The following is a 259,651-nucleotide window of genomic DNA, read 5'->3' on the forward strand; positions in this document are numbered from 1 at the left end:
ATAGTCCACCTGTACTTCCTGCAAATTCACCCAGTTCACGGTGACACGACACACCACCACCCTGTGCCACAGCATGTGCCCCCAACCTTAACCATTCCCTTATTGGAATGCACATTGAATGTATAGGTACAGAAACCCAATCATCAGCTAGCTACACCTAGTTAAAAAAACTAAAGTCTTATCTAAACAGCACACTCCAGCATTGATTTGTCATGGCTGTCTATCCAATCCGTTCAAGCCTGTCCCTTCCCCCATATCCAAATATTTAAACAATGAACCTTGGACTAGCTGTGTTCCCTTGAGTACAGATAGCAGGAGAATAGGAGTCTTCCACCATGGCATTCAGAGGAAAGAAAATGTCATGTACCTGGATTATTCTGATGCTTATGCCTCTTCTTACATTTGGGGGTAAGTTATAGAATGTGATCTTATATGGTAATTATAATGTACTTCCTAGTGCCAAAACCTATGGAGGGGTATGAAAAACAACTTGTATCTGTTTAACATGAGTAACAGTGAATGGGAAACATGTCTATAATGGCAGATAAAATAGAATGTTCTCATCAGATTACATACTGTAGGGGATTACTATTACATCCCTTAAGGGTTAATGCCCCTATTACAGGTTTAATATGCTGTTATGGGCCAACACTTTAAAAATGTTATAATACACAGTATGAGCACTATAGTGTATATACAATGACAAAATAACTGTGTAGTCTGTGTTAGTCACTAGTGTTTGCTTGTACTCACACTAGAGTCAAAGGCTTTATATGTGTCAAGAGACAATGCAAAGCCACAACATTTATGTGCTGGTGCCGCTGCCAGTCACAGCTTGGGGGAAGGAGGTGCAATCAGTGGCAGACCACACTTCACTGAGCCCCTTTACCACACAGGCCCCATAGCAGTTGCATGGTTCTTCATGGTAGCTATGCCACTGTTGTGCTATGTTCATACATAGTATTTCCATCAGTCTTTTTCCAACCAAACTAGAACTAACATGGCAAAATTACAATGGAAAGATTTGCACAGGTTCTGCAGTTTTAACTCACCCCTGGTTTTGGTTGAAAAAAGACTGACTGACGGATATATTATGTGTGAACAAAGGCAAATGTATTATATCTCTGTGTATGTATATTATAGCTATATAATATAAAGTGGCGGTTGGTAACCTTGATAATGAGCTGTCGGCAATGGGAGGTGAAGAATAGCCTGATTGTATTTGCAAAAATATTTAACTTGATGAGACCTACAAGTATAACTATATTAGTTGAGACGGGAATCCCCCTTTAAAGGACAACTCCGGAGAAAAGCTTTTCCCCAGTAATTGAAAAACATTACAAACTTATATAACTTTGTAATATGCTTCAATCGCCTATCTGCCCCTCTTACCTATCTTTTTCCCCCTCAACCTCCCACCAGGAAGTGAAGTAAACTTATTCTTACCTAATGACTGTTGACTCCAGGCTTTTCTGTAGCAGCCATTTTGTAACAATGACATCACCAAGAGGGAAACTGGTTTAAGCCCTGTTAGGCCAGCCTCCCTTTGTCAGATGACTGAGGTTGCTTAGCTCTGATTTGCTGAGCAAGATGTAAGCCATCTAACAGTTCTACAGAGTCAATTAGACATCACAGGAGACCAAGTGCATCATGGGAAAGCCCAAACCAGGAAGTGAAGAAAAAATGAAGACACCAAGACACCAACTGGAGCTTCAGTTTAGCTTTTTTTTTTTATCAGCACTGGAGTTGTCCTTTAATGGCCCAAACCTGGTTAACCAGTGAATACATTTTCCAGGAGCCAAAAGCCTGTTGTGCTATACTTGAGTAATGGAAGATACATTACTCATGTTAATGTTTGGGAAGTATCCCAAATGTAGATTTTGATAAATGAATTAAACGGCGATAATGAGCAGTATGAATCCTATTTTGGCTTTAGTAGTGCATCTCATAAGGCCTCGTGTACAGTCCAGTTTGGTACCCATATTGTATACAGCATTAAATGATTCCAGTAGATGAGACTTAATCATGTCATACATTTTACCATTCACCCTCATGCTATTTAGTCCAGGGTTAGTTTGTTTTTTACTGAAGACAGGCAATAGATGCTCTTTTTCCCCAGATAAACCTTTAAAGTAAACCCATCATCTGATTTAGGCCGTCAGCATCATATAAAAGAGATTAGGGTTCTCTTATATGTACTGTAGGTTTATGTCATTTGGAGTAGGATTCTGACAGGATTCTAGGAAAGCAGTGAGAGTCACACCTGATCAATCAGCTCACCATACTTGCTCCAATGGTATAAATGGCTCTCCTGATTCGGACACGGAAGACTTAATATTGCGGGCCGTATCCCATATAGTCCAATATAGAGAAGAAGAAAAATCGTCTCCAGCTCTTCAGTAAAAATATTTGATCTTTATTTTAAGGCATCATAAAAAATAACAGACTTAAAAACAGGCCGACGCGTTGCGAGGTAGGCACCTCTTAATCATGGCAAAGGTAAGTATAATTTACAGAGTATAAGTACATACTACAAGGAGTGACGCCTCCTGTGGGAAAATACCCACAGGTGTAGGAACCACCTGGATGGAGGAGTCACATGACTTGTTCACATGATATAAATAAAACATACAGAAAGAACAAAAATGTGAAACAAAATCATGAAATCAATAAACATAGAATAAATCATTCTTATAATTTAAACCATATGGAAACCTGGTGTTAAATTTAAGGATCCAAAAAGCTTCACGTTATCTCAAAAGACTCACTCTATCTCCTTCCCCTCTTTGGATTATTAACCCTTTCTATAGCACTCAAACATAAAGTATCCAAGCTGCCACCATGGCAATCAATAAAGTGCTTAGAAAGGCCCGATACAGATCTCTGCAGGACACCGGAACATGCATTTTTAATCTTTAGTCTCTAATATGTTCTCCTATGCGGACTTTCAAATTTCTTATACTGGAACCAATGTATTGGACTTTGCAGGCCACACATTCTGCGACATACAATGGCCTGTTGCACGCTAAAAGTAGCCATCCCCCTCACGTCACACGCAACCTCCCTATAGGAGAATTTATTAGAACGTGACGTAATTGCTCTGAACTAGATAGCTATAGAAATAGTGTACAAGACTTAGAAAATAGATTGGCAGCTAGGCATTATAAACGGCATGTCATCTGTCGAGCACGTAGTATTGCAGAGAAATACAATAGATCTTATCAACTACAAGATAGAAATACTGGCAATGATGAGGTTAATGCCCAAGAAAACGGTAAAGACAAAACCAAACACCTCCTTACTTTCTCCACCACATACAGTTTGCAATACAACAGTATCTGTAATATGGTAGAAAAATATTTACCTATGCTTTATGAGGATCGCAAATGTGAACAGATACTTAGTTCTGGTATAAGATGTGTAGCACGCAGGGGCCAAACGATTGGCAATCTGCTATCCCCCAGTGTTCTGAGAACAGAAAACAGCAACAAGGACAATTGGCTCTCATGTGCAGGTTTTTTCAAATGTGCACAGCTGCTATGCGGCATGTGTGCGTTTGTTAAAAAACAGTCCATCATTACATCCTGTAGTACGGGACACAGCCACACAATAAAATCTGTCATTAATTGCAACACCACCCATTTAGTGTACGTCGCAGAATGTGTGGCCTGCAAAGTCCAATACATTGGTTCCAGTATAAGAAAATTGAAAGTCCGCATAGGAGAACATATAAGAGAGATTAAAAATGCATGTTCCGGTGTCCTGCAGAGATCTGTATCGGGCCTTTCTAAGCACTTTATTGATTGCCATTGTGGCAGCTTGGATACTTTATGTTTGAGTGCTATAGAAAGGGTTAATAATCCAAAGAGGGGAAGGAGATAGCGTGAGTCTTTTGAGATAACGTGAAGCTTTTTGGATCCTTAAATTTAACACCAGGTTTCCATATGGTTTAAATTATAAGAATGATTTATTCTATGTTTATTGATTTCATGATTTTGTTTCACATTTTTGTTCTTTCTGTATGTTTTATTTATATCATGTGAACAAGTCACGTGACTCCTCCATCCAGGTGGTTCCTACACCTGTGGGTATTTTCCCACAGGAGGCGTCACTCCTTGTAGTATGTACTTATACTCTGTAAATTATACTTACCTTTGCCATGATTAAGAGGTGCCTACCTCGCAACGCGTCGGCATGTTTTTAAGTCTGTTATTTTTTATGATGCCTTAAAATAAAGATCAAATATTTTTACTGAAGAGCTGGAGACGATTTTACTTCTTCTCTATATTAGAGTCACACTTGCCCTGTCTTCTAAGGATGATTGACAGCTTTAACTGTATCAGTGTGTATGTATTGAGCAGGAACCTTTGGCCCTCCAGCTATTGCAAAACTACAATTCCCATCATGCCTGGACAGCCGAACCTTTCGCTGGAGGGTCGAAGGTTCCCCATCCCTGGTATAGAGAATGTGTGTAAACCTGCCTGTGTGGGTGGAGTAAACAGGACTCTTACTGGAAATCCAGCTTCAAATCACATAAACCTCTATATTACATAGCTTAGCATCTCTCCTCTGTCATATTCTGCTCTCAGATAGGGCACTGGTAATCACCAAGATGAGGGTTGGCTTTAAGATTACTTATACTTGAAAGATCTACCGAAATCCACCATAATCATTCAAACATGGTCATGTATGTAGTTTTATCTCTGTAGCTATAGGGCTATAAGGACTTTCCTGCCAAAATGAGCACATTTGTATGAATCTAACATGTAAGGCATGGGTCTCCAAACTGTGGCCCTCCAGCTGTTGCAAAACCACAATTCCCATCATGCCCGGACAGCTAAAGCTTTGGATTTGGCTGTCCAGGCATGATGGGAAATGTGGTATTGCAACAGCTGAGGAGCTGCAGTTTGGAGACCCATGGTGTAAAGAATGCTTTAGCCAAGTGCTTGGGTATAAATGGTGTAAGCGCAACACTGTCTCTTATAGTTTTCATACAGACTAAAGAAGCCAACAGTCTGTTAAGGAGTCGAATACGGAGAGCTAACAGTATATTTGAAGAGTTCAAAGCAGGATCCCTGGAACGAGAGTGTTACGAAGAAAAATGTTCATTTGAGGAAGCCAGAGAAATCTTTAAGGATGACAGACGTACGGTAATCCTGGTTATTATTTTGATCCTATGAGATATAAGCCATAAAAAAAAAGCATATAAAAAAAAGCATAATATTTTTTTCTTGAGATAATGGACTTCATGGCTACAGGGCATGCTTACTTATTAACAATGCCTAACTCTATGAAATAATAAGAGTGTTTATTGTGACAAAGGCTGACGTCAATGTCTGGTCAAGATTAGACATGAGCAAACCTGAACTCTTGGCTTCTGATTCCCGCTGTCTGCCCACTCCGTGGAGAGGGTGGATACAGCCTGAGCACCGCCTGGAAAACTGGGATACAGCCATAGCCATAGGCTGTATCCCAGTTTTCTAGGCAGTCCTCAGGCTGTATCCACCCTCTACAAGGAGCGGGCAGACAGCAGGAATCAGAAGCCAAGAGTTCAGGTTCATACGAACCCAAACCTCGGCCAGTTCGCTCATCTCTAGTTAAGATGGGCAAATATCACAACCCACTGTCCTAGTGTGTGCCCCTTAGGTATAAATGATCTTCATTCCCTTTTTCAGGCCACAGCAGTGTGCATTAAACTAACTAAGGGAAAGTTGGAAAGTAATATATGGACATATACGAAAAAGATGTTGTGGCTCCCTGTGTGTCATCACTAAAATCTATGCCAGCTCACAGCCCTAATTACAAGAAGCCAGCAATAATGTTACAGACACCACTCCTGGCTATCTCCCCACTGCATCAGCTCTGCTACATCATGTGCGACAGGGAGAGGGGTTGTGCGCAGCTTGGGGGTGAGCTGAAGCTCCAGGGGGGCTAGATTGCCAAGTCAATAGGCAGCTAACCCGGCCCCTAGAGAAGAGATCACGTGTACTCCGTCTACGAAGGGAGGGGGCTAGAAGGAGCAGTGCGTTGTTGGAGAGGACACAGAGAAGTTGATTTTAGATATCCAGAGTGGGTAAGTATAAGAAAAACAGGGAAAGGGTGCAGAATAGTTAATACATATATTAGACAGAGGGGGGTATTGGGAAGGGGGATTGTTTAGAATATTGGTTTTTTTACCCAGATAATCCCTTTAAGGAAATTCTAATCCATTGTAGAGAAACATTTCCATATACTCAAAGAAAATGAGAAACTAGCATAACTCGCTTGTATATTATCTAAAGCAGTGCTTCTCAATTCCAGTCCTCAGGCCAAAAGACACAAAGGACACCTGTGAGAATACCTGATGGACTGAGTATAATTATATCACCTGTGAAATACTAAGGAAATCCTTAAAACATGACCTGTTGGTGAGGCCTGAGGACTGGAATTGAGAGGCACTGATCTAAAGCATGCACTGTAGAACCTTAAAGGGCCACAATGTTAAGGGACATCTATCCCTGAGTACTATTCTTGCTAATGGTAACAATAGTACATGTTTAAAACATATATGGAATTTTTTAAATGCGGTAATTTTTCCATGTGAAACTTGCGACTATACTAAACCACGCAAGACTTTTTGTAACGCTAGGAATACTAAGGAATTAAAGATTAGGCAGTTTATTAACTGCAATTGAGAAAATGTCGGCCTGATTTGGCAGATGACCACTCCTTGTAATAGGGCAGAGGGAAGAGGAAGCAGCACAGTTTACACACAGCAGCAGTACAGCAAGGACGGGATCACACTAAGCACTGAAACTGCTGCTGCTTCCGAGATGAGAGAAGCTTTGATTTATCTTGGGCAGTCCAGATCCTATGGAGAAGGGACACAGCTTGCAGGTGCAGTCTACCTCTCTCCTGCACAGTGCACATGCTAAGCCCTGCCCACTTCCTGTGTTTTGTCTTGCTATGTCTGTAACCGGGCACAGAATTCCCCTAACAAGCCAGTAGATATAAGACAACCTAATCAAGACTTTAGATTTTAGGGGACTGTTTATTTGGGGGTAAGGAGTCATTTTTGGTGAATGGTGTGATTGACAGAAATGTTAGCAATCAAAAAGAGTTGTTTTAAACAACAGTGCTTCTTTAATATAGCCAAACTATACAGGTCTTTAAAAATCTATTGAAACAACAGCTACTCCTTAAGTAGAAAGCTATCAAAGTTATAATTGATATTTTCTGACTAGGAATAGATATCATATCGATATTATGGCTGTACATAAATCATGGTTATACATTTAAAAAGAGCTAACATAAAATTATTTTTTCCTTACTAGAGAGAATTCTGGAGAGTACACACAGGTATGCTGCAAGCTTTGTCATTTGGTGGCTGTTAAAAAATAAATCTACATCTGTACTGTTTGCAATGGTAATTACGTTACAATGACAAGTCATACCTCTTTGCAGATGAAAACCAGTGCCTTTCCAATCCTTGTAATAATGGTGGCACCTGCTTTGATGAATATCAACTATACATGTGTATATGTCCTGAAGGATATGAGGGCAGAAACTGTGAAATAAGTAAGTTATTTTTTTATCAAAGGGTAAATTAGACTCTGTTCAATCTACCATTATAGCTTGTGTTTAGAGTAGACATTGTAAGATATTCCATAGACTTATAATAATTCTATTTTGAGGATAAAAAAAATAGGGCTGCATGCCACACAGGGTGTACTGGCCTTGTTCTGTTGATGATGGTCCGAACTCGTTATAGCCTCAGTGATTGGTCTGTGTTCGGATCATCCTCAGCAGGGCTGCTAGAGCTCATCATCAGGGGAAAGAAACAGAGGCATCAAGGTTGACTGGAGCACTAGCACTAGAAAGGTAGTGGTTTGTATTCTATTGTTTTACACCCCTAGCATGTTGTTATTCAAAGTGACTTGACAAACTGCCCCTGCTTTCTTATTTTACCCCTGGGGGAAAGATTAGAAGCAACATTAGAAAATATTACTTTACTGAAAGAGTAGTAGATGCTTGGAACAAACTTCCAGCAGATGTGGTAGGTAAATCTAAAATAACAGAATGCCTGGGATAAACATATATCTATCCTAAGATAATAAGGGTGCATGCACACTACGGAATTCCCGCGTATAACCCGCGGTGTATTCCGTTGCTCGTACCCCGCCCGCCCGAAATGTCAATTTTTTCAGCGGAATCCGCCCGCGCATAGAGTAGTGTCTACGGCATGGGCAGAGATGAGTGCCGCAGCGTGCGGCTACGAGCGATGGAATACGCCGCGGGTTATACACGGGAATTCCGTAGTGTGCATGCACCCTTAGAAGGGAAATACTAAAAAGGAGGACTAGATTTTTTTTTCTTTTTCTGCCAACAATCTTCTATGTTTTTATAGAGCCTTATATTGCGTAGTTTTTATTTTGAAAAAAATCCGAACTTTTATTTTCTATAATTCAAGTCAAAATATTTTAAGGCATTGTCTCATCAAAGTGGTTTTCATTTAGCAGCGGTTGTAGCTTTTTGGGATCTTGTAGGAGGTCAGCTTTTGGATAGTAATAGTAAATTGTAAGGTTTGAATTCCAAAGCACAATCTAGTCAGAAAGAGTGCAAAGGCTTGTATGTTGGGGAGATCAAATATCTCTGCTGCAAACACCTGACTCCATTAAATCTGGATTGTACCTGCTGGCTAAAAATTTATTCAGAGGGTAGTTAAAAGGGTATTCCACTCACACATAACTTTTGATATGTTGCTGCCCGTCGTGAGGCAAACAATTCATTCCGTACTTGGTATTATCTATTCAGTCTCCTTCCCCCAGTTCTCAGCTGCTGCTTTCTGCTAAAAAAAAAAAAACACAAAAATCTGGGTGAGCTTTTTTTTCTGCCTCCCTCTTGTCATCCCTCCAGTCCCTGACTGGCTTTATCTGCAACATTGTAGCTTCTTTTTTATGCTGGGAGGATTAATCAAATATAGTTCATTAGCAACTTGACCTCAGAATAAACCTTCCAGCAGTACAAAGAAGCTACAATGGTGCAGATAAAGCTAGGTAAGGGACTTGTTTACATCATCTATCTCAGAAAGGAGGGGGAAGAAGGGAAGACAGAGAGAAAAGCTCACACACAGATTTTTTTTGTCTTCAGTAGAAAGCAGCAGCTGAGAACTGGGAGAAGGAGACTGAATAGATAATAACAAATATGGAATTGTTAGTCTCACCAGAGGCAGCAACATATTAAAAGTTATGTTTGAGTGGAGTACCCCATTAACTCCCTGGACTCCATTATATACATGACTTTGGCATCCTTTGGGATAGTACATTGTGGAGTTGGGGTATTAAATGAGAATAACACTTTCTACTGTACCACAGACATAAATGACACACTGAGGTGTGAATATGAGAATGGACGATGTGAGCAGATATGTCATGACACCGCCACAATACGACGTTGCTCATGTATGGAAGGGTATGCTCTAGGGGAAGATGAAACATCATGCCTTCCTACAGGTTAGTAAAACAATATGAATCTGATATTCAGCAAGTCTATGATTTTTAGGTAAGGGGAGGTGAACAGATTTGCAAATCTATAATACCATTGTACACATTGTGTACTGATAATCTCCCAGCTCTAATACAAGTTTTGGGTGCCTCTTCTTTTGCATTACGATGATATATTTTCATTGATTATTTAATAGTGGAATATCCATGTGGACAGATACCAGTGCACAAAAAGAAAATATCAAAAGGTCGAATTGTTGGAGGTGAAGAGTGTCCAAAAGGGGAATGTCCATGGCAGGTATTATTAACATTGGGTATAAAAGTTCTTTGAATACATGTGCGTTCATCATCTAGCTGACACATAAAATTATACCCACCAATTTTTATTTTATAAATCGAGCAGTAAAACATGTTACCTAAAACCAAATCTATAACATATCCCTATCAATGTGGTGGTTTGGTGCCCTAAGGGCGGTACTACAGAGGGACAGAGGGACAGCAAGCTGGTTGGATTGGTACATAGAGGGCTGTAGTACCACCTCCAGTGCACCAAACCATCTAACTCCATATTAATAAGAACTGCAGGAAAAGCTGAGAAAATTACCTCCTTCCTCAGCATCTCCTGCCCTATAGGAACGTAGCAGCAGGTCAGATTCTTCCAATCTCCTGTTGATTTGCCTTTAAGGCTTTCATTTCACTCTGGTTTGTGAATAAAGACTTTTTAACCCCGAAAAATCTTCTCAGAAGTCAGGGGTTGTCTTATACGCTGGGTATGGTTGCCGCATACGGTGGGCGAGTTCAAAAATGGCAAAAAACAAATAAACACACAATTTACCTCATCTGTGCCGCATTCCCGGCAGCCAAGCATCTCCCATCATGTTTCCGGCGCAGGCAGTGTGATGCAGAGACACTGCCTGTGCTGAAGATCCCTGAATCTCTCCCGGCAACCGAGCGTCTCATCAGTGAAGCTCGGTGACGCTCGGCTGCGCTGGGAACATGACGGGTGATGCATGGCTGCCGGGAACAGATGACAGGTGAGTTGATTGTTATTTATTTTATTTTTTCTTCAACTTCAGTTAACCCCTGCCTAACCGCAGCAGGGCTCCAGCTAGTAAACCTTGCTGCAGTCAGGCAGTGGTTAACATTTTCTGGCGTATAAGACGAGACCCTGAAAATGTCAGGGGTCGTCTTATACACCTGAAAATACAGTAACTTATTTAAAAACAGTCAAGAGCAGGGGCGGATTAAGATTACTATAGGCCCCGGGCTGTTCACCAAGCCTGAGCCCACCAGCCCCACTGTAACTATGGCAGCACTAGCCTGGTGTTGATAGTACAGGATAGTACATGTCATGTTGCCCTGATTTGTGAAAAATTGTGGTAAAAAAGTAATGACCTTTTTGCAAATCATGACAGAACTGTAGCCAGGAGACAGAACATCACTGAAAGAATAAGTCTTTTTGGGTGCCCATGGGCCCCCCAGGAGCTCAGGGCCCCGGGCTACCGCCAGAAACGGACCTATTATAATCCGCTACTGGTCAAGAGATATTGTATATGTGTCTGATGCTAACATGGAGGATTCCAAACTAATTCTTTTTGTTAAATATATTTGCAGGCTAGAGTGGTCTTAGACCGAACAGCCATGACAATCTGTGGAGGCACAATAATTGCACCAAACTGGGTAGTCACTGCTGCTCATTGCGTAAAACCTGCATTAGTAAATAAACTAACAGTCGTGCTTGGTAAGTATATAATAGAACATACAACCCAATAACACAAGCTGGGCTTTAACAACCCATAATATAACTGTATGCATGCTTTTACTATTGTTCTGTTACGTAAGGTCAGGAGACCTACCAACAGCCAGTACTTACAGTTGATGATGGACACCAGCAATCGCGCTGATGTCGGCCATTAACCTATTAAAGAGGTACTCCGGAGACAAAAAAAAATGTTGCTGATACATCTAACTTTATTAAAATAAACTAAGTTTATTTGCTTTAATTGACTGTCAGTAGTAAGTAGCGACACAGCCCATTCTCACAGTGTTAGAATTACTAGCAGAGCAACATTGATAGCAATCACCGCTCACTGTGCAGAGACTGCTGGACACAGCCATCAAATAGGGCAGCCTCCCCCTGGGTATTGTATACAAGAACATACAGTACCTGGGGGAAACAAGACCCTCCTCTGTATAGCGTTGTGAGGCAGCGCTTGAGCAGAGCAGGGGTTTGGGAACTTCAGGGCTTAGACATCCCTGCAGTTCCCGATACAAACATTGGTGGCAGCAGAGAAGGCTGTGTTGCCCCTTACTACTGCAAGTCAAAGGAATCACATTTGTGATCCATTTGTGGGAAACTCTCATGTGTGGGTTACATTCTATGATATAATCTCCATCTTCTTTACAGCTTCTTGCTTTAAATTGCTGGACAACTGTACACATGTGTAGTTCATAGATCCACCTTCCATAGTATTCTGGTAGAGCTCCATACATATACATATGCATAGAAATAAATGCTACAATTCTGGATATCTAGGAGTTTAGGATTTTATTTTAAAATCCTTAAAGGGATCCCGTCACCATGTTTCTATGCTAAAGAGTCCAGTCCAGTGGATAGTGTCATATAATGGACTGGACTCTATAGCACAGAATGATCAGAGATCAACATGTTACAAGTTATATTGAATCTTTTCCCAAAAGGGTATACATCAATCTGCTCAGCTCTTCCTGCTCTATGACATGATGGTGATAGCTTAGATAGCATTGTCTAGGTGACAGGTTGCCTTTAATTACTTCAGCACAGTATACAGAAATGACTAGCCCGCAGCTAAGAATGACTTCAGGGAGACATGCCTTAATCAGTTAAAGGGGTTTTCTGGGACTGTGTTATGGAGGGCCTGTCTTCAGAATAGGCAATCAGAATAGGGGATCAGTGATGTGCTGACACGCACCTATCAGCTTTCTGCCTGAGCTGAGGTACACTCAATCCCCAGTGAAGAGAACATAAACGGGTGGCTGAGAACACTGTGCAGTGACTGTGCTGGCAAACTGTAGCTCAGGTAAGGATAAAACTAGAAAAGAAAGATTTGCCCTTTTCTGCATTCTGACCCCCTCCTGGTTTTGGTGAAAAAAATACTGACCAAAAACTGATTGAACGTCTGACTAAAATACTGAGAGTGAACCCAGCCTTAGGCTATGTTTGCACTAAGTAAAATAAAAGCAAAGTAGGGCTGTAAAATAAGGAAAAGGTATACTTTTTTTATTATCTAATAGGCTACGCTCACATATAGTATTTTGGTCTGTGTTTCTGTCAGTATTTTGGTCAATGTTTGTAACCAAAATCAAGAGTGGAACCAACAGAGCAAAACTATAAAAGAAAGATGTCCACATTTTTGGCTTTGTTCACACTTCGGCCCCTGGGCGCCATTCAGTACATTCCTGCAGTCGATACCTCTGTAAATCAATTAGCCTGCAAATGAATTAGCCATTCACTACAATGTAAAGTACGACTGCCACTGCACTGCCACTTATTTCCGGACGCTACTCAGTGAACAATGTCCAGAAATAATAGGCAGGTTCATTATTTTAATGCCTATTCTAAAGATCGGTCATTAACATAACGCTGTGTAAGCACAGCGGGTGGCATTGTATTGACTTCAATGCAATGCCGCCCCTGCAGTAAATAATGTATGCTGATTCTATTGCAATCAGCGTCCGTGCTTTACTGAAATATCACGTTGTGTGAACATAGCCTGTGTTTTCGACACACTCCTGAATACTACAAAAAAAAAATGAGTGAAATACTTTGGGTGAACATTGCCATTATGTGCTTTATTAAAGTCTATAGACAAATGTCTGTGCACACACTGTAAAATAAAACTTTTTTTTTTTTTACAATGTGTGCACAGATTTTTTTTTTTTTTTTTAGAAAAATAGTGTGTGCATACTGAGAAAAATAGTGTGTGCATACTGAGAAAAATAGTGTGTGCATACTTTTTTGGAACACTGCCACTGCAGTTTTTCAGCCAAAACTAAGAGTATATTCAACAGGAACTATAAAGGAAGGACTTAGGGCCCTATTACACACACACAGATTTATTTGACAGATGACTGAAGCCAAAGCCAGGAACAGACTATAAACAGAGAACAGGTCATAAAAGAAAGACTGAGATTTCTCCTCTCTTCAAATCCATTCCTGGCTTTGGCTTCAAAAGTCTGTGAAAGAAATCTGTTTTTTATAGTAATGCCCCTATACGTCTGCTTCTTGCTGAATCCACCTCTGGCTCAAAACAAAACAGCTGTGTGTGAGGGCAGCCTTATAGCAATAGTTAACTCTTGATGGTGATGATAATATTTAACTTTACAGGTGATCATAAGATTAGTGAAGCTGAAGGAACGGAACAAGAACGCAAAGTTGTTCAAATCATAATCCATGAAAAGTTTGTTGGGGCAAAAACAAACAACGATAATGACATAGCTCTCCTAAGGCTGAATAGCTCAGTAAATTATACGGATTACGTGGTTCCCTTATGCCTGCCGGACATCCAGTTTGCTGTAAATGAACTGTTGCACCAAAGCTCTTTCTCTATTGTAAGTGGTTGGGGTCGCCTTCTAGAAGGTGGAGCTACCCCTGACATACTTAGGAGGGTAACCTTGCCTCGTGTAATGACTCAAGAATGTATAGAAAAGACCAAAATGAATATTACTGCCAACATGTTTTGTGCAGGCTTTACGGATGGCAGTAAGGATTCTTGTAAGGGTGACAGTGGTGGGCCTTATGCTACAAAATATAAAGAAACCTATTACCTCACTGGCATTGTCAGCTGGGGTTTAGGATGTGCCAAGGTAAATGCATATGGGGTGTATACAAGAGTAACACGATATACAAATTGGATAATGGAGAATCTGAAGCAGAATTCCAGTTAATTCAGATAATCTGATAACAGTTCTTAATACCTTACTTTTATGTTTAGATACTATGGAATTACCCAAAGTTACAGACTGCAGTGCCCGAGGGTGCACTGCAGAGGGAGGGGTCATTCACATGTCCATAGAATTCCGTCCTTAGATGGCACAGTGTTCTTTGGACTGGACCAGGGAGCTCTCAGCATCATGATTAACTATGATGTCGGGAGCTCCTAAACTGAGCTTAAAGTGCACCTGTCGTTCTAACTTTCAAAATCTAAATCAACAGTAGATATGATATAAAGCAAGTTTGCAATTTACATTCAATATTTTTTTAGTTATCATTAACTAGTTATCATTCATTAAAACACAACACTTCCTGTTTTTTCTCAAAGAGTCAGAAAACAGGAAGTCCTGTGTATCCCAGGCCATCTAAGCGCTCACAGAGAGAAGGCAGTCATGTGATTGACAGACACATTTAGCTGTGACTCTCTGTACTGGCCAGAATTTTAAAGAAGTATATAAAATCCGTGATTATAAGTGTTGGGAAAAGAAAGGGGTGTGTAATATATTAGATATATTTGTAGATGGGGAACTGGTTTCTTTTGAGGCACTTCAAAGGAGGTTTTATCTTTACGAGGGATTTAGATTTAGATATTTACAGGTTAGACATGCAGTTGCTAAAACCACTGAAAAGGAAAGATTTCATGTAGAGTCACATGATTTGTTTTATCACTTAGTGAAGACACAAGTTAAAAGTAAAACACTTACGATTGTATATAAGCACCTAATGCACTTAACAGCAATAAAATCTAGACTGAGGGCCAACAAGTATTGGAGGGAAACTCTGGATCTTCATTCTGACGAGAATTGGGGACGGATCTATGGGAATATAGTTTCAGCCTCCAATAATAGAAATCACAGATTGATACAACTGAAAATTTTGTACGATCTTTATTATTCGCCAAAGAAATTAAATAAATTTGGGGGGAATGACTCTAAGAAAAAGTGTTTGAAATGTGATAGTGAGGAGGCAGACTTATGTCATATGTTATGGAGCTGCCCAATGGTTAGTAAGTATTGGTCTGAACTGGTGGATAGAATACATAATAGAACGGGCGTTTCCCTTCAACTCACCCCTGATCTGCTTATTTTGGGTAATATACTGGCTGGTACCAAGTGTAGGATTACTATAAGTAAAGTTCTGTTATTAGCATGAATAGTAACCACGCAAAACTGGCTTATGAGGGAGAGCCCCCTATAGAAAAGTGGGAAAGTATGGTCTCCAGGATTAAGAGATATGAGATCCTTTATTTTAGGAATACCCCTAAGGGTGAAAAAGTTAAAACCCAATGGAAGGTGTGGAACTCTGAAGATTGATTAGACCATGACCTTTTTTTTGGGGGGGGGGGGGGGGGGGGGGGGGGGGGGGGGGTCTTCTACTGTCCTCTGCCTTCAGTCCTGGCTTGGGGGTGGGTAAGGTTTATATGTTTTATGTATGAATTGACATAGCCGCACAATGTTTACAGTGTGTGTAATGTGCAATAATCTGTGTGTCGGTTTGTAACCACCTGGATTTGTTGGATTTTGTATACAATTGTGTCGACTGCTTTTGATTTTATTATTTAAAACTAATAAAAATCATTTAAAGGGAAAAAAAAGTACTGGCCAGAATTCCTGTGTTTAGTCTGTTTTTTTCCAACCAGCACAAGACTAAAAATCTGCCTTCAGGAGACTGGACCTGGATTTCTGGTAAGTTCAGCTTTGTTTTACAGCATCATAACAACAAAACAAAAAATTGAATGTATATTGCAAACTTGCTTTATTTCACATATACGGTTGATTTACATTTTGAAAGTTAAAATGACAGGTACACTTTAAGTAGTATTTAAGTTGAAACTTAAAATTAAGTTGAAGGGGTTTTTACAAGATTTTTTAAAAGCCCCAGTGTAAGCTTCATATTGACAAAAATAAGAAAAGGCTCATAGTCGCCTATCAAGGGGGAGTTCTTTGTTTATTTGACCACAGTGAATACTTATGACATAACCATGACAGCAAGTCACTGTCCAAAGTGGTGACAACCCTGCTATGGTCAGTAACTGGCTGTGATCATCATCACCATAAGCCCAGTAAACTAAGACTTTGATGGACCACAAATCCTCCAGAAGATATGGGGATATGCATGGTGAATCTACTTTTTCTTCTTGCCCTGTGCAGCTTTGACTAAAAAAGTAAAAGAATCCCTTTAGGTCTAGACACTTCCAAAATAGCCTGACCTATCCAACTTTTAAAAAGCCTGCAGCCTGTTTGTATAGTCTCAATAAATGTGAATAAGCAGTGAGTGTGTAACACAGTGTATAACAATGTACATCTATTTAAATGTAATTTCAAATACAGTTTTTTTTTTTGTTATTCGAGTTTCCCTTTTGTCATTTCTTTAAACATGGTTCTCTTCTGCACATACATACTCACAAAAAGAGCTAAATTACTATAAGTAAATACAACATACTAAGAAATTAAAAATAGCTTTGAAGCAAGCAAAACCTGGGCAAGCACCAGGGCCCACAGTGCCTCTAGTGCCTGGTTTTCTAATGTTCAGCCTGTTCACTGTAGTGCAGGGAGAGTGCTGAACATCAGAAAACGGAGCAGGACCTGCAATGGGAGAGAAAAGGTTAAAGGACCTGATCACATGACTCCAAGGTCTTCAACCCTACAGTGTGGAGAGCAGCCCGGCAGAGAGAAAGAGGGAGAAGACAGCTGTAAGTTCTGTGTGTTAATCAGTCAGTGTGTCAGTCAGTCAGTGTCTGTGTCAGTAATGTGTGTTTGTGTATGTTCGAGATGTCTCAAGTGATTGTGCATAGTGTGTGGATGATGGGTGCATAGTGGATGGATGGATGAGGGGGCACTGAGGCTCTATCACCCGTGGGCCTGCAGAAACCTGGAGCCGGCTCTGAACATCCTGCAGCATCTAAAGTTTTTATTATTGCTCATACAACCTTTAACTGTTATGTTCACATGCAAGATGCACTTCAGTCCTACTTCCTAGATGATGTCCACAGTTCTTTTGCATGAATAATATTTACTCCAAGATGAGCTTTGGTTTCTTAATAAAGGTTGAAGGCCAAAACTTCTTGAGATGTTTCACACTAAGGGTGGGTTCACATTGAGGAATTCTCGCGGATAAACTCCGAGGAATTCCGTCGGCTGTACGCATTCACGGACGCGCGCCACACCATTCTATGGGCCGGCTGATTCCTCATTCTGCTGAAAGAACTGACATGTCAATTCTTTCGGCGGAATGCGGAATCAGCCGCCCCATAGAATGGTGTCTATGAAGCCGGGGAAAGGCGCGCATGAGCGCGTTCAACCGGCAAAATTCCGCGGAGTTTATCCACGAGAATTCCTCAATGTGACGTCCTTTACATGTTCTGTCTGTAATTTTGGACAATGTGCTATAGACCGGACTTCACAGCTCCTCATTCATTATGATGCCATCAGCTCTGAAATAGTTAAATCTGTATGAACAGGTGAAAAAAATGGCCATAATTTGCAAAATTTGCTTTGGATAGTTCCTATCATGGAGGTGAAAGCAGAAAACAGTGTCAGACAGGAAAGAATACAGCACTTCTTGCAGGACATTAGTTTACTGTGTGTGTGTGTGAACATAGCCTTAAGGCCCTATTCCACCAAAAAGAGGAGAAATCCAGTCTTTCCTTTATGACCTGTTCTCTGATTATAGTCTGTTCCTGGGTTTGGCTTCAAATCTTTGGCAGATAATCTGTCGTCAGATCTGTTGGTGGAATAGGGCCTTTAATTTCCATTCAATTTACTAAGGAACTGAGCTGCAAAACCACACCCAAACTGGAGTTAAGAGTCATACTTTTTCTGGGAGAAAGCAGACTTTTTAAGCCTAGATAACTCATTTAAAGGGTTGCAAAACATTGCAAAAAAAGTCTCCAAATGCTCTTACCAGACCTCACATGTAACCACTATGCCGAAATTGCACCGATTCATGGTGCCCATAGTCCTCTATTCCAGTTGCCAGCTTTCTCTTCATTTCCTTGTTCGGAAACTTGGCACTCGATGACTAGTCCTTCCTGCACCATTCAGCTTCCTCAGAAATCCACCCATCTGTAGGTGTTAGCTGGATAGCCAATGGAAACGGACCTTCACTTGGTAGGTAGCACGGTAGCCCCCCGCAATGCATAAAATAAGTCATGTGTTGTCACAAAATGGTGCCAGGTGGGAAGTGGGATAATGCAGTCAGAAAAGTAAAAAAGGCATTGCATGTTGTGGGCTCAGAATCACTTAGGAAAGGTAATTGCATTATAAAAATACTACCGCATTAAGTTACGTCAGATTTAAAAAAGTCTCAGGTGTTACAGCAAAAACAGCTATGGCAAAGGGTTTAAGGGGACCAGTGATCAGTCCAAAAAAGTTACATGTTTTACAAAATGTTATAGTCTGCTTGTGTTATTTCAGCAGGGGAGGAAATATACATCTTTGTGATTTACTTAATTTTTTTTTTTGCCTGTTTTCTATATAAAATACAATGCTATAAATTTGGCCACTAGGTGTCTCACTTACTGAAAAAGAGCTGTCAAGGCTTTGTCACCAATGCCATTTGTTCACTAGTAAAAGCAAAAAAAAACAAATGCAGTAAGTGGTCAGTTGTCCCTCTGCTCTGCACGCCCCTTTACACTGTTTCAACTAAGAAAACTGAATGACAAACAAAAGCCCACCCACCGAGCAAAATGCAGAAGCATGAGCAGTACTATAGGGCACTATACAGACCGCTGGAACTGAAAAAGTTTAAGTGATACAGTCACCCCCTTTCTGGATGAGGACTTCTCTACACAGCTATAAAACCTAAATTCTGCAGTTTTCATACCTTACTTTATAGTGGATTTCTTGGTGCTTGGTCCAGTGAAAAAATGCTTTTTATTGGAATGGGCCGGCCAAGAGGTCTAGGCCCCACCTCTCTAGGTCAGCCCTTTCCAATTGCCCCCAAGGGTGGGGAACCTAGACTCCGATGACGTCACAGATAAGCGGGGGCTACAATGCCAATGTGGGTGGTGGTGTGGAATGGCACAGCGGTCATGAAGACCCTCCCAGGTGGCACAATCCATCAATCAAGTAAGGTAAGAAAACTGCGGAATTTAGGCTTCACAGCAGTGTAGAGAGATCCTCATACAGAAAGGGGTGACAGTCTCACTTTAAATAAAAACATCCAGCATACATAAAGCAAGCATTAACAATATTAAAAACAATTTTAGATATAGAGAGAACAAACTAGTAAAACATCTACATCTCAGAAACAACGTGTGTGCAAGAAAGTAAAATCAGTATTGGAATTAGAGCATCTGAGACTTCATTGTTGTTTTGGCCCCAGGCCCACAGGTCAGCTTCGAATACCACTTTTTCAGTTTGCACTAGTCAAACCAATTGGCCCCCCAAAAAGCCTCCAGGCCCTTTTATGTCTGGTAACTATCATTTTACCCAATAGAGGCGGTGCCTGTTTAGAACGTCCCCTGTAGAAATGTCAATAGACAGCTACATGACTTCCATCTATTATTAGCTAGTAATTTGGAGGTAGCGGCTGCCAACAAATTAATACTTATTAAAAAAAAAAGTAAAAAAGAATATTTTCAAAAGGAACACAAAGCCGTGACACTTATACACTTGCCGATAACACTACCTGACACAGCTGTCACCCACATTCCAGTACAAATACATGTGAACAGTTTTACTAAAGTCTGTACCGTGAATTGTTAGCAGGAAACAGAGCTTGGTGCTTATCTCACTTCCCTGTACAGTTTCTTTCCTGTTGGTAACATAAATACATTTCTGGGAAATAATATACAGTGTGTTTGCTGATTTTGGGAGGATGAATGTAATAACATTCAGAAGCCATTAACACTTTTAGGACCGTATTACATGGCCTGATGAGCAGTGTATGTGATCGGCACTTGCTTACTGAGCCTATTACATGGCTTGACGATCGTGTAGCAAGGACTGCACAAATATTGTTAGCAATGTTCGTGCAGCCCTTACTTTCAAATAATAAAGTTTGTACTTACCCCTGCTCCCCCGGTGTCCTGGTGACCTTTCCCTACAATTCTTGCTCTCCGCAGCCGCCTCTGACACTTTCGTGGTAAAAGCTGCAGGACCCCAGAAGAGCATTGGTAAGTATAAACTTATATTATTTTCCTTACACTGTCATGAGCCATTGGCCATGCATCCTTATTACACGCAGCTGACGGCCAATGATTTTTAAACTCGCTAAAAGACAACAATAAGCCGGTAATCGATTTTCATAGTCCATTTGTTGCCTAAATGCAGGCTTAAAGAGGTATTACCGTCACCTAAACTTTTGTTAAGTGGTAAGAAATGCGATAGAAAGCAATTTTGCAAATGCTTTGAACTAACAAAATTGCTTTCTTCTGTAGTTTGGCCCCTTTCTGTCCCTGTAGAGTTGACAGTTCGTTACCTAGGTACCAACCCCCAGTCTTTGATATGAGAGCGTAGGACGGGCCATTACGTTATTCAAATGGTTGGGATCCAGAATGTTTTTACTTCTTGAATGTCTCCCACTGATATTTCCCAAGTCTCCGGGGCTTGGATTGTCCCCGGGGGCATGTGTAATGTCAGAGGGAGACACAGCAATGCAAAGCTCTTTCAGCTCAGCACCATTGCGTCCAGTCTGCGGGGCCAAGCAGAATGTGAGGAGAGGAGAAAAACCCTTTAAGCAACTTTATAAATCTTCTTCATCAACAATTTACACACATAGCAGAGTTGAATTTGTAATTAAACTCTTTAGGGTTGTCTTATCTGTGCATAGGATTAGAAAATGTAGAAATTTATCTGCATTCATATGTAAAGCCGTGTGTGTGTGTGTGTGTGTGTGTGTGTGTATTTACTGTATATATAATAGCAGTAAGCATGTACCTCTGAAAAGAATATGTGTATCCAGTGGTGTCTTTTTTTTAAATCATTCTTCATATGGAGGTTGCAGAAGATCCATAACCGTTAAGGTAATCTGGAGAGCAGCCCTTTCATTTGTCAGTACACACTTTGTTCTTTGTCCTTTCAATATGTAAACATAACGAATAAAGCGTATCTGAACATATTGCATAAGACAAGCAAACAGGTTTGTTTTTTTTATAATTTTGAGTCTTCGTTGGTCCATATGCTATAGAGTGCAGTTATACATTTAGCATTTAACCAGTAAACATTTTATAATGAAATGTGGCTATAGCTCAGGGACTGTCCAAGTTACCTTCCAGTAATTTGTACTCCGAGCAGGAATTTCCTAATTTCCCTTGCAAGCTGCAGCTTGAACTCTTGACTCTTTTTGTCACACTAGCCGCCCAGAAGGGAATAAGTCCATTTCATTGAATAACACAACATCATGGCTGGAAAGACGTGTCTAATACTTCTCATATCTCTACCTGCCGTCTTGCTTAAACCTGCAGAAAATGGTAAGTTAATGTGAGTGTCTGCTGTTTCTGTGATGTGTCCTTTTGGAAGTGAGGGAATTTCTATATTGTCCTGGTATCATCTGCTTAGATAAAGCAACTGTTCAAGACAGCTATAGGGTTCTCTGAATTTTCCTGTGGATCTATGTAGTGTACAGTGCCTTTTGTAATTTACCTATCTTACTGAGTAGCATATGAGACATCTCTGCTAAGTATCTCCATGAATACATAGACCATGTACATGTACACTAAATATTCAGCTCTCTAACATTACCAAGCCAGACTGTCATAAGGATACACTGTAAGCTAAAAAACAATTGCTGGGATCAGCGGTTTTGGTGCAAATAAGGAATTTATTTAGTGTTCTTTAAAAGCTGCATGGAGAACATGAACATTGATCTCAGGCAGATGCCAACGCGTTTCAGACACACATTGTGTTCTTAGTCATGGCTAACTTACCTGTTATATATGTCATCACATTAATTACACGAATCACAACATGATTCACAACAAAAAAACAATACAAGTCAATTAAAACCAATGGACATTGCTATACCTTCCTTCCATCACATAATAACATGATATATATGTATAATGAATATGTTAGTAACTCTCTCCTTACAATCAGACCATCAGGTGCATAATGTAAAGAGAGAATTACTTTTACATTACTGAGAATGTTCAGGAGGTGAACGGAATGCATGGGATACCATACACCCCAACCTTGGACCCCCTAGCTTGCCTGTCATTGGTGATATTGTGTTATAACTTTTTGGTTTTGATTTAGAACAGTTTACCAGTTTACTTGTAGATATCACTTGTTTACAATGTACTTTATCTCCTTCATTTGCACATGCACTTGCACTTTAGTGTTTGTTGATGCAGCATATTATATATATCTAATTACTCATATCAGGGTTTATCTGTTGTCTAGGGGTAGTCTTAAGCCTCTATTACATGGGGCAATTCAGAGGAGCAAGGGAGCACCGACTTGTCAGGTCAGTGCCTGCTTGCTCCTCGTTCCCCGCTAACTGCCAGTGCTATTACACGTGCCGACAGCAAGCAGGTAGGAACCAGGGGGTCATGGGCACTTGCAGGGGGGCTGCCCGGGTGATCACTCGATCGTCCGGGCAGGACATAGAAGATACCGGTGGTCTGCTGCCGCCGCTCCTGTTACACGGAGCAATGGCAGCTTATCTGCTATCTAGATTGTTGACTTTTCAAAACATCGTGCATGACGGCTGATCGTTGCCTTCTATTACACAAGATGATTATCGGCTCAGTACAGAGGATAATCACTTTTTGTAATAGGGCCTTTACATTAATTGCAGGACAGGGTGTGAGCTGGTGATATAGCTAACAGCTCTTGTTGGGGATTTTTTTAACAGTTTTTATGAGATAGGATCATGTATGTACTGCTGTATATAAATATTTTTTTTTTTACTTATTATGTAATTATTAATAAAGAGATTATACCTGTTTGATTACATAGTTTGCCATTAATTTGTTCTATATACTTTATTTTTGTGTTAGCAATTGGCCTTTTTTATATAGAAACAGCACACCTTGTGGATACTTAAGTTGGTTGTGCATTATTTTTCATTTGGTGACTATGACTATTACTATTTTTTTTCTTCAAATGGTGTTTCAGTTAAACAGTAATACCCCAATGTATGAATGCTTAATCTTTAGCAACATGGAGTTCAAATCTAACTAGCAACAATATAAATAAGGAATTGGAATATTGGCTCATGCTTGTATTTTTGTATCCCCCTTAAATTCCAGGAACACAGTAGAATCTTAAGCCCCTATTACACGGGGCGATGCAGAGGAGCAAACGAGCGATGTCAGCGCTCATTTGCTCCTCATTCCCAGCTTGCTGCCAGCGCTATTACACAAGTCAGCAGCAAGCGGGTAAGAACGAAGGAGGCCGCCCGGGTGATTGCTAGATCGTCCAGGCAGCCCAGAGAAGGTAGCAGCAGTCTGCTGCCACTGCTCCTATTCCACGGAGCGACCGCAGCAGATCCCTGCTATCTTAGTCGTTTGTCTTTCAACATGTTGAAAGACAACGATCAGCCATCGTTCATGTCAGCTGATCGTTGTCTTCTATTACACAACACGATTATTGGCCAAATATGGCCGGAAATCATTTCTTGTACTAGGGCCTTTACTTACCCTTCTAGAACATTAGCTTTGTGTAGATCTGGTATAGTAAAATTACATTGTTTCCCTAATGGAATGATGTCAGTGATTATAATTAGAGTTGAGCACACTTCCAGCATGCTATGGTTTGTCCTATTGCTGTATCCATGTTTTTCAAGACTCCCTAGGGCTGCATCCAACTTCAGCAGCCACCATCATCAAATGCTTTGTGCTCAGTTTTGCACAAACCCAAGTGTGCTAGAAGTTTGCTGAATTCTAAGTATAATCTGCCTGCAATGCTGTGCAATATCTTGGATAAAGAAATAAATATGTGCCCCACGATACTGACTGTCATGCTTGAATTGCAGTTTTTGTCACCCATAGTGAAGCAAATGGCATTTTAAGTAGGTGGAAACGTGCAAATAGCGTATTTGAAGAATTTAAAAAAGGAGACCTGGAAAGAGAGTGCTACGAGGAACGCTGCAGCCATGAGGAAGCTCGGGAAGTGTTTGAGAATGAAGAAAAAACTGTAAGGGTTTCATGTTTTCATGTGTCTATAAACAAAGGTTGGGGCAGGATTTGTAATTTTGGTTGAAGCTGATCTGTCAGCAGAAAAAGACCACTGGGTCCATCTAGTCTGCCCTTTTAGTATTTTCTTTCTTATTATCTTAGGATAGATATATGTTTATCCCAGGCATGTTTAAATTCTGTTATTGTAGATTTACCAACCACCTCTGCTGGAAGTTTGTTCCAGGTATCTACTACTCTTTCAGTAAAATAATATTTTCTCGCGTTGCTTCTGATCTTTCCCCCAACTAATCTCTCACTGTGTCCTCTTGTTCTTGAGCTCAGTTTTTTACTAAAAACACTTCCCTCCTGAACCTTATTTAGTCCTTTAACATACTTAAGGGTTTCAATCATGTCCCCCCTTTCTCTTCTTTCCTCCAGACTATACAGATTCAAATCCTTAAGTCTTTCCTGATATGGTTTATGACACCCTCCACCGTTTTTGTAGCCCGTCTTTGGACCTGTTCTATTTTATCAATGTCCTTTTTTTTAGATGAGTTCTCCAGAACTCCAGTATTCCAGATGTGGCCTCACCAGAGCTCTATACAGCGGGATCACAATCTCCCCCTTCCTACTGGTTATACCTCTAGCTATACACCCCAGCATACGATTTGCTTTCCCCACCGCCTGGTTGCACTGGTGACTCATTTTAAGGCTGTCAGATATCACTAGCCCTAAATCCTTCTCTTCTCAAGTCTTTTCCAACACAGTACTGCCGATGTGATACTCGGATAGAGGATTCCTCCTCCCCAAGTGCATTATTTTACATTTGGAAACGTTGAACTTCAATTTCCACTGTTTGGACCACTTATCTAGCAAAACTAAATCATTTTTCATATTACTGACACCTACAGGAATATCCACCCTGTTGCACACTTTTGTGTCGTCAGCAAACAGACAAACTTTACCTACCCCTTGTGGCACACCACTTGTAACCAGTCTCTGCTCAGAATATACACCATTAACAACAACCCTCTGATATCTATCCTTCAGCCACCCACAAATCCACTGAACTATCCAGGTATTAAGACCAATCAGCTCTTTATGGGGAACTGTATCAAAGGCTTTGCTGAAGTCCAGATAGGCGATATCCACAGCACCACCTTCATCCAGTACTTTTGTGGCATAATCAAAGAAATCAATCAGATTAGTCTGACATGATCGGCCCTCAGTAAAGCCATGCTGGTTTGGATCCATCAAATTGTTGATTCTTAGGTGATCCATTATCTTATTTTTTAGAAGAGTTTCCATCATTTTCACTACTACAGGTGTCAGGCTCACTGGCCTGTAGTTACTGGGCTCTTCTCTACTCCCCTTCTTGTGGATTGGTATAACATTGGCCGTTCTCCAATCATCGGGGACATCTCCTGTTAGCAGGGATTGGTTATACAGATCTGTCAGGGGGGCAGCAATCACTGATCTGAGTTCTTTAAGAACCCTGGGATGGATGCCATCTGGACCCATCGCCTTATTTAACTTTAAATGGACAAGTTCCTCTGCAATTTCAGCCTCTGAAAATACTGGAGCTGAACCTATATAACTGGAGGCAATGTTGTGTCCAGCCATCCTGTGATTGTGAAGGCCTCCTTCTGAAAACACTGAGCAAAAGTAACTATTCAAATAGTCAGCGACCGCCTTATGTAAATCAATAAACGTATTCTCCCCATTACTTATTTTAGTAATGCTGCAGCCATTCTTCTTCTTCTTCTTCCTGTCACTTATATATCTGAAGAAGGTTTTATTCCCCTCCTTAACAGATTTTGCCATTTCTTCTTCTTTTGAGGTTTTAGCAGAATTTATAATCTGCTTTGCCTCCTTCTGTATAATTTTATACGTCTCTCTGTCAGCTTCATTTCCAGTCTCTTTATACTTCCTATGCGCTGCCTTTTTTCCCTTTACAATAGCCTTGACCTCTCTAGTAAACCATAATGGATTCTTCTTCCTTTTACTTTTGCTAACTTCTCATACATGTAGTCTAGTTGCCTTTAATATGGCATTTTTTAATTCTGCCCACTGAGTGCTCGCTCCCGATGTTTTATCCCACCCTCTTAATTCTTTATTTAAATACTCCCCCATTTTATTAAAATCTGTCTTCCTAAAATCCAGTACTCTTGTTGTAGTATGGGATTGGACGCAGTCAGTTTGTACGTCAAACCATAAACACTGGTGGTCACTGGAACCTAAATTTTCTTCCACTCTAACTTCAGAAACTCGATCCCCATTGGTAAATACTAAATCTAGAATTTTTTCTCCTCTGGTTGGTGACTTCACAAGCTGTTTTAGAGATGCCCCTGTAAGGGTCTCCATTACATTCTTGCTTTTACATGTAAGTGCAGAAGGGATATTCCAATCCACAGCTGGCATGTTGAAGTCACCTATAACTACAATGTCCCCCTTTAGGGTGCCTTCACACCTACCGACTTGCAGCGTTAATAACGCTGCAAGTCAGCTAGGTCCTGGCAGATCACTGTCATTTCATACACGCAGCGGTCTGAACGACCCCTGCGTGTATGTAAATCTGCCGGCCGCTTAACCCCTTCTGATGCCGGCTGCCTCCCGCTCCGCTCTGTATACATACCTCCTCACTCCACGGGGTCCCGGCGTCCTGCTCTCGCGCCTGGCCAATCAGTGTGTTGCACAGCCGCATCCACTGATTGGCCGGGTGGGAGAGCAGGACACCGGGACCCCGTGGAGCGAGGACAGGTAATGTATACAGAGCGGAGCGGGAGGCAGGCGGCATCAGAAGGGGTTAAGTGGCCAGCAGATTTACATACACGCAGAGGTCGTTCAGACCGCTGCGTGTATGAAACGCTGCGAGTCGATAGGTGTGAAGGCACCCTTAATGACATTTTAGTAATTTCATCCCTCAGCATGTTATCATAGTCCTCACTTTGCCCCGGAGACCTATAGATAACACCTATTCTAATAACAGATCCCTCTTAAAACTGCATGCAAACCCAGAGAGTCTCCAGCTCTTTACATGTATTTTGGATGACTGTCGATTTAAGACTATCCCTGACATAAATGGCTACCCCGCCTCCCCTTCTCTCTGCTCTGTCTTTCCTGTACAAAATATATCCCGGTATAGCTATTTCCCAATCATTAGACTCTTTGAACCAGGTCTCTGTTACAGCAACAAGGATTGCCGTTGTACAAGGTTGTTTAAATGCCTCAGGAAGCCTTTGGGTCCTGCATCTTCTGTCCACAAAGATTGACTGACAGCCATACTTGTAGCCAAAAATATACAGGAAAAGCTGTCTCATGTGGCAAGAAAGCAGAAATGTAGACTCTCCCCCACTATCTTTTACTGCAAGCAGATAAAAGTATAGTAAAATGGTTATCACAAGCCAATAATCCATGTTCAGTGTCATTTATTCACCGGTCTAAAAATTGTGACACAAACTCTAAGTGGCAGTGGCCACAAAAAAATCAGCTGGCATATGTTTCAGCTATGGATCTCTTCTGTATATTTTCTTAAAGATCCAGCACATATGGCAATACCATAAACAAATGTGATCTTATTACCTCTTCCAGAATATCTGGACTGAAGTATTACTGGTGTGTTTTTCTCAACATTGGTTTCTTATAGGTTTGGTTTTTGCAAGCCTTTTAAAAACTATAAATGCAACAACTATAGTTAGGCTAGAAATGATATCAGAAATATAACATGTTTTCTTTTGGGCTATGTTTACACCGTTAAAATATTCACATATTTTACCAATTTATTTTGTGTCTTTAACAGACAGAATTTTGGAGCAAGTACGTTGGTAAGTATGCATATAATTTTGCAGACAATGGCCCAGATTAAAACCATATAAAAAAAACTAAGATGGTATAGGTAGGATCAGAACACTAAGCAGAGAATTATGAGATATGTAAAATCTCCAACATTAGGTATATAGGCTAGTGTTTTGTTTATTTCCTTTTTTCAATTACAAAAGTAGTTAATGGGTATTTCAGTAACTTCAGAACAACTTTTAGTGTCAGAAATTGGTAAAACAGGAGCTCATTTATTTTGTTCACATATCGGGAGGTTGTTCTTTTTTTTTTTTTTGCTAGGAAAAGTAAGTAAAAGAGTAAAGCATAAAATTAAAAAAAGAGTAGTGATGTGACTATATGACTTTGCATTTAATTTTTTCTATAAATTCTAGATGGTGATCAGTGTTCATCTAGTCCTTGTCTATATGGTGGGTCATGCAAAGATGGAGTTAATGAATTCACATGTCTCTGCAAATCTGGTTTTGAGGGCAAAATGTGTGAAATAGGTGAGTCTTGAGACCAATTGTATATCATTAAGATATATTTTATCTTATTGTTATTATGTTATATGTAACTTTACCGATACATTTGACTTGTACTGTTGCTTTTGAATTTTGAAAAAACAAAAAAGTGAATGGAAAAAAAAGAAAAAAAGAAAGAAAGATATATTTTACCATGATTTGTGTGAAGCTATAGGAAGCAAGGGCAGAGTCTTTTGTAGAGTAAACAGATTTGGGGTGGATCTATTGAAACCAGTCCCACTACTCATCGCTGCCTCCTGTTCCCTGTTACATGTTGTACTTCTAGGAACTGCCCTCACAGTCAATCGCTAACTAACTTGGGTCACCCCTGTGGCCTGTGATTATCTGAGCAGACCGTTCCTGCAGAGACAACACATCACAGGAAACAGTGGTGTTCAGTGGAGAGTCAGGGCAGTTTTTTTCCCTCTTTTTTTCCCCCCTTTAAGCACTGTTTTGTGTTCGTATATTGTCTATTTGCCTATTTTATTTAATAGGGTGAACATCATCACATGGTATGATAAATGTATAGTAAGCTTCAGTAGATAAAAGCGGTGACTAGGCTGAGGATAAACATACATTAGAAATAGATTGAGGATCCACTATGACTGTGGTGCCCAAGGGGCCACATACACCTGGTGAAAGCCTTGGTTAAATGAAACCTAATTTTTAAAACAGTTGCTATATGAAAATGTTTATAAATTGTATAAGCCTGTATTTCCCACACTTATGCATACAATATTTCCCCCTAGTTGTACTGAAGATGTGCAGTTTGAACAATGGTGGCTGTGACCAATACTGCAAGGTACAAGACAGAGATGTTGTCTGTTCTTGTACCACTGGATATAAGCTAGGAGATGATGGGAAATCCTGTGTTCCAATTGGTAAGAAACATCACTCTAGTTTAAGTAAAATTTGCCACAAGTGGGTGTAACAGTGGCTCCCCTGCTGCCTTACAAAAATCATCTTAGAGGCTACCTTTGGGTAGTGTACCTTTTGGTGAGCAATTGTTGACTCATAGACATGCCTCCAAAATGCACTCAAAGACATTTTGCCCAGTGTTTAATGCCAAATCTATATTCTTCATTTACTATATTTCTTACAAATTAAGGTTCAAACTTGCAATATTAAAGCGATACAGTTTTCAACAATCCACTCCCCCAAACCGCTGGTACCATCAGTTTAATGACAGTAAGTCCTTTTTAAAATGCTTTCAATCATATGAAGCTTGGCCTAGAGCATCTGTGCCCTAGGCCTGCAACGCCTCTCCATTATTCCTCTCCGCCCTTCTCATCATTAGGAACACTCCTGGGCAGGATTCCTTTATTAATCATGTCTAAACAGTGTGCATGAGCCTTAACAATCCAAAGCGTGCAATGTTTAGACAAGCAATGAATTAAAGAAATCCTGACAGGGGCATTTCTAATGATAAGGAGGGTGGGGAGGAAGAAAGTAGAGGTGTTGCAGGCCTAGGGCACGGACGCTGTAGGCCACGCCACATTGACTCGGCTGCTGGGGAGGGGTTGGTGGATACAGTTTGCTTTTAAAGGGTTGTCTGGCCCCACAAAATTCTTATCCCTCACTGCTTCTATCCTAAAGATACCTAGTTCTGCTTTTATCTTTATACGCAGGAAGTGCCCTATTTCCCTTGAACTGGTGGTTTGGTGGAAGGCTCTACCCAAGATCTTAATAGAATACTTTGAAAGTTTGCACGACAGTGCTGAAACGAAAGGATCTTGCCCTCTGCATTTTGTTATTTGCATACAGGGAGCTTTTGCATACATCCACTGGTTTATCCCTATTTGAATTTTTCTATGGGAGATGAAAAAGAAGACCACTGGATGTAATGTAGGAATATCGGGAAAAGCTAGACCCAAACCAGAATGATGTAGTACACCTCAAGAGAGACAACCCCTTTAGCCACTACACCACTGAAAACACAGAAATACATTCTTTATACATTTATTATCTACAGAAAAAGCATGCCTTATGAATTTGTTCTGTGAACAAGACAAGAGGTATAACTGTTAAAATACACTGGGTGGATATATCCTCTATTTTTTAGTGTGTTTTCATTGTTAGAATTTGTGCACTTTCGTAACTTTATAAATCTTGACTGTGTGTTACAGACAAATATCCCTGCGGGAGAAGACCTGGCTACAGAGGCAAGAGGTCAATACCCGAGGAAGAGGAATCTCATGCAAACCACACAGATATTTTACAGATAAGCAATGTTACAGCAAACCAAACTGACTCCACAACACTTGGTGAAAACAGCCAGAGTGAAGATGATGTTACTGAGCCTCCTTTTTATGACTTTAACCCAGATTCGAGAATCGTGGGGGGAAAAGACTGCCGATTTGGAGAGTGCCCGTGGCAGGTAACTAATAATTAGTGTGGTTTGCATTAAATATGTGTTCATACAAATGGAGACTGGTGTGCTAGGAAGAGTTTATTTTAATGGCTACTGTCCTTTCAACTTCCTTTCCATTTGACAGCATAACATATTTGTAAAACACCAAAAATTACTGCTTGCCCCTGGGAAAAAAGCCCTAAATACATGGCAACTAGCATGTCTTCTCTTCTTTTTTTAATAAATTGTTTATTTTCAAAAGCTTTTTAACAATAGAAAAGACAAAACATAGCGTGTATTCAAAAGAGACATCTAGGTCCAAGGGCCAAATGGCCTATCAGGCAGATATACAAAGGTTTTAGATTCAGTAATCTACCTATCAGGAAGATGAAACAGCCGACCCACTTATGCGAGTCAGACTGTCTGGTTACACAAACATCCGAATCAAACTACAACTCAAGGTGAACTACAACAGCACAATTGGGGGGAGACAAGACAAAGACAAGACCAAGACATTACAGGAGACAAGGTGGGAAGATAAGGAAAGAAAAGACTAGTTGTTCATGGGGATGAAGTATCTGCATATATTCACGTTCTATGCGACAGATCATAATAAATGTCCCATAGGGTCCATATTTGCTCGCATTTCTCTATACAGTGTTCTTGTGCTGCCGTCAGAAACTCTAGCCGCCTGACTTCTTGAATGCTGACGGAATTTAAGATTGTTTCCAGTATTTAGCCAATAGACATTTGGCTGCAGTCAACATATGGAGGAGTAGCCTGGCTGAAGCTTTTGACAGATTTTTAGGCGGGACATTCAGAATGTATGTCACCGGGTCCAGGGGCACCACTTTACCTATCACAGCCGCTAGCAAACCCTGTATTCCCCCCCCCAATAGGGTCAAAGCTTAGGGCAATCCCAAAAAATGTGCTGGAGGGTCCCAACCCCGGTCAAGCACCTCCAGCACACCGATGGGGTGTCGGGGTAAAGGCGTTGAAGAAGGTCAGGGGTGTGGTACCAAAAGAATAGTATTTTATACTGGTTTTCCTTAAAAGAAACGCAAGAGGATAATTTAGCTGCTTGTGACCAAATCAGCTGCCATAGCGGGTGAGGGAGCTTCTTCCCCAAATATGCCTCCTATTTCGCCATATATGCATGGGAGACGTCCTGGCCTTCAGGAGGTGAGTTGAGGATGGAGTAAATAGTAGAGATTAATCCACTGGTGGATGGACGACAGCATGTCTTCTCTTCTGACTTCTATGCATTCTGCTGTTCACTGCCTCTCATTAGACTTAGTCCATCTCTAATAACAGAAAGACCAGGACAGAACACAGAAGTTGGGGGTGGGGTTTAGCTAATGCTATTGCATAGTGGACTGTAATTCATCCACCATTATGGTGCACTTTCACCAGCACTATGCTGTGGCATAGGAGTAAAAAGTAGGTGTCGTTCTGAAAGCTATTATCTCTGTTTAGAACAAGAACTTGAGTCTCCACCTTACAGAGGCTTCTAGCCCTTTGACCTAATGGATTGTGATGATGAGTCTTATTAACGTGTCATAAAATGTCTGTTATAAAGCAAACCCTGTGAATAATATGAAAAATGTGATATATACTTTTGTAAATCAATGCAGGCTGTCTTATTCAGTGAAGATGATGAACCATTTTGTGGAGGAACAATCCTGTCCAGGCACTTTGTCCTGACAGCAGCACACTGCATGAATCAGACAAAGTACTTTAAAGTTATTGTAGGTAAGTCGCCTGGTCAGCAAATATACATTTAAAGGAGTTAAAGGGGTTATCCAGGGTCAGAAAAGCATGGCCACTTTCTTGCATAGACAACCAGACTCTTGTCTGCAGTTCAATTGTGGTTTGCAATTAAGGGGCTTATCCAGCGCTACAAAAACATGGCCACTTTTGCCCCGCTCTAGTCTCCAGATTGGGTGGGGTTTGAAATTCAGTTCCATTAAAGTAAATGGAGCTTAATTGCAAACCACACCTGACCTGGAGACAAGAGTGGGGTAAAAGTGGCCATGGTTTTGTAGCGCTGGATAACCCCTTTAAGCTCCATTCATTTCAATACAATTGAGTTGTGAAACCTGCACCCAAACTAAAGACAAGAGCCATGTTGGGAGAAAGAGGTCGTATTTTTCTAATGCTGGATAACCCCTGTAACCAGGATTAGAAAAAAATTAAAGTTTATGGGACTGAGAAGTCATTAGCTTTGCTGGGTTTGTTTTTATTAATTGTTGATGGCACGGCAGTGTGGAATGTTGGTGCCAAAAAAATAAAAGGCAGTAGTGGTCATTATAATTAGAGACAAGCGCATCTCAAGCATGCTCGAGTCTGCTCGCACGGCATTTGAATTAGTGTCTATTGGTGATTTGTATAACTTTTGGGAGGCAATACAATACTTCGCCGTCTTTTATTGCCGCGATTTAACTGACTGCAATAGCAATACATTGAAGTCAATGGAAAGATGGATGTCCAATGCACACAATGTAATAAATAACGGACATTTTTACAGCGGACGTCAAAATAATGATCATGATCATTATTTTCGGACGTCTTTTGCAAACAGCAGACTTTTTTATTAGTTGTTCACACACAGTTTTTCTTTTCTCATCGTTCTTTCTCCGTTTTCACTATTAATTTCAATGACATTTTTAATTAAGCCGCACCCAAATGGCAATTAGTAACCCAAACTAGTATAATGTACCAGCAGCCATCATTGCAGGGAAGGCAAGGCATTTAAATGACATCCATTATTTTAGACTCAAAATGGTGGACGTCATTTAAAAGAGAAGTCCAGCCAAATTTTTTATCAAAGTATTGTATTGCCTCCCAAAAATTATACAAATCACCAATATACACTTATTACGGGAAATGCTTATAAAGTGCAGCCACAGCCCGCACAGCTCTGGGAGTCGGGTCGTGACATCACTATTTTATCCAGGAAGAGAAGCCTTGATGCAGTAGTAAGTGCAGGGAAAAAAGCACTTTATGGGCATTTCCCGTAATAAGTGTATAGTGGTGATTTGTATAACTTTTTGGAGGCAATACAATACTTTAAACTGAGTTGAAAAAATGTTGTGTGAACATACCCTCGCACATATAATTATCAAGCCGTACATGAGGAGTGAGGGCCCTGCTCAAAAGAGCTTACAGACTATTAGGAGCATGGTCATCTCTAATAATAATAATTAAATAATATATTCTGATAATAAAAGTCTGATTATCAATTTAAAGAGGTATTCCAAAAACTAAAGAAAAATATTTTTTTGCTAATACATTGCTTATATAAAGTTATATTACTTTGTAATATATCTTTATTAAAATAAATGTATAGTGTTTTATTTACATTTGCACTTCGGTTGACTGGCAGCAGTAAGGGGCAATGTTTTTGTCGATGTGAAGGGGCTGCTGCATACAGCGATCGTGTCGGGTAGACTTCTCCCAGGTACTGTATAAAACAATATACAGTACACAGGAGGAATGGGACTCTGCTCTGTATAGTGGTATGTGGCAGCTATTGAACAGAGCAGGGATCAGGATTTACAGGGCTTAGATAGCCCTGCAGTTTCCAAAACAAATATTTGTAGCAGCAGTACCCGCTTTAAGAGATAAAAGTTGACTTTCATCTTCTGCATTTGAAACCAACCAAAACTAACCCTATTTTGTATAATTTTACAGGAGAGATGAATACACTTAAGAAGGACGGTACTGAATCAGTACATAAAGTGGATAAGATTATTATACACCCCAAATTTGTCAGGTTAACCTATGACTTTGACATAGCTGTGATAAAACTGAAAGAAGCCATTAACTTCACTGATAATATCATCCCCGCATGCCTCCCTGATCCTGACTTTGCTGACCAAGTCCTGATGACTGAGAATCAGGCAATGGTGAGCGGATTTGGACGTCTTCATGAGCGAGGGGCTCAGGCCACAAAACTTCAGATGCTTTATGTACCCTATGTATCTAGGCAAACTTGCAAAGAATCCAGTAAGTTCACAATCTCTGAAAACATGTTTTGTGCAGGCTATGACAAAGAGGTGAAAGATGCTTGTCAGGGAGACAGTGGCGGTCCACATGTCACCCCTTACAAGGACACCTTTTTTATAACTGGAATTGTTAGCTGGGGAGAAGGTTGTGCACAACAAGGCAAATATGGTGTATACACAAAAGTATCCAAATTACATAAATGGCTTAAAGGGGTTTTGAAAAGACATCTGTAATACGAGGAAAAGCCCAGCTACCCTTTCAGCTTCCTTGAAACTTTACGAACTTACTGAAAAAAAAAATTCGAGATGTTACAAGTTCTCGGTTTCTTAGTGGTTCACTCTTTGTAAAGTGTTGCAGATAAAAATAGGTTTGTAATGAATAAAACACAATTCACAGTTTAGGGCTTTACATATCTAAAAAGAAAGTAAGGATTATACCAGCTCAAAACTTCGACTTTAAGCCTTGAACCCCTTAAATTTATAAGTGTCACTGTCGTATTATTATTTTTTTTTTTTTGCAGAAATCAATAGTACAGGTGATTTTAGGAAACTTTGTAATTAGGTTTATTAGGCAAATATGCCATTATCTGCATGCAAAAAAAAACTTTCTCCAGGTCCCCCCTCCCCTCTCTCTCATTTACTACTCATTATCAGGAAATTGTGTTTTGTTGCACCAGACATGCCCCTGTCTGTTCTATGAAGAGGGGAGGGGGAGGAGGGAGATTAGTTGGCAGCAGAGAGCAGACAACAAAGGATTAGACAACAAAGGATTACACACCGGGAGCTTTGTGAAAGCCTCTATTCAGAGGTCAGAGAGGTCCGTGCTGACTTAAGAGAAGATAGCCCAGTAATGTAGCTGTAAATTAACTCTTTGTTGCCCTGTTTTTGTGCCTCATCTCCCTCCACCCCTCCCCTCTCCATAGAGAACAATGAAGACAGGGGTTAGATGTTCAAACTGCTTTCTCATGATAAAAATGCATTTTTCGGCTAATAAACCTAATTACAAAGTTTCTTAAAATCGCCTGTACTATTTATTTCTGCAAAAATAAAAAAAATAAAAAAATAAACGACAGGTAAACTTCAATGCTTGGTTAGTATAGGGGGCTGTAGCAGGGGGTCGGGAGCCTGTCACCCTGGCACGGGGGGTGACAGGTTCCCTTTAAGAATGTGCTAGTTTCTTAGTACTAGTTAGCTTGCATCACTGTTAGCTTTTGCATTATCTTGGCTATTAAGTAATATTAATATTTGTACAGCATCAATAAATTTGACTTACTGAAGGCTGTGATGTGTTTTATTCTATGGTAAAAATTGAAATCAAAGTTGTTATCCAGTAATATTTTAGCCCAGATTCAGTAACATTACCTTTAATTACATTACCAATAAAATTACCTTTGCGTGTCCGCTGTATTGTTTGTGCGGCCTAACAGCGTCATCATAGTCGGACGTACATTCCTGTTTATATGAGATGTGCTGCCAACTAGTGGTGATTGTGAGCCAAAGAACAAGCAATTTCCCATTTGTTGACTGATCAATGGCCCTTTTTTACCAGCCAGTAATCGGCGGTGAGGGAGCCAGGAAAGGTACAACAGGAACTAGTCCAGCCCAGAGTGATAAATCACCCTCTAATATTGTAGATGACACATAGAATGCCAAATTATTGTACTCAATCTGGCAACATCTTTTTTTCTTTCCCTTTGGTACTAATATGTCTGACAGCAGAGAGAAGTGATGGATGAGGAAGCCTTATTATTATTCTCCAGGTCAGTATCCAGTCCATAGCTATACCTCCTCCTTATCTAATTTATCTCTGCCACTACCACCACCTAAGCCACACTGAATGTAGTTGAAACCCAAATGTACAAACACATTCAGATCTTTTACAAAGCAGGAATGGTGCATATGTAAATGTCTTTAATGGGTTCTCCGACATCTGGTAAAAAAAAAAAAACATGCTGCAGAGGCATATAGCATTTCTAACCTGTCTGCCCTAGTTCTGAAATCACCAAAACCCATCAGTGAGGTTGCTGCACCTGCTGCCTTCCCTCCCTGTGTGCTCTGGAAACGTCAGTCACCAGGCAGCATGCTGTAAATACATCTCACGCTCCCTGAATGCGCATTTATATGCTATATAACATTAATGTTGTGATGTAGGCTGGAAGGGCTGGTCAGAGATGGTTACATCACTTAGAGGGCCAGGCTAGAACTCAGAGACCGGAACCAGCGCCAAGCCTCCTGTTACATTAGAGGATAAGGAGAGAGGGAACAGCTGGGCAGCTGGAGACAATACACATTTTGTAATTCTTCTATTTTCAAATTCTTTCTGGGGTGAACTACACTAAAGCACGCTGCAGCCAGTACGACCAGTGATTATATTATATTAGTAAGTTATAGGTCTTAGCTTACCCCTTTAAGTTAAAATGTATACCTACAATAGCTGCTTTGCAAGAATGCATCACCTATCAAAGCTAAAACCACAGGATCTGCATGCAAGTGTCTCCAGCTTTAAACAAGAATATAAAAAGTAGCCACATTTTACTTGGAAGACCACAAAGGCTTAAAAGACTACCTCTATGGATGACTTAATATGTACTCATTGAAGCACAAGCTGCTTACATGCCTGACCTGTAAAGAACAGTCAGCAGAGGAATGTAACAGTAGAAACAAAATATAATGCTCTATTATAATGTAGGACTCACTAAATACCAGCCTAAAAGAAGTCCTGTAGAGTTGTAATTTCTCAGACGTATACCCAACCTCTGCTAGGTGAATCGGTAGTATTATTGGAAATTTCTGGACGTAAGTAAACCATGAGTAACCAAGGAATACAGTAGGTTATTATGTGAGAGTAGTACTGACTCACCAGGGACTATGTACTATGCTACCAGAAACACAGCATGAGGGTTATGAGGATTGTTTGGCGATAATGCCATTGTACTATTCCCTTCTTTACTGACTGGAGACATTTGATACCTGTGAATGGAAGTCTATAAATTTAGCAATCATACAGAGAATGCGAGTCTACGGGTACATTGGTGCATTTGTTGGGGGTGCCAGCATTGCCCAGACTGACTAGCTGAGAGCAGGTTTAGATGAACAGATGAGTAGCATGTGTAGGTAAGCAGAAGGTTTTCTTTTCACTACAAAAATATTATCTTGAAAACTAAAGGCATAAAGCACAAAGTATATTTGAAAATTGTAGGACTTTTTATATAAAGTGAGACATAGCTATACTTACTCATCTTCAGTGATCGATGTAGGCAATAAGATATTACATTGTAGAAAAAATAGAAAATAAGATACTGTGAAATTTAAAGTAATGCTGTCACCCCAGTGTTCCTGTGTGCTTTAATCATTGTTGGGCAGTGTCACCTAGGCAGGGCTTAGCGTCCATTGAGCCCCCTCTCCTGCCTCAGTCCAGTGCTGTTAGCTATGCCCCCCCCCCCCCCCCCCCCCCCTGTGATGAGGCAGAGAGAGGGGATTCAGCAGATGCTAAGCCCCACCATAGTGACACTGTCCAACAATGAGAAACTCACACAGGAAAACTGGGGTGACAGTATCACTTTAACACATAATCATACCCTATTGAATAACATGCTTGAAGTATAGATTTTTTATGTAGAGCAATCTAAGGTCATGGACTGGATGAGCACATTAGCTCAGTACATGAGTAACCAGAGTGAGATCAATACACAAACAGACAAACATGAATTAAGAGCGAAAAGAGTTCACCTGCTGATGCATTAGCCTGTACCGTACCCCTCTGTATAATGCAGAAGACATGGATTCTACACTGCGGATTCTGGTAAATGTTCTTTGCAGTTGGCATTTCTATGAATTATTTTAACAATTAGAGTCAGAGGAACTGGATTGCCATAAAGAATACAGCAATAGGTTTGTATTGTTTTCCTTAGAAAATGCCTACTAGAGAAACATATAAAAAAGTATCAATCTATATTACATTGAAAAGAATGTTATTCTCAGATCAAAACATGTGTTTCATTAACAAAACTAACAAAGCGTCTAGTATCTATAGCATTAAAGCCTTTTCCCAGTGGAAAGGTGTGAACCCCACCTCAAAGGTTATTCTTACCTGGTCCCCACCATCCCAGAAAGCCATGAAGATTACCATGCAAATCAATTGTTTACAAGGTCCTGAGCGGTAGTTGTCATAAACAGCCAGAACCTGTGCTGAAATAAATGTGAGAATGGGGGGGAGGGGTTGTTGTTTTGTAAATAAAACATACGTTTCATGAAGATAGGTTATGCTTTGCCCATTCAATGTTGTGTTATGTGTCCGGACATGATGGATCACAGTGAGAATAACTAGTTTCTCTGCTGTCAGCTAACAGAAGGACATGCCAGCATATGGGCTGGGGTATCAGTCCATGAAGGGAACACATCCTACATATAAATGAATGAACACACAAAATTAAAGCTGAAAAACACACTACAGGCTGATCCAACTTTGATGTAATGTCCTTAAAAGTCAAAATGTGGCTCAGTATTGTGTGTGCCTGTATGACCTCCCTACAATGCCTGGGCATGCTCCTGATGAGGTTGTGGATGGTCTCCTGAGGGATCTCCTTCCAGACCTGGACTAAAAGCATCTGCCAACTCCTGGACAGTCTGTGGTCCAACATGACGTTGGTGGATGGAGTGAGACATGATGTCTGTGATGTGCTCAGGTCTGGGGAATGGGCAGACCAGTAGCTTCAATGCCATCATCTTGCAGGAACTGCTGACACACTCCAGCCACATGAGGTCTAGCATTGTCCTGCATTAGGAGGAACCCAGGGCCAACCACACCAGAATATGGTCTCACAAGGGGTCTGAGGATCTCATCTCGGTACCTGATGGCAGTCGGGCTACCTCTGGTGAGCACATGGAGGGCTGTGCTGCCCTCCAAAGAAATGCCACCCCACACCATTACTGACCCACTGCCAAACCGCTCAGGCAAGGTAGCAGATAGCTTTCCACACTCACGTCTGTCACATGTGTTCAGTGTGCCAGAGCACCAGTGGCTAAATGCCAAGCATCCTGCACAGTGTTGGGCTATGAGCACAACCCCCATCTCTGGACGTCGATCCCTCATACTATCCTCATGGAGTGCAGACACATGCACATTTGTGGCCTGCTGGAGGTCATTTTGCAGGGCTCTGGCAGTGCTCCTCCTGTTCCTCCTTTTAACAAAGGCGGAGATAGCGGTCCTGCTGCTGGGTTGTTGCCCTCCTCCGGTCTGCTGGTGTACTGGCCTGTCTCCTGGTGGAGCCTTCAGCTTCTGGACACTACGCTGACAGACGCAGCAAACCTTCTTGCCACAGCTCGCATTTATGTGTCATCCTGGATGAGCTGCACTACCTGAGCAACTTGTGTGGGTTTTAGAGTCCATCTCATGCTACCACGAGTGTGAAAGCACCAACAACATTCAAAATGGACCAAAACATCAGCCAGAAAGCATAGGTACTGAGAAGTGGTCTGTTGTCCCCAGCTGCAGAGCCTTCCTTTATTGAGTGTGTCGGTGGCGGCGATCGAGCCGGCGCAGGAGCTGCGGATGAGTGGGGGGCCGGGCTTCGGATGAGCGGGGGGCCGGGCTTCGGATGAGCGGGGGGCCGGGCTGCGGGCAGCCGGACTTTCGCGCGACGACTGTTTACACGGAACGATCGGCGAATTTTTTGCAAACAACGATTTAAGAACAAGATAAAAGATCAAAATGAACGATTTGTCGCTCGTCGTTCGCTGCGTTTACACGTACGATTATCGTTCGAATTCGATCGTTATTGTGCAAATTCGAACGATAATCTTTCCGTGTAAACCCAGCATAATGGTCCATTTACACAGAGAGATTGTCTGACAGATTATCTGTCAAAAATTTGAAGCCAAAGCCAGAAACAGGCCATAAATAGAGATTAGGTCATAAAGAAAAGCCTGAGATTTCTCCTCTTTTCAAATCCATTCCTGGCTTTGGCTTCAAATCTTTGGCAGATAATCTGTCAAATAATCTTTCTGTGTAAATGGACCTCTAGCGGGGCCTTTATGAAAGGTAAGCCAGAGGCTTACGCCAGGGAGAAGGTGCAGATTCGCCCCTTTTCCCTGGCGTACGCCTCCTGTACGCCTGGCTTGCCTGATGGGCGGGCTTGCAGAGCTTGGGGGGTGATAAGGCGGGGAGGAGGTGTGGCTCCCTCCCGCGCCTCATTTATCATATTTTACGCCTGCTCTCAGGCGTGAATCATGGCGCAAATCTACACCTGCTGTGCGCTGGGCGCAGATTTGTGCGCCCGACTGGATTCACTAAGATGCGTACGCCTCTTAGTGAATCCTGCCTGGAAAAAGGGGGCAGGACTTAATATGTACTTGTACGCCGGTCTTCATAAATCCCCCCCATAGTGTTCCCTTTATTTTTTGGAGCAGTGTAATAAGTTCTTAAGCTAGGGCCTGTCAATTAGGTGTTGTTTGGTAACTGAAAGCTTACGGGTGCCTTCACACCTACCGGATCCGCAGCAGATTTGACCGCTGCACCCTAAAAAGTGAACTACCCGCATGTTAGACCAATCTAACCTGCTGATAGCTATTGCTGCTGTCATTTTGATCGGGGCACTGAGGATGAAGGTAAGTCTCTTACCTTCATCCTCTGCGCCACTTCCCTGCAGTTTTTGGAGCACTGCCCCACACTCAAAGTGCTGATCTGTCCCCCAGCCAGCACGCCCCTTCTAATGAGTGGGGTGGGTCAGCCGGATCAACGTTCTGGGGGAGGGGCAGTGCTCCAAATGGCCCTAACCTGCCTTATTCATCAAATAGCATTAGTGGTCTGAAGCCAAGAGCAACTTGTTCATCATGAGAGAAATGACCATTACTAACTAAAAACATTAAAACCCCCCACCATTCCAGGTCCACTTCCCTGGTGTTCCACACTAGTAGTCCTGCACTGATGATGTCCCTTATGTCATTCACATCACTGCTGCAGCCAGACACTTGCTGGTCTTGTGCCATTCATGCCAGTATTAATTTAAGGCCAGTAACTGGGTGAAGTAGTCATGTGAATGAGGTACGTGATGACATCGCTGCAGGGCTGGTGAGGAACACTGGAACAGCAGGTGATGTAAAGGCTGGGTAATTAGATTGAACTGCAAGTTATTAATGCAAGTTATTCATTGTCCCAGAGAGCGGTACAAAGTTACTATTGTTCAGAGGTCTGTGTGAGGATAACATTAACTTGAGGTTCCAACAGCGACATAACGGCCCTACTTAATGACCCGACACACTTTGAAAATTAACACTGGCTTACTGAGCCTCATGGCCCAACCAACATACTGGGAGGGCCCACAAAAATGATCAATGGATCATCTGTGTGCCCTCTTGCTGCCATCACATATTAGCTACATTGCTAGCCTAGTAACACAGGGCTATATAAGTCAGTTTTACTCCAGATCTATCAAAGGATGTAAAATATAGACTGGTGTAAACTGCCCACAGCAACCAATCACAGCTCAGCATTCAGCTCTGGTAAAATGAAAGCAGAGCTGTGATTGGTTGCTGTGAGCAGTTTACATTAGTTTCTTTTTTACTTATTTTGATAGATATGGACCACATTATTTTAGATATGGTATAGCGCCACCTAAACTGAACTGGAACCATAAAGCTTATTGTAACTTAGGTATGAATTGTCACTCTTAAATAAAGAAAAAGCATTTATTTTACCAAGAGCGCCAGCAACGGTTCTTTAAACTGGGAGCCACCCCTCTACAATTATTGTTGTCAGCCGCACATCTCTGCATTTTAATGGCTGCATGAAAGATAGAGCAACTATTCATGCGATCAATCATGCAGTGTAAAAGCATTGCAAAGAGCACTGATCTCGCAACCCAAATTATTTAGAGTGGTGCTTTTTATTTTGGATTCATATGCATTTATTTGAATTTTTTTCTACTAATAGTACAGTCACAGTCTCCATTTGTCTCATTATACCGTTTGTTAAAGTGATCAAACGATTTGTCATTGTTACTTTTTTCTCTTTCACATTAATAAAATCTTTTCTGTTGCTCAGTATTATCAGCATGTTACTAAATTCGCTGCATATTCCTGTATTCAAGACAACTACGGGGGGCATTTGCTATTAATAACGTGTGATTTTTATACAGTCATATTCATTTGTTTTTTACTCAGCAGAATATGACTAATTTAACAAACTTTTCAAAAATTTGTCAATAGAATACGAAGAATATTCGCAAAATATCCGTAAAAAAATTGCGCAAATTTACTTGGTACTGACTAGACACATTCACCACTTTGTATGACTTTAAAAAAGTTGCAAATGATAAATTTAACACAAATCCCAGATTTTGTATTTTTTGGGAGGTGAATACTCAAAACAGGCAGATTAAAAAAAAGTTGCATCTAAAAAAACAATCACCCATCGAATATACTGGTTCATAAACAGAACTTAGACCAAAAACAGGCAAAAAATGCAATTCACCTAAAAATTGGTGCAGAGCCCTTACTAAATGTCCCCCTCTATGTGTACCATTATATATTTTCTACATTATATACTTTCACTGTTCATTTAGCAAATGTACCAGTGACCTCCCCTCTAGACAAACAAAGTCCTTGCCCTCAAAGTGTACATTTGTTGGACCCTGATCTTTGAACCTCAGAAAAAAAGGAGTTTCGTCTATTTACCAGCTCTTAAAACAACACTGTTTCCCATTTTATCGAGGGAGTAAAATGGCAAATTTTATGCAGACACTGTGTATTTCCTTCTTAATACTCCTCATTCAGCAGACAGAACAAACAGGTAGGACCTCACTTTTCTTTTTTAAGGTATTACTTTTGCAATGTAATAGTAACAAAGAAGCAAAAATAAGTTCCAACATTTGTTCCAAGTTTGTACCATTATGCAGACAGCGGTTGGTGACAAACTCAGGGAGAAATAAGGAAATATACAGGAAATATCTATTTGTATATTAACCTTTCCTGTCAAAAATGGGAATTTTACTGGAGCCGAAAAACCAATGTATATGTCTATACCTAGCTTATACTATATCACTTTTTAGGTCACTTGTGTTTTTATCTGTTGATATTTCTAGAATCCAATTTTTGTTCCTCATATATCAATAAGGAAAAAAAGTGTAGACACAATTACAAAATGCTATACTATGATAATAATATTGCAACTGAGGTTACTGGTACCCATCACAAGAGCACTGGTAATATTGTAGACTATAGCTAGAAGACAATTTAGGTGAACATGGACATCCAGCAGGCAAATGCTTGTTTCACATGACAATGGTTGGGTAGCCCATTCCTTGTTGTTTTGCGGTGAACTGCTATCTCTTAGCACACCAGCAGATGTCCCAGAACCTCTGGATAAAGAGCCAATCTACCTACTGGTAGACTACAATGCCACCTAACGGTTAGATATATAAATGTATCTCTTTGGCCTTGTAAAGCAGCAGAAGGAGCACTCAATAAAACATGCACAAAACTAGCAAAGTGTTTGAATGGCAATATATAAAATCCCCTTAGCTATCACTTATTTCATGCTAACGGATTCCTGTATTTTGTTTGAATAATTGCTTGTGGTAGTCTAGTCTAATGAAATGTTCTCTCTTCAGTTTTCTTATCCAGTAAGAGTGCTAACCAAGTAATACAAAGAAGCAAAAGGGCCAACTTCATGATTATAGAGGAACTTCGGAGGGGAAATTTAGAGAGAGAATGTCTAGAAGAAATCTGCACATATGAGGAGGCGAGAGAAACATTTGAGGACACGGATAAAACAGTGAGTTCTTATTATGGGTTACGTTGTTTCATTTAAGATGTTTTTTTTTGTTTGTTTTTTAATTACAAATGACACTTAACATATCTGATATGACGTCCTGTAACATATCCCAACAGAGAGCTTACTACAGAAAAGATCCAGAATACATTGACTTTTGGTCATTTGTGCATATTTTTACGATGTAAATTCCTATAGGTCACAAAGACAATATAAAATAGTCCTTGTTGTGACCGGAATTCTTATGGTTATAATAAATTTGTATGACTGAGTTGTAATTCCTATTTTAATATATATCCGAGACAACCAAGTCATTGACTTAAAGGGGTTATTCAGCCAAGATCCCTTTTTTTTCAGACTGTCTGGGGAGGGGGTTGGTGAAAAAAAATAACACACACCTTCCTGCCTCCTACACTGCTGCCTACGTTCCACTGCTCTGGTCCCCAGGTGTGCTGCCGCTTCAGAGTTTTATGAGGTGACATAGCAGGCCCACTTTTAGTAGCAGAGGCGAGGCACTGCTACAGCTGCTGAATGGCTGAGTGGCCCTGCCATGTCACATCTCAAAACCCAGAAACAGCCGAACACTGGGGACTGGAGCAGAAGTATATGGGTGGCAGCACAGGAGCCAGGAAGGTAAGTGTGTGTTATTTTTTTTACCCACCCCCTCCTCCCCAATAACAATAATGATGATGATAATTTCTTTCTGTGTTTTTTATTTTTTGATTGGTTTGGAGATAATATAGATATAAGCTAGGGCTAGCCCCCAGACCTCACTCCTTTGTACAAGAAGCATATATATTAGGTTCTGGTCACATTACTGTTCAGAGCTGTTGCAGAGCAGAGCAGTGCAGAGTGCAATGCTTTCAGTGCTATGTTTGCTGTCAAAATAATGGAATCTGCAAGGAACCCCAGCAAACCACATTTTAAGTCAATAAGTTCCGTTGGGATCTGTCATAGAACAGATCTAGCACTGTATTGTGGATTCCCTTGTGCACAGAAATCACCATGCATACGTGAGCACAGGCTAAAATAAAAGGCATAATTCAAGTTTATCACTATATTCTCAATCTAACGTTGTTATTTTACAGGACACCTTTTGGAAGACGTACTATGGTAAGTTTAAAGACCTATGGACTATTCCCATGATAATGGTTGGTACACACATATCTGGGGATATATTTCTTGACTTTCTGGCTCAATGATGTCAGTCAGATCCCCTTCCCATTACTATCCCAGCTTGACTGACAGCCAGCTGGAAGTTGAGCCCCAGGCCGGGTTATAGTTGGGAGGGGATGGGGAGCGAGGAGGCATTACAGTCTGCAGCATTGCAGCTAGGGCATGTCTCTATAACACTTTGCACAGGAAATAATAGCATTTTTGTGTTATAACCTACAGCCTGTATTATCAGATTAATTGAGGTATCATATACAATAATCATCAGTAGATGCTGGATTATCAAGTATACTGGATTATCAAATCATGATCTCATAATAGTATGTAAAACTCACTTCTAGGGGTTGAAGAGAAGTCCAAAATAAAATGCTGCCAATATGTTGCTACAAATGTTTTTGGGAGTTTTGTAATTTAGTTCCATGCCTAATCTTCCCTTTTTGTGCCCATCTAGTTTCAAATTAGGCTTTCTTCACACCCTTTCGGCATATTCTGGGGTCTATAGTCCTATAGAGATATAGTGGCTGTATGTACCGGAAGTTTCTCCAGACAACACACCAAATTTGGTGCTCTACTGAAGTAGCTGGATAACAGTCCTCTGCTGTGTTATCTGACTGGAATTCCAATGTAAATAAAATTATTGGAATGTCCAAGACAAAACTCCCTGATTTGCCCATATCAGCCAGTCACAGCTTTCATTTCTCATATTGGCCTGGTAAAATGACAACTGAACTGTGATTGGCTGCTATAGGCAAATCTGACAGTATTTGTGTCAGACAGGTTGCTAACTCTGAGCCATTATTTTTACCAGCTAGCAATACACCTTAGTCTATGACATGGTAGAAGAGATATCTAGGAGCCATCAGCCACAGCACTGTATAATAAGTAGCTAATACTACAATGGGATTATTACAAATACAATTTCTTTCATGTTCTCAGGAGGTAATCCCTGTTCCTCCAGCCCATGTAAGAACAATGGAGTGTGCATAGATTATATTCGAAGGTATACCTGCACCTGTCCCGAAGGTTACAAAGGAAGGAACTGCCAGTTTGGTAAGGAAACAGATTTATGAGGCAAATACACTATGCAGGAATGTGTAGTGAAGTTGTAATGCAAAGAAAACCAATTGTTCCATTAGAAATTCTATTCGTCCAGATTTATGTACATACATACGGTACTTTGTTGATTAAGAGTTAGAGACAGGTTTAGGCCTTTTGATTGCATTGCGGGTCTTAAATGTGGTGGTGGTGGTCAACAGTAAGCCACTGTATTCATAACCCCCTCTCTGCAGTCCACTGTATTTTTTTACCATTCTTATTTGCGAACCTGCAGTTTTTGTGTTGTTCCAATTATTAGGAGTACGGATGTTTAGCTGCAATACGTTGCCCCTACATAGGGATAAAGATAGCCAGTGGTGCATTTATAGGGGCAAAGAGGTTGTAGCTGCACCCAAGACCTGGTGTTCAGGAGGTCCAAAAGCCCCTGTCTCTCATAGGTGGACAGTGGGACTATAATAGGATGTGGTGTCTGTGGGTCCTGTTATAGGACAGTCTAAACATTTTCTTTTCAGTCATCGGGTTTCTTATTTATGTGTTCCTGCAGCTGCAAATGAATGCCACCCTGAAGCAGAAGACGGATGCCAGCACTTCTGTGAACCTAAATATGGTCTTGACTTTTATATTTGTTCTTGTGCATCTGGCTATACACTTGGGGAAGATGACAAGTCATGTCACCCAGCAGGCAAGTGCAAACAAGACTGAAATAAATCCACAGCACAATTCTCTATTGGTTATACTTGTTCTATACCTAGTATATGTGTAGGACTGACAGTGTTATGTTATTACTTGAAGAGAGTGCCAAAAGGCATGTGCAGATTTATAGGCCATTCCTCTCTATCTATCTATCTATCTATCTATTAGGTCTTTCCCAGAAGGAAAAAAGCACTTGCTTTCTGGTGCCTCCTCTTAAAGGTAGCGTCCATCCAAGTAAATGTGCCACTCATTCATCAGCCTTGGAACATGACTAGTGATTTTAGTAGGAAAGCTTAAAGTTACTTTCCTTTTTTGGGGGGGAAAATTTCTAGCTTGGCTACTAAAAATGTCATTTGCGTGGTCAGCGCCCAGTCTGTGTATAAGTATTTCTTGTGTACTAAGTGTTGAGCATGAAGGCAACGCCCCTGGATGCCAGGGTATTCACAAGAGAAAAGACCAAAATTCTTCAGCTCTCACCTGTACGCTTCCTCAACAGAGATGTCCTATAAGAGCTCATTTGCTTTATGGTGACTATGTCGAATGCATATTCTCTATTTATCCAGACCAAGATACCATGAATAAGAACCAGTTTGGTTTGAAATGCGTCGTTTATTTTAAAGATTTGCTACAATAAAATATATGAATTTTAAAGAGAGCTGAAGGATTTTGGTCTTCTCTCTACTAAAAATGTTAGTGATGTTCTAAGACTTGTTAATAAATCAAATTGACTTAAAAGGATCCTACCTTGAAAACATGGAGTACATCAAATCCGTCTGTAGATTATACTGTAATACAATGGACAGTGACCAAAAAAAAAATTCAGACTTTCATTAAAATTATATTTTGCTACTTGTACGGTCCTTTCATTGACAGATCCCTTTGCTTGCGGACAGCTGCTGAATGATAAGGATACTACATTTCAGGGTATCCAGAACAACTCTACCAATCCATTTCCTTGGGAGGTAAAGCTAAATGGAACATTGCTTCTTTTTATTGCACCAAATAGTGGTCTTCTAGAAGGAAATGTCCATTGTGCATAATATACGATGGACTATGGGTCACACAATATCTGATGTAGATAAGGGGTGGTCCTCTTAAAGAGATCTCTAGCTTCACTCTATCTTTATCTTCAAACTCCTTTTAGAGGGACACAGACGTTTTGAAGCACTACTAAATGATTTTAGCTACAGCTATAGCTGCTGTCCAAACACATTGTGTTGTCTGAAATCTTTTGTCTGGCAAAAAAAAAAAAAAGATTAAAAAAGGGGTGAGGGTGGCTTATAGTGTTACTATTATTTCATTAAATGTTTGATACCTCCACCAATTGCTAGAACAAGCAAGACAAAATACTCGTCTGAGCCCTATATTCCTTGACTTGTTGCTCTATCAGCCTTGTTGCAAGGGTTAGGCTCTATAGTAAGTAAGTAAGTTATAGTCACCCCCCTCCCCCAATGCCCTGATGCCATTCCGACAGGGTGCCTAGGTCCCATTGTTCACTGCTCTCTGTTGACATCTCGACATGCAAAAGAAAAAATATCACAAAAAAATCACCCCTGCAGCTATAAATACATTGCTATATGGCACCAAGCACTCATTATTATTATTATTATTTATTTATAAAGAGCCCTTAATTCCAAAGTGCTATACAGGAGATAGGGGGTATCAAGTAGGAACAGTACAAGATCAGAACACATTACATGAAGGTAAAAGACAGACTGGTACATGGGGGAAGAGGACCCTGCCCGCAGAGCTTACAGTCTTTCCAGCCATAAGTAATTACTATGAGCGTTACTTATATGGAACTTTGTAAAACCTACTTATGTAGGCATGGGGGTGGTCCTCCGTTGCTAGTCACATCTGGTGGGAAACCCCTTCGGCAATTACGCCTCCCTGGGAGTTTTGCCACTCAGGGATGGCCTCTGTGATTCTGCAGTCTCCTATATGCCGACGCTCCCAGGGCAGTATAATTGCCCAAGAGGTTTCCTTCCAGCGGTGAGTAGTTAGCAGCTGAGGATCGCCCCCATGCCTACAAAGGGAATTTACAAAGTGCGTTTTCAGGCCATAGAAGTAACGCTCATAGAAAATACTTGTATGGCTGAAAACAGTGCATAGGGCCATAGAGCAATGTACTTATAGCTACAGGGGCGATATTCTAATGATTGGTTCCCTTTAAGCTATCAGGATCCCTTGACCAAAAAAACCTTTTTAATGAATCAGTAACTTGTCAATATGCCCTAGTTTTAAACAAGTCTCTCACCAAGACCATGTTCAATTTCAGGACATAAGAACATAAAAGAGGCAACATAGAATTTTTCCCCTCCATTTTCAAAACTTTGGCCTTCTGCCAGTAAATGGAAAAAAAAAATTTCAATTTAGAGACAGCATGTTTGGAACCATGCATAGTATACGGCCTCAGGCCTTATTCACACGTTCCGTAATTTACGGATCCGTATTTCCGTATCCGAGTTAGTGCACATTGAAGTCTATTGGACTATTCACACAATCAGTAGCAGAAATGGATGAAAATCAATCCGTAAAAAAAAAGGACATGTCCTAGTGCGGACTCGGTGCGGACCCATTTTTTTTGCGGATCCTCTCATTGAAATCAATTGGTTACGGATTGTAACATGTTGGCATCTGTATTTCCGCAAAAAAATACGGATGAAGTGCATTGAAAAGCAATGAGTAGAAAAAAAATGGAAATACGGATGGAATACGGATGTCCAATCCGCAATTTCTCACGGGTTGTTTTAGGACCAGAAAAAAATACTGAATGTGTGCATAAGGCCTCATTCTGACATTTGCATCATTAGACAGACTGGGACTTATGGCCATTCACTGCTAGTAACAGGGATCTTGGCAATCAAACTAGAATGTTGCACAACTATGTTATGTTTTAATGATTACACTTAATTTGCAAAAATTACACGGTATGATACTTGAAGCATTTTATTTCCCCATAAGGTACTACTGTTAGATTCAGAAGGGACACCTTACTGCAGTGGAGTCATACTCAACCAGTCCTTGGTACTTACAACAGCAAAGTGCAGCAGTCATCAGGGTCCAATTTTCATCCTTGCGGGTAAGGACAATAACTTTCTTTTCTTTAATTAAACAAATCAATGTTTATTGGTAATAGGCAGGAGATGTACCTAGACAATGGAAATAAGATCAATAACTTGCAACCAATGTGATAAGAGCAATTGGTTTTATGAAAATATAGATAATGTGAACATAGCCTTAGGGCCCTATTCCACGGGCCGAGCAACGATGTAAATGAGCGCCGATCTGCTAGAACGGTGCTCGTTTACTGGGCCTATTCCACGGCCCCGATGATCGTTTAGCGAGGGCTGCAGGGACATCGTTACCGATATCCTTGCAGCATACATTACCTAGCAGGGCTTCTCCTGTGTTCCATCTTCCTCCCCGGGTCCCGCGCACAGCATCAGGCCTGTGATTAGCTGAGCAGTCTGACAGCTCAGTCAGGCCGCTCCGGAATTGATGCTGCGCGCGGGACCCGGGGAGGAAGACGGAGCGCAGGAGAAGCCCTACTAGGTACTGGATGCTGCTTGGATCGTCGGTCGCTGCCGCGCACCGCTATTCCACCGTAGCGATGTGCGGGTGGCGAACGACGATTTTAGGTTTGAACCTAAATGAACAATCAGCAGATGACACAATCATTGGCTGATCGTTCTCTCTATTCCGCTGGGCGGCGGAACGCGTGGGGTGACTGTTGCCTATCTGACCCGCTTCTTATTATTTTTTGGACTGTACATGGTGATCGTTTCATTTATCTACCCTTTGCTCATATTAATTATTTCTCTTGATGTTATATGTCATAGGGATACTGCTTAGGCAGCTTTGTTAGAACCCATATGGTCCAGGGTCAGAGTGGTTGTTAGACCTTGCTGGTACGCCAGCAGGCCTTATGTTGACATTTTAAGTGTTTTTAATGTAGGGTAGTGTTTGGGGTTTGTCTCCCTTATTGCTTTACCCCTGCATAGTTGATGGTATTTTCTGTAAATTTTGTTATTGTCTCAATAAAGTATTGTTATGATGTGCTACCTTTTTGTGCATATGCTTTTGTCTTTTTGGGGAGTTTACTTTTTTCTTAAAGCGGTTTTCCAGTGCTACAAAAACATGGCCACTTTCAGAGGAAACACGACTCCACGTCAACATGTCTCCAGTTCAGGTGCGGTTTGCAATTAAGCTCTATTCACTTCAATGGAACGGAGCAGCAAAACCCCGCCCAAGCTGCACACAAGAGTGGGGTTGTCTCTGGAAGAAAGTGGCCATGTTTTGGATAACCCCTTTAATATATTCACTTTCACTGAGTGACAGCAATAGGGGGCGATGAGGGCCCCTCTGCTACTACCAACGTTCGTGTCTGATCTTGAGCTCTGATCAAGTGCTGCCGCATAGAACTATTGATATAGAGCCGTGAACCAGGAACTATAGGACTCTAACACAAATATTCCAGGGAGGTGGATATATATATATATATATATATATATATATATATATATATATATACACACTTAATGTACTTCTAACTAAGAATTGTGCAAATTTTTACAGGAAACAAAGATGCTAATAACATGCAGAAGATCAAGGTGGAAAGCCATCGTATCCACACAAAGTATTCCAAGGACTCAGGAGAGAATAACATTGCTCTGCTTAACCTTGAAGCAGGTATAAAGTTCCACAAACATATCCTACCCATCTGCATCCCCCAGAAGGACTTTGCAGAGAACGTGCTGATTCCACGTGGCCCAGGTACAGTGAGCGGCTGGACGCTAGACTCGGATGACCTAGGAATGATGCCCATCCAATTTCCTGTAATACAGACTGATAAAGAAGCGTGTGAGACTGCTTTCAATGCAACACAAACAAACCGAATGTTCTGTGGAACATCAAACAGAACCATAGACTCTGCATTGGCTAGTGGAAGCCATTTTGCTATTGAACATAATGGTGCATGGTTCTTGACTGGGATCATGGGATCAGTAAATCATGAATTATGGAACCCAAATGTTTTTTCATTTACCAAAATCTCCAGATACGTCATGTGGTTGAAGCAGAACAGCAGTTAATGTTTTATGGTTATAGAATGCTAATATATATTGAGACCATTTTCATGTTGTGTATTATATATTTACTATTCTTAATAGATGCCCTGCATAGGCCATTTTGTATACCAAAAAAATGTATTCATGTTTGTGACAGAAGAATGATATGTAAATTAGAGGAACACAATGCCAAATTAGGCAAATAAAATGTTCTAGCAAAAGTCCAATAAACATTTGTTTTTTAAGAGATTGTGGCAGTAATCCAAGTTGCAATATGATGAGATACACGTATAGGCCTTCCAGAAAATGGAACATCTATAAATGAATATACTTAACACAACATGGTTGTAGGCAAATTATATGTATTTATATGTTAATGTGTCACTACAAACCATGGAGTTGTTGTGATGAGTTGTTTTGTGAAAACAAACCACAAAAGGTAGAGCCCTTAAAGGGGTACTCCGGTGAAAATCTTTTTCACTCAAAGCAACTGGTTTCAGAAAGTTATATAGATTTGCAATGGTGCGTTTACACAAAGAGATTTATCTGACAGATTTTGGTGGCCAAGACAAGCACTGGATTTGAAAAGAGGAGAAATCTCAATTTTTCCTTTATGACCTGCTCCCTGTTTATAGTCTGTTCCTGGCTTTGGCTTCCAAAATCTGTCAGATAAATCTCTGTGTAAACGCACCATAAGTTACTTATTTAAAAATCTCAACTCTTCCTATACTTATCATCTGATGTATGTTTTGCAGAAAGTGGTGTATTCTTTTCAGTCTGACACAATGCTCTCTGCTGACATCTCTGGGCAAAACAGGAACTGTCCAGAGCAGCAGCAAATCACCATTGATAACCTTTCCTGCTCTGGACAGTTCCTGTTTCAGACAGAGATGGCAGCAGAGAGAACTGTGTCAGACTGAAAAGAATAACCACTTCCTGCAGAAAATACAGCAGCTGATAAGTACTGGAACACTTGAGATTTTTAAATAGAAGTAAATTACAAATCTATATAACTTTCTGAAAACAGTTCATTTGAATGAAAAAGATGTCACCCCAGTTTTCCTGTGTGCTTTTATCATTGTTGGGCAGTGTCACTAAGGTAGTGCTCTGAGCCCCCTCTCATGCCTCGGTCCAGGGCTGTTATCCATGCTGCCCCTGTGATGAGGCAGGGATCAGTGGATGCTGACCCTCGCCTTAGTTACACTGGCCAACAATGATAAAAGCACACAGGAAAACTTGGATGACACTTTTAGGTAATTTTACATGGGATGATTATTTTTTTTAATTTAACATTTTATTTATTTTTCGTACACAGAGAACAAAAGAAAAACCCATTTTTATATTGTTATAAAAAGTCCAAACAATTAAAACCACAATAGTACAAATCACCCATCCACCCCCTTCCCATCCCTACCCCCGCCCAACTCTACACTAAGAGAACAAATTTATTTATATCACATAATATTTCCAAAATATTCCCTTTCATCCCCCCCACCCCAACAAAGAACATGCACGAGGAGACACAAAAACAAGAAAAGGGGAAAAAAAAAGGAAGACCTCACCCCCTCACTTCTCACACTCATACCGCTTCACACACTGACCCCATTCCGCTAGGCTGGGTGGCTGAGGAGATATTCATCTTCTCATAATCAATAGTTTCGCACAGAACAACATTTTCAGCAGACACTTTCGCTGTTTCCTGGTTGTCCCAGCAGGTAGTCCCGATGTATCCCCCAAAACAAACAGACGGAGGTCCTCTCCTAGGGACAAGCTTATGGCCCTATTTATCTCCCGGGAGACCCCGGACCAAAGCTGACCCAGTTTTTCACACGACCACAGCATGTGCACAAAATCTCCCACTTCCTTTTGGCATCTAGAACAAAAGATCGTCAGCTCTTTTTTTGATTTTACAGAGGAAAGAAGGAGTATAGTATAGTCTGTGGACGATGTTAAACTGAATCAGCTGATGGCTCACCAAGGGCGATACTTTTTTAATATTACAATAAACTACTGACCAGTTCACACCCATCCCAATCTCCCTTTCCCAGGCGCTCCGGCTCCCAAAATCCCACTTTCTTTCTAGAAGGAAACATTTATACAATATTGAGACCCCTTTAGATCTATTACCCAGCCCTCTTAACTTATCCAACATTATATTCGCCCTGAGTCTATATTCCGTCCTTCTGAGATCCAACCCTAACACCCTAGAGCGTCGCAAATAATCAAACCAAAGGGAGTCTGCAAAACCATATTCTGCCCTAGCCTGTTCCCAAGTTTTAATCTTTCCCATAACCACCATATCTGTTATCAACCTCAGGTCATACCCAAATACTCCATGAAGAGCCCCCAGTTTCTTAACCTCCACCAAATCACAATGGTCCCAAAGAGGAGAGAAGCTAAGAAAACCCCTCAAGTCCAAACATTTTTTAATCTCCCGCCACGTTCTAATCAGGGCGTCCACCATAGGCTAGTCTGCTCTTGCTCCCTTCTCTAGTTATCCCAGCATCAAGGATCTGAAAAATATCTAAAGAGACATCTCTTGCCCCCTCCCCTAATTGAGAGAAAAAAGATTATCCTTCCAATTCAAGAGCCAAAAGGCCTGATAGGCCAAAAAATACAACTCCATAGAAGGGAGACCTAACCCACCGCTATTCTTAGGTGCTGTCAATAATTCTAACTTTATGCGAACACGTTTGCGCCCCCAGATTAGAAAGTTACAGATATTCCTTATCCTCTTTAAAACATTCTGGCCTAACCAGACCGGGGCGGCCCCAAAGATGTATAGGAACCTGGGAAGGCAGACCGCCTTCAGTAATACCAACCGATCCGCTCTAGAGAAGAGCAAATTATGACATACCTTAACCTTTTCCTCTGTTGTTTTTATCAGCGGAACAAGGTTGAGATCACTGAAGGCCGCTAGATTCCGAGAGACCCGTATCCCCAAGTACCTAAAGGAGTCGTCCTTCCCCAGAACCTGGAGCTGTGGGAAGGACAAATCCCCCTCCATGGCGAATTGCATTAAAACCGATTTTTTTCCAGTTGATCCCAAGGCCCGAGTACTGCCCCACCTTCTGTATCAACTCAATGATTCTGGGGACAGCCATTACAGGGTCCCAAAGAAACAAAAGCATGTTGTCTGCGTAAAGGGATACCCTGTCCCCCTCACCCCTTGCCCCGAAGCCAACTATGTTCTGATCTAATCTAATTAAACTAGCTACTGGCTCTATACTAAGGGCGAAGAGTGAGGGGGAGAGGCGGCATTCCTGCCTAGTCCCTCTACCCAGCCCAAAAGCAGCAGAGTGCATTCCATTAACAGCAACAGTGGCCCTCACATCTCCATACAAAAGTTTCACCAGCTCAATATAGCCCCTCCCCAGTCCAAATCTCTCCACATGAGATGATTATTAGCTTTCAGAAATCGCTGATAATCAGCCCATGTAATGGCCCAGCCATCAGCTGACGAATGAAAAAAAAAAGGCTTGTTCAATGACTGCATCTTTTGTACAGCCTTTAAAATCATTACTAGTTGGCCACACATCTTCCTGTGGGGCTACACAAAGACTGGTCATGTGACAGCAAATATCATACAAGTCACACAACCAAAATATATTGTGTGACTTGCTGTCCTGCCACTAGCAGCAACTTGGCTGTTGACCAAATAGCAGCAAGTTGCAGAGAAGTTGCCAGCAAGTCTCAGTCTCATACAACTAGCTTCGAGGTCTATGGAAGCAAAGTCGCACACGACTTGCGACCTGCAGCTAAAAAACAATCAAGGATGGACATTTTGTGACTGTTGCTTCGCAGCCATGCTATATAGCATTCACAATGCAACACCTTTCACCAATATCATATTGCACGATCTGTGTGTCGTGTGACCAAATGCCTATTATAATAATATTAAGAAAAAAATAAGAATAATAGTAATAATGCTTTTATTTTTATAGCACTAAACTGATTCCACAACACTCAATTTTGGTTCCTGTCTCCATTAGGGCTCACAATCTAAATTCACCTATCTGTATTTTTTGGGTGTGGGGGGGAAACCCACTAAAACACAGAGAATATACAAACTCTTTGCAGATGTTGCCCTTTAGTGGGATTTGAACCCAGGACCCCAGCGCTGCAAGGCTACAGTGCTAGCCACTGAGCTAATGCATCAGCAGAATGATTCATTTGTGTAGCCTGACTGCCCAGCTATGATTTTATGATTTTCGACTGTTTATGGCCACAAACTAAAGCCCCTATTACATGGGGCAACAGAGAGGAGCAAACGCTTGCTCCTTTTTCCCTGCTCGCTGCCGACGCTATTACACGTGTCGGCAGGAAGCGGGCGAGTACAGTGGGGGCCGCGGGAGCTGCGGGGGGGGGGGGGGGGGGGGGGGGAGGGGGTTGCGGCGCTTGTAAAAGAACCCTTAGCTGCTAGAAGCTTCGGACCTCCAGGCTCCTTAGATCTAAATCTAGTAATTAATATTAGTACTGAAAAAAAGCAGAGGTTTTTTTTTCTTGCCGTTTTTTGATTTGCACACCTGACTAGAGAGCTCAATAGAAAACGATGTCTGTAAAAACTGCAAAAACTACTAAAGTTTCCAAACAATGGATATGCAGCCAATACTGTACTGGCATGGTTGTATGACTGCACTGATGAGCACCGATCTCGCTGATTGGGGCTTGTTTGCAACCATAGACTACTGCATATCGGGCTATCAAATAGGACCCTAAGGGAGTGTTTGCTTTACCATGTGCAGTTACCCCCATTATTCAGTGGTTAAAACAAAATCTAAAAGCAGGTAATACAAACACGTGTTTTATTATATTTAGACAAATCTAAAAAAAAAAAAAAAAAAATTTCTGGTACAAACTCATTTAAAAATCTGTCAATATAAAAAAAAAGTAGAAAGAAAACTAGCGTCTGAGTCCTCATGCTGCCGGTCATTCATCATCTTCAGTGTGCCAAATATTAAATGATCGTTGACAGGGGAGGAAAGGGATTCTGCCTGCTGACCACAAGCTTTTGATGCTGATGAGAGATGTAGCCTTTAATGTGTCCCTAGAAAGGAAACACCACAGGTCACATAGTGCTTTAACCAGAAAAGAAAAAGAGTTAACTGGTAAGAGTTGTTTATCAGTTATGCTGGATCCTCGGCTGATCTAACACAGGTACATCATGTGCTCACACTCTCTAGGGGTAAGCATTGCAGGCTATAACTGTCTGTGCTGGTGGCTGGAAGGCTACACTGATGATATACAAGGTGGGCTGTCTAAAGAGAGATAGCTGTCGGCTAAACAAGTGTTCATCTGACAAACACTGAAAATGTTTAGACCTGCTGATAGGTATCCACTAAATTACTATTAGCTACTGCTAAACATTGAAGATATCAGGCATTCATTTACCATGTAGATCAGATTAGCTATGATACAATTCACTTCATCAATATCCACATCCTCCACTTGCATAAATTTTAGGGCAACAAGAAAGGCGTCAAGAGAGAGTTGATGCGTCCGGAGTAACAAGTATCTGGAGGAGAGTAAATAAACATTTTGTCAAATAAGGACAATGCAAAGAACAAGACCCACAAAGGAAACATATAAAAAATGAATATTGTGCAGCCATGGAGAATACTTAGGGCTAAATACACCAAACTAGGGCTGGGCGATTAATCGAATTAATTCGATTAATCGTCCAGAACGTTGAAATCGATTTGATTTTTTGTGAAAATCGTAAATTCGATTTTCACAAAAAATCATTTCGGGCTGCGGTGCCGGGGAGAAGCTGAGAGAAGGGGGGTTGCGGTGCGGGCCGGCGGGAGAGCTGTGGAGGGGCGGTGTGGGTGAGCGGGGAGAAGATGCTGGAGAGGGGCGGTGCAGTGCCGGCGGCCTCCAGCCACTGACAGCGCCGCCGCTGATCTGCCCCCGCCCCTTCCACTGAGCGTCCCACTCCCCTCCCGGCCAGATATGGAGGTCCCGGGTCTGTGGAGGAGGAGGCCGCAGGGACTACAGTAGGTGGTGATCGCGGCGCTGCTCGTCCTGGAGCTATACAGCGGGATCGGGGGGCTCGGTGCAGACCCCCGTTCCCGCTGTATAGCTCCGTGACCCGCAGCTATGCGATCACCACCTACTGTAGTCCCTGCGGCCTCCTCCTCCACAGACCCGGGACCTCCATATCTGGCCGGGAGGGGAGCGTGTGTGTGGAGGTGAGAGGAGGAGGAGATGTATGTGCCCTCCTGCTCCAATCACCTCCAGCTGCACCAGTCACCCCCCAGTCCCCTCAGTGTCCCCCCAATCCCCCCATTGTTCCCTCAGTGTCCCCCCCCAGTCCCCTTCAGTGTCCCCCCCCAGTCCCCTTCAGTGTCCCCCCCGTCCCCTCATTGTTCCCTCAGTGTCCCCCCAATCCCCTCATTGTTCCCTCAGTGTCCCCCCCCAGTCCCCTTCAGTGTCCCCCCCCAGTCCCCTTCAGTGTCCCCCCCCCCAGTCCCCTTCAGTGTCCCCCCCCAGTCCCCTTCAGTGTCCCCCCCAGTCCCCTTCAGTGTCCCCCCCCAGTCCCCTTCAGTGTCCCCCCCAGTCCCCTTCAGTGTCCCCCCCATCCCCTCATTGTTCCCTCAGTGTCCCCCCCGTCCCCTTCAGTGTGTCCCCCCCCAGTCCCCTTATTGTTCCCTCAGTGTCCCCCCCAGTCCCCTCAGTGTCCCCCCAGTCCCCTTTAGTGTCCCCCATTGTCCCTCCAGTCCCCCAGTGTCACCCCAGTCCCCTTTAGTGTCACCCCAGTCCCCTTTAGTGTCACCCCAGGCCCCTTTAGTGTCACCCCAGTCCCCTTTAGTGTCACCCCAGTCCCCTTTAGTGTCCCCCATTGTCCCTCCAGTCCCCCAGTGTCACCCCAGTCCCCTTTAGTGTCACCCCAGTCCCCTCAGTGTCCCCCCCAGTCCCCTCAGTGTCCCCCCCAGTCCCCTCAGTGTCCCCCCAGTCCCCTCAGTGTTCCCCCAGTCCCCTTTAGTGTCCCTCCAGTCCCCCAGTGTCACCCCAGTCCCCTTTAGTGTCACCCCAGTCCCCTTTAGTGTCACCCCAGTCCCCTTTAGTGTCACCCCAGTCCCCTTTAGTGTCACCCCAGTCCCCTTTAGTGTCACCCCAGTCCCCTTTAGTGTCACCCCAGTCCCCTTTAGTGTCACCCCAGTCCCCTTTAGTGTCACCCCAGTCCCCTTTAGTGTCACCCCAGTCCCCTTTAGTGTCCCCCAGTGTCACCCCAGTCCCCTTTAGTGTCACCCCAGTCCCCTTTAGTGTCACCCCAGTCCCCTTCAGTTTTACCCCAGTCACCCCTCATCTATACCTGTACTACTACACCCCTTATCCACTATACCTCCACTCCTACACCCCCTATCCACTATACCTCCACTCCTACACCCCCTATCCACTATACCTCCACTCCTACACCCCCTATCCACTATACCTCCACTCCTACACCCCCTATCCACTATACCTCCACTACTACACCCCCTATCCACTATACCTCCACTCCTACACCCCCTATCCACTATACCTCCACTCCTACACCCCCTATCCACTATACCTCCACTCCTACACCCCCTATCCACTATACCTCCACTCCTACACCCCCTATCCACTATACCTCCACTACTACACCCCCTATCCACTATACCTCCACTCCTACACCCCCTATCCACTATACCTCCACTCCTACACCCCCTATCCACTATACCTCCACTCCTACACCCCCTATCCACTATACCTCCACTACTACACCCTACGTAGATGGAGGCACAAACATGATTTCCTATACTATATGGGGCCTCTGTTACACTGGAAATCAATACAGTTGTTGTCTAAAATATTAAAATAGTATCTGATGCTGCAGGGAGAAAATGTTCTGTTTATTTAGCAAAAAAGGAAAAAAAATCGAGATTTAAATCGAGAATCGTCAAAAAATTTTAAAAAATCGAGATTTTATTTTTTGCCCATATCGCCCAGCCCTACACCAAACACAGATCACAGTGGTCAACCACACTATTCTGTCCTACAAATAAAGCAAATTACAATGACACTTCTTGTTGGAAGCCATAAAATGCCATATCATCAACTGCAGGAGAAAGCAATATTTTGCTTTTTCCTACATGGTTGAAGCTCTCCAATTTCAAGATCTGCTTTCTAAGAAAAGGTGGTTTGGGCCCAGAACCAAAAAAAAAAAAAAAAAAAAAATTGTGGCCCTATCAAGCTTTAGGCTGGGTTCACACTACGTATATTTCAGTCAGTATTGTGGTCCTCATATTGCAACCAAAACCAGGAGTGGATTAAAAACACAGAAAGGATCTGTTCACACAATGTTGAAATTGAGTGGATGGCCGTCATTTAATGGCAAATATTTGCTGGTATTTTAAAACAACGGCTGTTGTATTGAAATAATGGCAGTTATTTACTGTTATATGGCGGCCATCCACTCAATTTCACCATTGTGTGAACAGAGCCTTTCTGTGTTTTCAATCCACTCCTGGTTTTGGTTGCAATATGAGGACCACAATACTGACTGAAATATATGTAGTGTGAACTCAGCTTTAGACTAATGCTTCAAATGACAAAGATTTCAACACAGTAACTTACACTTTCTTAAAAAGATTCCTGAATGTGATTATCTTCAGTTTCTCCAGAATCAGAAAGATGCCACAACGGATGAAAAAGGTTTCATGTTTGGTTAAAGCCTCCGTCAGCAGTAATAGATTCCCTTCACTAAAAACACAAACATAACATTTACATGCAAAGGATACTTGTGCCTTTATAACTCACTTTAAAGGGGTTGTCCAGCGGAAAAAAAATTCTTTCACATCAAATTGGTGTCAGAAAATTATATAGATTTGTAATTTACTTCTATTTAAAAATCTCAAGTCTTCCCATACTTATTAGCTGCTGTATGTCCTACAGGACATGTTGTTTTATTTACATTCAGAAACAGTGCTCTCTGCTGCCACCTCTGTCATGTCTCATGTCAGGAACTGTCGAGAGCAGTAGCAAATCCCCATAGAAAACCTCTCCTGCTCTGTACAGTTCTTTTCTTTTTTTTCTGTTTTTAATAAATTTTATTATAATTTTAAATTCCAAAATACAAAAATTCACATAAAAGTAAAACAGACTCTTATCATATCATAAACAACTATTCCCCCCCCCCCTCCCCCCCAATGCCACCCACCCCCCATGGAGTAGAGAGAGGAACAGCAAAGCAAAAAACAAAAAAAAACAAAAAAAAAAAAAACCATACATCAACATCACCCCTATAAAAAACCCTTGAGTTTTCTAACACATCCCTCCCACATTTCTTTATTAGGTGGGACCGTAGCAATCCAGTTCCGAGTAATCATCAGACGAGCCAAAAACAATAACCTCAATATCTTTCTCCGGCTCTCTCTACCAATCTTTAGGCCCGTATGATCCCCCAAAATAGCCAACCCTGGTGTATAAGGTATTTCCAAATTCATTCTTTTTTCAGTTTCCCCATACACCTCCCTCCAATAACCCTGAATAATATTACATAACCAAAACATGTGGATGAGGTCTGCCTCTGCCATATTACATCTGGGACAGTTACTATTGGGCCATTTTTTAATTTTCTTTAGAAGTACCGGTGTAAAGTAGGTCCTATGCACGATATTGAACTGTACTAATCTATGATTCCCTGACCTAGAGGCCAGATTTGTCCCCTCATAAATTCTACTCCACTGTTTATCCGTCAGCTTCCCCACGTCTTCTTCCCATTTCCCCTTGCTTCTATATTTAACCTCCTCCCTCCTCTGTAACTGAGCATATAAGATCGATATCAGCTTCTTCTCTATTGTCTGTTTCATGAGATGCTCAACAAGAAAATCAAAATCAAACAACACCCTTTTAGCAATTGAGGCTTTAGATAAGACCACCCGAAGTCTAAGATAGTCAAACCACGACGTCTCAGGAAGTTCAAACTCTACCCTAACCTCTTCCCACTCTTTAACCTGGCCTCTATAAATAACATCACCCATGGTCCTAATACCTTTTCTCTCCAAACTCTTTATCACCCCCAACTTCTTCAACTCCTCGAATCTATTATTCTCCCATATTGGTGTGAATTCAAAAACTGAGTTCAATTTCAGCAACTTCTTTAGCTCCATCCATGTTTTACCAAGTGCTTGAACCATGGGCCAGTCCTTTCTACTTCCAGATCTCCAATACTCTCCATCCAGAAACTCAAATATAGTACATGAACTATCCCGTGTTCCCTCCCCAACACACTGAAAAAAATTTGTTTGATTCTTTTTCCCTAACCAAAAGAGTTGAGAAGCAAGAAAATAATTTTTTTAAATCTGGGAATCCAAGACCTCCTCTATTTTTCAGCTGACACAGTACTACCAATTTTAATCTAGCCCTCTTTCTCCCCCATATTAAAGAGTTTATGATAATACCAATACGTCTTAGACTCTTCTCTGAAATCCATATAGGGGCTGTACCAAAAATATAAAGAAACTTAGGAAGACATACTGTTCGAAACAACACTATCCTATCCATTCTAGAGAGGCATAATTTCTGCCATATCTTACACTTTCTCTCCACCTCCTCTATAACCAACCTTGTGTTAAGATCATTGAACTCTTTGATCTCTCTTGACACCCTTATACCCAAGTATCTGAAATCTCCTCCCTCCCCTAAAACTGTTAAGGGGGGAAAGAAAAATTGCTTATTCACACCCAAGGGCATCAGGATTGACTTTCCCCAATTTATTTTAAGACCGGAGAATTTACCCACCCTCTCTACCAGATCTATAACTCTCGGAACTGCAGTATTTGGGTCTTTCAAAAAAAAACAAAATATCATCAGCATACAGGGAGACCTTGTCCCCTCTCCCCCCCCGCCCCAAAGCCCTCAATTCCATCATCTGCTCTCACCAGATGTGCCAAGGGCTCAATACTCAGGGCGAAGAGGAGAGGGGAGAGAGGGCAACCCTGCCTGGTACCTCGTGACAATAAAAAAAAATCTGACACCACATTATTAACCACCACCGCCGCCCTGGGATTCTTATATAATAACCTAAACCATGACACAAAACGGGGACCAAAACCAAACTTATACAATACCCCCCACAAATACTCCCACTCCACCCTGTCGAATGCCTTAGTGGCATCCAAGGACAGGATGGAATGGGAGCTCGGACTCTCTACCAACTGAACATTCTCGTATAGCCTCCTGGTGTTGAACTTGGCCATTCGACCCGGGATGAAACCACACTGATCCTCGTGTACTAGATCACACACCACCTACTGTACCCTATTCGCCAAAACTTTGGCTAGAATCTTCGCGTCCACATTCATTAAAGAAATAGGGCGGTAAGACTCCACATCCAACTCATCCTTTCCTGGTTTAAGGATCAGTGTGATCAATGCCTCCTCCATGGATGACGGAAGAAAGCCGTCATCCATGGAGGCATTAAACACTTTCAGCAACACAGGGAGCATGCAACCCCGATGCTTCCTATATAGCTCGTATGGAATTCCATCATTCCCTGGGGCAGAACTCTTAGGGGACGAATCCAGAGCTCCAGATATTTCCTCAAGCGTAACATCCTCATCTAGCAACTCCCTCTGCTCGTCGGACAACCTAGGCAATTCCATTTCCCCCAAAAAACCTGCTAACTCTTCCGGCACTTGTTTATATTCAGAGCTATAAACCGCTTCATAATGGACCCTAAACTGTCTCAATATATCCTCTGTACAGTTCACTATACTACCTTGTGGGGTTTTAACTGCCTGTATATCCCTTTTCTCCTTTTGGGCTTTCACTACTGCCATTAACATCTTATTTGGGAGCCCTGACCCTAGATACTGCTCTCTACCCTGAAATGCAAGACGACTTTCAGCCTTTTTAAGTAGAAATGTATTTAGCTCCTCCTGACTTTGTTCTAACTTTTCCCTATTTGCCAAGGAGCTATCCTTAATATATTCCTCCTCCGTTTTGCCCACTACCTTCCTCAACTCCCCCTCCCTTTCCTTAAATTTCTTCCTTAATTTACAAATAATTCCAAAATATTTACCCCTTAATACCGCCTTTAAAGTGTCCCGTACTACCTGGTGAGCTGCTGTGCCTACATTAATTTCCCAAATCTCCTTTATCTCTATCTCTATAAGGTCCAATTTATCAATCAGACTAAATCAGTGAGGATTCAATCTTATACTACGTGAAATAACTGATTTACCTGTGTTAATTTCCAACAAAATTGGTGCGTGATCTTCTTGTTAAGTGTTTAATATTAATCACCCTCTTAACTATATCCCCAGTAACTAAACCCAAATCAATCCGTGACATTACATTATTGGTTTTGTTCCAACAAGTGAACTCCCTTTTATACAGGTTTCTCTCCCTCCAGATGTCCCGCAGCCCATGTTCTCTCACCACATCGGCTAACCGGGACCCCGCCGGGAGAGAAGATCCTTTATGCATTCTTACTCTATCAATTTCTTGATTCATAACCCCATTAAAGTCCCCAATAACCACTACAGGACACCCATCATAATTCTTAGAAAATAAAAATAATTCTAACAAAACCTGAACCCCAAACGGAGGAGGAATATAAACTGCAGCCAGTATACACTCCAGGCTGTTTATTACACAATGCAGAAATATATAACGTCCTTCTCTATCGATTTTTTTATTCAGTAACTTCCAACTAATTTTTTTATGCACCAGGACCACAACCCCCCTAGAATAACTTGAGAAATGTGAATAATACTGGTCCGACCACCAAAGCTTGTTAGGTTTGTATTCAGACTCTTTAATAAGGTGTGTTTCACTAAAACAAACTATGGCGGGCAGATAGTTCCTAACATAACTGAGAATTGCAACTCTCTTCCTCCGTTCTCCCAGCCCCCTAATGTTCCAGGCTATAATCTTAGTCCCCATTCAAGTATAGGCGAAAGAAAGAAAAAAAAAACGCTACTACCCCCCACTCCACTCCCCCCATCCCATACCCTCTCCCCCCACACCCACTCTGTAGAGTTCTTGTCTCGGCCAGAGATGTCAGCAGAGAGCACTGTGTCTGAATATAAATAAAACAACACTTCCTGCAGGACATACAGCAGCTTATAAGTATGGGAAGACTTGAGTTTTTTTTATAATAGAAGTAAATTACAATTTTATACAACTTTCTAACACCAGTTGACTTGAAAGAAAAAAAATTTCGTTGGACAACCCTTTTCAGGAAAATGTTCTTAATATAGTTTGCAGCTAAATGCAAATCTGCACAGATTTGTAAAACCGAGACTAGTGGTTTTTTTTTTTTAAGTAACACTAGTTGAGGTTTCAGTGTGAAAACCACAAGGTTTTCCCCATTTAAACATACACTTAGCCAGTTGTCTTTTAAATGAGGCATAATTATTTTATAAAGAAAACACCTTTTCTTTGGCGTCTAAAAAACAGAGGTGACTTTAGTGAAAAGGAACAGGGTCCTATATGCCATTTGGCTGGAAGACTTTTCTTTGTGATGAAACCGAAAAGAGAATGACATAGTGGCCTACTGTCCTCCACTCAAAGGTTTACCTCCTGCAAGATCAAGATCTATTTGGCCACCCCTGACTTATTCTTTTAGAAATAAAATTATATATTACATATACAGTGTACATACCAAACGGCCTTTGTCACTTCTGCAAATTGCATCAGGTCATATTTTTTCAGCAGCTGAATGGTTGGCATATGACCCTAAAGGTTAAAGGAAAACCAGTAACATAGTTTGTATTTAATAACTTAGAGAACACAACAGATTTTAGAAGCACTAGTGAAAGAAATCTACGTAATGCTGGTTATTTCAGGGGTTATTCAGAGCAAAACGTAACTTCCCTTCTCTGTTGAAGCAGCCACTGTCACAGCACTTCCTGTGTTTGGCTGAGCAGGGAGGTGCCTGTGCTGACCCTGAACTCAGGAAGAGCCGCGCACTACCTCTTTAATGGCCACTTTGGACAGTAGACATTACTGTGCCAAGGCAGGGTTTATGTTATTGTGACATGGGCCTGAGGTTTACCAGTCATTTACCCAGCGTGTAAGCACCAGTTTCAATAAGTGACAGTGAAAGAAAGTGACAGTGGGGAAGTGCAGTTCCCCACTAGTTCTCAGCAGTGAGACCTCCACCGATCAAACTGTTTGACTTATCCCTGAGACATGTGAAAGTTTTTTTTGAGGACAGGTACTCTTTAGGCTAGGTTCACACACAGTAAAATAAAAGCTAACTACAACCATCATTTTGAGTAAAAATTAAACAATGTGTGAACAAATAACGTAAAAAAACTGCTGTATTTTGCAAAAGCAGGTAGTAAATAATATTTGGATGGTCACAATCAGTTATGGCCATTATTCTATACAGTGTGTGCACTGCCATCCAACTTCCTATTGACTTCAATGGAGTGCAATATTATATTGAAAATATGGCTGTATTTTCTTATGTGTAAAGGAATAATTTTTTACTCACCGTAAATTTTCTTTCCTGTAGTCCGAAGCAGCAGCACAAATGGGGAAGATCCTATCTTCCTGCAATGGTAGGACAGATGGTACTAATAAAAGATTGATTAGGAGCCCTATAAGAAGGCCATACAGACCCCTCCTCCTTGTGTCAATTCTAACGACAAAAAAATTTAAAATTCATAATAAAACTTAGTTAATAAGGCATTAAAACAATCAAGGTATGCTGCATAAATAATAGTTTGTTTAAATCAGGGCGGGAAGTCTGTGCTGCTGCTTCGGACTACAGGAAAGAAAATTTACGGTGAGTAAAAATTATCCTTTCCCTTACGTCCTCAGCAGCAGCACAAATGGGGATATAGCAAGCTATGAAAACAGACTAGGGAGGGCCATTACATTACAGAAGACAGAATGGCTGAGCCAAAAACTGGTTGACTCGTGAATATCTAGTCTATAGTGCTTGACAAAGGCATTGACGGACGACCATGAAGCAGTCCTGCATATTTGTTCCAAGGGTACAGATCTTTTTCAGCCCATGTGGATGATATTGCCCTCATTGAATGTGCCTTGATTGCACCAGGTACCTGTAATCCAGCTTCTTGGTAGCATATGGAGATGACTTCCCTTATCCATCTGGACAGAGAAGCTTTGGATGACTTGCATCCTTTGTTTTTCCCTGCAAAGGATAAAAACAAGTGGTTAGATTTCCTGAAGGAGTTTGCCCGTTCAATATACATGCTCCAAGCCCTTCCCACATCTAAGGGATGAAGCTCCTTCTCTCCCGTGTTGGCAGGAGTAATGGATTGTAACAATGGAGATGTGGAAGAGACTTTCACCCACCAGGCTTCAAACATCTTCTTTACCTTCAGGTAGGTTCTGTAGGCAGTTGTGGCTCTGGACTACAGAAGAGTGGTCACCACTTTGACAGCATATCAATTCCCACCTTGTTGACGGCAGTCAAGCTTCGGACAAGCCTGCCTTCTTGAGTTATTAACTGAGGGTATACAGAAGCCTCCAGAATATTCCTATGGAATTAGCGCCATGCTTTTAGATAATAAGAGGCCATCATGAAACCAGAGACTTGCTACTTGCAAGATTTTTAGACTCTGCCCACACCTGGCAGGGACGCTGGGAGTAATCTCTGCTGCTCTGTGTCAGTAGCTGGGGAGACTGGGAGAGTTCCCAGAAGATTCTTAGGCAGGGGGCTCACCATTGTGAACCATGCTCTCTTGGGTCAATAGGGGCAAATGAGGCTGACCAAGGCCCAACCTTGTCTCAGATTCTGCAAGACTCTGGGCTTTTTAGGAGTGAGGAAAAAAGGGTTTTCCAATTTGAACCTTGAATAGGAATAGGTCTATCCTCCATGCGATTTTCCAGAAAGCTTCTGGTCCAGAGACCGTTCCTCCGACAGGGTTACATCGCAGCATAGATTGCCAGCAGACAAAATGCCTCTGCCTCCAGTAGTAATACCACAGAGTTAGTGCCCCTATAAAGATCGATATGCGCCATCCTAGATGCGGTTTTTGATCTTATACTGATAGCTTACCATAGATTGGTGTGCTGAAGTGGACTAGTATTCCCTTCATATGTTGGATGCCAGCAACATCTCTGATGGGGATTAAGGCTCCTTTGCCTGTTGCTCATACAAGCGCCCCACTGCTTGATATATCAATGGTTTTCTCTACCCACTTCATTGGGAGACTGCTGCCATTGAGCAGGAAAAAGCTATCCTTGTCTCTGGGTGTTATTTCCAGTGTAGACATAAGACCCAAGGGTATCAGATGAAGTGACAGCAACTGGGGAGTGCAGAGAACCCCGACTTGTGTCAACTTCTGTATTATCTCTGGAGGAAGTAAGTCACAGACTGGGGATCTATTCTCCTCCCTAGGAATTGTTCCATGCCAGAAACAATGATGAGCTTCAATTTTCTCAAACAGTCAAAGTACAATAGACATCAGCTTGGTGACTGTAGATGGAGCCAAGATGATTCCAGACAGAAGGACTGTAAATTGAAAAGAATGCCAATTGCCTTGTACAAAAGGTCTTGATGTAAGGAATATGCAGCTTTTGTCTGTAGACAGGTACATGCGGGTATACATGGCCAGATAACGTCCTTCTTCTAGGAGGGAACTACAGAGCATAAATCCTCTATACAACTGCTTTCTCAGAGGAGGCTGTATACAGGTACATGCAGGTATACCTGGTCAGATAACATCCTTCTTCTAGGAGGGACCTACAGATCATAGATCCCACATACAGCACCTTTCTCAGAGGAGGCTGTATACAGGTATACACGGTCAGATAACATCCCTCTAGGAGGGACCCACAGATCAAAATTCAATATGGTAGCCTTTCCTATCATATAACACTGGTACAGACCTCTCTCATTATGGAAATAAATTGTCAGAAAAGACGTAGTCACAAGTTCTTGTCCCCATCCCCAAGGCCTCAGAGACGTCTGGTCCTTCTTGTGCAGGATTCTTTCCTTTACCTTCCATACTAGAATTCCTACGGAATGTGGAACAAAAGTAGAAGTTCCTTCTCTTATTAGACTGGGGCAGATAATGGACCTGATCATAAGAAAAAAAAAAAAAAAAAAAGGACTTTCATGAGAATGTCCAATACAGATCCAACTATCTTTATATTGGAGTGAACATCTGCCCACTTACAACGAAGGACCAGTCTCCAAACTGTGGGGATCGGGCAGCCAAGTATACTGCTCAGCTATAGTAATATAGACATTTATTTTATTTATTTTTTTTATTTTTTTTTTTTTTTTTATTATTATTTATTTATTTATTTAGAAAATTACTAAGAAATTTTTTTTTTTTTTTTTTTTTTTCTTTTAAACAAGGTCTTTGTGCGTCTGAAGGAGCCATGACCTCGGACTCCATCCAGTTCAGCCTGTAGATTATCATTCAGATGTAAAATCTTAAACAGTCATTGTCTCTTCTGAGAAAAAGTTGCAATCCACAAATGAATTCCCTACCACCTGAAAGTGGAATCTTGCAGGATCTGTACGCCAAGAAAGCTTTTTCCCCAGAAGTTCTGTTACTAGAATCCGGCTACATCCAAGGATGGAAGTTGTGCCAGACTGACCGGCCGACTAACAGACTAGTGCAGAGTGCCTGGAATCAGACACACAGGTGCACTGAATATGCAACCAGCAATCCTAAGGCGGTGTTCACACATAGCAGCTTCATAGCTTTACTGCATCCTTCAGTACACAGAAGCTCCATAGGGTCACTGCATCATCTGATATCAGTATTACAGAGTGTAACTAGACAGCAGGTGTACACAGTATTACAGAGTAATTAGACTGTAGGTATACACAGTACACATCCAGCATCTCTAAGGATGTAGCTTCATAGGTCACTGCATTATCTGATAACAGTACTAATCAGATAGTACACATCTACAATCCTAAGGCCATGTTCACACACAGTAGCTTTACTGCATTCTTAAATAGCAGCACTGGAGCAGCGCAAAAAAGCTCCATAGAATCACTGCATCATCTGATGGCAGTATTAGGGAAAGTAATCAGATAGCAGGTGTATCCAGTACACATCCAGCAGCTCTAAGCATGTGCTCACACACATAGCTCCATATGGTCACTATATAATCTGATAGCAGTATTAGGGAAAGTAATTAGATAGATGTATCCAGTACACAACTAGCAACTCTAAGGCTGTGTTCACACACAGTAGCTTCATAGGGCACTGCATCATCTGATAGCAGTATAGTGAAAGAAATCAGACAGCAGGTGTTACACAGTACACTACAATTCTAAGGCAATGTTCACACACGGTGGCTTCATAACTTCACTGCATTCTTAAATAGCAGCACACAGAAGGTCCACATGATAACCATCATCTAATAGCAGTATTAGTGAAGGTAATTAAACAGCAGGTGTACATAGTACACGACTAAATTCTAAGGCAGTGTTCACACACAGTAGCTTCACTGCATTCTTAAATGTCAGCACACAGAAGGTCCACATGATCACTGTATCATCTGATAGCAGTATAGTGAAAGTAAATAGACAGCAGGTGTATAGTATACAACTAACAATTCTAAGGCCGTGTTCACACACAGTAGCTTCACTGCATTCTTAAATGGCAGCACTGGAGTAGCACACAGACGCTCCATAGGGTGACTGCGTCATCTGTTAGCAGTATTAGTGAAAGTTATTAGACAGGAGGTGTATCTACCACTACACAATAACTCTAAGGCCGTGTTCATACACAGTTTTATAGCTTCATTGTATCATCTGATAGAAATATTGGAAAAGTAATCAGACCGCAGGTATACACACTACACAACTACAATTCTAAGGCTGTGTTCACACACACAATTTCACTGCATCATCTGGTAGCAGTACTATAGAAAGTAATTAGGCAGCAGGTGTTCACAATGCACAAATAGCAGCTCTAGGGTTGTGTGCACACAAACACACAGTTTTATAGCTTCACTGCATCATCTGATGGCAGTACTATAGAAAGTAATGAGGCAACAGGTGTACACAATTAGCAGCTCTAGGGCTGTGTTCACATACAGTTTCAGAGCTTCACTGCATCATCTGGTAGCAGTACTATAGCAAGTAATCAGGCAGCAGGTGTGCACACTGCACAACTAGCAGCTCTAGGGTTGTGTGCACACACAAACTGTTTTATAGCTTCACTGCATCATCTGGTAGCAGTGCTATAGAAAGTAATCAGGCAGTAGGTGTGCACAATTAGCAGCTCTAGGGCTGTGTTCACATACACTTTCAGAGCTTCACTGCATCATCTGGTAGCAGTACTATAGAAAGTAATCAGGCAGTAGGTGTGCACACTGCACAACTAACAGCTCTAGGGTTGTGTGCACACACACAGTTTTATAGCTTCACTGCATCATCTGATGGCAGTACTATAGAAAGTAATGAGGCAACAGGTGTACACAATTAGCAGCTCTAGGGCTGTGTTCACACATATACACAGTTTCACAGCTTCATTGTAGCAGTACTGGAGAAAATAATGAGACAGCAGGTGTACTAAATACCCAACTAGCAGCTTTAAAGCTGTGTTCATGTATACACACTATAGTTTACATAGGTCACTCATATAGTGAAGCAGTCTAACAGGACTTGCACAACCAATGTTAAAAAAAGTGAAAGACATTGAAACGAAACATTTGAGGCATAAAAGCCTCATACAACATATATATATATATATATATATATATCCAATGATCCTCCTGACACACATGCCAGGCTTCCAGCTTAAAAGAAAAAACAGCATATCTTACCTTGCTGAAGTATCAAGAAACATTAGCAGCCGCCCAGGTGAGGACACAGATCTGGCAGCACCATTATACTTACTGCAGCAGCCGCCCAGGTGAGGACACAGATCTGGCAGCACCATGATACTTACTGCAGCAGCTTCATGGCTTCCCTCACACAGCGGCTCAATACAGCAGAGAAGCTGAGTGATAACTCTACTAAAAAGTAAATAATCTCCTCTCTGATACAGCAGAGCAGGAAAAACAAACATTTCTATAAATTTCCCCCTCTCCACACGACCATGTGGAAAGGAAGAATCTTTGGAAAGGAAAGTCAGACACAAACATAGGCCTGAGCCTGCTTCCCTCTCCTACCACCTGTCCCACAGGAGGACAGAAAAAAACACAAGGAGGAGGGGTCTGTATGGCCTTCTTATAGGGCTCCTAATCAATCTTTTATTAGTACCATCTGTCCTACCATTGCAGGAAGATAGGATCTTCCCCATTTGTGCTGCTGCTGAGGACGTAAGGGAAACATAATTATAAAGCGAATATACCATTAGTACATTGGCTTTAAGTCTTGCCAGTGCCACAGTCCTTGTTTTGAACTGCGGCCCAGTTTCCATGTACGGCGCCGTTCTACTCCCAGGCACCAGCTGGGGGTGAAGCACTGGAGGAGGGCCGGCCCTACCCCAGTGGAAGGATACCCCCGCCCCTCTATGACGCACCTCCATTGAATCTAATAGAGCAGCATCATAGAGGGCCGGGGGTTTTCTCCCACTGGCGGAGGGCCGGCCCACCTCCAGTGCTTCACCCCCAGCCAGTGTCCGGGAATAGAATCCTGTCGTACGCAGGAACTGGGCTGCGCATCAAAAAAGGACTGCTGCACTGGCTTCCATGCGCTGGCGTCATTCTATACATTAGCAAAACTTAAAGCGAATGTACTGATGGTACATTCGCTTTAAATGTGTATCCCCTAAAAGCAATTTTCGATTATCCTTTAAGAGTTATAAAATGCAGCTAGAGACACCAGGGCACTCACCAGGAGCATTTTCACAGGCAGCAAATATATGAGAGTCATTCTTTTGTTTTTCTGGCAGGAGCGAAGACAGTTCCTGAAGGCAAATGATAGATATTCCTCAGCTAGGGAAACAAAAAAAGGACATTTTTATTTTCTTTACATGAAACCAAGTTTTTTATAATCATTTATTTTTTAACTCAACAAAGATGGACATCTTCCTAAATGTAAGACTGGCTTCATGCTTGCTAAATAAATAGGCATCCCACTCCTTCCCCCCCCCCCACCTCAAGAAACTTGTTAAAGGGGTTATCCAGTACTACAAAAACATGGCCACTTTCCCCCTACTGTTGTCTCCAGTTTGGGTGGGGTTTTGAAACTCAGTTCCATTGAAGTAAATGGAGCTTAATTGCAAACCACACCTGAACTGGAGACAACAGTAGGGGGAAAAGTGGCCATGTTTTTGTAGAGCTGAATAACCCCTTTAAATGCTCTGCAAGCTTCAGTACAATGCAAACAAAAATACAGTATCACTGCTTCAAGATAATGTACCTTTTTTAAACTCGCTGTCAAACATTGCTTTCCGGCCGACATAATATTTGTAAGTGACCCTCTGTGAAATGGAATATTCTTCCTTAAAGTTGGAGCTCTCAATTGCTCTGATCAAGGGCTTGCATAAGTGAAGTTTACTGATCTACAGTAAAAGAAAAAATGGAAATAAGAGTCATGTGCGGTATCAGGAGGTGAATGAGAAGTAGGCTTGTACATATTAGTTCTGAGCCAATCAGTGGGAAAGACATCTTAAGCCATTGGATACATTCCCTATGTGAATGGGGGTACACTTCAACTGTGAGAGACAGAATCTATAAAGAAATTCCAGAAAATCTCATTGTATGAGTTTTGAATAATTCATTTGCATTTTACTGCATGAAATAAATATATGATCACCCACAACCAGCAAGAATTCTGGCTCTCACAGACCTGTTACCTGTATGAAAAACACCTGCCCACACACTCACTCACACTGCAACCTCTCCACCATGGCCAAGAACAAAGGGTGCCTTTACACAGAGAGATTTATCCGACAGATTTCTAAAGCCAAAGCCAGGAAAACATTTGCAAAGAAGAGAAATCTCAGTCTTTCCTTTATGATCCGTTCTCTGTTTATAGTCTGTTCTTGGCTATGGCTTTATCTGCCAGATAAACCTCTCACAAAGAGCTGTCTAAGGACACCAGGGACAAAACTGTAGACCTGCACAAGGCTGGGATGGACTACAGGACAATAGACAAGCAGTTTGGTGAGAAGGAAACACCTTCTGGTGCAATTATTACAGAATGGAAGAAACACAAGATGACTGCCAATCTTCTTCAGTCTGGGTCTTCATGCAAGATCTCGCCTTGTGGTGTAAGGATAATTTTGAGAAGGTCAGGAATCTGTCCAGAACTACATAGGAGAACCAGGTGAATGACCTAAAGAGAGCTGGAACCACAGTCTCAAAGATAACAGTTAGTAACACACTATTCACAATGAAGAAATGAATGAGGTGGCACTCACCATCGGATGAATTTCTGTACTTTATTTCATCGTATAAAAGGACATAACAGATGCAAACAACGATCTGGCAGACGCCAGCAGGTAGGTGGTAACAGTCTGTTTTGCGGTGAAATCGCTTCTACGGCGGTCTGTAAAAGCGATTTCACCGAGAAGCAGACTGTTACCACCTACCTGCTGGTGTCTGCCAGATCGTTGTTTGCATCTGTTATGTCCTTTTATACGATGAAATTAGGTACAGAAATTCATCCGATGGGGAGTGCCACCTCATTCATTTCTTCATTGTGAATTGTGTTTACCAGAGACTATTGCTTCTGAGAGTCCGGCACCCCATCGTTGCTGTTTACTGCACGGGCCCGACGCCTTGGAAGGGGTTGTGCCGACCTGATCTTGTATATATTATAGTAACACACTATGCAGTCATAGATTAAAATCCTGCGGGTACACAATGTCCCCTGTTCATGCCAGCACATATCTAGGCCCATTTGAAGTTCGCCAATGACCATTTGTATGATCCAGAGGATCATCTAAGATCATGTTGTCAGATGACACCAGAACTTTTTGGTATCAACTCCATCAACGCTCTGTTTGGTGGAAGGAGGAGGGCGAACACAACCCCAAGAACAAAGTCCTAAGTGAACCATGGGGTTGGAAACATGATACTTTGGGGGTCCTCTTCTGCCAAGGGAACAGGACAACTGCACTGTATTGAGAAGAGAATGGACAATACTAGATTTTGACCAACAATCTCCTTCCCTCAGTAAGAGCAGTGAAGATGAGTTGTGGCTGGGTTGTCCAATATGACAAAGACTCCAAATACACAGCCAGGACAACTAAGGAGTGACTAAGAAATATTTTTAAGGTTCTGGAGTGGCCTAGGCAGTCTACAGACGTGAACCCAACTGAAAATCTTTGGATTTTGAAACTCAATGATGCCAATCTAGCATTTATAAATGACACCTACTAACCCTCTAGCAACCACAGCATCAAGGAGGTTAAATGACAATTGATGGTCCCATGACATGTCTGACTGCCCAACTTCTGAAGGTCTCTGTATGGAGTTTGATTGTAGATCACACAGTATTTACAAAAATAAACTCTTATGTGTGGCAATGTTCAGACTATTAAAATACAATGGGAGACATTTACTAAGGAGTCTAATGTGTGGGACTCTTCTAATGAGGATTGGTGTATACTTTGTTCCAATCCCTTGTGACTGTTTTTTAAAATGTAGCACTGCCATAGTGATCGTATCTAAGTAAAAAGTTGCAAAAAAAAAAAGTCACAAAATTTTCAAATTTTTTTTTTGTTTTTTAAAGCTGTAAAAAAAAAAAATTCACTGACCAGATGTAAGCCTGCACTAGACTTTTTAAGGAGCCGAAAATGATAAATTGGGGGCTAATCCCAGATTATGCTAACTTTTTCAGTGAATACTCAAAACAGGCAGATTAAAAAAAAAAGTGCATCCAAAAAATATCCATCCCTCTAATGCTGGTTTATAAATAGAACTTAGACCAAAAATGGACAAAGAAATTCAATTATTCACCTAAAAATAGGAGTAAAGCCCTTGATAAATTCCCCCCAATGTTTCCATCTCAAATAGTCAATGCCGTAAACAAACTGAATACAGTGGTACCTCAGTAAGAGTAACTTGGATTAAGATGCAAGATGGATTTGGATGCAAGAAGAGCTTACAGTTTTTTAAAATTTTGACTTGGTTTAAGAGCATTGCTTTAGTTTAAGAGCTTCCTCTACTGGCTGGGAAGGGGAGTGGGAGAGGGGCATGTTCTGCATAGCAGGGTCTACAGCAACCAGACAGAGTGCTGCTATACTGTGCCCACATCTATCCTGCTCATTCCTTCATGCTCCCTGCAGTCTCTGTCATTCCTTGTGTTTCTAATCCTCTCCATTCCTGCTATAAAGTGCCTGCACTCACACTCAGCTATACACACTGCTGCTATAATCCACCTGCACTCACGCTTAGCTATACACACTGCTGAATAGAGGTTTCTGTCACTGTCCTCCTGCATAGCTCGGTGATTCTCACTTCCTGATTGGTCCATGCTGAACACAAGCCCCTTTCCCACTGCTGTCATGTGACCACACAGACGTCTGACAGCAGCCCTGCTTCTCTATTCTAGCCTGTTGTACTACGCTACTGCATTATGGGGATCTGCAGTTCCATTCTGTATCTCCAAAAACTGCTGCTGTTTTTTTCAGGATAATGCAGTTACATTATAATCCACATGCTGATTGCTATACTGTACAGTAACTTATAATATCACATATTCAGCTGTTTCTAAATGTTTTTTTGTTTATTAGTTTTACAAGTTATTCCAAATAAAAAAATGATTTTTAGGATGTGGAACCAATTGTTTACATTTCACTGATTACTTATGGGAAAATTTGCTTTGGTTTAGGAGTGGATTTAAATTACAAGCATGGTCCCGGAACGAATTATGCTCATAATCCAAAGCACCACTGTATATCAAATGCCAGAATGGCTTATTTTTTGTCAACTCAGGTCCAACAAAACATTGGAATAGATAGGACTCAAAAAGTCCCATCTACCCCCAAAACTGTACCAGTAGAAACTAGAGGTTATTGCAAATAAACTAACTTTTAGGCTGCAAACACACAGGGCAGATCTGCAGCGGATTTCTCGCTGCGGATCCCTGGCCTGTAATGTCTATGGGAAGACATACTCACAGCGGGATTGACACCTTGCTTCAAGTATGTTAGGAGACCGCCCCATTAACCCCTGCTGGCCAGAGCATATACATTACCTGCTCCGCAATCCGGCTTGCTTCGAGGTTCCTGGCTGGACGTCCCGCTCAGCCAATCAGTGCGCTGCACCGAAGCAGCACATTGATTGGCTCAGCAGGACCACCAGCCAGGAACCCCCCGAAGCAAGCCGGACATCCCTCCATAACAAATGTCTAACTGGCCAGGGACATAACAGGCCAGTGATCCGCAGCGGATTTCACTGCAAATTCGCTGAAAAATCCGCTGCGGATCCGCCGTGTTTCACAGATGTTAAAGGGAATCTGTTACTAGGTTTATTGCACCTTAAGGCCGGGTTCATACAGTGAATGAAAGCGCGACCATTCTGTGACACAGCCGTGTCACAGAACGGCCGCTGTCTGTGAAGTTCATGCTGGCCAGTGATGAGCTTCACTTCTTTTGATCTGGACTGTGGGCACATTCCAAATAACCATAGCAGACAATGAAAAGTGCAGCCAAGCCAGACTTTACATTGTCTGCACTTCAATGAATAGCGGCCGCACAAAACTGACATGTCAGTTTTCTATCCGGCCACATGGAATCCTGGCCGGAGTATATATAGAGTGTATACACTCCGGCTGGGATTCCATAGGGCACAATGTTATTTTAATTTTCAATAAATAGCGGCCAGCGTTGCAACGGCTGTTATTTCTTAAAAATTTACATTGTGTGAACTTAATATGCAGGAGAATAGGAATCTTCCTACACCCCTCCCCTGCCTCCCAGCTGCTGATTGACAGTTGACTAACTATACACAGAATGGATGGATCACTGCCAATCATCAGCTGGAGGGTGGAGTTTTCTGCTTCTCATGAATAATGAGGACTACTGAGCTCATGCACATAATGGAGAAGACTACTTATTGTATTGTATTGTATTATCCATGTTATTCAGGAGGAGATCTCTGTATCAGCTGCACAGAACAATGTAAAGGATACATCATTCTGTTCAGCTTCTGTCACTAAGTTATGCTACTCTTAGATAGGACAGCATAAACCTACTGACAGAACTTTTTAAAGAGACTCTAAAGGTCAGAAATTGAAGAAGTAAATAGCAAAAACAGTATAAACTAGTATCATTGCAATCACAATATTATCACATTAGGACATTTTTTTTGTTTCGCAGTACATTTTATGGTAAAATAGCACAATTAAAAAGTACAATTGGTCTTACTGAAAACAAGCCATTAAATGGAGCTGTTGGAGGGAAGTAAAAAAAAAAAGGTATGGCTTTTAAAAAGTGAAGAAAAAAAAAGTAAATAAAAATGCAAAAATTTAAATTGGCTGCATCCTTAAAAAAAGGAGGAAAATCTAGAAAATTACCTTAAAATAAATTTTGAAAAGTTGATTGACCAGAAATAACATTCCCCACTTCTTTGAGTCATCAAAGGCTGCACGGCTAGTATAAAAGGAAATGAGATACAAGTAAACAAAGCAAAACTAAGAAAACAAAGTGAAAATAGATTTCATGAGCACAGTTAGGGCCCTATTCCACGGGCCGAGCAACGATGTAAACGAGCACCGATCGTTACCAATGTCCTTGCAGCCCTTGCAGCATACATTACCCGCCCGGGCTTTTCCTACTCTCCGTCTTCCTCCCCGGGTCCCGCTCGCAGCATCAGCTCCGGAGCAGCCTGACTGAGCTGTCAGACCGCTCAGCCAATCACTGGCTGCGGCGTTCCTGGCCAGTGATTGGCTGAGCGTCTGACAGCTCTGTCAGGCCGCTCCGGAGCTGATGCTGCAAGCGGGACCAGGGAAGGAAGACGGAGCTCAGGAGAAGCCCGGACAGGTAATGTATGCTGCTCTGCTTGAATCGTCGGTCGCCCCCACGCATCGCTATTTCACCGCAGCGATGCGCGAATGGCGAACGATGATCTTAGGTTTAAACCTAAATGAATGATCAGCCGATGACACGATCATCGGCTGATCGTTCTCTCTATTCCACCGAGCGATAATCGTCCGAATCGGGCCGAATGGGGCCGATTCGGCCGATTATCGCTCCCGTGGAATAGGCCCCTTAGACATCTGTTATGAAAGGATGCAAAATCTGGGAATTGCACACTACCCCAAGGGCTTTACCTCTGTGTCAGCAATCTCTGTGCCGAGCAGAAGTGTGGATGCAGCCTGTTAGATTGCTCTCGTACATTAAATACACACAAAAAAGGGGACCCTGCTCTCCTACCTCTCTGTAACAACCCCCCAGATGTGGCAGCCACACAGAGAGCAATACTGAGTAGTCTTACCTGTGAATTCAACACTTTTTATGAGACATAAAGCCCTTGTCTGTTACTTTGTATAGTACTTCCTCTTCGCCTCACTCCTCCCCCTGAGCCCCTCCCCTTTTCATAGACTTGTATAGGTAGTGTAACCTGATTTCAGTGTAGCTGAAAACAGATTTTGGCCTTATTCACATGTCCCTTAATTTACAGATCCGTATTTCCGTATCAGAGTTAGAGCACATTGATACCAGGACTAGAAAATATTACTGAACATGTAAATAAGGCCTTTCTCTATAGATGAGCAGGGGATAGTGGCCTTGTAAGCGCAGAAGGAACCATATTGCTCTGATAGGATATATTACAGAGTTTCTTATATTCTATTGTACTTTTTAATTATGTTAAGCTATTTAAAATGACAGTAACAATTACATACACTTTGTTAAAGGCAAAGTCACATTACAGGACATCATACTCACGTGTCACTGGCGCACACTCGGAAGCAGCTCATTAATAGTTCTGCAGCTTTTTCAAGCATATCTCCAATTTTCCCTTTGCCTTTTCTTGCTAGTTGTTGATCGGCCTATAGAAAAATATCAAGTTAAATTTTTAAAGGTTAATTAACACATACATGATCTGCTGCAGATATCTATGTAAGTAAATCAAAGGACACTGCCTCAAATCTGCTGCAGATCCTGTGTGTGTCACTGCACCCTATGGACAGCAGCACTGATTGGCTGAGGGGGACCGGAGGCGGGAGCCTGACACGCAGCAGAGCAAAGCACATACTCACAGCCGGATGTCAATCCCACTACGTGTATGTGCTCTATAGGGATGAATGGGACTGGATCCGCAGCGGATCTTGCTGCAAATCCGCAGCGTGAGATTCGCTGCGGAACAGGTAGGTGTGAAGGCACCCAAAGGGGGATTTTGGCTTTTCATGTTTTTAGAGATCTTTTTAAAAAAGAAAGAAGCAACCTGACTTGCTGCTATAGGCAACTACTCCAGTGTTTCCTTGCACAAGGTTTGCCACCTCTTCCCCTTAGGTTTTTCTAATGATGTTATACAAGCAATCTAATCCTATATTGTTTACTTCCAAAGGGCAAGAACCTTAACGTCCCTAATATGCTGCTGTTAGTGCAAAACGTACAAGGAAGGACAACTGGTGAACTGAAAACATGGGCCTCCAATTCTTCCTGATGCAATTAAGAAACTAAAAGTAGCATGGGGGGGGGGGGAATTATGATATAAGATAAGGTGATTTTTATGTTTATGGATGATCAATGTAAAAGGCTAAGATTTTTAAGTCTACACATACAAAAATTTGGCCCAAGGGGTCTTTTAGTTTGGGCTAGTGTCAGTGCACTAGCGCAAACTTTTAAACTGTTTAGGAGCTCCCGACATCAGAATTAATAATGAGCTTCCAGGTCCAGTCCGCAGAGCACCATCCGTGTACAGACCGAATTCTACGCACACGTGAATGACCCCTAAGTGTCTTTTTTTTTTCTACTTACGCTATTGGCAAAATTCCTTAAATCCAGAGTAATAGCATACATAATAGGCAATGCCCTGTAATATAAAATTTTTTTGAAAACAACAATATATATATACATCCACGTATACAGTATTTGTTTTTTGTTTTTTTAACAGTTCAACATTAAAGAAGCAATAGTGAAATAAAGCAATTTTTTTTAAGTTATTATGCTTTAAAACAAGCTATACTTGTATCCAGGTCTGGTCTCCTGAAGGCAGCTTTTTAGTCTTGTGATGGTGGAAAAAAAACCCAAAACTAAACATAGGAAGTCCAGGCCAGTACAGAGAGCCACGACTTAATGTGTCAAACAATCACATGACTGCCTTCTCTGTGAGCGTGCAGATTACCAGGGGAACACAGGACTTCCTGTGTTTGGTCTCTTTCTTTCAACCAGTACAAAACTAAAAAGCTGCCCCCCCCCCCCGGTCCTGGCCGCCTATGGGTCTGAGTGGGGACCTGGGACATGATGTGCCAGGCCTGTTCAGCCAGGCAGCAGCCGTAGCGGGGTCCTACCTCTGCCGCTGACTGGCTGAGCAGACCTAATATGTCATATCCCAGGTCCCCACTCAGCCAGAAGCTTTCTAGTAGCATCTAAAATGTATACTGCAGTTTCTTATAGTGGCCTAATCAATTTTCCATTTTATTTCTGGAAAAGTGCTATCCCTTTTCGTAGACCTGCTAATACTGTATGCAGCACACCCCTGCTACTGACACTTTGACTATCAGCTGTCATGTTGGCAGGAGTTTTGGGCACTCATTCAAATGAAGAGGCTGACATGTAATACCTCTAAGAAGGCAGCTACTGTTTGCAGCAGGCTCTGGCTATTAGAGGAAAGTCCACAGCCAAAACAGAGTATATATAAATATCTTCCCCTAAGGACAACACCTTCTTAAAAAGCATTTTGGACAGCCATGCACGTTATCTGAAATGTAAATGAATGGATGACCATATAATACATGGTGACCCAGGGCCATTAAGGCAGAATTCCTGATTTCCAACAGCTCTGCCCCCATGTTGAATACATCACAAGCTATGACAAGTTAAACTCACCAATTTTCTTCTTTATGGGCCTGAAAAATTTTCAAAAATGATGTAAACTATGGTTAAGGGAAATAGAACAATGGACTTAAATATAGAAATGTGGCTTTCTAAGGCAGATAGATAGGAAACTATAATTTACACATATTTGGCCCTATGCACACGTTCAGTATTTTTTTCTGGTCCTGAAACAACCCGTGAGAAATTGCGGATTGGACATCCGTATTCCATCCGTAATCCATCCGTTGCTGGACCAGACTTCAGAAGGGTGAGAGGTATCTAATATGCATGCTAGTGAATCCCTGTGGAAATCGCCGATCTCACAGCACAGAGAGCTACAGCGTGTGTAGGAAAAGATGCAGAGATTTGCTACTTACACAGCCCTATGGCTCTCTGATGCGATCTCCTTCTTGTCCTGTGCCGATCTCTCTCTTTCTGCCATTCCTTCACTGCTCAGTAACTCTTAATTGATTCATTCATACTTTTCCTTATCACATTGTAAACACCAATTTACTATGCTAATTGGTAATGATGAGTGACAGCTGGGCTACAAACGTACAATAGCTGTCCTGTCAGTGTAGACAACTATGGCAGGGCAGCATTAACATTAAAGACTGAACCCCATAGAAAACCATTAGGACAGATAGAGTAGCCCAGCTGTCACTCATCATTACCAATTAGCATAATAAATTGGTGTTTACAATGTGATAAGGAAAAGTATGAATGAATCAATTAAGATTACTGAGCAGTGAAGGAATGGCAGAGAGAGAGAGATCGGCACAGGACAAGAAGGAGATCGCAGCAGAGAGCCATAGGGCTGTGTTAGTAGGAAATCTCTGCATCTTTTCCTACACAATGTTAGGACAAGGCTCTGTGGTAAGATAAGACAATAGTTTGGGAGAAAAATTAAGGTGTGTGTGGGAACAGATCTAGACATATTCAGGTGATCATTGCTATTTGCTATTTCTGACGATCACCTGATGAGTAATGTTAATTTTTCTCCCAAACTATTGTCTTATCTTACCACAGAGCCTTGTCCTAACATTGTGTAGGAAAAGATGCAGAGATTTGCTACTTACACAGCCCTATGGCTCTCTGCTGCGATCTCCTTCTTGTCCTGTGCCGATCTCTCTCTTTCTTCCATTCATTCACTGCTCAGTAACTCTTAATTGATTCATTCATACTTTTCCTAACCACATTGTAAACACCAATTTATTGTGCTAATTGGTAATGATGAGTGACAGCTGGGCTACTCTATCTGTCCTAATGGTTTTCTATGGGGTTCAGTCTGTAATGTTAATGCTGCCCTGCCATAGTTGTCTACACTGACAGGACAGCTATTGTACGTTTGTAGCCCAGCTGTCACTCATCATTACCAATTAGCATAATAAATTGGTGTTTACAATGTGGTTAGGAAAAGTATGAATGAATCAATTAAGAGTTACTGAGCAGTGAATGAATGGCAGAAAGAGAGAGATCGGCACTGGACAAGAAGGAGATCGCATCACAGAGCCATAGGGCTGTGTAAGTAGCAAATCTCTGCATCTTTTCCTACACAATGTGGCAATACAGTGGAGTAGTTTATGGCAGAAGTTACAAAAGTTAGGGAGGTGCAGCTCACTATCAAGAAGATCGTTCCTGGAACTGTGTCATCATTGAAAGGGTGAGAGGTGCCACCGGCAGTGTTTTTTCCAACTATCTCTCCCCAGATCTTAGAGCAGGCACCCTGGTCTTCACCTTGTGGAGTACTACAGATCCCAGCTCTCTGATTATATAATCACCAACACTGCCTAGGATTCTGCTACAATCGGCACACCATACTGTAACTAGGATTCTGCTACAATCGGCACACGATGTGCAGCAACAGAGATCCGGAGAACTACAGATCCCAGCACTTCTATAAACTGCTGTGCAAATAGGAGCATGAGTTATCCATATTTTTTTACGGAAATACGGATGCCAAACATGTTACAATCCGCAAACAATCCGTAGACAATTGATGTCAATGAGAGCATCCGTAAATAAATCAGGGTCCGCACCGGGTCCGTACTAGGACATGTCCTTTTTTTTTTCAGGATTGATTTTCATCCATTTCTGCTACTGATAGTGTGAATAGGACAATGGACATCAATGTGCACTAACTCGGATCCGTAATTACGGATCCGTAATTTACGGGACGTGTGAATAAGGCCTTTCTCTCACTTAAAAAGGATATTGAACTACGACAGCTTGGCATTCGTATGCCTCCACAAAATCATGGTTGGAAACCGCATAAGTGCATCTAAAATGAACAAGATTGGAAGATATTAATAGAATTATAAAGACAAGGGGCCAAACATACGCTCAAAGCTTCCTAAAACATGTCCTTAGTTATACTACAGAAGCACAATATATCAATTCTACATGTTATCTGCATGTTTTACATAGTTTTTACTAGATGACACAAATGGAAACCTTTCACAGTGGTGTGACAACAGCAGGTGTATTGTTTTGCTATATTCAAGCAGCCACCAGCTAAGAAGCCATGACCGTCTCTGACTTCCAATCTTGCTTTTAGAAATCAGCTGATAAGAAACTGTTTTGACTCCAGTACAAACTAACAGCTAAAGTTAGCTTCAATATTCTGTTTTGTCCGGGACTGTTATTACAAATTTTGGACAGCCTGTCGTCACTTTCATGTGATGACGTTGGGGTGGTCCCATAGGCTTCTCCCCACCTCACCAGCCTTGATTTATTAGATTGCTTCTTGTTTGGGTACAGGAAGAGATATATACCTGGCGAAGACTAGGGATGGCACAGTACCAGAACCTTTATTTTGGTACCGATACTGAATTTATTATCTTGATTCTCCATATAAAAAAAAAAAATCTTAAAGTCTTGCAGTTCATTCCAAAACTAAGCAGAGACTTTCTGTGCTGTCTGTGATAAGAGGAGGCTGCTGTAAAGTACAGTGACTGACAGATGACACCAGTGTAAGACAACAGCAGCTCCCTGTAGAATGACCTCTTCAAAGGTGACAGAGTATGGTCAGTAATGCTTCACATTATCTCAAGAGTATTGGTCCTGTCCTGACTTGTGGTCAGACACTTTGAAAGTGATGACAGTCTGCCTTTTAAGCGAACGCATCATCAGGTACATCGCTTTAAGTTTTTTACATGAATGGATCGGCGCCGGCGCGTGGATGATGTGACAAAACCGCCTCCCCTCAGTGATGTAGCTCCATTGAATTTAATGGAGCAGTGTCACAGAGGGGAGGGCAGATCGTTAAAACTGGGGGCTGGTGGGTCCACCTTCAGTGTTTTATGCCAGGCCGGTGACTGGGAATGGTTCAAATTAAGGACCGTTGCACCAGTCTATTCGTGTAAAAAAAAAAAAAAAAAAAAAAAAAAAAAAGCAATGTACTAGTGGTACATTCGCTTTAAGCAATGTATATATTATTTAAAGCTAATATGATGTCTTTTCTCTATTTGTTGAGGTAATTTCCATATTCTATGGACTACGAATCACAGCTGCACAGCCAAGTATCTCAGGCCCCTTGAAGGAGCTGTAGCTATACTGAAATCCCAGGTCACAGTGTTGCCCTAATGGAGGAATAGGCAAGCAATAAGGACTGGACATGCACCCGCACCCATTCAGCAATGAACAAATGTGTGTTCTCACCAACTCTAGCTATTAAAAAACACTGATTGACAGAAATGTATTCCTAGGTGTCAATTCATTGAGGGCCCTTTTTAAGAGTGATGGTAGAGATATATTTCTATAACCTCCAGTATTTTAATCTGTAAGCTAGATATATTGCAAAAGTTTTAACCCCTTGAACTATATCGGTTACCTTAAGTGAGCTGCAAACATTTCATCGTAGGGAGGTTCCAACATCTGTTGACATTTGTCTTCTGGGTTAGACAACTAAATGACACAAAGGAACATGTACTTTACAGGCAATGTGTGCAGTATAATAGAATCTAGAGTTACTTCTGTAATCCTGCTGAATTATTTGTGCAGCAAACCAAAATAGAGAAAATGCACAATGGGCATCTACTAAACTCATCACCATATACAAGTAGTAACAGTATTAAATGAAACCTGTCATCACCTTTAAAGTGTCACTGTCGTTTAATTATTTTTTGCAGAAATCAACAGTAAAGGCGATTTTAAGAAACTTTGCAATTGGGTTTATTAAGCGAAAAATGCATTTTTATCATGAAAATGCCTTCATTGTTCTCTATGAAGAGGGGAGGGGTGGAGGGAGATGAGGCACCAAAACAGGACAACAAAGAGTTAATTTACAGCTACATCACCAGGCTATCTCCTCTGAGGTAAGCACTGACCTCTGAATAGCAGCTTTCACACAGTTCCCGCTGTGTAATCCTTTGTTCTCTGCTGCCGAGGAGGAGGGAGGAGGGAGGGGGGACCTGGGGAAAGTCTTTTTGAATGCAGATAATGGCATATTTGCCTAATACCCAATTACAAAGTTTCTTAAAATCGCCTGAACTATTGATTTCTGCAAAAAAATTAGACAACAGTGACACTTTAAGCCATGGGTCTCCAAACTGCGGCCCTCCAGCTGCTGCGAAACTACAACTCCCATCATGCCTGGACAGCTAAAACTTTGGATTTGGCTGTCCAGGCATGATGGGAAATGTAGTTTTGCAACAGCTGGAGGGCCGCAGTTTGGAGACCCATGCTTTAAGCTATGTTCCCACTCCAGGAACATAGTGGAGATAGGCAGCCGCCTTGTGATATAGACGGCCGTTAATAATTATCATAATCATTATTAGTGGCCGTCAATACTACAAGAGAGACGCCTACCCCTTTATGTTCCTGAAGTAAGAACATAGCTTTATCCTGCTTGATCCACAAGTCATCAGGATGATGCCAGAGGTTCTCCCTGCCCTGTTGGTTTTGATTGATAGATTTTCCCTATACTCAAACAAGAAGAGATCTATCAGTCAAGGCTGGTGGAATGGGGAGATGTCAGGGACTGTCTGATGACTTCTGTTTCATAAAAATGACAACAGGTTTCCAGATTAATTATGCTACAAGATAATGTTGTGGATACCTGTGGATTGTCTACCTGCTCTTGATTAGATAATGGAAAAGGTATACTTGTACATGGAAGAATTACTCTGAACAACAACGTAGACAGAATAATGCTTGAACTTTACTGTGTAGCAAGCAGTTTATATAGGATGCTTAAAGTGACTGTACCACCAGGCCCTGGCTGAAGCACTGGAGGCGGGCCGACCCACCCTTAGTGAAAAGAAACCCCAGCCCCTCCATGACGTGACTCCATTAGAATCAATGGAACCCTATCATGGAGGGGCTGGGGTTTCCTCCCACTAAGGGTGGGTCGGCCCGCCTCTAGTGCTTCAGCCTGGGCCTAGTGGTACAGTCACTTTAAACAAAGCAAGAGATTCCATTTCATACTACTGTCTATCACATTACAGCAATGACAATTTCTTACCTGCAGTCTTGGGTTTGCGATGTGTGCATGTCTAAAGGAAACCAGTTCTGCACACATACTGCCATTTTTTGCTTCTATAACCTCTGCCACCTTTATTATTGAATAAAACATAGAAATTAGTTATACTTTATTCAAAACGTTTGTATCTTTAAATAAATATTACAGGCATCTATAATATTAAATCCTGTATGTTCTACGATACACTATGACAAAAGATTTTATATAATAAGAGAGATCTTTTATGTTGTGAAATGATTCATTCATTACGCTGCAAGCATAAAAATATCAGACCGTTTTCATTGAATTGGGCAAAATTATAAATGCTAATTGTGTTAAAAAAAATATCGCACAAAATTATTTAACAGACAAGATGTCATAATGTAGGTAAGATCAGCTGCACAGATTGGAGTCAGTAATACATTGTTCCGTTCAGCATCTTTGCCGCTAGTTTATGGTGCCCTAATGAACATGGGCCTGCAGTAACAAAGAAGCTGAGAGAGGTGGTATATGGGCTAACAGACTGTCTAGAAGCCTATACACTACTTAGTAGTCAAAGCTGGGAAACTATTAAATAATTATTACATTTTAGGAGAACACGTGATTTCTACAAAGGCAGATTGCGGCAGTACAGTATAAAGAGTTCACACCGTTACCTGTTGCAAATATTGATTAATGGTGATATGCGCCATTTTCCTCCTCCAAGGTAAAAAACACTGATCCTGTTCCAAAGCAAAGGGCAGAAACTTAGCAGAAGCTGATGTATAGGAAACCACACAAAATCTTATACATATATGGGAGCAGTCATTAGCGGGAATATGTTTCTAGCACTTCAGGCTTGACAAATGAGGATGGGTACATGACACTATAATGGTGCATCATCATCATCATCATCATGGCATGTGGATACATGACCATAGATCATCTTCTCATCACTGTCTCCTGATATCTCCCAGCACTTCCAGTGATCCAACAGAACAAGTGCTGGTGCCAGGCAGGAGCCTCATACAGATACAGGGTGAGGGCAGTGCTGAAAGGAAATCCAGACTCTGGATAGAAGATACTGAATGTGGCTGAGGAGTGATAGGTTATGGGACAATGCCCTCACTCTCCACCTAGATAATAATCCTAGAGGAGAAGTCCAGGCGACTAAGTAGCAATGAATGAGCTCGCGTTTCCTGATCCCACGCCGCCCATGTGACTATCACAAAATAACATGCTAAAGTAAGAGCACTCCATTCACCAGTCAACTAAACTCACCCTGCAGGACCGCGCATGCCCCGGACTCTCAGCGCCCGGCGACTACTAATGACGTAGCGAGCTGCCAGCCGTGTACTACCTGTCTTCGATGTGCGCCTGCGCGGCGAACTCACGCGTCATTAGTAATGTCTGGCGGTGAGAGACTTCATGGCGCATGCGCGATGCCTGCTTGGTGAGTCCCCGAGATGTAGCGGTGCTTGTCCCGGTGTTACCGGAAGAGAGTAGCGCTGCAAGTAGTCGGTATAGCCTGGGGATATGCCGGTATCTCACCAGTGGCGTGCTTGTTATTACTGTGTTAGGGCTCCCGAGCATGAGGCCTGCCCTGTGATAGTATCATTGCCCCCCAATGTAGGTGACAGCCGGGCACGGGCAGGTGACTAGTAGGAGTCCGGTACCACACGCTGCTCCTGTGTGATCTGTGGTGCTGGGTGTAAATTTAGGGGGCACACGGCTGTCTGTGGGAGATGGACCTGGAGTCTGCCTGTGACACCATAATAAACTGATATAGACAGCACTGGGCATAGATGGGATGGTGCCAGGGCTGCCAGCTGTCACCTGGGGACACCGGGGCTGCCAGCTGTCACCTCAGCTTATGTCTCTGGGGAAGGGGATCTCACCTGCTGAGCTACTGCCCATAGCAACAAGGTGGTGTATCTCACCTGCTCAGCTGCTGCCCATAGCAACAAGGTGGTGTATCTCACCTGCTGCCCATAGCAACAAGGTGGTGTATCTCACCTGCTCAGCTGCTGCCCATAGCAACAAGGTGGTGTATCTCACCTGCTCAGCCGCTGCCCATAGCAACAAGGTGGTGTATCTCACCTGCTCAGCTGCTGCCCATAGCAACAAGGTGGTGTATCTCACCTGCTCAGCTGCTGCCCATAGCAACAAGGTGGTGTATCTCACCTGCTCAGCTGCTGCCCATAGCAACAAGGTGGTGTATCTAACCTGCTGAGCTGCTGCCAATAAAAACAAAGTGGTGTATCTCACCTGCTGGCAACAAGGTGATGTGTCTCACCTGTCATGGAAACCAGCTGATGGATCTCACAGGTTGGTTGCGGATCTAATACAAGAATATGTTTGGTCGGTTGCTATGGACAACTCCACCATTTACCTTTTTCTAGCGGCTGTGCACGGCTCACACAGGGTGTACACCTGTAAGGTTAGTTATACCTGCCCCATCTCAGGGTGGCACAACATAGAGTGAGAGCAGCGTCTGTCCCTATCACTAGTGTAATGTGTAGAGTAGTTTAACATTCAGAAATGTGCAGCCCACGCCAAGCACTCCAAGAGAAGAGTGACCGATGTCCATTAGCTGCTGCTGCCCCGACTACCTGCTAAAGAGTGACCGGTTCCTCACTATGGCTGTGTATAATGGTGGGTTTACACATACGGATTTATCTGACAAATCTTTCAAGCCAAAGCCAGGAACAGACTATAAAAAAGGAACCAGTCATAAAGGAAAGACGGATAGTTCTCCTCTTCTCTAATCCATTCCTGGCTTTGGCTTCAAAAATCTGTCAAATCTCTATGTAAACCATTAGGAGAAACCTGTGCATCAGTAGGTGGGCAGCGGCAGCACCACCACCTAATAGACATTGGTAACTCTTCTCTAGTCATGTAAGTGCATGGAAACTGCCCTACAGGTCGCTATTTTCAATAGATAGCTGAAAACGGCATATAACCCCTATATTTCTGATGCTCCATAAAAAAAAAAAAATATATATATATATATATATATATATATATATATATAAAAATAAATAAACCAAACACTGTAAACCAGGCACACAGTGACTGCTATTAAGTCACATAGATGGCGACACAACAGTTTACAAGTCACGCCTGCTGTGCCCTTACCCCGCCCAGACCAGCTTAATCGCCAACTTGAGTGCTTCTCTCTACAATCAGGCTGTCAGTCAATCCTGACTGGTAGGAGAAGGTGCAATGAGCGTGGCTGGAAGCCGCTATATGCAGCATCCCATAGAACTGAGGAGAACAGTGTCAGTATACTGTTCTTCCCACCAGTCAGGTCCAGGGACTGATGTTTGAGGCCCACGGACCAGACAGGTTCTTTTTAAGGCTGTGGATACCTTTGAAAAGTGTGGAAGTGTACAATAATACCACTGTTTACTGTGCACATGACTGCCTAGGCCAGTGTTTGGCTGCAGCTGCCATTGTATAGTGACATTGCCCAGGAGTTGTGGCATGGGACAGGGAGCAACAGGATGGGTATGCCCCCTCCCCTCCCCATAACCTTTTTAGGAGGCCAGAAAACACCTTTATGGTGCATTCACACCTACAGGATCTGCAGCAGATTTGATGCTGTGTTGTTATTTAAATGAAATCTGCTGCAGAAAATCTGCTGCAGATCCTGTAGGTGTGAACGCACCATTAGGGTACAAACACACACACCGTATAAGCAGCAGATACGCAGCAGATCTGCGGCAGATTTGATGGTGCAGATTTGATGCTGTGTTCAGTTATTTAGATCTAATCTGCTGCGTATTTGTTGCGTATTTGCTGCGTATCGCAGCAGTAAATACGCTGCATATACGGTGTGTGTGTTTATAGCCTAAGGCTGGGTTCACACTACGTATATTTCAGTCAGTATTGTCCTCATATTGCAACCAAAACCAGGAGTGGATTAAAAACACAGAAAGGATCTGTTCACACAATGTTGAAATTGAGTGGATGGCCGCCATATAACAGTAAATAACGGCCATTATTTCAATACAACAGCCGTTGTTTTAAAATAACAGCAAATATTTGCCATTAAATGGCCGCCATCCACTCAATTTTTAACATTGTGTGAACAGATCCTATCTGTGTTTTAATCCACTCCTGGTTTTGGTTGCAATATGAGGACCACAATACTGACTGAAATATACGTAGTGTGAACCCAGCCTTAAGGTGCGTTCACATGTACAGTATCCACAGCAGATTTGATGGCTCAGCTTTGATTTGCTTTGAATCTGCATCTTCAAATCTGCACCATTAAATCTGCTGCAGATCCTGTATGTGTGAACGCATCCTTAAACATTTTTGCTTAGTTTCTGTTCCACAAAGTCTGCTGTATGAGCTCTATATTATCTATCTATTTATTTCTAGGTAGCTTATATGATTTATATCATGGCATGTATCAATGCGTCGCCTGGGCCCTAGTGATACCCTTGCCCTGTTGTTTTTGTCCAGTGTATTCTCATTACCTGTTTACTGTTACTGTTTATACCCATTTATTGCACCAGATATATGGGTTTGGCTTGCCCCTAGGTGATGAATCAGAATAGGTTGTTGGTCCCTATCCATATTAACTTGTCTGCATATTGCTATCAGAATTCTCCTGAAGGCCCATTGGTGCGTTCATTGATGTGGGTGTATACGTTATGCTGGCTATAGCTCAAGCCTAGGGGGCAGCTACTGTATGTGATTGGATGCAGGGGTATACTTTGCTCTCATATGACAGTATGCCCTCTAACCTGCAGCAATGGTCTGTTATTACTTTTGCAGGGAGAGAAGTGACTGCATTCAGTTTCTGAAAATACTTTATTTTTTTTTTAGCTGGGTTCATACCTTCATTGTAACCTTCATTCTTCTAGGAGCAGAGCAACAAAAACAATGGCTCTGCCCAGTCATTTACATTCTGGCCAGAAATGGCACCCCCCAGACCCCATTGGCTTTAATGGGTTCTGTCAGGTTTTTGACATAATCTGCAATAGAGGCTCCAAACAAAACCTAGCTCTCATAGGGACCGAGTTTATTTCCAGTCCCCTACACAGATCATATAGAAACAAACTGCAAGTGCCTCATTGATAGATCTGTTCTCCCATTTGTTGCTGTTACCCAAAACGAATCGAGGCGGTAAGAAGGGAAGCCCTCCTACATGCTGGATGGAAGCTATCTTCTGTATTAGAGAAAGCAGTATTCCATGATTAATTCTTTCATCCATAACTAACCCAGATGAGAGCTATGACAATGTGGAGAGAAGCAATGCTCTTCCCTGCACCTGCTGTCCCCCATCACCCGCAGCAGAATACACATGCCATTTATAGAGATGGGGATTGCTTCATAATCTTGCTGTAGGGAGAGCAGGCGTTACCACATTGTTGGCCCCCGGTTTTGTTTACTGGTAATAAAATCTGCTTCACATCTTAGATACGTGAGGTAAAAACATCTACAAGCTGTATTATTGTCTATTGGCCAGGCTTGTACTTTGCCCAGGGTTTAATATTAACCAGGTGAGGACAGGATGAACCTTTCTTTTTGCTGTTTAGAGTTTGTTTTCAGTTAGAAATCTGTGAGATTACAATACATGGCCACTATATTACACACAGGAGGAGAGTTACCAAGCTGTCCATAACAACCAATCATGGCTCAGCTTTCATTTTACCAGGGCTCATTAATATTTGAAAGCTGAGCTGTGATTGGTTATGGGCAACAAAGCATGTTTCTACTGTAAGACTTCCTGATAAATCTCCACCATTTTGTGTTTTTCAGCCGTGTAGTTGCTCATGGTTAGATTCATCCTGTGTCTATTAAGGGGGCTTTCTAGAACTGGAAAACATTGCTGTTTCGCACAAAAAGAATACCACACCTGTGGTGTCTGATACTGCCAGTTACCCTCTCATACTTCTGAGGAGCTGATTCCTAAGACAAAGCATCAACAGGGGTTGCAATTTCTGGAAGAATGCAGAATGTTTACCTAATCCTGGACAGTTTCTTTAAAAGGGTTAGCCACTTTATAGTAAAATTGCTTAGTGGCTCACTAGACTTACTGGCAGAAGCTCCCTGTGTACCACATAGAGCTAAGATTAGACTTCCCTCCTCCAGGCTGTGCTGTCCTGCTCTGTGGTGAGTCTGTCTAAAAGATGGCTGACATGGAGGAGCATGTGACCATGCTCCACCCCCAGTGTCCACCACTGAGCCTGTTTAGGCCTATGGTGGACACTAGGGGGCGGGGCAGGGTCACATGTTCCTCTATGTCAGCCATTTTATGGACAGACTCGCCACAAAGCAAGACAGCACAGCCTAGAGGAGGGGAGCCTAATTTTAGCTCTATGAGGTATACAGTGAGCTGCTGTCAGTATATACAGTGAGTACAGCTACTAATACTGTACACTGAACAATCTTACTATAAAATGGCCAACCCCTTTAAATGCTATAACAAGGGCTGTGGAGTCCTTAAGCCGCAATTCCAACTCCTGAATTTTATCGGGGACCGACTCCTAATCCAGCTCCTTCATAAATGGCCAATCAGACACCTGGGGAGTTATTTATCAAGCTAGTGTAAAGTAGAACTGGCTCAGCAGCTTCTTCCCAAATTTCCAACATGATCCTGGGGCAACTTCTGAGTGACTAAGGCAAAGCTATAAAGCAGATTCTCCTCTTTGTGTGTGTGCAGTGGATGCAGCCAGTCTCCAGCCACCATGTCCTGAACAACTAGACTAGATGGAGCAGGTGGTCTTTTCCTGCTGACAATCTTCTATGTTTCTTACTAAATATTTACCGTACACAAGGAAACACTGCTAGCAATGCCAGAGCCCTGTGATATAGAGGTCAGACATAAGCCCAGATTTATCATCTCTCTTTAAGCGTCTGCGCTCCTGAATCATCGCAGCCCCACAGGAGCTACCCGCTCAGCTAGTCAGTGACTGCAGCTGTGTCCCGTCTCACTGAATGGCTAAGTAGCTATGACATCATAGGATTGGGAGCCCGATGGAGGACATGGGCCATGATGCTGCATTGTGGGGGTACGGAGTGGGTAAATAGGACTTCTTTATTATGATCCCACCCTCTGTTCCCCCGGAATGTTTTACTGTTTCCCAGAAAACCCCTTTAATTTCTACCTCTCTCACTCTCTCTGAAACACTCACACAGCCTTCTGCAGCCATAGCACACTGAAGAAAAACACACAATCCTCTCCCAAAGAGAAAACACCACACTGAGGACAGAGGTTACTGCTACACTACTTATGCCTTCTCCTCCTTCTCTATATTACACAGAATATCTCCATCTCCATATTACACTGTTGCTCATATACAGTCATCCAGCATCCAGGAAGAGACCAGCACAGATCTCTCTCTCCCCCCCCCCCCCCCCCCCCCCACAATGGACTCTTCCAGCTCAGAAACAAACTGCCAAACAGTGACCGACATCTCCCCGGTCACCCTCATCTAATAGGGCCAGTGCTTTATTACTGATATATGGAGTAAACTAAATGTATGTGAGGAAGAGTTTTTCTGGCTTTTATAAATAAAGTCCTTAGATTGATACAACATGAAATATATGATTGAAGTACATTTATAAAATTCATACGAAAATTCAATTTTTTTAAAGCCGGAGTCTGTACATTTTTTTCCGACTCCACAACCCTGACAGATACAATAAATAGGGGTCATTTTGGAACTATTACCAAGTACAACCCTGACGGACACAATAAATAGGGGTCATTTTGGAACTATTACCAAGCATCCACAAATCAAGAATGCATTTAATGTGTATATAATGTATTATAACATGCTGTCTCATGTTCACTTTCCTTTTCTTTTCTGTGCCCCCTAGACTCTGCATAAGTGGTTAATGATAATCACTCATTTGAGGACACCTACTTGAATCTTCTACTTTGTAGTGTGCCGAACTGGGCTGCCATGGATCAAGAAGCCCAGAGAAAAGCAAACTTTTCAACACTGGTTAACCACACCAATGGACTAACTAAAAGTTCTGCACTAGCCGCCAAACCCTCAGCTTCAAAAAAATTGATAATTAAAAATTTTAAAGGTAAAATTTAGAATTTTCATAAATTATAGTTTATGTAGCCAATCTAAGAATTACTTGGTAAGTGTCTTCTTTTTATATAAGATACAGAGTTAAAAACTTATAGAAATCACTTGGTTACCAACTGCATTATTTTCAAGTCTAGACTGTTGACAGACTGGAGGCAGCATTCAGATTAGACTCTAAACTGACTTACAGCACTATTTATGCTAATTCGGGACTGAATTGTATTTCACTACACTGTGGACCGACTGGCAACACTATTTACACAAGACTGTGGACCGATTACCCCATACTGTGGATTGACTTAAGGAACTGTTTACACTTAACTGTGGACTTACTAGCGGCTCTGTTTACTCTAGACTGTGGGCTGACTGGCAGCACTGTTTACACTAGACTGTGGGCTGACTGGCAGCACTGTTTACACTAGACTGTGGGCTGACTGGCAGCACCTTTTTCACTAGACTGTGGGCTGACTGGCAGCACTGTTTACACTAGACTGTGGGCTGACTGGCAGCACCTTTTTCACTAGACTGTGGGCTGACTGGCAGCACCATTTACACTAGACTGTGGGCTGACTGGCAGCACCATTTACACTAGACTGTGGGCTGACTGGCAGCACCATTTACACTAGACTGTGGGCTGACTGGCGGCACCGTTTACACTAGACTGTGGGCTGACTGGCAGCACCATTTACACTAGACTGTGGGCTGACTGGCAGCACCATTTACACTAGACTGTGGGCTGACTGGCAGCACCATTTACACTAGACTGTGGGCTGACTGGCAGCACCATTTACACTAGACTGTGGGCTGGCTGGCAGCCCCGTTTACACTAGACTGTGGGCTGACTGGCGGCACTGTTTACCCTAGACTGTGGGCTGACTGGCGGCACCGTTTACACTAGACTGTGGGCTGACTGGCGGCACCATGTACACTAGACTGTGGGCTGACTGGCGGCACCGTTTACACTAGACTGTGTGCTGACTGGTGGCACTGTTTACATTACATTGGTTTGCAGGTGTAAATGTCTGCATGGTTTATAAATGATAAACCTTGCAGAAATCTATGATAAATTAGGCGCAGGAGGATGTCACACCTCTGCCTGTGCCTTTTCTGCGGCGTAAGCCAGCAACACACAAATGTGGCCCAGCTAGAGCTCTGACCTGAACCCATTCGAACACCTCTGGAGAACTGAAAATTGGTCATTGATGGACCCCATCCAACCTGACAATGCTTGAGGGGATCTGCAGAAAATGGCAGAAAATCCCTAGATCCAGGTGTGAAAACATCATAGCCAAGAAGCCTGGATGCTGCCATCACTGCCAAAGGTGCTTCAAATAAGTACTATGTAAAGGGTCTGAATACTTTTATTTTTCTAGGGGAAAACACAACAAAATGTGACAAAAGTGAAAGGGTCCGAAGACTTTCTGAATAGATCGGTTTTATTCTACTGTATCAAAGAAAATCATGGGAAATACACAGATCATCACAAAAGTGGAATTAAGTACTTCTGTTTACCAGGGACATTGAAGTCCCAGGAGCCTGTGTTCTATTGCTTCTGAAACATGGTCACAGGTTAATAACTTTAGGGACTGATATCTGACTGGTTCTGGGAGTTTAGGGTTTACACTGCATTTTTGCAGTCTGTTTAATGTATCCTTTTTTAAATGGTTACCTTTAACGTGCACAAAAACTTGGTCAACCACGTTTTTGTGTATGATATATATCCATCTTCATTTTTTTCTTACTTCGTCCATTCTTGACCTATACATTATTATAACCATTTATTCTGACACATAAGGGAAAAATATTTGTACTGCCTTATATTCAGTCTATGCTCTATCCTAGTGTTCTTTCTAAAGACTGGAGTAGAAAAAGACCAGTAAACCTTTCTCAAAGACACATAAAGTACAACCCACAAATATGTCTAAACACTGAGGTCACACAAGGCGGCATTACTACTGCAGTGCATCTTTTAGGCAATGCAATATTAGGACTGCATGCTACAACAAGTAACTATTCCTGGGTACCAGCATTGCCTGCTGAACCTGGCTGTTATGTACACTTGGGGTTCTTTCACAGGTACAGGATCCGCAGCAGAAAATCCACTGCGATACAGTGTGTGTGAAGCTACCCTAACTACAATCTTTGATTTTACAGACAAACCAAAGCTGCCTGACAACTATACTCAGGACACATGGCAGAAGCTTCAGGAAGCAGTAAATGCCATTGAAAGCAGCACTTCTATAAAGTACAACTTGGAGGAACTTTATCAGGTATGATATTTTATTGTTCCAGAAACCTCTTTTCAGCCTTTTACAGCCACTGAGTTACCTCCTATTCTTTAATACTTGTTTTATATGCATATTAACAGGCTTTTCATGTGGCTACTGTTTGAATTATTGATGGTTATGATAGTTGGCAGATGTGAATCAATTAGAGTATTGCACTCTGAAAATATTACGGTCAGTGCTCCTCTTGCTTGTTTGACTTCTTTTCCCAGACATTTCTTTTCTGTGGTTGGCAAGCAAGGGAGCAGTAGAATTAAGACAAGTGCAACTCTGGCTTTATCCCTCTTGGAGTGTCTTCCCCACTCGATATTGTATAAGAAACAGTGCGACTTTGATGCCTTACAGTCTTAGGCTATGTTCAGACTGCGTATGAGACCCGCCGTCTCAGAAAAGATCATCCCGTCCGGTACTGCAGAATCGGCCGGATGATCTTTGCAGCCGCAGAGTTCTGATGCGGGCGCATCTGTGCGCGCCCGCATCAGAACTCCCCACTGCTCGCTATAGAGGGAGCGGCTGGAGCCACACGCTTCATAGTGTGCACTAACAGGGTTTTCTGCGGCCGCTATTCACTGAATAGCGGATGCAGAAAACTGACATGTCAGTTTTCAACAGCACCGCTAGGGATCCCGGCCAGAGTGTATATTATGTGTATACACTCCGGCCGGGATCACCTCAGCCTGCAGCACTGTGTAAGTTCCCTGGAAATCATTGCCGTTGAAACAACGGCCGTGATTTCCACGGAACTTATGTTGTGTGAACATAGCCTTACTCTGTCTATGTATGAATGTTTTATGTGCCACTGTCATAAAACAATGTATGACTTGCTAACTGAAGAATCTTACACGGGAGATTTCTTTCACAGAAAAAAACACATTTTAGTGCAACATACAATGGCTCACCTCCCAATACATATTCCAGAGTTTGAGGTGTACCTTGCATTGCAAAAGACTTTAAAAACCCTGCATGTTTTTTTTTTTTTTTTTACTTTATTCAGAGTGAAGCCAAGTTGATTTAGTGCTGCTGTTATTAAAAGTTACCTCAGTGCTGTACAGCTATTTCAAATTCAATTTGCCAGGGGAGACCAAAGCTGGACTCTTTACAGTAGATCATTCAGAAGACTTTGTTTTCTTTCCTTTAACTTTTCTGGACAATCCGAGCACATAAATCTTACTTTTATACCATGACAATACACTGAACAAGCCATAGTGGTCTGGGGAATGGTGTACACTCATAGCTGTAGCTAGTCTCTGCTCACTTCCTGTATTCTGTCCTGATCTAGCTATTACTAGAGACAGATTTCCCCTAACAACTATCAGTCGACTGTGGATTGCAGGGAAGGGAGAATCCTAGTGGACAAGATTTTAAGGTTGTTTTTACAGGAGTAAGTAGTCATTTTTGGTAAAAGTAATTTACACATACATACATACAAACAACAGCTCTCACGCATTGTGTGGGGTTAGAATTGATGTCTGGAAACACTAATGTTTCCAGACATTAGAATTGATGTCTGGAAACGCTAACTTCTGACGGAAGAGTTACATTTCAATGTAGCTTCAGAAATAATTTTTTTTTTTTTAAAAGAGGCATCTAGAGGTTAAATGAAGGCCGGCTTTGTCTTCCCCTGCTGCATTAGTCTGGTAATAACACCTAAGGTTGGCTATTTCTTTGTTTAGCATAGTCTTTGTGTATGAATGGGTGGTCATTCTTTTTGAGCAACATAAAATATCTGTTCACTTTCCTAGGCTGTGGAAAACCTATGCTCTTATAAAGTTTCACATACTCTGTATAAACAACTCCGCCAAGTATGTGAGGAACATATGAAGTCTCAGATACACCAGTTCCGAGAATATCCTTTTCCTCTTTATTACATATGTATAAATATGTACAATTCTTTATACAGTGCATACATACTTAGAGAAAGAGGAGTGGCTGCACCTCACACCCATGGCTTGCATTAGTACCTCTCTGCCAACGCCAGAATGTTGGTATATAATTCGATCAAACCTGCGGAGTGTGGGGTTTGGCACTTGCTTGGCGGAGTTGGCCAGTACAGTGTTGTTTTTAGTGTAGGGACTCATGTGTGCCAGAAAACCTGCACGCGGTACATGAGGCAATATGGTTTGATCAAATTATATACCAACATTCTGGTGTTGGTTTTTAAATATAGCCGAGAAGCATTAGTTTTAACCATGGGTGTGAGGTGCAGCCACTCCTCTTTCTCTAGGACTGTACTTTATATATTGCATTGAATGTTTTAAAGGTTTGCAATCAACAGATTGTAGCTTTTCATCCGCAATATGAAGGTGACTGTTGTATTTCAGTGTTTAAGGGTGCCTTCACACCTACCGGATCCGTAGCGGATCTCACTTGTGCAGATTCGCAGCGAGATCAGCTGCGGATCCAGTACCATTGATGCCTATGTTAGCACATACCCGCAGCAGGATTGACATCCCGCTGTGACTATGTGCTTTAACCCCCTGGAGCCCTCAGCCCCGCCGCTCGCATTAGCCCCGCCGCCTGCATCCTCTATCCCCGCCCCCATCATCCCCGCCGCCCGCATCCTCCATCCCGGCCCCCCATCCTCCCCGCCACCCGCATCCTCCATCCTCTCCACCGCCGGCATCCTCCATCATCCCCGCATCCTCCATCCCTACCGCCCACATCCTGCAGCTCGCCGCCGAGAGCATATACATTACCTGCTCGGCGGCGCGGCTTCAGTGAGGCACCCGGCTCCGGTCCCGATCAGCGCACGGCAACACTGAGCGGGACCGGGAGCCTCACTGCAGCCGCGCCGAGGAGCAGGTAATGTATGCTCTCAGTGACGGGCTGCAGGATGCAGGCAGCGGTGCTGATAGGGGGCCGGGATGGAGGATGCGATTGGCGGGGATGATAGGGGGCCGTGATGGAGAATGCGGGCGGCGGGGATGATGGCGGGTCGTGATGGAGGATGCAGGCGGCGGGGATGATGGCGGGTCGTGATGGAGGATGCGGGCGGCGGGGATGATGAGGGGCCGTGATGGAGGATGCGGGTGGCGGTGCTAACGGGGGGCCAGGATGGAGGATGCCGGCGGCCGGGCTGATGGGGGGCCAGGATAAAAGATGCTGGCGGCGGTGATGATGGAGGCGGGGATAGAGGATGCCGGGGCGGGGCTGTGGGCGCGAGGGGGTTAAAGCACATAGTCACAGCGGGATGTCAATCCCGCTGCAAGTATGTGCTAACATAGGCATCAATGGTACTGGATCCACAGCTGATCTCGCAGAAGTGAGATCCGCTACGGATCCGGTAGGTGTGAAGGCACCCTAAAGCTACTTTCTTGCATAAACAACACCACACCTGTGTGTCATATTACAATTCAGCTCCATTCACTTTGGTGGAAATGAGCTGCAAAACCCACGCCCAAACTGAGGACAGGAGAGGTTCTGTTTCTGGAAGAAATCAGACATGTTTTAAGCCTGATAAACCCTTTAACCAATTGTGGCTTCTGTTCTATTGTTTAGTCTTTATATTACCAGATCTTTTTGTTGCATTTCCTTAACATGTGCTTGTATACAGAATCTCTTGACAGCTTTCTATTTTTAAAGAAGGTGAACTTGTGCTGGAAAGATCACTGCAGACAAATGGTAAGTTTACCAAACTGTTCGCTCAACCAACTGCTATCTCTCCCGACCTTCCCGTGCACTTTAATGTTTTCTCTACAGCAAAAACATGGGAGCGGACCAGGTGAATGGAAATTTACATTGAGTATAGAACATAAGAAAGTTCATAATTTGTCATGTGTTCTATGATAACCCCCCCCCCCCCCCCGAGGGCAGCATAGAATAGCAGAAGAGTCGCTGAGCTCAGGGAGATATAGTTTTCTATGATTCTTTTCCTTATTTTTGTGTATAAAGCTGTGTGGGTCTTGCTTCTCCTGTCCCATGAGTAACCAAGTTTTCTATCAGCACTGTGTGGGCTTAGAGAGGTTATGTAGGCTTAGAAAAACATGGCTGCTTTCCCCCAGAAACAGCACCTCTCCTGTCCTCAGTTTAAGTATGTATTTGCAGCTCCATTGAAGTTGAAAGGGTTAACCTGGGATTAGAAAAACATGGCTGCTTTCTTCCAGAGACAGCACCATTCTTGTCTCCAGTTCAGTTGTAGTTTGCAGTTAAAGGAGAAGTCCGGCCAAAATTATTTTTTTATATGTTATTACTTATGGAAAGTTATACAATTTTCTAATGTACATTAATTATGGGAAATGCTCATATAGGGCTATTTCCCTTAATTTAGTGTATCAGGAAGTGTTAGAATTCTCTCAGAACCAGTGACGTCACGACGAAGGGTGTAATTCCTATGGAGTGTCCAGCAGGGGGCGCTCTCTATATAGAAGTCAATGAGTACCATTGACTTCTATATAAAGTGCACCCCTGCTGGACACTCCATAGGAATTACAGTGTATGTGAATGTAATGTTATGCACTGTACTTTTGGGGACTTCATGTACTTTTGGGGACTTCATGAATACATTTATGGAATACTTTGGGGAGCAAGTGTCCTTGCTCCCCAAAGTATTCCATAAATGTATTCAATGAATACATTTGCTGGGCACCGAGCAGGGAGGGAGAGAGGTGCCATCTACCTCCCCCCTCCCTGCTCGGTGCTGGGAACATATACAAAGTACTACTCCCCCATTATCTGCAGATAATGGGGGAGTAGTACCTGTGCTATCCCTATCACCGCCCGCTCCGCCGCCGCTCACACATGGGCTGCTTTTCATGCCCCCCGCCGCTTCATACTTACTATCGCGCCGCTGACTCCCCGCCGCCCGCGCCGCTCCTCACTACCCGGCCGGCCGCTGACTCCCGCACTCCCGCTCGCACGCCCCGTTCCAAGGACACTTGCTCCCCAAAGTATTCCATAAATGTATTCATGAAGTCCCCAAAAGTACAGTGCATAACATTACATTACATACACTGTAATTCCTATGGAGTGTCCAGCAGGGGTCCACTATATATAGAAGTCAATGGTACTCATTGACTTCTATATAGAAAGCGCCCCCTGCTGGACACTCCATAGGAATTACACCCTTCGTTGTGACGTCACTGGTTCTGAGAGAATTCTAACACTTCCTGATACACTAAATTAAGGGAAATAGCAGTATATGAGCATTTCCCATAATTACTGTACATTAGAAAATTGTATAACTTTCCATAAGTAATAACATATATTTGGCCGGACTTCTCCTTTAAGCTTCATTCACTTCAATGGAACTGAGTTGCAAACCCACACCCAAACTTGGAGACACTAGTCCTGCTGTTTCTGGAAGAAGTCATGTTTTCCTAAGCCTGGACAACCCATTTAATAACGCTAAATTTTAATACCATACCAAGGATAGGAATGGTGCTGTTTTTGCAGAAAAGTAGCTATTCTTTTTTTGATCCTTAATAACTTGTTTATAAAGGATGCCCAGAAAATTATGACTGCTTTCTTGCGAGATCGGCGACACACCTGTCCTCAGTTTATATGTGGTATTGCTGTACAATTACAGGGAAGTGAATTTCCAAGCTCAGATGTGTGTCTCAGATTAGGTAGCATAGGAGACCTAACAGATCAACTTTAAAAACAACTATTGACAAGTGGCTTTGTTTCTCATGAAGTCCATTGCTTGTAAAGGGATTCTGTGATTTAAAAGAGCTGACAAGATGTATCTTCAATTCTTTAGATAATGATACGAAGCATTTTCTTATTTTTGGACCGAACTTACGTCTTGCAAAACTCTATGCTTCCTTCTATATGGTAAGTGACCTAGCAAGACTTGCTCTTCAGCATCATTTCCTGTTATCACACTGTACACAGGACTACAGCACAAAGTGACTAATACAGTAATATGACAGAAAATATACCACAGTGACAAACTTGAAAGGGGTATTCCAACTTTATAGAGGATAAGTGTCTGATTGCAAGTGCTGTGAGTTGCAAGTTGTGTATGTGCAATGCTGCTGCATTTATTGTCTGTGGTGCTGCTTAAAGGGGTAGGTCACTGTATAGTTAAATTGTTCAGTGTACAGTATTAAGTGTACTCACTGTATATACTGACAGCAGCTCCTGTGTAACTCATAGAGCTAAAATCAGGCTCCCCTCCTCCAGGCTGTGCTGTCCTGCTCTGTGGTGATTCTGTCCATAAGATGGCCGACATAGAGGAGCATGTGATCGTGCCTCGCCCCATGTGCTCCCTATAGACACATACAGGCTCAGTAGTAGTCACTGTGGGGCGGGGCATGGTCACATGCTCCTCCATTTTGGCCAAGTTATGGACAGATTAACCACAGAGTAGCACAGCCTGGAGGAGGGGAGCCTAAGTTTAGCTCTATGCTGCTGTCAGTATATACACTGAGTACAGTTACTTATACTGTACATTGAACTATTTTACTATAAAGTAGCCATCCCCTTTAAGATAGCTAAGCACTGTGATTGTTTATATTCTGCAGCATTGCACATGTTTAACTTGCCGCTCCATCCCAAGGTGGGATTCAGGTGCCCATTCTCAAGATCATAGGAGTCTCCTTGGTCACACCCTCACAATTAGACAAGCGTATTGGGATAAGAATTATTTGTTGGGATAACCCTATGTGAGGTCCTTTAGTACAGTGACATTGTTATAGGAGCATAAAGAAACACTTTACATTTTCTGGTTACACTTTTATGTATTTCAGGTTTGCATTACAGTAGTAACACAGACATATGTGATACAGTCATCTGCTTTTGTTCCTTATTTGTATTTAGGGATATGGGCTTGGAGTTATTCCGCTGTCATGTTATAAGTGATAAGTTGGTTCAGACAAAAACAATAGATGGCATCCTCCTTCTAATTGAGAAAGAGCGCTCTGGGGAGGCTGTGGACCGAAGCCTGTTGAGAAGTTTACTTGGCATGCTTTCTGATTTACAAGTAAGTGTCTTAAACAGTGTAATTAATGTATCTGTGGGGGTAGTTGATAAGTGTGTCATGGAAAAAGTACAATAGCTAAACCGTTGTCGACACCAAGAAGCATCAAACAGCATATAAAGTAGTGCAGACACTGCAAAACAGAAACTGGATTTACAGGAACATGTGATATTGACTGATGATTTCAGTTTCACAGTTTTCCACCACTTCTTGTCATGTGTTTGTCTGGAGATTACTGTAAGAAGCCTACTATGTTTACTACCATAAACCCATTTTCAAGCATGACATGGGTTCATGTATGGTTTGGGGTGCAATATAATGGCACTGATTGGGGTGAAAGAGTTTCAAAACTTTATGTTAAAACAGACTTTGCATTTTGGTGTGGTTTATAGCTGAACCAAAACCACATTGGAATCTATGGGATTGCAGCTTGGTAAATGCTAAGCTGTAATCATGGTTTTCAATGCTGTTCAGTTCTCCTTAAAGGGATTGTCCAGTCCTAGCCAGCAATATGCATTTTTAATCTGCTATTAGCCCTTCCATGCACTCCCAGTTGTGCCATCCGTCTGTTTCCAGAGGTTCCAGAGGACCCCATCGGCAGCGTCTGATCCCATTTCTAAGTGCATGCCTTTGTTTACATGGCGCTTTTCTGTAGTAGCAGCATTTCCCATTGTGTTTTCAAGTTTAGAACTGTTCTGCAGATCAAAGGCTGTATGTGGGTAATGCTAAAGTTTTTCCCTAACGAGCAGAAAGATTCTGATCTTGGTGGGGAAACCCTGCAGTATTATATACAGCCTGCGATCTTCAGCTGGTGTAGGGCACCAGCTATTGAATTGCTGCTTGGAGCAATGTGTGCAAATGCACTCACATAATGCTGCGTTTACACGGAACGATTATCGTGCAAATTCGAACGATAATCGTACGTATAAACGCAGCAAACTATCAAACGACGAGCGAGAAATCGTTCATTTTGATCTTTCAACAAGTTCTCAAATCATCGTTGATCGTTCGCAAAAAATTCGCAGATCGTTCCGTATGAACAGTCGTTCGCCGATTTAACCAATGTGTGAGATAGGCTTTAAGCGATCGCAAAACGAATTTCCGTGCAATATATCGTACCGTCTAAATGCTGATCGCTATGAAAAAAAACCCAGTTACTCCGACATCGTTAATTGTACAATTGGGCGAATTATTATTCCGTGTAAACGTAGCATAAGACTATACATGTAATAAAGCCTACACACCTGTAATCAATGAATGAGAGCGATTAGTAGTGAATCAAACCTGGGGAAAAAAGTGCCACACAAACCGTAGAAAACCCATAATAAATATAGGAGCGCACATGGTGTTTCAAATACCTTTATTTTTGTAGGATATATGTTATAGAGTGGATGTAATATTAGCATATGACAGGATAACCTATCATAACTTTCATATAATTTCATTGATGACTGAATTCAGATTGGTACAACTTATCTCCAACTGATGGCAGATATCTGCTTTGCACTCTGAGAAGAACTGGTGCTTGGTTGTTGTAATCTTCAGGCTGGGGCAAAGATCTGCCCTGTTTATCAGAGATGAGAATCCATGTGTATAGTAATTGAGAATGCCTAGTTCTTCCAGATAGATTGCTGGGAGTGATGCTGTAGCGTTTGGACGGAAGTTTGATAGCTCACACAGCACATCAAAAGAAACAGCAAAACCACAGGGCAGGAGGTCACATGATCAGCTGTACTATGCCAGACAGGAAGAAAAAGAAAAACTGAGAGATTATTAGAAAATGTCTGCTTTGTAATATTAAACACATATTAGAATGTGGTTTAGCCGGACAATGCCTTTTAAAGGACAAGTCTGTTAAATATAAAAATTTGTTGGCGGAGGGGGGGGGGCCTTTTCCCCTGAGTTCCGATGTCTTCAGAAAGTACCCGACCCAGATGATGGATTGCCAACCAGTGACTACAGCAGTCACCCACAGCTGTTGGGTAGGAGAGTTGCATTTGTACAATAACACACCATACAGTATCTTTATATACACTAGTAGCTTCCCAGTTCTCCATTGTGATAGGCCTTTGACATTTGTGCCATGGTTTCTTGTTTAAATGGAAATCGCAAATGAAATGTGGACAGCTTTATTGGTAAAATAGCTGTTATTGTTTCTTTACCTCTGACTATCTTATTTGATCTGTATAGGTGTATAAAGAGTCTTTTGAAGAAAGGTTTTTAGAGGAAACAAATTGTTTGTATGCAACTGAAGGGCAGAGGTTAATGCAGGAGAGAGAGGTGAGTATGTGTTATGGATAATGATCTTAAAGGGGTTGTATGGTTTATATTCAAGTTTATTAGAGGATTCTCAGTTAATACACATGAGTTCCACCATACTAGACTACAATGGTGTAGGCAGAGTAGAGAGTTAGAGTTGGGCTTGTCACGTTTTTTGGGGGAAAAAAATAAAAATTTTCAAAATAAAATGTGAACCAAATATTTTTTACATATTTGCTATTGCCGCATGGAATTACCCGAACTTTTAAATTGTCGCATTCCTGGTCTTAAATGGTCAACAGCGTAAATGCAAAAACGTCTGCAATCAAATATACAAGTAAATCAAAAACGTTGCTGATTTTTGGTCACATCCTAGAAAAAAATTAAAGGGGTAGTTTAGCAAAATGTTTTTTCTTTCAGATCAACTGGTGCCAGAAAGTGCAAGCGATTGTCATTTACTTCTATTAAAAATCTCAGGTCTTCTAGTACTTATCAGCTGCTGTATGTCCTGCAGGAAGTGGTGTATTCTTTCCAGTCTGGAGAGCAGGAGAGGTTTTAATGGCCACATTATGATACATATTCTGTCCTCTGATTTATTTACATGTCACATTTTTTATTTCTAGATTCCTGAATATTTACACCATGTAAATAGGCGACTAGAAGAAGAAGCTGACAGAGTTATTACATATTTAGACCATGGGACATAGTAAGTCATTTATAATTATTACTACTACTATTAATTATTTCCTACTACAGACAACTCCTGTTCATATGTCTTGTTAGGACAATCTATAGGAGGGATTTTTTATCAGCCAAAGCCCAGAGTTTTCCATCTGGAAGTCTTTCCTCTGCTGTGTAGTATATGGATAGTCCATTGATGACCATAGTCACCATATAATGCTGCTTGTACCACTTCCACTTATGACTCACTGGTTAACCCTACTTCTCCCATGTCCTGTTCCCATTACTAGTGTATCTTTAGGCCACAATTCAGTATATAGATTATCTAAACAAACCTTTTAAAGCCTTTAGAGGGGGCGTGCAGAAGAGTCAAACGTATTACTATGGGCTCAAGCTTTGTGACATGGCCCATCTTGGTAGATGTTAGAAACTTTTTCTTACTTATGTCTCCTCTTGGGTAGTTTAATTTAAACCAGTGTTTTGTGTTAAAGTGGTATTTCCAACTCAACTAATACAGTTAAGCTTGTAGTAGTTAAAGGGGTATTCCAGGGAAAATCAATAATTTAGCAAAGGAAAGGGTTAACCAAGGTTAACCCTTTCCTAATATACTTACCTGTCCTTTAATGCCCCCCCAAGGAGATCTCCGTTCCGGTCACGTGATCTTCCAGCTTGTGGCTCGGATCCTCTTCTCCTTCCGGTTCGGTGACGTCACCCGGCCGGCGTCCGCTCTCCGTCTCATTAGCAGCAGAGCACTGAACCCTGACTGGCTTGGTAGCGTGTAGCCAATCAGGGTTCAGTGCTCTGCATCCCCACCACGCTTCAGAGTTGGGGTCCCCTGAGGCTGCAGTAAATTATCAGGGGGGTCGTCAGGCTCCGTGCCGGTCACCAGTTACATGGGCCGGCACTGCACTACAGCAGGTGAATGCGGGGTTTGGCGTCAATCATCACTCCGCAGAACACCCCCCCCCCCCCCCCCCACCTTGTCAGCGATGCCGACCGAGTCCCGGGAGGGGATGCAGCGGGCGGCATTACTTCATTCATAGCTACCAGACACCCGGCTGCCCGCCGCATCCCTTCCCCCCAGGGACGGCATCGGTGGGGAAGTAATGTTTATCGGCTGCTGATCCCCGCCGGCCCCCCTCCCTGTGTCCCTGTCAGAGATCGCTCACCCCCAGAGCGGAGCGTGCTGCTGGCCCCGATCTCTGCACTGGTCTGAAGCACCTGTACTCAGCTGTACAGAGCAAGACAGAAATCTCTCCTGCCTCACTCACACAGAGCCTGTCAGCTGAGTACAGGTGCTTCAGACCAGTGCAGAGATCGGGGCCAGCAGCACGCTCCGGGGGGTGGGGGTGAGTGATCTCTGACAGGGACACAGGGAGGGGGGCCGGGGGGGGGGGACCAGCAGCCGATAAAAATTACTTCCCCACCGATGCCGACCCTGAGTCCCTGGGGGGAAGGGATGCGGCGGGCAGCCGGGTGTCTGGTAGCTATGAATGAAGTAATGCCGCCCGCTGCATCCCCTCCGGGGACTCGGTCGGCATCGCTGACGCGCGGGGGGGGTTGTTCTGCGGAGTGATGATGGATGCTAGACCCCGCATTTACCTGCTGGCCCATGTAACTGGTGACCGGCACTGAGCCCGACGACCCCCCTGATAATTTACTGCAGCCTCAGGGGACCCCCACTCTGAAGCGTGGTGGGGATGCAGAGCACTGAACCCTGATTGGCTACACGCTACCAAGCCAGTCAGGGTTCAGTGCTCTGCTGCTAATGAGACGGAGAGCGGACGCCGGCCGGGTGACGTCACCGAACTGGAAGGAGAAGAGGATCCGAGCCACAAGCTGGAAGATCACGTGACCGGACCGAAGATCTCCTTGGGGGGCCATTAAAGGACAGGTAAGTATATTAGGAAAGGGTTAACCTTGGTTAACCCTTTCCTTTGCTAAATTATTGATTTTCCCTGGAATACCCCTTTAAATATTTTTGCAAATGCATACATTTAGGAAACTTGTCTCCTTCTCTTCATGTGTCCACTCTTTCCCTTACTTTGTTAACAGCTCATTGTGTAGGTTAGCGGCCATTACTCGGCTCTAAAAGCAGTGGTCTGGTATGCCCGCAGTGGCTCGTGTATCCAGGAGAAGGAAACAAGTTTGATAAATTAATGTATTGGCAAAAATATTTTACTTGAGGAGTTTAACTATATTAGTCGTGATGGAAAATACCCCTTTAAAATTGTTGCACACTCCACTGGCAGTCCTGGCCAGTGATTGGCTGAGCGTTCTGTCAGGTCAGAGTGCTCTGAAGCCAGGAAGCAAGCAGAGGGCAGAGAAGACCGGGAGTGTGGAGAGGTAATGAAATAACAGTTTAGGGCTAGAGCTGCAAGGACATCGCTAACTGTGCCCTTGCAGCCCATGCTAAACGATTATCGAGCCGTGTAATAGGCTCAGCAATTCTAGCAGATCAGCACTCATTTACATTATTGGACGGGCCTTCATTGGCCTGTCTAGTAGTACCCTTACATAGTAAATGTGCCTCCTATGGTGGCAATTAAATAATATGGCCATGTGACACTGCATAACTATAAATATGAGGTCCCTGAGACCTAGTGAATACGTAGGGACAAAGAGGAGTGTTTCCACAGCAATAGAGGAAAATGTTAATAAAGGGTAAGAAGTGTAAGCTTACAGAGTCGTCCCCAGACCAGAGTGTCTCATTATTACATATTATGTAATGCATGCATGCCAGCTTTGTACACTTTAGGAAGTAATGTCCTATTTTTTCTCACACAGTAAACCTTTGATAGCATGTGTGGAGAAACAACTGTTAGGAGAACACTTGGTTGCCATCTTACAAAAAGGTAATCTCTATTTGTGACTTATCTTTTTTTTTTATTCTTTATTTTTTTGTCATTTACTTTACATTAAAAAGGAACAAAAGGATACATAACATTTCCTGATTATTTTCCAACAGCGTATTAACATATATCACATAGCTTACAGTTCATATACATTATTATAGATAACAGTACCTTAAAAAAGGAACAAAAGGATATATGACAATTTTTCACCATAGTGTTAACATATATCACAAAGCTTACTACTCATATATATTATTATAAATGACAGTTGACATTGTCTTAGCGATACCATTTATATCCTTTTATATCTTTTTGACCACATACCAACCCCTCCCCCCATGCCCTTTCCCCCCTCCCGCTCCAACGCCCCCCCCCCCCCCCCACCCCCCACCCCCAGGCCAGGGGGGAAAAAAAGAAAAAAAAAGCACCTACCACCTGCCCCATTTCTTTAATGGTTTAGCTGTTTTATTCCCTTTTGCCTTATAAAACCATCCTTCTAAGCATCTAACTCTATTTACTTGATTGAGCCATTTGTGCCTCAATGGGCTATTTGTGCCTTATCTTATATTTTATCTTCAATGCACACCCAATGTTTTTAGTCTTTACTTTCTGAATTGCGGGGCATATTTTTAGGAGCACACATGTTCAGTATGGTACGGTTCATGTGTAGTTTTAGTGCAAGCTGCCATGGTTTTACAGTTAATGAGCCTTATCCATACTTGTTGCAGAGTGCAGTAAAACTGCATCTCGGCCATTACGTCTGCATACACCTTAAGGCTGGGTTCACACTGTGTTTTTGCAGTCCGTTGAACGTATCCGTCTTATGGGGAAAAAAACCTGATGCAATTGTGTGTATCCGTTTGCATCCATTTTCCCATTGACTTTCATTATAGAAAAAAAAAAACGGATCAACTGAGTTTTTCTGTACGTTGAAAGTAGCCATTTATAAACAGACTGCAACAAGGCAGTGTGAACCCAGCCTAAGACAGGCTTAAAGCGGCACTCCCCAATGAACCTGTTGATATGCCGAAGATGTTCTTACCATGAAGACTACAGTTATGTTAATGAATCCTCTCTTCTCCTCTTCATTCTTTAGATATTGCCTAATTGCCCCTATGCTAATATAGGGGCTTAAGAGCATTTGGGGCGTCACCCAACCGGCCAGAGCGCCAGCTCGGTCCACCCCCTCCAGTGATGCCCCCTCTATTGACGCTCACTATGCTTATATGAATATGCATAGTGGGGGGCCCTGAGCACCCCCCTCGGCCCGTCCAGCACGCCCCCTCCCTTGCTGCTTAGCTGACAGCTGATCAGGAGCCCAGGAAAGAATACTGCTCACTGCCACAGTTTGCAGCTGGCAGCAGTGTGATCGGTGCTCGGAGCCTGTATTAAGCTGGATGGTAAAGCTCAGCTCAGGCTCCCAGTGTCGATTGCGTTTTTGCTATTTGCAAACTCTAGCAGTGAGCGATATACTTTCATGGGCTCCTGATCGGCTGTCAGCTAAGCAGCAAGGAAGGGGGCGTGCTGGACAGGCCGAGGGGGGTGCTCAGGGCCCCCCACTATGCATATTTCTATAAGCATAGTGAGCGTCAATAGAGGGGGCGGACTAAGCAGGCCAAGCTGGTGCTCTGGTCTGTGACGCCCCTCATTAGCATAGGGGCAATTAGGCAATATCTAAAGAATGAAGAGGAGGAGAAGAGAGGATTCATTAACATAACTGCAGTCTTCATGGTAAGAACATCTGCAGCATATCAGCAGGTTCATTGGGGAGAAAGCTGCCGCTTTAAGAAAAGCATAAAATAGCTGAAGTTGTACATCCGTATTATGGTCGCAAGTCCAGACTGTGGGTCCTGTGAGCCAAACTCCAGGGTTTCAGTTTACGTCAGTAGACTTCTAGTCAGCATTCCTGACAATGAAATAATTCTTTGAACCATGATGGAGGTTTCTCAAGCTGTCTTATCATAAACATAATCTCTGTTGCCTATAGCCAAAAATCCCAGCTCAGCTTGTATATATTGATGAATGCTGGACGCTGATTAGTTGCTGTGTACAATAAAGACAATCTTACTATAAGACAGCTTAATAACTCCATGTTAATGGTGTTCCTTCATTGTTCCTTATAGAAATTTATGAATAAATTGACAATGTGTGTTACCAGTTGGGGTGTGTGTCACTACTCACCTGACCTTGTCCCTCAGAGCTGTCAGACTCGAGGGACATGCAACTTTGACAAGGGAGATGGTATCGTAATATTATCTAATGAATACCATATTTCTAGGGAAAACTGAGAAATGGCACAACATAGTGTTATAAGAAAAGCAAATTCAGAATTTTTATTTTGTGAGGGTTGTTTCTTTTGCTTCCTCCATACACCTACCCTCTTAAATTGTGTCCGAAGAGTGTTTTTTATTTGTATAATATGGAAAGCACAGTGCTTCTTGTTAGGTAAATACCTGTGTGATTATAATAGCTGTGTGTGGTCTTCTACCTGCAGGTCTAAAGAACATGCTGGATGAGAATAGAGTTTCAGACCTGACTCTTATGTATCAACTCTTCAGTCGGGTCAGAGGTGGTCAGTCAATCCTGCTGCAGCACTGGGGAGAGTACATTAAAGTATGAAACTAATTATTTTATCATATTTACACAAATATAAAGCGCCAATCACTATACTCCTTACATCCGTGAGTTTAGTAATCTAGTATAAAATGCTTCTAAAAATCCAGACACATGGCATCAGAAGAGATTGGGGATCTGCTGTCATCTATGTGTATAGAGGTCCTCTAGAGAGAGAAAGAGAGGGGGGCTTTCTGCCTTGACTACCAGAGGCTACTCTGATGGGAAACAGAAAGCTAGTCAGCTATGTAAACCATGTCATTTATTATTTATTGTAATGGTTATTCTTTGTGTTTACCCTTTGTGTTATTTCCATTGTCTTATGCATTTATGTCTTTTATAGAATTTTGGGAGCTCGATAGTTGTGAATCCAGAAAAAGATAAGGACATGGTACAAGAGTTGCTGGATTTCAAGGATAAGGTGGACCATATCATTGATGTCTGCTTCCAGAAAAATGAGAAGTTTGTCAATGTTATGAAGGAATCGTTTGAAACGTTTATCAACAGGAGAGCAAATAAGCCGGCAGAACTTATAGGTAGCCAGAAAGTTCTTTGCTTGATGGCCTCTATTATGTCACTTCAGTTAATGCATAGATCTGCTATGAATCTCTAGTTGGCACTGATGCTGAACAAAGCAGTGTAATGCAGGTACAAGATTGTAAATGATAAAAAGACACTTCTACGTACTCCCCAGATGTATAGCAATGAGCTGATTTTCATATACTAACAGTCAGAGTGGTTTGTTGTATTCCTCTTCCACCTATATATCACCATTTGGATGGAGACTTGTGTTGTTGTGGGAGCAGTATACATTTCCAGAGACTGGCTTTTGTTGCTACTGCAACTTTCCCCTCATCGAGATGATAGAGAGAGCACAATTGAAACTAACATTAAAGCAAAATTAACATTACCACAGTTCTAAATATGGAGGAACACCAGCTGAGAAACTTTTGATCCCTTAATGACCAGGCCTGTATAAGCCATAATGGCCAGTTTTATTAGTTAAGTTTTAAACTTTTAAAGGAGAACTATTGTACAGTATTTTAAGTTATGCAAATACACTTATTACGGGAAATGCCTATAAAGTGCTTTTTTTTCCCTGCACTTACTACCGCATTAAGGCTTCACTTCTTGGATAAAATTGTGATGTCACGACCCGACTCCCAGGGCTGTGCGGGCTGTGGCTGCTGGAGAGGATGATGGCAGAGGGACACTGAGGGACACAGGGCACTGGAGGGACACTGAGCATCCCTCTGCCATCATCCTCTCCAGCAGCCACAGCCTGCACAGCTCTGGGAGTCAGGTTGTGACATCACCATTTTATCCAGGAAGTGAAGCCTTGATGCAGTAATAAGTGCAGGGAAAAAAGCACTTTATGTACATTTCACATAATAAGTGTATATTGGTGATTTGTATAACTTTTGGGGGGCAATACAATACTTTAATAAAAATTTTCGCCTGACATCTCCTTTAAGTAGTCATTTAACAATACATGTGAGCTAGATAGATATTGTAGAAAAGCAGCACAGTCCAATGAGAACGTTGTAGCAGGTGCAAGCAGTGCAACACCTTGATCAGGGTAAATGGGTAGAAGATAGAACAAACTGCAGCTCTCCAAAAATATTGATAGAGGCAGCACAGATGCTTCGTCCCTAATGCAAATGATGCTACAAACTTTTTTTTTTTGCACAATATTTTTGGAGAGCTGGTTATTCCTATTTTCTAATGCTTCTTTGACACTTCAGAGCTGTAATAAAACGTGTTTTTTAGGTGATTCTTTAATAAAAATAATAATATAGCAGCTTTAGACAACTACAATAAAAGTATTGATAGTCCAACTTCTCTTGAAAGGATGGCAGCTGTGTGCTGCCTACAATTTAACATGAATTAAAATGTGATTGGCTTGTTCTTAATACAACCACATACCCAATTATACAACGTGTTCACATTTATGTATCTACATTATTTTAGTTTTGTGGAAATAAATCGGAAATAACTTGATTTGATATGTTTTTTAACCTGACAAAGAGCTGCCATTTTGTAACAGAGTTGTGTAGACCTTTTCATCCACTCTACATAAACAAAGTGTGACAACAATATGCATAGCCATAATGTAACTAGACATCGTAAACCTAAAAAACTGGTTGAATTTTTATTAGCTTGATCTCATGTTTTACAAGGATTTACATGTTCCTGTGTCCATTGTATTTTTATTACAGCTAAGTATGTCGATTCTAAGCTACGTTCTGGGAACAAAGAGGCCACAGATGAAGAACTGGAGCGATGCCTTGATAAAATTATGATCATTTTTAGATTCATTCATGGTATGTTGGTCATGTTTTATGTAAACATTAGGCTACTGTGTTAACATACCGAACCATGTGGTTTCCTTCGATTTCTTGCCCAGAATGTGGTAACACTTTTTTATATGACTCATTTATAGTTCTGCATCTGATCTTTAGAATTGTGCTACAAATTATATAATTTTTAGTGTGATATTCACTTTCAATTTTCACTCTAGCAACTATAAAATATAAAAATATACCACTTTATAATAAATCTTCTGGCAAATGTGCCATCAGGTACAGTTGCTTTGTGTTCCCATGGATAGAACGGCACCGGCTCGGGGAAGCCGGTACCACGTTGTTTTTTTAGAACCGCAGCCCGGTTACCTCGCACGGCAGCGGTCTATTCAGGGCAGCAGTCTATTCACGGGCAGCAGCCGGGGGGTGACGCACAGGAGGTGGGCTGGCCCGCCCCTAGTGGGAGGAAAGCCCCGGACCGTCTATGATGCGGCTCCATTAGAATCAATGGAGATGCGTCATAGATGGGCGTGTGTTCTCTACGACTGGGGGCAGGCCAGCCCACCTCCAGTGCTTCAACCCCGGCCGGTGCCCGTGAATGGAACACCGACGTACACTGGAACCAGGCTGCGGTTAAAAAAAAAGGACCACTGCACTGGCTTCCTTACGCCGCCACCGTTCTATCCATGGGAAGACTTAAAGCGAATGTACCTGATGGTACATTCGCTTTAAGTATACATTTACAGGCTGGGTTCACACTACGTATATTTCAGTCAGTATTGTGGTCCTCATATTGCAACCAAAACCATGAGTGGATTAAAAGCCTAAGGCTGGGTTCACATACAGTATATTTCAGTCAGTATTGTGGTCCTCATAGTGCAACCAAAACCAGGAGTGGATTGAAAACACAGGCTATGTTCACACACTTGAAATTGAGTGGATGGTCGTCATTTAATGGCAAATATTTGCTGTTATTTTAAAACAACGGCCGCTGTATTGAAATAATGGCAGTTATTTACTGTTATATGGCGGCCATCCACTCAATTTCACCATTGTGTGAATAGAGCTTTTCTGTGTTTTCTCCTGGTTGAGGTTGCAAAATACTGACCAAATACTGGCTGAAATATACTGTGCGTGAACCCAGCCTAAGTGAGTTGTAAGTGTGTATAAGCGTCCAGGGACTACCCCGATGACTCATGGTTTAGGCAGCATAAAATGATGATAGGTTCCCTGTAAATAGCTGATCCTGACTACAAGCAGTCTTCTCTGTGGTCAGGTTCTAGTAGAAGCTTCCCATAGGCTTCCAGGCACTAGTACTAAGCATGCTTCCTTCATGCTAGAGGCATCCTAGACTGTTCTGCCTAGTGGTTGAACATGCAGCTGTTTCTTCTCACAGTTTTGTATAGCAGCCTGCACTGACTATAGAAGGAATTGACAGGGAGAGGAAGGAAAGTTTAGGAGGAGATTGCAAGTGTGGAATGAACTTAACAGGCATTCTGGAGACTGTGGCTCTTTTTACACTGATTTTTGGCAGTGTCATGCAGGGTACATGTTGGAGGACTTCCTAACATATACCACTTCCTTAAAATTATGATAGAAGCCTTGGAACACACCTATGTTGGAACACATATGTTGACACCCTTTAAAAAAATGGTCTCTGCGTGGTATACTTTTTTTTTTTCTACTGGACCTTACTCTATAGAGTATTGCAGGGGTCTTTGATGTTCTCGCTAGCAAATAAACAAAAACCCCTATGAAAACCACCAAAATCTATGTATGTTCCATACATAAAAAATGCTAATAAAACATCTTAAAAAAAAAAAAAAAAACTCCAAAATGGAGGCCAAATGAAACTTTTTGGCTGATGGGGTCTGTGGATACATCTGCTTTATGTGTCGTGTTGATTTCCCAAGAACACGTCAAATAGACATCTGAAATGTGGTGTGGTGTCAGATGCACATAACAAAAATGAAAAATATCTGCATTCAGTTTTCCTCCAAGATATTAAGCTGATACACTGAAATAACATTTTGTTGTTTTCCTTTATTTTGCAGGCAAAGATGTGTTTGAGGCGTTTTATAAGAAAGACCTTGCTAAAAGACTATTGGTTGGAAAAAGTGCATCTGTTGATTCAGAAAAATCAATGTTGTCGAAACTTAAACATGGTATGTAATTAGAGATGAGCGAAACTGGTTCGGGTTCGAGTCCATCCGAACCCGAACGATCAGCATTTGATTAGCGGTGGCTGCTGAAGTTGGATAAAGCCCTAAGGCTATGTGGAAAACATGGATACAGCCAATGACTATATCCATGTTTTCCAGACAACCTTAGAGCTTTATCCAAGTTCAGCAGCCACCGCTAATCAAATGCTGATCGTTCGGGTTCAGATGGACTCGAACCCGAACCCAGTTCACTCATCTCTATATGTAATAGGTTCTCATTTATGTAACACTATCTTTGGCAATCACATAGACATCAAATGGAGCAGCAGTGTGCATACTTGACCACTGCCCCAGTCAAACAGGAGCACTTCATGGGGTTCATGATCAATAGGGATCCAATGTGGTTGATCCTCCACATATCAATCACTGTGATTAAGTGATAAGTTGTCATTGTGGTAAAACCCCTGCTAAGCATGAATTCTGCATCATATACAGTAGTTCACATTATAGAATGACTGACATAGATGACAAAGAAAACAAACTTTTGAATAACAATCCTGTCTGCATCTCTTATGTCCTATGTTTTGGATACAGATGTAATGTGTCACTTACAGATCACTTGTAGATCACAACCCTGAATGAATATGTGTAAAAGGGGAGTACTGTTGTCATGTGAAACATTTTTACTGAATGATAAGAATGTGAGCGTATCTGTAACTCTTATAAAGATGCTACAGTACATGTTCTTTTTAATGGAAAGTTGTAGCTTTAGGGCATATTTACTATGTTGTATCTGAGATCTGTGCTCTCTTTCTTACTTGAGATACCAATAAGGCCCCTATTGGAAGTTGTTTTTGACAAAAGTAAAGTGAATTTCTTTATAAATGGGCCTGTTGGTTAGGCTGTTTACTCTTTTGACCGTACAGATTCCTATGTGAATTTCCATCTTTACCTATATACTGTATGTTATAGCTATAGTGAGGGGAGACAAGTGTATGGGGCACATAGTGCCCATGCTGAAATATATGTGCTGGGTGACCACCACAAATCTGCTTAGCTGTGTAACGTCGTCTTTTGTACTGAATATTTCCCATGATGTTTTCTTTAGATAATGGTAATGTATTGCCTACCAATCCTCTGTCATGCTGTTATATAATATCGATATGTTACAGTATCAATGTAAATGATTCAATATAAACTACACACTTTGCAGACATTCACAGTTTATGCATACCTATATGTGATCCAAATGTATAAACAGGTCCTCTTTCAAACCCTATACACCAAATCAAAAAGAAGGTGGGATGATACCACCAAAAACAAATGCAGGACCAAATGCAAGGAAATATATAATTTATCTTTTATTCACATATATGTAGAAAAATAATATACAAAATACTTTAAAAACAGTATAGGAGCTGATACATGAACAGATCCCCAGGAATTGGTGGTAGTAGATATATAAACACAATAAATATCCACAATACAAAAAATGTATACAGTAAATGGTGTTATTAATCTACATAGGCAGAGCACTGGGCATTGGGAATATTATATGAAGTGATATGTAAAACAGATACAAATACAAAACCAATGTCCATAACCATAAATACTACCCATAGAAGTTGTCACCCTCGATAAAGCTAATATGCGAAACGCTCGTCGGGTGAGTGGTATGGTGGTCATTGCACTAAGGACAACTTCTATGGCTAGTATTTATGGTTATGGCCATTGGTTTTGTATTTGTATCTGTTTTACATATCCCTTCATATAATATTCCCAATGCCCAGTGCTCTGCCTATGTAGATTAATAACACCATTTACTGTATACATTTTTTTGTATCGTGGATATTTATTGTGTTTTATATATCTACTACCACCAATTCCTGGGGATCTGTTCATGTATCAGCTCCTATACTGTTTTTAAAGTATTTTGTATATTATTTTTCTACATATATGTGAATAAAAGATAAATTATATATTTCCTTGCATTTGGTCCTGCATTTGTTTTTTGGTGGTGGTATCCCACCTTCTTTTTGGTTTGAGACATTCACAGTTGACAGAACAGGGGTTGAAAGTATTGTATGGGTCTGTTAAATCTAGTCTTCCATACAGGTATATACATAAATGTCTAAGGCACACAAGTTTGGTGTACATGATGGACAGAGACATACAGAGGCCCAGGATAACAGTTATTGACTCCCGACATGACAGCTCCAGGTTGGACAGACATGGATTCTGATTCATGCCAGTACTTTACATTACACCCTTCATGACGACTACAATAAACCAGTTTATATAAGAAATCCTCCTGTTGTAACTTCAACAAGAACTTGGGTGAAACAGCATAGTTTAAACAATGGCAAGTTGAGTAACTGCGGTCTTTCTCTGCAGTAGGCTAGAAATTAGCAAATTGGCATTGCACTGAATGCTATTGCATATATTATACACACTCTGTCCCTGTCACAGCAGATCCTGTGCACAGTCTGGAAGTGTGAATGATAAATGTAATCTGGCTGTGGCCCTCCATGTGACACATTGGCAAGGCATCATGATGTGCTGTATAGGGAATACTGGCCACATTGACTACTTTAGTCATTTAAGGTCACATGCGAAAAACTAGTAGAATGATGTTCTAGTCTTTGCTATAGGGAGTGGTGAGAATAATTTCACAGTTTTTTAGTTTGTTTGTTTTTTTCATTTGTCAGAATATAATAAAAGGTAACAACTTGTAAAATGTTGCACCATATAAAAACAAGTTCCTACAAGTATTCATTAACAATGGACATTTAGATAGCACAATAAATATAAAAAAAAAGTCCTTATCAGCTGCTGTATGCCCTGCAGGAAGTGGTGTGTTCTTTCCAGTCTGACACACTCTTTGCTGCCTACTCTGTCTGTGACAGGAACTGTCCAGAGCCGTAACAAGTCCCCACAGAAAACCTATCCTGCTCTGAACAGTTCCTGTCTCGGACAGAAGTGGCAGCAGAGAGAATTGTGTCAGACGGGGAAGAAAACACTACTTTCTGCAGGACATACAGCAGCTGATAATTACTGTAAGGCTTTAGTTTTTTTTTAAATAGAAGTAATTTACAAACATATGTAACTTTGTCAGTTGATTTAAAAATTAGCCCTTTCATCAGGAAATGACCAATTCTTTAACCCCTTCACTACTTATCCACTTTTTATTTTTTCTTCCTTGCATTATAAAAGCTCAATATATTCACTTTAACCCTTAGGGGACACAGCTAGTTTTGGTGTTTATGACACGGTCAAATTTTTCAAATATGACGTGTCACTTTATATATTAATAACTCTGGAATGCTTTTACCGATCCTTGTGGTTTCAAGATTGTTTTTTCGTGACATGTTCCACTTTATGTTAGTGGTGCATTTGGGCCGATACCTTTAACTTTTTTTTGAGAAAAACTCCAAAATGATGTGAAAAATTTAAAAAAATTGCATTTCTCTAAATTTGAAAGTCTTTGCCAATAAGGAAGATAGTTATACCACATAAATTATTGATTAATTCATATCTAGAACTTGTCTACTTTATGTTGGCAGCATTTGGTGAACATGCGTTAACTTTTTTAGGATTTTAGAGGCCGTAATTGTTTAGTAGCAATTTTCTAAATTTTTGTGAAAATTTTAACTTAGAATTTTTTAGGGTCCAGTTCAGTTTTGGAGCATATTCTAGAGGCCTGGATATTAGAAACCCCCATAATTCACCCCATTTTGAACTCTTCACCCTTTGAAGTATTCAAATTGACATTTAAAACAGTTTTTAACCCTTTAGGCATTTTAGAGGAATAACTGCAAAGTAAGTGTGAAAAGTAAAAATTTCCATTTTCTTTGCAGACATTCCAATTCAATTCTATTTCTTTCATACCGCACAGCTATAGAAAGTGAAATGCAATAAAACATTTATTCCTCTGAATCTGCAGTTTTTATCAATACCCCATTTGTGGACGTTAAGTGTTGTGCGGGCGCACAACACGGCTCAGAAGAGAAGGAGCACCCTTTAAATTTTGGAGTGTGGATTTGGCTGGAATAAATGTAGGAGACCATGTTACAGTTACAAAGCCCTCCTAGTGCCGAGACAGTGGAAACCCCCCACAAGTGACCCCATTTTGAAAACTACACCCCTTCAGGAATGTAACAAGGGGTACAGTGGGCATTTGGACCCTACAGATTTTTCACAGTTTTTTGCAAAAGTGGGCCGTGAAAATGAAAAATCACATTTTTCACACTTATACATTGGTGAAACCCAACATTTTTCAAATTTCAAAAAGTTTAGAGTAAAAAAAACCCAATATTTGTAAAGCAATTTCTCCTGAGCACAGAAATACCCCATTTGTGAACATAAAGTATTGTACGGGCTCACAACAGGGCTCAGAAGAGAAGGAGCACCTATGTCTGTGTGTGCACAGAAGTTTACTGACACTTACTTACGGATGCTGACTTACGATTACTAACGGACTCTGACTGACACTGACGCTTACTAATGGACACAGACTGACACTGATGCTTACTAACGGACGCTGACTGACGCTTACTAACGAACGCTAACTGACGCTTACTAACGCTTACTAACTGATGCTGACTGACACTAACGGACGCTGACTGGCGCTTACTAACGGACGCGGACTGACGGACACTAAGATCTCCCTTATTACTGGGAGATCACAGGGGAGGGGGTACTTTTTATTATGTGTGTATATATATATGTGTGTGTGTGTGTGTGTGTGTGTGTGTGTGTGTGTGTGTTTTACAGTATATGGATGCAGGCTCTGATCTCCTCACAAAGTGAGGGGTCAGAGCCTGCATCCATGCTTTGTCACGATCAGATACTGTGATTGGCAGCTCTGATCACAGAGCTGCCAATCACAGTATATAGCAGCATGTGCCATGCTGCTGCAGCAGGAGGGGGTCACAGCAGAGATCGCTCCTTCCCCCTCCTCCTCGCAGCATTGGCTCCCCGGTCCCGGAACTCACTCTGAGCTACGGGATCCGGGGAGCCAGTTCTGCGAGGAGGAGGGGGAAGGAGAGACATCTGCTGTGACCCTCCGGCACAGCGGCAGCGGCGGTGGAAGCAACGGTATTGGCGGCAACGGGGGGGGGGGGGGAATCAGGGGGGCGGCAGCAAGATCAGAGGACACCACAGCGGGGGAACACGGCAGCGGGGGACTGAGGATCTTCAGGGGACACATCAGCGGGGGAACACGGCAGCGGGGGACCGGCAATAACGCCCTGGTGCGGCTAGGGGTTAAAGAGGCTCTAACATGGACTCTCACTTGTAAATCATATTTTCTGGGCCTTAAAATCCAAGCCTTTTCATTGTGATGGACAGCAATTAACATGTTATTAATAATTGTCTTTAAAGGGAACTTCTCTGCCCCTTTAAGATGTTCTCTAAGGGCAGAATAGTAATGGCAGAGTTATTGGTTTCGCTACCCTGTCACCTATGTGTGAATATGCAGTAGTTTGGGAGATCTTCTAGTATAAGGCTGGTGCTGTACATGGAAAAGTCATCCCCCACTGCACTGTCACACATAAGTGACACACCAAATGACTTAGCACACTTGTCACCTTTGTAAAGTGGCTGATAGGTTATATTTTAATTTAAAGTGATTACCCCAGAAAGATAAATAGGTCTGAAGGGATGCATTATGTGACATTAAACATGTGCCCCATGTGCCTGCTTTGTTTTGGTTGGTTTCACTTGGCATCCGCTAAGGTGGGTCACTCATAGTCAATTCAGCTGTAATCTCTAGAGTTCGGCGGAAACCAGAAAGTGATCAGATCCATGGGGGAAAGAACAGTACAGGAATGCCAGTTGTTTTACTCAAAAACAGCAAATTTGTATGTGGTACTTATCAGATTTTACTAGTTTTACCAACTTTACTCAGTAGCACAACCCCTTTAAGTTTTAGGAAAGCATTATGTTAGTCCAAGACAATAGTCTTAACTTTTTGTCCTGTTATTTGTAGAGTGTGGTGCAGCGTTTACCAGTAAGTTAGAGGGAATGTTTAAAGACATGGAGTTGTCAAAAGATGTAATGGTGCAATTCAAGCAGGTAAGATCATCTTGTGTTTTTTTTCTCATTTTTTTTAATGAAAAGTCAGTAAACTGCTGGATGTAAACATAGGGGTGCGTTCACACGTACAGGATCTGCAGCAGATCCGCAGCAGATTTGATGACCCAAAATTGATTTGCTTTGAATCTGCAGCTTCAAATCTGCACATCAAATCTGCTGCAGATCCTGTACGTGTGAACGCACCCTAAATGTACTTTATGTAATCTCTTCTTATCCAGATTTTACTCTAAGGAGGATCTAATACCTCCTGGGAAGCCCGTACCTAAGTCAAGGTGCCTTTAAGCGTGCGTTCACACTATGGAATCTGCGTGAATAACATCCTGCAGATTCCACCACTCGCTTCCCATATGACTCTGCACCCGCGCCATAGATTCCATTCTATGCTCGGGCAGATTCCACCGTCCGCCTGAATAATTGACATGTCAATTCTTTGGGCAGATGGAAGAATCTGCCTGAGTATAGAATAGAGTGTATGGCATGGCTGGAGAGTCAAGCAGGAGCACGTGGTGGAACAACAAGTGGACCCACAAAAGCCCACTTGTTAGCTACTGTTTAAAACGGTGCTTCGCAAACTCTGAGGCTGGCCTTACCAGTGAGGCGCCCCTTGTTGGTGAGGAAGTACTGGGGAGGCAGCACAAAATTATTAAGGTATTTTGTACTTTTGTATGGGTATATAAAGCTTAGGAGACAGGTGAAAGGTAGCCTTAGCATTGTTGTCAACTTTTAAATGGACTTCTACCACAGATGATGAGACTCAGACTTCCCCCTTGTAAATCTGGTGGGGCCCGGCATTGTTGGATGAGGTTCCAGTAAAAAAAGTTTGAGAAGCGCTGGTTTAAATGACACTTATATGATATTTAAACACTGTAAATGTGAATCAGTGGTGGTATAGTGGGTCATTTCTCTGTACTAGGCCTCCATGGCTGCTGTCACTAACTATTGCTACAGTCTGCAATAGCTCAGTGTGATACTGTAGTGTTACCTTAATCCCTATGAGCAATTTTGAGCAAACAAGCAAATGTTCATAGATGTTTCACATTCATCTCAAGGGGACAAACTCTCATCTTCATCTCAAGTGGACTGTCAATTGTCGTCTATTTCCATGAGTCCTGTCTCATGTCACTAAATACTATTAAAAACAGTTCAGGCAAGATGTCAGCCCACATAACAATGTGCAAAGTAAAAAATTATCAATACCTTCCCTACTAAAAAAAATGTATTCAATTCCCCATTTTCCCAATTTTAAAGTGTACCTTTATTTAGAGAAGGTATTATTAGAAAAATATTCTGAAACGTGCAACAGCACGCTGCAAATGCCAAGACACATGGTACATATAGATTTTTAGAATTACAAAACTTCTGTAGAAAATAGTAGCTTCCTGTGGAATGACATCTTCAAAGGTCACAGAATATGCTCAGTAATGCTTCACATTAATCCCAAGGGGACAGACTCTGTCTATTGCCATCTATGTCCATGAGTCTTGCTGTATAGCAAGCCACTAAATGCTGTTAAAAACAGATCAGCCAACAATGTAAAAAAGTAAAATAAAAAAAAACTACAGTCAGAAAATACAAACAGATTAGAATAAAAGATTTTTTTTTTTATCTGGCTCTAATCATAAAAACAAAATAGGTGACACTTTCCCTTTAATGGAGCTGAATTATTAGACCACACACAACAGGAGGGTAGGGGTGGTGCTGTTTTTGCTAGGAAGTAGCTGTGGGTTTTTTCAATACTGAATAACCCCTTTAAGGATATTCATTAAAAAAAAACTGCTTTACATTTTAAAACTAGTACATCATAAAACACCTACACAAATTGGGTCTTTTTTGGGGTATTTTCACAATTTATGGAACATTATGGAAAAATGAAGTAAGTTGGTTCTTAAGGGGGTAAGGGCATTATCTAGCATTAGGTAACGAAGGCTGCCTTTCAATGTTAATCTAATCCAGTATAACCCATTTCATTCTATTCATACTATAGATTGTGTACCCTAAAACATAATACATCGTATCTTGGTGTTCCACAGTGTTTTAGAGCTTTTATGCCTTTAGTGTTCTTAGTATAGACATAAAAAGATTTTACCAGACACCATCTTTGCGTTATGTTAAATTCCAGTTTTTGTTGTTTTTTGTTTTTTGAATACAGTATATGCAAAATCACAGTGACCCTGGCAACATAGACTTGACAGTCAATATACTGACAATGGGTTACTGGCCAACCTATACACCAATGGATGTCCACTTACCAACAGAGGTATGCACCTTAAAATTTTTCCCATTGTTAACAACCCTTTGTTTCATGCTATACAGTCAGGGCTGGCCTTAGGGTAGATGGTGCCCTGTGCAGGATTTGCTCCCGCTTGCAGAATCCCCATATAGTAAAGGCCATTCATTGTAGCATCCCCATATAGAGATGGTGCCTGTGGTCCCAAGACCAATGGCTTCTCGCGCTGTCACTCAGGACGCCCTATGCAACTATAAGCATTTCTGTGCCCCAGCACCTGGCAGTGGTTCCGTCACTCGCCTGAGTTTACCGGCTGGTGGTGCCTCCTTTTGATTGATGGGGTGATGCTCTCTTAAGGTCGTCCCTGTATACAGTATTTTTGTATCTTAGGTTAAAGGGCTTGTCCGGGGAGCAGACAAGGTGTTACCTTTCCTCTCTCCCTGGAAACTCCTTTCTGCCTCTTTAGGGGAGGGGTGTGAAGGGCCAGGTACATGCAATGATCACATCTGAACAAAATCGGTATTTATACAGAGGACATGATAGACCTGCATTGTGCTCTGATGGCCATCTATTTTACCTGTGTTTTTTCACTCTTTTGTAGACATGGTCCGGGTTGCTTCTGCTTTATGCTGTTGTGAGAACTATATTAATAAAAAAAAGTCATGTTCTTTTGGAAGACTTGTTTCCCAACTTTTCCATTACTATTTTTTATTCTTATGTTAGTGTGAGTGTGTGTTTTATTATTTGAGCTTTTCTTGCCTTTTCAGATGGTAAAACTTCAGGAAATCTTTAAGACATTTTACCTTGGTAAGCACAGTGGCAGGAGGCTTCAGTGGCAGTCTACATTGGGACATGCGGTTTTGAAAGCCGAGTTTAAACAAGTAAGTGCATGTTGAGGCCTTATCTTACATGATTGCCTCTTGGCCGTCATGTGCTTTATCCTCAGATTGTGTGTTGGCATTTTCCTGCAGAGATTTAGCTACCTGTTTTTCATCTGGCTCCTTTATTATATAACTATTTACCCGTCATGGTAATGTTCTCACTCTAAGGACTGAATCACTACAAACATATTTGTTAGTGGATTATGTTATGCATTTTTACATTTTGCAGAACAGGAGCTTGGGCAACATTCAAGAATGTATTCATACTGTAACTTATAAAGGTAGGTGTTCTGTCTGAAATTAAAGAGCAGGCCACCGAAATGAAAGCCGCTGGAGGTGGTTGGGGAGCAGAAAACTGCCTCAATGTGGGAGTTATACAGTTGCATAACTCCCTTTAACTATAATTGGAGTTACACAAATGCAGTAGCCCTGTGAGCTATGCTGTTTATGTAGCTTTGGGAGTTATGTAAACAGTGTAGCTTGCAGGGCTTACACCATCAGTAGGGGTTACGCCCATACTTCGCCAGGCTCATGTGGGCCAGTGGTGGCTGGGAAGCAATATTGGGGATAGTTTCTATCATTTTAAATTAACTTGACATGTTTAGAGAAGGCGACGCAGATGCAATGACGCGGTAGCTAGAACAAGGAGGCCGGCCGTGTCAGTATGCCTGTGCCGCTTCAGATTGCTACGAAGCGAGCACAGAGTTTAAACAGCGCTGAAGAGGAGAAATACTCCCTGGGCATTGCTACAGACAACGAGGATGGGGAGGAAGACCCAACAGACAACAGGGAAGGACTTGATGTTAGCAAAGGAATGCTTCCAGTTGTTTGTAGAAGTGTGTTTGTGTGTGTATGTGGGGGGGGGGTACAGATTTGCTTTAAAGTAACATTAAATCTAGAAATAAGTGTGAAATATGGTTACCCTCACTTCCAGTGTGCAGCTTTTAAAAAACACAGTTAATCTCTAGAACAGGGGTCCTCAACTGGCGAACCGCGGTCCGAACCCGGACCGCGGAGGCCAGCTGTCCGGACCCCTGGTCAGACCTAACTGCCCCGAATCCGGTCCGTCCCGGGGCGGTTAGGAGGTCCCGCTCCCCACCGCACTGCCTCCCGCCCCATAGGCGTACTGTCCTTAGATGTCAGTACGCCTGTGGGGCTGGGGGCAGTGTCGGTCCGGCCCCCGGCTGATACGCGCTCTGTAGGGATGTCCCGGGGATTCCCCAGCAGAGCGCGCACCACAGACCTCAGTGTACGCTGCCGGCCTGACCTTCCCGGAAGTGCAGGCCGGCGGCGTACGCTGAGGTCACTGATGCGCGCTCTGCTGGGGAATCCCCGGGACATCCCTACAGAGCGCGTATCAGCCGGGGGCCGGACCGACGGGAAGAGAAGAAGACAGCCGCAGCGGGGAACGAGGTGCTAGGTGAGTTGTTTTTGTTATTTTCTTTTTCTGTCTGGGGGGCATCTACAAGGGGAGAGCGCACAGGTGGACTATATACTACAGGAGGGACCTCACAGGGGGCTATATACTACTGAGGGGGCTATATACTACTGGGGGGAACGCACAGGGGGCTATATACTACAGGGGGGAGCTCACAGGGGGGCTATATACTACTTGGGAGGAGCTCACGGGGGCTATATACTACTGGGGGGAGCTCACAGGGGGCTATATACTACAGGGGGGCTATATACTACTGGGGGGAGCTCACAGGGGGCTATATACTACTGGGGGACAGCGCACAGGGGGCTATATACTACAGGGGGAGAGCGCACAGGGGGGCTATATACTACTGGGGGGAGCTCACAGGGGGCTATATACTACTGGGGGACAGCGCACAGGGGGCTATATACTACAGGGGGAGAGCGCACAGGGGGGCTATATACTACTGGGGGGAGCTCACAGGGGGCTATATTCTACAGGGGGAGAGCGCACGGGGAGGCTATATACTACTGGGGGGAGCTCACAGGGGGCTATATACTACAGGGGGAGAGCGCACAGGGGGGCTATATACTACTGGGGGAGCAACAGGGGGCTATATACTACTGAGGGAGAGCGCACAAGGGGGGCTATACACTACTGGGGGAGCAACAGGGGGGCTATATACTACCAGGGCAGTCACCCCCTTTGTACCTAATATCAAAGGCCTGGTGAGAGAGAAAAAAATGCCAGTTTTCCCGCTAATAAGCAGCAATTCTGTATATAAATAGTTGAACGTTTGTGACAAATTAACAAAACACGTTTCCTACTGATGTTCAGCTCGGACCTTCACCTGACAATAGACCCCGGTAAGTGGACCCTCACTAAAAGTTGTTGAGTACCCCTGCTCTAGAATGAAGGGATGGGGCATAACAATTATATTTCTCCTACAGCAAACAAGGCTGATCCTCTTGGAAACACAGAACAGATTTCATATATATATTTCAGTTTTACTTGTACAATGAGACAAAGTAGGATTTAAAAAAGGATATTAGGGAAGTAATTGATGTTTTTTTGTTTTGTTTTGTTTTTTTATCTTTGTTACTACTCCTTTAAGCATTTCTTTCAGTGTTTGTTTAGGTGCGTTCACACGTACAGGACCTGCAGCAGATTTGATGGTGCAGATTTGAAGTTGCAGATTCAAAGCAAATCTGCACCATCAAATCTGCTGCAGATCCTGTACGTGTGAATCGGCCGTATGTTTTTTTTTTAGCGCCGCTGAGTTCTAATGCGGGTGCATCCGCTCTGTTGTGTGAACTGACAGGGTTTTCTGCACCCGCTATTCATTGAATAGCGGCCGCAGAAAACTGACATGTCGGTTTCTCACAGCACAGCTAGGGATCCTGGCCGGAGTGTATACTATGTGTTTACACGCCGGCCGGGATTCCCTCAGCCTTCAGCACAACGTAAGTTCTGTACTAATCACGGCCATTGCTACTTTGTGTGAACGTGGACTTAGAGTGTATTTTTTGTGCTTCATGTCTGGCATTTTTTACTGTTTTAAGTTGTGTGGTTTTTCTTCTTTTTCTTTAAAACTCATGTCATGTGGCACTGATAGTATCTTACTTTAACCACTGCTTAGTCACACCGTTCATGAAACAAGTTCCTCAAGCCTGCGATATCTAAAAATAAGTTTTTATCATAAGAGATCACACAGCAAGCAAACACCCTTCCTGAAATTAGTGTTAATCTAATGATAGTAACTATGAGTAGAGACTGAGGCCTGAGTACTCCAGTGAAACCTGAACCTTTGTGTGTGTGTGTGTATATATGTATATATATATATATATATATATATATTATAATATATGCAATAGATTATTCAGCAGCTGAATTGTTGGTGGTGCCAGTGGATCCTGTCTTGACCGCACGCAACAAGTATTCATGTATGAAAGTGAGGTTTCCTCCTACTCAGTCCACCATTGTGGAAAAAAATGTTAAATAGTAATTTTCTCTCAAATTACCACCTGGCCACTCTGGCTATTCACAATAATGTTTAGTAACATTTTATTGCAGTTTGATTGAGTCACTGTTTCATGCAAGACGAGACTGGCTGAAATGAATCCCAGCGCACCTACTCGGTTGCTGTAATATTTCCATAGAGATAATACACTTCTCTTACCGCTTCATACTTTGTTTTCATGGGACTTAATACCACTTTACAATTACAATAAATACAATACACTTTAAAATTACACTGAAGGTACGTGAATGTGGCCATATCATAATGTAATAGGACAAGATTTATATAATAAGTATTTTCCAGGTGCATATAGTGTGCTAGTAATAAGCTCATAGAATTCAGTTGTGTACTAAAAACTCATTTTTTTCATTATTGCTAGATGAATGGTGCATGACATGGAGATCTCATTGCTTCTGCATCTTTATAGTGTTTTTTTGTTCTGTTTTGGGGGATATCTAGGAGAAGAAAGAGCTTCAGGTATCTTTGTTTCAAACACTGGTGCTACTCATGTTCAATGAGGGAGATGAATTCAGCTTTGAAGAAATTAAACTGGCCACAGGAATAGGTGAGAGAACCTTTATTTTCTTAATATACTAAGCATAAAGTTCACTTACATTTACACCCATTGGTCCTCATTTATTATTTAACACCTGGCTATGTTTACACACAGTATTCTTGCTCAGTATATTGGTCAGTATTTATCAACCAAAACCAGCAGTGGATTGAATGTTCACACACTGTTGAAATGTAGTGGATGACCATCATTTAATGGCAAATAATTGCTGCTGTTTTAAAACAATGGCCGTTATTTGCCATTAATGGTGGCCATCCACTCAATTTCAACAGTGTGTGAACAGAGCCTTTCTGTGTTTTCAATCCACTCCTGGTTTTGGTTGCAAAATACTGAGCAAAAATACTGTATGGGGACCTAGGCAGAAATTGCACAGGTTAAGTGTATGTTCACACTGAGTAAAAGTGGCGGAAATCCTCGCAGAGCCCCTACCATGGACTCCACTCGGAATCCCGCCTGCCTCAGTGTGTCAGTGCGATGCCTTGCACACCTCCGATCTCAGCTCAAAGAATTTTTATGCAAGGTGCCCTGCATAGGTATAAAAAAAAACACAGTAAAAGTTGGTTGGGTATTCATAAGTGCCATCAGGGGCACGAGTGGAAAGTAAGATCTTGGGTCTTAGATAATGAAAGTGATGGAAGAAGGGGGGCATGGGTAAAAATAGAGAATATAGAGTCTCACAAGATGGGTCATTATAGATGTATAGAACAAAAAAATAAACACTGATGCTTTCCAAAGAAGAGATCTATCAGTCAATGCCAGTAGGGTTAGGAGAAACTGCTGGGTACAGCCCCAGTGACATGCGATTCAGGCAGCTTAAAAGTAATGATAAGCTTACTTTAAGGTGGAGCTAAGTTGGTTATGTATAAAAAGGGTGGGTGAAATTGCAAAATTTCCTTTTTGTTTGTCACATGCGTTTTTTGACTCTTTGTGATATTTACCTGTATGAATAGACTGCAGTAAGAGGACAAAAATATATACATTTTATGTGCTCAAAAAAAAAAATTGCATAACCCAATTATAGGGGTACTGGGTCTTCTGGGAAAAATATTTTTAAATCAACTGGTGTCAGAAAGTTATACAGATTTGTAATCTACTTCTCTTTAAGAAACTCAAGTCTTCCAGCACTTATCAGCTGCTGTATGCCCTACAGTATTCCTTCCAGTCTAAGACAAAGCTATATAAGGGTGCGTACAGGATCTGCAGCAGATTTGAAGTTGCAGATTCAAAACAAATGTGCGGCTTTAAATCTGGGCCATCAAATCTGCTGCAGATCCTGTACATGTGAATGCACCCTTAGGCTAGGTTCATACTGTGTTTTTGCTGTCCATTTAATGTTTTCATTTGATGGGCAAAAGGATGGTAAAAGCAGATGCAGTAGTATGCCATCCATCGGCTTCCATTTCCATTGACTTACATTAAAAAATAAATAAATTAGTTTAAAAAAAATATATATATATATATATATATATATATATATATATTTATTTAGGGCACACAAAAACATGGTTGATCATGTTTTTCTGTACGATAAAATTAAACGTTCAGAAATGGATACAATCAAATGCAAAAACGCAGTGTGATCCTTGCCTAACTAGCAACCATTGATTAAAAAACACTTTTTCTTCTTCTTCCCTGGAGTGCCCTTTTAAATAAGCATGTAACAATAAGCAACGCGTATTTACTTAGAAGGGGTGATGTCAGGAAAAAATAGGTCTGTACTTGTTTCAAATATACAAGCATTTCCTAAAATGTATCGTTTGAGAGATAGACTTTCTAATCACCCATGTGCCTGCATTGTTTGCTGTTGCCCTTGGTTAAAGCCTGCCAGGCATCCACTAGGTTGGGTCGCTAATGCTCAGTTCAGTTGCAGTCACATGATCTTTTCACAACACATAAAAGACACAACAAACATACAATGTATGTTACATTAACTCAAATGCTTCCCTGCCCTCAGTATGCGTTGAGTAATATAGGGCGCAGTTAACAATCGTAATGCAATTTGTAAAAGTACAAGAAAGGTATTCCATATTAACTATATGTATATAGGGTATATCAGTTAACACCATATGGTACTTTTTCCCTAAAAAAAAAAAGCAGGTAATGTGTATCCATATTGTTGAAGAAGTCTCACATGTCACATGCAAATATTCAAACAATAAACTCTGTTAAACATTAACTGAGGCAGCCTAGGTTATTTACTTTTAAAACATAGTATTTAACTACATAGAGATGACACTTATGCCATGTAGATAAAATGAAGACCAATATATTACTAATTTCCACTATGTTGTGGTGCTTACATTTCCTTTACAGAGGATAGTGAACTGCGACGGACTCTACAGTCGCTTGCTTGTGGTAAAGCAAGAGTGCTTAACAAAACACCAAAGAGTAAGGATGTGGAAGATAGAGACAAGTTTATCTTCAATGGGGACTTTAAGCACAAATTATATAGAATAAAGATCAACCAAATTCAGATGAAAGAAACGGTGAGATACCTCATTTAATAGTTTTGTTATATTTTTTGCCTTTTTTTTTTTTTTTACCATTTATACTTTTTTTCTGAAGAGGTACTGCCATTATTAAAAATAAAGTTTGATATCAGAGAGACGGGTCAAAGTTTTTATATAGTTTAAATGTTCAGACCCCAACTGATCAAGAGAAAGAGCTCGCAGAAGTCCATGGTTTGTTTATTCTCTCGCGTCTCTGTGTCACATGCCCAAGACAATCTCATAATGTAATGGCCCTATTCCACGGAACGATTATCGTTCATTTTCGGACGATATCGACCGCTACGGACGATAATCGTTCCGTGGAATAGAGTGCAACGATCAGCCGACATCGTTCATGTCGGCTGATCGTTGCAGTCGCTTGTTTTTCAACATGTTGAAAAACAAGCGACTGATATAGCAGCGATCTGCTGCCGTCGCTCCGCTGAATAGGAGCATCGGCAGCAGACGCTGCTATATCCTATGGGCTGCCCGGACGATCAGCGATCCTCCGAGCAGCCCCCCCGCAGCTCCCCGCCGCCCCTCCCGCACTCACCCGCTCGCTGCAGCCGCGTTGAATAGCGGCGGCAGCGAGCGGCGAACGAGGAGCAAACGAGCGCTAATAGCGCTCGTTTGCTCCTCTAAAACGGCCCGTGGAATAGGGCCATAAGTCTATGGAACCATCTTGGTTTCGTAGACATAGAGCAGAGAGAGAAGTGCACAGCCAGACACTTGTCTCCCTACTCGTATTACTGATTAGTAGGTGAACACTCAGATTGTTTCTAGAATGGCAGGTACACTTTGGGTCCTTTTACATTGGGTGATTTGTCGGCCGTGGGGGCCGCAAACGAGCGCTGATCAGTGAGATCGGCATATATCTGTGCTGACAGTTTGCTGGATGCACATAACCCTAATTACCCAGGACAAAGAGTGGCCGACAACAATAAATTTAAATGCCTGCTCTAAAGACCTGATCAGCTAAAGATCAGGCGTTTCTCCCATCCACAGCTGATCTTTGCCACTTTTACACTTATGGTACTTTTACATGGAGCGATAATTCACCCAATCGCATGATTAACTATTCCGAATGAACAATGTGTTTTTTATAACGATCAGCGTTTAGACGGAACGATATTACGTACAGAAAAATTGTTTTGCGGTTGTTTTGCGATCGTTTAAGCCTATCTCACACATAGCTTAAATTGGTTAAAGACTATTTACACTGAACCATCTGCGAATGTTTTGCAAACGACCAACGATGATTTGAGAACTTGTTGAAAGATCAAAATGAACAATTTCTCACTCGTCGCTTGATTGTTCGCTGTGTTTACACGGAACGATTATCTCACAAATGCGATAGTTATCGTGCAAATTCGAACGATAATCGTTCCGTGTAAAACCACCATTACTTTTCACACTTAACAGATTGCTTGCAGATTTGCACAGGTACAGTCAGTAGCGGGGGACTGTACAATACATGTGAAATAATATAAAATCTTATTAACATGCAAAAATTTTTCCCACACAAACTGACCTGCAGTGCAGATTTTACCATAATAATATTTGTTTGTATAGCGCCAACAGATCCCAAAGCATGTCAGATTCTGTTTCGGATTTTATCTGCTGTAAATCCACACCAAAATCCTCACGTAACATGAAACCTGTAGCATTAAAATTCACTATGCAGATTATTAATGTCTATGATGTATTTGCAGGTGGAAGAACAGGTTACCACGACAGAAAGAGTTTTCCAAGACAGACAGTACCAGATTGATGCAGCAATTGTACGCATTATGAAAATGAGAAAAACCCTTACGCACAACCTTCTGGTCTCGGAGCTATATAATCAACTGAAATTCCCTGTAAAGGTACAGATAGCTTTTCTGTGTGTGGTGTTTTATATAAAATATTTAATTTAAACTTCTTCACGACAGCCCACAATATGTATACATCAGCAATTGTGAGAAGGTGTATGGTGCAGGCTTTGAAGCTGAGCCCGCGCCATACACAGCAGGTGTTTTCTGCTTTGTGCTAATTAGCTATCCTGCCAATGTCAGTCATATAACCAATAGCTATTGCAGCATTTAAATGTCTGAATGACAGATGCCACACCTATTGGGTGTCCGATCAGCACCCCCAAAACTTGATTTGGGGGGGGGGGGGCGATCAGAGGTCTTTACATATGTTATGTTCCGTCGCTGACGAAGCAGAGCACCCATCTACCTAAACTATGCAATGCTATCGTCAGCCATGCATCGCTATTACACGTAGCAATGCGTAGTCGGCGACTGATGATATCAACTCCTAGACGATCTAGGATGTACCAGTACGCCTTGGGGGACGGTCCCCAGACAACCCTGGGCGTACCGGTACATCCTGTGCTATGAAGTGTTTGCAATTTAATGATTGCAGGTAAAAGTCCCCCAAGGGGACTTAAAATGTGTAAAAAAAAAAAAAAAAAAAAATGTTTTTATAAATGCCCCTCCCCCAATAAAAATGTAAATTACCCCCCCCCCTTTCCCATTATATAAATAAAACATATAAAAATAAATAAACATATAATATATCGTAGCGTGCGTAATTTTTCGATTTATTGAAATATAACAATCTTCATGGCGAATGGCGTAACCGAAAAGAGGGGGAAAAAGTGCCAGGATTACCGATTTTGTTTTTTTTGTTTGTTTGTTTTTGTTTTTGTTACATTATATATATAAAAAAAAGTATTAAAAAGTGATCAAAATGTCCGAGCTTCACAAATAAATGTGGTATTGATAAAAACTAGAGATCATGGCGCAAAAAATGACATCTCATACAGCCCCGTAGGTGAAAAACTAAAACATTTTATAAGAGTCGCAATAGGCCCATTTTATTAATACTTAAATTGCAAATAAAAAGGATTTCATAAAATATATATGTGTGTGTATATAAATAAAAAAAAACATTAGAGAATCTGTGTAAACCTGCGGACTGACCTATAGAATAAGGTATAGAATAAGGATATCATGTCGCTTTTACCGTATAGTGCATTACGTAAACACAGGAACCCCCCAAACATTACCATATTGCATTCTTTTTTTACGATTACAACAATTTGTCTTCATAAATAATATTTTGGGGGTTCCATCATACATGTTATGGTGGAATGAAAGACGCTAATACAAAGTACAACTATTCCTGTAAAAAACAAGCTCTTACGTGGCCCTGTAGATAGAAAAATGAAAGTGCTAGAGCTCTTAATAGAGGAGGAGGAAAAAATGAAAACACAAAAATGAAAATTTGCGCAGTCCACTGGGTCATTTTGTGCTTGGTCCTCTAAGGGTTAAGTCAGGACCGATGATTGTTGTCATTGGCTGATCGTTGTCTTTATTACACGGAGCAATAATCTGCGGAATTGGCCTGATTCGGCAGATTATTGCTCCATGCAACAGAGCGCTTACACTACAGAGACTGGCACCAGTCCTGTCTCTGCAGTTGCTGCAGGAGTGTGGCTCTGTTTTGCAGCCGACTTCCACCACGAATTGAGTGGCCTCTGCTTCTAAGTGCACCCAATCACCTGACTGCTACTTCTATTTGCTTCAATGTCCATTTAGGTGGAAATTACAAATTGAATCCCTGCTGCGGACTCCACTCGGAACTCCTCCTGCTTCATTGTTAAGTATAGGGCGCCTCTGCTCTCTGCTGAAAGAATTGACAAGTCAATTCTTTCAGCAGAGGCCCCCTATACTTAACATTGGGCAGTGAGGCAGGTGGAATTTCGAGTGGAGTCTGCGGCGAGGATTCCGCTTTGAATTCCCACCTGGTTTCCGCAGTGTGAATGGACCCTTATAGAGAACACTTAAGCTTCATTTGTTTGTTGCTCAGTAATAAACTGATTATGTGTCTTCCAGCCTGGAGACCTGAAGAAGAGGATTGAGTCATTAATTGATAGAGACTACATGGAAAGGGACAAAGAAAACTCAAAGCAGTACCATTATCTGGCATGAGGAGCCTGTTGTCGCTGCTGCTGCAGTGTGATGAAGAGCTAGAGAAACATCAAGTGCTCACCCAAGGTTTATTGCCAAGAGTATTGCAGCAGTTGTTTGACATCCCAGCATCAATAAACCTTAGTAATATTCTATAGGTGTTTTAGGTAATTTTTTGTTTGTGTGGCTGTTTAAAGGATGTTTTACTAGTTCTTTTGGCATAAACACATAATAACATGTAGACTTCTGTTCCCCCCAGTCTGCAGTGATATATACTATTTTTCCTTCATATCCTTCCATATTGTTTTGGCTTGTCACACACATCACCACTGCAACACTAAATAGGCCCTTAATGCTGCAATCCTTATTATTGGCTGAGAGAAGAATTACAGTGCAGGAGCCTTAGCTAGTATATACTCTGATCTTCTATAGACCTACAACTAAACTAACAACTGTAGGTCTTGGCTGTAATGTTGGGTACCTACTTTACAGTCTAATCCTCAAAGTGTATGTGAAATTGGGAGTCTGTGAGCATAAGTAAAGCCCTATTGTGGCACAATGCCACCGGCATTTACTCCCTATCTAATTTAGGGTGAACCATTTCTGCTTTCAATGTCATTTAACTCTATTTTTGGACAATATAAGACATAACAGCTTCTCTGTGTCTATGTGCTGAATAACATATATACCAACGATTCTGCCCAACTTTCACTTGTAATGTAAAATGTAATAGATCCCTCTCTTGTGGAATCAGAATATTCATACATTTGACATCGACTGACTAGTCATTGTCTCGTTCTGATGTCATAACACTGCAGATAGCCATTGGTGGAGATGACGGAGTTCAGCAAAGGTCTACTTTACCTGGGTGATTAATCAAGGTCACTTGTATTACTGCACTAGAGCATTGTGGGTGCTCTTACCATTGCACATAAAATGTAGTGAACGATATTGCTGCCTTCAGATGTCATTGACCTTTATTAATCATTTCTTTCGGAGCACTTAGGGTTTTTGAAAGAAAAGCCTCACCACAAATAAGTTATTGCTGCCGTTTCCAGAAGAGCTTTCAATATGCAATTTCTAAGCGTAAATGACATTTGAATGAGGACATTTGTACACTGTAAACAATGTAAAAAGATATGGGTATTTGCATTTGCTAATAAAATTATTTAAGGCACAAATGACTTCTTTTTGTACAGAATGTGAATTACTGTGTACTTTGGCACCAGATTTTAAATATAGAATAGTATTCCCATTTCACTTTTCCTGAACCATTTTCCCTTGCATATGTCACCCAGGTTTTACGTTACAGTTTTACTAGCAGAATGTCATTGAGTTTGGCTCAAGGGTAATAACTACGACTCACTGCATACAACCCTACCGCTGTCTCTTGAGCACAAGCATAAACTGTGTGGTTGGACCTGACATTACATTGGAACAGTTTGAAAGACTGGATCTACCACCAATGAAATGTTTCCAAAGCTGCCTCATGGATCTAATGGGCATTTCCACTGACCACTAAACATGGTGCCAGTGGGAACAACAAGAACGAAGCTTCATGCACAGGAGCTCCAGAACAAAATCCAGATTATCCAGGGGTGGTGAAGCATAACTAAAATTATCTTAATTATTCTTATGTTATTGCCTTCTCTGTTGTGTATTATTAGGAGGATGCATCTAAGAGATTCTCTAGGAGCATGGGGAAAAAATAAAATAGGATTTGCAGGTGCAGATTATCTACTTATTATGGTCGTGAGGAATGCATTGCTAAAATGATAGTGGCAGAGGTTCCATCCATGGCCACTTTTTTGTCCTCCATGAAGTATTTATTTTCTGGCATATGATTAAAGAGACTCTGTCAGCAGGTTTCTGCTATCCTATCTAAGGGTAGCATAAACTAGTGACAGAGAAGCTAAAGAGAATGATGTATCACTGACATTGTTTTGTGCAGCTGATTTGACGATATACTTCTGAATAACATGGACAACAAGTAGTCCTCTCCATTATGTGTGTGAGCCCAGTAGACCTCGATATTAATGAAAAGTACAAAACTCCACCCACTAGCTGTTTGTTGGCGGTTATCTATTCATGCTGTGTATAGGCAGTTAGCTGTCAGTCAGCAGCTGGAGGACAGGGGAAGGGTGTGGCAACAATCCCATTCTCCTGCATATTAGGAGAACTGCTGAATGATGTAAGTAATACACTGATCTGTTCAGCGTCCCTCATTTAAGGTAGCATAATCCTAAAGTATCCCCCCCCCCCCCCAGTATAGCCCCTATTACTCAGGACGACATAGAGGAGAAAGCTATTACACACGCCGGCAGAGAGCGGGCAAATGCAGGCTGCCCGGGTGATCACTAGATCATCTGGGCAGCCCATAGAGGATAGTGGCGTTCTGCTGACGCCACTCCTATTTTGTAAAGCGACCGCAGCTGATCGCTGCTGTCCCAGTCCTTTGTCTTTCAACATGTTGAAAGACAAACAACAGCAACGATCAGGCGACATCGCTCATGACGGCTGATCATTGCCTTCTATTACACGGGACGATAATCGTTCTTTGTAATAGGGCCTTAAGCGGTAGGTCAGGGTTTTTACTCACATCTTTTCCTGCTGCAGAAACAGGACCTTTGCTACCGGGTCATCATATAAATTTAAAACCCCTTAACAAATTCCTCAAGTATCAGAACATGGATTCAGTAAAGACTACAGTAAAGTTGCTCATGAAGGAATTGTTACATGACCTCCATAGACTTGAAAGACGCTTACTTACATGTGCCTATACATCCAGACTTCCAAAAGTACCTAAGGTTAGAGCAATTTGGTTAAACAAAAGACTGGTGCATCTTCAATTTCAGACATTACCATTTGGAATCGGCATAGCTCCCAGAGTGTGTTCAAAGATCGTGGCAGAGACGGCGGCCGACAGAAGAGAAGGACACGGTTTGCTTATACCATACTTGGACTTGTTTTTGTTTGTTGCCGGTGAGTACTTTTTCAGCCACTTACCAATATGCCATATGTTCAGTAACATTGTTTCTCCACTCTGTAATGGATATGTGATTGTGCTCTGGCTGTATCATCTATAAAATCAGTATAATTCTGTATTCTTTTCACATGTCCCCTTTACAGTTCTCCATCATTATGTGATAAATCCACCTCTGCAGAATGCACCCTGAGAAAGTGCTAGTCTGCGTAAATCATCTTACATTAAAAAAAGTAGTTTTCACATCAAGTAAAATGAGGTTTGGTTTTAGTGTAGACATTATTGTGTAATCATGGAAACCACCAAGCAGCGGGAAATGAAAAATGGCGCAGATGCATAAAAATGTCCATGTGTGTCCTGAAGTTTCATCATCTAATTTTTGATGCAATCTAAGGCAAGAAATGGTGAACGGTCTTTGTTTATGCCTCGAATACAGTTTTTATACACAGTCACTCCCCTTTTGTGTACAACTTGGGTTTTTCAGAAACATATTTTATTTATATGCTGGAAATAAGTCATTTTGTACCGGTTTTTCACCTTTTATTTACTTTTTTTCTTAAAAATTAAAACAATAGAAGTGTAAAGTCAAGCTCTGAATGTTTCTACTCCTAATATGTAATGTAAATCTATGAGGCCTAAACATAATCCGATATGTTCCCAGTAGAGTGTAACTTACGGTCAGAATGTTTCCACTTCTTTTTAACTCCACCCTGCACTTGAGTCCTGTAGCCTGGACTCTTTTCAGTAACAATAAAAACCCCCAATAGTTTTGCCCACAGATTGAAAATAAATGCCAAGCTGTGATTGGTTGCTACAGGCAAACTAGACAGTTTTGGTTTATTTTTTTTCCTCCCCAAATGAATGGATTATTAGCTGCTCACCTTGGTCAGACATAGTGCAGACATTTAGGTCTGCCAATGTATTTATATACCAATCCTTGGACTAGGCCAACTTAATATCAGGACATACATGGGCACTTTAAGGTCGGTTTAACTTTTAAAATCTAAATTAACAGGTGATGTTAAATAAAGCAATTTACATTAATGGGGTAGTTCAGCAAGATAAAAATCTCTCTAATCAAGAAAGAGAGATTTGTTATTTACTTCTATTTAAAAAATCTCAAGTCTTCCAGTACTAAAAATAATAATTACTATTATTATTATTTTACTTATCTTGCTTTAAAACAAATTTATACCTACGCTGATCAGCTGTATGGCCCCAGCATTACAGAGTGTCTCCGTTTATTGTGTAGTGATGGCTACCTGTAACTGCAGCTTAGGTCTCATACACGTGAATAGGAACTGAGCTGCAGTTACACATCGTCACCCCTATACATTGAACGGTGACAAACTGTGTTTGCGGTGTCATGCAGCACCGAACAGCTGATCAGGCCGGGTGCCAGGTGTTGCCGCTTTGCCAACCATTGGTTGATGAGCAGTAATGAGCGAGCATGCTCGTCGGAGCTTGGTACTCGTTCGAGCATTAGGGTACTCGGACGAGCATTTTGCGATACTCGAGAAAATCTCATCATCCGTGTTCTGTAAGTTTGGGCGCTATTTCTCAGCCAATAAACATGCAGGAGACTCTTTGGTACATCCTGCGATCACTTGGGACCTATACATGTCGATAGCAGAGATTGTTTGGCCAAATCAGATGACCCTGCCATATAAAAGCGCAAACTGCAAGGCTCGGCTCACATGTATGCTGGAAGAGATCAGGGACAGAGCTGCTGCTGGTTAGGGAGGGAATTAGCGTTCCAGTTGGCCGGGAATAATAGCGAAACAACCAAACAGCCCTTGTAAGGGCTTCAAATCGTTTTTAAATTATATTACTACACACTGCTGGCTGGGACTTGCAGTGCAGCGACCACGATTTCAGCAGCACACTGGTGATCGGCTGCTGGCAGGGGACATTAGGTGTTGCATACAGACCCCTAAGAAGTGCTCAGTGATTTTGTGGCTGGCGGTGCTGCTGTAGTACATTGTATTGCTGTGATTTGTAGTACACCTGCATAGAACTTCACTGCTCATTGTAAGGGGGTGTGACAGAGTGTATTGGTGCAGCCACCACCAGATTACATCTCACAGCCCCCCCCAAAACTATTGGGACCACTAGTATATTTCCAGATTGCTGTCTTTCTTACTCAAGCCATATTTAAGTTTACTCCTGCTTGCAGAGTGTAAAGGGGGTGTCAAAGAGTGTATTGGAGCAGCCACCACTAGATTATATCTCACAGCCCCCTAAAAAATAGTGGGCCCTCTACTTTATTTTCTGATTTCTGTATTTTTTACACAAGGCATATCTGAGTTCACTACTGCTTGGCTTGCACAGTGTAAAGGGGGTGTCACAGAGTGTATAGGTGCAGCCACGACTAGATTGTATCCCACAGCCACCCAAAAACTAGTGGGACCACTAGTATATTTCTAGATTTCTGTCTTTCTTACTCAAGCCTTATTTAAGTTAACTACTGCTTGCAGAGTGTAAAGGGGGTGTCACAGAGTGTATAGGTACAGCCACCAACAGATTGTATCCAACAGCCCCCCAAAAACTAGTGGGACCACTTGTATATTTTTTTATTTCTGTCTTTCTTACTCAAGGCATATCTAAGCTCCATACTGTGCAGTGTTCATAAAATGGTGAACCCCAGGGGTAAGGGACGAGGGCGTGGGCATGGGGTTCCAAGCGATACAGTTGGCAGAGGCCGTGGTTCAGGGCAGGGTGACACAACAGCACCCGTTGAGGAGGGAGCAGTGGCTCACCGCAGACTCACTGGCTACCGCTTCTACCTTGGTCACTCTGTCCTCACCCCCATGCTGTGTGAGGCTGAATTTTGCTGTGGTTCATATGCTACCTCTGTTTTTAATGGTTCTCTGTGTCCTCACCGCCATGCTGTGTCAGGCAAAGTTTTTGGGTGGTTCATCATAGGCTACCTCTGTTTTAATGGTTCCTTAATTGCCATGCTGTGTCAGGCTAAGTTTTTGGGTGGTTCATATGCCTACCTATGGTGCGATTAGGCAGCCTCAGAGGCATGCATACATGCTGCCCCTGCTGTTTCCTGTGCATTTCCATAGTGTTTCCATCATTTTCTGAGGTTGACAGGTTTTCACACGACCTTCCCTCTACCGAACTTAGGTCCCCTGCAAAAATGCTCGAGTTTCCCATTGCCTTCAATGGGGTTTGTTACTCGAAAAGAGCACTCGAGTATCAGGAAATACTCGTCTCGAGTAACGGGCACCCAAGCATTTTAGTACTCGCTCATCACTATTGATGAGCTATCCTGTAAATAGCTTATCAGTCAGTTTTGCCAGAAAAAAATAAAAACTTTGTGACCATCAGACTAATGTCAATCTCAGTTGTGTGCATGACCGATTGGTTTGACTGAAATCTGTGTCATCTACTAGAAAAGAAAATGAAAGATAATATAAAATAAGAACTGACGAAATTGGTTCATAATATTAATAATCATAATATTTCTGTGTGTAAAGAAACCAAATTCAGTATCTTTAAGATCAGTCTGAAATCAGTGTGTAAAGTGCACTTAGGCAGCACATATTGGTTTCCACACTCTGTCTCTAAGCATTGCTTCATTTCCTGTCTGTCAGCATCAGTGTAGAACCATTGTACAGGGTTATTTGCTGGTTTTAACACATTCCTTTTTTGTGCTTCCGTTCTGCTGTATTAACAAGCAGTTTGTACTGAAATAAAATAAAGCAATGAATAAAACAATACATAAAATGACAATACTGTGCATGTATGTTTGTAGATAAAAAATAATACTTAAAAAAAGAAGTTGTATTACAAAGTACCCATCGCGCCCTTAGGGGAGTTCAGAGAAGGGTCACAAAATACTCACACACAGACCATAGCCTATACCCAGTGATCACACACATAACCTACGAAGGTCTTGAAGTGATACTGTAGTTTCAAGGATTCTTTGCTCCAGCACTGGCTTCTTATTGAATATCTTATTACACTGATTCTATGTGATAAACTCTTTATGACATGCTGTAATCTACCGAATGTGCACGCAGCACTTGTCCAACCATCATCTGTTATAGGGCCAAATTCTAATGTTTGTTTTCAAAAGCTGAGTGCTACTGTACAGTTCTACTGGAAGAGAGCCTCCTGGGATATGAGCAGTGTACTTAAAGGGAACCAATCACCCAGAAAATCAATGTAAAGACAAGGATATGTGCTGATAGATCACCCAGCACACTTCCCAAATATGCCCCTGTAACCTCTGTGCCCCCCTCAATTAGACAGTAATCTTACTTTGTTCAGGTCACGCGCTGTATGTAAATTTTTGCTAAGTAGTCCTGGTGGGCGTATGTTGTCCTGGTGGGCGTATGTAGTCACGGTCCGGGGGCGTATCTAGTCACGGTCCGGGGGCGTATGTAGTCACGGTCCGGGGCTGTAATCACGCCCAGATGGGCGTGATTCGGAGGCTTGCGGTCCAGTGACGTCATCCGGCGGATTGCGTTCCGCGTCGCGGCCGCGCTGACGTGTTCGGGACCCCGCGTGACTAGATACGCCCCCGGACCGTGACTAGATACGCCCCCGGACCGTGACTACATACGCCCACCAGGACTACATACGCCCACCAGGAATACTTAGCAAAAATTTACATACAGCGCGTGACCTGAACAAAGTAAGATTACTGTCTAATTGAGGGGGGCACAGAGGTTACAGGGGCATATTTGGGAAGTGTGCTGGGTGATCTATCAGCACATATCCTTGTCTTTACATTGATTTTCTGGGTGATTGGTTCCCTTTAATAAAACAAATGGTTAAATCATGGGTCAGATGACAGATCCTGGACTTTGCTCTAGGTTATACCATGGCAACAATGAACAAAGTGAAATATAATCCACACACTGTAAGCCAAGGACTGTGTTCTAGTACTGTGATAGAAAGGTCATCAGAAAATTACCAATTCTAACCATGTTTTATGTTTAACATATATTGTTAAGATTTTTTCATTTTAAGATTTTCATTTTACTATCTACTATTATAAAATCCTGAAATCTTTTAGTTTTCATTCTATCACACGAAAATCCAAAGCACTCCAGCATAAGGTGAAAAAAGGTAAAGTTCATTCTAGCAACTTAACCAAATAATGAAGTGACACTCGTACCGTTATGTACAGATCACTTTCCAGCGGTGTCCTTCTTATAATCAACTACAAGAGCACGGAAGAGTAATGAAAAACAGTATATAGATAACAAAAGACCAGGCCATTTACAATAGATGATGGTTAGCGCTCCCCTCACTGCAGAATGACCTCTGCACAGATCAAAAAACATGCTTAGAAACCTCTTCCATAGAAGTCAATGGGATCCACTCCAGTTGTTTTTCGCTAGTTGTCCATGGCGCTGATGTAAATCACGCCTCTAAATGCTGGGCAGAGGATGCAGGTTAATATGGCTGCCCCCCCATAATACTGTAAAAAATAAACAAAAATTCATAATCAAGTAGAAACATTAGAAAAAAAACATATTTCAAAATAATATATATTAAATCACAGGCGTTATTTGGCCTCAAAAAGTTGTCATTTACAACAAACTGTGAAATGTCACATAGACATCTCGAAAGTTTTGATCAGAGAGAGTCTCGGTAATGTGACATGCAAAAAGTTTTTTTAAATGACCCAGTTAAGCACAACTCAAGGATGTTAGTGTCCCATGCATGCAGCTGAAGAAATTGGATACACCATAAGGAAGTCCTGCAAACCTATGGCGGTATCCATGTTTTCCAGGCAGCCTTAGGGCTGCATCCAACTTCTTCAGCCACCGCTAATTAAATCCTGCATGCTTGGGTTCGGACAGACACTTAACGCGCTCGAGTTGTACTCATGTCTACAGTTAACACCTTTAAAGCAACTCTGTACCCACAATCTGACCCCCCCCCCCCCCAAACTACTTGTACCTTTGGTTAGCTGCTTTTAAACCAAGATCTGTCCTGCGGTCCGTTCGGCAGGTGATGCAGCTATTGTCCTAAAAAAATACTTTTAAACTTGAAGCCCGTGCCAAACTGGAGTATCTGTGCCCTAACTTTGCACCACCCCCTCCGTCCCTCCTCCCCACCCTCTTCAGCATTAGGAATGCTCCAGGCAGATTGCCTCCTATTCCCCACCTGTGGCAGCCCGGAACATGGGCTGGATTATTAAACACCTGTGCAATGTTCAGCATGGAGAAAATGTTTCAGTGGCATTCCTAATGATGAAGAGGGTGGGGAGGAGGGACAGAGGGGTGGTGCAAACTTAGGGCACAGATACTCCCGTTTGGCACGGGGCTTCAAGTTTAAAAGTATTTTTTAGGACAATAACTGTATCACCTGCCGAACGGACGACAGGACAGATCTTGGATTAAAAGCAGCTATCCAAAGGTGGTTTGGGGGGGGGGGATCAGATTGTGGGTACAGAGTCGCTTTAAAATGACCGAATTTGAAATTTGATATTTTTTTAAATATTAATTTTGCAGTTCTGAAACTTCTGGTTCATTGACTTTTCCTCCTTAGAGGGGGTTCTTACTAATAGCAGTTTTTATTTATTTTTTATTTACTTTTTGCTCCACATCTTTTTTTACTCTTGTACTGTTCGTTCAAAAATGACCGATAGCCTTTTATACTAATCTCCAGCCATTTTTTGAAAAAAGAAAAGGAGTTATAATCTCATTTTGGTCAATCAGTAACCGAGACAACAGAAAGCCTATAGACATGATACATGTTACATTACAATGCCACTAAAGGGGCAGTTGATACTCTAGATCAACTCATAGGCACTTACACCTGTAAACGCAAAACTAATCGGTGGCCAACGGTTGTTTTTTACAATATTCTTAATGCGTCGGTGTACAATGCATTTGTTTTATGGCGTGAAATAGATCCACATTGGAACAAAAATAAACTTTATAAAAGAAGAATGGGAAGGTTTTTTTTTTAGAAATTGGGAAAATCACTGCTTAGCCCATATATTGAACAAAGAAAAGTAACACCCAGAGGTATTGGAGCTGCAGCCATTGTCCACAGGATCCAACAGCATGCTGAAGAAAGTAAACCAAGGGCTTCCACTAGCACTGCGACGATGGCCACGGCCTCCACCAGCAGTGCAACCAGCCTAAAACGGAAATGATGCGCCTTCTTTCCAACATGAAGTAATCTAATCACAAATCAAATATGATATGTTGCAAAGTGCAAAGTACTTATGCAAAAGACATGTAAATTATACTTGTGACAAATGCAAATAGTAACTTTAGCACCTTGAACCTTATTTCACATTTTATATTTTTTAAAATATATATATTTACATAGTTTGATGTTACTAGTTATAGTTTACAGTTTTATAAAGACTTTTTGTGCAAATGTGCAATATGCATGAATAATGCAATAAGGCCATCTAACACAAAAAAATATATAAATTAAGTTTTTTATTTCATTTTTCATTTGTTTATGAACAACCATGTTCACATACAGTATAATAATGCAAAAGATATTCAAATAAAACACTAGTTAGTTAAAAATCCAGACCTTAATAGGCCCGGCCAAAAATGACCAAAGCATTATATGTGTATAGTAGAACTGAACAGAACAGCAGGGTTACAGTAGAAGCTAATGGTAATGATCATGTGGGTTCCCAGTATTACACACTGTTGTATGTTTTGCCACTATGATTTCTTCCTTGTTTAAAACCACAAGCATTTCAATAACTTCTGCAATCTGCAGCCTAGTTTTTCAGGTTTGTAGACCTGTCAGTAATTTACTAAGTCAAAAACGTGAAAAGAAACTTTACTTTTAGACCTAACCTTGTGCTGCGGACTCTATGTAGATAAGCGCAAATGGAGGAAAGGAGATGTCACTACACCATGCATACATAAATATGCATAAGCTGGTGATGCAGCAGAGGCTGGCAGGTGGGCAGACTGGTGCACTGAGGGGCAGAGGAGTTTGGTAGGAAATGTCATCTTTTGAATCAGCAAGAAAAGGTCTACAGGTACATACCAGCAGATTTGTATGTACAAACCTGCTGTTAGTTCCTCTTTAAATTGCTTGTGGGCCAAACTGGCCCTTACAGAAGTTTGCAGGAACGCCAAAAATGAGGTAAGTAAACTGATCATTTCAGTGAGAGGGATGGCCTTCTTTGCCTTCATTCCCTCTTTAGTCACCCCTTGTTGTTGTTTGGTCCTCTGTTACATTATGGCTCTGGTTCTCTGATGGCAGTGACACTCCCTCGCTGCTATGTGTAATGTAAAGCAGAAACATTGTATTGTTTTATCCACATTAACAGAATAGTCTTCAAACAATACCCTCAGATATCTAAAAGATGTGCCCACATTTGTACACCCTCAGTATGTCTACCTTGTCATTGCAGTCAAGGAATTTTATTACTGGAATCTAAGGTATGCTATGAATTAGCTCTTATTCACATTCGCAAAATTTAAAACCAATCGGTTTTTTGCGGATTCATGAACAGGCAATGATCTGTGCCGCAAACAAATTGTATTGAGGGTCCACAATTGCAGCACAGGTCACTGTCTAGAACAGGGGTGGGGACCTTTTTCCTGTCAAGGGCCATTCTGGTATTTATAAAGTCATACAGCCATACACCACACAGCTGCTGCACTCAATGTTATACTGTGGGCGGCAGTGACATAGTTTGGGTTGGCAGCCCCTGGGGCAAGGCAAATTATTGTGCCCCTTGATGACCCTGCTCTTGTAGTTAACCCCCTGTTATACCCCTGGAGCTGCTGTTAACCCCCAGTGATGCCTCTGATAGCCATAGTTAACTCAGAAAGGTCTCTGGTAGCTGATGTTAACCCTAGGGGAGCCCCTGGTAGCTTTAGTTAACCCCCCAGTCATGCCCCTGGTAGCCATAGATAACCCCCACAGATGCTCCTGGTAGCCATAGTTAATCTGCCAGTGATGCCTCTGATAGTCATAGTTAACCCCAGTGAGGTCCCTGGTAGCCGTAGTTAACCCCCAGCAATGCCTCTGGTAGTCTACTTAACCCCCAGTGATGTCCCTGATAGTCTTACTAACCCCCAGTGATGTCCCTGGTAGTCCTAGTTAACCCCCAGTGATGTCCCTGGTAGTCTTAGTTAACCCATGTGATTCCCCCTGGTAGGCTAACCCTCAGTGATGCCTCTAGTAGTCTACTTAACCCCGGGTGATGCCTCTGGTAGTCCTAGTTACCCTCCAGTGATGCCTCTGGTAGTCCTAGTTACTCTCCAGTGATGCCTCTGGTAGTCCTAGCTAACCCCCAGTGATGACTCTGGTAGTTATCTTCTCTTTCCTGTAGTCTGTGCCGGTCTTCTTCTGCAGATGCCGTGCAATGCAATTTTAATTTATTGTGCATGGCCCACAAGAAAAAGAAGACATGTGCTGCTCCGGTAGGGCAGGAGTAAGAACGCAAAGCATCTCTTTGTGCCCGGCGGGCACCACATTCAATGTTATATTGTTTGCAGCATGTCGAACACAGGGACACAGGCCGCAACAGGAAACCTCCCTACCCCTGGTCTAGAATATAGTGGTCTGTAAATTATAGACCGCTATTGAGGCACAAAGTACTGTCCGCAATTGCAGATTCATGATTGGGGACAGCACTTGCAGGTGTGTGAATGTCTCAATGATACTAAAAGTTTGCAGCATGGACAGGGATTGAGACTTTCATTCCTACCAGGTACAAAAATAATCCACCTAGAGCAGTTTTCCATCTCTCACACTTTGTTTTATAGGGACTGGGGCATGTTAACTTTTAACATGTTGTAGAGACATGTCAAAAGTTTTGATCAGTGATCAGAACACATCGCTCTGTGTGCAGCCAAGACAGTCTCATGGACTTACATTGGGGTTGCACCTCAGTCACGCGGCACAGTGAAGCAGAGCGATTGATGGTTATCCCTGCTTGCTTTGCTTCACTGTGCCGCAGGTGCAGCCCTCCTGACACAGACAGCATACCTAACTCTAATGTCTATTTTAATGCTAATAGACAATAGAACAGATATCAGGTGCATACAGCAGCACTATATGTAACTGTGTGGAGACCAGGGCTTGAGCAGCCCTGCAGTTGCCGGCAGAGCCACTAATGCCCCAACACATCAAATCTGTTGTTATGCTGTATCTTAAGTGCTTTCTAGATATATTCACTTTTTGCTGAACTGAATCACCACTTCAAAGCAATCCCCTCAATGTTCTCCGGGTTTAAGGGAAAATGTTGTGATAACTCCAGGACCTACTTTGATGCAGGTGGCGTGTTTAGAACAGACTTATGCAAAGGCACTGTGCAACAAGTATGAAGATTATCGGTGCTGGCATTGGACTTCTGGACAGGTCAATGCTGTGTTTCGGCTGAATATGTGGGTCTGGACTATACTGTAAGCCACAGGTGTCAAACTTGGGGCCCTCCACCTGTTGCAAAACTACAACTCCCATCATGCCTGGACAGATAAAGCTGTACCTGTCCAGGCATTATGGAAATTGTGGTTTTGCAACACCTGGAGAGCTGCGCGTTTGACACCCCACCGCTGTAAGCAGAAGCTCTCCTACTCTGCCAACCATAATGGAAATGTACATTTTGTAGTCATTCACATGTTCCATGCAAGGTTCCCAAATAGGGACAATGTGCTATGGAAAGGATTATGGAGCTCCCAATAGAGATGTATTCATGATGATGCTTGGAGCTCCAAAACAGTTTAAATATTCATGCTACTGTATGGACACAGCCGCGCCAATATTTAAACTGTGTCAGAGCTTCATGCTGGGAGTTCTGAATTCATGTCAATAGCACATAATCCGTGCACGGCCCATAATTGTGGAAGGTGTGAATGCTCCCTTTAGTGTGAATTTGTTATGTGGTATAAGGTAAAAAAAAATGTTCAAACATTTACAGTTGCATCACTGATTTATTGCAGATTCTTATGCTCCGTTTACACGGAGCGATAATTCGCCCGATCGTACGATTAACAATTTCAAAGTAACAATTTTGTTTTTATTACGATCAGCTTAAGTTTATCTCGCACATAGGTTAAATCAGTGAACGTCTGTTTACACGGAACGATCTGCGAATTTTTTGCGAACGACGATTTGAGAACATGTTGTAAGATCAAAATGAAAGATTTCTCGCTCGTCGTTTGATTGTTTGCTGCGTTTACACGTACGATTATCATTCGAATTCAATCATTATCGTGCAAATTCGAATGATAATCGTTCTGTGTAAATGCAGCATTACTTTCCCAATGAAATCAATGGGAAGATCCTTAATAATTCCACTGCATATCTGCAACATTAATTGACACGCTGTGAATCAAATCCACACTGTATATCAATTTCCATATGGATTTTGTGCAGATTTTTTTCTAAATCACATCCACTTTGCTGCTAATATAAATTCTCTAAATTGCCTTGCAGTGTTACAATAAAGCCAAAGCAGGAGTGGATCCTGAAAATAGAATAATTGCTTCTTTCTGCTATGCATCCAGTCCTGTTTTTGGTTTCAAAGCTCTAAAGATGAAATTTGCAATATGTGAATAAGGGATTAAATGGGATTAGATGTATAAGAGTTTTACTAAGGGTTAGGGGAAACCAATTAGCACACATCCCTTTTAAACAAATATTCTTTATACAGCTTATGTTTTCTGAATTCTATATAGAGGTGTTATAAGTACTGTTTACTTAGTGGGACTGTGCTAATTTGACCCTCCTCTATATGGGCCATAGTGACCATGCAATGATACAGACATATGTCTTTCCATACATTATTTGCAGTTATGCTCACCTTTTTTAGATGAATTCCGTCATGTCAGATTTGTTGCAGATATTTCTGCAACTGTTACATTAAAACTGTAATAGAGGCTGGTAAGTACTGGTATGGTAAAAAATGGAGTTACATAAGCAAATTCTTCACATATTTCTAAGTATCAAATGGTTCTGAATACAGATTGTATGCAATCATGCTTTTCCTCCTGTCTTCTACTATGATTTTATATACACTGACTAGTCACGTAGTTCATGTAAATGTCTTCAGTTAACTTTGTGGAGGATCTTGATAATTCCAGTTAAAGTCAAACAGCTTCCTTTCATTTGATAGCCTCTGTGACTCCTCATATATTTATAAGGCACTTTATTTACCACAAATGACTCCTTCTTTGGCGCCCAAAGAAGGCCCTAAACTCTTGGCCACCAGGTGTCTCAGGTTCCGGCAATCTGCTGTTCACTTTGTGTTGTTAGGGGAAATATGTGCTTGTAACACGGACACGGAACACAGGAAGTGGAGGGCAGGGGTTTACCCAGTGCTATATGTGTGAGAGACAGAGACTGAATGGTGTGGACGCATCTTGAGCCCGTCTGCCTTCTTCAGAGGATCCACACTATCCCTGAAAGCTCAACAACAAGGGAGTCTCTCTCATCTCTGACCACCCACAAAGTTCTGGGCAGCTTTCTCTTGTGCTCCTACAACCATATGTATACAGTACTGCTTTCTACATGTAATCTCTCCTCCCACGTTAGCTTTTTATCAGCAGCAGTTCAGTGCCTAGTGAAATCCCTTCTTTGCTATACTGCTGTTTCTTTCTTTTTCTTTTACAAAGCCTGTACATCAGTGACCCCTTTTTCTCCACATGTAATCTATAATACTCTACTGTGTAAGCCATCCCCCACCACAGTGAAGCCTGTTCAGTCATGTGCACTTTCATCATCACAAGGCAGCATGGATTAGGTGCTGTTCTGTGATTGGCCAGACAAGTAAGGGATAGGACGTGCCTATATGTGTACTGCTGGCAAACAGTGCACATTTGGTCCCGCAACAGAGAGAATAAAGGATAGCAGAACACCATAAAGGGGACTTTCTGAAGCTCAGTAACAGAAAAGAGAGCACTTAAAGGAGAAGTCCGGTGAAAATTTTATTAAAGTATTGTATTGCCCTCAAAAGTTATACAAATTACTAATATACACCTATTACGGGAAATGCAAATAAAGTGTTTTTTTTCCCTGCACTTACTACTGCATCAAGGCTTCACTTCCTGGATAAAATAGTGATGTCACAACCCGACTCCCAGAGCTGTGCGGGCTGTGGCTGCTGGAGAGGATGATGGCAGAGGGATGCTCAGTGTCCCTCCAGTGCTATGGAGCACTTTATAAGCATTTTTCGTAATAAGTGTTTCCACAGCATGCTCCTTCATGACAGCACCATGAATGGAGGATGCTCCGGTCGTCTCTATAGGGACAGGAACACAGACAAGTTTAAAAGGCCCCTCCCTAGGCACCCCCCCCCAGTGCTTCCTGTCCCTACAGAGAGGACAGCAACTTCGTTCCTACTGAAGTCTTACCAGGGCGGTCTGCGGCGGCTGGGTCCCTTTAAGCCGCCTGGTGAGCGGGTCGATTGGGGTTTGCGGGGCCTCCTTCCTCCCTTGCCATTCGGTGCTCGGTGCCCCTCTGGCAGAGGCCTTCCGAGTATCCGTGCCTCCGCTACTCCGGAGAAGCAGGAGTCTCCAAGCAAGATCGCGCACGTTTCGGTGGCTGTTTAGACGTGAGAAGGGTCATAATACACTACCTCAATACAACCAGATCATGGAGAATTGATGATAATTTATTTGTACAATACCAGGGTAAGAATAAGGGGAAGAAAGTATCCAAGGATACAATAGCCAGGTGGATAAAACAAGCAATAGCAGAGGGCTATAGGGCGCAAAATAAACCTGCTCCACCTGGCATCAAAGCTCACTCAACACGTGGGGTCTCCTCTTCCTGGGCAGAAAAAGCGGACGCATCACCTGACCAAATATGCAAAGCAGCTACGTGGTCAAGCATAAATACGTTCATTAAACATTACCGACTGAACGTCGCAGCAAATCAGGACTGTGCATTCGGCAGAAAAGTCCTGCAAGCAGTTGTCCCTCCCTGAGACTACTAATATGGTAGGTCTCCATTCATGGTGCTGTCATGAAGGAGCATGCTGCGGAAATACAAAATTACTCTCACCGGTAATTCACTTTCCACGAATCCTTCATGACAGCACCACATTAATTCCCGCCCGATGGATGGGTTGAAGGAAATTGGGTGCACCTCTACTTATAATTTAGAATCACTGGGGGTGTGCCTAGGGAGGGGCCTTTTAAACTTGTCTGTGTTCCTGTCCCTATAGAGACGACCGGAGCATCCTCCATTCATGGTGGAAAGTGAATTACCGGTGAGAGTAATTTTGTATATATTGTTCATTTGTATAATAACATTTTTCACTGGACTTCTCATTAAAAATCACCTAGCCATCACTAGTAAAAAAAAATCTAAATTAGACAGGTTTTTAAAATTATTTTCGAACAACAGGTTTTCTTTAAACTTCCAGAACTAGTAAAGTCCTTGTAGACTTGTAGACTTTCTCTGGCGTGTGTATTAGGAGCCACACCTTCCCTTCCCAAGAATTTCAGAACTGACAATGAACACTTTCTTGTGTAGTGTTGCGTCATGTTCTGCATGGTTTCAGTAGCCATAATTGTATACATGTAAAGGAATACTACTAATTCATTTCCAAGGGGTTCCAGACCTTTTGCTGAGCATTAGCTCTAACTATGGTGGCCTCAATATGGTTCATCTTGTAATAAAGACACCCTTCTACACAGATAACTAGCAAACAATTAGAGATGGTGTAATATATTATTGTGTGTCCGGAGGAATGAGCAAATTATACAATCCAACCACAGTCCCAACTGCACAGGTAGAAGCCTTAGTAAACTGCAAGCAGTATGCTACAGCCTTACCCATAATCTGAATGCTAAAATTGTTAGTCAGATGTGAAATGCCACAATGCACAGTCCATAGGAGTTCTTCACACTACACAGGATATTAGCTACCATGAGATGTGTTTCAATAAATGTTACATTGTAAAGATATTGTCCTCTTTGGATGACCGCTTTCTATCTAATATAATGTCCCCTGATTTCATGGGGTGTGTGTGTGTGTGTGGGGGGGGGGGGGGGATGATCTGCTGCCATTACAGTTTTTAAGCTTAAAGGGGTATTCCCCCCAAAATTATTTTTGCATTGATACGTTGCCCATCCATAGGTTTCCACCATAAAGTTATTACGGATTCTGCACAGTTTTGCTATATCTAGATGCATTCACCCCCACCGAGCGCTTAGAATCAACTCTCAGTCAAACCCGACACGCTCCCTGCTCCTGGCCCGCACCCTCCGAGACGGCATCACGTATCCTCAGTCTCTTCAATGGGCTGGGTTAGCGATTCTAATCTGGCTCACTAAAGCGAGGGAGGACAGTGACACAGTGACAGTTGCTGCTGATCACCGTCTCCCTCTCTGAAAGCAGCCCCACCACACACACTGTGTAACCCCATTTCCCCCCAATGTGTGCTCCCCGCCAGCGCCGCCACCCCCCCCCCCCCCCCCCCCCCCCCCCCCCCCCCCCCCCCCCCCCCCCCCCCCGCGCGCGAATCACCCGGTGCTGGATGTCGGCGGCAGCAGCGGCACCTCCCCCCCCCCCCGGGACTGGCCGCACCCCCCCCCCAGCCCCCCTGCGAATCACCCCCGCCGCGAGTCACCTTGTGCTGGCTGAGGCACCTGCCCCACAGTCACACAATACCCCCCCCCCCCGCTCGCGAATCAGCAAACCCCACCGCCGCCCTCCCCCCCGGACTGCCATCTGAGACTACCCAGGTTGCAGAACTACAACTCCCATCATGCCCTGCGGACAGGTAAGATGGGTGATGCAGTTTTGCCATCTTAGACCACCCAGGTTGCAGAACTACAACTCCTATCATGCCCTGCTGACAGATAATGATGGGAGATGTAGTTCTGCAACCTGGATAGCCATCCAGGTTGCAGAACTACATCTCCCATCATGTCCTATTGGCAGGCCCCAGCAAGCAGCAGGAAGCACTGCATGTTGTGAAATGTAGTTTCCTGGCCAGCGCCATCTTGTATACATATATCAGTTTTTAGAAAAACTTTTTCTCGGGAACGGCAGCAGCTAGAAAGACGAGTGATGGCTCAAAATACTCAGAAGGACTTGATGGGTAAGACCAGCTAGGTTTGGGAGAATTTCATTTTATGGCTCTTGGGGGGAATACCCCTTTAAGTCAGAAATAGATCCAGCAGAAGGCAGGTATAGTCCTGGTATAGCAGTATAAGTCCTTTCTTTATATTTCCTGTTCCTTTTGAATCCACTCTTAGGCTGGCGTCACATTGCCTTAAAATCACATCACATGTCTGTAAAAGCTGTCCACAATTACAGACTCGCTATTATGGGCAGACTACAGACCTATTCATTTGAATGTCCCCGATCACACACACCATATATGTTACAGGGCCAATTGTGGCACGTATCTCCATTCACTTGCCTATTGCCCCTCCATTCTGCCTTTATGGCAGCCACAGAAACGCTGCACTCTCCGCTGTTTTCACGACTCCAATAGCCAGGACAGGTATCCTGCACTGTTGTAGCAGGATGTCAGCATGATATCATAGTTAGGAATGGCTGGAATAAGCTCCTCTCCCATCCACTGGGTGTACTATTATGGAGCATTGCATTTAACGGCTTTGGCCAATCCATGGTTTCCAGTTTTTTGGCCATAAAATGGACATTTTACTATTGTGCTCTATTGAACTCAACAGTAAAACAGCTGTTTGTTCATAGAGGCTAAGTTCCCGTAAACGGCTGGAAAATGGTCCAAAAGCAAAAAGACAACTGAACAAACTATATTGCATCATCAAGCAAATAACAGCTAAAAATGTGGCTGGAAAGAGTGGGAACATGGCCAGAAACATTCATTTTTATCACCGTTATTCTTACGTTATTCATGGTAATAACAGAAAATACAACAAAAAGAAAGTGTGCGGCAGCATGAGGGTGTTCATAATTGGCGCAGCACATTGAGATTTCAGGCTTCTGAGAGAGATTTCAGCAATGAAATGGCTTTTAACTGCTGTCTGGTTCAACAATGGCTCATTCTGTAAGCCGGGGGATCTACCACAGCATGACCGAGGGGCTGAAGGAGAAGCAACGTGATGCTGTGAGAGCGGCGGCACCCTGCCACAGTATCACAGCACCCCCACCCTATCCCTGGTATTCTTTACCAGCAGTCTAAGGGGATGTTCACAAAGCACAGATTTGACCTAATTTATGAACAACCTGCAGCTGAAATCTCTGATTTCTGTGGTGGATTTGAACTGAACGAGTACAATTCACGTCCGTCCGTCCTACCCTACAAAGTGTCTGCATGGAATTATTATTATTTATTTATAGAGCGCCCTTAATTCCAGAGCGCTATACAAGCAATAGGGGTAACAAACAGGAACATAACAAGATCAAAACACATTCCATTACGGCAAATGGCAGACTGGTACATGGGGGAAGAGGACCCTGCCCGCGAGGGCTTACAAGCCATGATGGTGCGTTTACACAGACAGATTTATCTGACAGATCTTTGAAGCCAAAACCAGGAACAGACTATAAACAGGGATGAGGTCATAAAGGAAAGACTGGGATCTATCCTCTTTTCAAATCCATTCCTGGCTTTGGCTTCCAAAATCTGTCAGATAAATCTTTCTGTGTAAACGCACCATAAGGAATCCGTATCATGACACAGCCTTGGATGTCAAATCCGCACCAGAAAAAAAAGATCTATGCGGTATAAACTGCAGTGAGGATCCCTCGAAATCCGCACATAAAGTCATGTGATGGGCAAATGATGGCAATGCCCAATGGTGATAGTAATCCTATCACTACAGGAGAAGTGCCATGATGGCCAGGGTATAACTATAGGCAGCTTATTACTAGGGAGGATTATTACACAACCTTTTATTTCCTGCCAGCCCCACACAATGCTTCTCCTCATAACCACGCCCCCTGTGTGTGACACCCCAGTACTGCTTTTTTACACATGCAAAGAATTGTCCATTATTTTTATTCACTTTTTGGAGAGGGTCCACGAGATAATGAAGAAGATAGGGGTGGGGTCTCTCCCAGGTTTCTCATACTGTTGTTTGTCCTCACATAAGGGCCATTTTGGGTGCTGTCAGCACGTCCGTTTCCGCAGTGAGTTGTCTCCGGAAAGATGGCGGCGGCCACCCCTGAGACATCCCACACAGCTGACGCCGTCTCTCCTGTAAACAGAAGGGCCCGGTCTCATGATGCGATGACGTCACTTCATATGACTTGTGTGTGAGCGCTTCCTCGTACCGGACTGTGCGGTGTCTCCCCAGTCCACAAGGCGGACGAGTCCCTATTGTGCAGACCCGACAACGAGTGGCAGGATGAGGGCGCTGCTGGAGGCCGTGCTGGGCACCGCGCTGCTGCTCGGTAAGTGCTCGCTATTATCCGGTCAGCTGGGGCGGCCTGGCCTTTGCCTCCCGTCACTTCTGTCAGGATGCCACACCGGGCGGCGGAGGGTTAGCACGTGACCCAGTGCAGCGCCGGTACCGTCCCCCCGGGCCCGTCTGTGAACAGGGGCAGATATTACCCCGGGCTTGGTTAGTAATTCTACTAAAGAAGGAGTCACCCAGTCCGCAGGCTGCAGCGGCTGACAACAGGGAACAGTAGCTTACCGGGCCATATAGTGGCTGCGGCTGTCACCTAGACCCCCGGGCGGGGTGTAAAGGGCATCAGTGGCGGGTGTGCGGGCAGCAGTGAGGAGCACGCCCCGCCATTGGCCCCCATGGCACTGCCGTTATATCCTATGCCTGGTACAGGGCCCCGGGTGGCCACTAATGTGCTCGCAGATGCCCTCAGAAAATCTCTGGTTTTTCCATGTTTCTGCTGGAGCAGTGCTAGCGCGCCCCCTGGTGTCAGCTGCAGGGAGCTCAGCTCCTGGATGTCCGGCTAGTGCAGCGCCCCCTGCAGCACTGACCCCGCACAGCAGCCGGGCTGTCAGAGCAGCACTGGGCCTACAGTCCTATCACACCTGAGGCTTTCAGCAGACACTAGGGTGTGGCACTGAATAGGTATACACTGTCTCCTGTACAATGTGCACTATACACTCGTCCTATCAGTATGGATTGCAGTCTGTCAGGTTTCTGAGTACAGGAGGAGCACTGCAGATTACTCTTCTTGCTGCTAAAACTGAATAGAAATGTAACTAAAGCTTTCTACCTGTTCGTGGCCGGCCCAGAGGTTGCCCACCAATGGTACGTCATGGCTGCAGTCTGATAAGAGACTATTCTACACATAGTCTTACATAGGCATGTCAGCAAGATTCCCTGTAGTGTCATGAGGCACATATCAAAGGTCACAGAATACAGCTGGATGTGTGAGGGGAAAAATCCTTTACCTAGGAGAGCGTACAATGAGATGGCTAGTGCTCCCGGGGCCTGCACTGCCCGGAATAGCAGGTGCCACCATATAGATGAAACACAGATCAACCAATCACAGCTCAGCTTTCATTTCCCAGAATGGGCTCTGATATAAATATAAAAAATATATCCAATTTTTGTCTCGGATGGATAATTCTGCGCCAATGTCCGTGCAGCAGTGCTGGGAGGGGGCTGTGCGGTGTGGAGTGTAGAGATGATAGCTGAAGTGTGGAGCACAGCTGTGGGGGATTGGTGATAGGTAAGTATGGGTCCATTTACACAGATTATCTGACAGATTATTTGCCATGGATTTGAAAAGAAAAGAAATCCCAGTCTTTTCTTTATGACCTGATCTCTGTTTCTGGCTTTGGCAGATAATCTGTCAGATAATCTTTCTGTGTAAATGGACCCTATGCTTCCTTTCTTTAATTCTGAAAGCACCTCCATGCCATTGTAAATTAAAAAAAAAAAAAAAAAAAAAACTTCTGTTGGAGCTTTGTAAGAAGCCCCAGTACCCACCAGCTGGGATAGTCACGAGAAGCCAAGCCTCTAGCATTGTCTAGCAGCTGTAAATTACGTTCTAAACTACAGACACTGTTAGGTAAAGGAGCCACATGGTACCTTTCATATATCTGTCTGTGCTTCCAGAATGTCGAGAAATGCTTTTATTCTCTGAATAGCTGCAAGATGTAACACCTCGTCTCTTCCAGAAGCCCAGGCAGGGTTAGGTATGGGAGAGAGGAGGCGTTCCAGCCCTCAGCAGAAAGCCTCTTAGTACCAGAGACTAGAAGCGTATTCTACATTCTGGAAGAAGCGCAGACAGATATATAGAAGGTTCCATGTGTCTCCTTGTCCTTACAGTGTCAGCAGTTTGCAATGTGCAGCTGACAGATTCCTTCTAAGAGAACAAAATCGGATTGGACATCTTTGAAACCCAGCTGCCTAGTTGATCTCTGCCAATGCATATTAGATGGTTGGCCCAAACAGACAGGTGTGCCTGACCTTCATCCCTCGTGTATTACCACCTCAAGGCGTCATGCATACAATTTATATATATATATATATATATATATATATATATATATATATATATATATATATATATATATATATATATATATATATATATATATATATATATATATATATTAATCTGCTGTATAGGGCCCATGTGACTGGGCGCATGATGGTAGAGAGAGGTCGGGCATGTTGGATTCCAGCTGTCTTATAAGCTTACCCCTTTCTCTATTGAGAATGAATGCTTAGCCAAACTGAGAGAGCCCCTATTCCACAGGACGACTGTAAGGAGCTAACGAGCGCTGTCAGCCCTCGTTTGCTCCTCGTTCACCGCTTGCTGCTGCCGTTATTACATGTGGCAGCGGTGAGTGGGTGAGAGACTGGGGGGTTGTGGGGGGCTGCCCAGGTGATTGCTTGACCGTCCGGGCAGATAGCAGCGGTCTGCTGCTGCTGCTGCTCCTATTCCACGGAGCGATGGTAGCAGATCGCTGCTATATGAGTCATTTGTCTTTCAACATGTTGAAAGACAAACAACTACAATGATCAGCCGACATCGATCATGTTGGCTGATCGCTATGTTCTATTACACAGGACGATTATCGTCTGAATACGGCCGATAATCGTTCCGTGTAATAGGGCCTTAACTTTAGGCCATGTGTTTGTTTCTTGCCATACTTCTCTGGGTCCACAGCCTTCAAAGTGTAGAAAGGGATCTGCATAAATGGTCTGGTTCCAAGGCTTCGGTATTCAGCACCATGGCTGCTCCTGGCTTCTACTGTACATATAGAGACTTCATCCCGGACCGTGCTGTTTCTACACAGCGGGTGGCACAGATACCACACAGATGTGGTCCTGACCTTGTTTTTCTTCTTGCCCATGGAGCCTCCCTTCCGCCTCCTCCAGACATAACCTGCTGTTGTGTAACATTCAGTAAGTTTTGTTTCCTCATGTTTTGAAACAAAACCGGTTTACCTGGAGGAATGGCATCACGCGGTAACAGGATAGCCGAAGCATAATAATATCCTTGTCAGAACAAAGGCTTATGTTGGTAGGTAGGGAAGGTTTGGTGTGCTAACTCACATGATCAGTATATTACATGTGACTTGCAATTATTATTGCTATACATATATTCAGAGCACTATATTGTACCTATGTCTTCTGTGGATGCTTCTAGTCCACCATGGCAATGCTACTCTAGCAGTGAGTGGTCATGCAAACTCAGCTCTTACCCTACACAGTGAGTTCAGTGGGTCCTACTGGTAACAAATGACTAGCTGACCTAAAGGGGCATCCATGCCAGGGATATAGGTCTATACATTGCAAGCTCACATTATAGTTAGTGTATCAATGGGGTGGCGAGTATGGGCAAATGTGGAACCCCCTACTCCATTATATTCCTGTGCCCTGATGTAAAATATAGATTTCAAAATTGATTTAAATTTAAATTACATTTCGAAATCTTAACCAACAGTATATGTGATATAAAGCAAGTTTGAAATTTAAATTCATTATTATTTTGTTATCATGCTGTAAAACAAAGCTGAACTTACCAGAAATCCAGGTCCAGTCTCCTGAAGGCAGATTTTCTGACTTGTGCTGGTTGGTAAAAAGAGACTAAATGCAGGAAGTCCTGGTCATCTGCACACTGTCACAGAGAAGACAATGATGGACTGATGGACAAATTGGGTCATGAATCTCTGAACTGGCCGGGACTTCCTACGTTTTTTTTTTTTTTTATTTTTTTTTTTTTTTTTTTGCCAAATACCACAAAACTAAAAAGCTGCCTTCAGGAGACTGGACCTGGATACAAGTAAGTATAGCTTTGGCAATGTGTCACCTAGATTTTTTTTTTTACTAATAAGAGTCAGATACTAAAACTTATTTTTTCCCCCCACTTCTTGTACATTGTTATGGGGGCTGCCATCTTGCTTGAGCTGTTTGTATCAGCATTTAGTTACATGCTGTTACATTTTCTGATGACACATTCCCTTTAAAGCATAATAACTAAAAAAAAAAAAAAAAAAAATGTAAATTGCAAACTTGCTTTATATCCTTTTTTATGATCGAAGGGAGTGTCTAAAGAGAATTTTACTGAGTTGTTCTAGATCCCTATTGACTTTCCCAAGTTGATTATATAGTGAAACCTCCAATCCGCCCAAAATCGCATTAACAAGTCGTCTTCTATGGGTTTATCAGTATACATAATATATGATGGAACTGAAAACTAGCTACAGTGAATCTGATCCGGGGAGGGGGTGGAATTCTTATAAAAAAGGTTAATAAAGCTTAAGATCTTCGTGCCCTATTAGACAGCACCAGCCGAGCCGTAAATGAGTGCAGATGTCCTAGACTGGCGCTCGCTTACAGAGCCTATTACACGGCTCAAACACCATGTGGGTCATTGGATTATTCCTGCAGTCAGCTGCCGGACACCCTGTAAGTATCTAATGAATAGTTCTCTTATTACTGAAGGTGTGGGTCATGCCTGGAATGGATGCAGTCCTTCTAACCCATTTACATACCTCACCTGTGACACCATCACTCGTGTTGTGGCACATCATGGTATACACCAGCTCCTCTTGACCTGTGCTGTGTAGTGCAGTATAGGAGAGGGAGTGCTACGTGACTGATATCAGATGACTGATCAGAGTATACATTCAGGATAATGGCTGCCTCTCTCATTGGGAGCAAAAAAAATCCTAACAGAACAAGATGATGGTGAGGATGTGGACATATTGTAATCATAGTAATATAATATCTGTAGCTAGAATTTACATAGGCAGATTTCTTCTTTCCCTGTTTCTGAACTCTAGCCTGTATTAATGTTAGTAAAAAAAATATTGACAATAGATTTTCAATTTCTTTATCACATGATTCTGTGTTCTTTTTTTTAGGTATTTTCCAGTCTGGTTGCTGTGTAAGATTTGATGTGAAAAATGAAGTCAATAAAACCTGTTTATTGGCTGACCTCTCTATTAATTTCACTGCTAACTATCAGAAGGGGGATAAACAGGTAAGTCTTAAATCGTGTGTGTTTTTTTTTTTTTTTATGGTGTGTGTGTCTCTATGTATCAGAAAAGAATGCACCTAGATAGAAATATATCAGATTGCTGTGAAACTGTGCATGCAGATATGTAACTGATACCTCTGGACTTCCCAGACAGACCTTCAGTGGAGAGGATTACATGATCCACAGACAAGCACAGATTCTTTGTCCACCATCCAGACACAGGTGGCACCTTCATTACACACTACTGTCTCTGCATAGACCATTTTCAGGCGCTCAGCAGAAGAAAATGTGCTGTCACTGCGCCAGTTACATGCCCTGCCATTGTCAGCCACCACTCTTGGTGGTGGTGGCGGTGGTGTTTCAAATGAACCATAGCTCTAAGCTGCATGTTGTCGTAAATCACTTGGTGGGAAGGATCTGACGTGACATGGCTGCTCAGCTTAATACCAGTGCTACAAACTCTATGGACTATTTGTACATACAGTACAGTATTCCCTGTACTAAAACTAGAAGTGGAACACACATGGAGGTTGAGAACTATAACGGAAAGATTTGGACCCACTCCTGGTTTTAGTAAAAAGAAAATACTGCGTACACATAGCCCCACAGAAAGGGGAGGTTTGCTATGCATTGCATATCTATCCATTGTACAGCCCTCTGTAAACTTGATGCAGACTTCATAACACTTGACCCAAATTCATAAAACATAAAAATATACCCCATCAATTCTCCCTTCATCCCCTTCTGTCCTCACACACCTCATTTTTGCACTTTTGTTTTTTCCTCCTCATGTTTTAAAAGGCCATAGGGCTTGCAGTTTTTCACCTACAGACCCGTATGAGCCCTTATTTTTTGCGACACCAATTTTACTTTGCAATGGCAGACTTAATTTTCCCATAGAATATGCTCCAAATCTGGGGGGGATTATTTGCAGTGAAATTGAAAAAAAAAAAGCATTTTTCCCCTAATTTACAGGTGTTTTGTGTTCACCCTGTGGTAAAACTGACATGTTATCTATGTTCCTCATGTCAGTATGATTACACCCATAGGCAACTTATATAACTTCTATTTTATTTGACAGCTTTTTAAAAAAAGTAAAACCTTTCTAGCAAAAACCAAAACCTAAGAAATCATTGAAATGCAGACAATTGGTTCCGTGCCCCAAAAATGATTTTTTTTCTGAATAACATGTAAAACGAATGAAACAAACATTTAGAGACGACTGAATGTCATATTATAAGTTACTGTACAGTATATCCAATCAGCATGTGGCGTATAATGTATAGTAACTGCATAAACCTGAAAAACAACAGCAGTTTGTAGATACAGGATGGAACTGCAGATCCCCATAATACAGTAGCGTCGTACAACAGGCTAGAATAGAGAAGCAGGGCTGCTGTCAGAGGTCTGTGTGGTCACATGACAGCAATAGGGAAGGGGTGTGTGCAGGGGCGGGCTGGGCCGGGGGGCAGGGTGGCATCTGCCCCCCGGGCCGGTCTTCCCCTGTACATTAGAGGGCTGCGCTGAGGCTGCTTACCGCCCCAGCGCTCTCCTCTCTAACTCATAAAGAAGCTGCAGGGCCGGCCTGGGATGCGGGCTGAAGCTGCTCCCCCCCCCCCCCCAGCCGTTAAGCCCCGCCCCCTGTGGACGTGTACCATGTTCCTCCTGGCCCTGGACTTCCTGCCTCTTCCTGAAGGAGTAGAGGACAGCAGTGGCGGCAGGGCAGCACAGCCTATTATTCACATCCAGTCACACTCACTGATTGTTGGCTGTGAGGGGACCATAGGTGCCCTAGCTCCAGCTGCCACCAGCAGGTCCTGTATGTGTCCTCAGCAGCTGCCTGTACTACTCCCTGTATGATAGAGTGTGGTGAGGAGGAGGCTGGCTGCTAACCTCCAGCTACACAGCCTCCTCCAGCTACAGGCTCCTGCTTCCTGTCAGGTACTGGGCTGTAGATAGGAGGGAGGTCGGGACAGAGAGAAGGGGGAGTCTGCAGAGCTGAGAGAAGCACACACAGTCTTCTAGCATTGTAGCCACTGCCCTGTTCCCCCTATAGCTGCACCCTCTCCCCCAGGCTGCTTTGCCTCTCTCCACCTGTGCCTGTCATGTACAGTGTGCTGCAGTGTGCCCCCCCCCCCAGACTGCTGTCTTCTCCCGCTCAGGGTGCTGGGCCCCCACACACTTCTGGCTGTTAGCATTAGCATTCGGATTCCTAATTGTACCAGAAGACGTCCAGTTATACTGCACAAAAGTGTGACTGTATGTACAGTATGACTGAACTACTGTATGTATACTTGTCTGTAACATGTATGTGTATGTATGGCCAGGTTCACACTATGCATTTTTTGCACAACTACGGTCATTGTTATAAAATATAGCTGTTGTCTTTACATAGAGTGAACCTGGCCTATGTGAGTAATATCCACACACACATACACACACACTTGTGGTTTCTGCTCCTGATCACTAAAGGAGAAGAATGGAAAAAAAATGCAGATGCTGCAAAAATGCTCCAGATAGAATGATAAGCACCCATACAGAACAATAAGCACCCATACAGAACAATAAGCACCCATACAGAACAATAAGCACCCATACAGAACCATACAGTACAATATACACCCATACGGAACAATATACACTCATACAGAACCATACAGTACCATATACACCCATACAGAACCATTCAGTGCCATATGCATCCATACAGAACAATATACACCCATACAGAGCCATACAGTACAATATACACCCATACAGAACAATATACACTCATACAGAACCATACAGTACAATATACACCCATACAGTGCAATATGCATCCATACAGAATAATATACACCCATACAGAGCCATACAGTACAATATACACCCATACAGTACAATATGCATCCATATACACCCATACAGTACCATATACACCCATACAGTACAATATACACCCATACAGAACCATACAGTACAATATACATCCATACAGAGCCATACAGTACAATATACACCCATACAGTACAATATACACCCATACAGAACCATACAGTACCATATACACCCATACAGTACAATATACACCCATACAGTACAATATACACCCATACAGTACAATATACACCCATACAGTACAATATACACCCATACAGAGCAATATACACCCATACAGAGCAATATACACTCATACAGAACCATACTGTACAATATACACTCATACAGAACCATACAGTACAATATACACCCATACAGAACCATACAGTACAATATACACCCATACAGAGCAATATACACCCATACAGAACCATACTGTACAATATACTCATACAGAACCATACAGTACAATATACACCCATACAGAACCATACAGTACAATATACACCCATACAGAGCAATATACACCCATACAGAACCATACTGTACAATATACTCATACAGAACCATACAGTACAATATACACCCATACAGAACCATACAGTACAATATACACCCATACAGAACCATACAGTACAATATACACCCATACAGTACCATATACACCCATACAGAACCATACAGTACCATATACACCCATACAGAACCATACAGTACAATATACATCCATACAGAGCCATACAGTACCATATACACCCATACAGTACAATATACACCCATACAGAACCATACAGTACCATATACACCCATACAGTACAATATACACCCATACAGAACCATACAGTACCATATACAACCATACAGTACAATATACACCCATACAGAACCATACAGTACCATATACACCCATACAGAACCATACAGTGCAATATGCATCCATACAGAACAATATACACCCATACAGAACCTCACAGTACAATATGCATCCATACAGAACAATACAGTACAATATGCATCCATACAGAGCCATACAGTACAATATACACCCATACAGAGCCATACAGTACAATATACACCCATACAGAACCATACAACACAATATACACTCATACAGAACCATACAGTACAATATACACCCATACAGAACCATACAGTACAATATACACCCATACAGTACAATATACACCCATACAGAACTATACAGTACAATATACACCTATACAGAACCATACAGTACAATATACACCCATACAGAATAATACAGTACAATATGCATCCATACAGAACAATACGCACTCATACAGAACAATATACACCCATACAGAGCCATACAGTACAATATACACCCATACAGAACCATACAGAACAATATGCACCCATACAGAACCATACAGAACAATATGCACCCATACAGAACCATACAGAACAATACGCACCCTTACAGAACTATATGGGCCCCATTGATATTAATAAGGCACATCTGGGTTCTGGCATGGTGTAATTTGAACAAATAGGAAACAAAAGGACAGATGGGGCCTCCTGGTGCAATAACGTAGTGGGCTAGTGTTACTATTCCAGTGGGAAATGGACGCACTCACCTTGTGGAGTTGTGCAAATGATAGGCACAACTCTACTGTAGGTATATGATGTCAATCAGACAGGGACCGCGCTATCCCTCAGGTTGCAGCCACCGAAGGTAGGTAGAAACATGCAGAGTTGTATCTCAGAAAAGATCACAGGAACCAAAGGAGAACCCGTAGGAGGGTCAGCACAGGTCGACATCCAAGAGACCAGTGAAATCGCATTAGGAGCATCACACAAAGATGTGACTCAATTGTTCTGTTTAATAGCGCAACGTGTTTCGGTCTGTCTATCACAGACCTTTATCAAGGTCTAAGATACAACTCTGCACATTTGAACAAATAACAATAGTACTGCAGGCTGCACAATTTTGTTGGGTATTTTGGACATGAACTGCCAAAGCCTCACTCCCCTCCCTGTCCCCAAAGACTTCCATTATGTGACCATTACAGTCATGTGACGCAGAGCTGAGGGAACATACAGAGCATGGACTTCTCTCAGTTTGTTCTGATTAATTGCTGTCTAAACATTCACACTCTGACCAATAAAAAATATTTATATGTTTTTATGACATATGAAACATTTTTTTTCTGGTGACATTGCCCAGGAAAACTCCAGTGATAATATAATTTTAGACTTCTAGCAAAAGTGATAAAAACTATAATGAAAATACAGAAACCCCAGTTTCACAGCATATTGTATTGTAGTCAGTATGATGTGGTCATCCAGCTTTCCCACTATCTTATATTTAGTGTGATGAAGGTCACCCAGCTTTCCCAGCATCTTGTGCTCAGAATGATGGAGGTCACCCAGCTTTCCCACCATCTTATACTCAGAATGATGGAGGTTACCCAGCTTTCCCAGCAACTTATACTCAGTATAATATGGTCACCCAGCTTTCCCACCATCTTATACTCAGTATAATGGAGGTCACCCAGTTTTACCAGGATCTTATACTCAGTATAATATGGTCAACCAGCTTTCCCACCATCTTATACTCAGTGGCTGGTAGCCTCAGGGAGCTGAACAGTAGCTCTATACTGTGCAGCTGAAAACCATATCAGCACAATTGTGCAAATTGGTTCCCTTTAAGGAGCACTCCAGCCCTTATTACCCTCCTCACATCACTGCAGGGATGGTGGATGGCACCCCAGGCCTGTACTGCCCTGCTGGTCATTTGTGACCAGCGAGTTCCTACTGCTCTGTGTGAAGGGGCCAAAAGTCACTTTGTCCATGTAAGTCTATGGGACTATGGTTCCGTGTCAGTGCTGAGCTGTCCCATATACTTATACAGGAAAGTGACTTCCGACCTCTTCACAGCGAGCAGTAGGAAATCCCTGTTTACAAATGAATGGAAGGGTCGAATGTGTTATCCGAACTGTCAGAACATTGCTGCTGGAGGAAGTATTGGAGTGGCTGCCATCTACCTTCCTCGCACTGATGTGGGGAGCGTAATAATAAGTGAGGGCCAGAGTGGTCCTTGAATGATGGGCCGCTAGCTGGCTTCTCATGGGCCACTGCTGTGTGCTTGCCCCCCAGGCTAAAATTTGCCAGCCAGCCCCTGGGTGTGTGTCCAGCATGGATCAATCATGATATGGGAGTCGGGGAGCTGTGCAGGAGGACAGTGACAGAAACTTCTCTATACAGCAGTGTGAATGTGAATGTGAGTGTGCATGTGCATAAGTGGATAGCAGGAATAGAGAGGATGGAAATAACAAGGGCTGACAGACTGCAGGGAGCATGAGGAAATGAGCAGGGCAGATGTGGGCACAGTATAGAAATACTGAAGAGATTACCTCCACAGTCCTGCCCCTTATGCAAGGCCCAGCCTGAAGTGGATCTGCTATGATTTGGAAGGTGAGGGAGACTTTCTGGATCAGAGTACAGTGCTGTAGACCCTGCTAATGCAGACCATGCACCTCCCCCACTCCCCCTCCCACTCAGTACAGGGAGCTCTTAAACCAAAGCAATGCTCTTAAACCAAGTTACAATTTAGAAAAACTGTGAGCTGCTCTTGCAAAATGCTTTCAATCCAAGTTACTCTTACCACTGTGTGTGTATGTATGTATGTATGTATGTATGTATGTATGTGAATCCACAGCACTCCAGCGTAGTGAAAAAGCTCTATAGGCTGTGTTTATTCAGTCAATACATAGTGCAACACTCCGAACGCAACGTTTCAGTGACTCTCTGTCACCATTTTCAAGCGTGACAGAGTCACTGAAACGTTGCGTTCGGAGTGTTGCACTATGTATTGACTGAATAAACACAGCCTATAGAGCTTTTTCACTACGCTGGAGTGCTGTGGATTCACTGCATATATACTCACTACGATCTTTGGTCTGGATCAAGATACGCTGGCACCACCAATACTACATTAAAGCAGTGCTGCTACTTCTCTTCTAATATATATATATATATATGTATATATATATATATATATATATATATATATATATAATTATATTGCAACTCATTGGTGGAGGAAACTAAAGTTTGTGATTAGAGTCAAAATTTGTCGAGCTTGATAATCTGTGTCTACAATCCATCAGCATTTGGTAACATAGTTGTCCTCTCTCTCTCTTTTCTCTGCAGGCTATTGCCAATTTTCCATTACCTTCAGGTGCAGTAGTGGACAATAAGAGTTCTTGTGACCCACCAGTTTTGGCCATTACATTTGGAGTTGGCTACTCGCTTAGCATAAATTTTAATAAATCTGAAACAGAATACCATATTAACCAAGTAGTGTTTACTTACAATGTTTCAGATTTGAATACTTTCCCAGATTCAAGTGAAAATGGTAAGCAAAATTAGTCGTCGGTAATAAATAATAATCTAGATATATCTTCTTTTTTTTAAGCTCATAGCATATTCTTTATATTCCAGGTACCAAGCAAGTGTCATCAAACAAAGCAGAAATATCAGCCAAAACCAGCAATTATTACCAGTGTACCAGCCCACACCTTATCATCATGGGAAATGCAAATGCAACATTTCATAATGTTAAACTGGAAGCTTATTTTACCGGCACCGATTACACAGGAAATGGTATGGGAGACTCTTGTTCTATTTTACTGCTATTTTCCAGGCCATGGTAAAAGAAGAATTGGTGTACCTCAAATCGCAAACACTCTTTATAGTGTATTAATAAGTGTGTATGTGTATATAATACATAAATTATATCATATTTTTTTTCTGTGACACACACCCCTTTGACAAATGCAATAGTAAGCACCCTATTGTCAGTTTATTTTTAAAAGAAAAATAACCGTCCCTTTAAACATTAAAGGGGTATTCCTCCTCCCCCCCCCCCCAAGAGCTAAAAAAAAAAAAGAAATGCTCCCAAACCTAGCTTGCCTTACTCAAGTCCCCCTGAGTATTTTGAGCCGTCTCCCATCTTTCTAGCTGCTGCCATTCCTGAGTTACAAGTTTTTCTAAAAGATGGTCTATATTCAAGTTAGGAAACTACATTTCCCATCATGCAATGCTTCTGCCTGATGATGGCGATGTAGCAGAGCTGAGAGGGCGATGTAACAGAGCTGAGAGGGCTAGGGGGGGGGGGGGGGGGGGGTTTGCAGTCACCGGGTGAGCTGCAGGGGGGGGGGGGAGTGAGTGCCGGCTGCCGTGGGCTCTAATGAGGGGGGGATGGGGGGGGGGCGCGAGCGGACACCAAGAGATTGTGCTGGGGGATGGGGGAACTGCACTCGCCAGGCGGGTGGCGGCTGCGGGGCCGAGTGAGCTCTGAGCGGGGGGCGGGTGGCCTCCGCCAGAAGATCGCACTGGGGGAGGGGGGGCTGCACTGACTGGGTGAGCTGCGGCCGGGTAGCGATGGGGATCAGCTGCAGAGCTGTGCGGACGGCCACCGGGCGATCATGGGGGGGTGTCGGGGGTGCTCGCGGTCGGCCACCGGGAGATCACGGGAAGGGGGGGGGGATGGGTGGTTCGCGGTCAGCCACCGGGAGATCAGGGGGTGGGGCAGATGAGCTCCAGGGCGAAAGGGGGGGGGGGGTACACTCTGCTGTCAGAGAGGGTGACAGTGCTCAGCTTCTACTGTCACTGTCCTCCCTCTCTTCAGTGTGCTGGGTTAGAAGCACTAACCCAGCCCATTGAAGAGACAGAGGCCAGGAGCAGGGAGCGTGTCGGAGTGGACTGAGCTGATGATTCTATGCAATCCGTGGGGCTGGGGGCACCTAGATAACAGCAAAACTGTGCAGAATCCGTAATAAATTTATATTGGAAAGATGGAAAGCTACGGGTGAGCAACGTATTAATGCAAAAATAATTTTGGGGGGGAATACCCCTTTAATGTGTTACTGAGAAGATGTGTTATTTCTAATATATATATTTTTTTTTAATATAGCAACACTTTGTAAAGAAGATGTTACTCCTACAACTGCTCCTACTACAACTGCTCCTACTACTACTGCTCCTACTACTGTCCCTACTCGTCCACCAACTACAGCACCAGTTGTCCCCAAAACACCTGACACTGGGGATTACAGAGTCAATGGAAGCTCTGGAGCACCTTGTATATTGGCCAAGATGGGTTTGCAGCTAAATATCACTGCAAAAAAAGATGACAAGGTTTGTGCTTAAGCTGTGGCTTGTTTGGCCTGTGGTGGGTCTAGAATTAGAGAGGTTGTTGTACATGGGTGGTTTGTGTTTGCTTGCATTTTATAGTAGTGACCAATCAGGGCTGTGGAGTCGGAAAAAATTTACCGACTCCAGCTTTAAAATCTTAAAAAAATGTAGAATTGAATTTTGATTTGAATTTTACAAGTTTTGCTCATGAGTATATATTATGAGCAACATTCTTATAGGACACTGGCCCTATTAGATAAGGGTGGTCGGGGAAAAGTTGTCAGTCACTATTTGGCAGTTTGTTTCTGAGCTGGAAGAGTCCATTGTGTGGGGGGAGATTTGTGCTGGTCTCTTCCTGGATGCTGGATGACTGTATATGAGCAGCAGTGTAATATGGAGATATCCTGTGTAATATAGAGGAGGACATAAGTAGTGCAGCAGAAACCTCTGTCCTCAGTGTGGTGTTTTCTCTCTGGGAGAAGATTGCGTGTTTTTCTTCAGTGTTCTATGGCTGCAGCAGGCTGTGTGTGTGCTATGGCTGCAGCAGGCTGTGTGCTAGGAGTCTAAGGTGGTCCTGATAAAATTTAGGAGTTTGAGTCGGAGCTGCAGCTTACCGACTCCACATCCCTGGTGACCATGCAGAAAATAGTGTTTTCTGTGATAACCGTTTGTCCATCTTATAAGTATGTTTTTTTTTTTTTTGTTTTTTTTTTTTTCCTCTAGAACGTAACTTATGTGTTTAATATTGATCCAAAACAAGTTGAGGCAAAGGGAAACTGCTCTGGTAATTATGCAGCTCTGCGACTTGCTTCTAAGGATGTCGATCTCTTGTTCAACTTCACTTTGGTAAGCTTTTCAGTCACAAACCATGAAATCCGCAGCAGAATCCACTTGTAACACCAGCTCTCTGCAGCAGAAATATTTACAGCCTGTGCATATAACAAGGCACTTTATACAAATGCCACCCAGTACTGCCATGTAATTCATCACTCTTCTTTTTCAGAATTCCACAGAAAGCAAATTTTTCCTTGGTCATGTCCATCTAAACACAACTGTCCCAGGTGATTTTCTGGCACAAATTGTCATTTTTAAGTGTCTTTAAGGAAACCAGTCTGGCTTTTTATTGCATGTGTGTGTTACTAAACATGTGTTTTCTCTGTTTCTGTAGAAACCTTTAACATAGATAGTGGCAGCCTTTCTTACCTCCAGACCACAACACACAAGTCCTACAAATGCAACTCCGAGCAGACTTTCCAGATTACAGACAGTTTTTCTATTAACACCTACAACCTTCAAATTCAGGCATTTGATATAGACGGAAACAAATTTGGACCCGGTAAGAAGCCAATGTGTATTGGATATAACTTTGTTTCTAATGCGTTATTTACAGTACAGAGCAAATGTTTGGACACACCTTCTCATTCAAAGAGTTTTCTGTATTTTCATGACTATGAAAATTGTAGATTCACATTGAAAGCATCAAAACTATGAATTAATACATGTGGAATTATACAGTATACTTAACAAAAAAGTGTGAAACAATATTCTAGGTTCTTTAAAGTAGCCACCGTTTTGCTTTGATTCCTGCTTTGCACACTCTTGGCATTCTCTTGATGAGCTTCAAGAGGTAGTGAACGGAAATGGTCTTCCAACAGTCTTGAAGGATTTCCCAGAGACGCTTAGCACTTGTTGGCCCTTTTGCCCTTACTCTGCGGCCCAGCTCACCCCAAACCATCTTGATTGGGTTCAGGTCTGGTGACTGTGGAGGCCAGGTCATCTGGCGTAGCACCCCATCACTCTCCTTCTCGGTCAAATAGCCCTTACACAGCCTGGAGGTGTGTTTGGGGTCATTGTCCTGTTGAAAAATAAATAATGGTCCAACTAAATGCAGACCGGATGGAATAGCATGCCGCTGCAATCTCCGATTTTCATAGACATGAAAATACAGAAAACTCTTTGAATGAGAAGGTGTTTCTAAACTTTTGGTCTGTACTGTATATCTTGGCACCTTTTTAGAGACTGTGTATTACCTTTTGGTTTCATGAGAATTAGTGTGCACTATTTTTTTTTTTCCCGATAGAAGTTGAAAGGCATATCATAGGTTATATGATAAGTAGGCCACATGTCAATTCTTTTGGGCTGACGGCACATTCCGAATGAGCATAGAATGGAGTCTATATGGGATAGGCAGAGAGTCAAGCGGGAGTGTGTGGGGGTGAGCGGCGAAATCCACTGGATGTTATCCACAAGAATTACGTAGTGCACATATACCCAAACTGCAGATGACCCACTTAATGTAATTGGATTTTGGTGTTGTCTGATGTGGTACTGGCCGGTCTTCAGCAACAACTATGGCTGATCATTGATTATAGCAGCAACACTTGTATTATGTAATGTATTGTTTTCTCTTGTAGCTGTGGATTGTACAGAGGATCAGAATGGCATGCTGGTACCCATCGTCGTCGGAGCTGCGCTTGCTGGACTGGTTCTAATTGTGCTGATTGCTTATCTTATCGGCAGAAAGAGAAGTCATGCCGGATATCAAACTATATAAGTGCAAAATCTTCCTTTTTGTAAATTTACCACTAGCTCAGTACAGAATTGCAGTGAGCCAACAGTTCTGATTAGGGAAATTCCATTATGTGGGAAAGATTTCACGCAAATTGCTTTATAAGATATTCTGCTGTTTTTAATGTGAACTACCATTTAAAAAGGCATATACTGACTATGCACTGAGTTATTTCCAGAAAGTATGATTCTCAAGCTTGTTTGTCCATGGGAAAAGGATCATCAGAATAGGAGAAACAAAGTTCTTTTAAACAGCGCAAAGAAAAAAAAAACTAAGTGTGAGAGCGCCTACTTATGCATCCAGTACTTCTTACTTAAACTCTTGATACACAAAGGGAAATTGTTCTTTACTACATTTACTAAGTATTGCAGATCATCCTGCGGTTGTGATTTACAGCTGAATGACTTACATTTATCTTAAGGTAACAGTTGTAGTGTTTTGTTTTCAGTGATAATTCTCTCTCTGCCCACTAGAGACGACCGTAAATGCCATGCTGGGCATTAACAATGCACTATTTCCATTCTTTTAAACCTTGTTTGCTGTTCAGGAGGCTCTGCTTTTTCAGAGCTATTAATTTTCTAAAAAATAAAGGAAAATGGATGTGATGTTTTTGTTTCTTTAGTTCAACATTAGATTGGATGATATTTTTCTGCACATGTGTACATTATAGATATGTAAATGCAGAATGCCTTGCTTGATGCCTGGTTGGGGATGTACACTTACGAAATGTCTGCATTGCCTTAACAATGCTAATAAAAGTTTTTCTTTAAGTGTGTTTTTCTTTTCTCTTATTCCCATTGCATATCCAAAAGTAGGATTTACCTTGGCAAATAGTAATGAGTTTTTAGTGTTAATTTATGTTAGTAGTTGAATGGGTTGTATAGGATTTTCCTCTGAAGCTATCATGTCTATAAGCTTTGCACTTTTAGCTCCATAAATATACATGCACACATTTGTAATCTTTTTTTTCTGATTATGTGTCTTTAGTAGCCAGGGCAATCTATATGTGCATAGTCTGCACATACAACTTTAGACATCTATCTTCAGAAAATCATCAGAACTAGAGACACCAAAAACTATGGTTTTGGGGGACATTCCCATGTACCATATTGCAGAGCGTTTCATGCAGTGGGTGCAGCCTGAAATTTGCAGGAGCTTTTCTACCTTTTAACTTTAATGGGTAGCAAAACTCAGTTTTACACTCTATAGCATGGGTCTCCAAACTGCAGCCCTCCAGCTGTTGCAATACTACATTTCCCATCATGCCAGGACAGCCAAAGCTTTAGCTGACTGGGCATGATGGGAATTGTGGTTTTGCAACAGCTGAAGGGCTGCAGTTTGGAGACCCATGCTGTATAGGTTGGGTACAGCCTACAGAGGGAAAGGAGTTAAAGCGTAACTGTCATGTTTTTTTTTTTTTTATTGCAGAAATCAGTAGTATAAGCAATTTTAAGAAACTCTGTAATAGGTTTTATCAGCCAAAAAAGCCTCCTTCTGTACTCAAGAAGCTATCTCCCAGCCTCCCCCCTGACTTCTTATCTTTGCATTATCAGGCAAACACGTCTTCATTACAGAGAAGCCAGTGAAGACGGGTTCTGCTCTCTCCATTGTAAGCCTATGAAGGGGGGAGGGGCTGAGGGAGATGAGGGAGCAGGAAGAGGTGACATGAAGGTCAGCTGTCTGTAGACTGTCTGGGCACCTAAACCGCAGGATTCAGGTGTCAAAAAGGTCAGTGCTTATCTATGAACTTACTGAGAGAAGATTGCAGGGTGTTGTGCTTTGCAGAAATCCTCCGTGCTCAGTCACTCCTAACAGCCCCTCCCCTCTCCATAGCCACATAATGGAGACGGAAATCCTGCTTCATTTGATGTGAGGGGGGAGGCTGGGAGATTGCTTTTTCACTACAGAAGGAAACTCTTTTAGTTTATAAAACCTATTACAGAGTTTCTTAAAATCGCTTGTACTGTTGATATTTAATGTTTGACACTGGTGATTAAAGGGTGCTGTATCAAGTTCAGGTCCTGTCTGTAGTTCGCAAATAGAGATAATCGAACACTAGAAAAAGTTAGGTTCTATCGAACTTGAACCTTCCACATTTGATTCCTGATGCCGTCCCATTCCCTGGGGAAGGAGGAGACAGCCCGGGTACCGCCTGGAATTCCCGGGATGCAACCTAGGTAATAAACTGTATCCCGAAATTCCAGGCGGTACTCGAGCTGTCTCCTTCCCCACGGAAATGGAAGGCATCAGGAATCAAATGCGGAAGGTTCGAGTTCGATAAACCTAATGTTTGCAGTGTTCGATTATCTCTATTCGCAAACACATATGCTAGCTGCAGTGAAAAGAGCTCTTGATTGTGTCAACACAATGTAGGCACGCAGCCTAACACACAACATACATACAGGCCTTGCCTCTACTTCTGCGCTGCAGCCTCTAGTGATCATATGATGCTAATTAGAGATGAGCCTGCTCAAATCTGTCCGAACCTAGAAGTCTCAGCATTTCATTACCAGTGGCTGAATATTTTGGATGCAGCCCTAGGACTCCCTAGTGCTGCATCTAATTTCAGTCACCGGTAATCAAATGCTGAGACTTCAGAGGAAATGAGTACGCTGAAAGCGTAACTGTCATGTTTTTTTTTTTATTGCAGAAATCAGTAGTATAAGCGATATTAAGAAACTATGTAATAGGTTTTATCAGCCAAAAAAGTCTCCTTCTGTACTCAAGAAGCAATTTCCCAGCCTCCCCCCCTGACTTCTCATCTGTGCATTATCAGGCAAACATGTCTTCATTACAGAGAAGCCAGTGAAGACGGGCTCTGCTCTCTCCATTGTAAGCCTATGAAGAGGGGAGGAGATGAGGGAGCAGTAAGAGGTGACATGAAGGTCAGCTGTCTGTAGACTGTCTGGGCACCTAAAACGCTAAATTCAGGTGTCAGAAAGGTCAGTGCTTATCTATGAACTTACTGAGAGAAGATTGCAGGGTGTTATGCTTTGCAGAAATCCTCCGTGCTCAATCACTCCTAACAGCCCCTCCCCTCTCCATAGCCACATAATGGAGACAGAAATCCTGCTTCATTTGATGTGAGGGGGGAGGCTGGGAGATTGCTTTTTCAGTACAGAAGGAAACTCTTTTAGTACATAAAACTTATTCCAGAGTTTCTTAAAATCGCTTGTACTGTTGATATTTAATGTTTTCAGAAAAATGACCCTGAAATGACAGTTACGCTTTAAGTTGTGCTTATATTTAAAGGGGTAGTTCACCCCCAAAATGTTTTCAAATCAACAGGTGCCAGAGATTTGTAATTTACTTCTATAAAAAAAAAAAATCCCAAGTCCTCCAGTACGTATCAGCTGCTTTATGTCCTTCAGGAAGTGGAATTCTTTCCAGTCTGGAGACCACAAGAGGTTTTCTATGGGGATTTGCTACTGCTCTAGACCACACGTGTCAAACTCAGGCCCTCCAGCTGTTTCAAAACTACAATTCCCAACGTAATGGGACTTGTAGTTCTGCAACAGCTAGAGGGCTTGAGTTTAACATCCCTGCTCTAGACCGTGGGTCTCAAAACTGCAGCCCATCAACTGTTGCAAAACCACAATTCCCATCATGCCCAGACAGATAAAGCTTTGTATTTGGCTGTCCAGGCATGATGGGAAATGTAGTATTACACAAAGAAGGGGTCTGTGGAGCCTCAGTTGCGAGTCTCAAAATACAGGAATAGCCAGATATCCCTCTCTCCAGAGAAGGAAGCCCATTGCCAAGGGGTGCCTCCTAGTGGGGAAAGCACCAAAACACCCTGATACGTAGCCCCTCAGGTCCTCACTCTGTTGCGAGCTTTGGGACCTAAATAGGGAAACACCAGGGTGGCCCCTGTAAGTCAAAGTCTAACTTTGTGGCGAGTATAATGACATAAGACAAGGGTTACCAAGGCTAGGCATCCATCCATAGGCTGCAGTTTCGGGGTATTTGACCCTTGTCAGTGTGGAGTAGGATTCTGGCTACTGGGGGCAATAAAAAAATAGACCAACAAAACACAATAATCAGTTAACTCAGGGAGAACAGCAAAAAAATCCAATGGAATATTCATTTACGAGTCTCCACTGATTGTCCCCTACAAAATTTGAATACGCAAAGAAGGGGTCTGTGAAGCCTCAGCTGCGAGTCTCAAAACACGGGAATAGCCAGATATCCCTCTCTCCAGAGAAGGAAGCCCGTTGCCAAGGGGTGCCTCCTAGTGGGGAGAGCACCAAACCGCCCTGATACGTAGTTCCTCAGGTCCTCAATCTGTTGCGAGCTTTGGGACCCCTTCTTTGCATATTCAAATTTTGTAGGGGACAATCAGTGGAGACTCTTAAATGAGTACTCCATTGTATTTTTTCACTTAGTTCAGTGATTGTTGTGTTTTTGTTGGTCTATTTTTCATTGCCCCCGGTTGCCAGAATCCTACTCCACATTCCTATTCCCGTGTTTTGAGACTCGTAACAGAGGCTCTACGGACCCCTTCTTTTCATATTCAAATTTTGTAGGAGACAATCAGTGGAGACTCGCAGGGCCGGCGTCAGCACCTGGCTAACTAGGGCAAATGCCGGGGCCCAGTCCCGTTAATTACAAAAAATTTTTTGTTAGTAAAAAAAAAAAGCGTAGTAACAAAGGGGACTGGGCCCCTAGAGGCCACATGTGACAGTTAGGGGCCTGCCAATACATACTGGGGTCCCCGAGTAGGAAAGAGGACCTTTGAGTGTGAAGGACCTTTGATGATGTCACAGGTCATGTGATTGGACACCTGACCTGATAGAGGGCAGCACGGTAGGCTCTACAAACTAATAGTGTTCTGTATGTGCTGGGGCTTCTAGTTGTTTTGTGTATAGAGGTCCTGCTGTAATATATATATATCTATTACAGCAGGATATATATATTACAGCAGGACCTCTATACACAAAACAACTAGATATCTGTATCTATCTAATCTATCTATCTAATCTATCTAGTATATACATGTATCAGGATAGATATGTGTGTATAGCACCCGCCAGCCCCCTCCCTCCCTCTGGTGCAGCAGGGCCTCTCCACCTCCTGACTGACTGGTTGCCTTTAAGGCTACGTTCACACAGAGCAAAAGGGGCGGATTACGCGAGGAAATATTTCCGCCTGAAATCAACTGACGCTGAATTCCGAGCAGAATATAAGTGGAATCCCTGCGTATTCCGCTAGGAAAGTGTTCAGCTCGTAATGAGCTCTTGACAAATTCAGCGCGGAATACTCGAGGAATCCGCATGCATTCAGCGCTGAAATTCAGCGAGTATTTAGTGAGTAAACTAGACTATACCAGAATATATACTAGAATCCTCCTCCCCCCCTTTTTTCCCCATTTCCGCCCTGATTCAGCGCGTAATTTCCGCTTGTATTCCGCGCTAAAACAGAAAATCAGAGCCCCATTGATTTGTATAGGCTTCAGCTAGCGGAAGAATGAACATGTTCATTCTTCTGGCGGAAAGCGGATTAGTTCAGTGCGGAAATTCCACCGTGTGAACTGCAGAGCAGAATTTCCATTCAACACAATGGAAATTAGCTCTGCACCTATTTTAACGGCTGAAATTTCAGCGCTGATTCAGCGCAGAAATTCAGCTGCTTTTGCTCTGTGTGAATGAGCCCTAAGTTTGAGAACAGAGTTACTACTGTATAAATATACTTTTTTTCACAGTGTGCACAGACTGCCCTCTAACATAGATTTAAATGTAGCACATTATTAGATTCAAAATACGACCACATTTTATACCTATTTTTTACTGTTGTACAGTGATACCTTGGTTTAAGAGTGTTTTGGTTTAAGAGCTCACAGTTTTTCAAAATTGTGACTTGGTTTAAGAGCATTGTTTTGGTTTAAGAGCTCCTTGTACTGGGTGGGAGCGTGAGTGGAGGAGGGGCATGGCCTGCAGAGCGGGGTCTACAGCCCTGTATTCTGACCCAGGAAGTCTCCATTACCTTCCAAATCATAGCAGATCCAGGCTGGGGCTTACATCAGGGACAGGACTGTGGAGGTAATCTCTTCATAGCTGTAATCCCTCTCTCCCCAGACAGAGAAACTAATATTCTGTTCGGTCAAATGTTAAGGATAAAGCGCTACTGCACAGAAAAGGAAGTATTTGAAGAACAAACCAAAGTACTGGAAGAAAAATTTAAACAAAAAAAACTATCCCCAAAAAATTATTGAAGGAGTAAAAAAAAGAGCAGAGGGTTTAGATAGAAAGCTACAGGTAATGAATACAGGAAGGAAAAAGGAGGAAAAAGAAGGTGAAAGAGAGAAAAAAAGAAGTCTCATTTATCACAAGTTCACAAGTAACCATAGAAGTATTTAAAAAAATTCTGAAAAAAAAAACTGGAAAATTCTACTTAGAGATCCTTTTTTATCAGAAGCAGTGACCCAGGGCCCACGTATGATTTTTAGAAGATCTCAAACTTTAGGACAACTGATAGCTCCATCTTATCCCAATTTAAAACCCAAAAAATCTAAAAATGGGAGTTTTAAAAAAAAATTCAGGAATCTACAAATGTGGAAAAATAGTGTGTAAAACCTGTCCAAATATTGCTAACAAAACAAAAATGCTAAAAAGTAAGATGTCAGGAGAGGAAATAGCAATTTCACAGTTCTTATCATGTAGCAGTGACTTTGTTATATACGTACTGGAGTGCCCTTGTGGCCTACAGTACGTAGGTAGGACGTGTCAGACTCTGAGGAAGTGAGTAAATACAAACAGATTTAACATAGTACACAAATTTGCCAACCATAGTGTATCACAACATTTTGCTCAGTTCCACAATGCCGACGCCAGCCTGCTGAAAGTGTATCCAGTAGAAAGAATAGAAAGCCAGTTACATAGATTTGCAAAGTTATTCAAACGAGAGAGTTATTGGATTTTTAGGCTAAACACACTAACACCAAATGTTGGAAAGAGTGTAACCACATTGATAAGATTAGAGATTTTTATTGTTTTTATGTATTTATACCTTTTTTAACATTGTGCCTTTTTTTTTTTTTTGTAAAATGGTTCCAGTATGAGGTCATGAGGGGGAGGAGCAAAGGGAGGGCTTTTTAAGCTTGCATGTGTGTTTGTTGAACATTGTCCTTGAGAAAGAGATTGGGCTATGAATAAAACCTAGTAAAGTGTATACAGAACCCTTAATTTACTTGAGAAATCGATACAGGAATCCCAGTGTCTCCAGATGCTGAAAGGTAGCTACAAGAAACAAAGACTGATCTGGATGCCTGCTGAGATCTTTCTGAAGGAAAACCTGGAGGTGGAGGGGAGCGTTCCAAAACTCCCCTCCTCAGCGTGAGTAACATCTGTGCTCCCTTTTTTAACGATACATATTTATGATTTTATCAGAGGTAAAGTTCGCTCTATTTTTTTATATTTTTTTGTTTGGTATCCCCGGACAGAGAGTGATACATGTATGTGCCCACATCTGCCCTGCTCATTCCTTCATACTCCCTGTAGTCTGTGCCCACCCTTGTGTTTTTCATCCTCTCCATTACTGTACAGTAACTTATAATATCACATATTCTGCTGTTTCTGAATGTTTGTTTCATTAGTTTTACATGTTATTCAGAATAAAAAAAATCATTATTTTTGGGGTGTAGAACCAATTGTCTGCAATTCTATGATTTCTTATGAGAAAAGCAGAATTACTTATGGGTAATTGTGTTTTCATGAGCCCATGACAGCACCCCTGGAGAGGAACTCCCACCGCCGGCCAGGAAAGCTGAGAACATATATAAGAAAGACACACCTCTCCATGCCTTCAGTTCTATCAAAGTACTCCGCTGGAGCCTCTATAACTAATCATAGCTTAACTAAAGTGTTTTAACCCCTTCCCCCAATATGACGTCCAGGGACGTCATGAAAAGCAGTGGCAGAATGCATCATGACGTCCCTGGACGTCATGCTTTCCCTGCCTCCCCCCTCTGTCCCTGGGTGAGATCGGGCAGCAGGAGGAGGCTGTGTCACACAGCCTCCTCCTGCTGCCACTGCCCGGAGGGGAGCCGCGCTCCCCCCCGGGCAGTTAACCCCATAAACGCCGCGGTCAATGCGACCGCAGCGTCTATGGGGAGATTCAGTGTCCCCCGCCGATCGGGCGGCGGGGGGAGGCTGCAGAACGCTGCCTCCCCCCACCGCCACTAACAGTGTGTCCCCCGGCCCCCTCCCCTCGTCCTCCGATACCGGCGGATCGCCGCTACTACCTCTTTAGCGGCGATCCGCCGGTACCGGGCATTACCGGCGCCGCCGATAGCTTTAATTTCCCCCCACCGTGAATCCATGGTGGGGGGAGATGAAAAATGTCCCCTCAGACCCCAGATCAGCCCCCCGATCACCCTACCCGGGCGGCCATCAGATCCAAGATGGCCGCCCCCATCCCTGTGAACAAACGATGTTTGTTCGCAGGGATGGAAATGAATAAGTGATCAAAGTCCCATGCTCTCCGCCACCGGAGGTAGCGGAGAGCATGGGGCAGTGATCGGGGACCCCCCCGTGTGGTCCCGGAGCAGGCGATCGGCGGTATATACTATATACCGCCGATCGCCTGTTCCCAGTGCTGCCGGCACTTTTTATCCCCTGTCACCATAAATCATTGGTGACAGGGGATAAAAAGTGTCACCGTGCCCCCCCCAAGTCGCCCCCACCCCCCCAGTCACCCCCGTCCCCCAGTCACCCCCCCTTCCCCACATACGTTACCTGATCCACGGAGCTCCGTCCTCCTCAACGTCCAGGCTGATTCTGAAGTGCGCATGCGCTCCAGAAGCAGTTAGCTCTGAAAATTTAAAGTGACAGAGACCAATTTGGTCTCTGTCACTGAACTATGATTACTGTGATAGAAAATATCACAGTAATCATAGTAATACAGTGAAAATTAATGTATAAAGTACAAAAAGTGACAAACATACAAAAAAATAAAACACACACTTTTTATTATAGTAATAATTGCAGTTTACTCCCAGATTACCCCTAGCCCCCCCAAATTACCCGTAACCACCGCAGGTTGCCCATATCCGCCCCAGATTGCCCGTATCCACCCCAGATTGCCCGTAATCACCGCACGTTGCCCATAACCACCGCACGTTGCCCATAACCACCGCACGTTGCCCATAACCACCGCACGTTGCCCATAACCACCGCACGTTGCCACTAACCACCGCACGTTGCCCATAACCACCGCACGTTGCCACTAACCACCGCACGTTGCCACTAACCACCGCACGTTGCCACTAACCACCGCACGTTGCCCATAACCACCGCACGTTGCCACTAACCACCGCACGTTGCCTATAACCACCGGACATTGCCTATAACCACCGCATGTTGCCTATAACCACCGCATGTTGCCCGTAACCACCGCACGTTGCCCATAACCACCGCACGTTGCCTGTAACCACCCCAAATTGCCAGTGAGCCCCTCCAGATGGTCCGTAATCAGCCCCCATTGCCCGTAACCCCGCATATTGCACGTAACCACCGCATGTTGCCTCTAACCACTGCACGTTGCCTCTAACTCACACACGTTGCCAGTGACCCCCTCCAGATTGCCGTAACCACCCAAAATTACATGTACCCACCCCTGATTACCTATAAGCACTTCCGTTTATCCGTAACCACCCCAGATTGTCTGTAACCACCCCATGTTGCCCGTAACCACCGCAGATTGTCTGTAACCCCCCCAGGTTGCCCCTAATCACATGTAATTCCCCCCAGATTGCCTCTGACCACCGCACGTTGCCCCCGACCACCGCACGTTGCCCCCGACCACCGCACGTTACAGGTTCCCATCCCAGATTACCTATAAGCACTTCAGTTTATCCGTAACCACCCCACGTTGCCCGTTACCACCCCTCGTTGCCCGTAACCACCGCAGGTTGCCCGTAACCACCGCAGATTATCCGTAACCACCCCACATTACCTGTAATCTCATTTTTTTTTTGTATTTTAGTAACTGCGCTATTCTAATAACCATTACTAGCTGCGGTTTTGCTCCAGCAAATTGGCGCTCTCTTCCTTCTGAGCCCGGCTGTGTGCCCATACAGTGGTTTATGCCCACATATGGGGTACCGTTGTACTCAGGAGAACCTGCGTTACAGATTTTGGGGTACATTTTTTCTCCCATTCCTCGTGAAATTGAGAAATTTTAAACTAAACGAACATATATTGGAAAAATTCGAGTTTTTCATTTTTACTGTCTTATTTTGAATACTTTCCTCTAATACCTGTGGGGTCAAACCGCTCACTGCACCCCAAGATGAATTCTTTGAACGGTGTACTTTCCTAAATGGGGTGACTTTTGGGGGGGTTCTCTTCTGCTGACACTACAGGGGCTCTGCAAACGCACCTGGCGCTCAGAAACTTCTCCGGAAAAATCTGCACTGAAAATGCTAATTGGCGCTCCTTCCCTTCTGAGCCCGGCTGGGTGCCCATACAGTGGTTTATGCCCACATATGGGGTACCGTTCTACTCAGGGGAACCTGCGTTACAGATTTGGGCATGCAGCTTCTCTCCTGTTCCTCGTGAAATTGAGAAATTTCAAACTAAACAAACATATTATTGGAAAAATTCAAGTTTTTCAATTTTACTGTCTTATTTTTAATACTTTCCTCTAATACCTGTGGGGTCAAAATGGTCAACACACCCCAAGATGAATTCTTTGAGGGGTGCACTTTCCAAAATGGGGTGACTTATGGGGGGGTTCTCTTCTGCGGACACTACAGGGACACTGCAAACGCACCTGGGGCTCAGAAACTTCTTCAGCAAAATCTGAACTGAAAATGCTAATTGGCGCTCCCTTCCTTCTGAGCCCTCCTGTGTGCCCATACAGTGGTTTATGCCCCCATATGGGGTACCGTTGTACTCAGGAGAACCTGCGTTACAAATTTTGGGGTGCGGATTCTCTCATGTTCCTTGTGAAATTGAGAAATTTTAAACTAAACGAACATATTATTGGAAAAATTCGAGTTTTTCATTTTTACTGTCTAATTTTAAATACTTTCCTCTAATACCTGTGGGGTCAAAATGGTCACCACACCCCAAGATGAATTCTTTGAGGGGTGTACTTTCCAAAATGGGGTGACTTTTGGGGGGGGGTCCTCTTCTACGGACACTACAGGGGCGCTGCAAACGCACCTGGCGCTCAGAAACTTCTTCAGCAAAATCTGAACTGAAAATGCTAATTGGCGCTCCTTCCCTTCTGAGCCCTGCTGTGTGCCCATACAGTGGTTTATGCCCCCATATGGGGTACCGTTGTACTCAGGAGAACCTGCGTTACAAATTTTGGGGTGCGGATTCTCTCATGTTCCTTGTGAAATTGAGAAATTAAAACTAAACGAACATATTATTGGAAAAATTCGAGTTTTTCATTTTTACTGTCTAATTTTAAATACTTTGCTCTAATACCTGTGGGGTCAAAATGGTCACCACACCCCAAGATGAATTCTTTGAGGGGTGTACTTTCCAAAATGGGGTGACTTTTAGGGGGGTTCTCTTCTACGGGCACTACAGGGGCGCTGCAAACGCACCTGGCGCTCAGAAACTTCTTCAGCAAAATCTGCACTGAAAATGCTAATTGGCGCTCCTTCCCTTCTGAGCCCCGCTGTGTGCCCATACAGTGGTTTACGCCCACATATGGGGTACCGTTGTACTCAAGAGAACCTGTGTTACAAATTGTGGGGTGCAGATTCTCTCATGTTCCTTTTGGAAAGGAGAAACTTTAATCTAAACATATATATTATTGGAAAATTAAAATTTTCGATTTCTTTAAGGCCTAATTGTGAATACTTTCCTCCAGCCCCTGTAGGGTTAAAATGCTCATTATACCCCTAGATTAATTCTTTAAGGTGTCTAGTTTCCAAAATGGGGTCACTTATGGGGTTTTACAGCATACAAGCCTCCTAAATCAACTTAAAAAAAGAACTGGTCCCTAAAAAAAATCAGTTTTGGAAACTTTCACAAAATGTGATAATTTGCTAATAAATTTCTAAGCCCCATAACAGCCTAAAAAAGTAAAATATGTTTCCCAAATTATGCCAGAATAAAGAGGACATATTGGTAATGTGATTTAGTAACTAATTTATGTGCTGTGACTTCCTTTTTTAGAAGCAGAGAATTTCAGAAGTTCATAAAATGCAAAATTTTCAAATTTTTCATGATATTTTGATGTTTTTCACAAAAAACACACAAAGTAGTGACCAAATTTTGCCACTAATATAAAGTGCCATATGTGACAAAAAAAACAATCTCAGAATCGCTAGCATACGTTAAAGCATCACTGAGCTATAAGCGCATAAAGTGAGACAGGTCAGATTTTGAAAAATGAGCTTGGTCATTAAGGCCAAAACAGGCTGCGGAGGCAAGGGGTTAAATAACAAAATTATACGGGATGGGAATAAGTAAGGGGTGCTGTCATGGGCTCATGAAAACACAATTACCCGTAAGTAATTCTGCTTTTACCCTTACGCCCATGACAGCACCCCTGGAGAATTAAAATAGAAATAAATTTTAGGGGGGGGGGGGCAACAGCCGAGAGGACTTTCCTGCCAAAAGACATATCGGAAAGAGGACTCAACTGAAGCCTGTAGTGTTTAAAAAAATGTATGTACTGAGCTCCATGTAGCGGCTCTGCAAATTTGGTCTATTGTTGCTTCTGCCCTTTCTGCCCAAGATGTGGAAACAGATCTAGTGGAGTGTGCTGAAAAGTATGTTGGGGGTGTTTCCCCCTTACTAGTATAGGCTAATGATATAGCTTGTTTGATCCATTTACTGATGGAAGGTTTCGATGCCATCTTACCCTTATTCACCCCTGTGAACTGGACCAGAAGATTCTCTGATGCCCGAAAATCTTTAGTGGCCTCTAAGTATTGTAGAAGACATCTTCTCACATCAATTTTGTGAAACCTTTCTTCCCTTGGGTTCCTTGGCTGGTCGCAAAAGGACGGTAGTACAATTTCCTGATGTTTATGGAACTCGGATACCACTTTGGGGAGGAAGGACGGCAAGATCTTTATCACCACTCTATCTTCTTTAATCTGAGTGTAGGGGGAAAATGCCGAGAGGGCCTGCAAATCGCTCACTCTCCTAGCCGTTGTTATGGCCAAAAGAAAAGTCATTTTTAGGGTTAGGAGCTTGATTGTGATGTCCTGTAAGGGCTCAAAAGGTGGTGCTGTTAAAGCTTCCAAAACTAAGTTCAAGTCCCAAGGTGGTACCGTGATCCTCTTGGGCGGGTTCAACCTTGAGGCTGCTGTAATGAACCTTCTTATAAGGGCATTATCTGCCAACTTAAAGTCAAGAAAAGAACTAAGGGCTGAAATTTGTACTTTCAGAGTATTTGGGCTCAGCTTTTTTTCTAAGCCTGCTTGAAGAAAACTTAAAATCAAAGAAATATTTGGGTTATCCAAAGGATCTTGTCTTCCTTTAGTGAAATTTAGGAAAGCTTTCCACGTTCTTAGGTAAATTTCGGAAGTGACTTTCTTCCTACTGGCCAGAAGAGTATTGATTACGTTGTCTTGGATGCCCCGTCTCCTGAGTATTAACCTTTCAGCATCCAAGCAGTCAGATGCAATTTGGTTGATGCTGGATGCTGAACTGGTCCCTGTGTCAGGAAGTCGTCCCACTCTGGGAGTATCCATGGTTGAGCCAGCGAGAGTTTTCTTAGGAGCGTAAACCATGGTCTCCTGGGCCAAAAGGGTGCGATTAGAATTATCAACGCCCTGTCTTCCTTCACTTTCCTGATGACTTTGGGAATTCGTGGAAACGGGGGGAAAACGTACCACCTTTCTTTCTTTCAATTTTGTGCGAAAGCATCTATAGCTGTGGGGAAGTCTTTTGGCTTCAGAGAAAAGAATCTTTTTAGTTTCCTGTTTTCTCTGGAGGCAAATAGGTCGATAGATGGAACTCTGAATCTTTTTGTTATTAGGTTGAACACATACTTGTTTAGAGACCATTCTGTCTGGCTCAGCTCCACTCTGCTCAGGAAGCCTGCCATACGGTTTTCTTTTCCTTTTAGATGGACCGCTACAAGTGAGGAAAGGTTTTCTTCTGCAAAAAGAAATATCTGATGTGACAGATTTGACAGTGAGGGGACTCTTGTGCCTCCCTGCTTGTTTACGTATGCCATGGCTGTGGTATTGTCTGAGTATATTTGTACGTTCTTGTCTTTGATTTGAGACTTGAGGCCGGTTAGAGCTAGATGTATTGCCAAGAGCTCCTTGTAGTTGGAAGATAAATCTATTATATGGTCCGGCCACTCTCCCTGTAAGTAATTTTGTTGGGAATGTGCTCCCCACCCCCAAGGGCTGGCGTCTGTAGTGATTCGAAACATCCCCTGTGGAGACCACTGCACTCCTCTGGTTAGGTTCTGGGGTACTAGCCCCCATAGCAATGACCTCCTGGCTACTGCTGATAGTAGGAATAGAGTATCTAGTGATCCCTGGGATCCGTCCCACTTCCCCAATATGTCTGTCTGTAGGGCCCTGCTTCTGAACTGTGCCCACTTCACTGCCGGGATACAGGATGTTAACAATCCCAGAACAGACATTGCTTGTCTGAAGGTGGGCCTGTTGTTTAGGAATAACTCTTGGACCCTTACCATTACTGACTGTTGTTTTGCTGCTGGGAGGAAGGATTTTTGTTGGGTGGAGTCCAGATGAACACCCAGAAAAACACACTGGGGGGAAGGGGTTAGGTGTGATTTTTTAAAATTTATATTCCATCCTAGTGTTCTTATTATTTGGGACACCTGCTCCAAGTTGTACAGTAGGATGGAATAAGATTCTGCCACTACCAGGAAGTCGTCCAGATAGGGTATTAGCAGGACATCTTTTGATCTTATGAATGGTGCCATATCTGCCACTACTTTTGTAAAAGCACTTGGGGCTTGGGAGACCCCAAACGGGAGTGCTTTGTACTGTAGATGAACCCAGTGATTTTGGATGAATACTGCTACCCTCAAGAACTTTTGGTGGGATGCATGGATTGGGATGTGATAATAGGCATCCTCCAAATCTATTGATGCCATAAAACAATTGGGATAAAGGAGGGAGATTGCAGACTTTATCGTCTCCATTTTGAATTTTTTGTATAAAAGAAATTTGTTTAGTCCCTTCAAATTTATTATGGTCCGATAAGAACCATCTGGTTTTTTGACCAGGAAGAGGGGTGAATAAAACCCCCTTCCTTCCTCCGAAGGAGGAACTGGTACCAGGACTTTTTTCGCCATTAGAGAAAGGACTTCTTTCTCTAATGCTATTTGCTTTTGAACATCTGACATGCGACCGGTGGGAAAAAAATCTGTCCCCCGGGACACTCTTGAATTCCAAGAGCAGACCCCGGGAAATCGTATTTTGCACCCAAGGGCTGGAGGAAATGTCCCTCCATGCCTGGGCGAAGTAGGACAGACATCCCCCCACCGGACACCAGTCATTGTTGGGTGGATTTTTGTTTGTTATCGGAGTTAAAGAGGAAGCCTCTTCCTTTCCCTGGGATTCAAAATTTTTTATTATTCTGATTTTGGGGAAAAGGACTCCTAAATTGCTTTTTGTTCCGAAATGACTGCTGAGGCTTTTGAGTTACAGGAAAGCCTTTCTTCTTATCTGATGCCTTCTCTAGCACTAGAGTCTCTAGAGTCTAATATTGGGCCAAACAAATGCTCACCATTACAGGGGATTGAGCACAATTTATTCTTGGAGGCACCATCTCCTTTCCAAGATCTTAGTGCTCTTTTTGCTGAGTTTGATAAGGCTGCAGCCTTTGAGGACATTTTGATTGCATCTACTGATGCGTCTGCTAGGAAGTCTGCTGCTTTTACAAGTACTGGGAGGTCTTCTTTTATTTTAGAGACTGGAGAGTCATCTGGGATTTGGTCCTATATTTTGGACAACCATAGTCTGAGTGCTCTTGCCACACATGTGGATGCTACATTCGTTCTTAGGGCCCCCGTGTCCGACTCCAAACCCTTTTATTATAGTATTCCGCCTTCCTGTCCATGGGGTCAGGGAGGTAACTGATGTCTTCAAATGTGTCTTCATTTTTGCCACTGGAGCATCGATTGCCGGGTCTCTATCCCATGTTTTTGTGTCAGCTTCCTCAAAAGGGTATTTCCTCTTAAAGGACTTAGGAATAAAGAATCTTTTATCTGGATTTTCCCACTCCTTTTTAATTAAGTCTTTAATATTTTTATGAAAGGAGAAGGTGCGAGCTTTCCTATCCCCTAAGCCTTCATAAAGGGAATCTTCCACAGAACATGTCTCCTTTACCTCTTCAATGTTCATTGAGGCCCTTATGGCTTTGATCAGCTGATCAGCTTCGTCAGCCGGAAATAGGGACCTGCCCTGGCCTCCCTCTGACTCCTCGCCTGAGGAATATAGGGTATCAATTTCTCCTTCCTCTAGACTTGGACCTGGTAGGGACCCACTTTGCTCCTGGTCTAGGAGATACCTTGGGATAATAGGCTGGGCAGGGATAATAGGCTGGGCTGGAGCAACTGGCTGTGCTGGCATGATAGGCTGAGGAGGCATAAGACCCCTAAGGGATTGCTGGACCTCATCTCTCACGATTTGTTTTATTGTTTCTGCCAGTGCTGAGGATTCCTGGGCCACCAATAGGTCTACACATTGTGGGCATATGGATCTATTGTAACCATCCTCCAGGGGGCGCTTACAGTCCGCACATTATAAATTATGCTTTTTTGAGGAAGATTTTCTACCCGTTTTAGACCCTTCCCGGGATTCCTATGATACAAACTAAAGGCCCCTGTTAGCATATACACAGAATATATAACATGGAATATGCTCACCACCCCAGGTCAAGCGGGTACCGAAGTCGAAGTCCTGACTTTTGAGGTTCTATCATCGCGTCTTTTCTCTCCCCCCGCAGAGTCAGACATGCTGGCGGGTTTGCAGAGTGCACTCGCGGAAGCGTAGCTGGAACTGCAGAGTGTGCTGGCGGCAGCGTGACCGGGTATACTGCAGAGCTCGCTAGCGGTAGCGTGGCTGGATACCTGCAGGATAATCGCTGGCTGGCTGCAGAGATCCTCGGTGTCCACAGACGCACGTGGACTATCGGACGCCATCCCCTCCGGCCCCGGCTCCTAAGTATATCTCGAAAGCGACGTGCCCCCACGCTGCCACGGCCCGTGCTGACGTCATTGCGGCCGCGCATGCGCAACGGGCAGGAGTCAGGCAGTGACGTCAGGGCGTATACCTCTACCCCGCCGCAAAGCCGCGGGGTACGGGGCCTTTAGGGACAGTACCGGGACCCTCGGCAGACTAATGGGTGCTTCCCCACAGGAAGACTTACCCCAATCAGGGAGCCCCACAAGGATGATGTTTCCAATGGGGGACCTGCAGCCACGGAGAGGTTGATTTTTTTTTCTCTTCTCCCAAGAGGGAGACACGTTCCCAGGCCCCGGTCGCAGGACAGGAAACCTGAACTGAAGGCATGGAGAGGTGTGTCTTTCTTTTATATGTTCTCAGGTTTCCTGTCCGGCGGTGGTACTGTCATGGGCGTAAGTGTAAAATTTGCTTTGGTTTAAGAGTGATTTGGATTACAAAACCGGTCCCGAAACAAATTATGCTCATAATCCAAGGCACCACTGTATTTTGCTTTTATTTTACTGTGTGCAAACTGGTTCAACAGCACATTCTTTATGCTGTGTGTGGATCCAGCCTAAAAAAGTGGCATTGCAAAACAGCAGGCTCCGCCACTTTGTTTCATTTTTAACACACAGCCTTAAAGGGGAACTCCAGGTATAGATTTAAAAAAAAAAAAAAAACAGTCTGTCCCAGTTTTGAAATGTCCAAAAATCCATTTTTTTTTTTCTGTATTGTGTTTCTGTACTTCCTGGTTGAGCAGTTGTACTCAGTACTACAGGTTCCAGAATGCATTGCTTTCCCTCACCTGTTCATCACAATCCTCCACCCTGCCCAAAGCTGTTGCAGAACATCTAGGCTGTGTTCACACACTGCAGTTTAATTGTTACCAAATTATTTGCAGTACTTTATTATTTCATTGTGTTCCCAAACAGCACACTGTTACTACCTATAACACCGATATTGGAATAAGGTAAAGAACTTTTTTTTTAATTTAATTTTTTCTTTTCATTTCCGCACACATTATGATCAGCCATCTTTTATCTTTGAAATTAGGCCTCACAATAAGGACTTTATTTGATATTATCTTACATGGGATATACGGTTTATGCCTTTTTTTCTCCAGGTGGGGTTGGCAGTGCCGGCTCTGATAGTCTCTGCCGTTTAGCATCATTTACTTGTGTTTCTGCATCATTTTTGTGAATACGCTGCAGTACTGCAATGGCACCAATATGTGTTAACTAGAGATGAGCAAACCTCGAGCATGCTCGAATCCATCCAAACCCGAACTTTCGGCATTTGATTAGCGGTGGCTGCTGAAGTTGGATAAAGCCCTAAGGCTATGTGGAAAACATGGATATAGTCATTGGCTGTATCCATGTTTTCCAGATAACCTTAGAGCTTTATCCAACTTTAGCAGCCACCGCTAATCAAATGCCGATCAATCAGGTTCAGATGGACTCGAACCCGGTTCGCTCATCTCTAGTGTTAATACAGCCCTAATTTCACTGCAGACTTTTGCACAATCACTAAAGTTGCAGCAGCTGCTTCTGGCTGGTCAGAGATGATAAATCACTCAGGGGATTGAGGGATCCAGCCAAGCCTCCTGTGACATCACGCCCCCTGCCCCTTGTGACACACAATCTCTGACAACAAAAGTTTTAGTTTCTTATGAAGTGAGTGACCCTGGAGTTTCTGTGCAGACATCAGATTCCTGGCTGTGCAGACTGAATTCATACAGATTGCCTATAAAAGATGCTTGTTTTTTTTCCTCTCTAGGAGGTTGAAATGAGGCATTATTACTAGAGATGAGCAAACCTGGAGCATGCTCGAGTCGATCCAAACCCGAACTTTCGGCATTTGATTAGCGGTGGCTGCTGAACTTGGATAAAGCTCTAAGGCTATGTGGAAAACATAGATACAGCCAATGACTATATCCATGTTTTCCAGACAACCTTAGAGCTTTATCCAAGTTCAGCAGCCACCTCTAATCAAATGCCGATCGTTCGGGTTCAAATCGACTCGAACCCGGTTCGCTCATCTCTAATTATTACATATCCTATATTATAAAATATCTATGTGAAAAACTAACACACGGAGTACAGTGTATAATACACAGCACTGGCATGCTTTGTGCACATTTTAGTAAAATCATGTATGCTGTAAAAAGACTCCTAGGTCTTATTCCTTCAGCTGCTCTAGTACATGTAGAAACCCAGCTGAGAACTAAGACCCATACCAGGAACCTATTTTGAATTCTGAGGGTAATGGGAAAGTTTAAGGAAAAAGGAAGGAAAAAGATACACCAAGTTTGATGACCATTCTGCCAGCTAGGGCATCTACCCCTGCTGAAGAAATACCCACCAATACTGGCCAGCAACCTCTGTTCCCAGAGGAATCCGTACTCCAAACGCTGCTGGGGAAGGGAGCAGACATGTCAAACAAGGCCTGGGACCTCCATCAATCATGAGAATGGGGCTCCCTTGTTCCATGTGTTACTAAACGAAATGGCACTTGACTTGCTGGGTTACTGCTATTTGCATGCTCTGTGGGACTCCTGGACATATCCATTCCCCAGCCAAATTACTAGTTGCAGGCATAACATCTGCTCTAACAATTAGTTTAATTTTATTTCCTAAGTTTTCTATTAATGTTTTTTCTAAATTAATTTTTATTTCAGGTTTTTATTTCACTATAGGTGGAATTCCATAGTGGAGCCCCAGTGCAGAATCCCACCTGCCTCAGTGTGTCAATGGGAAGCCTTGCGTGACTCCGTTCAAAGAACTGACACGTCAATTCTTTGAGCGGAGGCGCACAAGGCTTCCCACTGGCATACTGAGGCAGGCAGGATTCAGTGCAGGGGGCTCCACCGCAGAATTCCGCCTGTTTTACTCAGTGTGAACACACCCTAAAAGTGAAAAACTTTGCAACACAGATGGTAATAAATATTTTAATACAAATTCAGTTGATTTAACCGGTAGTGTACACAATACAGGTTTAGTTTGGTTTCATCTGTATTATTCTAAAAGAATCTGAAAAAAGTTGGTCAGTTCTACCAATTACAGTACAATAGGGTTGTTTAAGCACTTAAGGACAAGCCAATGGCCTGTGCTAACAGTCAGCATTCTCTGTTAAGAGAAGGGGGGGGGGGGGAGGAGGAAAGAAAGAAGATTCCCACTCAAAATGCAAAAAATTGTCATAAATTAGCAACACAGAAGTTGGAAGAGCCACAGTTTGATCATTCTTCTCTACTTACAAAGATTTAAAGGGACTCAGTCACCTCCAAAATACCCCCTAAACTTAAGTTATCATCAGTAGATTATAGAGGAGTAGAGTATACAACGCTGCTTCTATATCTGAAATTTGTATCTTTCTACGTTCTTGCATTCCTTTGCTATAAGCCACAAATGAAGCAGTCTAAGTAGTCCTCTCCACTATATTCTGGAGCTAGGCAGTCTTCTCTATGCCCAGTTTGCAGGCTTACAGCTAGGAAATAAAAAGGAGTAGAAAGCTACAAATTTCAGATTTGGAATCAGCATCCTTTATCCTACTTACAGGTGACTTTAGTTTAGGGTTTTGAGGAGGGTGGGTTGAAGGTGACAGAGTGCCTTTAAATATGTCCTTTGTCAGTATTGGTTTAAATGTATTATACTAAATGGCAACCAATATGGCTGCAATATGGCCTGCGAGAAGAGCTAACATCCAACTAACTGTATACAAAAACTATATCTCTGTAGGGAAAGAAAACTGATTTTTTTGGTTTTGGGTGGAAATCTTCTTTAACCATTCACTGCCTAGAATACAACATACTTTGTACCAAGCTGCTGTGCCAGACATGAAAGGGGGTATCAGTGCAAATATTACATTGATGGAATGTGCCAGTGGTTACGGTCAGTTGTCCATTATTCCTGAGTAAGTAACTGTGCGTGACATTGCTCTCTTAACTTAGAGATTGTACTTCTTGACAAGCTTCCGGGTTCTGTGAAGATTTTCTGTAATACAAGAATAATTTATTTATTACTGTGTATTTTACTAATATACAACAAATAGGTTTAGTTAGATGAAGTGGTTAGTAGCAAACCCCGATTTGTTTCCGCTGCACCATGGCTTCCATGCAATTATGCCTCAGTGCTCGAACAGGCATTTATATGGGCTGGAGGGTGCACATGGGATGTTAAAGGGAATATGTCAGCTCTGTCACCCCTTTATAAATAGCATAGGGACCGGGCTCCTGTGCAGGGGTGGGTGCCCGGGGGGTCCGGGGGGTGCCCGCGGAGCTGTGCTTCTGCTGTGCGTCCCGTGGCTCTGCAGTGGCAGAGTGTGTGGCTGCGGAGCCGCGGGGCGCGTGGAGGGGGCGCGGCTTCGCGGGCGCCTCCCGGACCTCCGGGCACTCACCCTTGTGTGGGAGCTTGGAGGGAGTTTGGTCCGTGTCGGCCGCTGCTGCATGTGGCCTGCCCTCTGGCCGTTCTCCGGGCGGTGGGTGGCTGTGGCCGTTCCGATTTGTGGCATGGCACGGCTGGTTAACTGTGCAAATTAATGTAATCAATGTTATTGTATGCATCGGCGACCCCTGATGAGGTCACCATAACAGGTGGCTGAAACGCGTTGGATCGAGGTGTTTATGTCTAAGGACTGGAGTGCAAACACAACTATTGTTGCCGACACAGGGACCACGTTGACTAATATATGGATGGGTCTGTTGGTATGGACATTGCTCCACCTGATATACTTTATGACGCTGGTGAACATTGATACTGTAACATTTGTACAGTGTACTGCAAATAGTTTTTTTGTTTCTGGTGATTGGTCCCTCTGACGGATCAGGGAACAGACTGGACTAACTGATTTATGTAGGGAAAGTAGAGCACGACACGGTGCATTTTTTCCTACTGAACTAATAATTGTTTCAGAGAAATCGAATTTTTGTACATAATTGTATATATTGAATAAACACCCTTTTTGTTATAAGCAAAAAAAAAAAAAAAAAAAATAGCATAGGGAACATAGCTTTTTTCTGTACAGATGTTCTAGTTTAGGTTCTAAATATAAGTAGATACCACCGGAGGAAGGTCACGAAAGGCGTGTCGAGGTGGTAGCGTCCCAGTGGAATCTAACTTAAATATACAATGTAAGTAGCAACAACCTATTCCCAAACCAGAGTGAGGTAAATTACTTAGTTTAGACTAAATAGGGATTCACTTGTGATTAGTATTCAGTATGACCAGACTGCACTTTATATTGATATTTGTTATTTTTGGTCCCTACTGATAGAGATTTAAACTCACTGGGGGACATTTATTAGGTCCGGCGTTTATCTGCGCCGGACTTAAAAATTCCCCCGCATCTCCGGCGCTACGGAGATTTATGTAGAGGCGGACTGCCTCTACATAAATCCCATGCGAGCCGGTGCGCACGGACGAAAACCTACGCCAGCTGAGGACTGGAGTAGGTTTTTGGCGTAAAAAAAAAATGATAAATCGCGCGGATTATGAGTCTGCCCCCTCCCCCCCCCCCCCGTCGTAAAGAGCCGATTTGCAAATATTTTATTCGCAATCGTCCTTTTTGCGAATCGGCTCTTAACGGCAAAAAAAAAAAAAAAAACGCCGGATGATACATGTCCCCCATTGTGTACATTTGATTTTAATCCTACTATATGGTTTTCTGGTTGGAATTTAGGTGTGCGATTTTGTTATAGTTGATATCCTCCAGGACTGCCACTGTCATTTTAATGTATGTTTTTTCTTTTTTTTATATACATACAATGTAATTAACAAAGATATATTTTTAGCTATGTAAATTCAGTAGTTTGTGTTTTGTATGACTATCTAGACATAAGTAGAAAGAGGTCACCTTTCATTTTTAGGCTAGGTACATATAGTAAAACAAAAGCTAAGTACAACTGCAATTTTAGTGAAAATAAAAAAGTGTAAACAGATAAAAAAACGGTTGTATTTTACAAAAGCAGGTGGTAAATATTGAGCAAGTTCATTATTTGAATTTTTGTAATTAGTGTTGAGCGGATCAGTCAAAGTGTTTGAGTGTGGCATTGTTGCTCAGTGTTTGATTCCTGGCGACTGCAGAAGTTGGATGCCGCCCTAGGGAATCCTGAAAAACATGGATACAGCCATAGGCTTTTAATTTTATGGCTAGAGATGAGCGAACCAGGTTCGGGTTCGAGTCCATCCGAACCCGAACGATCGGCATTTGATTAGTGGGGGCTGCTGAAGTTGGATAAAGCTCTAAGGTTGTCTGGAAAACATGGATACAGCCAATGACTATATCCATGTTTTCCACATAGCCTTAGGGCTTTATCCAAGTTCAGCAGCCCCAGCTAATCAAATGCCGAACGTTCGGGTTCGGATCGACTCGAGCATGCTCCAGGGTCGCTGATCTCTATTTTTGGCATGAACATGTTATTTGGTTGTGTCTGTGATATTAAAGGGAATCTGTCAGCTGTAATTCACATTCCAACCCACTGACACTGTTAGCTGTTAGGTCAAGGAGACACCTGGTGGTCATATATCTGTCTAATTCTAGTATGTAGAAAAATGGGACTCAGATTCCAGGTGTCAACCAAGCAGAAAGGGGGGATGGGGGTGGAGACAGGAGACATTCCAGCTTGTAGTTATTTAGGATTTTGGTAGAAAGTCTAATGGCCCTATTTCACGGGTCGTCTAGAGCAGTGCTTCCCAACCTTTTCCACCTCGGGGCACACCTTGGGGAAAAAAATTTCCTCGGGGCACCCCTACTAAATAATGTTCTACAAAATAAGAAAACTGCCATACAGGGACTCACAGGTGACTTCTTCTTTGATCTGAGGAGTCACTTTCCCTTTTCCTCTCCATCCGGCCCAGACCTCCATGATGATTTCTTCCAGCTACTTTTCATCTCTTCAGAACCTGCAAGACAAACAATTTAGGCTCCGCACATTTCTAGCAACTTCCTTTCCTTTCTCCCTCCTGTCGGCTCCCAAAGTAACTGCGCTGTTTGGTGTTATGTGCAGTAAAGCGAGTAGGAATGTGGGATGCCCCCTGTATGTAGGATCCCCTGCTGTGCCCCCTGTATGTAGGATCCCCTGCTATGATGAACTAATAATGCCCCCAGAGGTGCCCTCATGAACTAATAATGCCCCCATATACTAATAATGCCCCCAGAGGTGCCACCATGAACTAATAATGCCCCCAGAGGTGCCCCCATGAACTAATAATGCCCCCAGAGGTGCCCCCATACACTAATAATGCCCCCAGAGGTGCCCCCATAAACTAATAATGCCCCCAGAGGTGCCCCCATGAACTAATAATGCCCCCAGAGGTGCCCCCCATGAACTAATAATGCCCCCTGCTCTGCCCCTAAAAAAAACAAACAAAAAAAAACAAAACATCCTACTCACCTAATCCGCGCTGTGGCTGCAGGCAGAAGCTCTCCTCCTCCTCTTCTGGCTCCATCTTGTGAGCCGCGGGGACATGACTTCCGGCAGGCGTGATGACGTCACATCATCACGCCTGCCGGAGAGGTCACGTCCCGGCCTCCCATAGGCTGCTGGTATGAAGTGCCGGCAGCCTATGGGAGCGAATATAGGAGCAGGACGCTGACACTTCCTGCTCCTATATTCTGCTTACTTTAATGTTCGGAACATGAAAGTGATCCGTGCATCCCGAGGAGCTGCACGGCTGCAGCTTCTCGGGATGCTTAAAGAGACAGCGCACATTTCCCACCGGGATCCCGCGGCACCCCTGGCGGGTTCTCCCGGCAAACCAGTGTGCCGCGGCACCCCGGTTGGGAAACGCTGGTCTAGAGGAGCAAACGAGCGCTCTGCAGTGCGGCTGCAGCGAGCGGGTGGGTGCGGGAGGGGCGGCGGGGAGCTGCCCAGGTGATCGCTGATCGTCCGGGCAGCTCATAGGATATAGCAGCGTCTGCTGCCGATGCTCCTATTCAACGGAGCGACGGCAGCAGATCGCTGCTATATCAGTCGCTTGTTTTTCAACATGTTAAAAAACAAGCGACTGCAACGATCGTTGCACTCTATTCCACGGGACGATTATCGTCCGTAGCGGCTTTAGAGGCTTTTCCAGAGTGTTAAAGCATTTTTCTACAATATGGAAGCACAGACAGATATATGAAAGGTACCATGTGTTTCCTTGTCTAACAATGTCAGCAATTTAAAACATGAATTACAGATGACACATTCCCTTTGAGCACCTAAAGCAGTGACGGTTAACCTTGGTACTCTAGCTGTTGCAAAACTACAATTCCCACCATGCCTAGACAACCTAAAATATGGCTTTGGCTGCCCAGGTTTAACAGGGATTGCAGTTTTGCAACAGCTAGAATGTCGGAAGCTAGCCATCGCTGACCTATAGGAAACAGTGCTCTTTGGAAACTGATATTTGTTGGACCAAACTGAAAGAATAGAGGACCCTGGAGTTTCTGTGTGACCATAATAATGTATATGTAAGGCCCAGAACAGTATTTATTGTCAGGCGTCTGGAGGTATATTGTTGCCATTGGCAACCCTAGACTGTCTGTATTGGGGCCTATGTATTTGTTTCTTTCTCCTAGCCTCTTTTGTGGTGGTATTTAAAATTAGCATTGTTTTCTGCCATATATTTATTTAATATGTAGTTATTAGAGATAAGCGAGCCTTGAGCCTGCTCGAGTCCATCCGAACCCGAACTTTCGGCATTTGATTAGCGGTGGCTGCTGAAGTTGGATAAAGCCCTAAGGCTAGGTGGAAAACATGGATATAGTCATTGGCTGTATCCATGTTTTCCAGACAACCTTAAAACTTTATCCAAGTTCAGCAGCCACCACTAATCAAATGCCGATTGTTCGGGTTCGGATGGACTCCAACCCGAACCCGGTTCGCTCATCTCTAGTAGTTATGTATTAATGTCTAATGAAACAAGTGTTGAGCTTGATCAGTGCTCCTCCCCTGCAACCTATCAGACTCTAGTGATTGGCCAGGGGAAAGCTGGCCCCGCCCACCTTCTACCCAGAGGGCTGTGCGGTCTTGACAGTTGGTAGTCTGGCTTTGCCAGAGTCACATCTAACCTCCCTGCATTACCTCAGTAATTCTGTCAGACTTGATACCCAACCCCCTAACCTGTTTCCAGACAGCCATAAGGATCAATACGTGTCCTCAAAGTCTCAGCAGGACATCCTCTGTATTTACTAGTGCCTGCTGTCGGATTGGTGAAGTGTTAGAGGGTCACCCATTCACCATCCATATCTTCCTGGCTCTCAAGTCAGTGTGTTGATGCGTCTTCCTCCTGCTTGCCAGCGAGCGTTGACAGCGTCAAGTCTCTTCAGTAACTTTAAGTACCTATTCACACATACCTTATAAAGGCTGGAAACCGCAAAGTCCCTGGAACAGGTCTGTCTACCTATCAATATCAATCCACTAAGTCCAAGTTATAGTAACCAAGGTAACCCTCCCCCCTGAAGCTAAGGACTTTGATCAAGCCAGCAGATATTCATCATCAGATGCCCCTGTATTGGATTGTACATTGTTATCCTTCAAGTAAAGTTTCCATATACTTCACCGCTACTGTGTTAAGACTTTTATAAAAAATATTCCCTCGTGTGTATGCTGAGAGGAGAAGGGCCCCGGCACCCTCGGACCCCACCGTGACAGACAGGGCTCACCTTCTGTAACCTAAGGTTGCACTACACCACCCAGACACACCCTCAACATATTGCAGTAGATGGCATATACAGTAGTACTTGACACCGGTTGAAATTTGTATATATTGGCACATACAGTTCTCACACTTTCTTCCCATACCTGCATGAAGAGGTGACATTCTGTAACCAGCTTCCCTTTTGTTATGTCTTTGAACTTGTCACACACGTCTGGAAAATTTTTTGCTTCCAAAATATAAGCTTGGTGATGCTTTATTAGTGTTAAGGCCACACGAAAAAGGATTTTTGATCCTTCATAGAATAAACAGTCCCAAATACGTAGTACAGTCTGTGAAGTACAACAGCAATATTATATGCTTATAGTACACAACAGAACAAAAAACACGCAATTCTTCTAAATAAAAAGGTACAATACATGCATGTAACCTCTGCACATATACCAAGTCCAGGCCTCTGGTCCCAGACAGCAGAATATACTGTACATAGGGAATAGCTGTTCGCATATCATGAACTCATTTCACCACCTTCATTTATAGACTTTAGAAATAAAAACAGAGCATGAGACCGTTCTATAGATCCATTCGGAAGTTACCTAATCTTTGCTGTCAAAATTATGTATTCCGTATTTTATGGTATTTGAAGCCGGAAGGTTTAGCTTAAGATTTTTATACTATTCTTTATTTAGTAACATGAACAATAGAGATAAAAGATACTGATGATCTTAAAAGGTACCCAGACATTTTAGTGGAGTCTGCTAACAAACTAATGTGGGATGTCCTGACTTTCTCCAACAGTAAGAGGATAGTGTGTGTTACTGCAGGAGATAAACCGCTGCCAGACATCTATCATTACTCAATTCACTGGATATAAATACATTTTAGAATAGAAAAAACATGAAGACACTGATCTGCTGCAATAATGCTCTTCCAGCTAAGCTCGGAAGTAGACTTTTAATTGGATTCCCTGCTTTCTCCTCCACTGGGGAGTAAGGTCTGAGTGGGTTGTGTGTCTCCTTGATGGGACTGCCAAGATGGCTTGTTGAGTCTTATGGAACTTACAAAACTGTGAAAAAGTATGCAAGGAAGATCTTCTCAAAAAGGGAAAGAGCTTACTCTCTGGTACCACCCAAGTCAAAGGCTTTTCTGCCAGCCAGCCTTTTCCTCTGAACCCAAACACAACTTACAGATGGCTTATCTTCTTTTTGGAATTACATTTTTTCTGAAAATCATCTGTCATAATGTCAAGGCTGTTGGGATGGTAAGAAGCCACAGAGGACTGCGCCAATGTTTCCTTGGTAAGGCAGCACAAAAGGTGATGAAATATTGGATTTACAAGGAAGCTACTGCCAGTTGGTGGCACCAGAGCAAATTCTTACTTCTGAAAGACAGATGGTTTGTATCCTCAGCATTTTGGTATAGATGGGACTTTTTGATCAATTATAAATTAAATTCAATCTAAGATGTGATTTTACGAAATCCACAGTGTAGGATTAACAATATTATATATGAATAATTCAGACAATTCCACACCGTGGCGATACCAAATATATTTATTATTTTTATGTCTACAAGGGGGTGGTGATTTTAACCTGAGAGGGTTTTTATTTATTTTTTTTATTTTTTTTTTATATATTTTTGTGCCCTAGGAAACCATGAACATTAAGGGTCCATTTACACAGAAAGATTATCTGAAGATTTGAAGCCAAAGCCAGGAATGGATTTAAAAAGTAAAAATCTCAGTCTTTTTATGACATGATCTCAGCTACTAGTCTGTTTCTGGCTTTGGCTTCAAATATTTGGCAGATAATCTGTCCAATAATCTTTCTGCGTAAAGGACCCTTAGATTGCCGAATCGAGGTGTACAGATACAATGAGTGAACTGAATGATTTATGGCCAGCCCCATTCACTGTGTAACCTCAGCACTGCTGCTCTCCAAACAACTAATTCAGTTCCAATCAGCCATTGATGGCATACCCTATAAATAGGCCATTATTCATTTCAGCCAAGAAAAAACACATGATTTTAGTTTTGATAACATCTGGACTTCCATTGACAAAAATGGTCAACTTATAACTAGGAAAATTACTATTAGATCATAGACTAAAAAATTTTCTTGAACTAGTAGACCAACAAGTTAATGCTGCAGGACCAATCAAAATGGTCTGTGGGGATGGCTCTAGAAACCCTGGTGCATAAAGGCCGTATTACAGACCACGATATCGCTTCCTCCTCGTTCCCTGCTTGCTACCTGTGTTATTACACGTACAGACAGCAAGTAGGATATGCCACGGGGAGCTGAAGAGGGGCTGCTGGACGATCTGTAAGGGCCTTTTTCACAGCCAATTATTGTGCAAAGATCTGTTACATTGTTGGAATTGAAGCAATAATCTTCTGGTGTAAACGCGGCAATGATCAAATGAGTAACGAAAATTTGTTTGCATGTCGATCGCACCTTTTCAGCCGACCTCAAAATCATTGTAAATTGTTCTCAAGCCTCTCAGTTTAAGCACTTATTGTTCACAGTAGAGTGTGTGTGTGTGTGTGTGTGTGTGTGTGTGTGTGTGTGTGTGTTTTGCAGGGTATCCCTAAGGGTACAAATCCACTTGACATATTTGCTGCGTGAATCAGTCTTAAAAATAAGCAGGCAAAACGCAGGTTGGCTTTATACAATTGTTCTGTTTGTTCTATACAATTGTTCTATACAATTGCGTATTTTTGAAGCGTGAAGCTACATGCGTTTTTCACACAGGTTGTTAACAACTGATGCTTTGCTAACAACAAGCTTCAAGCTTCAAAAATACGCAATTGCGTATTTTAACGCAGAACAATTGTATAAAGCCAACCTGCGTTTTGCCTGCTTATTTTTAAGACTGATTCACGCAGCAAATACGTCAAGTGGGTTTGTACCCTGAGGGAGAATCCCATTTGACATGGCCTACGGTGGGGATGTGATAAGTGGTGCTGCGGCCGTGAAGCCCCAACAGTGTGATAAAACAGATGATAAAAGATCACTTTTAACTGGAACAAGCACTATAAAATAAGGTATGAAAACTGCAACATTTACCTTTTACACCTGTAAAGAGAAGTCATAATGCAAAAAGGGGATGACAGCGTCACTTTAACAGGTATCCAGCAATGTCTGCCGCAGTAAATACAGCTTACCGATTCCATTTATTTGCTTGCCCACAGTACCCATCCCTGCTTATTTGTTTCCCTTTGTTTTCCTCCTTTTTATTGTTTATAAGTTTTTAATGTTTTCTCTGTTCTTCTTAAATATGTTTAAATTGTAACTTAGACAGGCCTAACCTATACAATAAGGTTGACCTCTGACATTAGGGTGCTGGTTACCTAGATTATTGTCAACTACTGGGCCTTTTTAATGCTGTTCTCCATTTTGTCCTGGTATGATTGTACCTTGATGGTCACATTGCATTAGTTATTTCAGTAATTGTTTTGCCATGATACAATGTAATGCTTGTGTAACAATATAACACTACCATCACAGTTTATACACTTTATATCCTTTATTCAAAACAATAAAAAAGGATATCCAACAATAAACCTAGCAGAACCATAAGGTGCACTTACCTCTATTGGAAGTATATCAATGAACAAACAGATAAACCACCGGGAAACCAGAAGGGTCCACATCACCTCGTGCTGGTCTATTAATGCCGCTACAGCTGGGATCTTTATCTTCACCAGATCCCCAAGCACCTCCTGGTCAATTTTAAGACCCATCATTGCAGGGCTGTAATAGTCTAATAAAATCAAATACTAATTTTAGAAAGTTACATTTAAAACAATAAAATTTTAATACAGGGAGAGTGGCTCTGCAATACCTCACCTGTGACCATCGAGGGGTTTGCTTACAATGAGCTATTTAATCTGAAATGTTGCAGCATATCAGAGAGATTAGAGTTTAAAGACCAGCCAGGTGTGATAAGTCAAGGAGACTGGCACTCCACACTCTACTTCCCACCCAATGTATAAGGAGCGACCTGAAGAGCAGGGATAAGCTGGTGGACAGTTGTACAGTTTCACCATTTGTCCCAGGCCTGGCTCACCTTTAAACTATACATTTTTTCCGAAACACTCCAGTGTTTCAAAGTAATCCATTGAATGTTTAATTTTTCATCCCTGTTTTACGCCCAAGGTTCGAGTAACATAAAATATCTCTGACAGGTTTCCTTTACAGAACCTCAACCAGTTTAAATTTATCATCTTTTAGTAAGCTAAAAAGATTAAATGTCCAAAGGAAGCATTTATCCCGTCACTAGTGTCTTATTGCACCACAGTCTAGATAAAAATATAATGCAGCTAGCACAAAGCCTGTCCTTTATCCTGTAAGAAATAATAGCACTGACCTTTACACACAGAGGACACAGCCTGGAAATTATTACAAAGACGCAGTCGTGTGTGAACTAAATAAAAAAGAAAAAGTTCTCCCCATTATTCTGCACTCAATACCCCATAATGAAAATGGTGAAAACATGTTGAAAAAGCTTTTCGAGGCATGCCATGTCCTGTTTATTGGCCATGGTGTTCTGGTCTATACAGACAGCACAGTCTTAAATTTCAAGTCCCAGCAAGAGGGACGGAATACTTATGTATTACGCTTTAACCTCCTCCCGCCGCTCCACGAGGGCTGTGGAGTTGGTAAGCCGCAGCTCCCACTCAAAATTCAGGAGTCGGAGTTGATCGGGACCAACTCCGACTCCCGACTCCTGCTCCTTCATAAATGGCCGGTCATATACCAGGGAAGTTATTTATCACACTGGTTTAGCAGCTTCTCCCTAATGTCCTACATGATCCTGGGGCAACTTTTGAGGAAATAAAGAAATACTGTATATAAAGCAGATTTATCTCCAGCCTCCATGTCCTGAACTACTCACAACTAGACTAGATGGAGTAGGTGGTCTTTTCCTGCTGACAGTCTTCTATGTTTCTAACTAAATATTCACCATACTAAAAGAAACACTGCTAACAATGCCAGATACCTGTAATATAGAGGTCAGCCATAGTGATATATAGGGGGTCACACATAGTGATAGAGAGGTGTCACACAGTGATATAGAATATGGGGGCACGCAATAGCACACACACCGCCTGCTGCAGCCATGGCACGCAATAGCACACACACCGCCTGCTGCAGCCATAGCACACACCACACACACAGCCGGCTTCAGCTATAGCATACACACACAGCCTGCTGCAGTCATAGTGCACACACACAGCTTGCTGCAGCCATAGCACACATACACACAGCCTGCTGCAGCCATAGCACACACACACACACAGCCTGCTGCAGCCATAGCACACACACACACACAGCCTGCTTCAGCTATAGCATACACACACAGCCTGCTTCAGCTATAGCATACACACACAGCCTGCTGCAGCTATAGCATACACACACAGCCTGCTTCAGCTATAGCATACACACACAGCCTGCTTCAGCTATAGCATACACACACAGCCTGCTTCAGCTATAGCATACACACACAGCCTGCTTCAGCTATAGCATACACACACAGCCTGCTTCAGCTATAGCATACACACACAGCCTGCTTCAGCTATAGCATACACACACAGCCTGCTTCAGCTATAGCATACACACACAGCCTGCTTCAGCTATAGCATACACACACAGCCTGCTTCAGCTATAGCATACACACACAGCCTGCTGCAGCTATAGCATACACACACAGCCTGCTGCAGTTATAGCACACACACAGCCTACTGCAAGCCATAGCACACACAGCCTACTGCAGCCATAGCAAACACACAGCTGCAGCCATAGAACACTGAAGAAAAACACACAATATTCTCCCAGAGAGAAAACACCACACTGAGGACAGAGGTTACTGCTACACTACTTATGTCTTCTCCTCCTCCTCTATATTACACTGGATATCTTCATATTACACTGCTGCTTATATACAGTCATCCAGCATCCAGAAAGAGACCAGCACAGATCTCCCCCCACACAATGGACTCTTCCAGCTCAGAAAAAAACTTCCAAAAATAGTGACCGACAACTTTTCCATGACCACCCTTATGTAATATATTCATGAGCAAAACTTGTAAAGTTCATATCAAAATTCAATTCTACATTTATTAAAGATTTTTTTAAAGCTGGAGACTGAGTCGGTACATTTTTGCTCCAGCCAAAACTAGCTCCGACTCCAGCAGCTGTGGCTGTGTCATCCGCAGCGGGTCCCGGCTATCAGTGATAGCCGGCGACCCGCCGCAACTCTCAGCCCCAGAACCGTGCCGGGCGTGTGGCCGTGAGCTCTACCCCCTCCACTCTCTTCCCTGCTGCTGTCACAAGACTGTAACAGCGGCACGGGACAGAGGAGAGGGGGCAGACACAGGGACATCAGCTTATGGGATCAATATGATCCCATAAGCTGATATCCTAAAACAACCTGGGCATGGAGGAATCAATGGCTCCAGGTCGTGAAAGGGTTAATAAATTAGCAATTTTTTATAGAATTCTGTTTTCACATTCTCATTATAGGGTATTGAGTGCAAATTAGAGATAAGAGAACCTTAAAGCGACTCTGTACCCACAATCTGCCCACCCCAAACCGCTTGTAACTTCAGATAGCTGCTTTAAAGATCTGTCCTGGGGTTCGTTTGGCAGGTGATGCAGTTATTGTCCTAAAAAACAACTTTTAAACTTGCAGCCCTGTGTCAAATGGCCGTGGTCTAGAGTGTCTGTGCATTAGGCTGGCACCACCTCTCTGTCCCTCCTCATCATAAGGAATGTCCCAGGCAAATAGTCTCCTACTCATCAGCTGTGAGAACACGGCACATGGGCTGGATCATTAAGGCACCTGTGCAATGTTCACTGCAGAGGAACAGAACAAAATTCTGCCAGTGGCATTACTAATGATGAAGAGGGTGTGGAGGGTTGGTGCAAAGTTAGGGCACAGATACTCTAGGACAGGGCTGCAAGTGTCTTTTTTTTTTTTTTAGGACAATAACTGCATCACCTGCCGAACGGACCCCAGGACAGATCTTGGATTAAAAGCAGCTATCCAAAGGTACAAGTGCTTTGGGGGGGGGGGGGGGGGGGGTGCAGTCCTAGGGAGTCCTGGTAAACATGGATACAGCTTATGACTTTATCTAGGTGTTCCGGGCAGCCTTAGGGTCCTTTTATACACACAGATATCTGACAGATTTTGATACCAAAGCCAGGTATGATTTGAAGAGAGGAGAAATCTCAGTCTTTCCTTCATGACCTGTTCTGTGTTTAAAGTCTTTTCCTGGTTTTGGCTTAAAAGATCTGTCACATATCTATGTGTTAAATGGCCCTTAGGGCTGCATCAATCTTCTTTAGCGACCAGTAATCAAATGTTGATGGTTTGTCCGAATCAGAGCGTGCTTGAGTTTCACTCATGTCTAGTGCAAATCAATGGCGAAAAAGATGAGTGTGAGAGGACTTTCCAAATGCATTGTATGTGCTGGTAAAACATTACAATCCATATGTAGCATCTTTAAAAGATAACCTTTAAACCAATATTATATATATATATATAGTTAGTGACCAGCGGATAATACACTTTTTACAAGCCTTGGATTCATGGAACATCATTTACAAAAAAAAAATAATGAGATCTTCTAAAAGTTTCTGTCCTCTACAAGGAAAGTGGCATTTACTATTACATCCTTACTACAATATTCAGCCCACAACCTTCTTAGTTACTAGTAGTGTCACAACACGGAGCCAAAAAAAGATGTTCACTTCCAGTGTTAATACTTGTAATCTACTTACTGCAAGCTTCAGCTCAGTAGTATCCAGAAATAAAGTACTAATCTCTAAATTCCTCATTTCCTTGAGCTTACTCCTTGCTTGCAGATAACATGCTCCTTAGGGGTCAGGAGTAGAACATTTACTGTAGGGTTTCCATAAATGGGTAGTAACTGAATGTACCCATGGCTGGCTATATAGCCCTCCTCTGTCCTCCGCCTCCAAAGTGACAGATAACAATTACATATCTGTGTACAGCATAGAATAATGTACATCTATCATAATACTGATGTGACAAGCTTTAAAACTATACACAGTATAACACAACAAAAGTGTCATCACAGACTGACGCACAGCATGGATAGGTCACAAAGGTTAAACCACTCTATAGAAAATGCATCTAAACACTCGTTATTTAAGTGTTTCAGCCATACCTGCTGCATAAAGCTAGGGCTGCACAGTGTCATGTGTTACAAGTCGCACAACCAATATATTTTGTGCAACTTTGTGTTACATAACTATTACAGTTGCTACTTGCTAAAATTGCTAAATAGCAGAGAAGTCACAAGAAAGTTGCATGTGACGTGCAATAAAGTCAATGGTAGCAAAGTCACTTGCAACCTGAGACCAAAATTGCATCGCAATGTGACACCATTGAGTATCATTAAGTGCGATCTTGCATGATCTGTATGTCCCACAACAAAAGTCATCATGTAGCCCTAGAATAAAGCATCAAAGCACACAGCCATGCAACCTGCACAGATAAACACCGGTGTAAGAACAGGTCATACTGAGGAGCTCAGCTACTTGAAACCCAGCATCATCATGTCTACCATCAACTATCATCCCACTTTTCATCCAGCACGCTTTTTGACTCCCTGCAATCTGGCTTCCGCCCCCACCACTCCACAGAAACTGCCTTAACCAAAGTGGCTAATGACCTGCTAACTGCCAAAACCTCACTCCAATACGCTGCGCTCCTTCTCCTTGACCTATCTTCTGCCTTCGACACAGTTGACCATTCTCTCCTCTTACAAATTCTTTCATCCCTTGGCGTCACTTGCTCAGCCCAGCCCACTTTTAGTGTCTCCCACTCCCACACCGCCTCCTCTCCTCACTGTTTGTGTTCCCCAAGGCTCTGTACTCGTGCCTCTTCTCTTCTTAATCTTACCTCTGGCCTGGGACATATAGAATCCCACGACTTCAAAGTACCACCTCTACGCAGATGACACTCAGATCTACCTCTCTGGTCCGGATGTCACCCCTAGCTTTCCAGGATTCCAGAGTGTCTATTGGCCATATCCTCCTTCTCCTCCCGCTTTCTAAAACTCAACAAAACAGAACTTATCTTTCCCCCCATCTCACTCCACCCCCCCATCTAATCTTATCTCCTGCTTGGGCTGTTGTAACATCCTCCTCTCTGGCCTTCTCTCCAGTCTATCCTTAACTCTGCTGCCCGACTAATCAACCTTTCCCCTCGCATCTGCCTTTCCCCTCTGCCAATCCCTTCACTGGCTACCCACTGCCCAAAGTATTCACTTTAAATTGTTGACCATGACGTACAAGGCTATCCACAACCTGTCCCCTCTGTATATCTCTGACCTAATATCCCGTTACCTTCCCTCACGCAACCTTCGATCCTCCAGTGACCTCCGTCTGCACTCCTCCCTCGTTCGTACCTCGCACAACCGCCTCCAAGACTTTGCCCGAGCCGCCCCCATACTCTGGAACTCACTACCCCGACACATCCGTCTCTCATCCACCATCAAGTCCTTCAAAAGTAACCTGAAAACCCATCTCTTCTAACTAGGCTACAACCTATAACAATTCTGCATCACACTTTACTGGCTGCACTTTACCTCCTGTCTCTTTCCCTGTACCTTATACATTGTAAGCCCTCGCGGGAAGGGTCCTCTTCCCCCATGTACCAGTCTGCCATTTGCCTTCATGTAATAGGTTTTGATCTTGTAGTGTTCCTGTTTGTTACCCCTATTGCTTGTATAGATGATGGAGGCGATGATAATGGAGATGATGGAGATGGAGACGATGGCGACGACAACAATAATATATTTTTTTTAAATATCTGGCCTGCAAAAATTGCCAGTGTGAGCTGTAAGTGCCATTAATGGGAAGGGTCTAGACATAGCAGTTTAGCCACAAAGCACTCACAGAAATGAAGGCCGCTGAGTGCCAAAACATGTAGGATGCAAAAATAACTTATCCTCTATTGCATTGCTCACTTTAGAGTTATGAGTGGTCAGTACTAAACAAAAACTAACGTGCCCAAAAAGAAAGTACTCTGGATGGTATATGTATATGCAAAACAACCTCTAAAGGGCCAAAAGCCCAAATCACATCCAGCAGTACCTTCCACTAGAGTAAAACATAACTTTTATTGGCTCTTAAATAACATATAACAAAAGTAAATGTTGTGAACTTAAAAACACACTGCTCCTAGTAGTCATCATATTATCACGTTATCCATCCCTATAGTGATAGTAGCTGCAGTCTACTCACTACCTCAAATGTATTACTGTCTAACTAAACTAATAGCGCAGTGAAGTTAAAATCTAGCCACAAGCCCCTCAACTAGTTTCACCCACACTTGGGCTTCATCAGGAGGAGGGCTTATATGGAGGCGGCGCCCATCTAGGGTCTTATTTATAGTACTCCCCTTTAATCTCATCACTAGGCGACCATTTTCAGCCAATACCAACGAGTATCTGCCAGAAGCCAATCGGTGGTCGCCACCTCAGACGCTATGTTAGCGCCAAAAGTGCATAGTCCAACCCCTCTGGCGCTTAATGATGCAATCATACCCCATAACCAATCCACTCACCCCTCCAAAACTGCTCTTTCCAGTCCGCAGGTTACACTTCCGGGTTCTATCACTGTCATCATCTTAAGTCATGTGGCCCGATCACGTGACCTCACATCCTGCTCACCGGTCCGATCATGTGACGCGTCACTCGCCCACACACACTGAGCTCATCAGCCCGATCATGTGACCACACCACGTGTCTCCTCAGGCCTACGTAACATCCATCATATAGTCACATGATCGCTTTATCAATCTACTGTGTTTGAATTATTTATTTAAAATCACATAACTTATAGCAATCATACTGTATCTAAATTATTTTATTTATTTATTTATTTAGAGTCACGTAATCACTTATACTAAGATACTGTATTTAAATTATTTATTTATTTATTTAAAGTTACATGATCACTAATTTATTTAAAATCACATATTCATTTATAACAATGATGATGTATTTAAATTATTAATTTATTTAAAGTCACATGATCGTTTCTTAATGATGTTACTATATCTCTCCAATATTTGACAGTTGGTAAGTATTGGTAAGTAGATAGGCGAGATAGGTAGAAATATCAAGTGTTATAGATATATAGGGTCACAAGGATAAATCCATCCATACTTTGAATGGCTCTCAGACATATATAGCCTATATTCTAATAATCTAACCATAGTTATTCACCCCAAAGGGACCATCTAAGATAGTACATACTGTCACCAAATAAACTAGAGCTGCTCAGAGGGGTGGGAAAAAGGGAGGGGGGGGGGGGGGAAAGGAAGGGGAGGGAGAAGGGCAAAAATGTGCCATCTCTATCAGAGAAAAATTATTACCAGAGAATAGAAGAAAAAACAGGGGGAACATAACACAACATAATCATAAATGAATTAAAGAAAAGCCAAGAAGGAAAAACCTTCATTGAGTCCAACTGGACTCATACTAGCCAGACGGTGTATCCATCTCGCTTCCTCCCTCAACAGTAGTCTATCCAGGCACCCCTTTCGAGGTCCCAATCTCGGTTGGGCAATTCCAATGAATTGTATAGCATCACAACGTCCTTCATGGAAAAACCGGACATGTCTAGAAAGTGGGGTATCTTCGGCATTCCGAATGGTACTTAAATGTTTCCCTATTCTCCTTCTGAATTCTTGAATCGTTTTACCAACATAAATCTTAGGGCAGTCACACCGTGCAATATAAATAACCCCTTTCGTTCTACAGTTAATAAACTGTCGAATCTGATAGATCTTTGCGTCACTTGGGTTAGTAAACTCTCTCATGGTAGGTATAAATTTGCAGAATTGGCATCTCCCACACGGGTGGGAGCCAGTCAATCGCGATCTCAGCCAATTTCCTCCACTTTCATGTTGGTAATGGCTGTGTACTAGTAGGTCACTGAGATTTTGTCCTCTCCGATATGTCACGCTCGGTCTTGGGGAAATCACTCCTTTGAGATCTTCATCACCCAACAGAATTTTCCAATGCCTTCGTAAGACTGTCATGATCCTTGATGCATTAGCATCATAAGTGCCAATGCACCTTATCACCTTAGGGGCAGAGCTCGCCATACTTATCCTCTTCTCTTCCAACAAGCTGACTCTATTCTCACTCATGGCTCGATGGTATGCCCTCTTAATAGGTTTCCTTGGATATCCCCTATCTCGAAATCTTTTCGAGAGACTATCACATTCTTGTTGAAATAGGGACTGCTCCGAACAGTTCCTGCGCGCCCGCAGGAACTGTCCAATAGGGATCCCTCTTCTTAGGGGCTCTGGATGCCAACTAGTCCAATGCAACAAATTGTTGGTGGATGTACTCTTCCGATATATATTGGTTTGTAAATTTAGGTTCTCATCAATCCTTATAGTCAGATCCAGGAAATTGATCTCTTGTGTCTGAAACTCTCGTGTAAAGAACATCCCCAAATCATTGGTATTTAGAATGTCAACAAAGTTATCAAAAGTGTCCCTATCCCCATCCCACAAAATCAAAACATCATCTATAAATCTCCCCCAGAAAAGAATGTGACTTGTGAAAAAACTTAAATCATCAGAAAAAACGTGCTCAGCCTCCCACCACCCCAAAAACAAATTAGCATAACTGGGTGCACAAGTGCTCCCCATCGCCGTACCTCGTGTTTGGTGAAAGAATTTATGATCAAAAAGAAAAAAATTGTGCGTGAGTACGTATTTCAATAGATTAAGTACAAAGCAATTGTGTTCCTGTAAGTGTCGACTTCTAGTGTTCAAAAAATAAGAAACTGCCCCCACACCAAGTTCATGTTGAATATTAGTGTAAAGGGACTCTACGTCCAGACTAGCTAGATGTGTTGTAGGTGTCACCGTGATATCAGAAATTTTACGAACTGTGTCTTTAGTGTCCTTCAAAAAAGACGGAAGTGAAGAAACAAAAGGGTGCAGAATCTTATCTACATATTTGCTGGCTCCTTGTGATAGACAGTCGTTGCCAGACACAATCGGGCGACCCTTTAAGGGGGAGAGTGATTTATGCACCTTGGGAAGTGCATAAAAAGTAGCAGTAGTGGGAGTGGGGTTAAAAATAAAATTATATTCGTCACAAGAGATCAATTTCCGTGTCTTAGCGTCATCCAGTATCCCCCTAAGATCATTTAAATATTCAGTAGTGGGGTCCCTATCCAGAATTTCATAGGTGTCCCTATCATCCAACAGAGCCATCACCATCTGTACATATTTTTGTCTATCCAGGAGGACAATATTACCGCCCTTGTCTGAGGGCTTTATCACTAAATCAGAATTACTTCGCAGCTCTTCCAGTGCTATTTGTTCAGCATGTGTTAGATTTGCATGGATCCTCTCCTTTTGTGTTTTTAGGCCATTTATCTCTGAAGTTACCAGCGATACAAATGTATCTATATGGGAGTATTGGGCAAAACTAGGTGTAAAGGTGGATTTGGGACACAATCCTGTGTCTGGTACTCCTGAGCCACTCTCATTCTCCTCTAAAAGTCCCTCTAGAGCTCTCAGAGCTTGTGCCTCTCTGATTCCTCAGATCTATATTTCTCTCCCTTGCAACATGCCATTTATGTAAAGCTAATTTTCGCGCGAATAGATTAATGTCCTTCACCCAGCCAAAGTTGTCACATCTCGGTACTGGTGTGAAGGACAGACCTCGCTTCAGGAGGGATTCTTGTTCAGATGTGATGGTGACCGATGATAGATTAAAAATCTGTAGATCATCTCGTTGTTCATCCTCACATCCGTTTTCTAGGCTCATCACCCCTGTCTCCCCATCATTACATGTGCCGCTGGTCCTAAAAAAGGAGTACCAGGGAAAGGAAACATAACTGGTGGCATTGTTTGAGTAGATGGCGAGGCAATCTGCATTTGTGTAGAGTTCACTTGTGGGGAAACTGAATCCCCTTGTCCCCCCAGGGTTGACATATTCATATTGGTGTTGGAATTTACTGTCGGTACCGCCACATTCATATCTGTAGTGGAGTATGTACCCGACGTAGCATGAGATGAGGAGGCGTGACCAAAGTGACTGATACTGCCTGAGTTGGATTGCCCACATGATGTAATTCCCTGTACAACCCCAGTGGTAGGGGGGGTATATCTCACTGTTGGTCTCTTATTATTCTTTGGTTGAGATCTCCTCCTATATTTCCTCTTACCACTAAATCTATAGGGACCACTGGATTCTGATCCAGACTCCTCTTGGCCGGAATTATCTGAGCCCGAGAATCTAGTTTTGGGTTTTTGTAATTTCTTTTTATATGTATATGCTTGCCCACTTGCGAAATCTTGCCAGTCTCTAATAAACTTTTGATGTTTTTTCTCTTTTATTTCACTCTTATATATTTCCAAGTTCCTTTGTAGTTGTGTCTCAAGGTTTATGTACTCAGGGTATGAGGCAAAGTTGCGTATCTCCACTAGTTCCTTTTCTAGTTTTTCACTAATGGTTTTGTAGTGTCCCCGTTCGTAATCAAGGAGATATCTTATCATACGCAAGGAGTTAGCAGTCAATAAATTCTCCCAACCCTGAATAAATTCCAAATCTTCTTTATGAGAATTTGGGAAGATTGGGATACGTAAACCCCTATACACTATATTTTTTTGAAGGTAGTTTTCAAAACTGGCTATTTCCCACCACGTTCTTATTTGGGACTTAAGGATCTTAGTAATATTACGGAAAACCGCCTGGATATCGTACTGTTGTAAGGGTACCCTTTCGGTACTAAAAATTTGTGTCGTCTCAGCTAAGTAGCTTTCAGCGTTAAAGTTTTGCAGAAAACCTGCCATAATCTGCTGAAGGCACTACACATTAAAGGGATTAAACCCAATTCAGAACTAAACAAAAACTAACGTGCCCAAAAAGAAAGTACTCTGGATGGTATATGTATATGCAAAACAACCTCTAAAGGGCCAAAAGCCCAAATCACATCCAGCAGTACCTTCCACTAGAGTAAAACATAACTTTTATTGGCTCTTAAATAACATATAACAAAAGTAAATGTTGTGAACTTAAAAACACACTGCTCCTAGTAGTCATCATATTATCACGTTATCCATCCCTATAGTGATAGTAGCTGCAGTCTACTCACTACCTCAAATGTATTACTGTCTAACTAAACTAATAGCGCAGTGAAGTTAAAATCTAGCCACAAGCCCCTCAACTAGTTTCACCCACACTTGGGCTTCATCAGGAGGAGGGCTTATATGGAGGCGGCGCCCATCTAGGGTCTTATTTATAGTACTCCCCTTTAATCTCATCACTAGGCGACCATTTTCAGCCAATACCAACGAGTATCTGCCAGAAGCCAATCGGTGGTCGCCACCTCAGACGCTATGTTAGCGCCAAAAGTGCATAGTCCAACCCCTCTGGCGCTTAATGATGCAATCATACCCCATAACCAATCCACTCACCCCTTCTGATGATTTAAGTTTTTTCACAAGTCACATTCTTTTCTGGGGGAGATTTATAGATGATGTTTTGATTTTGTGGGATGGGGATAGGGACACTTTTGATAACTTTGTTGACATTCTAAATACCAATGATTTGGGGATGTTCTTTACACGAGAGTTTCAGACACAAGAGATCAATTTCCTGGATCTGACTATAAGGATTGATGAGAACCTAAATTTACAAACCAATATATATCGGAAGAGTACATCCACCAACAATTTGTTGCATTGGACTAGTTGGCATCCAGAGCCCCTAAGAAGAAGGATCCCTATTGGACAGTTCCTGCGGGCGCGCAGGAACTGTTCGGAGCAGTCCCTATTTCAACAAGAATGTGATAGTCTCTCGAAAAGATTTCGAGATAGGGGATATCCAAGGAAACCTATTAAGAGGGCATACCATCGAGCCATGAGTGAGAATAGAGTCAGCTTGTTGGAAGAGAAGAGGATAAGTATGGCGAGCTCTGCCCCTAAGGTGATAAGGTGCATTGGCACTTATGATGCTAATGCATCAAGGATCATGACAGTCTTACGAAGGCATTGGAAAATTCTGTTGGGTGATGAAGATCTCAAAGGAGTGATTTCCCCAAGACCGAGCGTGACATATCGGAGAGGACAAAATCTCAGTGACCTACTAGTACACAGCCATTACCAACATGAAAGTGGAGGAAATTGGCTGAGATCGCGATTGACTGGCTCCCACCCGTGTGGGAGATGCCAATTCTGCAAATTTATACCTACCATGAGAGAGTTTACTAACCCAAGTGACGCAAAGATCTATCAGATTCGACAGTTTATTAACTGTAGACCGAAAGGGGTTATTTATATTGCACGGTGTGACTGCCCTAAGATTTATGTTGGTAAAACGATTCAAGAATTCAGAAGGAGAATAGGGAAACATTTAAGTACCATTCGGAATGCCGAAGATACCCCACTTTCTAGACATGTCCGGTTTTTCCATGAAGGACGTTGTGATGCTATACAATTCATTGGAATTGCCCAACCGAGATTGGGACCTCGAAAGGGGTGCCTGGATAGACTACTGTTGAGGGAGGAAGCGAGATGGATACACCGTCTGGCTAGTATGAGTCCAGTTGGACTCAATGAAGGTTTTTCCTTCTTGGCTTTTCTTTAATTCATTTATGATTATGTTGTGTTATGTTCCCCCTGTTTTTTCTTCTATTCTCTGGTAATAATTTTTCTCTGATAGAGATGGCACATTTTTGCCCTTCTCCCTCCCCTTCCCCCCCCCCCCTCCCTTTTTCCCACCCCTCTGAGCAGCTCTAGTTTATTTGGTGACAGTATGTACTATCTTAGATGGTCCCTTTGGGGTGAATAACTATGGTTAGATTATTAGAATATAGGCTATATATGTCTGAGAGCCATTCAAAGTATGGATGGATTTATCCTTGTGACCCTATATATCTATAACACTTGATATTTCTACCTATCTCGCCTATCTACTTACCAATACTTACCAACTGTCAAATATTGGAGAGATATAGTAACATCATTAAGAAACGATCATGTGACTTTAAATAAATTAATAATTTAAATACATCATCATTGTTATAAATGAATATGTGATTTTAAATAAATTAGTGATCATGTAACTTTAAATAAATAAATAAATAATTTAAATACAGTATCTTAGTATAAGTGATTACGTGACTAAATAAATAAATAAATAAAATAATTTAGATACAGTATGATTGCTATAAGTTATGTGATTTTAAATAAATAAATAAATAATTCAAACACAGTAGATTGATAAAGCGATCATGTGACTATATGATGGATGTTACGTAGGCCTGAGGAGACACGTGGTGTGGTCACATGATCGGGCTGATGAGCTCAGTGTGTGTGGGCGAGTGACGCGTCACATGATCGGACCGGTGAGCAGGATGTGAGGTCACGTGATCGGGCCACATGACTTAAGATGATGACAGTGATAGAACCCGGAAGTGTAACCTGCGGACTGGAAAGAGCAGTTTTGGAGGGGTGAGTGGATTGGTTATGGGGTATGATTGCATCATTAAGCGCCAGAGGGGTTGGACTATGCACTTTTGGCGCTAACATAGCGTCTGAGGTGGCGACCACCGATTGGCTTCTGGCAGATACTCGTTGGTATTGGCTGAAAATGGTCGCCTAGTGATGAGATTAAAGGGGAGTACTATAAATAAGACCCTAGATGGGCGCCGCCTCCATATAAGCCCTCCTCCTGATGAAGCCCAAGTGTGGGTGAAACTAGTTGAGGGGCTTGTGGCTAGATTTTAACTTCACTGCGCTATTAGTTTAGTTAGACAGTAATACATTTGAGGTAGTGAGTAGACTGCAGCTACTATCACTATAGGGATGGATAACGTGATAATATGATGACTACTAGGAGCAGTGTGTTTTTAAGTTCACAACATTTACTTTTGTTATATGTTATTTAAGAGCCAATAAAAGTTATGTTTTACTCTAGTGGAAGGTACTGCTGGATGTGATTTGGGCTTTTGGCCCTTTAGAGGTTGTTTTGCATATGAGTGGTCAGTGACACCAGCATAGGAACTGTGCGGGAAGTTTATTAACCCCTACGCCTGCAGTTTTGCATTAAAGCAGCACCAAGATTTTCACACGGGTAGAACTGTGCAGGCACGGGGAAGCCAGTGCTGTGATCCTTTTTATGAACCACGGCTTAATTCCAGCGTACGGTGAGCTTCTATTCCCGGGCACCGGACGGGAATGAAGCACTGGAGGAGGGCTGGCCTGCAGCCAGTGAGAGGAAACCCCCACTCCTTCATGACGCAGCACCGTTGATTCTAATAAAGCAACGTCAGAGGGGTAGGGGTTGCCTCCAACTAGGTGCGGGCCGGCCCTACTCCAGTGCTTCATCCCCGGCTGGTCCCAGAGAATAGAACAGCAACGTATGCGGGAACTGGGTTGCGGTTCAATAAAAAGAACCGCGGCACCTGCGCAGTTCTATCCATGTAAAATTTTTGAAGCGAATGTAATGCTGGTACATTCACTTTAACTCCACTTTGTGCTGTTTTACACCAGCCAAATATAAAATAAATAAAGAGGCTAAAACATATGTTACTATTACCAATATAATAGGCCAATCTAGGTTTGGCACATGACGGCCATCAAATTTAGAAGAGAAGGGATAAGGGTGTTATGCGGTTTCTCAGACATAAAGGCCATTTTCAGCTTTGCCATAACAGTTTGGGAAAGGGTATAGTTTAGTCTGACCAGCATCCTTGGGTAAAAGCACATAGGGGGAATTCAGCAGCTAGCTCCCAGCGAACATAGATTTCAGTTAGATGCAGAAGCAGCCACTGATATGCACATGCCTCATAATAATGTGCATAAAGAAAGGTCCATAAAGGCACAGCTGGGAGAGGACTGGAACACGGATTCAGATTTAGCCTCTCATCTGGCTTCAGTACCTGATCTCACAAATTGAGTCAAATGAACCAGAGTTACAAATAAAGTAATTTATTTTAATCCACACTGTGTTGCCCCCATGAAAAAAAAACAAAAATAAACTGTAATGTATATGTTACTGGTAAAAATAATAGGATACAGGTCTATAGGTTTTATAAAACACGTGACAGAAATGCAGTGTTAACAGGGCTTAGTTGAGCACAAAACAAACCATTACCATAAAAAGTAAAGCAGTAAGAGAGGTTGACTCTTTCAAGGTCTCAAAAACTAAAGTACGTCATTACAAGCTAAACAGAAATCTATTTATTGAGATATCTACAACCTTTTCCAGATAAACTGTGGGAACATTTTTTTTTCCCCTGAATATTGTTCTAAAAGGCTTATAAAAGAAACTTGAAGGACAGGATATGATAAGTACCATATCCTGCACAGAAGACATTGATAAGCCGACCATTTACTAGAAGGCTCTACAAAACAAATCCCAGCACAAGATAACAAGATCCTCCTCATGATGAATTGATTTCATGTCCCACAGCCTGAACTGTTTAATGAGTTCTGTCCTGTCCTGTTTCTGGATATACACTGCGGCATTAGATGGGAAGAGACATCAACCACTTGTCACCTCTCTTCCCCCACAGACAATGAGAGAAAACAGACTTCTCCTCACTGGCACTACAGACCTGCCAAAGCCAAGGAGATGTGTGATGCTGCAGCATCACACATTATACTGCACTATGCATTCAACCCTATCTGTCACCCGCATGAATAAGGACAGAATTGAGGGTTAGTGGGGTTTTTTTTAAATTTTTTTATTACAGCCATCTAGTATAAAATCTAGCGTTTACTATATTTTACCATCTTATATATTATGAATAGAGATGAGCGAACCTCGAGCATGCTCGAGTCGATCCGAACCCGAACTTTCGGCATTTGATTAGCGGTGGCTGCTGAAGTGTGATAAAGCCCTAAGGCTATGTGGAAATCATGGATATAGTCATTGGCTGTATCAATGTTTTCCAGACAACTTTAGAGCTTTATCCAAGTTCAGCAGCCCCAGCTAATCAAATACCGAACGTTCGGGTGGACTCAAACCCGAACCCGGTTCGCTTATCTCTAATTATGAATTTTTTACTTGATTGTATGCAATTTGAATGAACAAAACATTACAGGGAACATTGAACAGTGCGATCTAACAGCAAGATGCTGTAAAGCAGAAGTAGCTTAACATACAGATATATAGCGTTGTAGAAAAAGGGTTTTACCACTTTATTCATATCTGTCTCTGCTTATTGCGGCTTTAGGAGTCCAGGGGCCGGTTCTACTTAGTGACTGTAGTAATGAGTGAGTAATACCACTCACTGAAGCATGCTTATGTGTAGAACTTCTTATTGGACTCCAAAACCCACAATTAACAGAAGTTTTAGGGTAGCTTCACACACACCGTATTGCAGCAGATTAGATTTAAATAGCTGAACACAGCATCAAATCTGCACCATCAAATCTGCTGCAGATCTGCTGCGGAACCGGTGTGAAGGCACCCTTAATCAATATGTTACAAATTATACAGGATCTCTATAAACAAAAACTGTATATGAATCTGGTCAGATCCTTATGCTCTAGTATCGAGCATGATACTTTTTAGATATATACCTGGACAGGGTGTAAATAAATAAATAAAGGACTTCCTGTCTCCCACATCAACTACAGTATTATGCAGCTTCTGTCCCCGCTGTCCAGAAATATTGTGTCCAGGCCCACTCAGCCATTCAGCAGATGCAGCAGTGTCCTGCCACAACCACTGACTGGGCATGTGATGTCACATCCCTGAACGCTCTAACGCCACACAACAGGGACTGGAGATTCATAATACTGGAGAAGTGTCTGCAATAGTTAATTTATTTATAATTTAATTCATTAGTTAATTTTATTTTAAAAAAAAATTAATTAATGCCCCCTAAGAATCACTGGATGTAACGGCTCTGTAGTCACTTAGTAGTTCTGCAGACTTTGAATAGTCAAACCTGCATGTCGTACAGAGTATCAAGGGACAGCCCCCGCTGAATCAGCAAACAAAGCTCTGATGCTCATGTGATAACTCTGGGTTCTTTTACATTAGAAGATTATCTTCTGGTGTCCGCATCAGAAGACAATCACAATGCCTTTAGAAGGCACGATGAATGATGCAGCCGTGCCACACAAACAATCACTGTACTGTCCGTGCAACCATTTCAATTTATTGCTTTCAACTGCACAACCCCTGTTTACACAGGGCCGCGACAGTAAAAGATTTTAAAGCCTGCACAAAATATATGATCAGCCGAGGATCAGGTCTTTCTACACTCCTCAGCTGACCACTGTCACTTTTGCGTGGACCAATTATCATCTGAAGAAGCTTTTCTAGCAACGCTCCTGGCCTATAATCAGCCCTTCTAAAAAGCCCTTTAGGGTGTGTGTGTGTGTGTGTGGGGGGGGGTGATAGATCATGGAGTGTGATTGGTCTAACTTAGAGGTCTATGACTGCACTGCGGTATATGTGATATGACTTTTTTGAAGGTATACAGACATATTCTGGTGATGAAGCACTCAAAACGTGATGTGAATAGGATGTAGAACATAATTTTCCTGTAAAGTGCCAGGTCAGAGGAGATGAGCAGATGGATTTGTTGTGTCATTTTTTTTATTATTCTGCACCATTAAAACATTTTCTATATATATCTATATCATCTCAAAGGAAATGCAGCTTTGAAATACTATAGGATCAATAGGATCTCCTAACATCACCAAAAAAAAACAAAAACACAAAAAAACCTGTACAGCACTGTACAGAATGCAGAACCTGATACTTAACCCCATTGCCTATATAACATTACGGCATTATTGCCATTACACCTTTTTCTTCCCATGCCTTAGTCAGTGAAACATGAGCTTGTGTGAGATGATCATGACAATGGATGGCTTTTACAGTGCTGACTAATGTACACAATTGAACCAAAAGAATGGAGACCAGCAGCAGCAGCTTCCACTGTGTTATTGTGTAATGTTGTAAAATTATGATGTTCACAATCGCCTCTACAACCATCAGTAGTTTATTATCATTGACAAATGTCCCATTTTTACAGATGTTTATAGACTATTGACAACAAGCATTAAAGGGGTTGGCCACTTTATAGTAAAATTGCTCAGTGTACAGTATTAGTAAGTGTACTCACTGTATATACTGACAGCAGCTTCCTGTGTACCTCATAGAGCTAAAATCAGAGCCCCCTGCTGTGCCCTGATCTGTGGTGTTTTGGTCCATAAGATTGCTTACATGGAGGAGCATGTGACCAGGCCCCGCTTCCCAGTGTCCACCACTGAGCCTGTGTATGTCTATGTCTATGGAGGACACAGGGCCTGGTCACATGCTCCTCCATGTCGGCCATTTTATGGACTGAAACAAAACAGAGCAGGGCAGTACAGCCTGGTGAAGGGGAGTCTGATTTTCGCTCTATGAGGTACACAGGCAGCTGCTGTCAGTATATACATTGATTACACTTACTAATACTTTGTACTGACCTATTTTACTAAAAAGTGGCCAACCCCTTTAAGCATTAAAAAGGGGTTGTCCAGCAAAAACCTTTTTTTTTTTTTTTCCAAATCAACTGGTTTCATAAAATTGTATAGATTTGTAATTTATTCTAATTTAAAAATCTCAAGTCTTCCCATACTTATCAGCTGCTTTATGTCTGGCAGAAAATAGTGTTATTTTCAGTCTTACATAAAGATCCCATAAGCTGATGTCCCCTAGCTCTGCAGTCTCTTGATGTCCCCTGCCGCTGTTACAATCTTGTATTCTGCCCTCCCTAGCGTTCACATGGTTTTCAGAGTAAATTTAACAACAGTTCTGTGTAAAAATCTTTTGTATGAATGAGTGTCTTCATAGTATAAAATAGTTTAGAGGTTTTTCATATGGAACATGACAGGACAAAAAAATATGATGTATGCGCCTGAATGAAATTGGAAAAATTGCAGCTTGTAATAAAACTTACCAAGCCCTTATTCAATAAAGCCTCATGTTACAAATACATTGGGCCAAAAAAACAACTAAACATATAGGGGGAGATTTATCAAACTGGTGTAAAGTTTGTAAAATTGTCTTAGTTGCCTCTAGCAACCAGATTCCACATTTCATTTTTTAAAGAGTCTCTGAGGAATGAAAGGTGGAATCTGATTGGTTGCTAGGGGCAACTGAGCCAGTTTTACTTTACACCATGTTTGATAAATCTCCCCCATTGGGAATAATAAAGTATCATTCTGCTGACACACATTTAATATCAATATAAAAACTGTTAGTTACACACACATGCTGTACATGCAAAAATCAGTGTATTGGCCCAAATGTAAACTTTCTAGACAAGGAAATAAATATCCCAGTGTTATAGAATGTGTGCCAGTATACATTGACTGGGTCCACATAACTAACAAGAGAAAGGAAAAATATGATAGTAACACCTCAATAGATATCAGGGGCAACCCTAGGTGGAGGGCTGATGCACGGAAATAAGAATTACACGAACTGGCTGCAACAGGGCAGAGTGGAGGACCATAAAAGAAAAATGATGGCTTCTACTGGGAAGCCTGATATATCTGTGGAGTACATGTATACCATATACTGAACCAGTACAGCTTCTATTTTTTATTTTTAGAAAACCATTTATAAAGTTACTAAAGCTTTGCTGCAGATTTAACCAGATAAAGATAACCACATACCAGGTAAAATGCGTCCAATAAGAGCATCTAGTAGCCAGAAGGCCTTCTCCTCATCTTTAGTAACAAGAATGAGTATTCCGGTGATAAAATTCATACCCTGCAATGAGACAAGAGCTTGTAAGGGCCAGACAACCCAACTTCTTTCAAACACAAACAGCAAGAAGTAGATTACGTTTACACGTGGCTTTACCAGTGAGAAAACATTTACATATCCTGCACACAGTGCTCTGTATCCGATACTGTATCTGTTAATGTTCCAAGTACAGGGTCTGTTTATGGGTTAAATTGGCCATATTCAGAAAAAATGAGTTTCCAATAACAGTGATAGGTCGGATGGCATGAATCAACCCAGGGATTAAAATACAGTGGTGCCTTGGATTACGAGCATAATTAGTTCTGGGGCCGTGCTTGTAATCCAAACCCACTCTTAGCCAAAGCAAAATTTCACATAAGAAATTATTAAAATGCAGAGAATTGGTTCCATGTCCCCAAAATAATGATTTTTTTAAAAATTCTGAACAACATGTAGAACAAATGAAACAAACATTTAGAAAAGCTGAATATGTCATAAGTTACTGTACAGATTAACAATTGTCATATGGAGAATAATGTATAGATACAGAATGGAGATGCAGATCCCCATAATGCAGTAGTGTAGTACAACAGGCTAGAATAGAGAAGCAGGGCTGCAGTCAGAGCTGTCTGGTCACATGACAGCAACGGGGAAGGGGTGTGTGTTCAGCATGGACCAATCAGGAAGTGAGAATCACAGAGCTGTGCAGGAGGACAGTGACAGAAACTTCTCTATACAGCAGTGTAAATGGCTGAGTGTGAAGGAATGAGCAGGACAGATTTGGGCACATAAATGCAACACTCTGTCCGGGGAGAGAGGGGTTAAAGCTATAAGATTACCTCCACAGTTCTGTCCCATGATACAAGCCCCTGTGGATTCGCTATGATTTGGAATGTGAGGGAGACTTTCTGGGTAAGGGAGTACAGTGCAGGCCATGCTGCCCCCCTGCTCACCCTCCCACCTGGTACAGGGAGCTCTTAAACCAAAGCAATGCTCTTAAAGTCACAATTCTGGAAAACTGTGAGCTCTTCTTGCAAAACGCTCTTAATCCAAGTTACTCTTGAACCAAGGTACTGTACCACTGTAATGTTAAAAACCAGTGAAGTGAAGAGGCAGGCACAAGCAATTTACTAAAATAGCCTTACTAAAGCCATATCCTGTAGACATGTATATTTGTATCACAGGTAAGGTGACAGAATGCACTGCATAAATATCTCAAAGTATAAGTATTTCCATATTAAATTATATAAAAAAATAAATATATATGTATATATATATATATATACTCGCCGGCCACTTTATTAGGTACACCTGTCCAACTGCACGTTACCACTTAATTTCTAATCAGCCAATCACATGGCGGCAACTCAATGCATTTAGGCATGTAGACATGGTCAAGACAATCTCCTGCAGTTCAAACAGAGCATCAGTATGGGGAAGAAAGGTGATTTGAGTGCCTTTGAACGCGGCATGGTTGTTGGTGCCAGAAGGGCTGGTCTGAGTATTTCAGAAACTGCTGATCTACTGGAATTTTCACGCACCACCATCTCTAGGGTTTACAGAGAATGGTCCGAAAAAGAAAAAACATCCAGTGAGCGGCAGTTCTGTGGGCGGAAATGCCTTGTTGATGCCAGAGGTCAGAGGAGAATGGGCAGACTGGTTCAAGCTGATAGAAAGGCAACAGTGACTCAAATAGCCAACCGTTACAACCAAGGTAGGCAGAAGAGCATCTCTGAACGCACAGTACGTCCAACTTTGAGGCAGATGGGCTACAGCAGCAGAAGACCACACCGGGTGCCACTCCTTTCAGCTAAGAACAGGAAACTGAGGCTACAATTTGCACAAGCTCATCGAAATTGGACAGCAGAAGATTGGAAAAACGTTGCCTGGTCTGATGAGTCTCGATTTCTGCTGCAACATTCGGATGGTAGGGTCAGAATTTGGCGTCAACAACATGAAAGCATGGATCCATCCTGCCTTGTATCAACGGTTCAGGCTGGTGGTGGTGGTGTCATGGTGTGGGGAATATTTTCTTGGCACTCTTTGGGCCCCTTGGTACCAATAGAGCATCGTTGCAACGCCACAGCCTACCTGAGTATTGTTGCTGACCATGTCCATCCCTTTATGACCACAATGTACCCAACATCTGATGGCTACTTTCATCAGGATAATGCACCATGTCATAAAGCTAGAATCATCTCAGACTGGTTTCTTGAACATGACAATGAGTTCACTGTACTCAAATGGACTCCACAGTCACCAGATTTCAATCAAATAGAGCATCTTTGGGATGTGGTGGAACGGGAGATTCGCATCATGGATGTGCAGCCGACAAATCTGCGGCAACTGTGTGATGCCATCATGTCAATATGGACCAAAATCTCTGAGGAATGCTTCCAGCACCTTGTTGAATCTATGCCACGAAGAATTGAGGCAGTTCTGAAGGCAAAAGGGGGTCCAACCAGTTACTAGCATGGTGTACCTAATAAAGTGGCCGGTGAGTGTATATAGTATAGACACAATTCATATACAGTTCTCATACCTTGTACTGTGACTTATAAGGTACATACAAAACTAACACTACTGGTATCATAATTCACGACTAAAGATTATGCATATCTGTTGTAATATGGTGTCCTCAGAGTCTGTGTATGAGGTAGATGAGTAAGAATGTCTGGAAGATTCTTGGTGGAGCTTGGGTTAAGAATACAATGTAGTTAACTGTACAATCCCTGTAAATCATATTAACAGTGTAACCTGTAACTCCCCAGCTGGTGAGGGCTCACACTTCTCAGCACGCTCTTGCAGCCTGTGGGACCGGCATGGCATACTGGGACTTTTAGTTTCTCAACAGCTGCAAAGATACAGGTTATTGAAAACTAAAGTGACCTGTACATAGTATATGTTGTTAGATTGTGTGACTTCTTTAAAAATATGTTAAACATAAAAACATTTAAACAATAAGTCTTGGCGACTTTGTTCTAATTTTCCACAAGAGCTAAAAAATGAAAATGCCCCACACTTTACTCCTCCCCAAGTTGCGGTTCCTGAGTTACAAGTTTTTCTAAAAACTGATCTATATTAAGGAAGACGCCAGCCAGTAAAAGACCACAGGGTGCATCTAGTCTGCCCTTTTAGTATTTCCCTTCTTATTATCTTAGGATAGATACTTTTTTTTTCGAGGCAGGTTCAGATTCTTATTGTAGATTTACCAACCACATCTGCTGGAAGTTTGTTCTAAGCATCTGGACCAGAAAGTAAGGATTTTCGCAGCTTCAGGCCATATTCACACACTGTTTGTAATCAATAACCCCTTAAGGACACAGGGCATAAATGTACGCCCTGGCGTCGTTAAGGGCTGCACAGCATCCCCGCTCTGAGTCGCCACGATCCTGGGTGCTATCTGCAGCCCGGGACCGCGGCTGTTAGTGGGCATGGTCCGATCGCCACGCACGTTAATTAGCTTTTTAAATGCAGCTATCAAAGTTGACAGCTGCATTTAAAAAGCTCTTTTTCCGGTCCCCGGTGGTCTAGTGGGCTGCAGCAGCCCAAAGCAATAGAACACTGATCTCATCAATCTATGAGAGATCAGTGTAGTGATACTAGAAATCCCCCAGGGGGACTTCTAGTATGTGTATAAAAAAAAGGCTTTATTAAAAAAAAAATCGTGTAAGCGGAAAAAAAAATCCAAATCCCGAAAAATTTTAACAAAAAGTGATCAAAAAGTCGCATATGCACAATCAAGGTACCGATAGAAAGTACGCATCATGGCGCAAATTACACCTTACACAGACCCATAGACCAAGGAAGAAAAGCACTATAAGAATGGTAATAGAGCGGTTTTAAGGAACATTTTTTTTTTTTTTAAAAGGTTTTAAATTTTTTAAAAGCCATCAAATAAAATAAAAAGGTTACACAAGTTACATATCGTTGTAATCATACTGACTTGAGGAACATGCACATGCATAACAAGACAGTTTTACCCTAGGGCAAACAGCGTAAACACAACCCCCCCCCCCCCTCCTCCCCAGATTAAAAAAAATGCTTTTTTTTTTTCCAATTTCAACACACATTTCTAAAAAAATTTCTGGTTTTACTGAATACTTTATGCAAAAATTAAGACTGTCATTGCAAAGTACAATTAGTGATGCAAAAAGTAAGGCCTCATGTGGGTCTCTAGGTAAAAAAAAATGCAAGTGCTGTGGCCTTTTAAAAGGACAAGGAGGAAAAAAACATAAGAGCAAAAATGGAAATTGGCTCTGTTTTTATAGCGTTAAACAATGGCCATTGTTGCAGGTTTTCAATATACCTGTTTTATTACAGCAGCCGATACATAACAGCCTATAGAACCACAGCTGTAGCGTATACACACAGTATAGACTACAGCCAGAGTTCCAATGCGTCCGCACAGAAAACTGACATGTCAATTTTGTGCGGCTACTATTCAGTGAACAGCGGCCGCTTAAAATAGACTGTGCAGACAATGTAAAGTGCTGCCCTCGGCCATTCTTTACATTGCGTGCTATGGCTAATTGGAGTGTTCTCTGCTGGTGACTTATCTCCCGCCTTCCCCCTCCCCAGAACAGGCAGGGCCCGATAATGGCATATTTGCCTAATAAACCCAATTACAAAGTTTCTTAAAAAAATAAAAAAAAATTTGACAAAGAGCAGGTGCTAAAAGAGGAAGAAAATAAGGGCATGTACACCTCTCCCCTATTTAGGGTACAAGTAGACCAACACTACACTGTGTGCAAACGTTTAATATGGCAAAATCCTTAAAAGACTATACAATGGGGAAAAAAAAAAAAATACAAAAAACACACATTTATAAGCAAGGTAGCCAAAGCAAATTCAAATTCCTTCTGCATTGGAAAATATCACATTACAGAGTTAGTACTGGAATACTAATTTATTATACACAAAAATAAAACCAGCAAACTGGAGAATACATTTATCCAGTACTATTACTATGAAACAAATGAACACTATGAAACAAATAAATTGAAAATTTATAAAGAACACCAATTAACACTGTGCCATGTTTTCAATTAGTAGTTAACAGCAGTGTTTTTTCCCCTTTTTGTCCATATAATGCTAACTTGTTCCCAGTATACCTGCATCTGTTTCACCCCAGCTAAGTTCACCCCTGTAATTCTCTATGGTAACTGATAATTTACACTGTGTAGGCAGCCTGCCATGTGTAGACGACTTCCTGTAAACTTATCCACTTTCCATAATGTTTGTCTTTTTTGTATGCAGACGCTGTAGTTTATCATAAGAGATAGAACTTGACACTGCTTTCCTACTTGTAGTATCTGACTGGGAGAAGCTCCTCACAATGACTCAGACTAAAACTGCATCTCATATGATACTCTATAGCATAAGCTTAGGAACATAATATCTGATCACTTGTAGAGATCGGCGCAACTCAAGCATGCTTAAATCCGATCGTTTGGCATTTGGATACTGGTGGCTAAAGAAGTTGGATGCAGTCCTAGGGAGTGTAGCCATAGCCTATGGCTGTATCCATGTTTTCCCAGACTCCATAGGCCTGCACCCAACTTCTTCAGCCACTGTTATTCAAATGACTTGTTGCACTAATGTAAAACTTCAAATTCAGTGATGAGACTCCACTCTACCTTAGCAAAGCCAGTGGCATCATGGGAAAAGTAGGCTGCTTTGGGAAGGCCATATCATAGAGGAAAGAGGAATCAGGATTACAAGAAACCTACAAATGCCACAACTTCTAAAATACATATACACAAGGAATGCTCTAGAGCTTGCTGCACTATATAAGGTTGGCTTCATATTATAATTCTGCAATGTTCCATGTACACATTATTTGTAGTGTTGAGCAAGCACTTAAATGCATGAGTGCTTGTTACTCGAGTTGAACATTTATCAATGCTTGATTTAAGGAAATAACCTTATTAAAACCAATGAAAGACTCAAGCATTTAACCAGATGGCAGGCCAAACATAACTGACAGAACTATCATTTGGATGTCACTTAGTGAAGGCCCCCTTTATCCAAGCATCATAAGGTTCTTTGTCAAGCATCCCAATGCTCAATAGAACACTATGGTCGACCGAGTATGCTCACTCAGTTATTAGCTAACTACATTCAAACCATTGAAGTCAATTATGCCCACTCCAATATGTGCACTTGTATGCCGCCATCCTATTTTTATTGGTTGCCAATATGCACATGGAATAAATCTTAATGTGAATCCAGCCTTTGTAAAAATAAAAACACAAATTGTTTCTTTAAAAACAAACTTTTGGGAGATTTACACCGTGAAAACATAATTATATATAGTTCTGTTTGGAGTTTTAGTTTTTCTATAAAAAGGTACAGCAAAATATTTAAAATAAAAGAAATGAAAGGTAGAGTCATCAGCAGTGAAAATGTTAACAATCACTCAGGATGCCTGGCAGCTAACTGGCCGACAAGCACTCTCTCTGCATTCCTATCTTGTGCCAAGGACAGACAAGGCTATACTGGAAAGGCACATCCACCTTCCTGGGAGATTCCAAAGATTTTAGTCTCAGGAAAGGAGGGGAAAAGAAACAAACAAAAAAAAAAACTGACAGACTTATTCCGGTCCAAAGACAGTACAATGTATAGTGTTTGCAATTGCCTGCATGTGTCACTTATAGAGATGAGTAAAGCAGCTTTGTATGAAGCAAAACTGATCAGCATTCAAATCCCGCAGGCTGGTGGCTCCGTGAAGAGGGTGGATACAGCCCGAGGACTGCCTGGAAAACATGAAGGAATGTGAGGAATATTTTTCTGCCTCTTTGCCTTTCTAACATTTGCTTTTTATATCCAGTCTTGTAACTTACTTGCAAAGTGCCCCTCCAGTTTTTTTGTAGTGCCCCTTACTTTTCAGCCTTAGGAGGACACCTCACCCCAACATTTTAGCGATGCTTTGCTGCCATCAAGTTATAAAATAGCGATAAAGTTCTTCATATATGGTAAATGTCTCACTTTCTGATGTGTTTTATGATCCATTGTGAATAATATGTTGATCATTACAATCAATAAATTCTGTTTTTTCATTTACATTTATGAACATTTTACAGTCTCCCAACTTTTTTGGAAGTAGGGTTGTATATTATTTATGAATAATATAAAGAACTCCTACTATGTTGTCCCCTATCAAACAAGTCTTGATTAATTGCAGTGTGGGCTCACAATGGATGGAAATACAATTACATTTAGTAATAAGTTTTACTTTTTCAGTGGCTCATGTAGTTTTCCAAAAGACTTCATTGAGATACTTTGCACGGTCTGCTTCCCAAAGCATGGAAGAATTCAAGCAAGTAATGCCTGCCAACTTTGCAACTGCATCCATAGTAACAGAATGCCGCTGAACAGGAGACAGAAAGAACAGAATATTCATCAAGAGATACTTTCACCGCCCATCCTGCCAGTATACTATAATGTTTCTGCTGGGGTGGTAAGAGCAAATAGTGTTTGTTAGTCTGGCCAGGCATTTTTCTTGGCAATGGGTTCTTACAGACTGTTTTAACTAGTTGGGCAAGAGATTTTTTCCCTTCCTGGAATGCTACATCAAACTACAGTCCCCATGGAGCGATATCATAAAATCAGAAGTAATAACATTTATATTTATGAGTCACCTAGAGAAAGTTTATTCCCTTTTGTCTATACCACAATTCATCTCCTGGATTCCATAAAGGCCCCTAATGCGGTCGTTGCCCATCACTGGTACACAAATAAAAGTTATAAAAAACACCACATTGGTGCTTCAGTTTGTCACCCAAGACTGTGTAACCTATGATGGGGAGCACATATCGGCTATTTCCATTTCTAGATAGAGAGGGAATAGGTGTGATGTCATATGTTTTCTAAAAAAAATGATATTGATTCCTGATTTAAATAGTGAAATAGTTGGTTACCATGTCTCTCCTGTTTATAAGACTATGCCAAATTCAGGCTGCAAGATGCAGTTTTGGGGGATCCAGGTTACCAAGGAGACAATGATGCAGCAAGTCCTGAGTCACTGAAACAATCAGGAGGTGCTGTTCTCTCAGCTTTGAATTCTTCAGTAGCTTGAACCACTTTTTTGGCCAGAGGGGCCACTCAAATTACTTTGGTGTCCTTGACTCTTACTTTTCAAGAGTTCCCAGAAGAAACACATAGGCAACTTTAAACTGACAACTATGGACTACAACATCTAGCCTTATGCAAGAGTTCTTTGGATTCAGAGGTACTTTAGAATGGTTTTGAGCTACAAACAGGTCCACTTCTGGATAGTGCAAATTCTCTATAATTTTTTTTAAACATCTTGTTGCTCAACCGCCACTTCCTTGGATTTGCTGTAGGTCCTTCTGTCTCCACAGTCTGCTCAAAGAAGGGGGGCAACAGATAAATTGCTGATGAAATAGTACAAGGGTCTGTTCCAAGGAGAATATTTCAGCAGATGTGAAGATTGTTCGGTTTAGTACTTAATGGCAAAGATTAAGTTGTCAAAGTAAACTCCGATGTGCATGTTCCCTAAGATGTTCTGCTCCCAAAAAGATTCCAATACTCCCCTCAGTTCTCGTAAGTTTTAAGTGTAACTGTTATTTCTGGTGACTTTTTAGGATAAGCTGTCCTGTGAATGTATATGATGATCAGGACTATATCTGCCAATATTATCACAAATATATGGAATTTTCCCCTATTACCTCCCGGCAAACTTTATCCAGACTAGCCTTTGTGCTGGCTCCTATACACACAAAACATCCAGCAATCCTACCTCACTGTAGCAAACCTTCAAAAGTTCACAGACCAGAACTGAGCAGTCCAACATGTGAATCCAGCGCTTTCTGTGTCCACAAAATCTGCTTCTTTCTTCTTCCTGCTGACTCATCCCTCTTTGCCCTCCCGACTCCATAGGCTATAATGGGCAGTACAAACCTGTCTTCCCTATGCTATAGAATGCTCTCCCATGATAACAGACAGGTAAGTGGTGAGGAGGAGGAGGAGGGAAAACATGCTTGTGAGTATAGAAGGGTGCTTTTTTGCTTAATAAAACCTATTGCAGGGTTTCTTATACACGTGTACCATTGATTTTTGTAAAGTTGTTTGAAGCAACAGCTACACTTTAAGGGGGACCAATCAGCACATTTGTGCTGACTGGGCTCTCAGAACAGCTGCAAAGACCTTGCAGCTGGGTGTCCTATGGCGTCAGGGGTTCTGGGATATGTAGGCTTCATGTAAAATGCTTTTTAATCCCACGCACAGGGGGACAGCTGTGAACTAGTCATCTGAGCTGAGATTAGTCACGGCTCTGTCCTGTCAGCACGCTTTGTGGGGTAACTGACAGGCAAGAAGGCCCAGAGCCCCCTAGTGGGCTCACACCACCATAGGATCCTAGGCTGCAATGTCTGTGAAGCCTTTCTGGAAGCCCAAGCAGCACAAATGAGCTGGTTCCCTTTAATCAGTGTTGATGAATTGACTGAGAACAGATGCAACACAAGGGAGCCAAAACCTCTTGTCAATGTTGGTAGTTATGGTTGTTACTGAAGATGGTGTCAATCACTTGATTGGTGACCACAACAGAATGGCACAGAGAGCGCCAAGGGGAAGCATCCAGGCAGGTGTTCTTTTGACGGAGGGGTTTGGGTGAGGTCCAGAAATGGCTCACCACTGTAGTGTTACTTCAGGATTCAAGATAAGTGGAAAAGAGTCCTGAGTCCAGGGGAGAGCACAAGGTGGCACCACATGAGAAGGAAGAAGTTTAATAGGCTTTTCCTACTTGGCAGGTTCAAAAAGTAAAATTAGTGAGTGGTTTTGGGGTCCAGACAGAAAACTTGTGGCCCCTTTCAACCCCTCAATGTCGTTCACCCCCAATTCTCAGTTTATGATTAGTGTTTCAAGGACAGTCATAGTAAAAACACTATTTAACAGATAGCAAAAAGGTTGTAGAAACTACTGTATTTATAATTTCATAATTTTTAGATTATGATGGGGTTGGTATAAAAATAAATAAAAGAAAGATTTACCTACCCCAGTGCCCCACAGCCCCCATTCCAGCATCTTCCAGTACCCCACTGGTCAATGACAGCGTGTTAGCAGAACCTGACCACTCAGCCAATCGTGGCTGCGGCCAGTGATTGGCTGAACAGGCAAGTTATGCTGAGACGACTCCATTTGTAACACAGTTAACCTTTTTCCAACTACCATACATTATTTCTAAAGCACCAACATGTTCTACATGTCGATCCTTACAAACAAATTATCCTACCAGTATGTTTGTGTAGTTTGGAAGGATACCCATCTAAGGAAAGGGAGAAAATCAAAACTCCATGTAGATGTTGCCCTTCATCAAATTTAAAGATGTTATCCGGCATTCCTGAATTCAAACCAATAAATAAATGCGTGTTTGTATGGTCACATACCATTGCAGCTTATTTTTTTCTGGCCACCTGTACCCTGTTTTCTCCCTATGTTACTGCTTTCATTCCTTGCTCAAAAACGGTCTTTTTCCGCTTATGCCAACGTCATTACCCATCATTCTTTACACGCCAGATGTGTGAGTAGTGGCGCCCTGTACTAGAAAAGACGTCCCACCTTGCCAGTCCAGTTTTTACCTTATACCCCCCATATAATTAGCATCACTGTGATACGCCCCTGTACACAGAACGGAGGCATGTAACACTAATTTCCTGACGCCAGACGTGACAGCATCCAGAGCAGTCGGAACACACAGCACACCCCACTGTGATGACACTGTCAGAAAATGGAGGAGTGGCACATTTTACAATGAGGCAAATTAACTACTTCTGGTAGCGAGTACAGCTGCTAAAAACGGGTGTCAGCAATGCATACATCTGAAGGGTGTATATTACATTTATATAACTTTTAGTTGGGCAGGATGAGGAAGAGGATTTTAAAACAACGGACCACAATAGTAACCACAGAGCTGCCCAATCTTTTCTCGTCTATTAATAGTAGTCACATCAGGTTTTGTGACAACAGATGCAGAGGGAGTTTATACAGCAATAATTTACATATATTCCTGCTATTTAATTTAAACATACATATTTTCAAAAAAAAATAATTTTTTTTTTGAAGCTGCATGAATTTATCAGATTAAGTCTTCTGAGTGGTCACAATGTGATTTTAGGGCTTTGTCTGCTGTTACTGAGCCCCTGAGAGTCCCCTCTATGGTGCACAGCCAAGTGTTCCTCAGCCCCCAATTCCCACCCCCTGCACAGACTACATTGTATGCGTCATCCTTACCTCCCATAAGCCATCTTGCAGAGGCTGTTACTAAGAGATGGATCAGCCCTAACAGACAGTGGAAAGTATATGGCAGTGGCAGAAGAAACTTAGTAGCTGAGGCTTCAGAGGTGTTTTTTTTGGGGCAATGAATAATTTTTGTGAAATTAACAAATTTACAAAAATGTTAAGAATCCTACAGGCTCTAAAATAGAGGAGAGTTGTTCAAAAGGGCAGTGACCATAAAACTTCATGCAAAAGAACCCCAGGAACAAAAAGATATCAAACCTGGCAGAACCTACCTGGCAATAGCCCACAGTTTTATTATGTTGACCATACGCCACTAAAACATTGTGTAAAGTCTGCTGTAAACACGGACTTGCACTTTTACGGAACTTCACATTATCTGGAAAGGTTCTGTTCAGATCTGAAAAACAACCAAACAGTTGTAGTTCAGAATTGTTTTACATACTGAGGGGTCTCTATATTAAAAAACACCACTAAATTCACTAAGGCTTTTCGGTTCACTCTTTTTAGCCAAAACCATGACACAAATGAAAAACTGGGAGGATTTGAACCTTTCCCTGTGGTTTAGACTTACTTCTAGTAAAAAAGAAAAATCCGGACCAAAATAAGGTCTAAAATACTGTGCGCCCAGCATGTGAAAATGGTTAAAGCAAATCTGTATCCTTCCATAACACCCCCCACCCTATCCCGCCCCAAACCGCTGGTACCATTACATAGCCAGGCTCAATGCAAGCCCCATTGCTAGGTTTGGCTGGCAATGTCTTTGTTTTTGTAAAAAAAAAGAAAAGCATCCATGGGTGGTGTTAGTGTATTGGCTGGAGAGGAAGACGAGTCTGGCTGCTGCTAAGGTTCTAGATTTCCTCCACAGACATTCAGCAGTCCTAGAGCATCGCTGAAGAAAGTTAGTTCTCGGCATATGCCACGACTGCTGGCATCTGTGGCTGGGTGTGCAGATAGAAGGGAGAGCTACAGAGTCTAGGGTCATTTTCAGGGTGTTGTGGGAGTGTTGTGGGCAGGTGAGGGATGAGATAGGGGATAGTGAGGATTGAAGGGAGTCTGAGTTGATGAATATTGATACCAAGCAGATTTCTGTATACGGGGAAGAAGTGACAAGAGGGGGGCATGATTGTGATTGAGATAGACAGGAAGATTATAATTATATATTACATTATAATATATAATCTCTGAGCAGCACTACCGTTAATAATGAAATACAGGGTGCCCACAGGTAGTCTTGACCAGGACTCTCACAATATTCTAAAGATCGCCCACAGCACTCCATGTAGTTTATTGTAACAATTGTGCAGCACAGCATAACAAGTCAAGTGACAAGTGCGCACTTGACTTGTTATGCAGTGCTGCACAATTATGTTACAATAAACCACGTTATTTGATACACAAACTGAAGTGCTGTGGGCGATCCTTTGGAATATATATTATATATATTTTTTTTTTTTTTTTTTTTTTCTTACAAAAACAAAGGCATCAGCAGCCAAATGGCTTTGAACCTGGCTATGTATTGATACCAGGTTTAGGTGAAAAGTCCTCCAGTTAGCCCCCCCCTTTTTAAAAAATAGTTTTGCAATGACATTTACATGTTGTTTTAAAGGAAACCAGTCAGCGCGACTGAGTGGATATTGCTCCCAGCAGCAGAGTATAGCTCTAATGAGCAGCTTGCGGAGCTGCAGCAGTAGCTTTATAAAGGTAAAAAAGAAGAAGTTTATTATGCCACACAAGGGGAGCCGCCCATGACTAGTCACATTTCTCTGTCTGTCAGCACAGGGCTGATTGACAGGCAAAGAGAACCATTAGCGAGACGGCTCCCTGCCCAGATGACTAGTTGCCTCCCCTCTCCCAGCCTTGCACAACATAACAAAACATCTTTATACCCTTTGTAAAGCCATGGCTGGTATGCTCTGCGAGCTGCACAGTAGAGCTATACTTTGCTGCTGGGAAGCATATCAGCGCAATCGTGCTGATTGGTTCCCTTTGATAGCATATCAGAGAATTACCTGTGACAACCGCATCCACAAGCTTTGCATTTTTCTTTCCTTCCAATAATACACTGTGATAATATCCAGGATTCAACTCCATCTGGCCCTGTGCTCCACTCACTATCATCCACACTGTTGAGCGATGTTCATTAGGAATGCCCTTCCTAATATATCTCTTCACTAAAACAATAACAGAGCAATAAGGGACTTCTCCATATGTATCAAATATATAAGTAACACAACTTTTTATCATTCCTTTAAACTACTGACAGGTAATGTTAAAAACTTTAAAAATGCACTCCCAAAGTTAAATTCTCTTGCCAATTATTAACATTAATAAATACAAGTGCTGTTTAAAAAAAAAAAAAAAAAAAAGTTTACTGGGGCCTTTATGGCCGAGCTACGAACTCTGTTCAGGTCCCTGGCATTACCATGTGATCATCTAACTGAATTTTACAGCATAGGAAGCCAGTTTCTCAATTCAATCCTGTGAGAAGCTCAGTGTCACCCCCTTTTTGCATTTTGACTGCTCTTCACAGGTGTAAAAAAGGTAAATGTTACAGCTTTCATTACTTATTTTATATCACACCTCATGGTGCTTGTTCTGGTAAAAAGTTGTTTTTATCACCTGTGGATTGGTATATGTAGACGGGGCCTTGCGGCCTTTGTGCCACTTTGCTCCGCCCCTAGCACCACTTAGCCCTGCCCCCATCCACGACGACATCACTGTATAGGCCCCGCCCCTCAACAGCCATTGGAAGGGCCAGTCTAAAGCTCTAGGCCCCACCCCCTAGATTGTCCCACACCAATGGGCGCCGAGGAGGCGGGGCATATACAGCAATGACGTCACATATAGGGGCGGAGCGATGTGGCACAAAGGCTGTGAGGCCCCGCCCACATATACCGATCCACAGGTGATTAAAAACGACTTTTTACCAGAACAAGCACCATGAGGTATGATATAAAATAAGTAATGAAAGCTGTAACATTTACCCTTTACACCTGTGGAGAGCAGTCAAAATGCAAATAGGGGGTGACAGTGTCACTTTAAAGGTAACCAGTCAGCACAATTGAGCTGATACAGATCCCAGCTGCACAGTAATGAAGATGTAAGGATGATTGACAGGCAGTAAGACCCATTAGTGGCGCCTCTGCCTGTCAATCATCCCTGCACTGCGTGACTAGTCACGGGCAGCTCCCCACCCAGATGACTAGTTGCCACCCTTTCCCGGCCTCACACGCTAGAAAAATACTCCCTTCCCCCACTGATGTGAAGCTACTGCTTTAGACACGGCTGGTAGCCTCAGGGAGCTGCACAGTAGATCTATACTGTGCACACTTCATACGTGTGTGGGTGTTTTTTTTTTCTCTCCTCCATCTTTTGTTATGGGTGCTCTTATTCTTAAAAAAAAAAAAAAATCTTGCTGGATGGCGGGGGAGGGCTTGGCATAACCCCTGATTCGCCCATGTTTTGTACTAGGAGATTCGATTTGCTGACGTTGCCGCGTCTTTTTTTGCCTTTTCATTTGAATACATTTTGCTACTGTTTAAATTAGGAGGACTGGTAGGCATGTTGCTGTGTCACCTCCATCTGTCCACTAAATAAATAAATAAAAAAACCTATACTGTGCAGCTGGGAACCATATCAGCAGAATCGTGCTGACTTTTTCCCTTTAATAAAAGTGTATGACCACTGAAACGTTTGCAGTATAGAAGGCGATAAATTGACCAGGAAAAATGTTTTTGCTGTAAAGCCTGATTGCAAAAAAAGTTCCTTCTTATACCTCCATGTGTACTTTCTTATCCCTTCGACATAAACATTTGCACAATAACCAATTTAACAAAAATATCCTCTATGGTAAACATAACACCAGGGGGGGGGGGGGGACTTTATCAAAGGGTGTAAAATTTAGACCGGTTCAAACTGCCCACAACAACCAATCACAGCTCAGCTTTCATTTTACCAGAGTTGAAAGCGGAGCTGTGATTGGTTGCTGTGATTGGTTGCTGTGGGCAGTTAACGCCAGTCTATTTAACACCATTTGATAAATCTGGGCACAAGTGTATAACAGTAGTTCTAAAATTAGATTGCAGGCATAGTCAGCACAGTTTAGGTACTATTTATCAAAGCCTGTATTCTGAATTTTGCATTCTTACAAGAATATTAAATACATGCTGAAAACTGCTTGGATTCTGATGGTGCGACCTGCAGACAGGCTTTGGAGAAATTGATCACCCACCACTGTGTTTTTAATAACAGTACTCTAGTGAATTGTTACAGTACAGTTTACTATTACAGCAAAGCTGCTCCCTCAGTACTGTATAGGTTTTAATTGTAACTATTCCATACAAACAAGTTATCCATTATTTGGTGTGCTCAGCAATTTACATCTTTACCTTTCATGTTCTTCTCTACTGCTGTGGACTTTTGCATCATTTTAGACCATTTCATAGCTCTCCTTGTAAGAATTGTCAAGTAGCGGGAATAAAAGTCCTCATAAAAAACATAATCAAATCCCTCTGGTCTTTCAAATCCATAGGCATCAACCCTGGTTTTCAAACAAAAAACCATTAATAGATAGAAGAAAATTTCAAGAAGAGTAATTAAAATAATAAAAAAATTATTATAATATATGTAATTCTTAAAAAATAATAAAGATTAAATAGCAGTAGTATGCACAGGACATATTAAGGCTGTTTTGAGGGTTGTTAAGGCCAAAAAGTTTGAGAAAATGCTCTAGAGACTAAGTCCACAGACATGCGTATTGTAGCCACTGTTGTATCCTAATATGAGACTAAGCATGTGATCATAAAGATCCTAGAACTAAGTCCACCCCGGATCATGCACACGTCAGGTTTCTCCACCCATACAGTTAATGCATCTGCGCGGGATCACTGAAACATGTGCTATATATTGTGATGTAACACATGAATCAGCACACATGATTGGACCATAAATGTCCCCTCTCCCTCTCATACCCTGACAGGGTACTCAATATGTCAATAAACTTTATTTTATAAGTCTATTCTGATTGGAAACCCAGTTCACTGCCGGAGATGTCTTTACAAAACGTCATCAACAAAGTGTATAAAGATACAGCATGCATGCTCACTCTTTGCTGTTTCCCCTTGATAAAACCACAATATAGTGGTGGTCAGTTTTAGGGCAGGGACCATACGTGATTGTGTACAATTACAATATAATAAGATTTACTACAAGTTGAAAGAGGAACGGGTCAATAGTCAGCTAAGTACTGGTAACAGCCCTCTGGGTATAGCCAGCACCCGCAGCGCTCTACATAGGACCTGACTTTGGTTGAGTGTGTAAGGTATGTCTACTAAATGACTGAAGGTGCCTAGTTTTAATCAATTTTTGTAATCACTGTATTGCTTAGTCTTCATAGACTATTGGAATCTCATTGTTTTTGAAGTAGCACCAGTCATGAAGACCTAGGGCGACAACTGTTGTTTGACAAATGTAAAGGCCTGTGCCAGACCAGATGGCTTACCTCTTACCTTAGCGCATTAATATTTGACCATGCAGACCATTCATATGTATAGGCACGACAGGAGAGATCGTGATTATTTGGCCCACAGTTATTGAAGGTGTACAGGCACCTTATGTCCTAGCTACAGTGCAAGTATAAGGACCTGAACTAACAGCACCATGGGCCCCAATGATGTTGTTAATTTAGGTCATAAGAGGCACACTAGGGCCAGAATTTGTTGTCATAATGTGGATGTTAAATGTGGCCATATTACAGACATTTTAGTCCCTGGGGTATAGGGGACAAACCAGTGCAATAAAGACTGTAAGATACTTGTATGTGTATACATACTATATACTGTGTGTATAAATACTTTTGCGAAAACAGGGGAGTAAATAAGAAAGATAGACCCGATAGTGGGAATACAGTTATTTCTTATCTTCTTAAGTCCTGAAAAGCCGAGGTATAAGCCTTTTTATTCATATGTTAATGAGGCTCAAAAGCCCAGGTGTTCCCTGTAGTGGCAAGAGCCCAGGTGCATATCCAGCCTATGTAATCTTTATCTAGTGGCTGTCAAACAAAGGATGGGGATGTAAGAGGGTACAGAGGGGATAAATAAGGGGCACATTTGTATAGTGAGCCCTGGGTTCCAAGATATTGGCAGCATTAAAATAGGAGTCCTGTGAAACTTAAAAAAAAAAAAAGGGCAGGGCAGGGGTGTGTAGGAACATAATAAACAAAGTATACTTACCTGTCCCTGTGCCCCCGTTTTACTGACAGCCACCAGCTGTCATCTGGGTATGTCATGCTCCTCCAGCTGCAACGTTGCGACCCTGTTGATTGATTGCCCGCTGAGCTGGTCCAGAAACAGTTAGGCTGGGTTCACACTGCATTGTTGCAGTCAGCGGATTCCGCTTGTCATTCTGCCTGCCCCATAACTTCAATGGAATTTCTCTTGAGCGTCTGCGCTCCGCTCAAAGAACAAACAAGTTCATTCTTTGAGCAGAGACTGGAAAGAATATACCACTTCCTGCAGGGCATACAGAAGCTGATACGTATGTGAAGATTTAATTTTTTTACGTAGAAATCATTTACAAATCTGTATAAATGTTCCAAATCCAGTTTATTTAAAAACCTTTTTTTTTCCTCTGGAGCACCCCAGTAAAGTGTAACCTAAATTGTTAACATTATATATACCTTATGTATATAGAGTTCTACTAAGTTTGTACTTCTTAGTGTACTGGTTTTTTTGTATTACTTTAGCAGTAAGAGCCAGCATTGAAAGCCCAAAGAAATATCAGTCTTATACAAACCCATCTAGAGAGGCATCCCTGTGACCACTGCCCACATCTCTACATGTAAATGTCCGTGATGGGTGGGGGAAGCAGCAGAATAAAGGCTTCTCTGAAAAACAGCATGTTGCAGAAAAACACTGGGGAGATGTTACACCAAAAGTCTAAAGTACAGTATAAAAAGCTGACTCGGCTGTGCTTGTCGCTATGCTCTGCCAGCCAAGTGGCACAATGTGCACTAATAGTAGAGTGAGCCTGCCTCTTGTATAGTGCAACAGCAATAGACATACAATTCTTGTATCTAACTGGGCTGAGATCTGACACAAAAGAGTAACATTCTACCCTTGTACAGTGTCACACCCTGTAGGTACAATTCACCTTCCCAACAGCCAGACACAATGACCAACTCCTCTGACGTGGTAAGATACGTCAGCTCTGTATACACGTCCTGACATTTACAGCAATGTACATAGTCATAATGGCAATGAATACCATCTGACTACACAACAGCAGCTCCTGCAGTCATAAATGGGTGGAACGAGACTTCTCATACACACCTATGTACCAGGAACCACTGCTGCTGTACAGCTGCCCAGCCCTCCTATCTCACACATCTACCAGTACTAGATGGCTGGATAGGACTATAGGAAAGTAATGGAATTACCTGGGTATTCGGTCTTTCGCAGGTGCACTATTCATGTCCATTGGGAAATGTATTCAAGCAATAGGTCCAGATTACTAAATAAAATTAAAAATAAAGAGTATCTTAGTACCTCTTTATAGCACACAGTGGGGCATCTGTATCAATGTTACTATGTACACAATAGGATAACACAGAAGAGGGAAAGGCGGGCACTATGTAAGCCAGGTAAGACTTTGGGGAAATTATATATATATATATATATATATATATATATATATATATATATATATATATATAGTTCTGCGGGTCCAGATAGTTAGTGGGGCTAGTCGTATCATATATTGCTAGGGGGTCATAGTATGTACCACGCTCAGTGATACTTGGCTGGGCAGAGTGCGGCCATTACAGCTCATGCACATGTAATACATACACTTCTTGCACTGCCCACCTATAACCAGAGGTTTTTTTGATGGATTCCTATAAGATCTCTGTGATAGCTATTGTCTATAGTATGTGATAATACACAATGGAAACAATGCAGCAACCTGAGCAGCTCCAGACTTCTCTTCTCAGGTAAGGAACAGGTAACATGGGGTCAGGCTGGATCCATGAAGTGCAGGAAACTGTGACTAGTCAGGTGACTAGTCAGGTGTACATAGCAGGGAGGAGGGCAGAGAGAAGCGTGTGTATCCACCTGTCTATGTAACACTATGTATACACCCCGGAGCCATCAGCTGTATACAGCTGTGCCAGGCTTCTCAGCCACTCTCCATAGACTCCAGCTTCACCTAGCAGCTACAGTCCACATGGGGTTAAAGTGCAGCCAAGGGGTGAAACCCTAGTAAGTAACCCTAGCAGCAGAGGGGAGGCGGCGGCTCTGGCCGGGATTAGCTGCGGCTTCTCCAGTCTGCACCTGTCCTCACACACTGACAGCAGCGCGGCCGCTCACACAACTTTCTACCCGCTCACATCGATCAAATAATAACTTTTACCTGCGGAGAAACGCGGCGTTACCGCTGCCAGTGTGCGGAGATCACCCGCCAGTCCATAACCTGCCGGCACCTCACGCTTCTATCTATCCCGGCTACTGGACTGTCCTCGCCACAGCGCCAAGTGTCAATCATCCGACCATAGGCGGGGCCTAGTCCAGAAAGAAGGCGGGGCCTCTAATTACTGCGGCTCGGGGAGGGGGGGCGGGGCCGGTTATAATAAGCAACCTGAGCTCGGGAGAGAGAAGACGCCAGTGACGTGATCTGGAGGGCAGCGGCTTTTATTTGCATAGCTCTAAGGGAAAACCGCGTGAATAGCTGAGCAGATATCATAATGGGAACTTTGTATAGTCAGTGGACAGTATGGGGTCTATTAGTGACACCCATTGTTCTCTGTCCCAGTGCAAATGGTTTTCAGGTTGTTATATATAATGTGGCTATTACTGGTTCTTCTGTCACTACTAATAAATAATGATACAACTCGCAGCCATTTCCCTGTGCATCATCTTACAGCAATATGTGTTCATGTGACCTGGTAATGGTGCATAGCTAAGGGCTTGTTCACACCTGGAACCTTGAAACCATCTCAGATAAGAGCTATACTTGTAGAGTGATTTAGCAAATGTGCCTCCTCCTGATATGCCGCATGTTCCCTTTAATTGTTGACAGTTCATTGTCTAGGTTACAGACCACCACTCTGCTCTAAAAGCAGTGATCTGAGACACACACACACTCTCTCTCTCTCTCTCTCTCTCTCTCTCTCTCTCTCACTCTCTCTCTCTCTCTCTCTCTCACACACTCTTTCAGTCCAACCACTGCTTTTAGAGCAGAGTGGTGGTCTGTAACCTAGACAAATAGCTGTCAACAATAAGAGAGAAAGAGCAGCATATTAGGAGAAGGAGGCACATTTGCTAAATCAGTGTACAGTGGTGCCTTGGATTATCAGCATAATTCATTCCGGGACCGTGCTTGTGATCCAAATCCACTCTTAAACCAAAGCAAATGTTCCCATAAGGAATCACTGATATGCATACAACTGGTTCCCCACCCCAAAAATAATGATTTTTTATTCTGAATAACATGTAGAGCAGGTGAAACAAACATTCAGAAACAGCAGAATATGTGATATTATAAATTACTGTACAGTATAGCCATCAGCATGTGGAGTATAATGTATAGTAACTGCATAACCCTGAAAAACAGCCGCAGTTTGGAGATACAGAATGGAACTGCAGATCCCCATAGTGCAGTAGTGTAGTACAACAGGCTAGAATAGAAAAGCAGGGCTGCTGTCAGAGGTCTGTGTGGTCACATGACGGCAATGGGGAAGGGGTGCGTTCAACATGGACCAATTAGGAAGGGATAATCACAGAGCTGTGCAGGAGGACAGTGACAGAAACTTTTCTATACAGCAGTGTGAATGGCTCAGTGTGAGTGAATAAATGAAGGCACATTATAGCAGCAGTGTGTATAGCTGATTGTGAGTGCAGGTGCATTACAGCAGTAGTGTGTATAGCTGAGTGTGAGTGCCGGCACATTATAGCAGGAATGGAGAGGATGGGAAAAACGAAGGCTGACAGAGACTGCAGGGAGCATGAAGGAATGAGCAGGACAGATGTGGGCACATACATGCAGCGCTCTCTGTCCGGGGAGAGAGAGGTTACAGCTATGGAGAGATTACCTCCACAGTCCTGTCCTCTAAAACAAGCCCCAGTCTGGATCTGCCATGATTTGGAAGGTGAAGGAGACTTCCTGGGTCGGAGTACAGCTCTGTAGACACGGATATGCAGACCATGCCCCTTCCCCACTCGCGCTCCCACCCAGTACAGGGAGCTCTTAAACCAAAGCAATGCTCTTAAATCAAGTTACAATTTTAAAAAACTGTGAGCTTTTCTTGCAAGACGCTCCTAATCCAAGCTACTCTTAAACCAATGTACCACTGTATTTGTAAAAATGTTTAGCTTGATAATTCCTACAAGCTTATTTATATTAGCTTTGATGGAAATAGCCCTTTAATGTACACTATGGGAGAGATTTATCAAACATGGTGTAAAGTTAAACTGGCTCAGTTGCCCCTAGCAACCAATCAGATTCCACCTTTCATTTCTCACAAACTCTTTGGAAAATGAAAGGTGGAATCCGATTGGTTGCTAGGGGCAACTGAGCCAGTTTCACTTCACGCCATGTTTTATAAATCTCCCCCTATATGTTTTAGGGTATGTTCACACTGAGCAAAAACACCGGAATCCCACCGTGCTCAGTGTCCTGCAGTGAGTGAATGGGAGGGCACCCGCACGTCCCCTTCCTACCCTCTCCGCTCAGAGAAGTGACATGTCACTTCTTTGATCGAAGAGCAATGGCAGTGGAGAAGCGCACTCTCCCATAGACGGGCAATGACACACTGAGACAGGCACGATTCCGTGGCGGAAAGTTCCGCCTGTTTTACTCAGTGTGAACATACCCTTAGACTCTAGGTTAATGAATGCTACAAAAAGATTCTCCAAAAGTTATCTCCTAATGTAGTCCCTGGTGCTTCTGGCAGTTCTGTAGACAGCTCGCTTTAGGGGGCCTAAATTGCTAAGTTATTCCTTACCCCCATAAAAATGTACTTAATCACAAAAACTAGATCCGCAGCAGATTTCATTTAAATGACTGAACACAGCATCAAATCTGCACCATCAAATCTGCTGTGGATCTGCTGCGGATCCTGTAGGTGTGAACGCACCCTTAAAGCAACAAGTCTGCTCTTTTATTTGAATCAGCATTCCCTAAAAGGGAGGAGGTGCTTCAAATCATTGTCGTATTCTGTTAAGGGGTACTCTTGGTGGGAGAGCTTTTTTTTTTTTTTTTTACTATGGTCGTGGAAGGGGTGGATGTAAGCAACAACGTCCACTAACCTCCCCGCTTCCAGCGCTGGGTCCCGCATCAAGCTGCTCTTGTCTCCGGTCCTTGGCCATATCCTGGTTTATGACGCGGCTTGAGACGTGATGTTTTAAGCCTGCACAGCCATTCGGCTGCTGTAGCGGGGCCCCGCCTTTGCCACTGAGCGGGCTTAAACTGTACGGTAAGTGGACATTGTTGCTTTCACCCCCTCCCTGACCATGGTAAAAAAAACTGCTTCCCAGAGTACCCCTTTATAACCAGTTAATGTCAGTGTCAGGGCTGCATTTTGCATTAGGCATTTGAAGTCCTGTGCCCAGGGCTGCAGTGTTGAGAGGGTGGCACTTCAGTGAGTTAAGAAAAAATTATTTCATCCTTTGGTTGAATCCAGATAGATCAGAACTGACGTGAACCTTACCTGCAGATGTGCAACTGCAGCCACTCATTATATTGTGGCTTTGGTTCACTACTTTCTGTGTATTGGGGGTGAGGTCCATTGGGAATCTGCAACAAAATTTGCAGTTTGGAGACCCATGATGTAATGTAAATGTGATGCCAATTCTTTGAGTGGACAGCTGCGGAGGCGGGCAGGCGGAATTCTGAGCGGAATCTGTGGCAGGGGTTTTCCTCAGTGCAAAAAATTCTGATGCTTGTGGAATGGCTGTAACTGGGTGTATTTGGTCGTAGAACAGCACAAGCTGTAAATAGGTTCTGGTTACTGCATTGTGCACCGCAGAGATGCCTGTCACAGCACCGGCAGAGGAAGCCAGGCCAATCAGTGACCAGAGTTTCTTGGCCAATCAGGTTAGGTGCCAGCTTCCTGGGTCTATCCCTGGAGCCTGTGATTGGTCCAACAACCCTCAGCAATGGTCTTCTATCTTGATAATAAGGGTTTTTTTTGGAACCTGTTGCCTTGTATTCTGACCCTGTCTTTACCTTTCGGACCAGATGCATTATCCTGGTTTGACTCTTGCTTTGCCTACTTTGGTACTGCGCTGCTATCTAGGTTTGATCTTTTTCTAGTCTGGTCATTCTCTGATGTGTGCTGTTTGCCCCCCCTTCCCTGCTTGAACATGGTTCAGTTTAGGGACCATCTCCCATTTAGGGGTTGCCGTAAGTGCAGGGGAGGCTGCGGGGAACTGCTGGGGGACTGCCCGGGTGACCACTAGATTGTCTGGGCTGCCCATAGAGGATAGGTTGTAGGTGCTGAAGTTGGGTGGTGTCAGTTTCCACCTTCATGTTTGAAATATGTTCCAAAGCGTTCTAAACCTTGGCTATTAGTTGAGAAACGTGTGTGGCTTTGACGGTGTTTGGAACACCTGAGCTGTTTTATGATATGAGGTGTTTAGGCTATGTTCACACGTGGAATTTATACTGCATTTTCACGGTTTAATAATTTTTGCTGCAAATTTTGGAAATTCAACATGGATAAAACATATGGGGCTGTTTGACTATTGATGATGAGTGTGCATGATATAGACAAACAAACCGCAGTGCTTCTTTAAATGGTCATTGTCATTGTCATAACTCCATGAAAACTACGAGATTCCCAGTCTTTTTGTAAATCATTTACCAAAAATGACTCCTTACACCAGAAAAGAAAAGTTCTAACATCTTGGCCACTAGGTGTCTCTCTGCAGTGTGTAACATACAGTGCCTTGAAAGTATACATACCTTTTAAACATCACATTTTTTTCATGTTACACTCACAAACATAAAAATGTAGTATTTTTATATTTTGTGTGATTGACCAACACAAAGTAACAAGTAATTGTGAAGTGTAAAGAAAATTTCAACTCAAAGGTGGTCCATGATGTAAAAGCAGAAGTCCTAAGCAAAAGATCACTGGTATATGTTGTTGGTGTCAGCCTCCTTTATTATTTCTAGATTATCTGTATTGTGGAGATTTTTCTTTCTCAGATATGTTGCAATATGAAAATGACTTTACCAAAGATCTTTGCAGATTGGGACTTACTACTTACCATGTCTAAGGGCCGTATTACATGGCCCCATATTCTATGTAAGTGAGCATCCATCTGCTAGATCGGCGCCAGTGACGAAACTACCAGCCTCGCCACAAGGGGGGGCCTGCCCCCCATCAATCACTCTTGCGACTGCAAGCATTTTTTTTTTTTTTTTTTTGGGGGGGGGGGGGGGGGAGGGGGGCTATCTATAAGGAGGGGGGGGAGAGGGGGTCATCTATAAGGGAGAGGAAGGGGGGGTCATCTATAAGGGAGAGGAAGGGGGCCATCTATAAGGGGGGGGAGGGGGCTATCTATAAGGGAGAGGAAGGGGGGCCATCTATAAGGCGGGGGAGAGGGGGCCATCTATAAAAGGGGGGGAGGGGGGCCATCTATAAGGGGGGGGAGGGGCCATCTATAAGGGGGGGAAAGGGAGGTATCTTTTATTGGTCTTGGTATACTGGATTTGGTCAGTAACAGTATGGCGGTAATATGTATGGTGATAATATTTTCTCTTCCTATATGCTGGTGTTATTAGTAATATCTGTCTTGGTGTGTATGTATGTATATATACCAATAGCATCACTTGGTCGTGAAAGTAGGGGCCAAGTTGACCTCTTGCACCAGGGCCCAGGAGACATTAGCTACGCCCCTGATCGGTGCTCACTTACAGAGCCTGTTACACGGCTCGATAATCATTCAGCAAGGGCTGCATGGACATTTTTAGCGATGTCTGTGCAGCCCTTGCTGCATATATAGAAAATAATAAAGCTATACTCTAACTCTCCATGGTCCCCGACTTTTCTTCACATTTCCCGCAGCCGCTGCTGGCAATTCTGTGACATCACTAAAGAGACAAGCTGCTCAGTCAATCACTGTCCAGTGGCTTTGTCCCTTCTCGCCAGTGATTGGCTGAGCAGCCTGTCAGAGGTGGCTGCAGTGATCCGGGAGAAGCCAGAAGGACACTGGGGAGTGTGGAGATGTAAAGTATACCTGTATTATTTTCTCTGCACTTTCATTGGCCACCAACCAGGTACCTCCTATTACACAGTGCGATGCGCGGGCGGTGGCCAATGATTGTTGAACCTACTGAAAGTAAGAGATCAGCCAGTGATCGGTTCCTTGGCTGATCATTGTTTTAATTACACAGGGAACTATCTGCCAGAATCAGCCTGATTGGACAGATAATCTCCCCATGTAATAGGGCCCTAGCCAGATACTTAGCCAGATACTGTCAAGGGCCTCATTGTGACCCCTCAGCATTCCATCACCATTGAACAGCTCCACTCCTTTAAAAATAGCCAGCTGTCTTCTAGGGCCACATTGTGACACGCTCAACATTCCATCATCAATGGACAGCAGTCTTCCAGGGGCTCCTTCAGCATGTCACACCCTCAGCATTCCGCCACATGTACTGCCTATGATAATCACTGTATAATATAATAATCCCAATAATAATATAATAATAATGGAAGGGGTCAAAAAATTCACTACACTCCTTGATGAATTCCTTATTGAGTATAGCCTGCGAAATGCAGCCTGTCTCTGAGGTTTCCACTGTAATAATGCCTAATGCCCCTATTCCACGAGTCGTTTGAAGGAGCAAACGAGCGCTATTAGCGCTCGTTTGCTCCTCGTTCCCCGCTCGCTGCCGCCGCTATTCAACGCGGCTGCAGCGAGCGGGTGAGTGCGGGAGGGGGCGGCGGGGAGCTGCGGGGGGGCTGCCCGGGGGATCGCTGATCGTCCGGGCAGCCCATAGGATACAGCAGCGTCTGCTGCCGACTCTCCTATTCAACGGAGCGACGGCAGCAGATCGCTGCTATATCAGTCGCTTGTTTTTCAACATGTTGAAAAACAAGCGACTGCAACGATCAGCCGACATGAACGATGTCGGCTGATCGTTGCACTCTATTCCACGGGACGAATATCGTTCGTAGCGGTCGATATCGGCCGAATACGAACGATATTGCTCCTCTAAACGACCCGTGGAATAGGGCCTTAAGGGGCTGTGCACACACATCATAGCACCTTAAGGCTATGTTCACACTACGTACATTTCAGGCAGTATTTGGTCCTCAAGTCAGGTCCTCATAGCAACCAAAACCAGGAGTGGATTGAAAACACAGAAAGGCTCTGTTCACACAATGTTGAAATTGAGTGGATGGCCGTCATATAACGGTAAATAACTGCCATTATTTCAATATAACAGCCGTTGTTTTAAAATAACAGCAAATATTTGCCATTAAATGACGGCCATCCACTCAATTACAACATTGTGTGAACAGAGCCTTTCTGTGTTTTCAATCCACTCCTTGTTTTGGTTGCTATACAGCCTCAAAAATACAGCCTCAAATATACATAGTGTGAACCGAGCCTAAGGGTGCGTTCACACCTACAGGATCTGCAGCTGATTTTCTGCAGCAGATTTCATTTAAATAACTGAACACAGCATCAAATCTGCTGCAGATCCTGTAAGTGTGAACGCACCCTAAAGGGATATTCTGCTTAAACATAAGTTTTCAAATAGCTGCCCATGATGAGAAAATAACAAACAGCCTATTCTTACCTTTCCATGGTACCCTGGTGTCCTCCTATGGCACGTTTGAGTCCTGGCTGGGACGATCTTGCCTCCACTTCCAAGACGGACTTGTCTGGGGATGAAAGCCTGCTCAGCCAATCACTGGCTTCGGTCAATAATCGGTTAATAATTAGCCTTTTGTAAAAGTGCCAGCGATCAGCCAAGAAGCGGGAAAATGCCTGATCCTCGGCTGATCACATGTATTGGTGCACACTAAAATATATCACTATTGACTGCACATCTCCCTGTGTAAGCATTATATTTCAATGGCCGCACAAACGATGCAGGGATCATTTGTGCAGCCCAGCAGTGTGACTAATTGTTCCTTCTAAAACAATCAGCGAGATCTGCATCCTTGCATGGCCCTGTATTGGGTCATGTAAAAGAATCCTAAGTCCAATTTTTGCGAACTTGTCTATCAGCTGTCTATGGGGAACTATATCAAAGTCCAGATAGACGATATTCATTGCACCACCTTCTAGCACTTTGTACTAGAATTATGCTGGTTTCCCACATTGCAGTTTTTTGCCAAAACCAGAATGGGATCCAACAGAAAAGAGAAGTACAAATCCTCCCCTTATATTTTCCATCCCATTTACAGTAAATTCTCTTCTGTGGCACGCAGACTGCGGTGGCAGTTGTCCGAAAAACTGCTGCATGTTTAGATTGTTATTTGTAACAGTAATGTGCTGTTATGTAAACATCATTATTATTTCAACCACTAATCCATTGTCCTTAATACAATAAATAAAAAATCTAGCCTTTGTAAATGGATTAAAATAACTTTTTTTATTAAAATTAATTTACAAATAATTCAGTTAAAATGTAATAGCGAAGAACATTTTCTCAGGTGAAATCTATCGAACAGTTGTCTGCAGAAGAGATGTGTCCATTATATTGTTGACTTGAATAAACCCTGTCACAACTTATTTCAGTTTCTAAGTTTATGCATTGTTAAAACAAAAGTTATGGAATTTTCTAATATACAGTACTTAAAAGGAGTTTAATATTTGTGAGTTTTTCACTCATGCCAGTTTCAATTGTGCAAAGGTTATTGTATTTTTTGTGATGTAAGACAAATTTGCACAATTTTTTCAATGAACTTTTTTTTCTGTTGTGTGGATTTTTATTCAATAAATTGAATGGATTTGCGCAAGAGCTTTGCAACTTTTTACAAAGTCACATACACTAATTACAAAAAGTTAGCGATATTTGACTTGCAGGAGAAATTTAAGGAAAATGTAAAACGTTGATGCTACAGGGCCGCTGTTATGTTTGTGCCTGTCCGGACCTCAGTGCAGCCCTCTGCTGTAAAATACATCACGTTTGGCCATGATTCAGTGTCTGAATTATATGTTTCCTTTGCACCAGTCTGAAATCTGTCTTATGCTAGTACTTGTTGTCTGGTTTCTTCTGCTAGGCTATTTTTCATAAATTTAACCCGTAAGCCAAATATCCCTAACTTTAATGTAGTGTATAGTAAATATGTGTAAAAATCAATAACAATCTTTGGCGACACACACTTTTTAGGCCTAAAAATGACAAACATGGTGCAAATGCTTGATAAGGCTATGTTCACACATCGTATAACACCGTCCTTTGCATAGCAACAGATGGTGTTATACTGCCAGCGGTCAGGCGGATTTTCGCAGGTTCCTCCAGCTGATACTGCTGTATCTGCTGCAGGAACATTATTTTTTGACAATTAAATTGCGGGAAACGTTGGGTGTGCCCGCAAACCAATTAACCAGGTTAACAGCTATTGTTTTCGAACGCTGTTTGGTAAACTGCTTCCTGAAATATTAGGTATATTGATTATTTTAACGCCCGTTCTAAAGAACGGCGCTAAAATAACACTATTGGAACATAGGGGGCGGCATTGTCCATTCTTTTCTTAAAAATAATGAAGTGTGCACATAACCTAAACTTGTCAGAGACAGAAAACCTGGTGCAAAAGTAATGGCATATAAGGCTGGGTTTACACTGCCTTATATACCATTACTTTTGCACCAGATTTGCAGTCTGTTTTTTTTTTCCATCCCTTTTTATGCCCCCCCAAAAAATGATGAAAAAACATGATGTATTTGAGTGCATCCATTTGTTCAGTTTTTCCATTAACCTCCTTTATAAAAAAAAAAAAAAACATAAAAAAAAGGGATTAAAATGCGGCGTACACAAAAACGTTGTTATTGGAAGTCAGTGGTAAAATGGATCAAAACAGATGCACACAAATACATCTGTTTTTTTCATCCATTTATTGCAAAAAAAAAAATGGACAGCAAAAACGCAATGTGAACCCAGCCTAATTTTTTTGTGTTTTGGTAGATCTCTGCTTGCAGTCCTTTAGTAGGGGCTTTCACTCTTTACTTCCACAGAAGAAAATCTGTCCTGGTCAACATATACTGTAGATACACAGGTGCAACTTTTTTTTTTTTTTTTTTACGCCAAGCTGTTTTATACTCCAAAATCTAAGAGCTCAAAATTTGTGAAGAATTTGTACACAAAACATCTGAGAAAATGAAAAAGAAACTTAGGCCATCTAGTCTGCCCTTATATTATTACCTTTCTTATTTTCTGAGGATAGATACCGTATATGTTTATCCCAGGCAGGTTTCCATTCAGTTACTGTAGATTAACCTACCACATCTGCTGGAAGTTTATACAAAAATATACTACTCTTACAGTAAAGTAATATTTCCTCCAATCTGATCTTTTTATTTTATTTCATTCTTTATTTATAAGATTTTTTTTTATGATAAGACAAGCATAAAAAAACAAGTGTGGACATCATAAACTGCTTACATCGCGTGTAAAGTAGCCAAGACCCAATCTGATCTTTCTGTCATAAACTGAAGCCAATAATACATCCTAAAATCAAAATATCTGGGAGGAGATTCAGTGCATTAATAGTAAGATACTCTTTGTTACCCAAAGCAACCAGAGCTCAGCTTTAACTTTAGCAGAGCAATAAGAGAAACGAGAGCTGAGCTGTGATTGGTTGCCATGGGCAACAAAGAGAATCTTATTATAGGACAGGGCAATAAACCACTCCCCATCTGTCTGCATGTACAGGTCTGGGCAGTTGCTGCTCGGCATCAGATTACTCCAAAAATGAGGTTTCAAGTGTTCTGAGCCACTCAAGCACTGCAGCATCTCTCACCTGCTTACATCCCCCACATCCCTTTCTCTCTTGAATAGCATATTAGGCTTAGGGTACAAACCCACACACCGTATACACAGCAGATACGCAACAAATACGCAGCAAATACGCAGCAGATTTGTTGGTACAGATTTGATGCTGTGTTCAGTTATTTAGATTTAATCTGCTGCGTATTTGCTGCGCGTTTGCTGCTGCATATACGGTGTGTGGGTTTATACCCTTAAACAGAACCAATCATCTGAAATTAACTGCCCCTATTATAAAAGTTTCTCTCTCCCTAAGTCCATTCCTGAAGATACAGACTGCCTTTGCAGTCTGTATCTTATACTGTACCCAATCCTGTATAGCGGTGTAAGTATTGCTGGGCGCTGCCATCTTGATGACGTCACTTGCGTTCCAGCGGTGGAACGCAACTGACGTCATGAAGATGGCGGTGCCCAGGAATACTGCACCGCTATACAGGATTAGGTAAAGTATAAGATACAGACTGCAAAGGCAGTCTGTATCTCCATAAAGTTTACTTATAAAGATACAGACTGCCTTTGCAGTCTGTATCTTATACTTTGCCTAATCCTATGTAGCGGTGTAGTGAGCCGGGCGCCATCTTGATGATTGGAACGCAAATGACGTCATCAAGATGGCGCCTGGCATTACTGTACCGCTACAAAGGAGTAGGTAAAGTAAAAGATACAGACTGCAAAGGCAGTCTGTATCTCCATGAAGCCTACTTATAAAGATACAGACTGCCATTTGCGTTCCAGCAGTGCGTTCCAGTCATCAAGGTGGCGCCCGGCACACTATACCGGTACACAGGATTAGGTAGAGTATAAGATACAGAGTGCAAATGCAGTCTGTATCTTCATGAGATAACTAATAGGTTTAATTAGGACAGATATACACAGCGATCTCGCGCTGTATAGTGCGAGATCATTGTGTATTTACAGAGCGGCGGGCAAGGGCTCATGGGAGCTCTTCTTGCGGCTCTGCATGCCAGGAGCTTCCTGTCACACCCCGGCTCTTTTGAAAAGAGCCGGCGCGTGACAGTGAAGAGAGACATGAATAATTTAAAAACACAGACAGAAAATGTATTAATTCTATTTACAAGTATTAATAAAAAAGTAATTTAAATAGAATTAAGGAATAAAAAAAAAAATTCTTCCGTGATTGGTTCTCTTTAAGTGGGGTGAAGTGAGTGAAAACGTAGCACCTAAACATGTAGGCCACTCCTCTCGGACACTTGCTAATGTGAATAAAAGAATTTCTGAGCAATTGAATGTCCATGTACAACGGCAAGGGTATGTTTACCAAGGAGATGCCAGCAGCTATCTGACACTGCCCATTCTTTAAAGTGACTCTGTACCCACAATCTGACCCCCCCAAACCACTTGTACCTTCAGATAGCTGCTTTTAATTCAAGATCTGTCCTGGCGTCTGTTCGGCAGGTGATGCAGTTATTGTCCTAAAAAAACAACTTTTAAAGTTGCAGCCCCGTGCCCAACGGGAGTATCTGTGCCCTAACTTTGCACCACCCCTCCGTCCCTCCTCCCCACCCTCTTTATCATTAGGAATGCCACTGGAACATTTTCTCCTGTTTGAACATTGCACAGGTGCTTAACGATCCAGCCCATGTGCCGGGCTGACACAGGTGACAAATAGGAGGCAATCTGCTGAAAGCAGTCCTAATGATGAGGAGGGCAGGGAGGTGGGACAGAGAGGGTGTGCCAGCCTAATGCATACACAATCTAGGCCATGCCCATAGTGCACGGGTGTAACGCCTGGAGTAGTGGATCCACTGGACCGTCACCAGCGATGGCACTAACCTCACCAGGGAGCGGAGTCTAAGGGGCCGCTGGTTTTCACCAGAGCCCGCCGCAAGGCGGGATGGACTTGCTGCGACAGGCGACCCCCAGGTCGCTACCCCTGGCTTGGTTGCTAGCGACGGCAGGCGAGGCGTGGCAGGAGCAGTAGGCAGGAGATGGTGCTGGCAGAGGTCTGTAGGCGTAACAGCAGGTGACAGGCTGAACACAGGAGCAATAGTGTAACAGAGGAGCAGGAACCAGGAACAAGAACTAGGGACCAGGTAGCGGATAGGTATCAGGAACAAGGACTTGGACCAGGTAGCGGATAGGAATCAGGAACAACAGGGGGCTGGGCCAAACGCTATGGGAAGCATGTAGAGGCTCCAACACCTGTAGTGGGGCAGGGCTGGAACTTATAGGGGAGTGATTGACATGTGGACCAATAGGAGAGCACTGCCCCTTTAAATCTGAGACAGCCGGCGCGCGCGCGCCCTAGGAGGCGGGGACGCGCGCGCCGGCCGGCACAGTGAGAGACAGGAGCGGAGGAGAGGTGAGGCGCCCCCAGGGGCCGAACTAGCAGCAGCGCCGGGTCCCTGCACAAGGACCCCGGCAGCCGCATGGGGCAGGAGGAGGTCGCGGCGGCGGCCCGGAACACGGGACGCCGCCGCGGCCGTGACAACGGGGCTGCCAGTTTAAAATTAGTTTTTTAGGACAATAACTGCATCACCTGCCGAACGGACCCCAGGACAGATCTTGGATTAAAAGCAGCTATCTGAAGGTACAAGTGGTTGGGGGGGAAGTCAGATTGTGGGTACAGAGTTGCTTTAACATTTTAGGCTATGTTCACACAACATATATTTTGTAAAATCACAGCTGTTGTACAACGGCTGTGATTATTACGAGAATATACGTTGCATTGCTGTCTATGTGATCCCGGCCGGAGCGTATACACATAGTATACGCTCCGGCTGGGATCCCTAGCGGCGCTGCAAAAAACTGACACGTAGCGTGCAGTGTAAAGTTCTGATGCGGGCGCGCATCAGAACACTGCAGCCAGAGAGATGATCCGGCCAGTACTGGAGCACTGGCCGGGATGATCTTTTCA

At 42.5% G+C, this 259,651-nt stretch overlaps 6 protein-coding genes across 7 annotated transcripts; 4 read left to right on the forward strand and 2 right to left on the reverse strand.

Moving 5' to 3' along the window:
• The first annotated feature begins 292 nt into the window (after positions 1 to 292).
• LOC138792837 (coagulation factor VII-like) lies at positions 293 to 15,798 on the forward strand. Its single transcript, XM_069970797.1, has 8 exons — positions 293 to 408; positions 4,987 to 5,150; positions 7,314 to 7,338; positions 7,444 to 7,557; positions 9,354 to 9,491; positions 9,680 to 9,780; positions 11,097 to 11,223; positions 13,849 to 15,798. The coding sequence occupies exons 1-8, from the start codon at positions 336 to 338 to the stop codon at positions 14,406 to 14,408; spliced, it is 1,302 nt and encodes a 433-aa protein (XP_069826898.1). The 5' UTR covers positions 293 to 335; the 3' UTR covers positions 14,409 to 15,798.
• A 5,784-nt stretch (positions 15,799 to 21,582) lies between these two features.
• Positions 21,583 to 53,218, forward strand: LOC138794176 (coagulation factor X-like). The gene is made up of 16 exons (XM_069972947.1): positions 21,583 to 21,868; positions 24,376 to 24,536; positions 28,317 to 28,341; positions 28,726 to 28,839; positions 29,604 to 29,735; positions 30,981 to 31,231; positions 32,839 to 32,956; positions 34,898 to 35,441; positions 43,860 to 43,999; positions 44,820 to 44,983; positions 46,069 to 46,093; positions 47,090 to 47,203; positions 47,754 to 47,891; positions 48,776 to 48,864; positions 50,867 to 50,984; positions 52,481 to 53,218. The coding sequence occupies exons 1-16, from the start codon at positions 21,799 to 21,801 to the stop codon at positions 52,993 to 52,995; spliced, it is 2,718 nt and encodes a 905-aa protein (XP_069829048.1). The 5' UTR covers positions 21,583 to 21,798; the 3' UTR covers positions 52,996 to 53,218.
• Positions 53,219 to 57,854: 4,636 nt separating this feature from the next.
• On the reverse strand, positions 57,855 to 89,018 carry PCID2 (PCI domain containing 2). The gene is made up of 14 exons (XM_069970799.1): positions 88,953 to 89,018; positions 88,300 to 88,389; positions 86,668 to 86,741; positions 85,051 to 85,116; positions 82,848 to 82,889; positions 81,777 to 81,831; positions 80,742 to 80,845; positions 79,370 to 79,445; positions 74,264 to 74,405; positions 73,736 to 73,836; positions 66,608 to 66,681; positions 61,573 to 61,698; positions 58,363 to 58,486; positions 57,855 to 58,018 (listed from the first exon to the last, which is right to left on the reverse strand). The coding sequence occupies exons 1-14, from the start codon at positions 88,986 to 88,988 to the stop codon at positions 57,929 to 57,931; spliced, it is 1,200 nt and encodes a 399-aa protein (XP_069826900.1). The 5' UTR covers positions 88,989 to 89,018; the 3' UTR covers positions 57,855 to 57,928.
• Positions 89,019 to 89,628: 610 nt separating this feature from the next.
• On the forward strand, positions 89,629 to 139,259 carry CUL4A (cullin 4A). Its single transcript, XM_069970798.1, has 21 exons — positions 89,629 to 89,728; positions 96,115 to 96,330; positions 98,490 to 98,605; positions 100,363 to 100,466; positions 102,172 to 102,241; positions 104,319 to 104,392; positions 105,380 to 105,542; positions 107,730 to 107,819; positions 108,422 to 108,504; positions 111,267 to 111,334; positions 113,829 to 113,947; positions 114,291 to 114,483; positions 116,167 to 116,271; positions 118,305 to 118,415; positions 124,402 to 124,487; positions 126,658 to 126,765; positions 127,503 to 127,616; positions 131,513 to 131,618; positions 133,941 to 134,113; positions 135,829 to 135,981; positions 138,001 to 139,259. The coding sequence occupies exons 2-21, from the start codon at positions 96,201 to 96,203 to the stop codon at positions 138,094 to 138,096; spliced, it is 2,262 nt and encodes a 753-aa protein (XP_069826899.1). The 5' UTR covers positions 89,629 to 89,728; positions 96,115 to 96,200; the 3' UTR covers positions 138,097 to 139,259.
• Positions 139,260 to 159,163: 19,904 nt separating this feature from the next.
• On the forward strand, positions 159,164 to 176,281 carry LAMP1 (lysosomal associated membrane protein 1). Its single transcript, XM_069970800.1, has 9 exons — positions 159,164 to 159,358; positions 164,259 to 164,377; positions 171,413 to 171,617; positions 171,704 to 171,865; positions 173,178 to 173,401; positions 174,122 to 174,244; positions 174,402 to 174,459; positions 174,567 to 174,734; positions 175,813 to 176,281. Exons 1-9 carry the CDS (start codon positions 159,313 to 159,315, stop codon positions 175,950 to 175,952), a joined length of 1,245 nt encoding a protein of 414 aa, XP_069826901.1. The 5' UTR covers positions 159,164 to 159,312; the 3' UTR covers positions 175,953 to 176,281.
• A 20,690-nt stretch (positions 176,282 to 196,971) lies between these two features.
• GRTP1 (growth hormone regulated TBC protein 1) lies at positions 196,972 to 246,310 on the reverse strand. Of its 2 annotated transcripts, none has more exons than XM_069972372.1 (9): positions 246,172 to 246,310; positions 245,201 to 245,274; positions 242,154 to 242,305; positions 239,775 to 239,936; positions 238,038 to 238,162; positions 226,431 to 226,527; positions 206,320 to 206,492; positions 202,874 to 203,059; positions 196,972 to 197,081 (listed from the first exon to the last, which is right to left on the reverse strand). In XM_069972372.1, the coding sequence occupies exons 2-9, from the start codon at positions 245,239 to 245,241 to the stop codon at positions 196,992 to 196,994; spliced, it is 1,026 nt and encodes a 341-aa protein (XP_069828473.1). In that variant the 5' UTR covers positions 245,242 to 245,274; positions 246,172 to 246,310; the 3' UTR covers positions 196,972 to 196,991. The 2 variants fall into 2 exon arrangements, with proteins under 2 accessions (XP_069828473.1, XP_069828474.1); XM_069972373.1 differs by lacking the exon at positions 246,172 to 246,310 and adding an exon at positions 245,725 to 245,913.
• Between the last annotated feature and the right edge of the window lie 13,341 nt (positions 246,311 to 259,651).

The sequence above is a fragment of the Dendropsophus ebraccatus genome, chromosome 5, assembly GCF_027789765.1.
Source record: "Dendropsophus ebraccatus isolate aDenEbr1 chromosome 5, aDenEbr1.pat, whole genome shotgun sequence".
Lineage (NCBI taxonomy): Eukaryota > Metazoa > Chordata > Amphibia > Anura > Hylidae > Dendropsophus > Dendropsophus ebraccatus.

Excerpts from the sequence above, each read along its gene's own strand:
- PCID2 (XM_069970799.1), bottom strand. The coding sequence starts at position 88,988 with ATGGCGCATATCACCATTAATCAATATTTGCAACAG. Across the intron at positions 74,406-79,369 it reads TTTTCAAAATTTATTTTAAG|ATCAGTAAACTTCACTTATG; the intron begins GTAATTTTCTAG and ends CTTTTACTGTAG. Across the intron at positions 58,019-58,362 it reads TAGCTAATCTGATCTACATG|GGACACATTAAAGGCTACAT; the intron begins GTAAATGAATGC and ends TTTCCTTTCTAG.
- CUL4A (XM_069970798.1), top strand. The coding sequence starts at position 96,201 with ATGGATCAAGAAGCCCAGAGAAAAGCAAACTTTTCAACACTGGTTAAC. Across the intron at positions 111,335-113,828 it reads GGTTGCCATCTTACAAAAAG|GTCTAAAGAACATGCTGGAT; the intron begins GTAATCTCTATT and ends TTCTACCTGCAG. Across the intron at positions 114,484-116,166 it reads TAAGCCGGCAGAACTTATAG|CTAAGTATGTCGATTCTAAG; the intron begins GTAGCCAGAAAG and ends TTTTTATTACAG.
- LAMP1 (XM_069970800.1), top strand. The coding sequence starts at position 159,313 with ATGAGGGCGCTGCTGGAGGCCGTGCTGGGCACCGCGCTGCTGCTCG. Across the intron at positions 173,402-174,121 it reads CTGCAAAAAAAGATGACAAG|AACGTAACTTATGTGTTTAA; the intron begins GTTTGTGCTTAA and ends TTTTTCCTCTAG. Across the intron at positions 174,245-174,401 it reads TCTTGTTCAACTTCACTTTG|AATTCCACAGAAAGCAAATT; the intron begins GTAAGCTTTTCA and ends CTTCTTTTTCAG.
- GRTP1 (XM_069972372.1), bottom strand. The coding sequence starts at position 245,241 with ATGGACATGAATAGTGCACCTGCGAAAGACCGAATACCCAG. Across the intron at positions 226,528-238,037 it reads AAACTGTGGGCTATTGCCAG|GGTATGAATTTTATCACCGG; the intron begins GTAGGTTCTGCC and ends GTCTCATTGCAG. Across the intron at positions 197,082-202,873 it reads AATGTCACCTCTTCATGCAG|AAAATCTTCACAGAACCCGG; the intron begins GTATGGGAAGAA and ends CTTGTATTACAG.
- LOC138794176 (XM_069972947.1), top strand. The coding sequence starts at position 21,799 with ATGGCTGGAAAGACGTGTCTAATACTTCTCATATCTCTACCTGCCGTC. Across the intron at positions 28,342-28,725 it reads ATTTTGGAGCAAGTACGTTG|ATGGTGATCAGTGTTCATCT; the intron begins GTAAGTATGCAT and ends TATAAATTCTAG. Across the intron at positions 47,204-47,753 it reads AGGAAGGAACTGCCAGTTTG|CTGCAAATGAATGCCACCCT; the intron begins GTAAGGAAACAG and ends GTGTTCCTGCAG.
- LOC138792837 (XM_069970797.1), top strand. The coding sequence starts at position 336 with ATGGCATTCAGAGGAAAGAAAATGTCATGTACCTGGATTATTCTGATG. Across the intron at positions 7,339-7,443 it reads ATTCTGGAGAGTACACACAG|ATGAAAACCAGTGCCTTTCC; the intron begins GTATGCTGCAAG and ends ACCTCTTTGCAG. Across the intron at positions 9,781-11,096 it reads AAGGGGAATGTCCATGGCAG|GCTAGAGTGGTCTTAGACCG; the intron begins GTATTATTAACA and ends ATATATTTGCAG.